At 43.0% G+C, this 229,102-nt stretch overlaps 8 protein-coding genes across 11 annotated transcripts; 7 read left to right on the top strand and 1 right to left on the bottom strand.

The window, feature by feature from the left end:
- The first annotated feature begins 1,151 nt into the window (after positions 1-1,151).
- wdhd1 (WD repeat and HMG-box DNA binding protein 1) lies at positions 1,152-24,622 on the top strand. The gene is made up of 26 exons (XM_072379959.1): positions 1,152-1,204; positions 1,488-1,581; positions 2,767-2,878; positions 2,953-3,104; positions 4,283-4,394; positions 6,377-6,427; positions 6,501-6,596; positions 6,678-6,770; positions 8,372-8,478; positions 10,475-10,619; positions 11,053-11,263; positions 12,096-12,280; positions 12,355-12,539; positions 12,625-12,866; positions 13,099-13,236; positions 13,319-13,475; positions 13,848-13,962; positions 14,383-14,514; positions 14,609-14,832; positions 16,674-16,822; positions 16,909-16,965; positions 17,106-17,137; positions 18,091-18,255; positions 18,336-18,478; positions 18,553-18,688; positions 24,443-24,622. Exons 2-26 carry the CDS (start codon positions 1,505-1,507, stop codon positions 24,620-24,622), a joined length of 3,396 nt encoding a protein of 1,131 aa, XP_072236060.1. The 5' UTR covers positions 1,152-1,204; positions 1,488-1,504.
- Positions 24,623-26,892: 2,270 nt separating this feature from the next.
- gch1 (GTP cyclohydrolase 1) lies at positions 26,893-49,333 on the top strand. The gene is made up of 6 exons (XM_072379960.1): positions 26,893-27,383; positions 35,119-35,228; positions 40,883-40,938; positions 43,095-43,126; positions 44,862-44,946; positions 46,801-49,333. The coding sequence occupies exons 1-6, from the start codon at positions 27,005-27,007 to the stop codon at positions 46,925-46,927; spliced, it is 789 nt and encodes a 262-aa protein (XP_072236061.1). The 5' UTR covers positions 26,893-27,004; the 3' UTR covers positions 46,928-49,333.
- A 1,781-nt stretch (positions 49,334-51,114) lies between these two features.
- samd4a (sterile alpha motif domain containing 4A) lies at positions 51,115-105,651 on the bottom strand. Of its 2 annotated transcripts, XM_072379957.1 has the most exons (13): positions 105,517-105,651; positions 103,804-104,500; positions 79,621-80,226; positions 74,935-75,222; positions 70,083-70,192; positions 68,417-68,503; positions 67,427-67,673; positions 67,258-67,343; positions 66,812-66,930; positions 66,251-66,452; positions 62,850-62,976; positions 58,250-58,333; positions 51,115-55,319 (listed from the first exon to the last, which is right to left on the bottom strand). In XM_072379957.1, exons 2-13 carry the CDS (start codon positions 103,997-103,999, stop codon positions 55,291-55,293), a joined length of 2,181 nt encoding a protein of 726 aa, XP_072236058.1. In that variant the 5' UTR covers positions 104,000-104,500; positions 105,517-105,651; the 3' UTR covers positions 51,115-55,290. The 2 variants fall into 2 exon arrangements, with proteins under 2 accessions (XP_072236058.1, XP_072236059.1); XM_072379958.1 differs by lacking the exon at positions 74,935-75,222.
- A 4,383-nt stretch (positions 105,652-110,034) lies between these two features.
- On the top strand, positions 110,035-122,249 carry ero1a (endoplasmic reticulum oxidoreductase 1 alpha). The gene is made up of 15 exons (XM_072381190.1): positions 110,035-110,267; positions 111,575-111,694; positions 111,770-111,853; positions 112,082-112,123; positions 112,432-112,508; positions 113,043-113,116; positions 113,600-113,720; positions 114,780-114,841; positions 114,939-114,965; positions 115,039-115,131; positions 115,210-115,456; positions 116,204-116,273; positions 118,181-118,267; positions 119,551-119,687; positions 121,357-122,249. Exons 1-15 carry the CDS (start codon positions 110,199-110,201, stop codon positions 121,415-121,417), a joined length of 1,371 nt encoding a protein of 456 aa, XP_072237291.1. The 5' UTR covers positions 110,035-110,198; the 3' UTR covers positions 121,418-122,249.
- Positions 122,250-126,662: 4,413 nt separating this feature from the next.
- Positions 126,663-169,073, top strand: pacsin3 (protein kinase C and casein kinase substrate in neurons 3). 2 transcript variants are annotated; one of them, XM_072379956.1, is made up of 11 exons: positions 126,663-127,076; positions 132,400-132,465; positions 147,590-147,690; positions 148,659-148,815; positions 149,023-149,258; positions 150,762-150,917; positions 153,454-153,629; positions 156,150-156,270; positions 161,617-161,759; positions 164,360-164,529; positions 167,162-169,073. In XM_072379956.1, the coding sequence occupies exons 3-11, from the start codon at positions 147,637-147,639 to the stop codon at positions 167,275-167,277; spliced, it is 1,329 nt and encodes a 442-aa protein (XP_072236057.1). In that variant the 5' UTR covers positions 126,663-127,076; positions 132,400-132,465; positions 147,590-147,636; the 3' UTR covers positions 167,278-169,073. The 2 variants fall into 2 exon arrangements, with proteins under 2 accessions (XP_072236057.1, XP_072236056.1); XM_072379955.1 differs by lacking the exon at positions 132,400-132,465.
- Positions 169,074-177,084: 8,011 nt separating this feature from the next.
- On the top strand, positions 177,085-205,534 carry LOC140301489 (Golgi apparatus protein 1-like). Of its 2 annotated transcripts, XM_072379952.1 has the most exons (27): positions 177,085-177,421; positions 183,010-183,039; positions 186,744-186,830; positions 186,908-187,123; positions 187,927-188,130; positions 189,403-189,474; positions 189,563-189,749; positions 190,090-190,307; positions 191,936-192,057; positions 192,160-192,261; positions 193,258-193,411; positions 193,560-193,577; positions 195,691-195,828; positions 196,493-196,579; positions 196,691-196,753; positions 196,839-196,952; positions 198,388-198,476; positions 198,562-198,679; positions 199,518-199,610; positions 199,720-199,857; positions 200,446-200,569; positions 200,646-200,788; positions 200,896-200,997; positions 201,200-201,307; positions 201,725-201,845; positions 201,999-202,105; positions 203,499-205,534. In XM_072379952.1, the coding sequence occupies exons 1-27, from the start codon at positions 177,113-177,115 to the stop codon at positions 203,664-203,666; spliced, it is 3,432 nt and encodes a 1,143-aa protein (XP_072236053.1). In that variant the 5' UTR covers positions 177,085-177,112; the 3' UTR covers positions 203,667-205,534. The 2 variants fall into 2 exon arrangements, with proteins under 2 accessions (XP_072236053.1, XP_072236055.1); XM_072379954.1 differs by lacking the exon at positions 193,560-193,577.
- A 4,596-nt stretch (positions 205,535-210,130) lies between these two features.
- LOC140302359 (troponin I, fast skeletal muscle-like) lies at positions 210,131-213,575 on the top strand. The gene is made up of 6 exons (XM_072381189.1): positions 210,131-210,173; positions 210,266-210,302; positions 211,074-211,202; positions 212,699-212,788; positions 213,017-213,193; positions 213,400-213,575. Exons 1-6 carry the CDS (start codon positions 210,166-210,168, stop codon positions 213,484-213,486), a joined length of 528 nt encoding a protein of 175 aa, XP_072237290.1. The 5' UTR covers positions 210,131-210,165; the 3' UTR covers positions 213,487-213,575.
- A 1,181-nt stretch (positions 213,576-214,756) lies between these two features.
- Positions 214,757-220,548, top strand: aph1b (APH1B gamma secretase subunit). Its single transcript, XM_072379951.1, has 6 exons — positions 214,757-215,035; positions 216,350-216,520; positions 216,866-216,939; positions 217,388-217,510; positions 218,642-218,769; positions 218,980-220,548. Exons 1-6 carry the CDS (start codon positions 214,923-214,925, stop codon positions 219,145-219,147), a joined length of 777 nt encoding a protein of 258 aa, XP_072236052.1. The 5' UTR covers positions 214,757-214,922; the 3' UTR covers positions 219,148-220,548.
- The last annotated feature ends 8,554 nt before the right edge of the window (positions 220,549-229,102 follow it).

Genomic DNA, 229,102 nt, shown 5'->3' with positions numbered 1-229,102 from the left:
AAATGCTTCTTTTTACTGGACACACTCTGACTTCTTCTGACTTCTTCATACCAGTAAAGGGCCTCAGTATCATAAAAAGTCATGAATTTCCAGCTTTTTCGTAGTCGTTCTTAGGACTAAAAGAGATGGTTTTCTTATTCTTGTGAAAATTTTTGTTTAGCTCCGATTAATTTCTATTAATTTTCTTTTATCTTCCGTTAGCCGAAAATAAATAGCACCTTCTAGATTTTATTAATTGAGCTAAGATCCATTTTTTCTTTCTTTCTTAATCTCTTATGGGAAATTATGCTGTTGTACTATTACTGGAGATAATGTCTACCATTTACTGAAAGAAAAAAGAAAAATTAAGAAGAATAAGGCAGAAGAACGCAAGCTCTTTGAACGCCATCATGTTCATAGACAGTCTGGTTCCCCATCTATTGATTTTCCTGAAACCACATACATAAACTATCAATGTTGTCTTTTATGATCTGGTAATCAGGCACCTTTTGTAGCTGCTCAAATCCAATATTTAACGCTAATTTAGATGTGTGATATCCCAAACTAAGAAATTAAAGTTTGTTCCTGATATTTGAGTTTATCCCAGACTGTTTTTACTCACCCAAGCTCATGTGAAAAACCTCAGAAGAGCTTCACATGTGCATGCTTTCATTGTGAGTCATTTTTAACACAGTTGTCCATGAACAGATAAGTTCCTGTTGCACTGATCTAGGCCCTCTGACAGCTGATTGGGGAACATCACCCTGAGCAAAAAATAAGAGGTGCATGAGCTGTATAACGATAGCAGCTTATTTGTGTAATATGACATAAAATATGAGCAGTCTTTGGTGTATGCTTTAAATTCCTCAATAAACTGTAATAAACAGTATGATTTTTCCTTTGGGGCTTCATAAAGTATCACTCAATGCGGTTCAGTTTCCACATTTCTTCCTTAACTGTTGTAATATATTTTGTTAAATAAATAGGCTAATTTAGACGTAAAGATATGCATTTGTTTTAACAGTAAGATCGCATATGTGTGTTGAATATTCATAAAACACAACAAAAACCGGTTGAAACGGCTTCACTAGATCATGGGCGGGGTTTCCACGCCTGCGTCATGACGTAGCTGGCGGGAGTTGTGACGCGCCGTTTCCTTGTTTTCAACTCAGCGCGGGAGATCCAGGCAAACAGTCTGTGGAGTCATCCGGGGAAGTTGTAAGTTGTAAGTTTGTCGTAGAAAGTTGAATTTGGAGTTCTCGCTATTTGTTCTTTAAGTATTACGAGCTGAACGTTTCTTGCCGTAAACAGTGTGGAGTTTGAACCACCTTCCACGGTTTTATTTCGCTGAACTTTTAGCGTTAGCTTCTCTGCTCTGCTAGCTATTATCTGCAACAGCAATGGGGTTTGATTACAGATGATGTCTGCGTTGTACAGAGGTGTTACAGATGTGTAATGTTCGTGTACTGGTTCGTGCACGCATTGATGATCGTTTTCTTCACGTTCAGTCTGGCGGTTTGTCAAAATGCCTTGTGAGAGGAAGCCGATGCGCTACGGCCACTCGGAGGGACACACCGAGGTCTGCTTCGATGACTCTGGAAAGTAAGTCAGATCTTAGGAAGACTTCAGCTCTTTGGACAAGTTTTATCTAACAGCGTCACTGGGACGCTTCCTTTTATTCACAATATTGTAGTACGCTGATTTTTACATAAAAATGCTAATTTGGGCAATAATCAGCATCATTATTTTAATTATCAATCATTAAATCAGTGCTTTTTTTGGTGCACAAACTCAGCAAATCTGCAAATAGAAGGTTAATTTATGTGTGACAAGTCAATATGCGCATACATATTTTAGTAAATGTCATTCTCAATCATTTTCCTGCTCTAAACAGCTAGTCAATGAGTTCATGTGGAGATTAATTTGTAGTCTTTATTGATTTATTCATTGATTGAGAGGCAAAAGCCTTGGATTGTTCACCCATTCATAGGGAACCTGAGCTGGGTTAAACTATTGTGAGACGCTGATGTGTTGTTGAAGTAGTTGTTTTTCTTAGTTGCACATTTTTGATTGGCAATGTATGAATTGGACTTATTGGACTTTCTTTGTTAACCCCGAATTACTTCTTCAGACTGTGATAAATGCCTCATTTGATGCCTTTAGTGCACAAAATCCACTGAAAAACCAATTATAGCAAAAACTTTGCTGTAAATAAGGTAATACTGGCAGGAAATTGTTATTCATGTAAACTTATAAGACAGCAAAGTTAGCAGCTCAGTTTATTCTCTGTGTCTGCTGTTCTTCTTCCCTAAAAGACTAAATGAGATTAATTTAAAGCACTGTTAGAAGTGCATGTAGCTGTGATACTGTCCTGTAACAAAGGTTGAATGGAAATATCTTCACTTTTTGGTCAAATGAAATTGAACAACACTAATCAGTAATCTGTGTTCTATTAGGTGTGATCGAAGCTTTGTGAAACTGACTTCTGACTGATTGAAAAACAACTATCAGTCATTTAACTCTGTGTCATCAACTTAATGCTGTAGGTTACCATAGCAACATGATTTAGTTTGGAATAGCTCAACAGATTTCCATATATAACATCTGATGAGAATCTGTGTTCCCCATCTTTATTGAAATACTTGTTTTAGGCTCAACACGCCTGATCTTTACTGTCCATTCCCCAGATACAGGTTTAGTATTGTTTTACAGGCTCTAAAACCCGGAGTTTTACAGAAAAAACTGCTCAAAGCTGTCTGAATCTGACTCGGATTAAATTTTTCTCAGCTTTATTGTGACTTGCGGGAACGATGGAGATGTTCGGATATGGGAAAGCCTCGATGATGACGATCCAAAGTTCATCACCGTTGGGGAAAAGGCTTACTCGCTCGCACTCAAGGTCGGTCTCCTGCTGGCTCCTTCCGGTTTGAAATCATTTGACGTGTGGGTTAAGGTGCGGCCTCTCCTCTACAGAACGGGAAGCTGGTGACGGCGAGCTCCAACAACACGGTGCAGATCCACACGTTTCCTGACGGAGACCCGGATGGCATCCTGACGCGGTTCACCACCAACGCCACGCACGTCACCTTCAACAGCAGCGGCTCCAAAGTCGCTGCCGGGTCCAGGTACTCCAGCTGGAAAATGACCAGAGAAATTCTTCAGGTGTTTTGTGCTAAACAACATGGATACAAGCAGTAAATTAGGGAGACTGCACATTTTCACTTCAGTCTTCAGAAATAACTAAACCCTGAGAAATGCTTTAATTATGATTATTAAGAAGGGGAAAAAGAGAGAAAAGGTAAATGTTTCCACACTGCAATGCTCCGACATCTTTAAGGGAACTAAGGTATTTTTAAACCTGAACCTTAGTTCTGGCATGAAATACGTTTATCTACTCACCTCATCCCAGTAGACGAGTGTGTAGAAAGTCCTCTATAACCCCCCCGATAGCCGCCAATAACAACAACACAGCAGCTATGAGCTAACAGAGCTATAGCACATGTTCATTCATTCATTCTTCTTAAAGTATTGGTGAAATAAAGACAGATAATGGCTTATTTAGAGGCTGCATCCTCTAAGCCCCGTTCACTCCGTCCTTTAACTTCTAATTTAAGGGACTCTGCTGTACTTTAAGAAACAAAACGGTTAAATTTGGAGATTCCTGAACAAAAAATACCAATCATGAGTGCGTCCACCTGACTGAGCTCCTCTGCTCCTCCTGAGACATTTTCCAGCAGCGATGTGATGTCAGAGCTAACAGACGAGCGAATGTCACTTTTACTCAGTCAAACCATGCGCGTCTGCTCGGCTTCTCCTGTGGCGACTGACCAGGCCGCCGTGCGTAATGTGCTCGGTGTGCATGTCTGGACTAAAGACCGTGATCTGTTCTGTTCTTCCTGCACAGCCTGAGCTGTGCACCATCTTGTATCGGTTAATGATTAGCCTTGATTTGTCTGTTTCAGCCTGAATTGATTCGCAGTGAGCAGCTCTGTCACAGCGTGACGCCGTATCGATGCTGCTCCCTGTTGCTCCCTGTTGCTCCCTGTTGCTCCCTGTTGCTCCCTGTTGCTCCCTGTTGCTCCCTGTTGCTCCCTGTTGCTCCCTGTTGCTCCCTGTTGCTCCCTGTTGCTCCCTGTTGCTCCCTGTTGCTGTTGTGATGTTGATTGTTGAAGTTCACGCACACATGGTTGTAGGGGCTCTGCTGGAGGAAATCTGGATCATTTCGCTTCTGTTCTTCACTCATTCTGCACTCCCTTTGCTTCAGTTTGCACACGTTTATTCTCAATCCCTCCACTCTCCTCAGTGACTTCATGGTGAAGGTGGTGCAGGTGTCGGACAGCAGCCAGCAGAAGACGCTCCGAGGTCACGAAGCACCAGTCCTCAGTGTCTCTTTTGACCCCAAAGATGACTTCTTGGTGAGCTTAATGATAAAATCTTGTGTCCTGGTGTGTTTTGTGTTGGATAAAAAGCAGGAGTCTCACATAAAATGGGGCCTTAAAGAGATAATTCTCCTGGATCTATGAAAACAAACTTCTGGAGTATGAGTTCCTGTATGGAGTGAGGAGTGTAGAGCAGAAGCCACACTGTAAAACTTAAATATCTCTGTTCGTATCACACGTTACAGATGGACTTTTATGTGGACATACACAAGAGAAAAATGGAGGAAGCTCTTCTTCAGGTGACAAACCCTGTGGCAAAAAGAAACGACAGGGTTCCAAACACATTGATCCACACAGTGTTGGAGCGCTCTAATGAACCTTCATTTGGCTAATTAAGGGCTGGATTGTAACGAGAAGTCTAATTACTCCTTGAATTCCAAATGGAAAGCTTCCTGGTGGAGTTTTTCTTGTTAAGAAACAGGTTCTGTTCATATTCGGTGTCACATCAAACCATTGTGTGTATCTTTCAGGTCTAACTGACGAGGTGAATGTGTTTCCTTCCTCTCAGATGCTTGTGAATCTCACTGAAAGTCTGTGTTTTCAGTTCTGCTTTGTATCTAAACGTCTTAGCTTTTGATTTGCTTCGTCGATGCTGGCTCGAAAAGTTTTTGATTTGACTTTTTTAGGGTTCTTTTGGCTTCATTTTGGCTGCATGTGAACGTGAGCTTTAAGCAGACTTTAAATGTTTTGTATTGTGTGAGGTCTCTTATAAATGAGCTCAACTGAGCCGTGAACAGTCAGTTGGATAGTTTTGCTTTTCGTTCACCTGGCCTGTTTGTAGTCGCAGCTGTGAGCTTAAAAGTCAGCTGGAGTTTCTGTTCCACGTCAGGGTCGATAAAGTGTAAACTTTTGGCTTTTTTCCTTTCTTTAAGTGTGTTTTTTGGCATGTATTTTCAGTTTTTATGGTGGAGAGGTGATGGAAAACATTTAACTCGAGGGGTGTACTATGAAGCAAGTTCAACAGGCTTATTGCTTGGAAACACAGAACTGTTTATGACTTATGATGCTGATAAACATGTTTGACCAAGATGTGAGAAATTTATTTTTTTATTTAACCAGGAAAACCGAGTGTCCTGGTCAGGATGGCAGCAGCACATTAACGGTTTCAGACACACACAAAAACAAGATGTAAATACATTTCGAAACACAGAATCAAGTCAAAGAATCAGGCAAGTGCATCAGTCAAAACATCTGCAGCCAGATGTGTCCGCATCCTCTTCAAAGAGTCCAGAGAAACTTTCAGTTTCAGGTCCTCAGTTTTCAGGAGCTGCAGGTCGTAGTTTCCCGGTTCGGTTCTGACTTTAGGAACGGACAGTAAAAAAAGATCCTCTGACTGATGAAGGTCAGACGTTGGATGGGAACAGGCCAGTGATTGAGTCTACGAGCAGACAAAGAACGACGTGAGATTTAAAATTGGTGGTGAACCTCAGAGCTCCGTGATGCACGGTATCCAGGGACTAAGCTTTGAGGCGTGTATAGAAGCGTAAAACCAGTTCTAATCATAAAAAGGTTCGTTGGACGGTGTTAAAAGCCAGTTATAACTGTGTAAGAGCAGGTGAGGACTGACCCTGTCGGCCGTCTACCTGCACACTGAGTTCTGTCCTTCTGGCAGTTTTTAAACCAGCAGCGTCTGACTGTCCTGCTTCATATTATCTATGTGCAAGGGTGGAGTATCAAAGCCTTAGATGGATCGATAAAAAGGGCTGCGCGGTGCTGTTTGTTATCAATAAAATCATAAAGTGCTGCTGTGTCTTTTTGTAAAACGGCCTGGCTTGAGTTTTATGACCACCTTACACTGAAAACTGTCCATAACTTTTAAACCAGCTTAAAAGGGAGCCTTTGTGACACTGAAAGGTCCGACTGAGCGTACCTGGATGAGCCTTCATCGTACACCCCTCAGACTACACGTTCGAATCCAGAGTATCGCACATCACAGCTTTGTCTGCTGTCTTTTTCAGGCCTCGGCCAGCTGTGACGGCTCCGTCGTGGTGTGGAATATCGAGGAACAGGTACGTCCGCGCTTCTCAGAACCGCCACGGCGGCCCATTTATCGTTGTACGTGATGATTGTTTGTCCTCTCAGACTCAGGTGATCAGTTGGCCACTGCTGCAGAAGACAAACGACGTGAGCAATGCCAAGTCTCTGTGTCGGTTAGCTTTTCAGCCCGCAGCGACCAAGGTCAGTGCTACAGCTGTTCGTGTCCAAGAGCTTTGGCAGAAACATCAGTCCTAAAGTAACAAAAGAATGCTTGTGTGTCAGTTTTTGGCGGTTCCCGTGGAAACCAAGGTGCACCTGTATGAGCGAGGGTCCTGGGATCATGTGAGCTCTCTGTCTGATGATCTACTCACACAGGTGAGAGCAAGTCTAACTCAGGCCAGCCTTTTGTCTGTTGCATAACTTTTTGTTCCCTTTTCACAACGATGAACTTACTCCACGTTTCTTTATGAGAGAGACTTTGCACATTTAAGGCATGAGCTGATGCAATATGATGCAAACAAAGTGCTGCCTCTACCCTAAAGTTGCAGTTAGGGTCTGTTGGCCGAAACACAATGTTCACGACTGTGTTTTCATTAGAGTAGAATCCAGTTATCACTCTAAAACAATCAAGTCGAGTTTATTTGTGTAGCACAGAGAAAAAGAGCATGCAGTGGCCACTCTACAAACTTTGAGGCTTCACTGCGGCCGCAACCTTTAAGGTTTGAGAAAGATTTGTGCAACTTTTAGTCCCCCATTAGTGAAGAGTAACCTGGCCAAGTTTGAAGCCTGTAGCATGAAATCTGTAGGAGGAGTTCGATCATATGCGAGGTGTTGAAACGGGCAAAAATGGAGCCGAAACGTATCTTCCATTCAAAATGGCCGACTTCCTGTGGACCTGGCACCATGGCATCCAGAGGCTTTTTTTGTGCGTCTGGGCATAACGAAGGCATTTAGAGTTTCGTCAGGGTACGCTGGGCCCTAAAAATGATTAAAAACAAGCAACAGTCTTGCAGATTTCATGCACAGACACATGAGAAAATAAATGTTTTCAACCTGGATTTCAAAATGTCAACAGAAACGCTTCCCCTGCTCATCCTTCCACCGCTTTGCGTCGTCGGATTACTACAGAAGCCCTGAAGGAACAAACTATTCACCCCTAGATTAATTTGTTCTTGTCCCCTGTAGCTTCTCCTTCATATCTGGTAGCGCAGGGTGAAGTCGGGAGTATTCAGTTGGGTGCAGTTCACAGTTTATGCCACTAGATGTCACCCTGCACACTTGACCTTGTGATGCATCTTTATCACAGTGCAGCAGCTTCTCCTGCAGCTTTGAATGATGTGATAGGATGTATATTAGGGACATTTGGCTCTTTTTTTACTTGGAATATTTGTAATTCGTTGCACCTCGTGTCTGCAGGTGATCTGTAACACTGTGTCTGCTGCATTGTTTACCTGTGAGCAGTCGTCTCTCTGTAGCTGTAACTATAACATGCCGACCATGTGAGATCAGTCACGTTAGTCTCTCTTAACTTTCTCTGCCATCGTATGTTTAAGCGCAGCCGACATTTTTTGTCATTGGGGATAAATGCATTAGGAAATTAAAGGACCTCCTAAGGGTTAAGTGACCGGAAGTTTTATGCTCTAAAGATAATTGGATGTTGGTTGTATCTGATTAAAAGCTGAAGGTAATTATTTTTCAGCTGCCTGTACTGCACCTTGTTTTTCTGATGAGCTGCAGCATGAAACATGTGAACTTCTCGTGTGATTCAACACTTTTCATCCCATTCTGATCTCTTTCCCTCTGTTTCTCACTACATCTGATTGAGTTAATGTAAGAAAATGAATTCGATCACCAAACATATGACACAATCTGAAAGTGCCAACCTCTTTGGACTGCAGCAGAAGAAGAAGTCGCTCAGTCTGTCTGTTTTCTTTCAGAAATGTGTAAAAGCTCGTCCCTTCCCGTTTTCTCCGCAGCCAATCAACGTGGTGGCCTGGTCTCCATGCGGTCGGTTCCTGGCAGCAGGCAGTGTGGGGGGGTTGCTTACTGTGTGGGACGTGAACAGCAAGCTGTGCGTGGAAAGGTATGCACCATGGGGGTGTGCTCAGCTTCAGTTGGCTTTTGGTTGTTGTAAATTGGATTTACTTAGAAAGTGGCCCCAGAGACACATGCACATGGAGTTTCTGTTCATATCAATCACAATAAATCCTTTTTCAACACAGATGCATGAGAAAAAGTTACTTTGGCTTGAAGGACTTCATCAGTCGGGTCCAAACTTTCTTGCAAAGATCAGCTTTGCAGGATGGAGGCTTTTTTAGATTTCATCAAAAACAACTTCAGTCGGATTAAGATCCGGAGACTTGATTCGTCTCGTCTCTTTGTGATCAGATTAATCATCGTCCTGAAAAATGAGCTCAGCATCACCGAAGCTGATTTTGATTGATGAGTCCACCTGTGCAGTAGGGCTGTAGCGATGCACTAATCTCACGATACGATGCACGGCATTCAGCCAACGATTCGATAAGATTTTATACGATTTAATACAGTGTGATTTGAACTGAATCGTAGCTGATTGGACTGATGGTCCGACCTTTGAACCTTTAGGACAAACCGCCAGACAAACAGAAACAAACAAACATTTCACAAACGTGTCTTCAGCGAACGCAGACTCATGTTTATGTTGTGAATATTACATCATCAACCTGCTTGTTTTACTTGCTAAATACCAGAAACACAAATCCAAATTCTCTAACCACAAACCACCTTTTTTCATTTTTGAGAAGGAGCTCAAACAATAAATTACAACAATCCTTCATTCTATAAACAGAAAAGCCATCAAAACCACTGAGCTTTGCACTTTATAACATTTTTATGAACTAATTTATCTCCGGCATCATTTCTAAAGCAGATTGGTGATTCATCTCTGAATCTCACTTCCATCCACAGTCCATGGCTGCTTCTCTTCAGCCGGCTCTAACCTCGTTTTCTTCTCTTTAGATGTTAGTGATGGTTTATATTTGGCTTTTCTGGATGGAAATCTAATTTCCTTCAGTTGATTTCTTACAGTCTGGTCACAAACATTGACTCCAGTTTCTGTTCATTTGTTTTTCTTGGTCTTTTGTTGGCGTATTTTCTATTTTCAGACATATTGCTTTGAGTTTTCTGTCTTCTGACGTCTTCCTTGGTCGACCTGTATGTTTCCCTTTTCACAGACTTCCCATTTTCTTTAACTTACTCCAGTTTTTTTGACACAGCTGACAGGAAACAATCAGCATCTTTCACCACACTCAAAAAGCCAGTTCAGCTGTTAAAAATGAGTCCATTGTTCAGTAGGTTTAGGGCTGGGCATCAATCAAAATAGATTCACTTCAATACCGGTTCCTGAACGATACTTTTTTTCTATACCAATTTTATATTATCGATTCTAACAAAAAGGAAATTACATTAGACATAAGAGTACAAATCTTCGGTACTACCGCAGCATTTCGGTCGGTGCCTTAAAGGAACCAAAGTTCGGCACCAAGCCCTAAGTAGGTTTTTGTGGTTTATTTATCCATTGCAAGCAAACTAATTAACTGAGCAGGTTACGGCAGAATTTCTGTAAAACGAACGTCTTAAGTAGCCTCAGCTTAGCAAAAGTAAAGCATATGAAAGAAAATTCTCAGTGTGATTGTTCCCTGTTTTTTGTGCCAGGATTGTTCGTTGTAATGACTTTCTGGACGTATTTATCATGTAACTGTGGTCAAGCTGCATAAAGATCCACTTTACATCCAGTTTAGCAGCGCTTTTAGTGCAGCTGCTCGTCCTTGAAGTATGACGTCTTGCATTTAGTGGAAATGAGTTTTTCAGGTTAAAGACTTGGAAATAAACAACAGTATCCAAAAAAGGCTGAGAGCTTTAGACATGTAACACCCTGTAAAAACTGCCGTATTTCATTGAGATTTGCTGCTCTTTCCTTGGTGCTCACAGCTTTGTACCCATCAGGGCGGGTGTGAACCTTCTGATCCGTCTCTCTTAAAGAAACGAACGGCAGATGGTCCCGATCGCTTCGTCTGACCACGTTTCGTTTTTTGCTGCAGGCAGAAACACGAGAAAGGCTTCACGGTGTGCGGTTTGGCCTGGCATCCATCAGGCAGCCAGATCGCCTACACAGACACGGAGGGCTGCTTGGGTCTGCTGGATGGGTTCTCCACCTCCCCCACGGACGCCTCCAACACCAGCAAAGTAACAACCAGCATGTAGCTGATCTGTTTTTTCAGTCTCTCCTTGGTCAGCTCATCTGGGGGTTTCAGAGGATCATCCTGCTGCGGTTGGGCTTGACTCTGGTTTTCCTGCATGATGAATTCATCTTATTTAAACTGGAATTCATCACCGTGACGACACGGATCAGATTAGATTCAGAGAATGAGATGAAGCAGAAAAAAGGGAGTCGCGCTTAAATTCATATCGACAGTTAGCTGCATTTAACTGGTTTTATTTGGGATGTTTTATCGTAAATGGTGTCGTGATTCCTTAAGTCGTCTCTTTTCCAGTTCTTGTAACACATGTGAATAATTAATTGACACAGTAAAGATGCTTCGTCTCTACTTTTAAACATTCTTTCCACCCTTAACATCCGGCTGTTGTGTTCGTATTAAATTACTCGCTGGACTCTCAGCAGGTGCCTGCAAAGAAAGTTGCAAACGAGTACGACGACCTGTTTGATGACGACGATGAGAGACCTATGGATGAAGGGCTGAGTGACACAAACTCTCCAGCAAAGAAACCCGTCGCCAGGGAGGAGGATGACGACGACGACGATTTCCTGATACCCTCCACGGGGCGGGTGAGGAACAGAGGAGTGATCCTGGATGATGAGAACTCGCTGGGTGAGTGAAGGATGGCTTCAGTGATGAGCTTTAATAATTAATACATTCATAAGCTTTAATGATGCTGTTCTTTTGTGTTGAGCTGTGGTGACTGTGAACGACGAAACATATTCAGAAGGTTTGATGTAGCAGCTCCTGATTAATATGTGTGAAATAGTCACAGATGTTCACTTACTTTTATTCCTTCTTACATCTGTGGTTTCCAGTAATCACACATTTCCCATGATGATCGAGGGAAGAAACAGTTTAATCTAAGGCTGAGGCTATTTTATCGATTCCGCGATACTTTGTTTCCCGATTAAAGTATCGAATTTTTTAAATCACGAGTATCGATAGTTTTTATTTTATTTTTAAAAAAAAAAAATTTAAACAAACTTTATTGATAAGTCAGACGTTACAATTAGTGAAAACACAGAACATTAACATAATACAAAACAATGCCGGGGGGGGGGTCACATCATACAAAACAGTGATAAATTAGTTCATAAAAATGTTATGAAGTGCATAACTCAGTGGTTTTGATGGTTTTTCTATTTATTGAATGTAGGATTGTTGTAATGTTTTGTTTGAGCTCCTTCTCAAAAATGAAAAAAGATGGTAAAGAAGAAAAGGATCTTTTCCATCTTTGATAATGTCTTTATTATTATAGAACATCTGTTAGCTCCAGAGTCTGCTGGCTGCCATTTGTTAAGTGGACTTATCATATTTATTTGAGCTGCTTTCAGCATCTCCGTTCCCTGTTCAGCGGGATGTTTTTACTAAATGTTTTAAGGTCTTAATTTAACCGTCACTAAAGCTTCAAATCAATCCAAATTGGTGTTTCTTGATTCAGACGCTGGTTCTCTGAAGCTTGGACACAACAAATTGGATGATGACGGGGATGCAGACAGTGCGGTGGTGCCTGCAGCCCCCCCTCCAGCGGCTCTGCGCCCGGTCTATGAGGGACCGCTGCCCACTCCTCCCCAGAAGGCCTTTCAGCCTGGCTCCACGCCGGCACATCTCACGCACCGCTTCATGGTAGGACTCACCGAGGACAGCTTGATCATCACACATCATTTCAAGCATGTAGTAACAGACAAACTGTGCCTCAGATGTGGAACTCTGTGGGCATAGTGCGGGGCTACAACGACGAGCAGGACAACGCCATCGATGTGGAGTTTCACGACACGGCCGTGCACCACGCCATGCACCTAACCAACTCGCTGGGCCACACCGTGGCTGATATCTCTCTGGAGGCCGTGCTGCTGGCCTGCCCCAGCACAGACGAGCTCGCCAGGTGAGGCCCCTCCCAGCTCCCTGCGCTTCATTTTTAGCTGATGTTTGCAGTAAATGTCTCAAACTTCCTCCCTCTGTCGTCCCAGTAAGCTGCAGTGCCTCCACTTCTCGTCGTGGGACACCAACAAGGAGTGGATGGTGGACCTGCCGGAGGGCGAGGACGCCAAGGCGCTGTGTCTGGGTCAGGGTTGGGCTGCGGTCGCCACCAGCGCGCTGATGCTCCGGCTCTTCTCCGTCGGAGGAGTGCAGAAAGAGATGTTCAGCCTGCCGGGGCCGGTGGTGTGCATGGCGGGACACGGGGAGCAGCTGCTCGTGGTCTACCATCGAGGTTAGACGCTCCTGAACTTCTTTTTGTGGCAGAGTTGGACATACTTTGGTCAATAAATCACTTTCCCTCCCCTGCTTCTACACAGCAGTGTCACAGTTTAATGATCTAATTGAGCTACAACTGTTGCTTTCTTACTAAACTGTGCATGTTAACCTGCTGAGTCACACTCAGCAGGTTCGTTTTACCATCTTCTGTGCGGCCGGTTCAACTGTGTCTCACTTTACGCCCTCAGCTACAGGCTTTGATGGAGAACAGGCTCTTGGAGTTCAGCTGCTGCAGTTCAGTGGCAGGAAGAGGCAGCTCATCAGCGGCGAACCCCTCCCACTCTCACACAGATCCTACCTGTCCTGGCTGGGATTCACAGCCGAGGGTCAGAAGCGAAGCATCTTAATATCTTTGTTAACATCTTAAGGGAAGTTGTTGCTTCAGAGCTGGTTTGTGTGGCTTTACAGGCACGCCGTGCTTTGTGGACTCAGACGGGGTCGTGCGGATGCTGAACCGCTCGCTCGGTAACACGTGGACACCAGTGTGTAACACCAGGGAGACGTGCAAAAGCAAATCCGACCACTACTGGGTGGTTGGAGTGCACGAAAACCCTCAGCAGCTCAGGTGAGCTTTGAAAAATCAACCTGTCAATCAATACATCAATACTGTTCAATAGGAGCATCAATTTGGATTCAGTTACTATTGAAATAGCCTTTTAAGGACCATAGTTTTGTCTTAAAGGAACATATTTACTCTATAGGACACAAATTGTCTGAAAGTCTTAAAGAATTTTGGTCGGTTTTGCTTTGATAAAGTTGATTTTAGGTCTATTTACGAGGTCATTAATTAATTAATTTCTTTCTTTAAGAAAAGGCTCCACTCATCCCAGTTTTGCTGGATTAGTTTAATCAGTGATAATGGCTCATTATATGCCACACATCATCCTTCTCTTGTTGTTTCTTACTTCCTGGGGGCTGTTTCTGATTGTCCCATCAGGTGCATTCCTTGTAAAGGCTCCAGGTATCCTCCCACCCTGCCCCGACCTGCTGTGGCCATCCTGCCCTTCAAGCTGCCTCTGTGTCAGACCTCCACAGAAAAGGGGCAGATGGAGGTAAACGGATGCAAACGCAGCAGTAGGATGTGATCCTTCATGTTCCAGGGAACTGCTTTTTGTTTTCCCTCAACACATTTTCTGCCTTTTCGAGATGCTTTGATCCAGCCGTGTCTCAGATGAACTGAAACATCCAAGGCAAAGTGTTTTTGAGTTGTTTTAGAGACGTTTGTTAACCACCGTCAGGCGTGAAACTGCCCTGCAGCATCCAGATGTTCAGGTGTCTGATCTGAGCCCCGCCTCAAACCGTGTGGCTTCACAGTCATCTGAATGTTGCAAATGAATGTTTATGGCTGTACACGTGATGCTGTTACACCCCCCAGCTGCAGGGGGAGCCAGAGAGCAGGCTAAAGTACTTTTAAAATGTTAGTTTGAAGCGGCCAGTGACAGATGAGCGCTTCCTCCTCTGCTGTCCTCCAGGAGCAGTTCTGGCGTTCGGTCCTCTTCCACAACCACTACAGCTTCCTGTCCTCCAGCGGCTACGACATCAGCGAGGAGGCGCAGAGCCAGTCTCAGAAGGAGCAGCAGGAGCTGCTCATGAAGATGTTTGCAGTAAGTGTGAACAGTGATGACCTCACACACGAGCTGTGGATATTACAGCCCCTCTGCTCCGACTCTCCTCATGAATCTTTCTTTAACCTTTCAGCTGTCCTGTAAGCTTGAGAGAGAGTTTCGCTGTGTGGAGCTGGCGGAGATGATGACTCAGAACGTGGTGACTCTGGCCATTCGATACGCATCTCGATCCAGACGCATGGCCCTGGCCCAGCGGCTCAGTGAGATCGCTCTGGAGAAATCTAACCAGATGCAGGGGGAGGAGCCAGAGGAGCAGGAGGAGGAGCCAGACTACGCCAGCATCAGACGGACACCAGGGTAACACGACAACACATCTGTTAACATCTCACTTTTCTTACAGACTGAAGTGTAGCTGCAGCAGTCTCTTATAGTACAGATGTTTCTGGGAACTTTTATTTGCAGGGTTCTTGATGCACATGCTGGGCTTTAACTTTCTTTCACTGCACCCACATTCTGCAGGCTGTAGACCTTTAAAAACAGAGAAAATGTTCTTTATTTTCATTTAAAATCACAAAAGCAGCACAAATCAGCACAGAACTGAAGTGAGAACACCCCTGAGTGCAATAATAATCCAAGCTCACACTACCACAAATTTAAATGACAGGGAAGCACTGGACCGACAGGCACTTTTTCCTCCCCTCAGTACCTACATTTCCCTTTTCTGTAGTTCAGCAGCTGGTATTAAACCCTCTTTTTGGCACAAAGTGCTGTAAGGCCTGCATTGAACTGGCCCAGGTGGGAACGCACAAGTTTCATATGAAACTACGATGTCTAAAACTGAGCTGGAGAGGATTATCCGCGCTTTTATTTCCTCTCATTTGGACTCTTGTCGCAGCCTTTTTACCTGTTTTAATAAGAAGGAAGAGACCTCGTATAACTTCCGGTTTTTAGTTCTCGTGCTCAGATCCGGTGAAGCCCCCGCATGCATTGCTGATGTCTTACATGTCCACACCTCTTCTCACAGTCTGACGTCAGCTGATCAAAGACCCATTTTATGACCCTGGAACGCTTTGAGGCGTCTTTACGCTGCCTCCATTCTGTTGAAACTTTTAAAAAGCAGCTTTTAATGAGACATTAGGCTTGGTTTTATCTCCTCTCTTATCTCCTGTGCTCTCATGTTTTTATAAGTCACTGTTTCTTATTCTGTGCTTTCATTTTATTTACTATTCTAAAGCACTTTGTGGCTCTTACCCTGTGAAAAGTGTTATATAAATTAACTTTGCTTATTTAGCTGGCAGGTTTACTCGCCAATCAAAAAAGCTTCAATGATTGTTTCTCTGTCGCATATCGGCTCCATAAACGCTCCATTCTTCTGTCTTTTGTTCAACCTTTTATTGTTTAATGCTATAAACTGATGCTTATATGGACTGTGGCAGAGGGCTGTGCATTCAAAGACCGGTTAGAAAAATGGAAATTCCAACTTCCAACTGAAAGCATATCAACGAGAAGGTGGATTAGTTTCACAGGAGACAAAACGTCAAACAACTTGTGGTTATTGGCTCTTTTCTGCCTCAACAGCTGATCAGAATGTACAAAAAGCAGGAACAAAAGAGTTTTAGACAGTGACTTGCAGCAGGATTTAAGTTGTGAGGAAGGTGGATATTTCTGCTCTGAGCTGGGAGTGTCTCGTAGAAATCGACATTTTCAGGCTTTTTCAGCCCTAAACAAAGGTTCCAGGGTTCAGACTTTGAGTTTGTAGTGACTCTGGTAAAGTAAATAAATGCCTCGGGGACATGGTTGTCCTCCTGTGATTTGCATGCTTCTTCAAATAAAAAACATCCTGTTGATTCTGCTCATTATTGTTGAATCTTTTTATAATTTAGCGAATCCTAACTGCTGCTCCAAAGCTTGATGTCACACATTAAATGTACTGAACATCGGAAACGAGTCTCGTAACTTGATACGGAGTGTCTCAGCCTTTCCTGCTTGTGTTTTAATAAGACGTTTACTCATACTTTCACTAACTTTTGATGAATTACGTGTTTCTAACGGTGAAGCCTTTAACAAAGTGTTATATTTGGGTTCTGAAGCTCAGTTGTCCTGTTGCCACACTGCTGCACAGCAGCTGCTGAGTCTGGTTCAGTAATTTAGACTTAAAATGACTCATTTCAGTCCACAACTACAACTTTTGTTGACAGATATGGTCAGACTGAGCTCTCAGGAGGACGCTCCAGCTCCAGATATCCTCATGAGGAGAAGGAGGAGGAGCAAAGGGAAGACGAGCCCGGGGAGGAAGAGGATGGAGGAGATGAGATGGAGGCGGAGGAGGCGACAGAAAGCAAAAAACGTCAGTTTAGCATTTTCTTTCAGCCTCCCTTTGCACAAGATGTCGGTGTGTGGGCTAACCCGGCTGCTTCATGTGCCGTTCCACAGGTGTGAATCCGTTTTCCAAAGAAGCCGCTTCGCCTGTGAAGCCGTCGCTGACTCCAGGTGAGTCACAGGTGGATATCCCACAGCCCTGCAGCCACACATTCATCTTCTTTAAACCACTGATCTGAAATCAGCACAGATCATTCAACAAGAGCAAAACCAAACGCTAAATACTTAAACTGAATTTGTTTGGTTTTCAGTTGGAAAAGTCGGACGAGCAAATCCGTTCAAGGTGAGGTTTTAATAATTTTACATTAAAATGAGATGTTTCTCAGCTTTCTCACTGAGTTGATGCCACTTTGTTCTTCATTAGGTTATTTGACAGGTTGTGGGTTGTACGCTTACTTTTAACATCGAATTAAATGATAAGATATTACAATTTAAGATTAATTCTTTGGCTTCAGACTTATTTGACCTCCGACTTTTTTCAGTAAGAAGCGTCCATTCAAGGTCAAATTCTCCCTCTAAACTCCATCTTATATTTCCAATTCATTGTCAGATGATCCAAAAAGTCCAGAAACTGCAGTTTCCTCCCGTCAGACTTCTGTGATCCATTAAAATGTTTGATAATGATGTAAAACCCAGGATCAGAAAGACCAAACCATCTCTTTTTACTCATCCACAGACCTACTGTTAGGGTTTTACACTTCCAGTTGTTCTGAATGAAGCTCCTTCTCACCCTGTTCTTCTTTGGTTGGACTTATTAATAGTTTTTTTTTTTTTTAATCTAACTGAACTTTTATTAATTAATCCAAAAACACTCCTTGTACACCAGCTGTGTTGTTACTTGTGCATCAGTCCATATGGAAGTTATCTGATGTTACGTAAAGCTTTGCTTTCCTTAAACGTCTAAACAAAATGTACGATCATTCCTAACCGTTTAAACCTGACATAGTTTGTATTCTGTGTCCGAGGACATGATATATATGTAATGTAGCTGGTTAATGAGCGGTGAAAGCTCAGTGTTGCTTCCAATGGGAACAAATGATCTAATGTTTTGCAGAGGGAACATGACTGCAAAGCTGATGGAAGTGATGACAAAACAATATATTTGATATATAATAAAAGATGGACTCTCTATACAGTTTCACAGATCATTTGTTTATTTTTAGGGAGGTTTATTTTCTATTAGATTCTTATTTTTTGTGAATCACTGATGTTTTTCTTTACATTTGACACGGTCAGGTTTCCGGTTCTGGGAAACCGTCGTCTTCCTCTGGTCAACCTCGAATGACGAACATCCTGGACAACATGACGGCCAGCCGGAAGCCGGCTCCATTCAGCGGATCTGCAGGGCGACCGAACAAAGCCCCCGTCCTCAAACCGCTGGCGCCCAGGCCCAAGAGCAAGGTCTGACCTTCAAAGCTCTCCAAAAGGAGCACAGCGCCGTGTGTCGCCTCAGCGTAAAACCATCGTACGTTTCTCTGCAGACTCAGTCCACTCTGCTGCAGATGACGAGCAGCAAGGCGGGTAATAAGAAGACTCAGGAGAACACGGAGCTGGCTGCAGATCAGCAAAGACGACCAGAGCCCCCAGCCCCAGCCTCACCTGCAGAGAACACGGAGAACCAGCGGTAAGAACAGAAAGGGAGAAGGAAATGGTATCATCCTTTTGAAGCTGCTTTTTCTCACATGCTTGTGACTTCAGGCCAAAGACGGGCTTCCAGCTGTGGTTGGAGGAGAACAGGAAGAACATTATCGCCGATAAACCAGACCTGGAGGAGACTGACGTCATCAAAGAGGCCATGACGCGCTTCAGGACGCTGTCGGCGGAGGAGAGACTGGTACGATACACTGAGGGACTCAGAGAGGGGCTTTAAGAGAAGCGTGACCAAAAAGTTCACTTCTGAGTGACGGTCACTCAGTCAAAGGGACAGGAAACAGTGTTTTCACTCTTTCCTGCTAGAGAATTACCTCCAAACTCCTACGGTATGTTTTGCATCACTCTGACGTTCCTCTGTCAGGCTTGTTAAGCTGTCAGAATAATAGTTTTCATGTCCCAGACATCAGTGACGGCTGTAATTCTGTTCGACAGATTGTTTTTCTGCAGTAAAAACGTCATTTTTAGTCACCGTGAGTTTATTTCCTGCGTGGTCGGAAAAAAAAACGTTCTACAGCAGATCTCAAAAATGACCTTAAAAGTGCTTTAAAAGACTGAATATGTAAATGTAATTCCAGAGCCTGGGGGCAGCAGCAGAAAAGGCTCGGTCACCCCAGGGCTTGTATTTTAACCTGAACACTTCCAACAAAAGATTTGTTGAACTCAGAGCTCTGCCAGGGTTACAGACAGTTAAAAGCTCAGATAAATACGATGGGGTGAGGCCGTTAAGAGCTTTAAAAACAAACTTTAAAAGTTTAAAATCAATTCTATAAAGGACAGGAAGCCAATGAAGGGAGTTAAGAACAGGAGTGATGTGCACAGGTCTGTTAGTGTTGGTTAAAAGACGGGCAGCAGCAGCATTTTGCACAAGTTGAAGACTGAATATGACCACAGGAAAAACATCTTTTAGTTTAAGATTACAGGAACTGACACTTTAATCTCAAAATTAATAAATTATATCAAGTTTCAGCCAAAACTGCTCAGAAGCTGCAAGTCTGGATGAAATTACAGCTCTGAGATGCATTTGAACGCAGCCCTTAAGACGCTGGAGTGGAGTGAGGCGTAAATTAGATGTAGAGAGGTGTCAAGGTCACGGTGTGGCACAGAGGCCGTCTTTAATCCAAATCTGGCCACAGCAGAACCCATTAATTAGACCCTGAGAGACAGCGGTGATTATCGGCTGCAGGAGACTCCCCGCTGTGCGGCCCGGGAGGCGCCACACTCCAGGTTTCACAGCAGGTTTAAAACACTACCAAATATATTGAACTGTTAATTTCTTTCTGTACTACAACATGCATATTTAATGCGTTAAAACTCACATCTACGACCGAGATAAGTCAAATTTATGACTTGGTGTCTCATAATTGTCCATAAAGTCACCCTAACAGACACTATACTGCCAAAAGTATTGTCTCATCTGCCTTTACGCGCATATGAACTTCAGTGACATCCCATTCTTAATCCAAAGGGTTTAATATGAGCTATAACAGCTTCAACTCTTCTGGGAAAGCTTTCCACAAGGTTTAGGAGTCTGTTTATGGGAGTTTTTGACCGTTCTTCCAGAAGCACATTTGTGAGGTCAGACATGCATCCTCTAAGCCCCGTTCACTCCGTTATATGGATCTAAATATCTTCCGAAGGACGCCGACTTTCACCAAACTGTTCTCAGTGAGTAGATAAACGTATTTCATGCCAGAAATAAGGTTTAAAAATACCGGAGTTCCCCTTTTAAAAGAACCAAAGTTCGGTACCCAGCCCCAGAAGAGATGCCTGCCTGCAGTCCAGACGTCTCACCACCTGAAATCATTTAAAATACAACAAAGTAGACCAGGACAGCTGAGCCGCTGGAATGGGACACCGCTCTGCAGCTGGTTGTGTGCTCCCAGATGTAAACGCATGGAAGATGCTTTTAATGCATAATCTATCACATGAAGCATGTGTCCTGATATTTTTCCACTGCTTATTCATTCATTCATTCATTCATTCATTCATTCATTCATTCATTCATTCATTGATTGATTGGCCTTACTCAGCCCAGCGGTCGTGGCTAATGACAGATACACGGTTACTCAGCTAAATGCTGCTCCTGCTTAGCCTGCTCAGGCTAAAGTGGATTAAAAGGCTTTTTCATCTCAATGTTTTCGCCTTATAGGCTTCTTCTGTGACCCGTGTCTCCAGAGCATTTCATGCTTTTTGTGCACGTAAAAGGATCTAAAGCACAGTTTCCAGACCAAAGGGAGTTTTAATGTCCTGCTCCTGAACGGCCTGAGGTGCTTTAAGTGTTCTCCTCTTTTATCTTCGTGATAAACCATGTAACACATTTGCATAATGCGAGTCTAACGGCCTCAGAGAAAGCTGGTGAGGCTCAGAAGACTTTGGTTTTTGGTGTCTGCTGCTTTCTTCCATGTTTTTTTTGCAATGCCTGACAGAGGCAGACATTGAAGAACCACCGGTTAAAACACGCACAGCCCTAAACTTTTATGTTTCCTTCCCTCACTGCAGAGATGCCTCAACCAAAGCAGAGGACGGGGGTTAAAGTCCTCCTTTAGAGGCCTCCTCACAGTTCAGTCACAGTAGTTGTGGCCTGAGCTCCTCGCACGCAGGGCTCGTGAGACACGGCGCTGCTGGACAGAAGCAGCTGCAAAAACCTCACTTTTCTACATTTTTAAACAACAAACGGTGTTTTAGTCGTAAGAGTTTGTTGTTGTTATCAGCTGCAGGAAACGGACCGGATCGGCGTGTCCTCGGGTGAAGTAAGACGTCACAAATGAGCCCACCGCTGCAGCCGATGTGACGGCAGCAGTTTGGACTCAAAGTGCTACTTCTACGTCTGAACTAGTCGGGTTGAAGAGTCAAAGTCCTGCAGAAAACCACCAGAACAATTACAAAATGATCCATTATATTTCCAATAACTACCACATGGGTATAATAAAGCACTTAACCTCTTGACTTCAATCAAATCAAAGTCTTCCAGCAGAAATCTTCCCATTGTGCAGAATTTCTAGTTGATGTATTTTTGTAGCCGCGTTATATTTACTTCTTTTTCCCAGCTCTGTCTAATAAAAACTGTTGAATTCTTGCTGGTGGTGGTGCAGGATTGATGGAAAACTGCAGGAACTGTAACCGAGGGTGAAAAGAGGAGCTTCAGCACAGTCTGAGAGACATTAAAACATTCAGACATGCAACTCTGCCCTGATTGGTCCCTGAAATAGAATAAAAAAGCTTCTAAATGAGTGCAGCATGCAGCCGTTTAAAGTGCCGATCATTAAGCATCTTTTAGGGTTTGTTTGATTGATAATCAGGTGGAAGGATGAGATGTTGGATTATTTATTCGTACAGTTTTGCATAAGCAGGGATGGTTTTCTGCAGGAATCGTGATGCTGATTTGAGAAGTTGAACGAGATGAATTGTTTTTTGTTTTGCCGGATGGTTACAGGTGTTTCTTTCCTCAGCAGCCAACAAAACCCTTCGGTTTCACGTTCTGCAAACCAATTTCACTCCTGTGTTTCAGCTCCACACAGGCACAGCGTCACCTGTGGCCAGTCGATGGGAGAATAAATGAGGGCAGCTGTGTCGGTAATGACCCACCTCGTGCTTTCATTGACAGGAGTGCTTATGTGGTCGCCTGGTCCTGACCCTGCATTCATCAAGTGTCTCAGTGGAAAGCTGGATGACAATAAACAGAAAAGAGGAAGTGGATGTGCTCTGAGGGGGAGGGACGGCTGTTGCTAGGGAACCCCAGTTAAGTGTGTTTTGGTAGTGAGGTCACAAAGCATTGATCTTATGATAATACTGAGTGACGGGGAGCAGGGAGGCAGTTTTTACATCGGAGGACTTGTAAAGAGTTAAATAAATCTTCTTGCTTTCAACAAACTGAGCGCAGCTCTGCCTCCTAGAACAACCGGACTTATAATTCAGATGAAAGCCTCAGAGTTCACTCGAAGCTCTGCTGCGCTGAAGTAAAGACCAAAGCGGGGTGGAGTTGGCTTGTTTTCTGCTAATTTTTCAGAAGGAAATCCTTCTCACACCTTTCAGTGGTTGAATATTTCCTCAGACCCCCACAGAGCAGGATGTAAAGTATCACTGACTCTTAAAAAAGAACATGATCAGATGCTCCGTTCTTGATCAATAGAGACTATTTCTGTTAAACTCTCTCTTCCTGCTTCTATAAAGATTTGTTTGATCGTCTTAATGAAGCACAGATTTGTTACTCAGCTGTGTCAATGTATCTGTAACATTTATCCCGGTCAGTAAATGCACCATCGTTTTTTTTCTCTGGTCAGTAAACACACCGTCGGTGCAGTGATAGCCACACACACATGAACATTTAAAAGATTTAAAAGTGTTATAAATGATTTACTGGAATGAATCGAGCTAAAAAGGCTGTCGGGTTTAGCTGGGAGTCGGGTTCTGGAACAACACCGGCTTGTTATTTGGCGGATCTTTGGGCTTTTGAACACTAAACCAACATCCAGCACCAGCAGTGATGGCAGGAGCCCCTGCTGTGGCTACTCACATTACCGGTGTCTCGGGGGGAAAAAATGGCTTTTGACCAGCTAAAATGTAGAATCTACACCTGTGAAAGAAGACTTTACAGTCCAGAATGGAGAGGGAGTCTTGTTTGATCAATTAAAGAACAAATGCGTTACAAATCGGAAAGACTGTCGCTGATTCTCCAGATGTTCCTGAAGTCCAGTCGTTAGCTTTGTGTATATGGAGCTAAAGGATCTTGACACACAGTCACTGCAAACCTTCTTGTGTGCTTCTAGGAATTTTAAACTCATGCAAAGTGAGTGGTCGGTTCAGATTATTTGTCACATACACAGTGGAGTGTATCCTGATCCACTCTTTAGACAGACTCGGCCAAACGTGAACATTTTAAGTTGAAAAATGAATGTTAACAGTTTAAGACTTGGTTCAAAAACACAGTTTGCAATGAAGTCAGTGGAATCGGAGGCAAAGCTAAAGGACCAACAACGGCACAAAGAGCAGCCCACACATCAGTTTCCCACCTATTTCTGTTGGTGTCCCAAAGGGGCAAAGAGGCCATACTTTAGTTGTTTTGTATCAAAACAAAAGAGGCCGCAAAACCGCGTATAAAACTCTTCAGAAGACGGCGTTCCCGTCCCGACTAAAGAATTAATGGTGGGAAAACTCAACAGCTGGCCAGTAACTTAAGCAATCATTTGTTTTGCTTAACGGATTCCTTTATGTGAGAAGCCAAACTCCGGATGATAAATGCAGAACTGTGGAGTAATTTCCTGTCTGTTACCTTATCGATTAAGTGATCGTTTCATTGCTTATAAATGCAGCAGGCATGGGAGTCCTGGTGGTGAGTTTGGTTTGTTGTTGGCACATCTTATGCTTTTAATAACATTGTTTATAAGGGCTTTGACTTGAGATCTGCTCTGCAGTCGCAGTGTTGTTGGACAACCTGGAGACAGCCTGCAGGCACCCGATTGGCCTGAAAATACAGTGAAACAGCTGTTGAAAACAAGGCGTTGCAGCTCACCCCGTATCTGCTCAGTGATGGTGGCGTCTGCTTGTGCGAATATGCATTCGGTTAATGATGGTGCTTCATCAGGCGCTGGAGGTGAAGAGTGTGTGTTTATTTTTTGCATTTGTGTGTCACCCGGCCTGATGATTCATCCCAGCTCTATTACGTTCAGGAAAGCGCTTCCTTTTGTCTCAGCTCGAGGAGAAAGAGGGGGGAAAAAAACAAAAACACGAGTCGGAAAAGAGCCAGCAGGCCAAAGAGATGCAGCCTGTCAATAGTGATTATACTTGACAGGATGCAATTTCAAAGTGCATGCTTGAGTGTCCATGTGTGCGGTTAGTCATCGTCATGTAGGTGTTTGGAGCCCGGATGAACAATGCCATTTGTGTCCTTCTGGTTTTAAATGAACATGTGCGTTTAACGTCTTTCTCCTTGTTTCAGACGTGGACAGAAAGAGCAAAAGGAGCGACTGGAGAGGCAGAGATGAAGAAAAGAAAAAGGGCAGAAGGAGGAGGAGGCGCAGAGGATGAAACGGCTGAAGCCGATGAAAATAGCACCAAGAAGAAGAAGTCTCTGGATCCTTCCTCCAAGCTGTCAGCGTTTGCATTTAACAAAAGCTAAAGAGTCGCTGGGAGCTGATGCTGAAAGTGGCTTTGATGCGTTTGGCCTCCTGGTTGGTTGATGGATCAGTGACATTCATCAAAATACTGTTAATAATGTTTGTTTTTACCTTTCTAACACTTTTGTATTTTAACAGTTTAATAAATCTAAATGTTTCAGGACACATTTTAGTCTGGGATTGAATTACTGATGAAACAAGAAGCTTTATTTTCATTTTATTTTAGTTCCTTAAAGCAGTGAAAAGGAAAAGTTGAGAAAATCGGCCTTCTGCACTCTGTGGTTATTCACCAACAAACCCGTGTACTTTGTTTTCTGTTAGGAATAAGGGAAGATTTCTCGTAAACGTTTGAAGCTTCAGCAGAAGATTTACTGAAAGAAAATACTTTGATTTCTAAGGTTTATGTGTCAGGATGTGTTTTTATTGTCTTATCAATGTTAAAATTGTGTAAATACAACCTCAGATAAACGCATCACATGATTTATCTTTAAACCAAGATGCAGAGGCAGTGAGTGGAAAACTAAGTGAACCCCTGATCCAGCAGCTTCAGCAGCAGTAATGGTTTCCTGTGGGACGTTATCAGTCTCTCTCATGGTTGTGGAGGAATCTCGGCCCACTTGCTTCAGCTCATTGAGGTTTGCAGCATTGGTTTCTGCACAGCTCTCTTAAGGTCCCACCACAGCATTTCAGTCAGGCTGAGGTCTGGACTCTGACTGGACCGTTGCAACACCTTGATTCTTTCCTTTTTCACACATTCTGCTGTAGATCTGCTGCTGTGTTTGGGATCTTTGTCCTGTTGATGAGCCAGTTTCAGCCCAGCTTTAGCTGTGGGACAGATGGCCTCACATTTGACTCTAGAATACTTTGGTATCCAGAGGAGTTCATGGTGGACTCAATGACTGCAAGGTGCCCAGGTCCTGTGGCTGCAGAACCAGCCCCTATCATCAGCCCTCCACCACCGTGCTTGACAGCTGGTATGAGGTGTTTGTGCTGATATGCTGTGTTTGGTTTCCTCCAAACGTGCTGCTGTGCATTAGGACCAAACATCTCCACTTTGCTCTGGTCTGTCCAAAGGACATTGTTCCAGAAGTCTTGAGCTTTGTTCAGATGCAGCTTTGCAAACCTAAGCTGTGTTGCCATGTTCTTTTTAGAGAGAAGAGGCTTTCTCCTGCAGCCCTTCCAAACAAGCCATCCTTGTTCAGTCTTTTTCTAACTGTGCTGTCATGACCTTTAACCTTTAACATGCTAACTGAGGCCTGTAGAGTCTGAGATGTAGCTCTGGGCTTTTTCACCTTGGGGTGAACTTGCTGGGACGTCCACTCCTGGGAAGATTGACAGCTGTCCTGAATGTTTTCCACTTGTGAATAATCTTTCTCTCTGTAGAATGATGGACTCCAGATAGTCTGGAAATGGCCTTATAACCCTTCCCAGACTGATGGGCAGCAACAGCTGCTTCTCTGACATCATTGCTGATGTCTTTCCTCCTTGGCATCGTGTTAAAACACACCTGAATGCTGCAGAGCAGCAAAACTCCTGCTTTTATGGAGGTGCTCACACTGACTGATGATCAGTTAAAGTTCCTTTGATAAACAGCACCTGGCAGCTACTTACCCACTTAAGTTCTATGGCAGCATTAAAGGTGGACTTTATTGGTTTCTATTTTAAAAGCTACTTTTGCCTTTTTTTTTTTTTTTTTTTTAAAGTATTGATGTAAAATAATATGTCATCCCAGATATCAGGCCTTTCATAAACTATTCACACGTTTAACACTCTGTTTGCATTTCAAAAGCAGATCTAAACCAGCAATAAATTCATCCTGCAAACACAGAAGGAAACTATAAGTACATCAAGACTAAGAATGGAAGAGTTCCCGAGCAGAGATGAAAACCAAATCCACCACAAAAACGCATCATTAAATGTTACCATAAAAGCTGTGGGCCTACTCTCAAAAACTGGCACGAAACGTTTTCAGGAGACACTAAAGGACCAAAAAGTTGAACAACACAACGGGACATTCATCTGTTGCATACGGCAAGTAATTTGATTCAAATAAAGACCCTGTTCAACGGCTCCGTGGCTTCATACCCCCCCGCAGTACCTGAGTATCCTGAAGGCACTTATTTACCTTCTGTCACTGGAAAGTGATGGATCCCTGCAGCTGTTCATCTCCAAACGCATGAGTCAAAGGAAGTTGTCCCCGCCCCCGCGGTCCCGTCAGCCAGTAGGAGCTGGTCTCTGGATTATCCTGCTGTTATAAAGCCAAGGGATGCTGAGGCTGCGGGAAGAGTGCCCACTTTAATTATAAAAACACTAAATTAGCTGCGAGTTGGCGAAACTGATCCAACAAGTGCTGAACTCTGCAGGGACGGACAAGTAAAGAGGTGATGGAGCATGCTAAGCAGACAAAGTACAGTTCAAGTGAGAGGAAAGACACCGGGGACGGCGGCTCCGTCCTCAACGGACACTTTGACGGGATGGTGAAGCGGCCGGCCGCCGGAACCGGGCGGAGCGCCGCTGCTCAGACCGCGGCTGCGGAGCCCGGGTCGCACCGATCAGCCGCCTCGGTGATGGAGAGCTGGAAGGAGGAGCGCACCAGGAGCGTGGAGGACAACGAGATGAGCCTGCCGTCCCTGGCCGCTGCCTACACCACCATCCTGCGGGGGCTCGGGGAGGACCCGCAGCGGCAAGGACTCCTCAAAACCCCCTGGAGAGCCGCCACCGCCATGCAGTTCTTCACCAAGGGCTACCAGGAGAAAATTATCGGTGAGTTTTTAAATCCACAAAGCCGCTCACAGGCGGCTGGGATTTGTCCCGCAGTCAACAGGTGGCCGGTGTGCCAGGGCAGAGTGAACACCTCCAAAACTCACCGGAGACCGCAGATGAGCTCACAAGATGCTCCTTTTTCAGTCAAATGGGAGCTGAGATTGAAGACTTTTTGGTGAAGCCAGTGAAAGGGTGGCACGACAGACTTAAAGAACGATCTGCTGCTGAAACTTAGTTTAATGCGTTCCTGTGGAAACTACATTCACTCTAAAGCAGTATGAGGTCTGTTAATATCAAAGATGGTCATAATCATGCAGTTATCATTTAGTAATTAGTAATATGAAAGCTGTGGGGGAGCATTCTGCATAATTATTCATTATATTCTACATGTTTTACTGAAAGAAGTTTTATTTACGTTCTCATTCTTATTCTCTACTGCCAGGCATTTGATTTGAGCTGGTAATAAAGCTAAAATTGTCTGTTGTCAAGCTGGAGCTCCACGTTACAGCTGCTGCTTGTTGCAAATGAAGTTTAGTATCCTCAGCTAAAGATCTGTTAATTATTCCTCCAGAAGCAACCAGGGGTTGAGCTTTATATCTGTTTTCACTGGCACAGGAGAGCCTTTTCTCCCAGATCAAATAGTTGTGTAACACAGATTTTTGTGCCATGGATTTGCTGCCCTTCATGCTCAAACCAGGGCTTCTATGTCCAAATACCAGAAGATTTAAAGTATTTCTTCTGCACGTGAGATTCCCTGTTTCTGTTTCTCTGCATTTAAGCAGCGGTGTGAGATGTACTTAAGGTTTTTACTTGAATAAAGGTAAGATGGTGTACAGATGCTTCACTGGCAGGTCTTAAAGTCAGGCATTTCTGTTTAATTAGGTAATGCCCATCTGAATTATTGTTTATAAAGTAATAAGATGTGAACAGTGGAGCTAATCTCAACAATATTATATCATGTATACTGCGCTGGATATATTATATTATTATTATATTATAAAGTATAAATTCAGTCATAAGTCAGAAGAAGTAGACAGTGGCATAAAATGGAGGTATTTAAGTCCATTAAATGCTCTGAGTTGCCACAGTTGAGCTGCAGTTTACGTCATGTCAGCACACACAAGTATTTCCTATCAAATTAAAAATCTCCATTTGCTCTATTCGAGCCTCACTTTTCTCCCAAAGACGTCTTTTTGAAAAATGTCTCCTTTTATGATGTCTAAGTGCACAGAAGTGCGACTGATGGCTGGACACAGGATGGAAGTCACTGTGGGCTTTAGGAAAATGGGACATTTTGAAGACCAAATTGAACATATTTATCAGAACGTTTTGTCTCATGTTTTTGTGACTTTTGAGATTTAGTTTGAGCACTTTTTCACGAGCGACCACCACACAAAGAAAGAGATCCTTTCTCTGCATGTCATCCTGTGCTTTAACATTTCATATTGAGTGATCTGACCAAGCCTTCAAAATGTAGATTCATGCCCAACATTTGAAGCTGGTGTGTTTGAAGCGGCTGGACGGATGATCCAGGTCCTCTCTTGGGTTGATATGCAGAGTCAGATCCACATGGGGCGGCTTCTCCGTGCTTATGGCTTGTTGGAGTGGCTGGAGTCGGGGATCTGCCCCTTCCAGAGCTCCATCTGGAGGTAGTTTGGCAATCATAGGGGTTGTTGTGTGTTATGAAGCTATAAAGAAAGGAATGCAGTGGAGAAAAACATGGAGGCACCAGGAGAAGAGGTGGTCAATGTTTTCTATCGGGATTCTTGCCTGAACACTGCGTTACACGTGCCTGTGGATCCTCTGGGCTCTGCACTGAGTGGAGACGGCACAGATATGGATGGTGCATATGTGCACTGTCATTCAGGCGAGGTGGTGCACTGTGTGCCTGCTGATTGGCTGTTACAGTTGCCTCCCCTTTGACTTGCTGGAAGCAACCAAAAACACATGTAAGACTGAGGGCTGATGCTTTTTGTGGAGAGTTATAGCAGTTTTCAGAAAAATGTCACTGTTTGGTCAGTGTGTGCACGTGTTTGTGTGCGTGGGGTTCACGGGTTCAGCTTTCATCTCAACCTGAGCTGCAAAGCCTCTTTTTGTTGAGCACATGACCACGGGAGAAGTTATGTGGAGATTAAACGGGACCTCTGATGTGAAACGTTACAGGAGCCCTGTTACGTACAGATGTTTCTTTGTTTAGTGCAGATGTTTGGAGTTTAATGTCTCTTCAGGGTAATGATATTGTCAACAGGTCTGTGAATTGTTGTCACTATTAAATATTTGTCAGATAGTTAAGAAAAAAAGGCCAAACTATCTCTCAAAATGAAAGCTGTATTTAGCTTTGTTTGTTTGACAAATAGCATAAAAAAGGAAGAAAAAGATTCACTGAAGTCTGACAAAAACAAGAAAACCTGCAAATCTTTGCATCTTTGAAGCTGGGACCTCAGGAATCACCTCCTCTGGCTTGAAAAGGATTGACCGTGAGATCAATAATAGTGCAACAAGACCGTGTTTAAAGGGGAACTCCGGTGTTTTAAACCTGGACCTTATTTCTGGCATGAAATACGTTCATCTACTCACCGAGAACAGTTTGGTGAAAGTCTGCGTCCTCCAGAAGATATTTAGATTCCTCCAGATCCATATAACGGAGTGAACGGGGCTTAGAGGATGCAGCCTCTAAATAAGGCATTATCTGTCTTTATTTCACCAATACTTTAAGAAGAATGAATGAATGAACGTGTGCTATAGCTCTGTTAGCTCATAGCTGCTGTGTTGTTGTTATTGGCGGCTATCGGGGGCTTATAGAGGGCTTTCTACACACTCGTCTACTGGGACGACTTCATCCACACGCCCCCCTGCAGCACAGTTTATTCACTCCGTGCTCTGTGACAGTCGGCTAACTTCACACAGAGTTTGCTGCAGATAGTTTTGTGCAACATGGCAGGATATTTATCAGATTTTGACGACATGGACGACAACTTTGAGTACGATGGACGTTCTTACCGGAGTGAATGAGCTGTAATGCAGCCATGCGTGTGGATGAAGTCGTCCCAGTAGACGAGTGTGTAGAAAGCCTCTATAACCCCCCCGATAGCCGCCAATAACAACAACACAGCAGCTATGAGCTAACAGAGCTATAGAAATAAGGTCCAGGTTTAAAAATACTGGAGTTCTCCTTTAAAGAACACATCTTTTTCAGGAATGTCTGCATTTTTTTGAGCAAGACAACACGAAACCACATTCTGCCAGCATGATAAAAGCATGGCTGGACTGACCTGCCTGCAGTTCTCAGCTGTCCTTGTGTTGGAGGATATACAAACAAAAATTGGGACCGTGCTATTGAACGGTTTTAGACGTGTTTGAAGGAAAAGTGAGACAAAATACCAACTGAAACTCTTCCTCGCTTTATTTTCTCAGTGCCAGAAGTACTTTTAAGCACTGTGAGAAGACATGGCAACATCAGAAAGTTGTAAAAGCTTTTTTTTTTTATTTGGAGTTTTTAAAGGCAAGATGTCCATGGTTACAGCAGAAGCTAAAGATCCTCAGAAAGATTTCCAGTGCACCCTTTTATCAAGGTTGTTAAGATTCATCTTTGGATTTAGTGATCCTGACACTGATTCCAGGTCAGATTAGGACCAGACAACCTGCTGCAGGACTCCTTGTTCCTCATGTGGCTGAAGATGTTTCAGAATGATTCGATCTGGATGTTTAGACCCCCCCCCCCCCCGATTCTGAGTCATCATTAAAACCTTTGCATGGTGCTTTATAAACGAGACGGAGCAGAATGTGCTGCTGCAGTGTTTGTTTGCTCACTGTTTCCTGCTCCATTCAGAACGTGTCAACATGTGGCCTCATGTGTGTTATTCATCAGACACACACACACACACACACACGCACACGCACATACACACACACACAGACACACACACACACACACACACACACACACACACACACACACACACACAGACACACAGACACACACACACACACACAACCGTCACGTTCACCAGTTGTTCTTTATCTAATTAACGATGATTTGACGTCATTTTTCCTCTCGGTGTGTGTGAGACGCAGTTTTCACAGTAACTCACGGCTTAATAAGCTCTCTGAAGGGGGTGGGAAGGGTGGCAGGATTTTACTGCACCGTACTGTCCTTAAAGGATGACTCTGCAGGTAATATTCACAACAACAAGTCCTTCATTCATGCCACCAACAAATACTCTGCACTCGCTGAGCTGATTGTTGGTATCGGGGGACTTTTCAAAAGCAAAGGTTGGAGAAGTGAAGCAATTCTAAGAATGTGTTCTCACTTTCTCTAAGTTTGATGTTACTTTGTTCTGTGGATACAATCCTCCCAGCTGTCTGCTTCGTGTCAGAAATCTGCCTGAAGGTAAACCTATTTTCAGATTTCTCAAGCTGCAGTTTAAAAAGGTCACAATGTAAACGCTGTTGTTTAAAAACCTGCCAGTTTAATTCTCCTCCAGCTTTGGTAAAGTACTGATGAATTACTCAGTTTGTTTCAGTCAGACTCCTCTGGTGCCGTCGCCACTCTCCCACATTACTATCACGGTGATGACAATCTTATCAGCAGCCACTAAGCTCTGCTTGAGGTGTCACTCTGGTCCTGATTATGAAACTTTGGAACTGGATTACCACTTTGTTACAGCGTAATCCTGAAGGCAAACTTCATCCTGGATGAGTTTTTCTCATTTGTTGGGTTGAAAAGTGTCTCCGGGAGCTGTAGATTTAACAAATACAGAGAATCGTAAAAGCCACCTTCAGCTGAAATGATGCCACGCAACAGCACTAATAAAAAACAACAACTCAGCCCCCGTCACCTCAGACTGAGTCCTGCTCCCTCAGTGGCCATTTAGAGCAGTGGTCCCCAAACTTTTTCTAAAGAGGGCCGGCTCGCTCTGTGTGGCTCTGAGAGGGCCAGAAGCCGGAGATTTTCCATGTAACTTCCAGCAAATATGCCTACTGTATACAGCAGATCTATCTTAGCTGAATTTTAGCCCATTCAATGTAGGCGATTGTTATTATTCATGTTAGGCTACTGTCATGTTAAAATGATACAGCATATAATAATCTTAAATGGAAGTAACTGAAATCACAAAATAAGAATAATAACATTAATAATGTTAGATAAAAGCCTGTTTAAGCATTTTTAAAAATCACATTTTACTTCAGCATTTGTGAGCTCACACAGTTCTATCTGGCATAAAAAAACAAAACAATTAAGAGCATTTTAATGCCTTATAAAACCATGGCTTAGAATTGGGGGGGGATTTGACTAGGTGAGGATGGAGGCTATTCTTGACATAGGATTCTAAATACAGTGGCCATAAGAGGACAAAAATGCGTTTATGTTATTACATTTGCAGCATAAACAGGCCAGAGTCCGTCTCTGAAAAAGGCTGCGCAACAGCGCCAAAACCTGCCAGTGGCCAAAAAAGGAACGACACATGTACCTGTTGGAGAATGAACGGGGAGAAATAAGATTGAGGTGTTCAAGTCCGGTGCGGGAGGGATGGAATACATTACGGACATATTTTGGAGTGCCATAAAAAACAGACGTGGCAGGCCGTGATTTAGAGTATTAACACAGGAATGACTGCGCCAGTCAGTGGGTCCATCTCTGGGGTCAGATTAAAATATCTCAACAACTTTCTGATCAAATCCAGTGAGATTTTGCAGAGACATTCATTATCCTCTGAGGATGACACTTTGCAGACTTTGCAGAGCCCCTGTCACGTGCTGTAGCACCACCTTCTTCTGTCTCTGAATCTTTTTTGGCCTTCATGGCACCATCAGCTAGTCTAGACGAGTGTCGGTAACTGTTTCTTATCGAGAGATAAAGTGGCGTAAAAATCTAGAAATAGACATTTAGACAAATTTAGACATTTTCTCCCTTATTGTTAAAAAATGTTCACTCCAAGCTGAGGTCACATGTCGCAGCCTTGTGTCTTATTTGTGTGCATAAACCAACTCATTCATATTAGTGATGCCTGATGATGGGGCAGCTGTGGACCTTACGAGCCTCATGTGGGTGTTGATTCAGACAAAAAGCAGGCAGGAGGATAGCAAAACTTTAATTCTACAAGCTGAAAATGCTGCAAATAATAAAAAAAATACAGATAATAATTACAGAAACATGAGCAGAGGCTGTAAAGATGGATTAGGAACCCATAACAGACTTGTAAAGAAACCGAAAACCCCAAAACCGAGACACAAGGTGACACTAAATCAAGGAAACACAACACATAAAACCCACAAATCATGACACAAAATATAAAAGCCATCAACTGTGACAGTTTGGGAAGTTTAAAGTTCATAAATGTGGATGACCGAAAGCGAAATAATCAGAAATAAATACAAAAATGGAAAAATGACTCGACAAAAAACGACTTCAGGTAATAATTAATGTAAATAATTAAAAATGTTCAATTTAAATTATTAATTTGATCATTCATTATTAATTTGTTCATGTATTTCTTCTTTTATCCCTGCATTTATGTTCATTATCTTTTGCATTTTCCCTTAATTTGTCTCCCTAAACTCTTTTATTCATGCACTTTATTGTATTTTCACCTTTATCTGTATGTATTTCTGCTTCATTATGCAGACCAGGGGGGGAACTGTTGCTTATATGGACAAAGTTAAACTTCTGCATGTTTTTATAATAAAGTGCATTCAATGGCAATGAGAATTTAAATTTAAGATGAAGAAAATGCCAACAAGAAGTCAGATTTCTTAATGGGGATATAAAATGGTTTTTTTATATATATATATATATAACTGCTGTTTATGAGAAATGACCTCAATAGCATGAGGATAATATCTTTGACTCCCTTTTGCCGACGTACAGCCAATACATTTGAACTCGTATGACCTGGTTTGATTTAATTAGCTTATTCAGGATACTGAAACATTAATTTCACACCAAAAGTTCACTCCTGAACACATTATGATTGCACATTATCATTATGTGAGTGGCATGAACTGACCGGGTGGAAATCTGTTTAAATTCTATCAATGAAACATGAGATCTTTTATCTGGTTTCCAGGTGAATTCATGTGAAATATGCAGGTAATATTTAGATACAACACGTGTCCGTGGGGAAAATCGTCACGACGAAGCGCAAATCAACCTGATTCATTATCAAATGAGCAAAGAATTGCCCAAAGAAAAGCGTTAATCTTGTGTTTGTTCCAAACACAGATCAGCTGTTTACACCCAGCTCTAAAGTAAGCAGCAGAAAGTGCAGCAACAGGTCGGGCTTGTCCGACCTCAGCCCTCCTGCTTCCCCTTCCTCCAACAGATAGCCAGTCAGGAAATTAAAAAGAGCTGCGACGAGAGCGAGAGCCGCCTGCGTCGTCACGAGCAGATAAAGCGGTTTATTGAACCCCGGCGAGCCAAAAATGCAATAAAGCAACAGCGCGAAGGAGGACGCAGAGCTATAATTAGACAGACGATGTTTGTCAGAGAGAAACACAGAAGTCGTCGATAAAGAGCGCAGCGGTGGAGGTGAAGATGATCTGCTCCTGCGCGCCTGTCTGCGTGAACGCGCTGATGCTGGACACTTTTCACCACAATAAAAGAAGTCTCTGTGATAAGATCAAGTTAGAAACCTGAACATGATTTATCAAATGAAAACGCAGTCGATGGAATAACGGCTGAATGGTTTCAAAGCATGAATCTGAGCTGTTTCACCGCCTCTTTTGCCCTTCACAGACGTGCTGAATGACGCCATTTTCGACGAAGACCACGATGAGATGGTGATCGTCAAAGACATCGACATGTTCTCCATGTGCGAACACCACCTGGTGCCCATCTTTGGCAGGGTGAGAGGACCACGCACGCACGAACACACACACACCATAAAAACTTGATGGCAGAACATGAACGGCAACTACACTCATTCATTCATCCATACTCTGACACGTGCGGCCCCCCATCATTGCTGCATGGTAAGCAGCACCTCATACACAAGAAGAGAGGCCAGAACTCAGGTGGCTGACCTGCTGGATGCAAACATCTGCAGAAAACATCTGCAGAAAGCATCCGAACAAGCGCCTCCACAGAAGCCCCACTTTGGTGGAATGAGGTTCCACTCATTCACCAGATCTACACAAAATTAGGCCGGAGGTTTTAATACAGAGGTTGATTGGGGGGAGTTTCTACCCTTATATGAGAGTAACCCAAAGTTTTTGCTTCCCAGGTGGATTATTTAAAGCTAAATGACTCCAAGGTTAAATCAGACAAAAGCAGCGAGGAAGAAAAGGGGGTTAATTTATCAAAAGCAAGTATGAGAATGAAAACTTGACTTTTTAGTGTAATCTGAAAGCAAATGTGTTGTTTGAAATGTATTATTATTATTCTGATGCGACTGTTCTCTGAGGGTTAACGCTTTATAGCGCAAGTCACCAAGTTTGTTTACTTCTTTGAAAAGTGCCATGGCGACAGAATGAAGTCACGTGACTGTCTCCAGCCAATCAGCAAGGATCAAAGCTTGCTGACGTCACAAGCTCTGACCGATCGGGAATGAGTAGAAAAGGGTTGAAACTTTAAAAGTTCCAGGTGTTTCAGTGGGTGCACTTTAAAGGGTTAAAACAATTAGCAAGACAATATAACTCCAGAGGATTTCTTCTGGTTGCATCTGCAGCTTACAGACACGCTGATGTGACGTCAGAGCCGCCGTCTGTCAGTACACGGGTCAAAGCAGGTCACCAGCGTCTCGATTTCTGGCTTCGACTTCCTGTATCTAGTGACGTCTCTGTTGTTTTTCGGTTCAGTTTGGTGAAACGTTCACACCGATGTCAGATATTAGCCACATTAAAGAGAGTAATCTGAGCCGAGCATTAAGGCCTGCGGTCTGAACTAGTCTCATATGGGCCAGGACTCCGTTGCTGTGGTAACATGTCAAACCAGTCATCTTACAGTTACATCACAGGTTCTCCTCGTGCAGGTGGAGTACCTCCTCTAAGGCAGAAAAAGTACTGTTGTGTGCATTAACAGTGGATCAGTGCAGCAAATAAAGCTTTTTTGACTGGACTCACGGCTGCCTTCATCTTAGTAGGCAGAAAATGACACTGCAGCACTGCAGAAGTAGCACAAGAAGAGGTCCTACAGGAAGCATGTCATGCTTAAACGTCTAAATACCCAGTTTTAAGTAGGTACGGAAGCTTTTTTCACCTCCGATACTGATACCGATATCTGAGGTATAGTATCGGCTGATACCGATCCAGAAAAACAGCACGAAATGATGGTAACAAACGGTAAGTTTCACTGTGTGGAAAAAACTGGGATCATTCTCTTGTGCAAGGCAACATCAGCCTTGAGTCTGAACATTTCTGTCCTATTTTTTTCCAAAACAAATTAACAGATATAAATGTACTGAATTACTTATTTATTTAATATTTGTGCACCAGTAAAACAATCCTAACCATAAAAATATAACAAGTGTAACTGGTTCAGTCGGTGCAATTAGGGATTCAAAATCCAATGTAAAGCAAAATATTAAATAATAAAGGAGCTGAAATTGAGAAAAAAAAACAATGGCTTCACAGGCTTGGCTGATAAACTTTCAATATAAATAGCAATCAGCTCTTTATATAGTGTAGCGCAAATGGGAATTAAACATCCGTTACAAAAGAATCTGAACAAAACAATAGCTTCTCCAGCTTGGTAAAAAGTTTAAAAAAAATAAAGAAAATCAGAGGTAGTCTGAGTTTTTTTCACCACTGGAAGAGGCAGCGGGCCCTTGAACCAATGCTGGACAGGTCAAGGGCGAAAACAATTAAAACAATAAATAAATCAACATGGATCGGCCCATTGTCACGATACCCGATCTCGATTTTCTTTCTATATCAGAACCAATCCAAATATCGGATCGGTGTATCCCTAGTTTTAAGCAGTTTTTGTCACGGTTACTGTAGTTGTACCTTCTTGGGTTTTGCAGAGTCGGTCCATTTCACACACGCTTCCCTGCATTTCTGCATGTTTTATCAAACTTTAACAGCATGCAACAAGTTGCTAAAATCGTTTGCTGCGCGACAGCGACGCACCTCGCATGTCAGATAACATGACGCCAGCTTTGGCGCCAGCACTCTCAGAATGATGTGACTGAGCTCTTTCAGGGGATGATCCTGATTTTTCTTTAAAAAACTTTAAAAGCCTTTTTTTCCACCTCTTTGCTCAGTGGATCAGAATCCTTTATAAAATACAAATGCAGGTATTTCTTATGACTTGTCCCAAAGACAGGAGATGACTGTTTTCCTCACAACAGGCTCATATTTGCGGCACGGTTGTGCCACGTCTCCAGTGTCAGTTGGAAAACCAGTTGCAGCCTTCTGAAGTGTAACCTAAATGAGGGATTTATAAATGAACACATCACTTCCTTGCAGCTGAGTTAGCTATATTTAGACATTTCTTTATATTTGGCACTCAAAATCTCATTACAAACACAGAAACATGCAAGCAGATGTGTATCTTAAAACCAATTCTCTCTGTTTGCCAGGAGGCCGCTGCTCCGAGCAGCAGGGAACATGAGAAACAATCAGATTAGCTGAGATCTGTTTATCTGCAGCCTGCTCTCTGCTCCTTGGACATCATTACTCTCCACTAGAGCCCGACCAGCCTCCTCCGTCTCTCTGCCTTTCCCTTCTCTGCCTCCATCTTTCCCACTTCACTTGCAGGTGCATGTCGTTTAACACAATAGGAGCCTGCAGCCGATCTTTTTCCACCGGTGTAAATGGGCTCTGATGACAGCGGTGAATCACACAAACACCCTCCTCCCGCCCCCCGTGTCGTGTTGTTTGTTTCATGTCCCTAAACCTCCATCTTTCCTCCCCCTCGTCAGAGCCAGCTGTCTGTCGTGCACACTCCTCTGTTGTTGGTGAGGTGACAAGCAGGTTGTCACTGCCTGTTTCAGGGTCTGCTGCAGAAGAGCACTTTGCTGCAGACTGCGTTTACTGATCAGTTAGCAGATCGTTTGTGAGCACCTTGGAGCAGAAAATACACGGAGAAAAACATCTATCAGTTGGTCTGATACTCAGCCATCGTAACAGCTGCACTGTGATCCATTTCCTGTTGAAACGGGTTGATCTTAAAGTGTGAAATTAAGGTTTAACGCAGAGAAGAGAAGTTTTATTTGACATAATAAAACTTATGATAATAAAAATATGATATGATATGATAATAAAACATAAAAGCTGAACTTACACTTTAAGATTGTATGTATCAGGACATGAAAAAGGATTTGGTCCTCACCAGATCTCAATATTACTCAACAAGACATGGCACGTTACACCTTATTTCATAAAAACTACCACCATAAATAATTGTTGTCTCCTGTTTGGTTTCTTCCAGAGATTAGATCAATGACCTTTTGATGGATAAATACGTCACTTTCCTCACTAATTTGACCCTGATGGTAATGTTGATGAGCAGTGAGACTAAAACAAACAAGAAAAGTGGTGGAAAAGTGAACCAACGCAGCCCCGTCGTCTCTCACAGCATGAGCCAGTAAATAAGAGTAACGTGCGCAGATAAGAGAGCGCCGGCCCGTTTGATGTCGTCTATCACGCCACTGCAGCAGAGAGCCAGCGAAAGAAAGAAGGAAGTGAAGGAAAGTGGAGAAGAAAAGATCTTTGCACGGTTGTTGCCGCTGCCCTTTTTCTCCTCTTGTCAACAAATTGCGGCTGACATTTGAGTGGAGTGCATGTGTGTGTGCACGTGGGTTTGTTGGTAACAGAATTAGAGCCTCCAGCCATCCGCTGCAGTGATTCTCCAACTGGTGACTCCATCTCTTCTGTGAACCTGACGCTCACATTGAAACTAATCTCTGGAACACGGATCATCTTACGTTTTTATCATTTTCAGAAATTATTCAGACACTCTTCAGTTTACTTCATAGGCTTTTTTTTAAGGGGAAATGGTGCGTCTTAGCAAGCTTTGAGACATCTGGAAGAGCAAACATAACCTAAATTTCCAGGATGTTTGAGATGTGAATGTAGAGCAAAGGAAAGATGCACATGAGGGCATAGTGGTGACTACGATGAACTACCCGTGGGCGCTGAAAACACTTGATGATGGTGGGAAAACAAACTTTTGAACACTAACCTAGCAAGAAAAAACCTTCAGCCAACATCAGCCTGTGATTCTCCTGAGGTTAGATTGAAAATAACCATAAACTGATGTTTCGAGAACGCTCAGACGACATTATTCTCCTCGAGTTAAATTGCTCTTTTCACGGACTTGCTTCCATTTTAATATTTCTGCAGACAACAAAGAGAGAAAGTTTTAAATGTTTGACAGAGGGTGACAGGTTTAAGTGGCGTGAAAGTGGCTCTTTGAGTAATATGAAAGAGTCCGTTCATCACTGCTGGCGTCATCCTGGCATTCTTTTGTGTGCACTGCTGCCAATTTGACAATAAAAGTGTAGCAGAAGAAGGAATGATCTAATTCAGTCTGCAGCAGGTCAGTCTGCTTTCTGAACAATGTCTCCACAGGAAATTATGTTGTGGCGTTTTATTCTAAATCCTCACTGGAGACATGATCATCCAGCAGGCACAGTGTCTGAACTGCTGTTTCTTCAGCCACTTTTAGCTCAACTTCAGCCCCAGTTAGTCCACCAAAGCTTTGAGTGTCGTCATTTCTTTGTGCAGCAGTTTAGAAATGCATGGTTCAAACCCTTTAAAAACAGAGATGGCTGCTAGAACTCATCTCCCACAAGAGCTCAGAGTCTCTCTGTTAAAGGGGAACTCCGGTATTTTTAAACCTGGACCTTATTTCTGGCATGAAATACGTTCATCTGCTCACTGAGAACAGTTTGGTGAAAGTCGGCGTCCTTCGGAAGATATTTAGATAACTGGAGATCCATATAACGGAGTGAACGGGGCTTAGAGGATGCAGCCTCTAAATAAGGCATTATCTGTCTTTATTTCACCAATACTTTAAGAAGAATGAATGAATGAACGGGTACAATTGCAATATTAACAAGAACACCACCAGTTAGCATCGATTTGCGGACGTGCAGCGGTCTGTTCCTCTCTCTGCTTCTGCATTCTTCTTTCCAGGAGCTCCTCATCCGTATACTCTGGATCAAAACGGTATGGATGTCCATCGTACTCAAAGTCGTTGTCAAAATCTGATAAATATCCTGCCATGTTGAACAAAACTAGCAGTAGCAAACTCTGTATGAAGTTAGCCGACCGTTTCAGAGCAAGGAGTAAACCAAGTAGACGCATATGGAGAAAGCCCCTGAGCCCACCTTTTTCCCTGGAGGACAACAACATGGAAGCTATAAGCTAATATTGCTATAGTACGCGTTTATTAATTTATTCGTCTTAAAGTATTGGTGAAATAAAGGCAGATAATGCCTTATTTAGAGGCTGCATCGTCATGCCAGAAATAAGGTCCAGGTTTAAAAATACCGGAGTTCCCCTTTAACACATCTCTGCTCATCTCATATATAAGTCTTTTTCACTTTGTGCAGGTTCACATCGGCTACCTCCCAAACAAGAGAGTACTGGGCCTCAGCAAGCTGGCCAGGTGGGTAAATTTACTCTACTATGGTGGTGTCTCTGCCTGTGTGTGTTTCTGTATAAGCTGATTATCAAAACTTGTGTGTGTGTGTGTGTACTACTGCAGAATCTGATCCCACTGACCCCAATACCTCCAGGCTTACCGTACTAACACTGCTCACTAACACGGAAATACACACTCGCACTGCCATGACAACGGCTGCATCATTCACATTTTTAAAGTCCGAGTAAAGCAGGCAGAAATCTGCGTTCTGAGTTTGTCGCACTACAGAAACGTGTTGTTAACCACGCAGCCAAGCTTGTTTTACTTAAAGCAAAGCTCCATCAGAACCAGAACCAGGAAGGGCGGCCATCTGCATGGACCAGCTGGGGGCTGAGAGGACAGGAAAGAGGGGACAACAAACACCGTAACACCAGGCCAGAGATACCTGCTGAGAGAGAGACGGCAATGATGATGAGGAAAGAGAGCAGAGGGAGGAGAGGTGCATCATGGGAGCTCCCCCAGCAGGCTGGGCCTATAGCAGCAGAACTATGGGATGTTTCAGGCTCACCTGAGCCATCCCCAACTATAAGCTTTATCAGAAAGGAAAGTTTCAGCCTGATCTTAAAGGTAGAGGGTGTCTGCTTCCTGAAGCCAAACTAGTTCCACAGAGAGGGGCCTGATAACTGAAGGCTCTGCCTCCCATTCTGCTTTTAGGGGCCTGATAACTGAAGGCTCTGCCTCCCATTCTGCTTTTAGGGGCCTGATAACTGAAGGCTCTGCCTCCCATTCTGCTTTTAGGGGCCTGATAACTGAAGGCTCTGCCTCCCATTCTGCTTTTAGAAACTCTGGGAACCACAAGGAAACCTGCAGCCTGAGAGCAAAGTGCTCTGCTGGGGAAATATCCAACTGTGAGATCTTTAAGATGTGTTGGAGCTCGGTCATTAAGAGCTTTATATGTGAGGAGAAGAATCTTAAATTCTATTCTGAATTTAACAGGAAGCCAACGAGGAGAAGCTAAAACTGGAGAAACATGATCTCTGCTGTTAGATCTCATCAGAACTCTGGCTGCAGGGTTTTTAGTTTTCTTTAAGCAACAAATGCATGGAGCAGTTTTTCGGCTTCACTCTGAGACGGGATGTCACAGCCTCAGTTTTTAACTCAATGGCTTTTATTTTTTCTGATCAAGTCCTGCAGTCAATCAGACCGGAACTGGACAGCTGATGAATAATGAATACATGATGTCCAGATTAGGACCTGAAATCAAAGCATCGGAGTGCTGCCTCCTTCCTGCATGTACGGCCCCGACTGTCATCCTGCTGCCCGTTTGGTCTTTTGACATTTTCTCAGAGGTGAATGAGGTCAAGTTTGTCCAAAGTGCTTTTCCTCTCTGAGAAGAGCAACAGGTTGAAGGTGGAGGCCGGTTGTTTCTGCAGATCTGCAGGAACTGCAGCTGCTTCCACATCGCTTAAGGACCATTGTGTGGTGGCGTCCGAATGACCCGAGTCTACCATGGGGGGTGTGAGCTAACATTTAAAACGATGCTAGAAGTCAGTCGTTTTCTTCCCAGCAAGCTGGACGATTATTCACCACTCCTGAAAAAGGAAAAGGTCCATTTCAGCTGTAATTTCTATTTTCTTCTCGTTGCCTCCAGTTTAAATTGCAGCATAATCATCCACCTGATCTCCCGTGTAAATCAGAGTCTAATTATGGCAGCGTTTGTGGCCAGAAGTGTGAAATCTCGCTTCCCGTTGAGCTCCAAGTGCAATATGATGGCAGGAAATGGGTAAAGTGATTTAAAACATTACCAGTAAGCAAGATTTGATCATCCTGGTCAATGAAGGAGCAGTAAAAAAAGGTAAAAAAAAGGTCCAGCAGCTGGAAAAACTGGATCACACCGAGTCTCCAAACAGTTTATATAGAGTGACATTACTCATGAATGTTTCTGCTCCAGGAGAAGCCACCTCTGTCTGATAAGACACCCTTTTATAGATGATTAATAAAGCCAAAAACGGCATGTTATTGATATTTAATAAGACCCATGACAAAGGTTTTAGGTTGCCAGGTTGTGGAAAATAAAACTGAAAGTAGGGAAGGTTTTTTCCTCGTCATCTGCCAGTGTTTGATTTATTTTCACTTAAATGCATTAAAGCATTAACACTTTTTTCTCTTTTCCTCTTCAGGATTGTTGAAATCTACAGCCGTCGACTACAAGGTGCCAAAATAACTCTTCTTGTTTCAACAAATTACAATTCTAATGACACATTTTGCTTCACTGGTATTTAGATTTTATCCCATTTCAGTGTATGTTGCACTCATTACTTATTTACATATAATTTACAGACTAAATGAAATGATCAACAACTGTGGGGTCGCGGGGGGCTGGAGCCTATCCCAGCTGTCCTTGGGCGAGAGGCGGGGTACACCCTGGACAGGTCGCCAGCCCGGGGGGGGGGGTAAAAAAACCGGCAGTCACCCCCTCTTGTGGCCCAATTGTTAAAAAAAAAGTGCTTAAGTGCCCTCTTGAGAGCCAAAACTCACTAAAATGTCCTGTTGGGAGGCAAAAATGTGTGCTAAAGTGCCCTCAAAGGAGCCAAAACGCGTGCTAAAGTGTCCTCTTGGGAACCAAAACTCGCTAAAATGTCCTATTAGGAGGCAAAAATGTGTACTAAAGTGCCCTCAAAGGAGCCAAGACGTGTGGTAAAGTGCCCTGTTGGGAGCCAAAACTCGCTAACATGTCCTATTAGGAGGCAAAATGCATGCTAAAGTGCCCTTTTGAGACCTAAAATGCGTGCTAAAGTGCCCTCTTGGGAGCCAAAATGCGTGCTAAAGTGCCCTTTTGGGTGCCAAAACTCGCTAAAATGTCCTGTTGGGAGGTAAAATGCATGCTAAAGTGCCCTTTTGGGTGCCAAAACTCGCTAAAATGTCCTGTTTGGGGGTAAAATGCATGCTAAAGTGCCCTCCTGGTAGCGAGCCTGTCTAGTTAGTCTGTTTTAAGGCTCCATAATGTGCCATTTGTATAACATATAAAGAGTGTCTAAAGTGCCCTCTGCAGTGGCTCTATGTGCCCTTTTTTTTTTTCTTTCCCCTGCCCTTCAAAAAGTGTGCACGCCTCTGACAAAGGGTGCCACTTTTTGTTGAAAAGTGTTGGGAACCAAAGGCTTAGATCTAAAAAGATCTTTTCCAAAGTCCCTGATTTAAGGTGATGTAATGAAGGGATTCGTGTGAGGTGAAAGAAGATGGTAACAGCAGGTAAAAAGGTTGTTTTAGAGACCAAAATTTAGGCAGAGCATAGCTGTGAAACTCCCATTGTGACATTAATCCCTCACATACGAGCACGGTGGTGTGATAAGTACATAAATAATTTAGTTTCGCACCTCATATTTGCTTTTTAGACATTATCATGTCTTTAGTTTAGCTCTGTGGCTTTGAAAAGGGTAAAATTACTGTCACCAGAAGTGCGGTCGAGAGAAAAGCCTATAAAATGTGAAAATCAAGCAACCACATTGACCATTTCTCACCTCAGATCGCTTTAGAAACTGATTTTAGAGGACGGTTAAGGTGAAATAAGTGAAACTTAAGCTCATGCTCAAATCTGATTGGCTCTCAGGACAGGGATCGTGTTGAGGGGTCTGCTTCGATCGGTTTGATGTGGACTTTAATGAGACTTTAATGTAGACGCGCTCACTACTATTATTAACATCGTGTTGGGTCTCCACGAACACAAACAGTGTTTCAGACATTATTGAACCTGTTTGACGTTTCACCAGAAGGCAAACATGATCTCCTGAGTTCTTCTGAACGCTTCGTCCCTCCAGTAGAACTGATGTCATTGTTGCACGGCGGTGCTGGTGTGTTTGCTGACGTAAAGCAGCTGAATGCTCCTTTGATCACTGACTGTTGTTTGTTCTGTCTCTGCCCATCCGTTTGTCCGTCTGATGCGTCCACAGTTCAGGAGAGGTTGACCAAACAGATTGCTGTGGCGATCACCGAGGCCCTGCACCCCACTGGGGTCGGAGTCGTCATCGAAGCAACGTGCGTCAAACTCACTTATTTGTTATCTTTGTGCTTCCTCCTCCTCCTCTCTGCTCCTCTCTGCTCTCTCCGGTCAGTTTGTTTGGTGAGTTTTATCAAAAAGAATCTCTCCCTGCCTTGCAAACGACTCTTTTGTGGGTCTAAACTGACCTCCAGTGGGAGATTTTTACCCTCAGCCTGTCGTGAAGTGAAGCCTCGAACCAGGATTCATGATAATTGCCAACACTGGTTGCAGGAAATAGTCAGATTCTGAATGAGCCTAACTCTCATCTGATTATACATGTTCAAGGTCATCTGAGTCAAGTTTATTTCCGTGTGGACATCTTCATTCATCAGCCTCACTTCACATGTAATTAAAAGGCAGCAGCCAGGTTAAAATCTTTAGTGGCTGCTTCCTTCTATGTTCGGTTTGTTATCTAAACCTCTAAAAACATCCCCTGAAGGTGCTGCTTGCTGTAAATTTCTGAGAATTTCTCTGAGCTTCTGTCCTGCTGTGGAAAGTTTAACTTTTCTTAGCTATACTTGGGGATATTTAACTTTTAAACCAGCCTATTTGAAGTTAAGTCAGCTGTAGAAAGTGCAGGTTTTTGGGAAGAGAAGACCAATGTACAAAAACGTCTATGATAATGTTCCAAAATGGTAGTCTTCTGTTTCATTGGGAGAGACGTTTAAAGACCGCACATGGCCTTCAGCAAAGGCTGAAGCATGGAAACTCTCAGAGTCATGTGCAATGAGGACTATACTGTGATCTGAGGGCGCTTTTGCCTGTTTCGAAGAAGACTTGATGGGCTTGCAGACACCTTTATGAACTGAGTCCGATCTAGAAAAATATTAAATTGATGTGACTCACCAGCTGTTTATCGTCTGAGCTGTTTAAAGGGGAACTCTGGTATTTTTAAACCTGGACCTTATTTCTGGCATGAAATACGTTCATCTACTCACCGAGAACAGTTTGGTGAAAGTCGGCGTCCTTCGGAAGATATTTAGATAACTGGAGATCCATATAATGGAGTGAACGGGGCTTAGACGATGCAGCCTCTAAATAAGGCATTATCTGTCTTTATTTCACCAATACTTTAAGAAGAATGAATGAATGAACGTGTGCTATAGCTCTGTTAGCTCATAGCTGCTGTGTTGTTGTTATTGGCGGCTATCGGGGGCTTATAGAGGGCTTTCTACACACTCCTCTACTGGGATGACGTCATCCACACGCCCCGCTGCAGCACAGCTCATTCACTCCGGTAAGAACGTCCATTGTACTCAAAGTTGTCGTCAAAATCTGATAAATATCCTGCCATGTTGTATAAAACTATCAGTAGCAAACTATGTGTGAAGTTAGCCGACTGTCACAGAGCACGGAGTGAATGAGCTGTGCTGCAGGGGGGCGTGTGGATGACGTCATCCCAGCAGAGGAGTGTGTAGAAAGCCCTCTATAAGCCCCCCGATAGCCGCCAATAACAACAACACAGCAGCTATGAGCTAACAGAGCTATAGTACATGTTCATTCATTCATTCTTCTTAAAGTATTGGTGAAATAAAGACAGATGATGCCTTATTTAGAGGCTGCATCCTCTAAGCCCCGTTCACTCCGTTATATGGAGCTGAGGAATCTAAATATCTTCCGAAGGACGCCGACTTTCACCAAACTGTTCTCGGTGAGTAGATTAATGTATTTCATTTGCCCTCTGCAGCAGATTTTTGACGGACTTGAGCAGCAACCTCAGTATTCCCCAGATTATCGTACTTCCTGAGTTTAAGAGTTATGAAAGATTTCTCCTGCAGATGTAGATTTTTAAACGCTTCTTTCCCGTGTTTGCCGCTGGTTAACAACCCTTCCTCTCCTCCTCCCTGCAGTCACATGTGCATGGTGATGCGCGGCGTCCAGAAGATGAACAGTAAAACCGTCACCAGCACCATGTTGGGAGTTTTCAGGGAAGATCCAAAAACTCGCGACGAGTTCCTGACGCTCATCAGGAGCTGAGGAGGATGGAGCTCCTCCTCCTCCTCTTCCCGTTGCCTGGGGTTACTCCAACTGCTCGGACCGGATGCCGTGCTACCGTGTGTGTGTGTTTGTGTGTGTTTCCATCCCGCTGAAGGCAGTGTTTGCTGTCTTTCCAGTGTTTGTAATGACCTGAAAAAGCGGCGCGTTTCCTCAGTGACTTCAGCCGCTGACTGACATGTTTACTTTTAGACAGCCGGACAGACTTTAACCCCCTTTGTCCACGTGTTGTGTGTGTTTGTGTGTGCGCGTGTTATTGAGATATCAGTTACTGGCCTAAAAAACAGGGGGAGACTTTACACAATTAATTTGCCCTAAAAAAATTCATAAAAAGCTTAAATGATGTGAGCCTTTATATACAGACTCACATGGAACGATTTACTCATCATTTATCATCCTCATCCTCGTTTGTGCAGCCTGCTCTGACCAAATATTCCCAATATTTCTTCTGGCTTTCTGCACCTACGTCACGTGAAATGAATTCATCTTTCTTTTCAAACACATTTCCACCAAATGAAATGTATCTACATTGTTTATGAGGCAGCCTGAAAGATGCATTTTGATTCTATAAAATACTGAGTCGTACGGGGCCCTTTAACCGCCTCCTGTGGACTTCTTCCACAGCTGGTGATCGATCGATTCGCGACAGTGACACAGTGCGCACGCTCGTGTTCAATATGTTTCACAACGGCTTCATCTTCTCTGACTCAAACCCAACATTTAAGAACAACCGTCACTGACTGAAGTGCTTTTAATAACTCATCCATCACGTGAAGAACTCAGATGGCTTCACGTGCAACAGGTTGACGGGCACGGTGACTTCTTTCATCCCTTCTGTTTCTCAGAGATAAAAAAACACGGGACTTCGTGTGAGGAGCAACAGATTCGTCTGCTGTTGCAGAGGAAATGAAGCCTCATTCAAATTCTCTCTAAAAATGAAAACAGCAGTAATAACTGGTCTTTCTCTATCAAAGTCCTGATGTTAAAGCAGAAAAAGAGCGTGAATATTATGGCCAAAACAAAGTCACAATAACTATTAACCCCCCACACATTAACCAGTTTATAACAACTTGTCTTAGAATAACTGATCTCCAGAAATATGCTGTATTTTCTCACAAAGACCAGTGAAATAATCTCTCAGTGAGGCACTGCACAGTTACTACAGGCAGAAATAACTGTTAACCACCTCAGATCTGTAATATTTCAGTTATTACATTAAAAGAACATTGTTGCTCCTGTTTTATAGACTGATTATCAGTCTGTTAGATAAAAATAAAGTCATTTCAAGTTTTGGCACTGAAGGCTTTCTTGACACAGTCGTCATATCTAATTCAATGTTTAGGAATTATGGATATATTCCAAATTGTGCCCGTATTTTATAGGCTTAAAAGTAACAAGAACATTCTTTATGGCCTGTTTAATTTACCATCAATTAACAATGAAAGAGATACAAGATCACGGAACTGTTTCCAAGGGTTTAATTTGCTTTTTGTTGCCTTTTTAAGAGCTTTAGGACGTTTTGGGTAAAAAAAAAACAAACTTTTGGAAACAGAAATCAGTAGTGTGGTCTGAAAGAATGAATCCACCGTCTGCAGGGGGCCAACTTCTAGGGTTAATATCCAACATGGAGGCCATCAAACAGCTCTGTCTCATGCAGAAACAGACCAACGTGCATTAAAACACGCACGTGTGGCCGTCCCGGCTTTCAAAACAATGAGCCCACAAGAAGGAAATGCCGGGTCGCTGTTTGCTGTGTATTTAGCTCTGAAATATCATGTAATTAGACTTTAAATGTTCAAGAACTGGACTCTATTCATCAGGTTTTGATAGTTCTCACTCGTGTCCATCGTCTCCGTGATGGACGGCACTCGAACACTTCACCATCTCACCCTTTTTACGACCCCGACAGCAGATTAAAAAGCCGAAAACACAAAGTTTGCTTCGTTCAAATGAAAACAATCGACCCTGTTGTGTTCTCTGCCTGTGTGAGGATCTGCCTTCATGTGCCAACCCGCCTCTGGATTTAAACCAAAAAAACACGTTAGTGCGCGTGTTTTTACACAGTTTTCATCACGGAAGATGAACCGTGAGGACGACGTCGTGTGTAGTTCAGTGGCTTTGTGTTTACTTGTGAAACACACCTTTGCATCTCAATGCATCAGAATGTCCCAGTCAGACCTCGGAGGGTTGAACTCGCGCTGACTGGAGTAGTGTGCATGTTAGTGTGTGTGTGCGTGTGCGTGTTGGAGGGAGGAAGAGTGTGAACTAACAGCGCTTCTGTTGTTTTTGTGGCCTTGTTGAGAAGGACGGCCTCCTCAGTGTCACTTCATGTACTGTGTTCATTTCAAAGACTTTTTAATCAAAGGTAATAAATCTATGTGAGAGCAACGGCTGCGTGTTTATTCGCATGTTGACGTCATACAGGTGTTTGATGCAGATATTAGAAAGTTAACCACGTTAAGTATGATCCAGGTTTGGTTTTAAGGGGCTTTGTGGTGAGTTTCAGCTCATCCTTTAGCTGTCTGCTGAATAAACTTAAAAACTTCACTCTTATTCATGTTTTCTTGGCTGCTCTCATCCAGCAGCAACGAAACTGAACAGTTTGCAGTTCCTCCAGCGCAGAACACGGTCGAATAGTCCCAAAAAAACGTCACGAGGTTGAGGAAAGGTGGGAGGAAACATTCTTAAAACCACGCTGACACTAAGCTGCGGAGAGGCTCCCAAACAGTTCGTTGTGTGTGAAACTGAGAGCAGTCACATGTCTGGTGACACGCATTTTCTCCACAAGATGCACTGATGTGAAGAGATTAAAACTGTTAAAACTCCGTTTGTTACACACAAACTACAGCAAGACGTCCTTCAAACAGGTCACAGATAAAGACAGTCTACTTTCTGAGTGAGCGACGTTTGCACGTGAGGCGCAGAAAGTGGGAATCTGTCGACCGAGAAGGTAACTTCTTCTGGATGGTTGGAGCTCCACAGCTGAAAGCAATAAGCTCGTAACTGTGGGCCGGGGCCTTCTGAAAGGAAAAAGCATTGATAATTAAAGTGGAAACAGACACAGTGGGGCCCCTACAGTTAGCGCCAGTGACAGGATTAATCTGGACCGGGGCCCGGCAGCAGAGAGGTGGAGCTGGTCCTGGTCTGGCTGTCTGACAGCAGCATGACTCACCAGTTCTGTAACATCCCAGCGGTGCTTTTTATTTAACGCCAAACCACAGAGAGAACGTTCAGTTCTGTTTCTCAGAGGGATCCGCGGGTCTTAGACAGCATCCATATTCTGCTGTCTTCTGGGCCCCGTTCACATTTCATCATCAGAAAATAGGTGCTGCTGAGTTAAAGAGCAGTGATCCTGAGGCTTATTCCACCTATTCTGGACTTTTAGTATGATAAAAGGTTTTTAATCAACTTCAGACATGTCAAAGTGGGTGCTCGTGTTTCCACAAACCACCAGTGTCTTAACTGCAGTTTAAACAGACCAGATTTAGTCAGAAATCGCAGTTTTTAAAGGTTAAACCTGGAATAATGGCGATGATAACATCACGTTGTCGCCCCCTTGTGGTCGCACTAAAAACTGTCAGAAAAGTTTTTGTGTCTGGACTCAAAAAGAAATAAAAAAGACAGAAATACAAGTTTGTAAATCTCTTTGAATTCTTTTGAACTGCAGAAAGATTGAAATAGAAAACTACCGCAAAGTTCAGGACTTTGTTGTTATGTCTAATAAATCAGCAGATTCTGGTGAGTTACATTAAAACTCAGCATTAATGTCCCGGCCGCAGTGGTTACTGACGCTCACCCTGAGCTCACCTTCACATAGAAGCTTCACAGCGTTTTACAGCGTTAAAGCAGCTCCTTTCTACTTAAGACTTACACCAACTTAGCCAAAAGCAGCTGGTTCTGCACTGATCAGCTGAACTCTGAGTCCAAACTAACTTCTTTCTGTTTAATACTGCGAGCAGCTTTAATCGCTAACTGTGAGCAGAAATGGTGCCTCGAATGAACAGAGCAGAAAGGAAATGATGTTTTCAGGGATAAATAAAGGTGAGTAAAGCAGAAATGTGAAAGATATCAGTGTTTGTATTCATCTTGGCTGAACTGCAGTTAATAAAGTTCTAATATTTAATGATTTGCTGCAGCTCTGTTGAGATGAAGTGACGCATTTCACCAAATGAAAGCTAATTCAATGATCCTTTATTTTCATATATATATATTTTTTCATACAAACTCCAGAAGACAACATTTTTTGGACAAAAACAATCCGTTCTGTGGATACTGACACAAATCCAGCATCAAAGGGAAGTAAATAAAACTAAATGATCGATTCTTTCTGCGTTAAAGGAAAAATCCGTGGATCACACGAGGAAGAACGAAGGCGTCGGGGCTGCAGAGCGACCGTGACGCATCACATCGTTTCTGAAAATCCTTTCAGGAAAAAACGAAAAAAAACACATTTTCTTTACATTTGGGGTCAATGTCTCAAGTATAAAAAAGGCACTGCCATTAGTTATTCTAAATGTGACCTTCCCAGTCTTTGTGCATGCGGTTTGAAAATATAAATAACACCTTTTTTTTGTTGTTGCTGCAATTTTTCTCCTTTTTTTGTGGCGTTTTTTTCTCCTTTTTTATTATTAAACATACAATATTCTTTTCTCAAATATATACGTAAGCCTGCAGTCAATACAGGACATCGGCTCTTTGATAAAATAAAACTAAATAAAGTAAAAGGAGCACAGTCAAGCGGTAACACCTCTGTTACAGAATGGATGCAGCTGCGCTTACAAACAACAACAACAACAACAACAACAAGTCTCGGCATCCCATACTGATACAAACTGACTAAACTGCAGGATCTATGACAAAAAGAAAAGATACAAAACAGCGTACATGTCTCCACTTAAAGTACATTAAATATTTTTGGAATATCGAGGCGTTATCTAACTGTTAATACTGCCGTGTGCACTGATCCGCGTTTGGTTTGAAGAGACGAGCGACGACCCAGAGCGCAGAGGTGGAGCCCCCCCCCCCCCCCGGCGCCGCTTTGGGCTCTGAATACACGCAACTTTACTGCCGCCACTAAAACCCAGAAAATCAAGTCAGCATTTGCATGAAAAGTGATTAAAAGGAACATTAAGCGTATTTATGTGAAACGGATCTGAACTTTTCATCTTTATGAGTCAAACATGGCACAGTGACATGAAAGTAAAGAAAGATATTGCAAAAATACCAGTTTCTGTAATCCCTTTGATTATATGACTGATCATTTCTCTCGTTTGAATCAAACCCCACGAAGAGGCGGACCGGCACCGCCCTGCTCCTTCATTTGGACCTGATTTGTCCCCCCGTTGGTGCCGAGCTGCTCTATTCGTGGGATTTGTTCAGGAGAAAACTCCAGAATAATGCCAACTTCTCCCAAACAGCACCAGGTTCAGACTCCACGAGCCCAAGTTTCCGCGACTCGTCTCGGCTTCAACTGAAAACCCTCAACACGACACATACAAACAAAGTTAGAGTTCAACAAGAGCAACGACAAAGAAAAGGAAAAGAACTTTCATGTTAATGCTTGAGATGTATGTATGGTCACCAGCCATAACACGTAAATACATTTAGTACTTTAAATAATAAAACACCTAAATGATCAGTTTCATCTATGAAAAAAGAATAAATAACTGTTTCTACTTTAAGTTCTGATTCATACGGCAGTGACGCTGAAAGAGAACGACGCCATCCGGATGGAGGAGCGTCGGTTTGGCCGCCCGGGAAGGATGAACACGACGGGCTTTGGTGGAAATAAGCTGACCGACTCTGAGACTCGGAGCAGGAGACGCACACTTAAAGCAGGCGAGTCTGAAGCTGCACAATCCAGAGAAAAGCCCCAGAACAGAACCGAAGCGTGTTTCTGTCACTTTAGTACGAGTCAGAGACACTGAACTCATCTGGAGGAGATCTAAGATGGATCTAAGGCTCCAAAGTGACTGAAATCTCACGGATGTGAAGCTGAAACACGAGCAAACATTCGAGCATTTCAGCTGCAGATGTTTTAAAAGCTGGGGAACAGCTGAAGAAATAAACCGATTAAATAAACTCATCTGCAACACATTTGCCCGTAAACTGAATGTCTGTGCTGGAAAAACACGACCTGTGTGCTTACTTTGCGCAGAAGGACGTAGAAAACGCTCACTGGTAACGCAGCAGCCCTGTTTCTGGATGAGTTCAAGCTCCCGTGAAACAAATGGACGCTTGTAGCTGCTCGAAATGCCTCAAAGAATGTGCACGTTATGAAGAAATGCTGGCAGGGGCCGTCGTGTGAGACGTGGCCGTCCATCTCCAACCTTCAGACAAACGCATGCGGTGACAGAGAGGTGTTTTCGTCTGTGGCGTCGGATGAAGCGGCGCCGCTCATCCCTTCAGTCGACTCCAAACTGCAGCACTGGTGGTTGAGCCTCGAACATTTTGGATTTTAGTGTATCACATTATCATATCAAGTGCATAATACAAGGGAAATACTACAGAGTCGCAAAAAAAATAAGAATAAAGGAACTAAACAATCGGAGCCCCCCCCCCCCCCCCAACGGAGACGGTTCAGGTGCTCAGCTGAAAGCAGAACTCAGGTACCTGGAACCTGGAACCTAACCAGCTTATTTCAGTACAAACCTAATTTCAATAAGTCTGTAATCCAGACAAAAGCAACCAAGGATAAATATTAAGACACAGAATAACCATGAGACTCAGAACTTAAAAGAAAGAAGATAAATTCTATTTCGACCTGCGCTGACAGAACATGCAGAAGACCCAGATACCGGCAATCTGTGAGGATTTCCCAAGTGTTCCTCACCAATGATTTTCCACCGAGCTGCCGGTCCTCTGTAAGCCTGCGTCTCCGTGGACTTCAGTCTGTCCCGCAGTGACTGCATGTGGCCAGCAGGTGGAGGTAAGCGCTAACGAGACAATCTCGGGGAAAACTACCCTTCATGGATTGACGGTGTGCATTTTCTCTAATATTTCGTCCTCTCAGCGACGCCGTCTGAGCGGAAACCAAGTCCCTCCGACTTCTTCTCCTCTCCATACTTCACTAACTTCCTTTCCTCTGATGAAGACATTTATCACACAGCTCAAAGTAACTAAAGCAGATATCTGAAGATGCAGACAGATGCCACTGATTTACCGATCTCCCATTTAAGTTTTCAAAAAGATACCTTTTAAAAATGCTAATGCCTGCAAAGGCTTTGGATTCAAAGAGTTGATACAGTACAAGTTATTGATTAACAATATGTGATTGAGTGGTGCCAAACTGACTCCCTGCTGCAGTCTTACTCACACGAACACTCACACTTGATCAGACATGACATCATCTTCCTCCGTCATCCTCAAAGGTCCTGCCTCTGATGTCTTTCCTTAAAACATCCGCTTCCTTTCTCAGTATCACTTTAGCTTGATTCCTTCCTCTGCTACTTTCTGTGCCTGTTCTCCACATCATCTCCCTCCTCTTGTTCTTCTCCACACATCCGTTCTACTTCCACCTCTCGTTCTCTCCATATAAACGTCTTTTCCTGTTGGCAGCTAAAAGTAAAGAGTAAGCACATTAACTGTAAACTAGTGTGACGGCTACTTGTGGGACGTAAAACTTGCAGACGGTCACGGCTTTACAGAATATTACACAAGACATACCTGCTTTGAACATGTTTCTGTACCCTCTGAAAGTAGCATCACTGTGTAAACATTAATACATACAATAATAGATGATATCTTTGCCACCCAACACTGAACAAGAGGCCCCCCTGAGCTCTCTTCTGTGCTGGACACTCCGTCTGCACTGCAATCAGTCCAGGAAATCCCAAATGTCCCTCTGAATCCTTGTGGCTCCGCTTGTCTCGTCTTTTCTTGGGGTCTGAGGTAATGTTATCGATGTGAAAGATGCCACGAGTGGAAGAGAGGGGGCCAGGAAGTGTTGGTAGGGGCCTCGGTCTCACTGAGTCCAGAGTCTCCCTTCTGATGGAGCTGACTGGATAGTAGTAATGCCTCCGGTCTCCGCAGAGGGGCGCTGCTCCTCCTCTGTCCAGCGGCGTTCGATGCTTTTATCTCCGCTCTCAGAGGCAGATGACTCCGAGCGCGCTGGCGGAGCAGGAAGTGTGTTTTTCCAACCCGATGGAAGGTGCCAACGTGATAGCTTGTGTTAGCTGTTTGATGACCGGCCTGCTTGTGTTTCTTGGATCCCGCCCGGTCCTTTGGTTGAGCTCTACCAACGGCTGCAGGGAGGGGGACGGGAGGACTGGTGACCTTCAGCTGGCTTATCGTGAGAGAGCCTCGTGAACCCGCGGCGTCCTGCTGCTCTCACTCAGGCACCAACTTCATATTGTAGATGTGCGGTCGGCACCATCTGAAGAGAGAAGAGATCAGCGTTCAACTCTGACCACCTGATCTTCATCCACAGACACAGTGAGTGTAAACAGTGTGGATGTGGAATCAAAGCTCCGGAAAACAGTAAAAAGGTGCTCATGAGGCCTCAGGCTCCAAAACTAACCCTTCTTGTTGCCCTATCAGTCACCCAGTGCATGCTGGGACAGGCTCCAGCTGTGATCTGACAACGAATACGAATGATGAGGTGCAGAGAGAGATTTCAGATCTCATAGCTGCCCAGCATCACTTCATATGTGGTATTAACCATGTAACTATGAGAGCCTGACAGCATTTAGCTGTCTTTAGGTTTCCATTCATCCTTCTTCTGTGGGTTCAAACATGGCTGCACTACTCTTGTGTGCCATGAACTGAAGGCTTGTAGCTGTGCTGCTCTGGTGCACAGCGAGGGGCCAGAGCCCACGCTGTCATGGTGAGAAGAACACATCTGTCAAAATACTGATAGAGCCTTTCAGAGAAAAACAACTGTCTGACAGCTGTTGCCTCTGGTGTGGCCGCGGAGCAAAATGTTATTGAGCTACGCACCGGTGGACATTTTATTTCCACAGAAATAAAGCCTCCGTCGTGATGCAGGCAGAGCGGCTTAACGGCGATGCTGCATCCTCTTTACAAAAGCTGAGGTTGATAACATCGACATCCATCCAAACAAGGTTCCTGACAGAGTAAACAACCCTAATCCTAACCCAGAGTCTTCTTCTTTTTATGCTGTTATACTGAAGAATTCTCTAAGCCCGGGCCTCATTCTCAGTATAAATCAAACACAACTAATTCTTGGTGTTTTTACGCATTTAAATCTTGTTTAAGTATGTTATCACTGAATCAGTCGTGACGGAAAGGAAGCTGCAGTTTCCAAAGTTGGGCTGAAATCCTCTGTTAAAGTTAGGGAAAACCAAATGAAATCAGGTTTCACTTTTACTCCTCTTCTCATATTTGTCATTATAATTCTAATTTTCACATATAGCAGCTGACATCAGCCCAGAAGCACCTGCCGACCACATGTCAACATCCTTTTCCCTTCACCCGTGAAAGGGTCATTTTCTTTGGCTTGCTTGTGATCGGTTTCCATGGTTCTTAAGTTCAGCTCCGCCAGCTGGATGTTTGGGTTGGAGACACAAGGAGGTGGCACAACTCAGACGGAGAGCGAGACATTGTTTTACACACAGCAGACTTTAGTGATGAGGATTCAGAATAAACTTAGACCCTGAATGAAACTCGCTGGATTTAGGAATGTAAGTCACCAACTGACCCGTCTAAGTCAACGATGGTAAAACGATGACAGATTAAAAAGCTCATTTTGTGTTCAATAGTCTCTATTCTTATCACTTTCACCTACACCAAGTAGCTGATATGTCTTCTCGTGGGTAATTCTGCAGAAACAGGGAACCTGAAAATGTTTTAAAATGATCAGATTTCTAATGAGATCAGGTGGGGATGGTAACTGGGTTGACTCTGATGTAATCTAAGGTTTGATTATGTAAATCTCCTCTGGTTCCTTCTTAAACTGATCTCCAGACTGAACCACCCGAACCAAACGTCTGGAAAAACCCTTCTGGGTTCCAACAAGTCTGGAGTTACTGGTGGGTCAAGAATCGTGCGTTTTTAGGGCTCTTATCCACCAATCTGCCAATCAAAACCATCAGTGTAGCATGTAACCAAACACGCTTCAAGGGCAAAGAAGATGCACAGTCATCATGGATATTAAATGTTACTGAAAGAGCTCCTTACACCGTCTGAGACGAGCAAAAGAATGAAAATTGTTGGCAAAAATTCCCAGAATATATCAAGTCACATCTTGAGGTGTTACACGGCAGAAGAGGGAGTAATTTATTCAACAAACAGAGATTCACTGATGTTATTCGTCTACTTTTAACCTACAATGTAATCTTATTACATCATTTCTGTGTGATTTAGAACCTTAGTTCACATTTACTCTCAGTTGGGACAGTTCAGTCGGACGTCTCTCTGCTGTGATCTAACTTATTGTCACACCTTCATAACAATCTTCAATATTACAATTATCTACGGGAGGGGGGGGATAATCACAATTCCCTGTTCTTCTTAAAGGGGAACTCCGGTATCTTTAAACCTAGACCTTATTTCTGGCATGAAATACGTTCATCTACTCACTGAGAACAGTTTGGTGAAAGTCGGCGTCCTTCTGAAGATATTTAGATTCCTCCAGATCCATATAACGGAGTGAACGGGGCTTAGAGGATGCAGCCTCTAAATAAGGCATTATCTGTCTTTATTTCACCAATACTTTAAGAAGAATGAATGAATGAACGTGTACTATAGCTCTGTTAGCTCATAGCTGCTGTTATGTGGCTACTTGCAGCTATAGGAGAGCTAACGGAGGGATTTCTACACAGGCACTCTACTGGGACCACTTCATCCACACGCCCCCCTGCAGCACAGTTTATTCACTCCGTGCTCTGTGACAGTCGGCTAACTTCACACAGAGTTTGCTGCTGATAGTTTTGTGCAACATGGCAGGATATTTATCAGATTTTGACAACGTGAACGACGACTTTGAGTAAGATGGACGTTCTTACCGGTGTGAATGAGCTGTGCTGCAGCCATGTATGTGGATAATGCCTTATTTAGAGGCTGCATCGTCTAAGCCCCGTTCACTCCGTTATATGGATCTCGAGGAATCTAAATATCTTCTGAAGGACGCAGACTTTTACCAAACTGTTCTCGGTGAGTAGATGAACGTATTTCATGCCAGAAATAAGGTCCAGGTTTAAAAATACCGGAGTTCCCCTTTAAATAACATGATCCCAGAGTGACGAGAGGGAGGTCCGACATGTTCTTCAGCCATATTTAATCTAAAGGAAAACTGAATATTGTGTTTTTTACTGTCAGGTTTCATCTTCAGGGTCAGAAACGTACCTCCCAATGCGTGTTCTGTCATGCTCAGACACAGAGACTCAAGGCGATTGTTGATGTCCGGCTCGGTCACTGGTAACTGAAGATCTGAAAGAAACAATATCAGTGATTTGAAAATGAAAGTCCTCCACACTGCAGAAGGTGTGTCTGAGTTCAATGAGTTCAGCTCGGATTTCAAATTAATTAAACGCTGATGCAGTTTTTTAAATGAATAAATCCACATTAAGCAAGCTGAAAGGAATGATTTCAGATCAGCTGCAAATCCAGAGGAAGTGAAGTTGTCTCTCAGTCAGTGTTAGCTAAATAATCAGATTATGACTCACTGAACTCAGCACTGAGACACGTGCAACATCAAAACTGCTGCAGCAGGGCTCGGTGTAACTAACTGTGTCTGTTCTTGTGTTTTTACTGTTATGGAAACTAAATCTGTTCAAACAGTCACAAACTGAGGCCTCGGCTTTATTTAGGGGACAACAGACAAACGTCCATATATGAATCAGTACATTTTCATAGAGTTCATATCCAGTTTGAACTGAAGGATAAACCAGGGATAATCCAAGTAAATGTATTGTCTTCTGGAGTGATGTGTGTTAACAGGTGGCTTTGGGATTAAGATTACAATCCTAATTGATGTTCTTTCCGTCAGCAGCCTGATGCTCTGCAATAAGACAATTACAGATCAGATCTAATCATTTTTCTACATAAATATAGATGTGAAACCACTCAGTGATGCACGGCCATCATCAGGTGAGCCACAGGTGAGCCCCAAAGTTGTAAATCAAGTTACTTTTTCATTTGATTGCAAAAGAAAGAAGTTTTTTTTAAGAATAACAGATGAACATGTATCTGTGCAACTGGTTGGAGAAGAAAGGGATTAGTTGCTCAACTGGGAAGTCAACAGGAAGTCGAGTGGTAACTAACTTAGTAATCGGTCAGTCATTTCAGTCACTCCTGTCCAATTAGTCAATACCTCGTCTAATGATTTTTGGTTTCCTAACCTCCCGTCAGTTTGGCCTTTGGGGGTGTTGTAACATGCCCTTTTTTCCTATTTTGACGTTTCTTCGATGATAAGTTTAACTCAACATAACCGGTAAATGAATCCATCTTGAAAATAATCCTCAGTAGCAGTTTCCACATTAAATTATCAGTCAGCGCTGATTTTGCACATGTTGTTTCATCGTAAATCAGTTGAATTACAGAAGAGTTTAAACAAACTCTGATGACCTGAAGCTGCCCCGTCTCCTGTTTCAACTCTCAGGTGCTAGTTGCCCTTGACTCTATTGGCCTCGACTGTGAGCAGGGTGGAGCCTGTTTAGTGGAGGGTTGCATTGGGACTGGAGGGGGGAGTATGTGTGTGTTGAGTGCTGAAAGTGGGTTGTGTATTTGAGCCACGGTGCAGCCTAGCAACCTCTGTGAACCATTTAGTCCCGAGCTGTGTCTTCAACACAGGCCGGGCAGTGAAAATCCCTTGTGGCCAGAGACACAAGCTGAGTTAGGTCCACTAGTCCACAGCAGGCTATTTATAGGTTCCAAATCCCACCATCCCCTCCCTCCCACTGCCCACACAGCACTCCACCCCCTGTATGCACACTTGGCACAACACAAACATGCTTGTGGAGGACAGCATGCACACAATCGCACTCAGTAGAGAAAATGAGAAGATGAAGAAATAAGTGTGTATCGGTTAATAAGGCCCTTTATCCATCTGTTGGCGGAGAGAAGGGGAGATCACACATATGTACACAGGGACAGTGGGCGCTGGAGGAATGGAAGTGGAGGATGTCTAGTCTTTCATATCTGTTACTCTGGCCAAGGCCCAGGTGCAGCCACTCTTGAGGGAGACTGTTATGTGTGCATGACTCTGCAGAGTTGTCAAAAACAAGGGACATAGGGGAGGGGATGGTAGAAATGGAGGAATTGGAGACAGAAGGAAAAAGAGGGGCAGGAAAGCAAAGAAAGAAAGTGAGTCAGGGAGAGAAGGAAGGGAAGGGAAGGAAAGCAGGCCAGGGAGCCCCGTCCTCACTGCACAAAGAGCCTCATTGTGAGAGTCCTCACGCTTTCCTCCCTCCCTGCCTCCATCTCTTCCTCTCTCACATAGTCTCTATCCTCCCTCCAGCCTTACTTCCCTCCTCTCTGCTGCTTTATTTAAAAATCTGTTTTTCCTCTTCATTCTAAAAGGAGAACATTTCTGACGGAGCCGAGGAAGTTGACTTTGTCCTTTTACTGTCCACAGTTCCTGTGGGACGAGGCCAGTCAAAGAGGCTACTGTGGGTCATTCTGCCAGGCACCCATGGTTACTGCGACCCAAGTATGCAAGGACTCAGACTGCAAGTTAGAGATGTTATAATAACCTTCTTACCCACAGTCTTCTTGCATTTGATCATATTTCATCTAACACGTGATCTTGGAAGCAGAAAGGACCATCATTCATAAGAATCTGTGATCCATCGCGTGATTTTGACTCGTCTACCACCTGCTGGCTGGTTGTTGCAGCTCTTCGACGTTCGTAGATATTCTGCAGTGCAAACACGCGACCAAAGAAAAAGCCCCTGATGGTATGTTGTCCCTCCGGGTGCTCACAAGTCCCTATGACCTTCAAGGAGCCCCTGCAACTGTTTGGTCCCAGTGAGCCTTATTCCGACCTCGATCGGAAGCTCTTTTTCCTTTTCCGACGCGGGAAAGAAACGGCACGCAAAGTGCCGTCAGAATGAGCTTTAGTTCAGCGGGAGCTTCCATCCAAATAGGGCTTGAAGGTGAAACAGCATTGCATCAACAGCAAGCACTGAAGCTACTACTTTCTGACTGTGTAGTAACAAAAGTAATACTGAATTGATAAATTTATATCCACATGAGTCAGCATCTGACCCAAACATGTCACTTCTCTGGATTTATTAGAATGAGAACCTGACGAAAAAATAAACTTCCTTCTTTTTTTCAGAGAAATCACACGTTTGTGCAAAATCCTCAGCAAATACTGCGAGATGGCCGTCACACAAACATGAGCAAAAGCCTTTAACTGACACGACAGTGAGACCCAAACACTGACTCAGCGTTTTGGTATCTGGAGCTAAATCGGAATAAATATAAGGTACAAAAAGATGATAAACCCCTCAAAGTGATCACTTATACAACATCTGTCCACTGCATTTATGACGCAGATTTGCAGAGGTGATAAACTTTGTCTGGATCAGCTTATTCTGCATCACTTGCAAATTGTTCAGAATGCAGCAGCTCGTCTTTCTCCTGCTTTGAAAAAGCTTGAGCGTATAATTCTGGCCTCGGCACCTCTTCGCTGGCTCCCCGTTCATTTCCAGATTGAGTTTAAAATGGACTGCCACTTATTTATCGAATCTCAACATCTACACCCCTGTAAGAGTTTACCTTTTACCTCTCCATACACACACAGACTGTATCTTTAAATCATAGCTCGAGCGTCGCCTCTTCTCTTTGACTTTTGACTCAAGCCAATATTTAGTATGATTATTCATCCTTTTTATTTCTATTTACCGTTTTTAGATTTTATCACGACTCACTACATTGTTATTGGCTGTGCATTAAGCACTTTGGTCAACTTTCGTTGTTTTTAAACGTTCTATAAAAATGTTCTTGTTCTTTGTATAAATTCTGAGAAGTGCAACGCCGACACTCTTCTGCAACCTGTGGCGGAACAATAGTATCCACCCTTACTCTGTCAGTAGTTAGCTCGTTAAAGGGGAACTCTGGTATTTTTAAACCTGGACATTATTTCTGGCATGAAATACGTTCATCTACTCATCGAGAACAGTTTGGCGAAAGTCGGCATCCTTCAGAAGATATTTAGATAACTGGAGATCCATATAACGGAGTGAACGGGGCTTAGAGGATGCAGCCTCTAAATAAGGCATTATCTGTCTTTATTTCACCAATACTTTAAGAAGAATGAATGAATGAACGTGTGCTATAGCTCTGTTAGCTCATAGCTGCTGTTATGTGGCTACTTGCAGCTATAGGAGAGCTAACGGAGGGATTTCTACACAGGCACTCTACTGGGACCACTTCATCCACACGCCCCCCCTGCAGCACAGCTCATTCACTCCGTGCTCTGTGACAGTCGGCTAACTTCACACAGTTTGCTGCTGATAGTTTTGTGCAACATGGCAGGATATTTATCAGATTTATCAAGGACGCCGACTTTCACCAAACTGTTCTCGGTGAGTAGATGAATGTATTTCATGCCAGAAATAAGGTCCAGGTTTAAAAATACCGGAGTTCCCCTTTAACTCACCAATCAACCCATCCTGTACTACAAACGGCATGATGTCACACTCAAGATGGTGGTACGCTTGCTCAAAGATGGTAGCTTTGATTACTTTTGAACATGTTAACTGTAAAAATGTGTTTTTTATAGTCGGAGTCGTGATTGCAAACTATGCTAACGTCATCTAGCGTTTCATTTCCCCTTTAAGAGTTTAATCACACTGGATCTGAAGCTATTGGACTTCAGAAGATCAGTGTCTGTAGTGGCTTAGTGCGCTCCACTGAGGCGTAAACAGCCATTTAAAGACACCTTAAACTACATCTGTGGCTTCACATCAGTTTTCTGTGATTTCCCAGTGTGTCGTACCTGCTTGTTGGAACATGACCATGGTTTGTGGCGTGGTGTGAACTGGTAGGGAGCGGGTCCTCTGTACGGAGCTGTGGGTCCGGCTGGGCATGCTGTTGCTTCCTCCAGGGTTGGCAAACCACGGACCCTGAGAAAAAAATTGCATCCACAGCATTAGATTAACTTAGATTAAGAAATACAGCTAACTGCTGATAAGTGTCCAAACGATGGTTAAAAACTACAGATAGTTTAATGACAGAAATCTGTGCACCCACAGTGAATTTAAATATAAAGAGTCTGTTCTAATAAAACAAATAAAATGATAATTTAACATGTAAACATGTTACATTCTGCCAAGATAACTGAAATCTCACACATTATGATGCAAAATCTAAGTTTTCCAGGTTCCCAAAACGTACATTTAAATTTTCATCCTAAAATGCAGCACAGACCACTCATTCTGACCCGCCTGTTAATACTCAAAATGGGCCTTTTCTGTGTCTATGAATGAAAATCCAAACAAGCTGCCAGTCTCTGTGCAACAGTACAGAAAGAAGAAGCGTGCGCTGGAGAGAGAAAGACATTTTCTCTCTCCAGCGCTTTCATTTCCATGTAGATATTTCAAACATTTCCTAAAATCTGAAGTCTTTTTTAACGTATGCAGATGAGGGTTCTGTCAGATAGATTTTAACATCAGCTGGACAAAGAAGCGGGTTTAAAAGCTGCTTACAAATGTTTTCTCCTCAGCTGTTAACGCTTCCACCCCTTGAATTGTTTGCCTGACACAGATAAAGCCTTTTTTCCCCCTGTTTAACACTAAAATATGTCCAAATGAAGGACATGCTGTAGCTTGTAGATTGCTAACTCAGTCACGAGCTCCACCTCCACCTGTACAGTATGTCCAAAGTGGTAAATCAGAGTACGTCTGGAAACAAATGGGGCTACCAGCTACTAGCTGCTTCACCATTAATCTAATCTAATGTCAGCCTGTGCAATTATGCCACCGCAAAAAGTGTTGGTATGGACATGACAACTCATTCTCTCTGTGAGCAGTTTGTTTATTTATTTGCCCATCTTTGTTGTTTTAAAAAGATCACCAGTCCCTCTCAGTTTCTCGTGTATGGTCACATGACTTTCCAGTGTGCACCGAGGACCGGGTGAGGATGGACGTGGAGTCCTGAGACACAGAACTGGTGGCAAAAAAGAACGCTACACCTGTTGTCTGGTGATATTTGGGCTTCAGGCCATCAGACGCTGAACCGAGAGAGATGCTGTGTACGATATGCAGAATTAAAGGCTCTACATCACATGGAAACACGACAAACTTACATCAGCGCCTCATACATCCACCGATCAGCCATAACATTTAAACCACTGAGAGGTGAGGTGAGCAACACGTCTCATCTTGATCAAATTCAACGTTCTGCTGCATTCTTTGACTCTTTGACACCTTCCTAAGCATTTCACACAGTGTGGCAGCACCACTCCCCTAACGAGCAGCTTTCTACAGAGGGACAGCACTGAGCCCTGCAAAAACAGCCTGGGAAGGACTAAAAAGCATGTCAAAGAGCTCCAGGTGTTCCCCTGACCTCTAAACTCTCCAAATATCAATCTGATGGGTTCTGATAGCATCCTTGGGAAGAAAGCCCAATACACGAAGACCCTCCCCACAACCCACAGGGCCCAAAGGATGCTTTGCCAAGGTCCTGGTCCCAGACACTCTGGGACACCTTCAGATGTTCTTTGACTTCATCGACTGGTCGGAGCTCTTTTGGCAGGATTAGGAGAGCACACTCTATATTAGGGTGGTCATAATGTTATGGCTGATCGTGTTTATTCACCACCATACAGCACCCTGTATGTTTCAGTTAAAAAATACATAATTCAGCAATATTAGTCATTTGTGAATGCATCTTCCCAGATAACCAATCAAGGTGGATCACAGTACCATTAAAAATGTGCCCCGCTGTACCTCATTGATCGAATTGATTGGTAACATTTGAACCGATTCTGTGACAACATTTTGGCACAACGTGGACCTTTTGTAGTCCGTGACAACACAGATTGGTGACATCGGTCCGGTATCCACCCTGTGAATTTCATCAGTTTTGCGGCCCGATGCAGATACTGGATCAGATCGGTCCCACTCCATTTGAGATCCTGTTTGGGTCGTACGGCTTTCTGAGAATTCAACCACAACGATCTTGCACTTATTTTATTACTCATTCCATACACCACTGCATTTCACTGATCCCACACTGCTAAAACTTCCACTGATCGTACATGAATGTGCAAGCTTGAAACAAGCAGACCGCAGCTTCTTCAACATTTCTATCCCCCACAGTGCTTTCTACGTCTGGCCCACACCTAATGACAGTCTAAGACGCTCACCACATGAATTCCTCACTCTAACCTGCCCATTAAACCCCCAACACCACTACCACACGGCCCTCCCTCACCTCTATCTCTTACCCCTCTCCCCCCTAGCGGCCCTCCAGCGCCGCAGGCCAGGGAAAAACAGGAAATGCCTGTGCACTGTTCTCACTGCCTCTGACTGCCTCTCTTTCTCTCCCTCATATATATACACACTCACATAAACACAACCACTCTCTCTCTTGTTGTCCCTCCTCCTCCAACACCACAGCTACGTCTCCCAAACTATGACTCACACATTTCCCTCCCTTTCCTCTCCTTTTCTCTCCTTACACATCCACTCCACGGCCCTCCACAAGAAGCTCCAGTGTGATGAGGAGGAACTGAGGTATTTCCTCCCATTGTAGGGGATGAGAAGAAAAGGGAGGGAAAGAGCAGGGGGAGGGAAAGGTTTCCACTGAGCTGGGTCAGCCCAGACCAAAGTGTGCCAGGACCGGCCTGAAACAGCTCCACAGCTCCTCCTGTTTCAGTGTTCGGCACTGACGCAGAGCCTCTGGTATGTGGGGTGACCTGCCTATGAGTTCCATTCACCTCACTTCATTCGCCGCACACCACTACGGCTTGTCTTCCTCACCCTGCATTTCTTTGCCATGGAATAAAAAGTCTATTTTAGGTGGAATACAGGCTGGAGAAGGAATGCTGCTGCCCAGGTTATTGTAAACATCCTGGAATGTATCATTACACATTTCAAACCGTTCCTCTGTACAAACCAATGGGAACAGATGAAGTAGTAACACCATAAACCCGATTATGACCCAAGAACCGAGCTGGATGAAAACCTCCATAAAATGGCAACTGTAAACCAAACCATATGTTTTCAGTTTTTTGCAGACACAGCAAATTAATTAGTTGAGTTTTAAAATCCACACACACACAATCCCACCCAGGAATTATGGGGACAATCTTTCTTATTACACAGCATTCAAATGTCTCTCCCTGATGGAGAACCTTCCCGCCTCTTTGCTGGTTTCCTCTCATGTTTGACTTACATGTCTCCCCTGCTTGGGACCTGTGGGTGTACTACTGGAGCTGCGAGGTGTTGGTCCAAGCAGCCCCCCGCTGCCCAGCAGACCAAGCCTGGCACCAGGCAAGCTCCTGGAGGGCATTTGGAACTGGTGGTGGCTCCTCCTGGCTGACACGCTGCCTCCAACACATCCAGTGGTGGGGAGAGAGTTTGACTGACCAAAGCGGCTGCAGCAGGGCAACACAAAGAGTTTTCAATTAAAGGCAGGAAACTGATGGTAATAGATGTGCATTCGAATGTTAAGGTGAGAAGAAAAGCAGAGAAGAATCAAGCAAAATGAAAGAAAAAAACCATTTTTTAATGATGAACAGCCCTTCTTTTTTAAACAATCCTAACTTGTCTTCACTTCCAGTGATCGCAATAAACAACTTTATCTGAATCCCAGAATAAATATTGAATTAAAGTGATAATAATCACCTTAATTCAAATCTCTGCCGAACATGATATATTTGCTATTTGTAGTTTTCTTATAACCTGGAAGAGCTGATGTGCCTTCAACAGACATCACAGTGCAAAGCCAGCGTACCTCCTCTGTGGTCGGTACCCTGCTATGTCGAGCAGGGTTTTCCTCGGAAGGGACCGGAACAACCTCTGGACCTGTTGTTTCCATGACAACAGCCTCTTCTTCTGCGTCTCAGTGAAGGACTGACAAGTAGAGGGGGAGGGTAGAACAGGAAGTACAAATCAGGGATGAAATAAAGCGCCCACAACGATGCCCCTCATTTACACAACATCTTGAACTTATTTTCTAACTTTCTGTTCATATATCTTGTTATATTACATTTAAGTAACAGATGCATTAGTAATAATCATCTGCACAGGAACTCAAAGTACAACAGAGAATGAAACGGTCTTGATTAGTTCTTACATTTAAGAAAAATGTGATAAAACTAGCTGACAAGTTACTGATGGACATTTAACTTTCAGAGGATTAATATCAATAGGAGAGCTAAACATCACGGGAGTGGCTACCTCATGGATCAGGCATTTGTCGATGAGCTGCAGGTAGGAGCTGATGTTATCCTCATCTGACCGGGATACCAGTAGCTGAGTACAAACTGAGGACAGGGGGGTAAAGACGAAAAGTAAGACTCTGCTCTGTGAAAACAATCTCAACAGGATGCTGTTGCATGCAGCTCACCTTTGCCCATTACACGCGTGAACTGACCAGGCAGATCCCCCTCAGCGAGGACACTTGTGCCAGACTCAGCCTCCCCTCCACTTCCCCCACTGAGGTGGGAGCCAGGCGCGGCGCTCTTGCTCTCTGGGCTCAGCAGGGGGCGCTGCAGGGAGGACTCCTCACCCCCACCGAAAGCCTTGATAGGAGTCATGATCATCTGATGGAGCTCCTGAAGTGGGTTGCGTAGATTACTGCCCTCCAACACATCCTGATAGAAGAAATTATGTGTGAAAATATAGACAGTTAATTTAAAATCCATTTAGATGACATATAGTGGAATAAGACATCTTTGTGCTACTTGTGTGATCCATCTTTCTAAGTAATCTTATGTAAAAATGCTGATTCAGACAAGCTGAGGGGGTAATTACTACCATATTACCCAACTTCTTCTTTTCCTTCATTCTTGTGTCTAAATACACAACATCAGCCTCCCTCCTACCCCTAACGGAGCTGCCATGTCCGTACAAGAGTGTGTGTAAACCGAAAATATCGAGCAACAGGTGTCCCGTTTCCCCAAGCCCTACAAATGCAGCAGTAACACATTTTAAAATGAAGTGTTGGTGAAAAGGTTATGACTGAATTTAGCTGGCCAAAGTAGTCCCTCCTGCGCTGTGCCCTTCAGTGTCATTGTCTTGCCTCAAAGGCTGAATGGAAGGGTGAAGGGTGTGTGTGGGGGGGTAGTGAGTTTAAATTCGGAGCCCAGAACTGTCCTTCCTGGATTAGGTGTTCCGTTACCGGCCATCTCAGATACATAACACCGACTGGGAATGGCCACCCCTCACACTTCATCTCACCCACAGGGCAAAAGAAGTGTCGGGGTCCTGCGTTGTCCACCGAGGCTACAAGCTCAATAACCAGCGTAAAAAACAGCCGTCTTGGAATGAGCACGTTTCTGGTGTGTGAAGATGATGCAGGGAGGAAGAAGAGGAGGCCAAATGAAGCTGCTCTAACCTTTTCCAGGCTGCGCAGAAGATTTTGCCTCTCTTTGAGTTTCTGAATGCTGATGACAATCTTGTGTCTCGCTCCTTTAGTGACTTTCTGTAGGAAGAAGCAGATCAGAGTCAAACATCAACGGCAACATTTGGATAAAATGTATGGCAGATGAGTTTTGGCAAAGTCCAACAACAGGTCCAGCAGGTGAAACTAGGGGGCAAACATCTTGAGGCCTCATCTTTGGATAGGAGTGCAGAAGTTAACTGTAATAAATCTTAATATCTTGATCAATAAATGATGCTTTAGCTTCTTTCAAACCTCAGATATGACTGACGAAGAAAAGCCAGATATTTGCACATCAAGCCAACGTGATCACGCAGAATCTGTCGTCACAGCTTGTGTTATTTTGTTGAACTGAAGCATGTTTCAGTGCGGCTGTCATCACAGAGTCAGACTGAAATGTCTGACAGAAAGAGTTGGCAGCACCTGGAGGAAGTGTACAGCTTCCTGGTCAGCTGGAGCCAAGTTAAATTTAGCTGCATCCCACTTTTCCTTAATGTCGGCTATATTTGTCATGTACCACTGATTTACAACATCATCAAATTTTCACATGACAAATCTAAAGCTAAAGGAAAAGGAGGGAAAAAGAAAGGTCCTTATCAGCATCCTTTTAGTAAAAATGCCAACAAGCTTTCGTATTGCAATATAAAAACTGGAAATTATCATATGATCATATTTTATCATTTTTTTATTCAACTTTTTCCTTTTGTCTACAATCAGCTACAGAATATTTGGTATCACATTACCTTAGAGAGTATCCCTCATCATCTATCATTACAAACAGGAATTAAAAATGACCTCCTGGCACTGACCTGCTAAAATAAGCAGGAACAAGCTCAGAGTTTCACGTCATGCATTGCTCTCTGCAGCTTTTGTGTTGTCTTTGTGTCGCTACACTATAACTGTAACGTTAAAGGGGAACTCCGGTATTTTTAAACCTAGACCTTATTTCTGGCATGAAATACGTTCATCTCCTCACCGAGAACAGTTTGGCGAAAGTCTACGTCCTTCGGAAGATATTTTGATAACTGGAGATCCATATAACGGAGAGAACGGGGCTTAGACGATGCAGCCTCTAAATAAGGCATTATCTGTCTTTATTTCACCAATACTTTAAGAAGAATGAATGAACGAACTCGTACTATAGCTCTGTTAGCTCATAGCTGCTGTTATGTGGCTACTTGCGGCTATAGGAGAGCTAACAGAGGGATTTCTACACAGGCACTCTACTGGGACCACTTCATCCACACGCCCCCCTGCAGCACAGTTTATTTACTCCGTGCTCTGTGACAGTCGGCTAACTTCACACAGAGTTTGCTGCTGATAGTTTTGTGCAACATGGCAGGATATTTATTAGATTTTGACAACCTGAACGATGACTTTGAGTACGATGGACGTTCTTATCGGAGTGAATGAGCTGTGCTCCAGGGGGACGTGTGGATGGATGGCTCATGGAGAAAATGACAGGCCAGAGCCAGTGAAGAAGGAAGAACTTAAAACCACAATGGGTAATGATGTAGCTAACTGTGCAGGAGCCTACAGTCAAAGTAAAACCACTCATGTGAAGTTCTTTTCTTTTTTCCAAATGAAATCAAACAGACTGTGTATATGTGAGTTTATGAACCTGTGCCTCCAGTTGCTCTTCAGTGAGCGACATCATCTCATCGTAGGTCATGGTGGAGAAGAGAGCGGCGTACTTATGGAGGCGAAGACTCTTCAGCCACGCAGGAACATCTGTGGAGGAGACAAAGATTTTACCGATTAGCTGAAGGTCTCATATCACAGACAACCACCAACGTTTGTCTTTGTCACTGCAAACATGCAGTTTATTACATAAGAAAAAGGAATGAATCCTTTTTACAGTCAAATGTAACCCATATTTGCAGAAGGATTAGCCAATCAAATTACTTCTCAAGTGTTTGGTTATACTTTGCTAACTGCTAAAGTGTTAGCGTGTTGCTCCGATATCTCTGTTAACAAATTAAACTGGAACATTGTGCTACGTTCGCTTGTAGGGGAGTTTAAAACTGTATAATCTATAGCTACACCACCAGATGTTAACCATGTCTCCATTACACCACTATGGACTTCAAGTAATACACTTCAGAGAACAAGATTACAGAGTTTTATTTAGCCAAAAAACAGATATTCTAATAAAACTTTAAAGTCTGACGTAACACAAACCAACATCAAATCTTTGGTATGATAATTCAATGACAAATGACAGGTTTTTACCTTGAGACTCTCAACGAAGAATATTCGTACTGTGTTCCTGTTAAGCTGGATAACAAAACTAAAAATATTTATATAAAAAGAAAAAGAGCAATAACATAAAAGGGTGAACCAAAGTCCAAACAGCGGCCTCACTAAGGTCAGTCGGGTCAGCAGTTCTGGCCTCTGCCAGACCTGACAAACTGCTCTGACCGGATCAACAGCCGGACCTTTCAGCTGAAAGCCTTCAAGGCGCACACAGCAGACATTTGTACAGTTGCAAGAAAAAGTCTGAACCTTATGGCCAGATTTCAGAAACTATTACTCATAAAATGTGATCTCGGTTTAAACTGACGACACGCGGTACTTTTCGTCTCTATTGACCAAAGTGAGAAACCACTCAACGATAGCTGGAAAATGTAAGTGACTTCTTTCATTTTGTAATCCGGAACTTTATTTAGCAGAAGAAAAAAAACAAAACACAGCTCGATGTTTTCTGTGACTATCAGACCACAGCTCCTTAAGCTTCACGCCATGAACGACTGCTGCAGGGCTGCATCATATCAGGAAAACATTGAGTATCCAAAATCATTGTTGAATATTGTGATAACTTCTGACATCTAAACAAATATTTAAAGGGGACATATTATGCAAAAATCACTTTTCCAGCTCTTCTACACTAATATATTTGAATTCGGGGTGCGTACAAACCTCCCCCCAGTGTTAAAAACAATAACAGCGTCCATTTTGCGTGCGCTGCTGTGGCCACTCACTCTCTTGTCCCCTTCCTATGTAGGATGGGGAATCTGAACTCCAGCAGTGGCCAACACCCAGTCTCCACCCACCACGCCCTACAGGTTATAAAACAGTAAAGCTCAGGTGAGGTGCCCATATTTCATTTATCGCCGCGAAGAAAAACGGTTGGCAGTATGGCGAATTTGAGAGCTTAGCATGTAAGTTGCTCTGTCGTTGGCTGCAGTGACCGGCACAAGACCCTGCATAAGTTTATTGTTGATAGCGAAGTTCCGGCCACGGTTCGGCAAAACCTGTGTGTGCCAAACATTTTGACATGGCCTGCTTCCACAATTTGGGTCAGTACAATGCAGGACTGGCAGCAAAACTTTTCCTAAAAGAGGGATCGATACCGACCATCCGTGGGGAAAGGACAGACGATGCAAGTGTGCTTTGTGTGTCTTTTGTCCGATTACCACAAGCTAATGCTAACAGCTAGTTCATGCAGGTACAAACGATGCTGAAATGAATGCTTTATTCAGGAGGTTGTGTTATATTATAGAGTATGTAGAGTATTTACATTCTCAGCGTCTGACTCTGGCTCAAACATATATGGTTGCAACGGTGTGTGGGTTGCCATGACCAGTGCTCGTGCTCAACTGTTGTCATAGCAGCCAGACGCCGAACGTTGGACGGAAGAGGGGGGGGGGCGGAGTGAGCAGCAGGAAAATCGACCACCTCAGCGCTTCAGTATGACAGACAGTTTACAGAGGGCTGCTGGGCTTGATCCGTGACAAATTTGACCAAATGATTTCACAGACATGTCATAAAGGTGCCTGGGACCTGTGTGAACTGGTGGAAAAGGAGTATAATTGTTCTCCTTTAAGTATGTGGCGTTAAACTCTGGTTTGGGAACCTCAGGGTTACATCTATGCTTTTGGCAGATGATGTCGTTCTGTTGGCTTCTTCGAGCTACGACCTTCAGCGTGCACTCGACCTGTTAACAGCTGACTGAAGTGGCCGAGATGAGCGTCAGCTCTTCCAAATCTGATGCCGAGGTTCAACCAAATTGGAGTTAGATATGGACAGATGGATTGGGGTTTCATCAGCAGTAATGAGGACGCTGCTCTGGTCCGTTGTGGTGAAGAAAGAGCTAAGTCGGAAGGGTCGGTTTTTGATTTACTGGTCCATCTTTATTCCAACGCTCACCTATAGTCACAGATCTGGGTAGTTTCCCTCCTGAACCTACTGCCTCCATGACCCGGCTTCAGATAAGCGGAACATAATGGATGGATGGATAGATACATTAAATTTCTACACTAGTGCATGATTGTTAGTTGTGGAATAAGGACAGAAGCAGAACTTTGTCTGAATGAATGACAGAAAATGTTTGATATATTGTGCATCCCTAGAATGATTATCCTGCAAAATGTCTACATATATCTTTTGAACACATTTTCCGTCAATGGCTGCAAAACAATGAAGTCCTGGCATTGTAAGGCAGCTCCAAACCACAGTGTTCCTTCTGTTATGCTTCACACATTTGATGAGGTTCTATTTTATTTTTTTGTATTGCATATTTTGTTCAAAGTGTATGTCTTATTAACACTTGTAATTATTACTTATATGGATAAATGCACATTTTTAGGAGAGATTGAGGAGGAAATGTTGGTAGTTCCACATGAACTCAATGTTTTTTTTTCCATCATTGTAACTTTCTTTAAGATGTGAAAATTTTCAACAAATTGGTCTAAAAAGGGGAGTAAATACAGTATTCTGGATGGGTTAGCACAGTTCTCCATCCATCTTCTTAACCACTTAGACCACAAGGGGTCGCGGTGGTAATTTGGAGAGTAGAGAAGTCCAGACATCCCTGTCCCCAGGTACCAGCTCATCCCGGGTGACCCCAAGCCGTTCCCAGGCCCATCAAGGGACATAATCTTTCCAGTGGGTCCTGGGCCGACCTCGGGGCCTTGTCCCAGTTGGTCGTGCCCGGTGCACCTCCAAAGGAAGGCGACCAAGAGGCATCCTGATCAGGTGCCACCTCAACTGGCTCCTCTCAATGCGGAGGAGTAGCGGCTCTACTTTGAGTCTCTCCTGGATGGCTGAACTCCTCACCCTATCATGAAGCGTGAGATCCGCCACCCTGCGAAGAAAACTCATTTCAGCTGCTTGTACCTGTGACCTCATTCTTTCGGTCATGACCCAGAGATCATGACCATAGGTGAGGGTAGGGATGTAAACTGCCCGGAAAATCGAGAGCTTTGCTTTGTGACTCAGCTCCCTCTTCACCACAACAGTTCGATAGGACAACATCATCTGCAAATGGCAGCGATGAAACCCTCAGACTACCCCACACAACGCCCTACTGACCTCAGGTAGGCCTCGACACCCTGTCCAGGAATATCAGGAGTGGAGATAAGGCACAACAACCCGTACTAGCGACCATGGCACCCCATATTCCCAAAGCACCGCCCACAAGACCTCTCGGGGCAGACAGTCGTAGGCCTTCTCCAAGTCCACAAACACATGTAGACTTGATTAGCAAACTCCCATGACCCCTCAATGATCTGTGAGACGCTCAAAAGCTTATCCGTTGTTTCACGGCAAGGGCAGAACCCGCATTGTTCCTCCTCAATCTGAGGTTTAACTATCGGACAAAGCATCTTTTCCAGCACCTCGGAATAGACTTTCCCAGTGAGGCTGAGAAGTGTGATACCCTGGTAGTCGGCATACACCCTCCGATCCCCTTTTTTGAAAAAAAGGACCACCACCCCAGTCCAAGTCCAAGGGTACTGCACCCAAGGTCCATGCGATATTGCAGAGACATGTCAGCCATGACAGCTCCACAATATCCAGAGCATTTCCGGGCGTATCTCGCGACGCTGCAAGTCCCTCCGCTCTCCACTACTGCGTTGGCAGCATTGCACCTGCCCCCCATGTTGGACTTTGCGGGTGGTGGGCCCACATGATAATCCCGCCTTTTCGGGCTAAGCCCGTCCGGGTTATCTGGGTTGCCCGGCCACCAGGCGCTCGGCAACAAACACCACCCCAGGGCCTGGCTCCAGGGATGGGTCCCGGCAACCCTACACTGGGCAGGGTACATGTTTTCCTGTGTTCCTTCTGCATGGGGGATTTCGGATCGTGTTCGTCTGGGTCTTCACTCCAGACCTGTTCGCCTTGGGAGACCCTACCAGGAGCATATAGCTCCCGGCGACATAGCTCTGGAGATCACAAGGCCACACAAGCCCTTCCGCCCCGGCAAGGCCACGATCCAGGAAGGGTTCCCCGTTTCTCTCAAATTCTATGATTCCACAATAAAAGCAATAATAAAAGCAGGACCTGTGTAGTTTACACTAATTTTTGCTCAGAACATGGTATAGAAGAGATGTCCTCTGGAAGCCAAACAATTTCAGAGATAAGTGTCTTACACTTACACTTACACTACAAGGGGTAATGTATAACTAGGAGCAAAAATACAGACTGCAACCAACTGAACCACCAAAAGTGAATCTTCGGTCTGTCTTACTCACCCCGCATGCCACTTCCCTCCTCATGAAAGGAACTGCGATGCAGACCTGAACCGCCTCCTAAACCTGCATCCTCCAGATGTTCACTGCCTCCACTGCCGGAGGAGGCGATGCTGCTCTGGGGTGACAGAGGTGCATGGTCTGGAGCTGGGCCTCTTGCAGTCCGTAGGTCCTCCTGGGACAGCCAGACGTGACCCAGGGGCTGGTTGCTGGGGCCATTCATGGGAGGTGTGAGGGACACCGAGCGCTTTAAGGGACTGTGTTGCTGACTGCCTCCCCCACTTGTCAGGACTGCGAAACAACAAGACTAGGTAAGTACACTGACCTTAACTCAGATTCTAAACTACATTTGCTTCACGATTAATTAAACATTTTAGCTGAAAACTTGATGTCTGTCAAAGGCATCAAGTACTCCAGTGTATTGGCAGACTTTTTTTTGTTATCAGTGAATCAAAGTGTTTTTTGCTCCGCGAATATTACAAAAGAAATATATTTATTTAACAATACATATACACTGATCTATGTTCACTTGGTGCTTTCAGGTTTTGATAAATATCCTGTTATGTCTGTGTGCATTCTTTAAAACATAACTTCTCTTGAGATGAGCTTTGAGGTGAAATTAAAAAGCAGTCGTTTGTGTGGTAACAGAGGAAACTGTTGGAAAGAGGCTGCATGAATTCGCAGATACACCTGGCTTGTCGGTTTAAATTCTTTTGAGCTGTGGCCGATATTAGCCCTTGTTAGCGACACTACGCACTCCAGTTACACCAATCAGCCATAAGATTAACACCGCCCGCCTAATGTTGAGTAGGTCCTCCTTATGCTGCCGGTCAGGGTGTGGACAAAAAACATCTGAAGATGTCCCAGAGTGTCTGGTACTGAGATGTTAACCAATAGATCCTCTGGGTCCAGTGAACTGTGAGGTGAAACTTTAGTGGGCTGGACTTGCTTCACATAGATGCTAACACCTAGGATACTTTGACATTTTCTTGAGTCCTTCCAAAGCAGTTTATACGGGGCACACCGCTCTCCTATTGGGGGCTACGAAGTGCTGTAGCCATGTAGGGGGTGTAACTGGCCAAAGAAATTGTTAAGAGTCAAAGAAAGATCCATGTGAATGCCAGGATGCAGGTTTTTCTCTGCAAATAACTGCATTTTAACAATATGAGCATGTTTCGTAACAAGATGTGAATCGCTTTACCCGACAGTGGTTTTAATGTTATGGGTGGTGTAGTTTCTGGTGTAAACATTTTGTTGTGTAGTGTCTTCAGATATTCTACCGTGGCACGGCAAAAAATAGCATTTTTTTTACCTTGTTGCATAAGCTGTAGTCAATAAGTGACTGAAGGAGTAATTTCGGATTTTGAGCTAAACTATCTCCATTTCCTTCTAGAGTTGGACCACTGGCAAAATATAGTTTTCTCAACACCTATATCACTGAAATGGATGCATTATGCAGAGATGTGTTTGCAAGATAAAACTGACGATAATCAATAAAAGCAGTGGGAGCATCAGAGAATGCTTGAAGGGGGTAAAAAATAAAAAGATGTAGAGCCAAAAGAGCTTTTTGTGTCGCCTCTCTGACGGGATAAGCTGCCACCAATACTCCAGTCCCTCTCCTCCTAGTCCTATATGCGGTCCTCTTACTGTTGGCGCTATGTATAGGACTTCATGGGGCCCGTTTAAAATAGGTGCCCAGCTAACATTTCAAGTTCCAGTCCCTAAATATTAGCCATTTTCCCTAAATACAGTCTCCCACAAAGGCTGCCTTACAAGGGAAAGGATGGTTGGTATGTGCTGCTGTGGCTTGGACTAAAGCTGAGAGTATGGGTGGGGGTCCTTGGGATGTTCTATCAGTGGCACACAGGTTGATGTGTTTGGACAATTATACTCTTCTAGTCATCACCATGACCAGAAAAACACAGTAAAGACTTGGTGACAGACTGAGTAATAGAAACTGAGCAAATGCTGGATATTCAGTGAGCCAAATATTAGCAGCATCCATTGGTTTGTTATTCCTATTTCAAATGGTTGAAGGAGAAGAGAAACATCAAGATTTTAAGTCAAAAGCATCAATATTTTATAGTTTTTGTAAAACACCAAACGCTGTTTCCAGTTAGCTTGTAGTGTATCAAACTCTTCTTCTCATTATCAGTAGTTCAGAAGACCTCCAGCACAGCACTGGTGGAGACCTATTCTATCCTGTGCCGGTGGCTGGGGTAACTCCAGTTTACCAGTTGTGAAATCCTGAGGTCTTTGTGTGGGTTTGAAGCAGCTAAGCAGTCAAAAATACAAGAGGATCCTTCTTGGAGCAGTGAGCGGGGTTTTAAATGTGCCTTTATTTATAAACCCTCAGCTGTTTCTTTCATCTCCCAGAAAGAAAAAAAAAAGCACAGAGCCCATGCATTCATGTCTGGAAATATCCTGCTCCGACCATAGTTATGTTGAATTTCAACAGCCCTGCCCTCCCTCTGTGTTGTCTCCCAACACTCCACCTCCTAAGTTGCTGTGGAGGTTGTCAGAGGTCTCATTAGAGTGTTTTTACTGCGTTGACCGTTTGGTCAGTATTTGCTTGCACTTAAGAGGGAATTCAATGCGTTTGTCAAGTTTGGAGGACACTTCGTGTTTTATAACCGTCTTTAATGGAATTATAATGAAACCCATCTTTGAATAAATTGAACAAAAATAAATTTAAATAAATAATACCTTTATCGTGCTTTTAAATGCTATGCAGATGTTACTTTTCTTTGTGTCTTTTATAATTACCACAAATAGATTCATCATCATCAAGGTTAATCATAACAAAATAAATTCCAATGATTCTGATGTCATAGGTTTAACAGCAGCCAAATGTGTCTCAGGGGTGTACTTGGCTCTGAATCCTCTCCCGGAGGAGCTAAACTTGCATTGTGTGAGTTGATAACCAAAGGAGTGAAACTTTAAAAGAACCTGGATGAACCAGAATGGCTCTCACTCTGCCAGCTGAGAGTAGGTGGCAGCATCACCATTTCATCAGGCTTGGAGAGTCAATAAAAAAGGGTAAAATAGATGTATATGTAATTTATTATTTATCATATCATCAAATATGTACACATTATAACAGTAATACACTAATAAGGAGTCTTACCTGCTCGTGGCTTCAACCTTTACATTATACATTTTTTTTAATGTATAATTAGTTTGGTTAAAATTCTTAGATATAATCTGTCATCATTTATTTGTCCATCCATCATCTTAAAGTTCAGAACTTAGTGTAGATGTGGTAAATGATGAGACTAATTGACAAAATCACAAGAAAAACTGCCAGATTGTGATTATTTGAGCTGGCTGTGAATATATTTCTGCATGAGTTTCCATCCTTAACCCACCTTTCTCTTGCAGTGGTTCAATATGAAGTGCTTGACTCCTTATATCTGATCAACTAGATTTCACATTAATCACATGATGTAGTTGAAAAGTCAAGCACTGCCGCATCACATGATGGTTTTAAGTCAAAGGGGGCTCCTTTTAATCAGCCACCATTCAATTTTTACCAAAAATCAGTCGTGAATAATTTGATAAGAGACCATTAAAAAGGATGGTTAGATTAATCTGTAATTAAAAGTGTCAATATATCTAAAATGAACGAGGTGCAGGAGTGGATTCCAAATATCTGACAGTCAGGACTACATATACGCATGTTTTAACAAACTCAAACGTGGTGTTAAATCTTCAGCTGTACTCATTAGGGCTGCACGATTATGACCAAAATCACAATCACGATTATTCTGATCAATATTGAAATCCCGATTATTAATCACGATCATGTCTGGAAAAACATGTATTTTTATTGCACCATTTATAAACAATGTGCCGACATTTTTTAGTGAAAAATTAAACTTTAAATTGGAATAAATTATAAATAATGCAAAATTAAAACAAAACCCCAATAATTTAACATTTTAAAGTACTAACTGTATTGATCGGACACGTCTTTGGCCAAATAAAAAGATATGGCGTCTGTTATTTCCTCTTATGTCTTTGGGAGGTAGATGGATCGGGTTCTGCCCGGTGCCGGCTGCTGTAATGGTTATCTGGGTCGGCGCTGGACATGGACGGGGATTTTTGTAAATTAACATTAGCTTTGGCCTTCATGCATTCCTCATATTTAGGTTTGGGATGTTTTTTTCAGGTGGTAGAACAGATTAGTGGTGTTACTCTGCGGGGCAGACACTACTTTTTTACACTACTTGCAAATAACTTGTTCTGGTTTAACGTCACTTGCCCTGAATCCGAAACAAGTCCAGATAATGGATGTCGCCCCGTTTCGAGGCACAAGCTCCTCGCCATCCCCAGATTCTTCTGTATTCTTCTCGGCTTTCGACATGACTTGCTCTCATCAGTCTTACTCACAGACTGTCTAACTAGCTGCCTGCAGGCTGTCTAACTGCGCGCTTGTTATTCAGGCAGCTTAATGAAGCCTTAACCATGCTGTCGCCCCCTGGTGGTTGGTAGACTACTGGTTGAGAACATGTGGTTAGATGCAGGCAGCAGAGCTGCATTTTGAATGTAAATATCGTTGACGATCAGGTTCATTTAATTGTTGCCACCAAAATCGTGATCGCGATCAAAATACGATTAATTGTGCAGCCCTAGCACTCATCAACAAATTAAACAACTCTTACTCGGGTAAGGCGGGACAAGACTTACCAGTGTTACTTCCCCCACCGGTTCCAACTGTGTTGATGGTTGCCGGCACAGAGGATGATGGGTAGAGAGGGAGGTGTCCGTTCTCACAGCCCTGCTGCTGATGCCAGCCTCCCCCAATTCCTGAATCCCGGGAGCTCTGCCACCCATTGAGGCGATCATCGGAGCCGTAACGCTGGTGATGATGCAGGGTGTAAAGATTTCCTGATGAAGAGGTGTTTGTGGAAGAGGAGGATCCTGATGAGGTGAGGGTGGATGGGGGTGTGGACTGGTGGTGGTGGTGGTGGTGGTGATAGTGCGGCCCAGCAGGAGGAGGCCTTTCCAGTGAGTCTCCCCGAGCAGCAGCCCTCTCCTCCAGGTGGTTGAGCCACTGTGCCAGAGCAGCACGGTCCTCCAGGGAGGTGGCAGGGTGGATGAGGGCGTAGGACAGGAGCTGGCGGGACTCCTCAAGGTGATGGCCATGCTCAATGGTGTGGGACAGGATGCGTGGCAGCAGACGCATGTACTCACCCTTGGCCTCGGTGTTGCCAGGTTTGAGCAGCGGAAGGTGTGTAAGGACCAGCGAGATAACGCGCTCCTTTGGCTCCCCTTGCCACTGGCTGATAAAAACTGTAGAAGGAAATAAACAAAGAAACAGAACACAATAAGCTTTACAAAGCCACCGTTTCCAGTGCATTCGTTAAGCTCATGACTATGGATTCAAATGTTAAGTCTTTAAGTAGCCAGCTGATGTTGGGGACCCTTAATGACCCCATTGGGCATCCTTTGAGGACAAAACGGACAATGACATTCAAGGTTGCAGCAGAGGAGAATGTAATTCATAGATGGAATTAGTAAAGACATGTCCAAGTAAAAATAGAAGACACCACAATGATTTCATCCTTCCATTTTGCTCTTTTTTCCAAACAGCCAGGTGTGCTCATGAAAGCTGTTTGGATCTGTACATAACCTGGAGGTCATTGAGCTCTATTGTTGTCCAAGTCATTAGGCCATTAGGGCTCCATTCCTATCATCTTGGACCACAGCTATAGATACCAACAGGTCAGGGCGACCGCTTTAGTCAGCCACACAAATAAAGACAGGACGCAGGCAGGCTTCACTTCCTGCTTATGAAATGCATGATCTGAACTGGAAAATTTTAACAATACGGTTCTTGTGTCTAAATCCCACATATAAGGTCAAACAAAGTAATACATCTACTGTCCCCTGCTCCCAGTTAACACGCCCTCTGTGATTATTACCGTCCTTTCTGCCTGGGCGGACAGAAAAGCCTTCAACAAGGTTCAGGTTAATTTCATCTAAAGATGGCTAAAAGTGATGGAAAGTTGAAGGAGGCAGGAGATAAGGAAACATGTAATGTAGAGAAGGGGCGAGATGTGTGGGGGGGGGGGGGGGGGGCAGGGAGTCGCTCCACTCTGCTCCAAGTATGACGCAATCCCTCATTCCTGTGAATGAGGCAACCTTTCGTTTATTTAGGAACAAGAATTGTTCCGTGATTAAAACCCATTTAAGTCCAAATGACTGGAAAACATTAAGATGTAACTGAGGTAAATATTCTGACAAAGTTTACACAGGCAGCTGCGCAATGCCAAAATTTAAACATCAGCTTTCATTTTGAACATTAAAATGCCAGATTTTCCCATTCTTACAAAAATGATGGTAAGTTAAGCATAAATAAACATTATCGGTCATCACAGATTTGATCACCAACGGAAACTGAAACATTTCTTCTGGTTTATGTCACATTTATGCCTTTAATTATGCATTTTGTGCAATAGAATTCAAATAATTACAAAAATATTAAAGCAAAGTGTTTGAAACGTTAGTGTTGTTCAAAAAAATAACTTACAGCTGGCCTGAAGCCAACATGATGTTAAAAGAAAGTTTGTAGTTACAGTTTATTATAATGATAGACAGCAACTGCTATGCTTTGGAGAATTTTCTGTAACTTCTGTCATTTAAATGATGTGAAACCATTGATAAACCAGTGAGAAACAAAAATGAGAAAGAAAGAAACCCGGTGGGATCACTCCATGGTATCCCCAGTCAGGGGGTGAAAATGAGCAGGAGGCTGAACCCAAACGTGCTCCCGGTTTTTAAGCTGCTTCGGATACAAGTTGCTGCTAAATTACTTTTTCAAATCCGATTTAAAAGAGAATGTCTGACGAAAAGTTATGAAAACTTGCACCTGGAGGTCAAGATGGTGCTCCAGGTTTACTGACCGATTACTCTGAGTTTAAAAGGTCAAGCAGTCAATGGTGGACCTGTTCCCCTCACAGCGGGCACGCACCATCTCTCACCACTCAAAGAGGAGTCACAGTTCACACCCAGCAAGGGCCAAAGGTCAAAGGCTGAGAGAAACACGAGGCTACGTATCGCACATGTGGAGCCGTTTCCATCCAGCAGGGCAGAGAGGATTTCAAGTATAAAACCAACCAGAGAAAAGAGCGGAAACAGCAAATCGCTGTTCCTTACGTGTTTTAGTCATGTGACAAGCCTTCAAATTAAACTTAAAATTAAGAGGATGAGGAAGTTCTCCCTGTCCAAGTTTGGCTGCCCTCATCATGAGCTTTAAAGGCAAAGTGCAAACTTAATCCAAATTAAGCAGAAAACAGAGGGGCGGAGTTGTTAAACTGAGGTTACCACAGCAACAGGAAAAGTAAAGACACAGTGGAAACACTGAGATATGATTACTCTTTACACGAGAATACCAACGCCTTCTTTTCTACCTTGTTTCGGTCCGTTTGTGACTCAGTGTTTACTATTAATTTCACTAGAACTGGGAGTGGATGACTTCATCACTAAAACCCATCTAACAGAGCACACACAGGTCTGATTCTTTAGTTGGACTATTGTCTGATATTCAATGACAATTTAATTCACTATGAAGTATGTGAACGAGCCATGAAATTTGACACAATTTAACAGTTTGATAGTCTAGACAAATGAAAAATCAAAGCGAGAGAAAGCCACTGAGGTATTAAATGAGACGAAGAATGCTCATTTATTTTTTCTTTCCGGGCAGACAGAAAAACGGGGGCACTCGGGGAGCTGATGAATCATATCAGACTAACAGCAGAAACACTGGAAAGTTAGTTCGACGTAGACAAACACTGAAACCTCAGACAGAAAGAGTCATTTGTTTAGGGCTGACGCAGCATTTCCCTGATGTGAACAATGTCTGCTGGTGAACTCTGCGTGCCATCCTGGCCTGGCACTGCCCTTTGACACCATCTGTGGCACCAAAACAAGGTTCTATTTCAACAAAGCCCTCCCTTCCAGCCAATAAATCCTCCTTCATCAACCTTGGGTCAGACTCTCCACCTTTCCCCCACATGCTGGCCACTGAAAGTACGACAGAAACAGAAAGCAGGCAAACCGGATAAAAAGTGAATGAGTGACTGAGCACTTAAACCAGAGCTGACTCAAATGCTTCAAAGCTCCAACCACTGCCGTGGTATTACAAACCTACATCAGAATTCAGATTTTTTACATCTCCAGCATCAAAAATACCAAACAGCCCACAGCAAGCCAACATCCAACAGACCAGACACTTCGATGACTCACTCTCGCCCACTTAAACTTATGAAAATCTCATTAATACAAATCAAAGTGCATCCACAATCACCACCAGTGTCCTGCAGACACTGACCTGCAACTTTACGGTAGCAGCAGATGTTCATGGGGGGGTGAGCTGGATACAGCGTGTCCTTTCACATCAGACTCAGATCACAAGACAGAAGTGACAGTGTTGGAAACAATGTGATTGTTTTAGCTCATTTGTTACACATTGGTTATGTGCAAACAAAAACACACCCAAATGGACACTTGTGGTGACACATGACTCCCCTCGTTCTAAATATAGAAGAGTCAACAGCAAGCAAAGCCACAACAAGGCAGCTAGCACAACAGATAAGACCATATATGTGGTTAGAAAAGGGACACATCAAACAGACAATGACACGCCAGCTTTGACGTGGTGTGTGAGAGAGATAAAAGGTTTCCAATACAGCACCTGTGAAAAGTTGTGTGTGGTATGTCCACCTGATCCTAACCTATCCAATCCAACTTTATTTGGATAGCACTTTAAAACACAGTCAAACCTAATCATAATTAGGTTTAATTATTACCATTATTAGCTTTAATGTAGGTTCGCGCCTCCCAGAACTCCCAGAACTCCCATATGATAAGTAACATTATCAGAACCTGGTCTGTGTATGATTGCTGTGACAGATTCTTTAAAAGCTATAAAGCTACAGCAAAGTGTATAACCATGGAGGTGATGGTTAGAACTCATCTCATACATAAACAATCCTCAGTCTCAACAGGGAATATGTGTGTGGTTACATGCGTGTGTGTCAGGCGTCTAAGCTTCTTCCCCTGTTAGCAAAACAAACATGATACTGTCTCACTTTGTCCCGCTACTGGCAACTTGCTATGGCTCCTGTTGAGTCAACACCACATCTGACACAGCGTGTTCTTTTACCAACCAGAGGACAGCGATCAGAGCAAAGGCAAGAGAGATTACCAACAATAAACAGAGCAGGGGCCTTAGCTTAGAAAAGGCCCAACCAAGGAGGCTAGCACAGGCTAGCACAATGGAGAGGACAAACTGGTAGGATAACTGGACTGGTTCAATAGAAAGTGAAATAAATGTATGTATGAAAGGTCCTGGAACCATCCCTTTGACATCATTAAAACACAGTGTGGACGACCACATAGTTATGAAAACATGACTTCATGGATTCAGGATGTGCCCATGACCAGACAGTATGGGGAAGCAATTTGGAAAACACAGTTTGGAGAAACAGTCTTGTGGGGGTTACTTGAGGAGAACAAAGTTAAGAAAAAGCAGAGCAGTGAATGGGTGGAGTGAGGGGTGGGGGAGGTAGTAAGGAAAAGTTCCTTCTCCTGTTTTCCGAGTAGATTCTCCAGCTCAGCAGTGGGGAATGTGCTGGCATACCACAGCACTGCTGCTGAAGAATGAAGTGATTCCTCATGGATCAGAGCTCTCACTTACTCACACACGTACACAGCAGAGCGCCCCAGCCTCTGATAAAGCTTTATTTAACAACACAGAGCAGATTACCATAACCACCTTATATTAAATCACACAATGACAGAGTGGGACAAAAAAAAACAGTTTAATTCACAGCACCCAGGAGTTAAAATCCTATTATTCCACAGGCACTGGAGTTCATTACTGAAGCTTTGAAAAACAGTTTCAGAAAGGGAAAATGTTGTTTGTAATTCAGTTGCATACCTTCTTCTTCTTCATTTAAATTTCTCGGTTACAACAGAAACAGAGAGGTGCCACCATCAGCCTCCGTGTTATACATTTTAGACGAGATAACTGAGAATAAAAACAATGCATCCTTCAAACAGCATCGTCCAGGACGCCAGCTGTTTAAGAGCTGGGTATTGGTACATAAAGTCTGTTGTGATTTGGAGTCACTTTTCTGTACGTCTTCGGCAAAGCAGATCAAATCTTTTACTTTGGAAAAAAGACCGAATTATCAACAGATGCCTGATCTGCCACAGTACCAGGCTGAGACAACTTTCAGCTGTTGACTCTCGAGCACTCTTTCTGTCAACACTGGAGATAAAGACAACTACTGACTGGACAAAAGCAACCAGGGGACCGGTATTTAGCCTTTGTGTAAGCTCCTTATTGTTGCCACTCACTTGACCTGTACTGTAACCCCAGGATTCCTGCGGGTGTGGGTCTAAAGCTTCTCCTTTGACAATCCACACAGCTTCTTACCTCACAGACAGCATTTCGGAATAATGTCAGGCCTTTGTTCTTTCCAGTGTCGTCATGAATTCCAACTGATAAACCCCTCGTCCACATTGAGATTGCGCTCAGCTGTCAATAACTGGTCTGACGCCAGCAGTTTTGTTGATTTAGTGATGCAAAGGACGATCGAGGGTCCCAAAATTGGCTCAAACCTTATGGGGTTGACTGCGCCCATTCAAGCTCTGACTTCCTGCTCTGTGCACTTTTACATGGCTTCAGTCAGAAATAGACTAGTGGTAGAGATTCAGTGAAGAGATGAGCCACACCTACTTCAGCATCGGTGAAATCAATCACATCTTGAGTGGCCGCAGACGGCTTTGGACAAATGGAATCAGGGGAAAGGTCAGCGACTTACTTTGCCAATTCATGAACTCACGCCACATTTAGTTTGAATTTAACAGCCTTCCAGCTCTGCCATAGTGTCTGCCCAGCTTTGAAGTCTGGATATGGCTGATAGGCCGGTGTGCGTAAACTGACTACTAGCAGCAACTGTTTTGATCTTTCTAACAGTTTAGATGAAACAAACCCCCTCACAGACGATGTTGCGCACATCCTTTTGTTTTGCAGCAGGAAATAAGATGATGACAGAGACTAAAAGCTAGCTCTTTGTTTCCAGACAACAGTCTCTCCTAAATCATCGCCTTTAGATCAAGTGCTTTAACCTGCTTGGTCTCAGTTCAAAACCAACTATCGACCGAAGACTTCAGCGTCAATTTACGGTGGTGTTGCACAGACTGCTGACTCTGCATCTCTGGACACATTTTCAGGACATTCAGACACATTTCAACCAAAGTAAAGAGGTTAAAAATAAAGTGGCACAAACAAAATAAAAAGACAGAGAGCAAAGTTATCAAATAAGTGAATAAAAGAATAGGATGCAGTCTACACTATAGAACAAAATATATGATGAACTATTTAATGTTACAAACTGTCCTGCTCCACCCAGAGAGTCCATGTCGAGGCAAGAGGTGCAGGCAGGCTCCCACAGGCCCCAACAGCAATGAAAGGGGGCCGGTGCGAATAAGGGAGGGGAGAGGAAAGGGGGAGGATAGTATATATAGAGAAACAGACCAGAAAGTTCACTAGTGTCAACAAGTTTCAACTGGAGGGTAAGAAAAGAGGGAGGGTGGGGAGGATAAAGAGCGAAATAAAGAAGACGGGACCACGGTACAGGCGCTAAACAAGAAGCGAGAAAACAAACAAAAGGGCCAAAAGAAAGAAAGGGACCAGAAAAAGAAACAGACACAGACAAAAGAGAGACTAAGGTTAGTGGGATCAGCTTGGCCTTGGCCTCTGCCTGAACTCTTACACATAACTGCATGAAAAGAGAAAACGGGGAGATCTGTAGACCGACGGGACAGATGGATGAAAATCCTAAACCCGCTGCCACTTCTCTGTCTGGCATTCAAACACCGAAATGGTTGTGACAGTGTGGCACCTTCACGATTTATAAGGAATCCCAAAAGTGGGGGGAAAAACCCCCCAAAAACATGGATTTAGCTGCAGTTTTTACACCACGCAGAGCAACTTAAGTTTGATCAGCCTACAGTTGTTTTTACCAATAAAAAAGCTTCAAGACGAACACACAAAGCTGAAAATTAAAGAGGAGAATATCTAAAAGATGTGACATCATCTACTGGTTTGCACAGAGGAGTTTTGAAGCATTCTGGCCGTCTTGCTCCTTTGAAATCAGGTGTTTCAGATTACTGGTGAATGTGGATGAGATGCAAGGTTTGTGGTCCAGCCCCAATTTATTGCTACGCTGCATTCCCTCAAAACTCTGCCCAGAAGTCCCAGCTTGTGTGTGAGTCAGTCGGCCGTTTCTGCACTAATCATCTTCTGCTCGTAGAAACATCGTGTGCTCCAGTTGGAGCTCCTCTACCTGCATTCAGGCTTCATTCAGCACATCTCCTGCTCTTGGATTTTCACTGTTAGCTCTCAACAACAACCCTGCCAGAAATCCCCAGCCAGTAAAAAGCCACTTCCTTACATCCCTTTGCTCCCTCACGGATGAGCTCTCTTTACTTCACAGCCGGTTAACCTCGTTCTGCAGAGTATCTGCAGACATGGATCATCCAAACCACTTAAGTAGCTACATATATGATAACATTGGTGCTCTTTGATGGCTGATCACTACATTTTCTTTAGTAATCTCTCAAAGATGGCTCCAAAGAGGTCCACACGAAGCTCTGTTAGTTGTAGGTTCATATCACACAGCTCAGCTTCACGCATGAGAAACCCAGAGAAATTATAAATATACACTTTTATATGTATGAATCATATTTATGGGACACCTAAACTCATCAGGCACGTTTCTGTGATGGCAGGTAGACACTGACATGCCGAGAACAAATGTTAGTGTCATTAATTGGGTTGAATTGAACATTAATGAATGATCATATCGAACTAATTAGTAGATTATTCTATAAGATTATTCTGTAAATACAGTCTGTGTTTGAAACTTAGGGAGAGGAGAGCAGAGACAAATGTGCTGTTTTCTGTCTCACTAATTGGTGCGTCAGTCGTCATGTGACACAGGTGAGAGGAAACAGGTGATTCACGCTCACTGTGTGACGCTCACTCACACCCACGCTGCTCTGATCGTGATATTTTGACAACAGTGCTTTAAGCAAACATGAAACATGCATCCGTTTCCTGTTAATGAGCCGTGCCAGCATTTGACGTAGATTCTTCACCTGAGAAATCTTCATTTTTATACATTTAGACAGAGGTGTGTCTATTTCACAGTGTTGCTGTAAAGTGGAGCTTTTCCTCCTGGGTGCTGCTTTATTTCTAATGTTTAAAACAGTAGCCAACATGCACGGCTGAATGTGTGTGTGTGGTTATATTCGTAAAGTGGGAAGCACCTGCCTGACGATAAATTGTTTGTGTTGAGTGTGTGTGCGTTTGTGTCTACTTTAAACAGAAAAAGGAAACGCATCATCAAGGCTTCTGTAGATGCCGACATCCTGCTGGACCAGCTTCATTAGCTCTTTGTAGCGTCTGTTATCATTTCACCTCGTTAAAACCACACATGGTGGAGTCAGTGTTTCCATTCATTTAACTTTAGTTATGAATGAAAAGTGCACAGACATGTTAAATGTTAAAATGTCTTCCTTTTTATTTTGTTTCTCTCTCCCAAACTATTAGAAGTGTGTGTTCTGGGTGAGTGACAATGCCAGGTGATTTTCTCCTGTGAGGGGAGTTTCCAGGTAGGACACAACAGCTGTAAAAATGGAGGACAATTCCTTGCTAATTCAATCCCCTCCTGTCCCACTTCCTGCTCAGCAGCCCCCTTTATCCCCTGCTGATGTATTAACTAGTGTCTGGAGGTCTAGCGGAAACATTGTGGGGGCTGCATGCAGTGCAACGATATTCAGTCTACCTGTAAATGTGCGCAAAGTGCTCCAGAGTTTGGGAGGCTTTCAGTGTGGCAGTCTGAACTATGCTGGGAATGTCAGCTTCTGCTCTGCCAGGATTGGACCAGAGGAGCCCACAACTCTATTTAAGGAAATGGAAGTCAGGGGCCCGTCGGCCACTCTCTTTGCATCTTTATTTCTCTGTGTGTGTGTTTTGTCTGCTCAAAGCCTTTTTCCTTCCTTGAACAAAAATGCTAATCATTTCCTCTGTGTAAGAATTGTGTATATCCATACCTGCTGGGAAAAAGAAAAGAAAAAAAGCATCCAGTAATGTTCTCATGTGGGTAACAGTTAATAAGGATGTGTCCTTTTAAACTGCTTTAATGTAACAACAACAGAACAACTAAGGAACGAGACAAGTCTCAATAAAAGTCAACTAAACTAAAAGTAAAAAGGGGAGAGGGGGCATTTATAGGTGGGATTTCAGGCTTGGAAGTCTCAATACTACCTGCTCCAGAGTGAGAAACTAAGAAAAGAACAAAACACTTAGGGGAAATAAACTTCTTAGTTTGTTGTTTGCACCAGTATTCAGCATAATGCAGCATGCTGAATATTTCAGTTCAAGGCTAGATTTCTACTAATGTGCACAACTGAAACCCTGATGCAGGTTAGACTGCACCAGTCCTGCATGTCTGGCTACAGGAAGTGAGTCTATCCCAATGTCGTTTTTCCATTACATGCTATGTTATAGTACAGTTCAACCAGCCACAGTTCAACATCTTCTGCTACAGACCGTATCCCCAATTAGTGACATAGTGGTTTTTAATGACATTACACTGATTTAGTGGATGCTTTTATCCAAAGAGACTTACTAATGAGCGGTGCAGAGGTAAAGAGGAATGCAGAGTGGTTTACTGCAAACCTGAGCGCTACATAGCTCGTTGTGCTGGTTGGCTGCCAAATCTGTGCAACTGCAGGGGGGGGATTACGCTAGCTTTCCAACCTTTACAATAAATGCATAGCGGCAAATCCTTGGCATGAATCAGAGTCACAGGAAACATTTTCTACCACTGGAAAAATTGCTGAAAATTCTCTGAAATTGCACTTTAACTGGCAACAATGTCAGCCAACACCAACAACCATTACTCCCACTCCACTGGTTATTCCCAAATAAAGTTTGAGAGCGTGCACCGACCGGTCCGTGTTGCGTTTGAGTGCCTCTTTTAGCACTGCACAAAAGAAACGAAACAAACAGGCATATCATGAATGTAAAGTCAATGTGTGGGAAACATTTGCTTCATAGACGCACACCTGTGAGAAAAATTGAGCTACCAAGAATCTTCAGCTAACTACAGTCCAAAGGATGTAGCATTTAGCATTTTTTTGCCTGAACACCACATAAGAACGCACAGGTTATTTAATCCCATTAATAAGACAGGTCTTCAAAGACGAGAACGCCACTTTATGTTCATGAGAAGGTGAGCTGGTGTATAACAGCTGGAAATATTCTACCATGGCAGGCTGGACGCCACCGAGCAGGATTACCCTTTATCTTAGAGTAAAACTCAATTCTTCTCACAGCCGAGTTTAGAGTTATCCTTCTGTGAAAAGTGTTGCGCATGCGCCTCGGCGAGTCTGGAGATAAACAGTGAACACAGCTTCCAGGAGGAGTCCGATATGGATGAGGTCATTACCACCCACCGGCGACTTTAAGACTCCCGTTGTGGTCACAGCAACTGTTGCCATGGGGCTCTTATGGCGAACGGTTCTGCTGATGTCACTCCGTCTTTCGCTGCCAACAGCATGTCAACCAAGTGAAAGTCAATAAGAGTGGTCGTCGACGCCTTGCTGCGTCTCTGCTGTCAGTGTCCATTCATGCGAGGACAGCTGAGACACAGCTCAGCCTGGAACACGCTGCCACAATCAAGGTTTGGTCCGGTCAGCGTAAACAGTTTTTATTCTAGTCCAGGACAAAAAAGAAATGGTGATTTCAGATGTAGGAAACAAACTTGAAAACCATTGTCAAAATTACACCAGTGGAAGCATTCCTTCAATCACGGTTCGCCAATAGAGGAGAGAAAATAGTAGAGTAGAGTGTTCTCTTTGCTTTCCCTATGCTGGTTTAGAAAAGTCGCTAAAGCTGGTTGGAAATGGTGAAGAAGTGTCCCTCCCACGCAGGATTATGGATTGATTCTGTGTGCGCATGTCTGTATTAGGAGGGGAGGAGCCGATGAAACGTGCGTGAGAGCCAAACTGAAGCATCTACCACAGTAAATTTCACTCTTTTGGATTATTAAAGAACCACACACATAAGCGAATGGGTTGCCAAACATATCTGTCCCATTGTATAGAAACTCCAGTTTATATCCTGGTTTACAAAAACATTGAGGGATTGACCAATGGAAAAGTTTAACAACTCTTACAGATGTTCAGCGATCACGACAACTGTCCACATCTGCCACACACCCGCAGTAAAGTACGTCTTAAAGTGTATTCAATAGTCAGGAAAGGTCAGACGCTTTTGAGCAAGACTAGAAACCGATGAAGAATCCGAAGCTGAACGATGATTAAAATGTAATTTAGCAGCAAAAGTGTACATTAAACCCACTTAATACAGGTCGTGACGATCAGATACGTCACCGTGTGACACTGATAAGCCTAAGAGCCTCCTCCTTGTTCCAAGTCTAACTTGTGTTGTATCGTGTGTTAGTTTGTGTGCTTCCTCGACCGTGCAGCTGGGACCGGGTGGCTCCTAAGTTTAAACAGTCTCTCCACACAAGAACTGCACTGTATAGCATGACTGGGAGGAGGGTGGTAGCGGGGAAGGGCTGGACCGAACGTCTGGGCAGCTATATGAGGAAACATACGCCTCTATGTCTCGCCTGCTTGAGACTGCTGTTCATTTGTGAGACTGGCATCCTTCACCTGTTCTCACCCTCTCTGCTCTCTCCATTACTTTTACACATGCACATAAGCACACACACACATGCACATGTGAATCACCCAGTTATGTTTCCTCATGTTACCAGGAAGGAAATCAAAGCAGTTCTCAATGTAACATTATACACCGATGGAGCTAGTTATAATAGAGTTAGTACTGTCATCTGTAGGAAGCGGTAAGTTTTCAAAGTTTGAGTAAACTGAAGCATCATGTAGCACACATCCACCCACACAGACCCTGCTCTCAGCAACAGAGGCAGAGATTTCAGCGTTCAACGAGCAGGCTCATTACCACAAGTGCTTCAATTCTTTTGCATGTTTTGAGAATAATTCTGACCCAAGTGCATCATATACAGGAAGAAAAATGTCCATTTCTGTTATCCAGCTCTTAGTTAATGTCTTGGACTCAGAGTTAACTAAATTAAGCAAACATGGGTTTTATTTTAACGCTGAGATGAGGTGCAACAATAAAATAAGTGTGAAATGACACGAGAATAATCTGAATTGTTTCTCAGAAATGTACAGGACAGGGAGCAATCTGTGATGTGGATGCTAGCTCGCTCTACCTCCAGTTTTTCTCTCACCTGGTGTTGTTTAAGGCTGTGGTAGAAAGCCCAAAGAAAACTACAGTCAAAGAAAATAAGAGTTGTGTTCAGTTTACACCAAGCGTGAAAGAGTTAGCTCTATTACCAGTTTCAGGAATTTCCCCTCCATTTAAGAAATGACTAATAAAATCTGGAACTGCTTTGATAAACTGTCTGATAAGAGTCGTAACTGTTCAAATCTTAACAACAACCACCCCTGATTATTTTGGATTATTCCCAAAAGAAATGTAAGAATTAATCCCAAGTTTCGGTGTGCCTTCCCACACTGGTGGCAGCAGTTTGTTAAGATGAGTGGATTTTATTTTGCAGGGTAAGAAGGAACATTTGTTGTCACACTTGGCTGGAACGATCTGGAACGGTCCCAGTATCCTTACACAGAAATGAGATAACCTTCAAGAAGGTAAATGGGTGTCCAGGCTGCATCTGCTGCTAAATTAAAAAACGCCCATGAGATTTGCATCGGAATCCCAATATAGCGCTCCACTGTAACCAGGTAACTCTACCAGGTAAAGCTGGCATATCATAAGTCTACCATGACTATGCACTTTTGAGAAGAAGCATTTAACAGAAAGTCCACCCCCAAAAGACTGCAGCAACACTTCAACGTAATGTATTATGTAATTTCACCAATTTGCGTAGCATAAGTCCAGGAGTCGCACCGTTTACACCCATCTTTGACGAATCTTGGTGGTCTAATCTTTTCATAATGGATACAGCAGCACGAACACCTAAAGAAAACATCCTCAGGCTGTCTAATCCAAAATGAGACATTTATAACAGAGAGTTATTTCTTCTAAACAGCCCTAAAAACAAATCTACAATCAGACATAAGTCTGTGTACCTTTGGTGACCCGGGGTCATGGGAGGTTACTCCCCATAGCTTCAGTGCAGGACTCCTGAGGTGCATGAGTAGCCGTGGGCCTCCCCTTTGCACCCTTCGGACTTCGGTGGTTTGCAAGATAGGCTTTAGGATCCCAAACACTTGGTAGTCCTGCCTATACAACAACTGTGTGCTTCCCAACACCTGCACCAACGCACCTTAGCAGCTTGCTGATAGTCCATCAAATACCACTGGAGTCGATAAAGTCATTGAATGGTACCCTTCTTTTCCACTAACGTCTGTAAAGGTTTTAGGCATCATATAAAACTAGGGGCGGGTGATATGACCATATTAGATCGTGAAGGATTACAACGTGAAGACGATCTGTCAGACTGCAGAGATCGTGGGATCGTCCAACCTGACTGTCCAATCATTGACATGATTACGGGCAGTGACACGCTTTCTTACCCGCCTCCTTGTTTGTGTGTAGCAGAACCTGTTCAATCACTTGAAGAGGAAGCATCCCAAACAGTATGCTGAGAGCCAAACAGCGAGGGGCCCGGCAGCACCGGCACCGCAGGCGGAGGCAGCAGCTTCAATAAGCTATTTAGTGTTTTGATAAAAAACTCCTGTTTAAATGACTGATGATTGATTGATATTTTACTTTATGTTACTACTTTTGCAAGAATACACTTTATTAGAATGTTGTTGTTGTTTACCTTCAACTTTACAGTTTGCACATGCAGGCAAAACTGCGACTATTTAAAATTAAATCTGTTAAGAAAGGTTCTTTGGACTAAATTTTTTTAAGTTTTCATTTTTCAATTTGAGATTGTAATAAAATCTAAATCGTGATTTTATTTTTTTTAAATCGTGATATGATATTTTTGCCATATCGCCCACCCCTATATAAAAGCCTTAAGAAACTATTTGGTGTTTTAAAAAAGGGACATATTTGTCTTCTGACTAAAAAAACCATAGCATATCATTTCCAGCTGACTTCCACTTTAATGAGGCTGAGCACAATCCAACATGAATGTATTAAGTTTCTTTTTGAAATGCCTTCACAGCATCAATAGGCTGATTACTCAATCATTAATTATGATAATGTATTAGTTCAAGCCTGGTGCAATAAACCAGCATGCAGGATGAGAAACTGAATCTTAGAGATTTATGAATCCCTTGATTGTGTAATAAGTGACAGCTCATCTTTCTCTCATTTACCATCTAGATCACACAAAGAGGCTGATGTCTCAGAAGCTTTGAGTAGTTTCCATGAGTCCTTTTAAGAGAATTTCATAAATCCAAGTTTCTCTTTCCACTCCTTTAAAAGAAATGAAAAAAAAACAAATACACAAACACCTGGAACCAAGTTTTAAAAAGGCCTTTGCTGTACAGGCCTGTGGAAAGACAAGCTGTATTTCGCTTTCCCCTCTGGTCGTTTGGCAAGTTGTCTGTCCCCATTCCTGAGGTTCAGTGCGAGTTCACAGAACACACCGTCAACTTCCAGAAATAAACTGTTTGCTCATGCGTGGGTGCGATGAAATAGTTTGGCTCAAAAATCAATGACAAGACTTTTCAGTCCCGATCCCATCCTCCCGTTTTTCTATATCTCTGAAGCTGAATGGCCAATGGAAGATTTAGTAAGATCCAAAGGTGGTAGGACAAACTGGGAATAAGGAAAATTAGACCAGATCACTTCCAGTTTAAAGTTTTATCTCTGTGGTATAAATGCCACGTAAAGCAAAGCATGTGAGACTCAAATTTAAGGTTTAAGGTCTGTGTTATGATCATTACAGCAGTCCACTGATACCACGTCTTCCTCCTCTGAGCTTTCAGCTGCGTGGGACGGCAGGTAATAAAGGTTTATTCAAAAGGTTGCGACCCATCTTTCAACAGGTGCTTTTCAAGAAAAAAAGAGTTCGGGTACTCTGATCAGTCTCGTGATGATTGTTCAGTGATCAATAAAAAGACCAAATGCTTTTATTTCTAAACTGAGATGAGAACTGCACCAACTCACACTGTTAGCACATGGCTAATTAGCATTAGCATATAGTTACAGACAGCATTATGGAAGCTGTGTCTACAGCTATGTGTCACTGATAAAAAAATAATAAAAATGAGAAGCACACAGAGAATTGCTTTGATTTTAAAACCTCGGTATGATTTAACGTCACCTTGTTGTGCTGCTCTCACTCAACTTTTATTCTGATCTATATCTTATAAAATGGGAATCTTATAACATAAGAAAACTGTATTGTTTTTTAGCTCTAAGCTGACCAATAACAGGCTACTGTGGTTTAAAGCACATGTTGTCTCAACCGCTGTCTCAAAAGTTTGCCCAAAACCACTGGATGAAGAAGCTCAGAAACACCACATTAGATTGTCTTGATTGTCTTGCTTTTCAACTTTTCCTGCGTGAGGTGAATTAATCACCACCAGCACAGAAACATCCACTCAGACATAATGTGTCTGACTTTTAAGTTAAAAAATAAGAACACTGCATTACTGACAGGCTTAATTAGCATTATGTGAACACCTTTGACACAGGCTGTAATGTAAAACATTCATTTTAAATGAAAGTTTTCACTCTCAAGCTTTTAAACACTATGTTTGTTATGTTCAGGTACTGCAACTCTCAGGCATATTTTGTCAGGCTGTACGGTTGGTCTGTCACAAGGCCGGTATACGTGGCGACATAACAAGGTATTAAGAAGCTTAGCTGCAGGTATTGAAGATAAACAAAGGCAGGTCAATTTAGGAGGGTCTAAGGTGAAAAGAGTGGCATTCAGTTTGTTCAAGAGGGGGAGAAAGTTAATAAGACAATGAGGAGGCATGGCAGCTTGGAGGATGCTTGTGATTGGGTGATGCAGGTAGATTTGGGAGGAAAGGTGGTTGTCATACAGGAAATAGTCTTTACAAATCTAAGGCCTGAAATAGTGTTGTGGTCTAGGAGTAGAATGAGAGTCTATTTCATAGAGCTGACAGTTCCTTGGGAGGACTTAGTAGTAGAAGCATATGAAAGGAAAAAGTTTAGATATGTAGAGTTAGGGGCAGAAGCAGAGCAGCGAGGATGGAAAGTTCGGATCTGTCCAGTGGAAGTAGGAAGTAGAGGATTTATCGCAAAGGGTAAACAGACTCTTGGAAGAAGCAAGGAAGAAATCCAGGAACTATTTAAGTGGAGGGTGTGGTCCATATGAGCCTTTTGAGACCAGGCGGTCATTTTAGGTAAGTTGGCCTGTAAGGCCTTGTTTTTGCCGGCATTTTTAGTGACTGCAGGACTGTTTAGGTGCGTTTGTCTGCTGAATCCGGTAGTGTGTCTTGTCCTGCCTCCACCTCTGGCACCCTCTATACTTTCATTAGCCCCCCACCCGAACCAGGGTTTGTATCCCCACCCACTATGACTGGTGTGCAGTTGGTGAGAGGCTGGAAGAAAAGATGGTTGTTGTGGTGTGAGGAGCAGTGATGGCTGGCATTAGGGGAGTGACTCTGGGACGCCAGTGATCACGGTCTAGCCTCCTGGAGGTGTTGTGGGCCCAACTAGACGAAACACTGATTAAAGGAGGTTACCACCTGGTCTATATTGGGATTATAAGGATCAGGAGGTTCTTCATTAGGTACTGAGCCAGTATTAGAAGATTAATTGTTGAATTTAGGGAATTATTCACGGAGTCTGGTCCATTTTCTATTGTAGCACAAGTTTCTTGTGTTTACTTTGAATTCTGGCTTTGTTTTCTTTGATTTCTCTGGATTCTCTTATTTCAAATAACAACACATACTCTAAATATAATGAAAAACACTCTTAATTTCATAACTACTTTCCCTACAGTCATGTTACCCTAAAGAGTTATCAAATGTTCCCCAACTTTGTGTTTTTTTAACAGTGTAACTGTGCACTCTGCATTGGTCGTTGTGAAAGCGAATTATGAGCAGCGCCACAGCTGATTATATAGGCGCTTGTGGCGCTCTGAACTCACCCAAATCCTCTCCTCAAACAGGAGGTCCTGCTACCAAGAAGAAACGAAAATAACAGCTCCACTGCAGAAATACCACCAGAGGAAGCTGCACAGAAAGCCCAACTGTGCAGTTAACACGTCTTTGTTTGACTTTTTAGTAGTTTTTGTTGCGTTTGCAGAATGTGCAACGGTTGCACGTTGTTGGGTTTTAACGGGCCACTCAGATGTCTGTAAAGACGGACCTGCTCACACTCTCCAGCTCTTCCTGTTTTTCACATGGGTCACTAGTGCCAGGTTACAAAATTCAGGAGCAGCACAGCCGGCTGAAACGATGCCAAAGCACCCAGAATGGCGAGCATGAAGCTTACGCTCCACAAAGCTCCTTCAGAGAAATGAAATTCTCTGTTGTAATATGCTGTTTATTTACTTATCTTTTTCTTTCGGTTACACACAGTTTAATTTTTTTTTTTTTTAATTATTTATTATAAAATAGAACAAATGAGTTTCAGCTCTAAATGTCACCCGTCTTCATCCTTTCCTTTCTTCACGCCACCAATCCCTGCCGCCCCTCTCAACCTCCCCTCTTCCTTTCCACTGTGGACTCAGGAGGCTTCGGTTCCACTTGGAGTGGAATAAGTTTCCTTTCCACTGCCTGCCTCCGCCCCCTTTCTCTGGAAAAACCCCTGTTCAAGTAAAACTGAGCGTCTAACTTAAGTTTGCTCCAGTGGGCCCACATTCCTAGACAGTATCCCCAACACTGGAAAAAGTTTACTGCCTCGGCAGGAATGCTGATTTCCAGCCCAGATTTTCATCAGACCTAGTTCGGGGAGGGAATGCAACAGATATTCACTGACCAATATTAGTAATTATACAACACATACTTTCCCTCTATGTCAGTCACTATATAAAGAAACAATAACAGATCTACAAGGAAACGTTGAAAAACAGTTACTGGATTCTTAACCCTCCAATTCTGATAGTTCCAGATTATTTGGTGTGTTTTATTGGTGTACTGCAGATCCCTGTGTGTTCGTCACAATACCGCTGCATGTTCAGTTTTGGCACTTTGTGTTTTTGAGAGCCTCATAATTAAGGTCATCCATATATGTTGGGGCAACTTAAGTCTTTCATAGCATGTACAACCTCAAACACACAGCGCCTTGGAACAATAAGCGGGTGACTGGCCTTGTTTTGGGTCTAAAACGATGATCCAGACACCCACGTTCGGCAGAAATAAAAGTCAATCAAACTGCAAAAACAAACGGACAACATGAACGGCCGGTTTCCTTAGGGTCTGAGTTCCTCAAGAAGGCAACAAAATGAATAAATAAGTAAAAATCAGACCGATGCTGGTCCAATAAAACATAAACAAGAGAGAACAGATGCCTCCGCTGTGCAACATTAATGTAAAACGTATTAATGAGCGCCGATGGGGCTAAAATCTATTCTTAGATGCATCACGATGCAGCCACGGACGATTCTGGATTCTGGAAAACTGGATTTTCTTAATGTTAATAGACTGACTGATGTCGAAACTCAGACGTGCGTCAGTGCAGCCCTGGTGCAGTTTGTGTCACGAAACAGAGTCACGAAAAGATGGCTGAGCGAGAAATACGACCAGCAGCCTCGGCACTAAAAGCCAGCGTTTGGAGGCACTTTGACTTGTGAATTTCCAAGGTAAAAATGACTTTGACAAGAGCCACACCGTGTGCAAGCTGTGCAAAACTGACCTGAAATATACTGGAAACAAAGGTGAGAAACCATATCACACAATGTACCCGTCATCACCAACCAGAAGACCATCGATCAAGCGATGCCAATATTTTCCCCGAACTCAAAGTCCATTCCAACTTTTAGTGTGAAGGAACAATAAATAATATTTCTGCTCATTGCTTTCTTCATTATTAAAAGCTGCTGGTAATAAATGATGAACATGTCATCAAAGTGTGACACAGGTGGACGAGGGCGGAGAGGGGCATCGTGATGTGAATCGTTTTATCATCGCATCGCAGCCCTTTGAGAATCATGATAGAATTGAATCGTTAAATGCCTAAAGAGTCCTTTACCTTAGTGGTAACTAGAGTAGAAGATGACCACCAATGTTTTAAACAGATCAGTCCAACTGCTTCCACTACAAAGTTAAAAAAAGACTAAGTTCACCACAGCATGTTCAGTAAGTTTTCATTTTAAACATCGTTTGGAGCTACATTTATTAACATTGTGGAGATCTTTGTGACTTTATCATGAAGTCAGCTGGAGTTTATAGATTCCACTGCACTGTGGTCCTCTACAGAAATGCAGAATATGGCAGTGGGAGGGTAAAATGTGCATTGCAAGTGATGTTTAAAGTGACACAATCATGTGGCTCTGTTGTGTCTGAGGAAAATCAAACCATTTGTTACAAGAGCTAAAACCACTCTAACAAAAAGGAGTCGATGTTTTATAGATTCCCCTGGACTTCCATTTGTTGCTTTTTTTAAAAATCCAAATAAAACTTTATATAATAGCTCACAAGCCAGAAAATAATAGTGAGTGTAGTTTTGCACGGTCTGTACTTGGCAGCACAAAAACAACCACAGCAGACAGCGTTAAAGTAACAAAGATGGAGACCGCATCAGAAGAACTGAAGGATTACAGCGATTCAATTAATTCCCAGTTAATTACAACATCACAAACTGCTGTAACTCATCTCTAACAGAGTTCTGCCTCAGTCAACATTCGTTCTACGACGCAGCTGAATATCAAATCCCTGCCGAGCTGCTTTCCGCTTAAACAGCTGTGGAGGCCAAGTCAGCAGTACACCACCCAACATGAAAATGAAGCTAGTCATTCAGAACACCAGGTCCAATGTCCTGTCCCAACCCCACCCATTACACTTACCCTACACCCTGTGTGTGACTGTGTCCATATGTCACCCTCCAGACAGTGCTCACTATTTAAAGTCCTCCCCAACATTGTCCCTCTTAATACTGTCTCAAAAGAAGTTTTGTTCTCCTTATGGGGGAGGGAAAAGAGGACATTGCTGTCCTCAATAATCTCAGAAATGTAGTCGCCTCTGTGTAAGTTTCATGAAAAAGAAAAGAAGGTACGAGAGTGTTCACGACTGCTCACAGATAAGCAGGAGAAAATAGATGACTCGACTACGATTCTTCAAAAACTGTGAGGCGTCTGAGTGGTAATGATTTGGTCTAATAATGCTCTCCCCCCTGGTTGGCTTTGGGTTAAGGCTGCAAAGCAAAGACTTAGAAAAAGCACAACTTCTTAAAAAGACACCAAAAACAAGAGTCATGGAAACCAGGAGAATCCAAAAATAACTTTCACAACACAAACATAATAAACCGAGTTTGGCGCAACTCTCAGTGAGACAGTGATCCCATTTACTGGGATCGCCTCTCAAGGAGCAAATACAGTCGCATCACTCGCTGGGTGCCAAAACAAGGCAGCCTCTGAGCCGCACAAAGAAGTAGGTCACGGAGAATTCCATTCATTTGTACACTACTCTGCAGAAATAGTTTCACTTTTCCACTCAACCCAAAACTTCCAGCTGTATGTTAACCTTTAAACAGCCTGATACTGCTCTTAAAACCGGGTTTTTAAGAGGGTTTCATGATTTGTGTGAAGCTAATTAAACATGTAGGTAATCAGAGCTCACGTGATTAACTCTGTGAAGTTATAACTACATCCTTGCCTGCACTTCCTGTGACAGCTCCACATTTTCTTAGGAGGACTTGAGAAGGCGTCGAGAAAAGTTTGCGGTGACAGAAATCTATGTTTACATGCAGCAGAAAGAAATAACTGACACTGGTCAATACTCCGAAATCAATCAAATACCAGTGCTGTTGTAACAGCAAACTGATAAATCAGCAGTGGAGCACTCAAACAAACTGCCACAACATACCAGAGGGATCACGTAACTACACAACCGTCTCAGTCTCCCTCTTTTCTGCAGCGTGCGTTCTGACGTTTGGTCTACAGCTCTGAAACGGGCCTCCGACTTCATCTTATTTCGCTGAATCAGCCAACAGGAAGAGACCGCAAGTTGACACAGGTAAAAGAAAACAGTAGGGTGTGGCCAAAAATTCACTCTGGAGGTACTGAACACTGAAAAATCTTTCATTTATTCCACTAAACCACAGGGTGATGCACCAAATACCCAGAATATGTGCTTACTTTATACAACTATATATCCTTTTTGGACCACCTGAAGTGCTTCACCTCCCACCACAGACTTGCATGTTATATGCTCAATGATTTTTCATGGCATACAGACACAGCATGTGTGCAGCACAGTGAACACGCCTTTAGATGCAGCTTTGCTCCTCTCCCGGAGTCGAGCTTCGACTGAAAATCCAAACGCTGCTGCTGCTGGCTCCGTATTCGTGGATGAAGCTGACACACGAAGCAAAACGTGGACTCGTTTTGCTTACATAGCAAATAACTCACATAGAAAAGTTCCCCTGATCTGCACCAATCAGCCTCCACATTAAAAAGCACAGACAGGTACATTTGCAGATGTTATTCATATCCCTGTTTGCATGTTACAGATGATGGTGTCCTTACAGATGTGTTCGTTCAAAGCTTTTCTTACATCAAAACAGAGTTTTACTGCTGGCATCTTTATCTGCACCAACTCTGCCGGAGCTTATCGGACTCACATCATCGGCAGCAATCTGTTCCAAAAACAAGTTTTCTGACTTTTAACACATGTTCTCATGTGCACATGTATGTGACTTAATTGCAGAGTACAGGGTTGGGGTTACACAAGAACTGCATTTCTTGTGACATCCCTTTAGGCCTATTTCCTATAATGAAGCCAAATAAAAAACAACAACTATATCTCCACGGACTGCTCACAAAGGAGAGATTATTCTACTTAAACTGCTCTAGTTGTTTTGGGTGCTTCCTTTACAGTTTGGATCTATAGCTCTAAAGATGAAATCAACGTCTTGCTGATACGCTGCGATGCATTTGAGCTGCTCACATGACCAGGCTGAAACATACTTTGTTAGTAAAACCATAACACAGACTGTTTGGCTGGCAAAGGAAACCTCTGGCATGATGTTGCTAACTACATCTGAGGCTGTTCAGGTTGTTAAAAACACACAAAAAGTCTGAACTGCAAAGCTTACGGATGGGTTAGAACTCTGTAAGCTTCATATAAGAGTCACTACTTTTTGTTGTGGCGTTTTGACTAGTTTTCCCACCTCATCACGCCTCCAAACAAACACCAGATACAACCGGCGCTGCATGTGTTATGGTTTATGTCACACGAACAACTAAAACTAGCCCCTCACACACATACACACACACACACAGTTTAAGAGTCAGAACAACCTGTCATTAAGTAATAAGACGTCGCCCTCACCCACCGCCTCCCCTTGTCTCCAATCTGCTTTGATCTCTGGCGGTATGAAAGAGCTTCACTTTAGGAGCGGTCTACTGAAAAAAAAATTCATAAACTCAGCTTTGATGTCTACGACTTTATCGGTAACAAAGATCAGGCCTGCACTGACTGCAGCCAGAGCCTTACGTCCCGATGAAAACCCAGAGGTAGCTCTCACAGCGGGGCAGGGCCAGCGTGCTGCCCCAGAGTGAGACAGCAAATGTGATACTGCATGCAGATGCTGCCATAGGAACACAGAGACGCTTGCTCTCCATCACAGCAGCACTTCATTCTATTTTTCATGAGCCCGGTCGGTTGCCAGGGTTTTTGTTACCATGGCCACGCTGCAGTGTGATGCAACGAAACCCAGCCAGAACCCCCCCTTGGGTGGTTTGGCATGATACCAGCAAAAGGAGCACTACAGAACTATAGGATGGCACGTGAGCTGCCGACGTCTCCATCCAGCCACAGTCCCAGCTGAACCAGCACGATAAAAAGCTCCTTCCACCATCACTTCCTGGCTGGTTTCAGCCCATCTCAGTGCTTTACACCATTACATAGCATCAACAATACAGATATGTGTGACTCTTGGATGGACGTACAGTTGAGTCTGAAACAGGAAATGTTCGCTAATGCTTGTCTGTTCGGGGGGGGCAGTACCTTTGCAAATACATGAAGACTACAGTTTTTTATTTTTAATTTTTAAACAGGCAGAATGGAGCAAAACATTAATGATGTCTGTGAATTTGAATGTTGCATTTCTCTTTCTATCCAGGAAACAGATGAGCAGACAAACTGGGGCAAAAGTAAAAAGATTATATCTCATAAGAGAGACAAGAATATGTATTGCTTAAAGGGAAAAGAGGGGAAAACACTTCTATTATAGCTGTTTCTTATTTCAAACACTTAAAGAAATGTTAATACGCCTGTTGAGAGTTAAAAAAACTAGTGTTGGTTTCTGATATGAAGTGTGAATATATCATTTCATAGCTCACTGACTTCATAATAATGCCAGAATGAGAAGTAGAAACATGAGTGACAAAGGCCTGTCATTTTGTCTTCATCACAGTGCTGTGCTAAAGTTTTGAGCCACCCCTGGTATCTATATTTGTTTGAGCCACTTAACACTGACCTATGAATCATTCAAGCATTAAAAAGGCACCTAACTCAGATGATGAACCAGTATTCAGTTCAAAATAACAGAGAACTTAGCAAAGAACTGTGTTTTCCTAGAAATGAGAGGTGGTTCAATACTTTTGCACAATACTGTATGATTCAGTGGATGGTGTGGCAGCCGGAGGTGTCTTGAGCAGCTGGCTGTCCTACCTGGACTGTTGGCTTCTCCTTCCAGGACCTGCAACTCAGTGCACTCAGCAAGGGAGTGCTCCAAACAGAGCTGCAGGAAGCGAGCCTGGGTCCGGCTCACCCTCTTCAGCAGGGAGAGCAGAGCCACTGTCTGCTCGCACTCATTCCATCCCTTGAACCAGCTGGCTAAAACGCCCACCTGATCACGAAACATCATGGTCTGCAAGACGGGATGAAGGCGGACTGACTGTGGTGGGCTGGGCTGACTCAGTAGGTTATCTCCGACGCCTGACACCAAAGGCTTAGGTCAAATTAACGGAGGGTTACGATGGTAGAGGATATCTCTGGTGTACTTGTCAGGGGGGGTCAGTCAGTGAAGATCAGCTAAAGCACTGCAATACCATTCTTAGGTCTGTCATTATTAGCTGGGACAGTGGGACACCAGCTTAAAGAAATGTGTTTAGCCTGCAGCAGCTGTTGAATATATTCCTGCTGGAGGGGTTTCCAACACCTTCTCCTGTCTGATAATCCCCTCTGGTGAGAGTGGGGGGGAGTGAGATGCTCCTTTAGCAAGGCATTAGGTGATCTGAGCTGCTTTTGGCTGCTTAGTCGATCTCCAAGGGATTGATATTTGATGAGTCAGCTTTCTTCCGGCTCAGGCTGTGTCACATCAGCTCCAGCCTCACTGGCATTTTTCTTCAGGGAATCCCTCTTAGGCCTGCAGAAGTAGAAGAGGAAGGCATATTTAACGGACACTCCTCTCTGTGGCTCCTTGCATACTTATCTCCCCCCTCTTTTACACAAATTAAACGACTTTAAGAGTGCTAGAGAAGAAAGAAATGCGACAGTGTCCCTGTTGCTTCTGCCATGCAGACTTTATGCTGCTGCAGTGGGACAATTTTGAATAAAAACAGCCACAAAAAACTTACACAAGCCTTTATAGGTGGATTTTTCGCTGTCGCCTATGCGCATAGGCTTGTGGCATTCACCGCCAAGACAAAAATAAAAGAAAATGTTTTGGGTATCCACCCATTCCTAAAAATACAGCTGTCCGTACTACTGGCGCTGCATCCCGGAATTTTCCAAAGGACGCCGGGTTAGCGACGGCGGCTGTTGGCATGACTGTGTGCTGAAAAGACCTTTGTGGCGACTTCCCTCCATTATTTCAATGACAGGTTACAAATACTGAATTCTAAACCGAGGAGAGGCTGAGTGTAGTGGTGAGTTTGAGCCGAAGAAACACCGAAGAGTAAGCTAGGAGCAGACTCCGGGCTCCAGGGCTGAGCGTTAGCCGCTGTCTAAAACTGTCACTTTGCTTCATCAGCGGATATGTGCGTGAGGGGGCAATCTGGGGAAGGGGATACGTACAATTATAAAATATCTGTGGATATATATATATTCATTACGTTTAATATCTCGAACTTTATAACCATCCAGCAACTGTGACTTTACTGAAAGTTGCCGTTAGCAAAATTCCGCTTCCCAACACCGTTAGACAAATATTAACGGCGGTTAATTCCCAGTGACCGTTGCCATGAACTTTACTTAAAAAGGTACCAAATAAAACGGATATTTGTGTAGAAAGACGGTTTCTGAAAGATAGCAACAACTTTTCTTTCTTAAAGGTGTAAAGTAGACAAAAAAAAAAACAGCGCAAACATGTTTGTTTGTTTGTTTTTCAGCTAGGAACTTAAATATTTGAGTAGTCATAAACGGTTAATTAACGGTTCCTACCTGCTGGAGCAGTTTGCATCGTTGGGTTTGTCTCGAGACGGGCGACAGGCTCAGCTTTTTGGGGAGCAGTGCCCCTTTCACTCCGGGTCCGTGGGATTTGCCATCTTGACTAACTTTTCCTCTGTCTCCCTCCAGCAGACTGGCTCCTCTATTCTAAAACCCTACGGTCAAGTCGGACGGAACACCGACAACAACTTCCGCTGAAGGTTTTCAAAGAAAGGTTCAAAAGCGCGTTAGTGTTTTAATGAAAAGCTTTTTACTTTTCTGGTTATAGAGTAAAGATTGACATTCAACCTATCTACATCTAATAGACTTTGTACAAGTCTGAAAGTCAATATTTGGCTGATTTTATTCTGTTCTCTGTCAGATGATCCCACACTGCTTCAATAATGTTGAGGTCCGGGCTCTGGGGAGGATTCATCCCTCCATAAGACCTGTTGCCACTGATTTTCAGTCCACTTCTTGTGTCATTTGGCATAGCTCAGCCTTTTCTCCCTGTTTCCCTTCCTTAAGAATGGCTTCTTGACAGCCACCCTTCCATGGAGACCATTTCTGATGAGGCTTGGGCCAACAGTAGATGGATCAGCTGAAGGTCCAGATGCATCTCTCAGGTCCTGTCAGGTCTTTGCTGGGTTTTTTCCTCTTTCTTAAGGACTTCACTTTCAGATCCTGTTCATCTGCTGAAGATAGTTCTTTTTAAGCCTGACACTTCTTCTTTTGTCGTCCACTTGTCCAGTTTCCTCAAATGTTTTAAGGACACACTGCACACCATGCTGAGATATGCCGAGTTTTCAGCTAATAGCTCTTTGGGAATCACCTTGTTGCTGCAGAAATCCTATTTTCTGTCTGTCAAGCTGTTTTTCATAGATGCAACTAAAGAAATGGGAACAAATGTTGTTTCTTTGTGACAGCCTACTGATGACACCTGAAAATACTATTTAGACTTGGTGCCACGTTGAAATGTGACCAGGTACATGATATGTCTTTATGACAGGCTGTTAGTAACAAAGTCTAAAGAGTCTAAAGATACCATTTAAAACTGGTTCTTTGCTAAGTTTTCTGTTGTATGTAGACACAACACTGGCCCCTCCCTTTGAGTTAGGTGTCTTTTTGTATGAATTAAAGATACTAGATTGGAGTTCAGATCTTCAGCAAGCTTGGAGAACTATGATTAAAAAAAATTATTGCTCCTAAGAAGCAAATATGAAAATATTTCTCAAGAATTTGCGCAGTGCTGTCAAACAAAATCGTGATTTTAGTGCAAAACGTAAGCTGATGTACTACTTTGAAGGCCAAGAGACTCCATTTCCGGTTGCGTTCCGTCTAGTTTGACGTAGGGAGTCTCGCGCTGCTCGTTTCCACATGCTAATCATTAACAGCAGAGCATTACGTCAGGGGCTTGGCAGCGCGAGGAAGCACCAAAATAGAGAGAATGTGTTGGGGGGGGGGGGGGGGGGGGGGCGACCAGCGACGAAACTGCAAGAAAATGTAAGAAAAATAGAAGTTTCCACAATTCATGAAGTCACGTCCTGGCAGAAATGAAGCTGAACGCCGAACACCACATGTTGTGTCAGGAACAGGTGGAAACTGCACTTAAAGACACATTTCCCCCTATTATATTTCATTTTTTTTCTTCTTCACACATTTATAAAGTGGTAGAATGTTTCCCTTTTAACAGGTACTGTAACTAAGTACAGTTTAGTTCACTTTACCTGACCTTTTTTCATTTTATTCTACTTAATAGTTCTAATTAACATGTTGCGCCTCATTTAACAGCCACCAGACACTTTTTAAAGTAATATTGAGCATAAAACATGACTCGTTTATTAAATAAGACTAACTTAAAGGGGTAAATGTAGAAGTAAAGTAGAATAACACAGATATACAGCAGATATATTGTAATAAATTGCATTTTCATGTAAATATGTCAATGTTAAAGCAGTATTTTACTGTTTTGGCTGCTCAGCGGGAAGCCACTTTTATATGGTTTGGTAGTTTAGTGGTGTGGCTCCCCAGCCACAGGTCAAGCAGCCCCTCCACAGGGTCACCACATAAATCTGTGGGGTTGTGACATGATTCATGGGAAAGAGGGATTGGATTTGGATTCAGTGTAACAGACTTTTCTTCAACCACACTCTCGATTTTACCGTTCTTATTATTCAGGGTCTGTTTTTTCTTTAATAAATGGAAAATAAACCACTTTGTGGGTTAAAATATGGATTTTTTCCAGGCTTGATTTTGAGACAGAGCTTTAGTAATCAGGAAGGCTGCTAAGCTGCATTTGGACCCTTCATACATTTGCCTTAAAAATGTAAATGTTGGTCTTAAAATTCAGAAAAATTCAACAAAAACTTTATGAATTATCTTCATAAACTCTATTATGTTGTTCCCATGAGAACAACATTTATTCTGCAGGAATATTCTTGGAAAATGTGTCTGTTTCTTGTGATAAAAATTGATGATAATTAGTTTTACAACTACATGACCTCTGCTTGGTCACCAGAGATCCTCTATTTTACAGATGCTCTCCTCCATGTCCCTCCGGTGAAGCCCAGAGATGTGGGCATCCTTTTAAATCTTTTCTTTAGATTCATACAACATCCCATTTATCACATTTTAACACCCTGTTTAACCTGTTTGGTTAACACAAAAATGGCCAGTGGTGTTTGCAGTTTTTCAGCTTCAGCTTTTTAAATTATTCCTTCATCCGTACAGATATGAGAGAGTTTTCTCATGGACCTGCAAGGTGAAAGTGTCTCTGCTGACGGCTGATTGGTTGAACCCTCAGACTGTCCTGTTTCACCTCATCTTTCCTGTGAATTACTTGAAACATTCCCACTCTAGACTACTTGTAACTGACCTGCCCAAACAAAACTATTGATATACCTAAAACCTAATCCTAACAAGCCCACCCAGTACAGGTAAATGCTCCAGAAATTCAGATAAACCCTCCACCTCCTCCCTCACTACGCTGCACGGACTGATGAACACACACTTTGTCACAAAGAGGCTGTTTGCTTTCATCTTCCGAGCTCCTTGAATCTGATTCCACAGACATGTTTGAGCCAGTTGATTTTGTGATATCACAAATAGTTTGAAGCTGAGTCATCGGTTTCCGGGTGCAGCTGACGCAAGCAAAATGTGGAAACTTTAATCCTCCGCTATGCAGAAACTGAGAATGGATGCCTTTTGAAGTGGAAACACATTTTCATTCATTCATTTTACAGAGATGCTTTTATCTTATTCAGGGTCACGGTTGTTTTCATTCATGCATTCACTTTACTTAAACATTAGGGAGCAACCGTCCTTTTTAGTGGTGCTAAAGATGGACTCAGGATGAAGATTTTAAAGCATTTTGGTAGCTGCCCTTTTTAATCGGGACATAAAAGCCCCAGTAGCAATTCCTCGCTCTTGGCTAACATCTCTGTTTTGTATTCTAACAGGTTGTGTTGATGCTCCTTTTCTTTTGATCGAGTTATTGTGGTCATCTTACCATCTAAATGGGCGACAACACTACTGTTCAAGGTATGCATGACCACCTGACGCTTATAAAATGAGGGGATAGGATTAGATTAAACCTATAAGTAAAAGATGAATCTGACTGGGAGCCAACCCCGATTACCCCCTTATCCCTGCCACTTCACATTTAGTTTTCAGCTAATAGCTCTTTGGGAATCACCTTGTTGATGTAAAAGAATATAATTTATGTCTGTCAAACTGTGTCATCTTTGGTTTTCTTGGCAATGCAACTAAAGAAATGGAAACAAAAGTTGTGTCTCTGTGACAGGCTGCTAGTAGAGTTGTCAGTAATGTGAATGGTTCGTACCTTGACTTCGGTGCCCATTTGCCCTTGAATGATTCATAGATCAGTGTCCACATCTTCATAACTATTGCTGAAGAGCTCTTTAAAAGATGAAGAAAGTAAGAAAGTCTGGCTCCCTGGCAGCAAAATACAAAGAAATGACTTAGATCTCCCTTCATGTTGGCCGTCGTGTGAAATATAGGATTTTTTATTTAGATTCAGACATTTTTGTGCCACCAGAACACATTTTAACACTCTAAATCAAACACAGGACATATTTAAATTAATTTTATTTGAAATCCTCATATTTTGGGCGCATGTTTAAGAATAAACACTTAAGTGGGGAGTTTATTGAGTGCCCTGTAGCGCCCCCGTGTGGTCAACGCTTCCTATTTCCCTACAAACTCAAACTAAACAGCCAATAAACACATAGATATGTTATATAGAGAGGAAATGTCCTGGGCTTGGTAATCAACGCGATATAGATTCCTTTAATACATTTTAAAAGTACTTTAATTTTCCTGTCGCGGCCATTATTTATCCGTCCAGAAATAATCTGCTCGACCTTCGTCAGACAGGATAACAGCAGACCTGAGTATGGGTGCCTTTTAATGTGATTTTTATCCGTATTTCTGGGCTTAAACGTGTTTAAATGCAGTTATTGGGGAGGTATCTGTGATGACTTGTGCGCGTGACCACAGCAGCCGCCGGTCGTCACGTACGACACGTCGCGGATCGTCAATGAGGAAATATCAGGAAACGCAACTCATCGGATCTCCGCCTCATCACAGCTGCAGCTGCTGCAGGAGTAAGCCTTTCCCCGTTGAAAGAAACAAACACAGGACAGGTTCATCTTTGTTCAACAACCGCAGAGGTCGTCATGAAGCTGGTGGTCTTCCTGCTCCTCCTGCAGGTGTCCGGATCTGCGCACAGCAGGTGTTTCTGTCAGGTGAGCCCCAGGTTTCTGCCCCAGGTTTCTGCCGCTGTGCTCCTCATGTGCTTTTTATGCTGGTGATATGCCCGATGAAACGTTTGCCTTAACAAACGCACGGAGGTGGTGAACTATACACACTTATTTGGGTGGAAGTCAGTCAAACCAGGCAGTTTGGATCTTTAAAATCCATCCTCTGGTACTGGTAGACTTTGAGAAGTACAACTTAGATTAAAAATCATTAATCTGAGACAATATCCCCAGGATAATACCCCCAGAATACAGAGTGAACAGTTTTATTCCTAAACTGAGATGTAGTTTCAGTATTGTGAGCTGAAGTAAGATAAATACTTTTTAAAATAATGTTTCAAATCTTTTATTTAAACTGGAAACTGTCCAATCAAATTAAAACGGACAGAATTAAAGAGGACATGTGAATAAAATCACCTTTTCTGTGCTTCAGAGCATAGGGTGATAACAATAAAAAGTGTCTTCAGTCAGCTGTTCAAAGTCTCAGGGTGGAAGCAGAAATCAGGCTGCTTTTGCTCTACCTCTGATTTTAGCTCGGCTTTTAACAACAAATTCACATTCACACAGTGGTTTTATAGTTTGCTTAACTTAAGAAAGAAGCTCTCTTAAAAATGCTCTGTCAGGAAGATGGAAATTCCTGTTTCCTACTTAATATTTAAATAAACTTGTTGACTTTGGTTAAAATTTTCCCATAAAAGCAACTGTTCTTTATGTTAAACTTCTAAAAAAAACTCATAACAGAGGAATGGACCGACTGTGAAGCTCATAGTTTATGAGCCCAACATAAAAATGATGGGATTTTTGGCTCGTGTATAAACCTGCTGGCCAGCCATTACGTCACTCTGCGTTTTAACAACCAGGGTCAGTTCAATGTGGAACAATATAGCCTCTAAAGGACAAATAAAGACAAACTGCAAGGAGTCAGACTGGGGACCAGTGAAATGTTTGCATCTGAGAATGAAGCTGCCAGCCAAGTTGTTTTCAGTTTTATCAGACTGATGTGCGGTAGTCTGAGCTCTCAGTTTATTTACTCTAGGTTCTGTCACATGGTAAGTAAGTGCTTTGAGGTTTTATTGAGTACTGCTGAGCTCAGAAGACTCTTTCAGTCAGACTTCAGGAAATTGAGTCAACTTTCTGACCAAGGACAGGATGTGCCTCCTTTAAAGGTATAAGGAGTTAGGCGTTTAATGTTAGACACAACACTGAACAAAGAGGTTTCCAAGGTTCCCAGCCACCAGATGAAGCTGAGTTTTTCAGGAGTTTCTCAGAAGATAAGCGGTCAGTTTCCCTCTCAGGTCACAGGCAGCCTGGACGACTGCACCTGTGATGTGGAAACCATCGACGGCTTCAACAACGACAGGCTTTTCCCCAAACTCCAAACTCTGCTGGAGTCCGACTACTTCAGGTTCTACAAGGTAACGTACGCTGATGCATCACACGCACAGATTAAGCTGTCTCCTGCTCAGAATTTGCATTTACTGGACTTCCAGGTGAACCTGAATAAGCCGTGTCCGTTCTGGACGGCCAACAGTCACTGTGGTCTGAGGGACTGTGCTGTGAAGCCCTGCTCACCTGTGAGTTTCCACCGACTCTACCTGCTCTAAATTCAACCTTTTAACTTATTTAAACCTGGAATTACCATGTGATCTCTGTCTCAGTGTTATCTGGATCATAATACATCGTCAGTATGTCTTGTTGTTCAAATACAAATGCAGTGGTTCCAGATACAGAAGAGATGTTATAACTAGCTGTAAGTGGATAATTAGTCACATCAAACTAATTAAAACTGTGTCTGCTCACAGAATGAGGTGCCCGAGGGGATCCGATCCTCCTCCCACAACAAGGTGAGTCGCCTGGTTGCAGCTGGGTGCTGAGAAGCAGAGAGGCTCTGCAAACTGACTGTGTGACCCCCCCCCCCCTCTTTCACCTCTGAGTTCACCCTTAAAATCCAGCTATAAATGATTTTCAGATTGTGTTCCCACCTCAGCTTTAATGCCAAAAGAACAAAGACAAATTTCAAGGGTATAAAAAGTGCTCACATCTGTTTGATTATTGTATTTAAACTGAATAATGTCACTTTCCACAGGCCCATTTGCTTAATAAGAATCATTTATAGAAGAATACGTCTGAACTTGTGTGCATCTGTGTTCAGTATTCAGCAGAAGCAAACAAGCAGCTGGAGGAATGTGAGCAGGCGAAGCATCTCGGAGCTGTAGACGTGTCTTTAAGGCGAGTTTTATCATTTAAAGAAATATATACTGACAAAATCAACGCATTTCTACGTGTAAACATTCGGGTTCATGCTGCAGTCAATGTATTGCAATGCAAAGTTACATATTCGGGTCAGAACATTTTAACAATATGCTACAGCGTCTTTATTTCTCTTATTTACCAAATGCATGATAAAAACCACACATCCAAGGCTCAGTTTACCACATTTTCTTACTTTTGGTAGCATAGAAATCTAGTTCAATGTAACAATTACTGACATCTAGTGTTCAAGTTGGAGACAGCAGCCATCTCAAATGGCATCCACCCACTTCTGAGCAGCAAGCTGCATCTCTATCTGCGGCTTAAATTACCTGCTGAATGCACGCTCTCAAACTTCTCACAACCACAGATTCCTCCACCTTCTTCCTCTTTAGCGGCACTCTTCTTCTGCTGTGTCCTCCACACAGCAGTATGATGACTTCTCCCCCTGCACAAATGCATAGAAATGATCGTACAACTAAACCGACTGAATGCTCTTGTTTTCGTTTCCAGTGACGAGACCCGAGAGGCTCTGCTGAGGTGGAGCAAACACGACGATGAGTCCGAGCGCTTCTGCGTGGTCGACGGTACGGTTCAGTCCATCGGTGGACAAACGCAATGAATAAACAATAAGCTGGAAGTAAAACTCTTGGAATCTCATAAACAAATCTTTTATCCCCGTATCGTGTGAGGAAAGTGAGACCTTTAACTCCCAGGAAGGCTGGGAATGAAGTACTATCTCATGGGATTTGGGGTTTTAAAACTGTTGGGAACAATCAGTTTTGATTTTGATGACCTGTTATTTTTATAAAGTGTATGTTTTTGAAAAGATAAGTAGACATTTTTAGACGATATGAAGATAAAATGCTGAAATATAATAACTGAAAGACTGAGAGTCAAAGCTGCTGAAGAGATGAAACATTTCCAAACTCTATTGTATCAACTGATATTTTGTACCGTAACAGAACACTGATAAACAAGCTCAGTGGGTTGCTTTAGTGCTACAGATGTGTCTGCTTGTGAGGAACGGATGACATCATAGCGAGGCTGACTAAACTGTCCTTTTCCAGACGAGCAGTCGCCAGACTCCCAGTATGTGGACCTGCTGCTGAACCCCGAGCGTTTCACAGGCTACAAAGGACCAGAGGCCTGGCAGATCTGGAACAGCATCTACGAAGAGAACTGCTTCAAGTAAACACGCCTTCATGGTTTGATGTTTCGTGTTTAACTCAAAGAACCGCTACACAGTTAAAGAAGTTACAGCAGCAACAGTGTTTTCAGCTACATTCCAACCAGTTAAACTCCGGTATCTTTAAACCTGGACATTATTTCTGGCATGAAATACATTCATCTACTCACTGAGAACAGTTTGGTGAAAGTCGGCGTCCTTCGGAAGATATTTAGATAACTGGAGCTCCATATAACGGAGTGAACGGGGCTTAGAGGATGCAGCCTCTAAATAAGGCATTATCTGTCTTTATTTCACCAATACTTTAAGAAGAATGAATGAATGAATGTGTGCTATAGCTCTGTTAGCTCATAGCTGCTGTGTTGTTGTTATTGGCGGCTATCGGGGGGCTTATAGAGGGCTTTCTACACACTCGTCTACTGGGATGACATCATCCACACGCCCCCCTGCAGCACAGTTTATTCACTCCGTGCTCTGTGACAGTCGGCTAACTTCACACAGAGTTTGCTGCTGATAGTTTTGTGCAACATGGCAGGATATTTATCAGATTTTGACGACGTGGACGACGACTTTGAGTAAGAAGGACGTTCTTACCGGAGTGAATAGAAGAATATTATGGAAAAAGGGGTTATGCTGATTGGTTGTTGCTCTGTCCAGTTGTGTCCAGAGTAACTTTGCATCATTAATAACCCATGATTCCAAACTGCTTTTCATTTCTATTGTAACGTCGGGTGAAAGATAAAAATGATGGAAATTCTGTAACAGTTGTCTCATCCAATAGTTGACGGGATGTTCTTCTTTGGATCAAACCGTTGGCTGATAAGTGCAAAGAAGCTGTGCTGTTGTGGGCAATGAGCGAACCGTTAATGTCGTTTGGCCACATTTAAAAAGACTAAGAACCAGCTCACATAAGCAGACATCATTAATGCATCAAATAGAACAGAGATTGTTCTTTTTAACCCTGAAACACTACTGGAGATGATTTTTTCCTTCTCCAGTCTGACATATGATGATGAAACAAACTCTAATGATCCATTGCCTGCTTTGCATCCCCTTCACAGACCGTTTACCATCAAACGACCACTAATTCCCGACTCATTCCAGAGCGGTTCAGGAAGTGAAGGTAAGAGGTCTTCAATGTTGCATCTCGTCAAACAACAGCTCACTCCTGCTCCAGTTTTCTTCTTCTACCTCTCTAACCACGCTGCCTTTCCTTGCAGCAAGGACCTTCTACAGCTGGCTGGAAGGTAAGCTGATGTTCCTTCTGCAGACACTGAGGGGTGTTGTCCAGTTCTTGCTTTAAGTGTCTTACTGCCTCAGGTCAGTGTGTGGAGAAAAGGGCTTTCTACCGGCTCGTCTCCGGCCTCCACTCGAGCATCAACATCCACCTGAGTGCCCGATATCTCCTGGATGGTGAGAAACACAAACGCTCACACAAACTGCTCCTCTGGAACGCTTTGACATCTGTATCACTCCCCTTCTCTCCTTCAGACAGCTGGTTTCAGAGGAAATGGGGTCACAACGTGTCTGAGTTCAGACAGCGATTTGACTCTGAGCTGACAGCCGGCGAGGGGCCCAAGAGGCTCCGTAACCTCTACTTCCTGTACCTGATTGAGCTGCGAGCGCTGGCCAAAGCTCTGCCATTCTTCCAGCAGCCGTCGTTCCAGCTGTTCACCGGCCAACCGGAGGAGGACCAGAAACACAAAGAGCTGCTGTTGCACATCCTACAGCTGGCCAGGTCCGTCTGAGCACTCTGATCCTGACCCAGACCAGCTAAGACTGGGCTTTCAGAGGATATGGATTTAATGCAGTGTCCCCTTTCGCTTCCTCCTGTTCAGTTGATTTTAGTTCTTTATACAGTACATTTCTTTACCTGTATTTGTTTTTTAATAGAGTGAGAATGCAGGTCATATAGCAGGTTGTTTTCATGAACTGAGAATTGAGAAATGTCACCTTTTTAGATTTCTCAGGTTAGCGTATAAGAACACAATTAAAAGTGATCTGTTCCTTACCGGGTCTTAAAAGGAGGTAACTGCAACCTCAGATTATCAACAGCACATGACACATCCCACCATGTCGTTATTTATTCAGCAAAAAAAATGTAGAACCACCTCAGCTGCAATAACTTGAAGTGAGCGTTATCAGTCTCTCTCATGGAGGTGGAGGAATCTTGGCCCACTTGCTTCAGCTCATTGAGGTTTGCAGCATTGGTTTCTGCACAGCTCTCTTAAGGTCCCACCACAGCATTTCAGTCAGGCTGAGGTCTGGACTCTGACTGGACCATTGCAACACCTTGATTCTTTTCTTTTTCACACATTCTGCTGTAGATCTGCTGCTGTGTTTGGGATCTTTGTCCTGTTGATGAGCCAGTTTCAGCCCAGCTTTAGCTGTGGGACAGATGGCCTCTCATTTAACTCAGAGATTTGGTTTTGCTGCTGCACTTAATTTTTTGTTGCGACACTTCTCTCCCTCTTTTCTCTTCCAGATCTTTCCCGTTGCACTTTGATGAGACATCTCTGTTTGCTGGAGATGAAAAGGAAGCAGCCAAACTGAAGGTCAGTAACCATCATTAAAAGCTCTGAACCTCTCAGAGTAGAAACTATGCACAGGCTGATGTCCCAGCAGGAAATCATTTCATACATCTGATAAGAGTTAAACCACAGATTTCTAGATTATTACCTTTTCACAGTAGTTCTCACGCTAATTTAAAGCAACACTGCAGTTGTGAGCTCCCCCTACAGCTGTGGGCTTTAACAACACTGTTGGAAAAGCAAATCTCTGTGAGCCCTGCACATGTACAGCCATACACACGAATCTGTGCTCATGTTGAAGAGGCCACAAAGACGCCATCAAAGGTCCACAAAAATCTGAAGGGATCATAAAGTGTGGTGCGAGGCTGGAAACCAAAGCTGTTCTTAGAGGCGCCGTAGGACAGTTTCAGGACCGAAAATGTGCATAACAAAGATCTCCATCCATCCATCCATCCATCCGTTATCTGCCGCTTCTCTGGGGGTCGGGTTTCGGTGGCAGCAGCTTGAGCAGAGAAGCCCAGACATAGACATAGTCTCTCCAACGTGTCCTGGGTCTTCCCCGGGGTCTCCTCCCAGTGGGACGGGCCCGGAACACCTCACCAGGGAGGCGTCCAGGGGGCATCCTAACCAGATGCCGCCTCATCTGACTCCTCTCAGTGTGGAGGAGCAGCGGTTCTACTCCGAGCCCCTCCCGGATGACCCAGCTTCACCCTATCTCTAAGGGAGAGCCCAGACACCCTGCGGAGGAAGCCCATTTCAGCCGCTTGTATCTGCGATCTCATTCTTTCGGTCACTACCCACAGCTCGGGACCATAGGTGTCAAAGGTCAAAGATCATGGGTAACAAAGGTGTATGCACTTCCAAACGCGTCAGAGGAACGTAGTTTTAAGGTTCACAAACTTCTCTGGTGTCCCTTTTAAGCTCAGTTATTCTATATCCACACTAACTGAAAATCTCCTGCCTCCCCATCTGCCCTTCAATCAAAGACTGATACTTTCTAGGCACAAAAAAGGCCATAAAATGTTCAGCAGGTCAAAGGAAGCGATTGTCCAGGTGCAGCTTTGGCATCATTGAGCCAGTAATTCCAAGTCTTTTACTTACAACCGTAACCAAGGTGCTAAAGGAAATCTGCTGCTCGTTGTGTCGATCTGAACTCAGACTTGAATTTTGACTGAAGTTGCTGTGAATCATGAAGATAATTTGAGGTTATCTGAGGTCGCACTGAGACATGGGAACAGATGTTTTTAAATGGTAAAGGACAGCAGTGACCCCTGGTGGCTGAAGTAGAGTATAAAACCTAAATGAGTGTTACTGCTGAGTATTGAGGAGACAAATTGCAATAACAGAATGTGTCTTAATACTTTAATGACACCAGAAAAGAGGAAAAAACTGAGGTATGTGCACCTGTGACTTCACAGTATCTCAGAGTGAAGCTCTCTGCTCTTTACACTTATCTGACAAACTGTTTCTCACTGTCATTTTACATTTGAATCCCTCTCAGATGTGCTGCTTTTCGGACGAATCAGACACTTTGATGAGGCCTCTGGGCTCAGATTAGTTCCTGCATCAATCAGCAGATTCGTGAAAATAATCACGAGTTGCTACCTGACATGATTCTGATTAAGCTCTTTCTGCCACATCTGCAGAACGCTTCTTTTTTTAATGACATAATTCACAATGAGTGTTAGTCTCAGGTGGCACAACTTGACATCACAGCTGTTTCAGAACTGGGACGATGCGCCTAAAAAAACCTCCCACACCAGTGAAAATCTATCAGCCTCGAAGCCTCGTATAGGATGAGCTTCATTTTGTTTTTTGGTACCAGCTGCTGTGAGTTTGTCAGAGCAGTTTGCTATTATTGCCACAGACGGTCTGAATCTGTGTGCCGCGTTTCACTGAAGGTTGTCTTTTTTTTCTGCTGTGACTGTCAGGAAGACATCAGACTGGCCTTCCTCAACATCTCCAGGATCATGGACTGCGTCGGGTGCTTTAAATGTCGTCTGTGGGGGAAACTGCAGGTAAATATCTGCCTCTCAAACTCCATCGTTAGCCTGAAAAACATAAAAAGAAGTTGGGTTAACGTGCACATCTCAAGTAAACACGTGGCACAATTAGAAGGCTTCATGATATCGCTGACTTTACTAGAAGTAAGATGTTCTGAAGATAAATGTTTAATGATGTTCTGAAGAGCTGAAGAATAAGTGAAGAAGAAAATACATTCTCTGTCAGTAACAGGATATAAAGATCTTCTGGTCCTTAATATGTGTTAAAATGACATAAATACAAGCTCAGATGAACAAAAACACATCACAGATTACACTGTTGTTATTAGACAAAAAGCAGAAGCAGCGTTCTGCTGTAGATCTGCTGCTGTGTTTGGGATCTTTGTCCTGTTGATGAGCCAGTTTCAGCCCAGCTTTAGCTGTGGGACAGATGGCCTCACATTTGACTCTAGAATACTTTGGTATCCAGAGGAGTTCATGGTGGACTCAATGACTGCAAGGTGCCCAGGTCCTGTGGCTGCAGAACCAGCCCAGACCATCAGCCCTCCACCACCGTGCTTGACAGCTGGTATGAGGTGTTTGTGCTGATATGCTGTGTTTGGTTTCCTCCAAACGTGCTGCTGTGCATTAGGACCAAACATCTCCACTTTGGTCTGGTCTGTCCAAAGGACATTGTTCCAGAAGTCTTGTGCTTTGTTCAGATGCAGCTTTGCAAACCTAAGCTGTGCTGCCATGTTCTTTTTAGAGAGAAGAGGCTTTCTCCTGCAGCCCTTCCAAACAAGCCATCCTTGTTCAGTCTTTTTCTAACTGTGCTGCCATGACCTTTAACCTTTAACATGCTAACTGAGGCCTGTAGAGTCTGAGATGTAGCTCTGGGCTTTTTCACCTTGGGGTGAACTTGCTGGGACGTCCACTCCTGGGAAGATTGACAGCTGTCCTGAATGTTTTCCACTTGTGAATAATCTTTCTCTCTGTAGAATGATGGACTCCAGATAGTTTGGAAATGGCCTTATAACCCTTCCCAGACTGATAGGCAGCAACAGCTGCTTCTCTGAGATCATTGCTGGTGTCTTTCCTCCTTGGCATCGTGTTAAAACACACCTGAATGCTGCAGAGCAGCAAAACTCCCGCTTTTATGGAGGTGCTCACACTGACTGATGATCAGTTAGTCAGGTTAATTTGGAGCATTTTTTCTTTTTCATTTTGACCTGATATGAAGATCTTCACGTTTATGTTGTAAATAACAGCTGCATTGTGCTTTTAATCTTTGCTTTGCTCTGTATCTTTCTTGTCATCAGACTCAGGGATTAGGCACGGCGCTGAAGATTCTGTTTTCAGAGCGACAGATTGAAGCTCTGCCCAAATCCAGCGAGCAGCAACCCAGTTTCCAGCTCAGCCGGCAGGAGATCGTCTCGCTGCTCAACGCCTTCGGAAGGTGAGAGTCTGTCGGCTTCATGGGGAAATATGTATCATCTAAAAGGATTTATTCAACACAAATAACACCAACTCTGCTCTGTGGGCTCCTTTTATGGACTTACTAACAAAGCAAACTGATTTATAAATCTAATATGAACAGGACTCTTCCTCAGCTCAGCTTCCTGTTTGAAAGCATTTAAATATATCTACACACATTGACAATAATTAACTTTAGAAACAGACACTTCTGGAAGGATTTATGACTGGAACAAAGTGGAAGGTTTAGTATTAAATCACAAAACAACAATTGTGTCCTGATACAGGTTTCCATCATTGTCTGGTTTCATCAGTTGTTTTTAAATCTGTTATCAGAAAAAAAGACCTTTTTGTCCAATTATTGAGGAACTTGTACAGCAATGATTTTATTAACCTAAATTCTTTTGATTGTAGCTTGAAACGGATATACAGTTAGATTTATTATTGTTTTACTTATTTACTGATATTACTGTGCAAAAGTCTGAAGCCACCCCTGATTTCTTTATATATTCCCAGAAAATGGGAACTAGCTGCAGTGATTCATGTGCAAACATACCTGTGAGTGCAGTTTATGAGGGAAAACCTGAGTTTAAAGTGAATATCTGGTCTGAGCTCCTTTATTCTCCAACACAGCCTGAACCCTCTGAGACAAGCTTTCTGTCATTTCTTTAAGGAGTCTTCAGGAATAGTTCTCCAGGCTTCTTGAAGGACATCCCAAAGCTCTTCTTTGGATGTGGGCTGCCTTTTGTTCCGTTCTCTGTCAGATGATCCCACACTGCTTCAATAATGTTGAGGTCCGGGCTCTGGGGAGGATTCATCCCTCCATAAGACCTGTTGCCACTGATTTTCAGTCCACTTCTTGTGTCATTTGGCACAGCTCAGCCTTTTCTCCCTGTTTCCCTTCCTTAAGAGCGGCTTCTTGACAGCCACCCTTCCATGGAGACCATTTCTGATGAGGCTTGGGCCAACAGTAGATGGATCAGCTGAAGGTCCAGATGCATCTCTCAGGTCCTGTCAGGTCACAGCTGGATTTTTTCCTCTTTCTTAAGGACATCACTTTCAGATCCTGTTCATCTGCTGTAGATAGTTTTTAGGCCTGACACTTCTTCTTTTGTCCTCCACTTGTCCAGTTTCCTCAAATGTTTTAAGGACACACTGCACACCATGCTGAGATACGCCAAGTTTTCAGCTAATAGCTCTTTGGGAATCACCTTGTTGCTGCAGAAATCCTATTTTCTGTCTGTCAAACTGTGTTATCTTTGCTGTTTTTCATAGATGCAACTAAAGAAATGGGAACAAATGTCTTTGTGGCAGGCTGCTGGTAACAAAGAGCCTGAAGATACAATTTAAAATGGCTGCTTTGCTAAGTTGTCTGTTATGTGTAGTCAGGAGCCTTTTTTCTGCTTGAGTGATGCCTAAATCAGTGTTAAGTGGCCTCATTAATACGTGTCCAAAGAAAAACTTCAGAGAGCCTGGAGAACTATAGCTGAAGACGACTTTAAATGAAAACGGAAAGTTTTGCTGCTTGGAGGAAAACGTGGATCAAGACTTTTGCACATCACTGTTTTCTTCCTTTATATTCTAACTATTGTTGTTTTTGTTGTTGTTTCTTACATGCTCAAAGATAACTCTCCTTATGAAATGTCCCTCAGGATTTCCACAAGTATCAGAGAGCTGCAGAACTTCAGATCGCTGCTTGCAGAGGAGCGGTGACGTCTTCTGATGTGGACACCAGCCAGTGTTGGACAGTTTTAGTCCTGCTGAAAAGCCCTGACTGCCATGAGAATTTCAAACAAAGAAAGCTTGAATCAGCTACGTGAAAACGACTGTTTCTTTCTCTTTTTTTCTGCAAATAATTGTCTTAAAATCTAAATTTCACATAAGTTTCAAATCTCCCTTTGTGTTAAATGGCTGTAGATGTTGTGTTGACTGAACTGAAATATTCAAAGATGTTTGGAGAGACTGAATGTGTGAACAGGATTTCCAGCACGCGTCTTTCTATTAAAACTTTTGCTTATTTATTTATTTTTTGACCAATAAAATCACTTCAGTGATAAGTTTACAGTATTTTGAAGTGTTTTTGTCCTGAGGATGGCGCTGTTTGTGAGGAAACTGAACAGACTTTTTCTGATCGCTGCATCATTTCAGGGAAGTCGTCTTTAAAACACAAACAAGACAAAACACTGAATAAGTCCACAAAGAAACTGGGCTAAAGATGTCTTCAGGAAGCGGAGAACTCGCTCTCAGAAACTGTCTTTGATCAGCAAGTTGAATGATGCTTCAGTTTAAGTCATTCCGAGTTGATTTTGTCATTTGTCTCTTTGTTTATATAAATTCTGTCAAAGCAGAGAAATCTTTTTGTTACAATAAGTGAGAAGCTGGTGATGCAAATGAAAAGTGTTTCTAATATATTCTCTTTTCCATGTTTGCTTTGTGAATAAAGAGAGATTATTTACTTTTCAGTCCACACGCCTGTTCATCTTATCAGCCTATGAAGAGTAAAAGTGGACCCAGACACAATATCTCATTTCTTTTTAAACTAATTGGCTCATTAGTTCATAATATCTCTGCTAGTTTCAGTTTGCACCTGTTCGAAAAATCAAGAAGTTATTCCATGAGAAAAGCTGCAAGAATAAAGGTTTATGTGAAGGGGGGGGGGGGGGGGGTCTTCCTCCAACTAGCACAGGATTAACCATTCCTACTTCCCCAGTTAGAACCATTCATGGTGAAGAAAGAGAAGAAACCTCGGCAGGATGCAGAGTTAAAATGTTAACAAGTACAGAGATCTCTTCTGTTTAGTCTGTTCCAGGGGAACCTGTGGAGGAATCTCTGAAACCCTGAGACTGGATCCACTGGTCCAGCCCAAGGTGGGAAGGTCCACATCAGGTATTACTTACAGCAGCCACAGCAGCTAAAATAATATATCCTGGATTCACTCATCACCCTGTAAGCTAGTAAGGCCACGACCTGCAGAAGTAGGGAAAGATTAGTTACCCACCACCGAGGCATGAGTCTGACTACAAAGGGGAATTCTCTCAACAGGAGGGGGTTCGTCTCAACCTCGGTGAAGGAAACACAAACGAGAACATAGGGTGTAGCTAAAATAAGACGGGGAAAATGTGCAGACAGCAGCCGTGGCATCCATTTAAATGACCAGGATTTTGAGGGTTAAAAGAAACCAGCTGAGTATTGTTAATCAATGAATCCCCCTCACACCCCTGACACAGGCTGACCACAGAGGGAGGAGGTCCCTCCGGTCCAATAGACCACCTGTGAACCCAGAGATGGGGTGGCCGAGGTGGACTTATCTCAGTTATTGCATGTGCAGGCAACCAAAAAGCCCATGTGTATTCTGAGAAGTACATTTGTGAAACGCATGTTGGTACAAGATTTCAGAAGAATCTCCGGTGAGTCAGTTTTGTAAGAAGGAATATTGGTCCATAGCAGGTTATAGTGATCGAATGAATGGCTGGAATGGATGTTGTGTACAGCTCGACACATGATCAGCTTAGTTAAGGCAGGTTTATTTGTAGAGCACAATTCAAAGTGCTTTACAGTTACATAAAATCAGAAGAAGGCAAATAAAATCATTCCATAAATATAAAAATAATCATTAATTAATTAAATTAAAAGTGAAGAGTGCAGGTAAAATACTTTCAGTTGTCATATGCACAGCTAAATAAACTGTTTTCAGCCTGGATTTAAACAGAGTTGAGGCCTGTCTCACATCTTCTGGGAGACTGTTCCAGATTTTAGGAGCATAAACCTGAAAGGCAGCCTCAGCTTGTTTAGTCCTGACTCTGGGCACCATCAGGAGACGCCTCTCTGAGGTTCTCAGAGTCCCAGTTGGTTCATATGGCTCTAACATGTCAGAGATATACAGACTTGTACACAAGCAGAGCTGTTTTAAAGTCTGTTCTCTGAGCAACAGGAAGCCGGTGCAGAGACCTGAGCACCGGACTAATATGGTCGTATTTCCTGGTTCTAGTCAGGACTCGAGCAGCAGAGTTCTGGATGTACTGCAGCCATCTTACAGTCCGTTTAAAGCCCAGTGAGCAGGCCGTTACAGTAGTCTAACCTGCTGGAGACAAATGCATGAATTAGTCTGGTTTAGACGCTATTCCTTTGATTCTGGCAACGTTTTTTAGATGGTAAAAAGCTGCTGATGTCATTGATTTAATGTGGCTGTTAAAGTTCAGCTCTGAGTCCAATCTAATTGTATTGCATGTGCTAAAGCCAGATCACATTTAGAAATGGAGCAATCACTCTGACCCAGTTGGTTTACAAAGTGCATTTCAGTTGTATGATGAATCTTTTGTACCTAACACAAAGGAATGTGAAACGCTTCCTTTGTTGTTCCAGCAGTTAAGAAAGAGATGCACCGCCCTCAGTGTTGGCTTATCAGGGTAATTATACATGTTTCATCATGTGGGTACACTCATGTCAGGCTATTGTTAAGAATCCATCAGTGTCTCTCAGGACGCAGGTAACTGGTCATCTTCTTGGTTTCAGAGCCAGACTTCCATAGAGCAGACCTCTGAGGCTGTGTGGGGATATGAAACTGAGGCCCGTCCCTCCGCCTAACTGCCAGCTGCACAATGGCCCAGCTACTGATGCCTTTCCATCTGTTCCCTGTGGGGGACTTTAAGGCCTTGAGTGAGAAGCTCTCCACGGAGAAGCTGCGACGTCTCAAGCGTCCAACTGTGCCTGGAGGTTCATTTGACAACAGAGTATAGCTGGATAGCATCGGGGTCCCGAGAGGAGTCCCAGCTGAGCTTAAAGCTAGAAATGAAGTCGCTTCAGACTTTGAATCTTTTCTTTTCTGTCAGGCAACAATAAACACGAATGTTGATTGGATAAATTACATCTACAAGGCATTGCTGAACAATTAGGTCCAACTTCCCTTATGGCATGGCCAAAAAGGACGGCTTTGGATATGTTGCTGGCAGAAAAACGAGGGGTGTGTAAAACCTTTTGTTGCACCTTTATTCCTAACAATACTTCCCCAGAAGGCAGCATCACTGAGGCCCCAGAGGGACTCGCCTCACTCTCTGCAGAGCTGACAGAGAACTGGGATCAACGACCCCTTCACTGACATGATGGAGACGTTGTTTTTTCCTGCTGACGTTCATCCACAGGTTAAATTCACTGCATCAGCAGCAGAACCACTACAGGACTTAAAGTCAGGTAACTGACCAGGTTTCTGGAATTCTGGAAGGAGTAATTATCATGCCAAGAACAATCTTCATCCACATGAAGCTAAGCGCTCCGCCCCAACTGGATGAAAAGCTGATTTGAAGAGTTCAAATCAGCCAAGTAGCCACCAAACGTTTAACAATCTGCAGCCTCCAACCACTGTCAAGAAATATGTCTGAATTCTCTCCTGAATTGTCCTAAAAGAAGATTAGTTAGGGAATAAGGGGTGGTAAAGACCTCTTTCATGGAAATGAAGTGCTAGAAACCGCTCCTTCCAAGATAGTTTAGCAGTTCCAGACCCAGCCGGACTGATGTTCGGCCGGAAGCAGCCGATTGCAGAGTTGGTGACGGGACTGGACTGGATGAGCTGCATTATTCTAATTAATTATTGTTTATCGTTTATTGTTCATTTTATGTTTCTTAATCACACATACGTATGTCCATTGCCATTCATCTGAATCAACTGTTCGGAGCTGTGAGTAATTAAGTGTTTGGTCACCAAGTGAGGATGGGACCAGAGGAGAAACTTCCCATAAATAAGAATATGAGTTACAGCAAATGGGTTTTTACGCTCCTCTGCACTGCGAACAGTGGACAATTTTAATGTTAAAGATTTAAAATGATTCATTATTAATCGTCTTAGATGATGAGTTTTTACAGTGTTTAATCCTTGTTTTTTCATAGCATAAACAGGAGGGAAATGTTAGAAAAATCATGGAATTATACCATGAGAAAAGCTGTAAGAATATAGGTTTCCTCCTACCTTTTGGTTCTCATAACACTGTAGTTAGTGAAATTGTTTTTGATTGTCTGAACTCGTTTTCCCGTAACACTGAATGGCCAGTAAACATAAATAATGTAAATAGCCACAGTATCATTTTGTGAGTCAGACAACTCTGAGCCAGCTTCCTGACAGGTTGTGCAGACTGGTCTGTCTCTTTCTTGCAAGAAATTAAATACCTCAGACGTATCTGCAAAAATGTAAACTGGCAACAATGAACAGTGAATTTTCAGTAAATTTACTAGTAAAACACAAAGATACACCACTAAAACAGTCACCATGAATAGTTTGGAATATATTTATATAAAATAAAAAGGAGTTTACCTCGGCTTGCTACTTTTATTGTTATTTTAAGTCTTATTATTATTATTATCACGATGCAGCTATTCTTATTGCTATTTCATTGATGACTTTCTTCATATGTGATGCAGTTGCTATTGTGAAGCGCTTTGGTCAGCTGAGGTTGTTTTAATGTGCTATATAAATACATTTTGAATTTAATTGAATATATAATATGTTATCTATATCTTAATATAAGACGATTTAGTCATGATTTAGAATGTAAATACATTTTCTTTCAATGTTTACAAGAGAATTTATGAAACAAACATCTTAAATAGAAGTATATATATATCTTTTGCAGTATGTAATGAAGTTATTGCTTTTATGACTATCCCAAAAATGAATTTTTCTGGATAATCTACAAGAACAAAGTGATATTTCCATCACAAAAAGTTATCTAACAAACACAAACTGGCTCACATGATAAATTCGTGTTTACACATTTTATTCAGTTAGTTTGTGTTCATATACTTTCAGCTCATCACACATGTGAGTAATGTCTTTCATTTTCATTTTGAACCTCGCGCTCAGTTGACCCGGAGTGAAGGAAAGGGTTTGTTTTTTCCCACAGTCCTGGAAGGCAGCATTAAGCCGCGCGGCAGACAGTGAAGGGTTAAACTCTGTAATAGGATGAATGGATATTGTGGAGAGCAGCATCTGATTACACAGACACGCCAGTAGGCATCGGAGGGGAGAGACACTAATCAGCAGGAGAAACAGCTTTTTGTTCCCCTCCGAGGAGCACAAACCCTTCACTTCTTATTTCCACCTCTTTACAGCTTTACTTTCCACCGGGGGGAGCAGAATAAAAGCCGAACCCGCGGTTCTCTTCGGGAGTTTCTGCAGGAGCAGAGCGGCTTGCGGTCGGAGCTTCTCCTCGTATAAATGGCTGAAGGGGGCCGACGGGTGACCGCGGAGTAAAACTCAGGATGTCGCAGTTCGCGGAGCCGTGAACGAAGACAGAGGCGGTGTTTTGAACCGAGTGTCCGTGTTTGGGCCCGACAGGAGGAGGGTTCTGCTTCTGGTTTGTTCCTCCAGGTCGGAGGGAAACAGGTAAGCAGCCTCACCTGCCTGCACATGTTGTCACCCTGAGGACGCTGCCAGACACTGACAGCTGGCTCGCTGCACTTGATTACATCTCCTGATAATTCAACTGTCTCTTAAAGGGGCAAAGTGTTGACCGTTCTTGCATTAAATGTGAAGTTTTTTTTAATTAAAATGCTCTAAAACTGGGCCACTCACATGCACAGTGATAGCTCTAATTTTAAAGCTGCATTTTACAGTTTTTCTAACCACCAGAGGGCAGAAAAAATCCCCAAACTACTTTAACCATGTGCCAAATCACCTGTTCCTTCAGTGTTTCAGAGGGTTTTGTGCAATGTCCAAGTGTCCAAGCAGCAGATATGCCCTCATAGAACAGATGACTGGTGCAGAAACAGCTGGATGCTTTGATCCCACCCAACAAAGAGGTCTTAAATGGACCCAAATGGAAAAAAGTGACTCCAGACTTTTGGAAATTAGCGTCACTTTGTCAGCTGTAGAGACGCTGAATTTGTCTGCATCTATGAGTGAGTCATCCATCCTCCTCACACTGCTGGTTTAAGGCGGGATCGTTGGTTGAAAACAAGCGTCTACGCCGGCTTTATTTGGCCGGTGTGAACATTTCTCTGTTGTTACGGTGCAGTCTCGGGGTGAAAGGTGCGTGGGTGGAGTGCAAAATACGACTGAACTGAAAGTGCTCCGGGCAAAACAAGGTGAAAAAGGTTACACCTCCGTGTGGCTTTTATGGAGAGTGTAAAGCTGATGTTTGGAGGTATCCCTCCACCATAGAGGGTCACGTTTCATGCACATACTGGGGGTGTAGCTTCTAAATAATATCTTAGACCATTTCTACTCCACATAACTGATAACGAACACATCTATCCATTGCAAAAGCTCAGAAACATAGTTTGTGATGTGCAGGAATCCGAGCAAAGGTAGCGCTTAAAGGTCAGTAAGTCGGATATATTTTGGATAGATTTCTTCTTCGTTCCACTTTCTCTCCGTTAGGTCTTCATATTTCCTCTTCTCCATCAAATTTGACCACCGAGACCAACTTTATAGACAAAGTGAACCAGAGCTAAGCTGTCACAAACAGCGGTAGACGCAGAGAGATCGAGTTCGTTGGCGCTTCTGTCCCAGCATGGAACCCGGAGTGACGTGTTTTACATTCACCTTCCCCATTTACACGGTTAAAACGCGTGTTTAAACAGATGGATGAAAACACATGTTTTTATGCTCTTTTCCAGGAGTGAGAATGTTTATTCTCCATTATGTTCACCTGTTTTTTTGTCTCTCTGTGGTGGTTGTGAGCCTGATTCTGGAAACATGGATAATCCCTAAAAAGAAGTGTTATCTGGAATTCTTGTGAACTATCAGAAAGAGCTGAATGCCATGTGTGTTTTTGGGTATCGCCGGGGCAGCTTCAGCTAAGTGACTGATGAGAGACGCCAACGGAAAAGTCTCATGTGTTTCATCACAGTAAAATCAGCAGGTCATGTCACACAGTCCATTTCAGTTGGCATCAGAGGTGCTCACGGGCCTGAACTGGCGTGCATGTGCAGCTGCAGAACACCACTTATACCAACAATGCTGCTGTCGCTCGCTGTGTGGAAGCTGGAGCTATCATGATACTGACGATAATAATAATACCCAAAGAATTACACTCTTTTTTCCCACATAAACTGTGTGGTGTCTCTTTTGGCCGCTGTGATTGGGCAGCGAACGTCATATAATCAGACAGCCCTGGTGTAAACACACATTGATGCAGCGCTGAGCCGACTCTGTTCGGGCAGCAGCTAAAAAAGATTGTTTTTTTGCACAGTTAAGGCTGAACTGCTGTATGAAAAGGGGCTGGTGCTCACAGCTGCCCTTCAGTCGTTGAAATGAGGTTTGAACGGAGAAAGCTTTGCCACTTGAGATGTAAAGAAACAGACTTTCACACCATAAACTGTGTGACGTCTCATTCCCAACATTTACGGGAGCTGCAGCTACGTTAGTTAAGTATTACCAGAAGAATGCCAGATGTACCATTTCAGAACATCTGGTTTGTGTTTGTAAACATCAGTGGTCCATGTTAAGGTTGCATTCTGAAGCATAAGCTGGTTACAGATGCACCACGGGCAGAAGGGCGCTGCAACTCAGTCAGCTGCTGTTAGTGGAGCTGTTTGTGTTTTGTTTGATTTGGTAATTTTCACAAAATAATCCTGTTTATATGATGTCCTGTTTTCATTTTGAGCCAGAAGAGCCAGAAGACCTGACCCATCTGCTGAATGTGCTGAAAACACACAGCAAGCTAAATGAGACTAAAAAGCTGAAGTGAGCAAAAGGTTTTTCTTCCACAGACTCAGCAGGAGAATTTCACCGCTTCTCAGCACGTTTGTTGGTCTTCCTCGATGATGGCGTCATCATTTCAAGCTTAGGCTCTGCAGAAGTTCCATTTTTATGACTTTCACTTTAAACCGGAGGCAGCTTGCAGACCACAGACTTTTCAAAATTAGCTCCACTTGGTTTTCTGAATGTGGGAGGCAGAAGATGTCCTCCAACTTTGGGCTCCAGCTGCTGCCAAGCAAGTGGAATTTCACAGAAACATGAAATATGTCAAAGCAGGGCTTCAACTCCCACGCAGTCTGTCAGCTCTCCTCTTATTGGGCCACTTATCTCTCTTCCAGAAGGTCAGAAACCGGTGAGATCAGGTCAGTGACATCGTTCCTGTGCGGTGCTTTGGTGAAGATCAGTTTTCTCTTTATTTTGCATTTCTCCCTCTCAAAAATTGAAGAATAAACATTTGTCCAAACTTCTGCCACAATCTTGGCTTAGACGAGTGAAATATTGAAATATTTATGTAGGCAGTTGTCTTATATGCGGTGGCGTTGCATCATGTGATGTTTTCTAACCCCGACCATGTATATTTGCACATCTGAACGGAGTCGTGAACTTTCAACTCTTTTCGCTAACATCAGTGAAAGGATATTTCACTTGAAGGTCGGGGGTTTGATACCACCCACCGACGCCTCCTTCCCCCGAACGTGGCATTTAACATCATTAACTCATAAGCACCGATGTCATCAGCACACCTCTGTCCCTAACTCGCCTAAAATGTCATATTAAACCAGGTTGAAGAAAAAACAACAAATTATTGCATTTGAGAAGCAAATATTTGTTATATTTGCTTGTCAGTGACGTCTTACACTGTAAAGAATGGATAAAAATAGAGTTTTCGTTGAACTTTGAAGAGAGTGCAGCATTTCCATCCCGTCACATGTAACAGCAGGGAAGCAGGATCTGCTTTAATCTGCAGTGTTGTGCAGCAGATTGTGTGTCTGTGCCAAGCTGGGGGAGCTGCTGTGGAGGTGGCGCCGCTCCAGTGTGGCCTCACTGATGTGGTTCTGGTCAGAGATGAGCTGGAAGAACAGCTGTGTGTGGGAGCAAGGCTGAGTGCTCTTTTCTTGGACTCTCGCGCCGGGTCTGTTTCCTCTGTGCTTGTTTCTGAAAAGCATCAAAAGATTTGTCAGATGTTGGAGAAGAGAAACACTGAATCACCAATCAGGTTTATTTATTCACAGTGGAGCTGAAATGATCCACAGTTTATTCTGTTATCTGCCCCTGATTTTCCAGCCTCACAGACCTAAAACAGCTGGCTCACCTGCTGATATACAGGCCCTGCATTTGTTCTCACTTCTAACGCAGCTACAGGCAGCTGAGGACTGATTTTCAGACTGACTTTAGCTAGCTTGTGTTTGTGCTTCTGCTTACTGAACGTTTTGTTCGACTCCTCGCTTCCCGCATGGAGAAGTTAACATGACCCAAAACTTACACTTTATACAGAAATGCACTAAGTTTAAATTAAGATGATACAGCTGAGAAATGCATAACACTGACTGGGCAACTTCCAGGGTTTTGCAGAACAAAGCAAAACTTAAATAAGATCAAGAAGCTCATAAGGGTAAAAAAAACTTATAGAAGCAATTTGAAATCATGAACAGAAATTATCATAAAAAGAAAAGAGTCGAAGTAAAAAAAACAAAAGGATTTCAATGACAAATGGTGCACAAATGATTGGTGAAGAGACAGAGACGCGTTCTTTTAGGGATTTTTATGTGATGAGAAGGATCTATTCTAAACTTTACTGGGAACCAGTGAATGGAGGCAAAGACGGGAGAAATGGGATCCTTCTCTCTGGTCTCCTGATTTTGGTAATATTACACAGAACCTGTTTAAAATTTGACTTGAAAGACAAATCCTGTTCAAAATGAATACTGGGAGCCAAGTTAACGCCATCCAGATTTACTATATGGATAGTCAATCTGAGTTTTTAAGAGCAGGAATAATGACCACAGTTTATAGACGAGCCTTTAACATCAGGAACTGAACAGTTTCCTCTGGTTTATTTGGAAAAGTAGAGCTGAATATCATCAGCGTAACGGTGGAAATGCATGTGTCCACACCTGCACACCTCCAAGAACGGTAAAATAATCCAGATTGTGGATCAGGATCAACACCAAGTCAGTCACCTGGATCAGTGGATTATGAAGGATCAGGTTTTTACGCCATCGCACTGACTTCTTTGTGAGTTTAAGGATCTTAAGATTTCACAGCTGAGATTTAAAAAGCAACACATTTCAGGCCTCGTCTCTTGTACTCGATAATAAAGACCTGCCGTGTGCCCAGTGTGTCTTTATTTCACTGTTCTTCTCTCTGTGAAAGAATTAAAGTCCAAAAACAATAGATTTACCCCCTTAATAATGCGTGAAAGCACAATTTACCGAGCTTTTAATCCTGAGGAGTCAAATATCCGTAATAGTACGCATTCCATTGAATTTCTTTGAACCGTTTTTGTTTCAGATCTTCCACATTAATCTGTAAATGAAAGCAGATATGAAAAGCAGGTTCAATGTGCTTCATCGTCTTCGAGAACATTTAAGAATATAAAGAAGCATGATGTCTGTTTTTTTATTTTTTAAAGTGGGTATAGTGGGAAATTGTTCTAATTTTACAGCCCGACACTCCCTTTCCAGCTCTCTGTGCAGGCAGGTAATAATAGAGGTGTGAGCTAACTGCTCTGACCAGGCGCCGCTGCTGTTTCGTTAGGATTTCACTACATGCTCCATGTGTGGCATTTCGCCGTGACTCCCAGAATGTGCCACCCTCCAACCAGCACCGAGCCTTAAAGCAGGCAGCTCGCTCTGCCCCGTCTCAGCGCTGCCGGTCTGCGGGGGGGTCTGATCTAACCGCTTGCTGCTTCGCTGTCTAACAAACCTCTCTGTGTTTTCCCTTTGCTGTCGCTCCTGCTCCGGGGGGACCTTCCCCTCCCCGTCTGCCCCCTTTCACCTCTCAGGCCGGTGGAGACAGAGGCTGTCTTCTGTTCGGACTTCTGTCCATCTCTGTTTTCATCTCTGATAAGGTAAGTTCTTCTGTCACTTTGGGCTCTACTGAGGATCTTTTTATGTGTGTGTGTGTGCTGCATTCTGTTAATCGTCATGCTCGATGAGCTGCTGTTAACTCAAAACATTGTTTTGAACCCTAAAATCTGGTTTAAACTGCTACAGCTGCTACATATTTGAGTTTGATTGTATCTCTCTGTAGCTGAAGCCACGAACTTCAACTCTCAGTGAAGTGAGAGGATTTTCTAGCTAATTGCATAACTCACCACCTTTCTGAACAACTTAGGATTACACATAGTGCTTCGTACTTCACATTTGTTCATAACTAGACGGATCTTATCGTACAAATTAGGACCGTTGACACTTCAGATAGTGGAGTAGGATGAGCTGATGTGATGAGCCTTACCTCATCAGACCCTCTTTGGAACTTTAACTCTTCTTTGCTGGAGTTTGTCAGCTCAGCAGCTGCTTTTTGTGCAAACCGGCCGTAGGTTAGTGCAGAAAACTGCAGCCTCTTTACTTCCCACATCATGTCATGTGATTGGACACACTGAGTATTCTTAGACAACAAGTAATCCCGTGTTGTTCTGACTCACCTCAGCAGAGTTATTCTTAGCTTGGGTTTTGGTGATAGTAGATGTGCATTTTCTGTTTGACTCTATTCTGAGTGTTGGGTAGTAATGATACAGTAGATAGCAGATGATGATGAATGCATGCTGTGAAAACAAACTGCATCGTCCTTTCATTTGTTATCCTTCCAAAGATGCTTAATGTTCTGTTTGACCTCATTTTTTTGTATAAACAGATCATTACATCAATGTAAGAACCTTAAGTGTTTATGTTGTTATCCCAACAGTAAAAATAAAGAATAAATGTCTGAATTTAGTGAATGGAAGTGATGAGAAGAATCTAAAAATCGTGAGGTGGTTTTTACCTGTTTTAAAGAAGACTCGAATGGAAACGATTTAGGAAATTCCGTTTGACCTGGAAAGGGTTAAAGTGGCGTGACGTGTTTTTGGTCTGAGTCATCAAAGGATAAACTGAAAGTAATTACCAAAGAAAGACTCTTTCTGTTTTCTCTTTATTCATTCTCACCACAGTTGTTGTTGTCCTCCTCAAGGTTTTTTATGTTTCCAGCTGGAACAACTACTTCTTTTAATGAATTATTGCCACGAGCAGCGCAGCCCATTCCATGGCGCTACGTAGCCTTGCTTTTTCATTTTAAACCAGTAATTACAGACAGAATCTTTGTATCCTCACAGTTTTGCACGAGCCGCTGGGTGTGCAGTAGGGCTGTAGCGATACACTAATCTCACGATACGATACACGACATTCGACCAACGATTCTATACGATTTTACACGATATTTTTTTAAGTGATTTTTCGGGACAGTGTGATTTGACATGAGTCGTCGCTGATTGGACTCGTGGTCTGACCTTTGAACCTTTAGGACAATACCGCCAGACAAATGGAAACAAGCAAATATTTCACAAACGTGTCTTCAGCGAACGCAGACTCATGTTTATGTTGTGAATATTACATCATCAACCTGCTTGTTTTACTTGCTAAATACCATAAACACAAATCCAAATTCTCTGATCACAAACCATCTTTTTTTATTTTTGAGAAGGAGCTCAAACAATAAATTACAACAATCCTACATTCTATAAACAGAAAAGCAATCAAAACTGAGCCATGGAGCTATGCACTTTATATCGTATTATACAAACTAATTTATCACCGTTTTGTATAATGTGACCCCCCTGGCATTGTTTTGTATTATGTTAATGTTCTGGGTCAATACTTGTGGCTGAAAAATCGATACTTTATCGGGAAACAAAATATCGATATATATATATATCGCGGTATCGATTAAAACCGCTCAGCCCTCGTGTGCAGAGGCTTCATCGTCTTAATTGGCTGCATCTGTGAAAGCGTGAATAAAAATCTTACCTGGTGAGTCTTCCAGGGTCATCAGGCTTGGTTTATGGTCGATGATCTTAACCTTCAGAATGTAACGTGTTTGCGAGCAGGTCGGTCGTTATAGGATCCTAGGCGTCTTTACCCGTAAAGGTACAATTATTGCACGTGTTTCACGGATAAGTTGCAGCTGTTATGGTGACCGTAGCTCTCGGACCGCTGCTGCTGTTGTTCCTGCACTGTAGAGACATTAAAAGGAGGACTGAAGTTGCAGGTATGAACGGTTAAGATGGCGTTCTGACGCTGTGCCGCCCGCAGACTTCAGTCTCTCTGCAGCAGTGCACCCTGCCTCAGTTATTTTTGCTAAACGGACGCATGTGTCATACCTTACTTTTCTGAGGCTGAAACCCTTTGAAAAAGATCAGCTACACTTTGGGAGCGACATTAAAGGATTAGCGGATTAGTTAAAGGCAGAGCACCTCATGTCTGTGCAGTAAATATAAAGTTATCACTCACAGCCTGTTAGCAAGTTAATACTGTGATCAGTTTTTCAGCTCCTGTAATGCATTTTGTCACATTTGTGTCGTAAGACTACAATAAAGTCTCGGGGTGTTTTCGGTTGAAACATTGACTCGTTGCAAAGCACCAAATTTATATCGATAAACTTGTTTTTTGGGTATATTTAACCCCCTGACTGACCTCAGTTGCCATCTACCAGGACAGATAAAGCTTGATTTTAGGTCTCAGAGGAGCTACAATGTGTTTTTATTTTTACCACCAGCAATCATTTCGTAATCATTATGACCACGGCTATCATTTTCTTTCCTGAAACAGTGAGTCTCTCATTTCACAGCAGGACACACAGCAGCACTCGGCCCCACAGCTGCTTCTCACTCTATAACATACAGCCAGCTGTTGGCCGCAGAGAAGAATCTCCAACTTCTGTTCGTGTCTCTCGATGTTTGCGGCCCCCAGGCCTCACATGCAGCCACAGCATTTAACTGCACACACTGAAACTTTGCTGGAATGCAGAATAGCTTCTAGACGTGGGGTCTCCACATGCTTCACATGTCGCCTGGCTGCATTGAAACAGTTAGTTTACATTAATCAGATTAATGGCTGTGAGTTTTCCAGTGGAGCTTATGAGGTCTGGACCAGCCTCTCTATCAGTCACTCACTCCTCATCCCTCCCTCAGCTGGTCTTTCCCCTCCTCCTCCTCGCTGGCTTGACCCACTTCTCAGTAAACCAACAACCAGAATCTCCTACTGTCCCTTCTTTTCTCTCTCCTCCCATCAGCCAGCTCTTTAGCAGCCCTGTATTCGACACAGATTGTATTCTGGATCAGATGATCGACTATCCTTATCTCTGACCATCTTATCCATGCAAACCCAGCCACAGGCTCTCTACTGGAAGCAGAAGTAGTTTAACGTCATGCTGTGAACTGGTCTGCAGGTCTTTAAGATGGCTTAACGCAACAAAAGTAACGTTTAATGCAAAAGTGATAACTTCCTCCACAACGTCTAAATCTTCCACTGAAATATTTACTCTTTGAAACGACATACTGTTAGCCTCCTAACATTTTATAGCATTAGAAATACCACTGTTGGCCGTCGTTAGGCTCATTCAACTGCGGCTGAGTCGTAAGCCGCCACTTCTACATCCAACTGTATCTTTATCTGTAATGCAGAGAGGAGCAGCGCGAAGGACACAAAGTCTCTGCTGTAGTTGATACATTTGTCCACTTGTCGTATTAGTTTCACAGTTCACTGGTGGAAACGTTTGCTTTCTGTTGGGCAGCTTTCATGTGACATGTAAGCATGTTGATTTTTGTCTAAATGAATGTGGAAAACTTTCAGATTCAGTTTTATTTGCGTCCCCGTAGTGTTGCAAAAGACAGCAATGGGAGGGGGGGGACGATAACTTTTGTGCTGCTTGGTCTGAAAATTCTATGTGTCCCGTTGAAACTGGACAATCTGCGTGACCTGAAATGCTTTTTGAAGGTTTTTGATCAAATTCAAAATGGCGGAAAATCTAATTAGGAATTAATAATAATTAGTTGGACTCGTCTCGATCCAAGGATTAATTTGTGAAATTTGGATCAACGAGTCCAAAGTTATGCAGCTGAATGCACTTCAGACTTTGACGTGTTGGTGGCGCTGGAGAGTTCACTGTCCTGACTGCGTGTGCCAAGTTTCAAAACTGTTCAACATAGCATTCATGGGGCTGCCAGAGACTTCAATTGCTGTAGAAAGTAGATCGATAATAAGAAAAGCTAAAAACACAGTGGGGGCCTTCGCTGCTCGGCCCCCAATAAAGAACATACGACTAAAAGTCTAAGAGGGAGGGAGAGTACAGTGGGCTCAGACAACTTCAGTAGCAGCACATTCAAAGTGGAGAACAGTGCGTATCATCAACTTCTGCCACATGGAGACAGGAAACTAAAACCAATATCAACCAATCAGGCACGACTCCTCCTCCCCTGTCCTGGATTCTAAAGGGAAATGGCTGCAGGGACGAAGGAGTCCCCTCTTTTCTCTTTAGACTGTTGGGACAATGTGGACGTCATGAAACAGGAGCTTGAATGGAAAAGAGGAGCAGAGACTTGTAGACTGATCGATCTGTGCAGGGAGTAGAGTCACGAAAACTTATTTTAGACTCTGTTGTGAAGCTGCTGAGGAGCAAAGTCGGTGTTACACTTTCTGCCGAAAATCAAGTTGTTCTAACTTAAACCGAGAAGCTGTGAGGTGTAAATGATTAAAAGAATAAGCAGGTGTTGCAGTTCTGAGCTAAAGTCGCTCAGTTGAAAGCGTGAAGTGAAAGAAGAGGTGAAAGAAGAGGATTTTTCATCCTCTGCAGACGTGATCTGTTTTAATCATGAAAAGATTGGAGATGTGAGCAGAAAGTGTGAAAGGATGGCTTCCAGGTTGAGCTGTGTTTTTATAACACAACCTGCATGAGACGGCTGGCGTTTGAGTCTTTGTGATGAAAGGACGATCAAAGAGGTGTGGATTCGTTTATCTGCTGTGTGATAGTTGCTCTGGCTGCATCTATGTTTCCTGCACAGGCTTCGGCTGAATTTACTGGAGCGTGACAAACCTGTTTCATCTGTCCTGGAATCTTGATTTTTGTTGCTGTAGCATCGAAACCAAAAGCTGCTTCTTTGTTTTTTTTTTACTTCGAACTTCCTGAATATGTCTGGCCTCGTGTGTCTCTGCCGCCTTTCTTTTCTTTTGAGAGTCAGAGATCCGCTCGGCTCATCTGTCAAAAGTTGCTCTCTTCCCTCTCGTCTTACAATCTCTCGTGGTTCGGCCTTTTCCATCATTTTTGCTCCCGCTCAACAGTCCTGCTGTTCTCCTCCAGTCAGGTCTGACGCCCAGCCGCCCTGCTTTGGATCAAGGACTGACCTGCAGCTTTCAGATGCCTTCAGCTGGTTAAAGGACTCGAGGAAAATTAAACCAGAGGCCATGTGGAAGACATTTTTGATTAATCAGTTTCTAATGAGTATTTCCTGTTTTGTTTTGTTCATAATGCAGATAATTCAGTCTTTACCTCTAATGTAGAGGGGGAAAAAGCCCCCATAAAGGTGAGTTTTAAAGCCTCTGAAGAAACTGAAAACCATTTGAGAACCATTGGCTGTTCATTGACACCCCCCCCCCCCCCCCCCCCATGCACACCCTGTAAATACACACATATGCTGCCTCAGGTCTGAATCAGTTAACATAGACACTAAGGGGAAACGATTAGCTTTGATCACTCCAAAAGAACAGAAATTATATCCAAACTGCAGAGAGCGACAGTCTCATCGTGGTCATTTTATCTCTGAAGTGTCTCGCATCTGAAAGAGATTTGATTTGAACCTTTTAAGATGCATCAAGGTGTTGCAGTGGTTAGATTAAAGAGAGCAGCTGTGCTGCATCACGGCTACTTGGTTAGGTTTAGGAAAAGATCGTTAATCCAGAGCGTTGGGTAGCTGAGCTACAATATGAATAATAGATACTGACGGCTACATTCTTGTTTATTTGTGATGTCGGGAGTTAAAAGGGCGGCAACTGGCTATAAAACTGGTTTTCTGTGCAAACTTGAGACTCAGAAAACACCAAAACTCCTGCGACAAGTCAAGACAAAAGTCTGTGCGTGTGTTGGCATATATTTTTAGAGACGTCAGAAGGCAGGAGTATAAATAAACCCTCTCCACCCACAGTGCACCGGAGGTTTGAATAAACGGAATACAAACAGTTTCACTTTGTTACTGTACATCAGTAGATTTGTGTGCTTTTTAAGTTCTTAAAAGTTCTAATTACTTCTCCATGAGAGTTTTGTATAATTGCGAATGTTTCCAACATGGAGACCGATTCCACCCTTCATGGACAGGATGGTGATATTTCTGAGCAGCAGTCCCCTGGTTCTTCAGCCAGTACCAGACCGAAGTAACGCGACTTAACAGCGTTACAAATCTGGGGGCTGAAAGTGAAGCAGACAGCTCTGCAGATGGAGCAGATTCAGAGCATTTCTCATCTGTGGTCCTATTTAATGGTGAATGCTTTGAGTTATATCTGAGGTGAGAAATCTTGTTCGGATGATGCTACGATGTGAGGTTCAGCTAGCATTGAAACTGAGGCTGGAATAGTTTCTAAAGGAATGCTTTCTCACATAAATAAGATGATCGAGTATTTCTACTTTTATCAGGGTTCTTTTACAGAATATTTAATCCTAAATATTTAATATTAACTTCTGCATACAGGTTAAAGAGTGAAGATGGGGTGTGCGACCACACACTTCACAGCTCAGCAGATCTCCGACCTCAGCCTTGGTTTGTGTGTGCTAGTTGAACCCAAATCCAGGATGAGTTACCAGATGGACGTAAACATCCTCCCCAAGCGGCACTCTCATCCGACCATCTGTTCATGGTTCATTCAGCGCTCTGAGACCGCTCAGATGGGCACGAATTAACTGGGAAAGCATCAAATGGAGATTAATGGTACTTTGACTCAGTAAGGAGCTGTAGTTGGTCAGCTTGTGCTGCTACTACAAACATTTATAGTGCAACACCTGCTTTTTATCAAGTATTGGACGAAACTGCAACCAAACAATAGCTTTTTTTCCACCGGAGCTGGGTTCAATGCAGTTCAAACACAAAATGGACAGATGATGTATTCATAAAGTTTACAGTCTTTGGAAGAGTTACTCAATAGAAGTATGAATCAATAAGAAAATCAGTCAGATTTGTCTCTGTGAATCCGTAGCAGCTTTGTTGTGTAATGAAACGTATCTGTCTTCAGTTTTCAGTTCGATAAAAGACAAAGAAGCAGAAAACAGCTCGTTAACACAAAAAGAATGACTGAAATAGATGATCAGTTCGATAACTCAGACAAAACCTTCTCCTCCTGTTGCTGCTGAATGCCCAAAACCTTCTCCTCCTCCCACACCTGCTGCCTTCACCCGTGCACCGCGGCCTCAAACCTTCCAGAGCGGAGACCTGCAAGCAGGCACATGTCCACCACATTCACTCCAGACTCCTGGCAGACCTTTTCCTGTCAGCTCTGCGGTAAAATGCATCTTCTGCTGATTCACACGAGGAAACAGCCACCCAAGTCCTTAAAGGGAATTTAATCAATCAGTGAGAGGAAAGATAAGAAATGTCCGGAATAGATTCAGAGTTTCCACATTGAGCAACATTATTCTGAAAATGCTCCAGATGCAGATTTCGGACTCTTTTGCCAGTGAACCTAACAAGTTTCAGCAGGTTCCTCCAGCTTCTTTCATTTTCAGCACCATTTCCTTAAACCTTTTTGACACATGAGCTAATATTTCAGATCCAACGCAGTTCTCTGTGAATCCAGCTGTTGCTTTATGAGTTCTGCATTTAGTTTTCAGTCTCCTTTTACACAGCGAACTAACTTTTTGGGGGAATTGGGGTTTCGACACTGATTTGTCATTAGATTGAAAACACTCCACATGGTTGATGTGGTGCTGCACCAGATGTCAGAAGTGCTCTGCAGGGAGTTTACACCTTCTTGACCTGTTGTTTCACACACAAATGGATGAAACCATGGCCTATTAATAAATTGCGTGCTATAGAACGTGTTTTCTTTAACTTGCATCCACCCGTTTACCTTCCGACCCGATGAGCCACCTTTGACCAGACGACTTGTTTTCACCATCTTCTATGAACTGCATGTGTTGTTTAATTTCTGTGTAATGCCCTGAGATGACTTTTGGTGTGAATTGGCGCTATTTTAATGAACTAAACTGAACTGAATCCATGGTGAAACTGTGGGCTGCACAGCAGCAGGAAGACGAGAGCAAAAGGTTCTAATTTTAGAGAATTCAAGCCGGAGTCATCACTCCGTTGGTGCGAGGCTCTGCTTCTTACCTGTGATGAAAGATGTTGCATAACCTTTTTTTCTTGGCTCTCATGGTCCGCCACCTCCAGCGAGAGCAGAGCTACTACAAACAGGCAAACCTGCTGGTTTTCAATGAGGCGCACCCAGATAATCATAGACGCATCACCCAAACTCTTACCGCCAAAGCCATCCTGGCCTTGTTCCACATCAGTTAAACCTGCAAGCTTTCCACCCTTTCAGGCTTTGAGGGTTTCTTGAATTGTAAGCATGCTTCTGGAGCAGCCGTTCTTTAATCCTAAATCTTTTATTTCCGCTGTAACCCATTGGCCAGCAGCAGCAGTTGGGTTCTGTTGGAGGGAAGTTTTTCTGCGATTGTTGCGAAACAAACCAGATTTTTGATTATTTGAGTATTTTATTTATTCTAACTGTGACATGCAGGTGCTGACGATGATCGTGATGATAAAAGAATGAAATATTCATATTGTGTTGATGTGATCTCAGCTGATGAAATAAAAACATTCTAGGTTACAGGTCTGAGAACGATACAGTGTTTTAGGTTTTGTACAGAATTATCTTAGCTTTGGTCTGGTCTGTCTTTTGCATTTCTTCCAGCTGTTGTTTAGGAGGAACTAATAAATACAACGATCAGATGTTATCTTTGAACATGACGCTCTGATAATATGACGTGCACGTATGTGGACGCCAGGTCGTTGGAGCTTTTGTTTGTGATAGTCGTGTAGTCGAAGTCTGACGCTCGGGGCGTTTCCATCAGCCTGTTTAGTTTCGTATCGAGAAGTATCGCATCGGAAAATTATGATGGAAACGCCATAATTCGAATTAAAATCCCCCGGTTCGCACAAATGAAAATACGCTCGCTGGCGCCGGGTTTTGGTTGATTCGAAAGGGATGGAAACAGCTGTGTTCGCATCAGGTCTGACGTAGCGCACTTTTACCCCAACATGGCGGACAAAGGAAGGTTTGTGTGGGTCAGGGTTACCCGAACTGGGCTGACAGCTCCAATACCACCTGCCCGATTCTTAATAAAGGTTCAAGTCCTGTCTCCATGGTGATACACTCCGGGTCGGGAAGCCGGTAAAACGTTTACAGGCTGGTTGTCATGCCAACCTGCGGTAACTCGCGCGAGTTTTCACCAAAGTCCGAACTTTTGATGGAAACACGCATGATTCGAATCACTTTTAATGCGCATTTCCCAGTGATTTGAATCACTTTTGGATGGAAACGTGACTATTGGGACAGCTTTAATTTTAACCCCCAAAATGAAATGTCTGATTTTTAGATGGCGTGTTCCCCACATCAGTCATGTCTTCCCCTGCCAGAATAAGCTGATGTGCACAAAGCTGTGCTCTGTGGTGCAGAACAACAGCTGAGCTGCAGTTTGTTGGCCATCCACACCCTGATGTTCTCACCCAAGACAATAAATGTTTCAGAGCAACAAATCATTGATTGGTAAAATACAGTCAAGGGGAATTCTCAGGGATAATAGTTTTCAGCTGTGATGTGGGTTTGTTGTGGTGGAACTGTTTCAAACGGGGCCCACAAAAAGGGCAGAGTCACATTTCCTGACTCTGTCATGCATGATAAAAACAATCCAAGTCATCACTGAAGGCTTGTGTTTTAAAACAATGGAAAAGCAAAGATGGCTTACCCCCCCAGGCCTTTTATTTATTTAAAAGAATCCCAGTTAGCACGAGTCTGTGAGGATGAATGGATCATTTTCCACGTTTCAACGAGGGTTTCTGAGACAGCTTTATCTCCTTTGGATGGTCCATTGCATCCTATTTGAATTAATTAGTGAAGGAGGCATTTAACCCAATTCCTTTGGCACTCAGAGTATTCTTCCCCTTCCTGCCATGGCTGTCACTGAGATACTTCCAGGTCATTTCACTTGAGCTGTTTTCCCTCATGATCACCAGATCTGACGCCATTATTGCTCAACTTTACAGAGAAAGCTTGGATGTAGATGGGATCTGCATCTTTAGAGGTTGCAGCACATCCACTATCATAGCTTCCTAATGCACCCCAAAAAATCTTTTATGACACAAATGATATCACTGGTACAGATTAGGGAAAATACAAACAATTCTCCTGTCCAAAATGAGTTATTTTCATGTTTTGTTGTATTTCTCCACAGTCAAACAGAATTATGCTGTTTGGTTACTGAGAATAATGAATGAGCCTCCTTAATGACTCGGTCTGGTTCTGTGTCAGTGCCCCAAACGGAAAGCAACACACAAATCAGAAGAAGAAGAGCGTGAAGCAGCATGTTTAAGAAGATTAGCTGCTACTTTCACACATCGTCACACTCTGTGATCTTCAGAGATTTTACCAGTAAGCTGCCTGGAAAATCCTGACTAGAAGTCCAGGGTGAGTGACATTTTTGTCCTCACATCACAGCCAGCAGGAGCATCTTTGGGTAAATATGTGGTGGTCGAGATCGCGTTTATTCATGGAGCACATTTGAAAGTGATTAATGACTTTATTGCTGGGATGTGGAGAGGAAAATGTTTCCACAGATTACAAACAGGGCTGTAAAAGTGTTGCTTGTTTTGGGAAAATGAAGAGGACAAATGTGAAGTGTGTGTGTGACAACCTCTCCTTCTTATGCACTTACCTGCTGCACAGAACAGCCAATCAGGGTGAGCTACCTCACCGACAGACGCTGACTCAACGTGTTGAATTAGCTGAGTCGGCTGTACAGACACCGAAGAGACGAGCGACAGACGTTCACCAACGCTGCAGACTGTCCTTATGGCCGATTGTAGGCTTAGTTTATACTATAAAGAGCATTCTAAAGCGTGCAGGGCGTTAAGCTAACGAAGTACCAGTGTAAGTTTAGATTAGGCCCTGGAGCTTTAGTCGGGTGTCTCCTGAGGTGCACAGGTGAGACCGGCCATGACAACAGCTGTCATTGGGAGACAGGCTCCCTGTAGTCGAAGCACCCTCCGAGGCCTTGGTATCCACCAGATAACCACTCTCCCATTGGCCTGCTCAGAGGGCTCAATGAACATGATTATCCACTGATGGAAACAGAGGGATTAAAAGTCAGATCCTGGTCCGATATATCCAATAGCAGACTTCACACACCGTACGACTGAGCCACCCAAAATCAACTTGGGGTAAATTTGCGACAGCTTTCAGGGCACCAGACTTATCTTTTTAAAGTATAATTTTAAAGTTTAAACCATAAAACCTCCTCGTTCATCGGCATGAGAAATATTTTTGCTTTCCATCTGTAACAGCTACAACCAGATTTGCTCAGAAACATCCATCCGTCCGCTGCTGCACCTAAGATTAGGTTAAAGGACTTCATTATCTCCACCTTCTTTTGCAAAACCATTTAAGCATTCTGACTGAATCTGTTTAATTACCGTGTTAATATATTCGCTTCTTCTGACTAAAGCTTTCAAAGACCTTTTAGCTAGTCGTGCAACCTACAATGTTGTGTATTTTTAATGAGTCGTGGCCCTCAGTCAGTGGGTCTACATGAGATTAACTGGATTACAGCTACAGTTGGGTTCTGCTCCTTATCTGAGGGTAATTATCCTTGGATATATGGCGGTGAATGAATGGAATCACTGGCACAAAGCATGTCATACCCCGGTACGATAGGTGGTGCTGTCCCCATTTCAGCTATCGCTAATAGAGCCACTTCCTGTTGACGTCTTCACCACCAACAACAACAAACTCAGGCATTCAGAAAGATGGCGAACGCAGAGCGAGATGAAGCTGCGTCCCTCTACATCTGTGATGAGCTGGTTATGGAACAGACGATGCACAACGGCGCATTCTCCATCGCGCTGTTTCTTTCTTTCTGACGGCAACAACAGGAATATCGTCTCCTTCGACTTCCGGGTGACGATCGCGGGGAAAAAATCTGGAGCATGCGCAGAACGCTCGATCCGATCCGCTGTCGTCTCCAGGCACGTTCAGTGTGTTTGGATCGAGTGATCGAGTTATCTCGGGTCTTAATTCGATCGCAAGTAACCCGATCCGATTTGTTTTCTTGTCAGATTAAGGTTTCTACATGAGCTGAATAACTCAGTCTTATTGTAATTTAGCCATTAATCCGATCCGATGGCTCTCATGTAACCCCACTGACTGTTAAAGTTTTAAACCTCTGCTGAAGATCTGAAGGAGTAATAATTAGCGATCCATGGTGAAGTGAGTTCTCGTACTCGCTCATGTTCCAGCATGCTGGTGGCAGATGCCTCTGCTGCTGTTAGCATACTTGTCTCTCTCCTGTGACACCATCCCTCTGTTGTTGTGTGTGGAATAGCTGTCATGTCTGAGAGGTGTGATGTTGAGCTGCCCAACGTCTGCATTTGGCCTCAGAAACGGCACACCCATCCACACAGACACACCTATAATCATTCATTAGACCCAATCCTTTTAATTCAGGATTCACCCTGGTGCTGGCGCAAGTAAGCGCACGCTCCTGTTTCTGCCTCCGGCTGAACTTAAAGGAGTGTCGAGTTTATACACTCACTTCCACATTGTTCCCTGCAGGTCTCACCAAGGTCTAATTTAGCACTTGTCTGCTCCCAGCGTTGATATATTGGGAGGCAGCTAGTTATTTACAGTTAGAGGGAACATTGTGAAACTCTGGGAGGAAGAAAAATAAGCAGGAACTTCTCACACCATTGTCAGGTTGAGCCTTGTGGAGCATGGCGTCATACAAAAACTATTCAGCGATGGAAATATGCGATTTCCGATGAAAGAACCCAGCCTACGAACTAAAAGACTCATTTAAGGTTCAGTTAATTCAGCCCAAATAAAGTTTTATGGAACTGCCAGAGGACTCTTCTGTCTGGATTTGCCTGCCAGTGTAATTCTGCAGTTTATAGATTCTTCTACAGCCTGAAGTTGCATCAATAGTAGAAGCAAACAATCCGCAGAGATGAGACCTGACGTGCAGCGCGGTTGTTGTTTGGAGCCGACAGAAGATCAGAGCACGCGGTCAGGCCCTGTGCTCCGATGGCGTGTTTTCCTCCCAGGTTGTTGTGTCTGCCACAGGAAGCCGTCTGGCCTTGAAACTGGGTTTAGTCCGATGGGAGGACGTCACAGAGGAAGTGGATGTATGGGTACGTCGGGTCACAGTGAACCGTTGGAAGAGTTCATCAACAGATTCCCCTCAAAGCTGCGCAGCTAAAAACAACTCGATTAAACTCAACCTCTGCAGATAACATCCTGTTTTCTCTTAGAAGAAGAGATGGTTATTTCTGGAACAACAAGTTTTTGGCTTCTTCCAGCTCATTTAGTCAATGCATACATGAGGGTTGGAGATGCATATTCCTGACAAAGGTCTCACACTTTTCCGTTGATTCCTTGTCTTTAAGGTGCTAAGACCTGCAGCAGTGGGCCAGTACAGCTAGCAAAGTATTCAAAAAGTACTCAAAAACTCATTCTTGTTGGGAACTTTTTCGAAATTGGAAACATTTTGAGGAAAAATCACTCTTTGATGAAGCAAAAAAATGTGTAAAATGTCATCAAATTAGAATATGTGGTTGAATAAATCAGAAAGCTTCTGAGAAGTGTGTTTAACAGTGCAAAGTAGTGTGAAATGGACACACCCAGTCAGATAACAGGTAAAGCACTCGAGTGAATGCAGCTCCTGCTCATGACGTCACATCTCAGCAGTCTTTATTTCTCTGAATCCGACTTGTTTTCTGAGCCGATTCTGCTCAAGTTTGTACGTCCTCTGAATGAAGTCCCTTGTTGTAGGAGGCTGACACAGATTCCTGCTTTAGTAATGGAGTGGGTGCGTGAGGCGGGGCGTCTGTTTGTCGGACACAGACGGTCCAGTTGTGCGTGGCGAGGAAACCGGGTGGCAGCGAGCGGGAAGACGCTGCGGCTTTCTTTTTCATTTGTCTGAGATGTTTTTTGTTTGGTTTTAAGCAGCCAGGTGTGATGGAAACAAAGCACACGTAGGATGTTCTGACGGCTTGAATCCTTTGTGGTCAGGTTCCAACTTTCTTGTTAGCAGCTGGCTTGAAGGAAAGTTTGATGATTGGACACTTTTCTCATTCTGTCAATGAAAAGGAGGTCAGAATGAATTCTTCTGGATGATAACACGTCGTACCAAAGTCCAGCTGCATATGTGCAGTAGAGGGAATGTCCTTTATCTGACTTTCAAGGTTTCCATACACGAGAAGCAGTGAAATGGAGCACTGAGGCCCCACTCACTCACACATAAACACACACACTGACTCTTGAACCTGAGAGTTGTGCAGGTATTATAAAATGATTGTTATGGTGCATCATTATGGGCTGTGAATGTAAAGGGTGATCAACCCCAGATCATCAGTGATCATGGAAACATGCTTTTCTTCAGCCAGTCATCTTTCCGTTTCATTGGACCAAACGAAAGCTCCAGCATCGTCTCCGGCGTTTCATCTCTGAATGTCCACAGTCCATGACTGCTTCTCTTCAGCACACCAAACTCTGAGTTGGATTACCTTCTTCGAGGGGCTTTAAAATCATCTCCAGCTCTCTTTTAACTGCATATTTAGACTTGTGCAGTCACTGTTTTTTATTATTGTCGACATGCTAAAATTGCTCTCATCCTGGTTCAAATGTTTAAAATGCTTTTGGAAAGTTCAGTGAAGCTCACCCTAGTTTCCCAGGGGTCATGCAACCTCTCATGTTGATTGTTCTGTACAGTGGAGGTGTAACAGCCACACAATCTGACCACTACGCTAGGGATTTACACGTGAGGAACTGTCAGCCTGTGCAGCTCCTTTTCTCTGTGTTGAGCTCTGAGCTCTTTGTCTGGAATGTTCCTGGATGGATTTGTGTGGTTTAGTTAGTTTGTTTCCTGAATCCTCTTTTGAATGAATCTGTGTTTTTCTCTGTCTGCAGTGTCTTCTGTAGCCGCCATCATTCCGTGCTGCAAGGCCGACCCCAACATGTCTTCCAATGGAGACCTCAGCGAACTGGGGAGCTCTGACAGCTTCTGGGAGGTACAGCGGCGTTCAGTTATTACTGCCATCCAGCACCCGCCTTTACAAACCATGACTCAGAGCAAACAGCCTGGTTAGCAGGCGCTGATCTCTGTGTGACTTCAGGGTGTAATTTCATCAGTCACACTCGGTTTACTCTTATTAGTTTAGGGATGTTTAAACTCCTTGAAATGCAGTGGGACTGCAGGAGGAAGTCACTCAGAATAACAACAAGCCTGTGTACATATATACCTTAATTTTTCACTTTATTAGGCAATAACTAAAACAATCTGAAGCTTCGGCTATGGTCTAGACTTATTTGACCATTTTTGAGGCTTCACACCTGTGTGATGGTGTGACTGTCGCCTGCAGTTAGGACCCCCAAAGCCCACCTTACCGTGCTGCTGCACATCTGGCTACAGAGGCGTTATGGTGTGTGGACACGGCTAAGCTGTAAGCTGCATAGCTCTGACACTCTTTACCCTTCCTCTTCCCTCTACTCGGTGCGTTTTTCAGGTCATTGTATTTTCCTTAAAAAGCAAAGAAAAGCCTTTTAATTCAGTTTTAGAATACAAAGTGGGTTTCTGCACACTGCACTGTGGTGCTGAGCTGGAGCAGACTGCAGGTTGGATATACAGAAACCGCCTTTGAAAGCTGCTGTACTGCCAGTGAAGATGACGCCATGTCCTGACAGCTGCAGCCCACAGAAGGACCTCCCTGCACAGCTTCAACAGAAACTCAGCCTTCATGAAGCTTCTGAGAAGTGTGTTGGCCTTCAGTGTTTAGATTCAGACCAAGAAACACGAGTTCCAGCCGATTTACAGCCCTCCATCTGGAAAAACTGCACAGGCTCTCTGTCTTGTTTCACTCCTGCTTTCACTTTAGACACTAATATTAGCATCGTGTCAGTCTTTTAAGATGCGCTGAACCAGCAGAGCAACTCTTGGTAGCTTTTCTTTTACGCTCTGTGTCTGTGTGCGTGTCTGCAGCCGGGGAACTATAAAAGGACGGTGAAGCGGATTGATGACGGCCACCGGCTGTGTAACGAGCTTGTCAGCTGCTTCCAGGAGAGGGCCAAGATAGAAAAGAGCTACGCTCTTCAGCTGAGCGACTGGGCCAAAAGGTGGAGGGGTGTTGTGGAAAAAGGTGTGTTAAAGTGCTGCTCAGTATCTGCTCTGTAAGCCCAGATCATCCTGACTCCAAACCCTAAAGACAGTTCAGCAAAAATGGCTGGAAAGGTTTGAAATTGTTCCCCAGAAAAACCTTTTAAAGCAGAGTTTTTGCTGAACTGTGTTTTGCAATAATCTGACCTCGATGGTTGATGTGTGGCTCCGCCCCTTCTCTGTTCCTCAGGGCCGCAGTATGGCACCCTGGAAAAGGCGTGGCACGCCTTCATGCAGGCGGCCGACCGCCTCAGCGAGCTGCATATGGAGCTGCGAGAGCGGCTGGCGGGCGAAGACAGCGAGAAGGTGCGAAACTGGCAGAAAGATGCCTTCCACAAGCAGATGATTGGCGGGTTCAGGGAGACCAAGGATGCTGACGACGGCTTCCGCAAAGCTCAGAAACCCTGGGTGCGCAAACTGAAAGAGGTGAGGCTCAGCTCAGGCTTTCTTTGCTTATCGGGCTTTCTTCTTCTGGTCTTTTGTGTGCCCACAAAAAATCTTTTGTTTCTTCTTCTGCACAAAATACACGACAACCTGGAACTTCATTCGTACAAAAAGCATGTGTGAGGTGTGAAGAATGTAAAAATCAACACAAATGGATAAAATAGTTTTTCTAACTGTAAAAAAACTGAAGTCTCAGGCCAAATCATTAGAATTATACATTATTTTCTGTATTTCAATAAATCAGTGCACCTATGAAGGGTGGCTCAAGACTTTGGAGCAGTTCAGAACCGTCCTCAGCATATTTCAGACAGAAATGATCACAACAAATGCAGAAAGGTGCAGCTGCTGGAGCGGATTGCCAGGACACCGAATGCTGTGTGTCCTTTAATCACAGCTCGCTGTGATCTGTAATCAACCGTAGAGTCAGTGGGAGCACTTTTTAAAGAGCTAGTTTGTGAAAAATACACAAAGCCATTGTGAATGTCATCTATTACACTAAATTATGCTGGACTGACATGACTTTTTATTTTTCTGTTTGACGACAAAGCCCCAAAGTTTTACCTCAAGCAGCAAATCATCACTTTTTAGACACTGAAACCTGGAAATATGTTGTTATTTTTTAAGATTTTTGCTTGAAAGTTGACCTAAACTTTATTAAGTCAACATTAAGTGTCTGTTTCAGTGGGTTTACATGATGAGATTAATTAGATTTTTAATTTGGGAATTATCCAAGTAAACGTGGCGGTGAATGAATCGACTCACTGGCACAAAGCATGTCATCCCCCGGTACCATAGGTGGCGCTGTCCCCATTTCAGCTATCGCTAATAGAGCCACTTCCTGTTGAGTCTTCACCACCAACAACAACAAACTCAGGCATTCAGAAAGATGGCGAACGCAGAGCGAGATGAAGCTGCGTCCCTCTCCATCTGTGATGAGCTGGTTATGGCACAGACGATGCACAACGGCGCATTCTCCATCGCGTTGTTTCTTTCTTTCTGACGGCAACAACAGGAATATCGTCTCCTTCGACTTCTGGGTGATGATCCCGGGAAAAAATCTCAAGCATGCGCAGAACACAAAGTCCAATTCACTGTATACATGCACGTTGATCTGATCCAGTCCAATTTTTAGTCAGACTAAGTTGTCTACATGAACTTAGTAGCTCAGTCTCATTGTAATTTAGCCATTAATCGGATTCTTTACAACGCCATGTCGCCCCACTGACTGTTACTTAACGAGTTGTCTGATTGTATCGATTGAAAATGTAACGTGGCGTTCCTCGGAACAGATGATTACACGATGAACATTGCTCTATATAAATAACCCTAAACACATAGTACGTTTTGGCTGTATTTGCTTATTTCTGCTGCTTTAAATGGAGCCTTTAGCCAGAAGTTAATTATGTTTGTCATGATAGTGTGAGGAGTTTTATGAAAAGTGATGACATGTTGGATCTTTGTGTGCTGCTCTGTCTGTGCGTGAAGGTGGAGTCCAGTAAGAAGAGCTACAACCTGGCCAGGAAGGAGGAGTGGACGGCCGTTACCAGGGAAACCCACGCCAAGGCCGACCCGTCCAAGTCTCAGGAGGAAGTCCGCAAATTCACGATTCGGGTGGAGCGCTGCAACCAGGAGGCCGAGAAAGTACGAAGATTCCCCCCACACACACACACACACACACACACATAAACACACGGAGTCCCATGAGCAGCTCCGCTTGTACCTGTCTGGGTGTGTCGTGAGTCCAGTAAAACATACCCGTGTGTGTGTTTTTGCCTTGAAAACATGACTGGGCTTGCCTCCTCTGTTCCCCGCTCTGCACCAAACCCAACAGCAGAGAAGAACGCTGACGAGGGAAATGAACAACCAAACACGGGGAAATCCTGAGACCCATTCAGGATCAGTCGGCGCTGTCTTAAACAATGTCGACCTCAACAAGGAAGTGGATCCAGTATCACGGCTCATTCAGACAGTTTGGAGAAAAGACGTCCCCACGTATCACCGTCTGAACGCCCTGCAGTCGTGTTGCTGGGAACTCGCTGCTCATCTAAACACTGCAGTTTAATTCATTATCTTTAAATAGTGTGGAAAGAAAAGCCAGGTTCACCCTGCAGTTAGTGTAACCCCCCCCCCCCCCCCCCCCCCACACACACACACACACACACACCTGCAACTATTCAGGCTGGTTGCATAACATGATCTGTGGTTTCTTGCTGCGTGGCACAGTAAGGCAATCTCACTTCTGAGCTGCTGCTTCGTAACATGTGTCAACCGGAGGCGTCGTTTAAACAGAAAAAGCCTCCTAAAAACAGAACAGTGTGAGTAAAACAACTGTTCACCAACACATTCAAGATGGATCTATGAAATAAAGACTGTCTGGGAGTGTAAACCCTTTGCTTCTATTATACATCACTACATTTCCCCTTATGTTGCATCAGTGTTCTGTATACTGTAAAACACACCCGCGTTGCATCGGGCCTGAAAGAGAGAAGCACACAAACTGCAGTCCCGGTCTTCAGAAGCATTTCGGTAGCTGCTGCAGTTAAAGCCTCTCATTATTTGCTGTTTGAATGCTTTTATATGAGCCGTCTTGCACTATATCTTTCTCCACACCAGTGTCTGGCCCAGAAATGCTAAAAAGCACAATTTAAACTGTTCATGATGCACTCGGGCGAATGGACATTTTGCATCCACTGAAACTCCTCCATGAATTCATTATTTCACCACAGTCGATGCAGAACTGGGGACGAAACCAGGTAAGGCCACAGAGCAGACTGTGTTGTAGATGTGGAGGAAGAGGATGAGGCAACCCTCCAAATTCTGTTTTTACTGGAAATGCTCAACACTGTGCTAGTTGTTTTATGTGATATTTAAGTTCAAACATGGCCGAATGTTTTTAGAAAAATGACTTTTTGACTGAAATCGACCCGAAGTAACCTTCACTCGAAGTTCTTTGTAGAGGCTCAGCCCTCTGACTGTCTGAATTTTCAATGTCTCTTCCTATTTTTGACATTTTTGAAACCCTCAGACAGTGACGGCGCACAGAGGACTGCAAAAAAGATTAAATCAAGCTTTTTCCTTCCTCCCTTCTGCTCTCTGAGTGCACAACACTCAAAAACCTGGCAATGCAGCAGCTTCCTGTGAGATTGCGTGGAGCTATAAATGTTTATTTTGTGCTTTAGAGGGAAACCACTGTGAAGCAATTGGTAAATTAGGCTTTATCAGGTTTATTGATTTGTTGAGACTGCAGACTGTCCTTTACCCTCTCCATCAATGCATCCCCAGCTCACTTTCATTGGTGGAAATGAGGAGCAGGAGCCATGCTTGAGTGCAGTGTTTGCAGACTGTAAATGCTGCTTTTCTAACTGCTAACACGAGGGCATAAGTTGCAGTAAGGAAATGAAGCGCATGTTGACACTTGAAAGGTTTTGTTGCATTAAAATAAACTCCTGTGGGTCCTCTGAAGAAGTGGGAATGGTGCAGGTTTGATTGAAATATGCAGCACAGACCTTTAGTACTTGATTCTTGATATCAGGCTTTGCATCTGCTTTAACCAGAGGAATAATGTACAGTTCAGAATCACTGAATCTCTATTTCTTTGCACAGCTCAGGAACCCCTGGTGTTATTTTGACTCCTGTCCACATTCTACTGCTACTGAAGAGCCTATTCAGACCCACACATTAAAGCACACTGAAGAATTTTGTAAGTTCCCTCAACAAAGCGTACGTCAGAGAAGCCGTCCAATCAGAGTGTGACCTCATCAAAATGTCCTTGGACAGCAGAATACTTTCTGCTTTAGTCTGAAAACAGGAATCTAAACTGCAAGTGTGAACATGCATGAAGTGCAGTGGGAGCAGATCACACTGATATAACTCACACGTTGCTTTCTGTCTCAGCTTTCGATCATGTTTGTGTTACTTTTCTTTGTGGTTTTATTCTTTTAAGCCCTTTTCTTCTTTGTGGTTTTATTCTTTTAAGCCCTTTTCTGTGGAAGCATCCCCATGTATTGCTGATCTTGATGAACGTTTTAAAGTTGCATGTAATGGATGGAAAATGCATTTTAATTGTGGGGTGTGTTTTAATGGGAACCCAGTAACATCCCCCCTCTTTGTCTTTTTGAATGTGTGGGGATTAAAGGTTTTCCAGCGGCTCAGCATGTGCTCTGTGCTTGTGTGACAGGTGAAGGAGCGCTACAAAAAGGCGCTGGAGGAGCTGAACCGCTGCAACCCTCGATACATGGAGGACATGGAGCAGGTGTTCGACCTCACCCAGGAGGCCGAGCGCAAGAGGCTGCGCTTCTTCAAAGACGTGCTGCTGGACATCCACACGCACCTGGACCTGTCCTCCAAACAGGGGTAGGACGAGCGCACGCAACCACGCATGCTCAAAGAAAAAGAGCGATTACAGGATTCACTACCCATGATTCAGAATGAAGGCATGCAGAGCTGCCCTGGCTGGATGTGTGTGTGGGAACATGTCTGTGTGTGCACAGCGGTTAATAGAAAACTCCTGCTGTTGTCTATTAACTTTTGACCCCCCCATTGTATTTACACAAGCCACTGCTAAGATGTTAAAGTCCAACTGCAGTTATTGAACAAATGTACCTTAAAGTAGCTGTTTTTATTAGACCAACTTCACAGTTTGAACGGAAGTTACACAAATGAGTCACCAAGCTGGTGATGAGGCTTCTCCCCCAGCCCGGCTAATGACAGACCGCCTGACCTTCAAAAGTCGCCTCGTCTTAACTAAAGTGCAGACTAACTGAGATACAAACATCAACTTGTGGAGCCTGTCATTGACCTGAAGTCAGTTACCAAACACAAGGGCCTATCTTTCAGGTTAAATCACTGCCTTCATGTGAGCCTTCATCACCCCAAAATTCAGTCTGACTGGTTTATAACAAGAACAAATACACAGAAACAGTCACTTGAGCATATTCAGTTTCGTGCTGTTTGGTTCTTAAAATCATCTCAGGAACATCAGGTGCGTTTCCATCAGCCTGTTGAGATGCGCTTCGAGAAGTATGGCATCAGAAAATTATGATGGAAACGCCATAATTCGAATTAAAATCCCCTGATTTGCACAAATGAAAATAGCTCCGGGTTTTTGTTGATTCGAAAGGGATGGAAACAGCTGTGTTCGCATCAGGTCTGACGTCGCGCACTTTCACCCCAACATGGCGGACAGCGGAAGGTTTGTGTGGGTCAGGGTTACCCTGACTGGGCTGACAGCTCCAATACCACCTGCCCGATTCTTAATAAAGGTTCAAGTCCTGTCTCCATGGTGATACACTCCGGGTCGGGAAGCCGGTAAAACGTTTACAGGCTGGTTGTCATGCCAACCTGCGGAGAAGTCTGAACTTTTGATGGAAACACGCATGATTCGAATCACTTTTGGATGGAAACACGGCTGCTGTTGTAGGGACCTGAAAGTGCTGTATCTAGGTTTTGGTAAATGGCTTCAGATTTGGACAAATGTACCAGCTCAGGAGGCAAAAATAGCTGAAAATATGCTATTTATAAGCTATTTCTTGCATACTTAATTGTTTTTGCAAAATGAATACAGTGAACAGGAATTTCAACCTAAATGTTTTGTATGTAAAGTTGAATTTTTGGCTTTTAGAACACCCAAACAAGTCTTATCTATGAGGTATTTTTGACGTTATCGTCACAAATTGAAACTCTTTCCACTTGAAGCAGGTGTTGCGGGGGGGGGGCAGAGCCTATCCCAGCTGGCTGAGAGGTGGGGTTCTCCCCGGTCAGGTCGCCAGGCCATCACAGGGACAAACGAGGCCACCCTCTCTGCTGTGCTGCAGCTCTGCCTCCATGATTATCTCCATTGTTTATTACTGTCAGGCAACTGTGACAAGAAGATCTCACACTCTGCTTTCAGATGTGTAAAATATGTGAGGCGTAAAACACACCTGCGAGTTAGCCTGGGAGGGCTGACAGCATTACAGACTAAGGACCATGTTGCAGCGTGACTCTTCCCACATTCTGCAAATAGTTTTAAGAAATTACAGACACTGAAAGCGAAATGTTTGGGATTTCAACAAAGAATAAAACCAAGTTGATCTGTCTAGACTGGCTGTTGTCATAGATGTGGAAGTGAGGATGTAGCATGGAAGAAAGAAAATGGCTGCCATCTTTTGACATTGCAGAGAGGAGCTGCAGATTCTGTGTCCTTAGAGTGCCGCTGCATAAGCATTTCTAATATTTTTGATTAATAGATTGAGTATAGCGGCCTGAAGTGTGATCATTTATCAGAAGAGCTGCAAATCCCTGCCCCCCATGCAGAGTCAAACATATCACCTTGACCTGATAAGAAGCTGGAAAAATTCTTTTATCTGTAATATAACAGACAAGAAAGGTAATTGAAGCCAGGTTTCCGTTGCCATTTTGGTGAAGATGTAAGATGTAAAATATCCTTGAGTACAAAAAAAGACGTATATGCCAACTTTAGTTGGGTTTTTGTGGCTAATAGCAAACATCTGATCTGTGAAATATTGAAATATTCTGACTCAAGCGATAAACTTGCCTTAACTGCGTCTTCCCGGATGTGATAAAATTCACATTACAAAAGTAATCCCTAAAGAGCTTTCTCCATTCCCACCACTGTATTCTCGTCCACTTCTCCTCCTGGGGCAGAAGCAGTAGAGGTTATGCAGCCTGCATCGCAGCAGCACCTCTCTGTTTAGCTGATTTACTAAAGAAAAGGTGGATAAAAGTGTCTGATTCGCATCTCTTTTGCAGCTTTTCTGAAGATCATTTTAGATTTGCTTCACTAATGACTGTAAACCTGGCTTTTGACAAGTGTTGCAGCACATAGAGATGGACAAAAGATGAGATGAAGTGACGTGTCTCTTTGTCCACCAGCTTCAAAGACCTGTACCGGGACCTCGGTCAGACCATCCAAGCTGCCAGCGACGCTGAAGACCTCAGATGGTGGAGGAACACCCACGGGCCGGGCATGAGCATGAACTGGCCCCAGTTTGAGGTGTGGACACGCACACGAACACACCCTGAGCTCACACTGGGAACTGTTTACACTCAGTCGCTTTGTTCTTGGAACTATTTGATGAAAAAAAAAAAAAGCGTGGAGTCACATTGTGAGTTCTGTGAAATAAGGTCAGTCCTCATGAGGTAAATCATTAACTTTTAGTTTGTAGATTAATGCCGTAAGATTTGAGGAAATTGATGCAACGTCCTCTGAAGTGATGGAGGCTTGGCTCTGTGTGTGTGTGTGTGTGTGTGTGTGTGTGTGTGTGTTTTAGAGCAACACACTGAATATTAAACAGCTTCCAATGAATGCCTGGTTTTGTAGCTGAGGGCGCTGAGTGGGGTTAGGAATGCCGAACACACACACACCGACACACACTCTCTCTCGGGTTTATTCATCTGTTGGTGGACACGTCCAGTTTTCACCCCGGCTCTGCAGCCCGGGCCGCTGAGGACAAACAAATATTTACAGATATGAAACGCAGACAACAGATCGTATCTCCACAGCTCTGTGCCGCCTCGGCCAGAATCGAAATGTTTTTCAGTTGTCGTGACGTAAAGGAAACAGAAATCAAGGTTTTTTTTTTTCTCAAGTCTCTTCTTGTTGATGCATATTTTATCTGCCATAACCGTATGATGATTAACTCAACACATAAATGCACAAACGCAGCATCATTATCCACTAAAAGTGCAAAGATAACGGGGGAATGGGCAGGCGGTGTAGTCCTGGCTTCATTCAGGATGCACACGATGGAGGAACTGCATCATTTTGACACGTCTACCAAATGTTGGTCATCAGTTGCTTCGCTTCACTGAGACTGTCTGCGTTTAGCGGAAATACAGCTGTCTCCATAACCTTCTGGTTCAGTTTTAAAATGCAGAGCCATTTTGCTTGTTCTTGCTCCTAACTCAGGGCACAGCTGACTGCAGAGACACAACATCTTTTCCCACTCTGCCCGTTGAATTACTTTGTGGGAGGAGTTTTAAAATCCTTTCCATTGAATCCGCTGACGGCTCTCTCGTTGGAGCCACGTTTCCAGCCAGGTGCAACGGCTCGTTGTGAGTGCTCCCTTTGAACTGCTGACTCGGCTGCATGTTTCTATTTGTTCCAAACTGTTTTTAGAAATGCAAATTACAGGATGCTTCTGTATTTATCTCCTCTACTTGACCTGAAAACTGATAAGAATTCTGATAATAACAAGGCCAAAAATCACAGTTTCACTCTGTTCGCTCTTGGTTCCTGTGATGCAGTCAGTGAATCTTGTATTTTATTGTCCTACTTTATGTTTGTGAGCGATGTGCAGCCCTGATTGTTGCATTATAATAGAGATCACCTGGATTCCTGCCTCCCTTTTTCTTTTGTTAACAGTCGCAGCTCCATTTGTGTGCCTGTTCTTCCAGAACTGGTTGATCTAATTTCAGATCTTACAAAGGAGCTGGAATGTAATACTCCTGAATGCAGAAACTGCAACTGAAGGTTTCTATTCTGATTACAGCTCAAACTGAACAGTGTTCCTGGTGTATTTGAACCTATTTTAGAAATGCAAACGTAGCTGATTGTTTATCTGTTCTCTGTATAGATGCATTACTCGTCTAAAGGAGCAGGGATCCTTTCCCGGTCCTTAGTTTCTGTTTGTTTTGTACGTTTTTCCTCATCGTAATTGATGGTCACATGCTATAAAATCTCTGATTTCCAGCATTTTACTGATAGGTTAATCAATGTTAGAGAAATTTCCCAGTTGACAGATTAAAAGCAAACACTGAATGTAACATAAAGTCTGCCTCCAGGACACGGGTGAAGAAATGAGGAAGAATTGAAGCCATTATATCTTATTTAGATCTAAAGAAATCATTTAAATCGCAGACACATAAGATACAGATAAGCAAAGGTGTTAGTTAGTGAAACATTTTAATGAGGATACACAAATAAAAGTCGATTAAAACCAGAATAAAAGTACAACAAACTTATAGAAATAGATAAACGACACTAAAATCTGACATCGTGACCCCTTTTCTGTAAAATCTGCAGAAGAAAATAGTCTTTGCTCTTCTTTGGCCAGAATAACCCAGAGGAAGGCTCCTTTTCATCTCTGTCAGCTGCCTTAACGACACAAAAAGTCTACACAGGTTTTCTTTTAGTGCACGTTGTCTTCTGAGTGTTCGATCTCGATCATGACATGACAACTCATGACAACTCATCAAGCCTGATTTTCAAGGATCTATGAACTAACCTGATTATTTAAGAAGACTTTTCACAGATATTTAGAGGATTGGTTTTGTCATGGTGGGCTCTGCTGTTGTGCTGTACCAAAATATTGATGCTGCATTCAATAACAAGTAGGAGCTTGGAATTTTGAAGTTATGACGGGCAAAAAAATCAAAGTCACCACGAACAAAAAGTCAGATTTCCTTTGCAGGAGTTTGTTCAAGGTTGATCAGACCTTACTTACACATTTTAAGTCAGGTTGAAGGGTAGCTTACCAAGAGAATGTTGGAGGTAGAATTTGGTGTTGATGGCAAAGCAAAACAGAGTTCTGATTTCCCACTTCTGAGGTACGGTGAATGCAACATGACTTGAAGTTGAAGCTCAGTCGGGATAAAGAGGAGGAGACTGGATATTTCTGCTCTGAGCTGAGAGTGTGATGTAACATTATCCTGCAAAAATCTAAACGTCTCACTGAATGGCATATTTTCAGATGGAGGCCGCCACAAACAAAAAGCAGGGTCGTGTTACAAGTTTTTGAGTTGGCAGTGACTTCATTCACCCAGAAACATGCTCACAAGCACATTTATGCCTTGTAGTGTTGCGGGTCTCATGAATTTAGAAGCAGGTATAACTCAGACTTATTCAGCATGTAAAGAACTATACTGACCTGAATAATTTGCAGCCTGCTGCGAAGTGTTTATGAAAGTAGAGTAACGTGGATCGGCGTGGAGCTCATCCTGCTGAAGGACGTGAGAATATTTCTCTGTTTTGGTAAAGCGTGAGTAAACATTTTCTTAGCTTGCTCGGTTTTTTTCCACAGTTGAAGACCGAGGGAGCAGTTGGCAGAGAGAAATGTCTCCTCTGTCCTCTGAGGAATCTCCTGGCGTTCCCACAGTGCTGCTGACACGCAAACAGAGCGCCATTGTCCCAGCACACACACTGAGACACGCTTACGCGGGCATTTCTGCTCTTGTGAGGACTCTGTCAGCTTCCCTCATTCACAAAACTCAAAGCTTAGCTGCTCTGCTGAGTAAAGATGGAGGCTTTTCCAGCGCAGGGGGCAGCGAAGTGTCCTCAGGGTGGAGGAAATGTTTCATCTGTTTCCTGGATAACAACGAGCTGTGTACGTCCGCGTCATTCCTTCTGTACCTGTGGGGACATTTGGCTCATCAGTTCCTCTGAGACTGTAAATAGCAGTAACTGTATCCACCCTGTTATTATTTTAAATGTGTGTTTGTTGTCTGGGTGTGATACGAGACAGGATTCCAAGCTTTTGTTTCTTATTTAAATAAATTATCACACACTGTAGGAACTTTGAATGGTGTTTTTTATCCTATTAATATATAAGTTGGATATTTGGAGCTCCGTCATTTTTCTCTTTCATCCCGTCGGTACTCTTGTGCATTTTATTTGATTGAGTGATAAATCGAATCTATTATTGAATTAAATTAGTATTGAGTAATGATGCTCCTTATTTGTCCACTCGTAGAGTTAGTAAGTCCATAAGTTTGTATTTATTTCAAGTAAAAAGCCACATTTTTGTCCTACCAGTTTCTGTAATCTGATTGTTCGTCTGTGAATGTAATTTTAATATATTTTAGAGTTTCGGTTGATGAATCAGACAAAAGAAGATACTCCAGGGCGCCACTTTGGGTTTCTGCATTCAGCAGATTCTTTTATCCAACTTACATATGAGGATATAACAGAGGAGGAGCTAACGTTAGAGCTAACAGCTAAGCTAACAGCTAAGCTAACACCAGTCAGGCTCTGTCAGAGGTGACAGTGTAGAGATAGGTACAGGGTAGGAGATGCTCTCTGAAGAGCTGGGAAGATAAACAGGGACGTCCCTGTTCTGGTAGCGCTCGGTAGGTCACATGAGAAGAGTCTGGATTGTCTTAGGCCTGCTGTAGGAGCTGCTAGATGACAATCCTGTGACGACCGGAGGGACCGAGTCGTGACGTAAGCCTTTGGAAGAGCATTCAAGTAGATGGGAGCCGTTCCATTAAGCACTTTGTAGGCTAACATCAGTGACTTGAATTTGAATGGGACAATATGGACAGAAAAATGTCCTTTTTTCAGTTTTGCAGACGTTTCTAAGTTTCATTCTTCAACCATCAAGTCAAGAATTAAAAACTGAAAATACCTTTTTAATTAAAACTCTTGTCCTAAGGCTGCGAGACGATCCTACAGGATATTTACTGTGTTTTAAACACCTTTCCAGTATTTCATATTATAGCATCCCATTAAATCCAGCGGTTCCGTTTGAAATCTGTTATGATGATAGAATTTAAGTACATTTTAAGTTTTTGGCCTTTTGAAGAATTAAATACAATTATTTGCAGCAAAGTTGAGGCATTGTACTTTTTTAAAAGTTGTAAACAGATGACTCTTTTGAAGAAGATGACGTCATTTAAAGAGAACGAACTTTATTGATCAGTCAGCTCCAGCAAATGGGGGATAATCATGAGGAAAAGTGGCGTGATTCTGTGTCGGTTTTTAAACGCACGTTTTCCCTTCGTGGCTTTTTGTTGGGGCCACCTGTTAAAGGTGTGGTGAAAAGTCAGAGCTTGTGTTGGTGCTGTCGTTGGTCCTTTAGCTTTCCTCTGCTGTGTTTTTTATTACGTTTGTGTGGTGAAGCTGTTTCCTGATTTGTTTTTTTACTTTATCTGAATCCGGAGAGATGCTTTCTCATCACTCTGCTGCATAAATGGTTGAACCTGCATTTACTTTGTGTTCAAACTACATGCAGCTTTGTCTTTGGTTTTAAGTTTTATGTTTAACTTTGCAGAAATGAACCATTTCCTCGTCTCTTACAAGACACGATTCCCTTTCTTGTCTTATCTTGCTGCAGTTTTTGACTGTGTACACCACCGGCTGTTTGATTTTTGCATCCTTCAATTTAATTTGATTAAATGTTGATGCCAAGCTCTAAGAGCCAGTAACGTTTGAATGTGTTTTCAGTACTTTCTTAGGTTCACAAGTGAGAAATAACTCATTCTGTAATCAACAGATAATGCTGATTACTGTGTGCTGTTCTTAAAGTTGGTTCAAAGTCTTCAGGTTGATGTTTTATTTAATTTTGATCAAATGTTGAATGCTGAATTAAAAAAAGATCTAACTTTGTGTGTTTTTGTGCAGGAGTGGTCTCCAGAGGCGAGTCGCTCCATCAGCAGAAAGGAGCGAGGAGGGCATTCAGAGGAGAATGTGGTCACCCTCACAAACATCGTCTCCTCAGGTGGAGGCGACGTCCCGCCGAGTCCCATCACCACGGATACCGGCAGGTAGGAAGACGCATGTTGCCATGTTTCTTTTCAGAACAGCCGGATCAATCCTTCCTCCCTTATACAGCTCCACAGTGTCGATTAGTTAACTAAATATATGAATCTGTGGCTGCTGCTGGTGTTTCTGGCAGCTTCAGGTGCAGCGCAGCCTCCATCCTGGCTGCAGGAGGCCCAACCCTCACCTGGTTTGTAACGCAGAGATGCTCACTGAGAACATCCCATCTGGGTTTTATCCAGATCCAGAGACTTGAAATGGGGCCAAAGTGAGACTGCGGAAGGTTTATAGAGTTTTCCACTTCATTTTTAAAGAGCTTGTTTTTCCTGTGCATGTGTACACAGAGAGATGCACAACATGTTCACAAACTTCGTCGATTTAAGAGGAGGCTGCGGTTGCTGTTTTTGTGAAGCCTTCAAACAGCATGTATCTGTGGGCTGTTTAGTCCAGACTAAACACAAGACTACAATTATGTGTATCTGGGCCTCCCCTGTGTGTGTGTGTGTGTGCATGCACATTGGAGACTAACAGTAGCAGCACGTAGTTAACTTGTGTTGCTATCTTGTGGGCCTCCCTGAGGAGCTGACATCCTGAACATCATGCTCTCTAATTAGTCAATAGAAAGCTGTGTGTGTGCATGTTGAACACCAGTTTAAAAAAAAAAGACAAAGAAAAATCAAATAAAAACAGAACACAATGACTTCCAAATCTCATAAATCAACATTTTATTCACAATAGAACATATTAAACGATGTTGAAACTGAGACATTTTATTGTTTCAGCTAATTAAGCTAATCTTGAATCTGTTGGCAGCAACACATCTGAAAAAAGTTGGGACAGGTCTCTGTAGCATCCCCTTTTCTTTTAACAACATCTGTAAACATCTGGGAACTGAGGAGACCGGCTGCTGGACCTTTGAGAGAGGAACGTTGTCCCATTCTTGTCTGATAGAGGATTCTAGCCGCTCAGCAGTCCTGGGTCTTCTTTTAAATGCTTATTTTAGGTGGTGACAGGTCTGGACTGCAGGCAGGTGTCTCTTCCACTATGAAGCCATGCTGTGGTAATAGATTGTAATTATACAATATGATATTTAAGGAAAGTTGCTCTATATCCTGTATATACCCTCTCGTCCCTCTCGTCTTCAGTTCAGAGGAGGCTGCATAGATGATTACCCTCACTATCCTCACTAATTTATGCTTATATTTATATTCCCACTTTTTGTTTCACCAGACATTTTTGCTGTATTTAAGATAACTGCAAAACTGAGTTAGCTGTTAGCTGCATCCAGATTCTCACTGCATCAGTGGACCAAGACTCCTACAGAAAGAGTGACGCTGCAGCACCTTCCCACTGAGTTTTGTTAGTTTGTGTTTTAGAGCATAACCTTTTTATTATTTACTGCTTTATTCTGAGATTGGCTGCAGTCTGTCTGCCACTTTCTGCTGCTTTTGCAGACAGTTAGTGGCTCTTTTAATTTGCCGTTTCCAGTGTGTGTAATTAATCGTGGCAGCTGTACCCACCAGCTCTTCCTCCTCATTTAATCCCACCATGTCAGTTCCTGACTGTGCCCCACAAACAAAGCACCATCTCTGGGCTCTCTGAGCATCACCCAACAGAATCAGGCGTACTCGGAGAATAAAAGAAACCACTCAAAACTCACTGATGTGGACATTGCAGCGTTGAAACATTAGTCTGTTTGCATAATTAAAAGCTGAGAACGATTCTGTGTGTCACGGCCTTCTTTAATCTCTGGCAGGCACTGTTGCAGCCTGGAGGAAAAACTCAAATACCAATTTAATTGTGCTTTTGTTTCCCTTTTGTCCAATAATACAGTTGAACTCTTTATAACCCCTTTTCTACCTTGCATTTAGCAAGTGCTGATGTTTTAAAATCCTCCCTTCGTTTATATTCCTGCATGTGAGACGCTGAAGCATTAAACGGAACAAATACGATCATCTCTTCTCTCTTCTTATGTTAAAAGAGGGATTTTGGGACAAAGTGCACCACAGTAAATGGGCGTTTTACTGACTTTGTCAGTGTAAAATGTGAGAAAACAGACGGGGTGGTAAGATGGTTAGTGTTCAGTGAAAGAGAAGGGGAAAAAAAACGCTAAATCTTCAAATTGTGGGTGACCTTCAGCACCTTGTTGAACAATGCTATCAGGCTGTGGCGTGCTGTGCTGGTTATGGCTTCCACAGTCACACTCTTGGACTGAAGCTCCACCGCTCTGGCATTTTCACACAGTCTGTTCTGCAGCTGACGACAGCTGCGGTTGCCAGGAGATGCCCGGCGTAGCGACAGAGCCTCCGGGGGTTTATTTACAACACCTCAGTGGAGCACATGTGATGTGAGGCAACCTGTGGAGAAGCTAAAACCAAGAAAGCAGCCGCCAAGGAGCGACACTCACCGTTAGTAAAAGCTGGGAATGTTTGTATTTTCTGTGCTGAGTCACAGATTGCTAATGGCGTTTTCTTTCTTCTGGAACAGGTGCTGAAGTCACGCAGCATGATTTCAGCATTAAAGATGCGTTTGGTGCTTTGCGGGTGTGACGCTGGCTGTATGCTTGTGTTTGTCTGACTTTCACCTTCCTCCTCTCTGCCCTCAGGGTGAAAGATTATTCGTCAGACTGGTCAGACGAGGAGAGTCCAAAGAAGGTGCAGGCAGTGAATGGCGTTGGGGAGGCGGAGGACGATGAGGAGCAGGTAGTGGGGGTGCCAGTGCGAGCGCTGTATGATTACACGGGCCAGGAGGCTGATGAGCTCAGCTTTAAAGCAGGTATTAACCCACACTAATGCTTTTAAGGAGGAGAGGCATCACAGCGGAGGCATTCTGATTGTAATAATTCTCTTTTTGGGAAAATTCAATCCTTCATTTAACTTAACTGACGTGCACATGATGTCCGAAAGTTTGTTTTCTTTCGTTTCCACCTGTGATGCCTCCTGTTAACACATTTATTCATGTCAACCACATTGTTGTCAGACATGAGTGCAGATGATGAAATGCTGTAAGATTGTGATGCGTAAAACACACACATTCAATCTTACCTCCAACTGCATGTCAGCTCAGCATGAATCCGTCCATCTGAGTTCAGTTTCTGGAGCATCAGACGATGAGTACGAGTTTGGAGAAACTCTGTAGCTTAATCAAATTAATGCAATCCTTTGTGTTTAGCCCAGTAAGCAGAAAGAGCTTGTAAAATTCAGAGGCCGGCTGTTCATTTCACACCAAGGCCTCCAGTAGTGCTCCATCTGAATCAATCCACCCTCAAAAAACATCGTTTTATGCAGAAATGCAATATAATGAGCTGCTGCATTGCAGATAAATAACTCGTGTAGCCAGAATAAATGCATTTACTGAAGAAACAAACCCGGGGTGAACAAGTCTCCTTCTGCTGCAGCTACAGCTGCCACACACATAAAAAATAGCAACTCACCGAGCTATAGCTCTCCTATAGCTGCAAGTAGCCACATAACAGCAGCTATGAGCTAACAGAGCTATAGCACACGTTCATTCATTCATTCCTCTTAAAGTATTGGTGAAATAAAGACAGATAATGCCTTATTTAGAGGCTGCATCCTCTAAGCCCCGTTCACTCCGTTATATGGATCTGGAGGAATCTAAATATCTTCAGAAGGACGCTGACTTTCACCAAACTGTTCTCGGTGAGCAGATGAACGTATTTCATGCCAGAAATAAGGTCCAGGTTTAAAAATACCGGAGTGGTAACCAGAAGAACAAGTGGGTGAAAGGAGCTTCGTCCAAAGGGTGACTGACCTCTAACCCTCAGAGACGGGGCGAGGAGCGGGTCAGGCGGAGGTCTTAAAGCAGACTCACTGCTGCAGGGATTTAAGCTTCTTTAATGTGGGCGTTCAGAGAATGTGACGGGACTCCCTCATGGCTGCCACTTTGATACTTCAGGGCCATTTCACTCAGTTACAGACCTTCTTAAGCAGAAAAGACTCTTCGAAATAACCCCCCAGAGTGTGAAAAAGGAGAAAAAGCGCTTCGCTTCCCCAGTCACTTTTCATCTTTTTCTGCATGAGATTACTTGTCAGATGCGGTTAAAATCTACTAATGGATTCTTATTTAGCTGTGAGGAAACATGAGGAGAGAAAGGCTTGCTGAATAGCTGGTAGGAGCCAGAGATTTATTCCGGCTGAGCAGTGGTACTTCACTTCGAGCTATTTCTGCATTAGCTTTACTTTGACACTCAACTCAACTCTGTTATAATCAGGCAGCGGATGCCATGCTTTGATTTTGCATGAAAACCTTTTGTCATTTTGAAAATGACAAACAGCTTTATTTTTTATTTATTTTAGCCCATCTTACCAAATAACTTGATTTGATGTAAATAAAACCCATTCTGGGAGGTTAATCCCCTGCATGTTTAATAATCTGATATTAAACCATTCAGCCACGGCAGGTGGAATCAGCCGTTTAAAGGAAGATGAGAAAACTTTATCATGGTAATTGTGACGAGTTCATGGCCCTTAATACAGTCAAATACTTCTTCTACCAACTGATCTTTGTGAACTGAATGTTGCTGTTCTGTTGAATGATGTGATTCAAATGTTCTGCTCTACCGTTCAAAAGTTTGGGGTCACCCATGAAAACTCACACTTTCATTTATCAAATTAGTTGCAAAATTAATAGAAAATATAATCAAGACATTGACAAGATTAGAAATAATGATTTTTATTTGAAATATTAATTTTGTTCTTCAGACTTTTCTTTCGTCAAAGAATGCTCCATTTGCAGCAATTACAGCTTTGCAGCCCTTTGGCATTCTGGCTGTTAATCTGTGGAAATGTAGACGATTAGCAAACACAAAGTACCATCAGAAGACTGGAGTGACAGTTGCTGGAAACACCTATTTCAGATAGTTCATTAAAAACCAGACATTTCCACTTAGAACAGTAATTTACCACATTAACAATGTATAGAGTGTATTTCTGATTAATTCAATGTTATTTTCACTGGAAAAAAAAACAAAACAGTGACCCAAAACTTTTGAACGGTAGTGTATTCAATTCAATTCATTTCAATTAAGTTTTATTTATATTGCGCCAAATTACAACAATTGTCATCTCAAGGCACTTAACTAACATAGTCCAATTCAAGCCAAATGGAATTCAATTCATTGTAATCATGATCCAATTAAATCCAGTTAATTCATGTAAAAATAATCCAATTCATTCATGTAGAGCCAGTATGTAACGGACTCTGATGTGATGATCCTGAAACTGAACATCCAAGCATCATTTAAACATTTGTAGCTATTATTCAAGTTGTGGCAAGTTTGCAAAAGAGGTCCAAATAATAACTTCACACCCAGTTGGAGAGGATCCAACTGGTGTTTAACCTGTAATGTGAAAGTCTGACTGACTTTTCCTCCTCGTTCCTGCAGGTGAGGAGCTGCTGAAGCTGGGGGAGGAGGACGAGCAGGGCTGGTGTAAAGGACAGCTGAGCAGCGGCCAGGTCGGCCTCTATCCCGCCAACTACGTCCAGCTGGTCGCTTCCTGATGGCCCGCCCACTTTGTTCACCCAGCCAATGACAAAACAATAGTCCACATGCCAGTACCAATCAAAAGCTGTCGGTGCTGAGCTGAAGACCCGGACGGTGCTGCGTTACTGTCTGAAGATCCTCACCATGTTTTGTTTTTTTCTGCCGTTTGAGCGACTTTTTTTTTTTTTTTAAATCAGCCAGAGCCCCGTTCCCTTTGTTGTTCTAACAGAAGCTTTACAGGAAAGGAAGGATCCAGAGGACTGCCAGCCACAGGCTGACTGACTGTAGGAAAACACGGACGTATTCTGACATTTAATTCAACTCTGGATTTTCGGTTCCTGCTCGCTGCCATTACTTTGCTTTGAAAATCCGCGCTTAATCAAAGTTTACTTGGAGGAGTTACTGGAAGTTGTGACAGAACGTAATAACCTTGACCCACAGCTAACTGTGACTGACAGTCAAATCAGTGCAAACCCACTTTTTTGAAAAGTGACTGTTTGCTGTGCTGTAAAAGTGTCTCACTAAGTTATATGAAAATATATCAGTTCAGCTCATGATGCTAAAGCTAGCGGCTGCTTGGCTGAGCTTTGTGTGGAGCCATGTGCCCCCCCCCAACCCCCGATTTCCTTTGTTTGTGCTAAGCTAACCAGCAGCTGGCAACTATCTCGTATGACCTATTGGCAAGGCATTAATCTTTAAATCTAATCTGGTTCCAGATAGCACTCATCTCTATTTCCCAAAACGTTTGGATGGATATCGTCCAAAACCTGCTTGTTCAGGCCTTTACATGATCGAATACTTTGAGTTTTCTTGGATCCAGGTCCTCGGGGCCATTAGGGGAACTGCAGGTTCACAGTCTTCCTCGCTCGGCTGTGGCGGCTGCTTTTTTACTTCAAGATGAAGCTCAGTGACAGACTGTCAGTGCCTTACACATTGAGGCCTGGAATGTGTAGCGCCGCCCTGCTGTCTGACTGAGGAATTTCAGCCCAGAATCGTGGACATCCTCCTGTGTAACTGAGGAGTTGCAGGTCAGAAATGTGAAGGGCTCTCCTGATATCTGTCAGGAATTACAGCTGGATTCTGGGTAACGGCCCCCGCTGACCAGGCTGAATCCAGTGGAAACCAGTAGATCTTCTGTTAACTGGATCAGCTGGACTGGCTTTCATATTTCCTTCCAGTCGTTTAGCTGAATGCTTTTGTTCTTCTTTAGATTTTTTTTTTTAGATGTGATGCTGATTCTTCACTTTTTGATTAATTTGTCTTTCTTTTTTATGCGATAGCTGTTTGTTTGTATTAACTTAACTGATTCTGACTGTGGACAGTGTAAACTGTTGCTACTCGTTTCTTTAAATTGTTTTAAAGATTAGACTTTTTACAGTGTTAACTCATTTGAAATGATCCTCCTTGTATAGAGATCCTTTAACAGAACAAGGCTGACTAAAGCAGAAAAGGTCATTTTGACTGTTGGCTGTGGGTCAAACCCGTAGGAGGTGTTTTGTCTAATTTGTTTTGCTGTGATCACGATAATTGGACCTCTGCCGCTTAAAATAAGTCTTAATCTTTTGTCTAAAAATGTTGGGTTTTTGGGTTTGTCATATTTAAGCTTGGAATTTGCTTCTGAGGTAACCTCATCTGCCCTAATCTGCTAATCTGAGCATTGCTACATCTAACCTACATCGAAATTTAAATCCTAGAAAAAGAAAAAAGCGATTTAAACGAAGGTCAATCCGACTGCACCACTCCTTAATTCTTTCCTTTTCTTTCCTAAAATGTCTCATGTAAACTGCATAAAGTGGGAAGCAAAAATGAAAAAGGCTTTCAGTATTTTCTTTACCTCTTTCAGATCACACATGAATCATTTGTGTCACAGAGAACAGAAATAAGTGAAATTCTGTCCAAAATATCTGATTTGCTTTGAGAAATGGTAACCAGATTCACATTTGGAGGCACCAGAACTCCAAATGTTGCTGCCAAGTCCTGATATAAAAACCACATATTTCAACTGATTGAATATTTCATTAATTATTATGATTAATAATTTCATGTTTAGTTTAATAAACACTTCACAGTGAGTCAAACCTGCAGGAAAATCTGAACAATTTCCTCCTGTGAAAAGGCGCTGCGTCTATAAAACTCTCATCTGGTGAGAGTTTCCGTGACTAATTAAATTTCTCAGTCTCTTTATCTGATCGGAACCATCTTAAACTACTTGTTTATCTTAGATACATTTGAAATAAAAGCCCGTATTTGTGTAAAAGCATCTGTTCACCCTGCAGAAGTGGACTTTACTGTATTATGAAGCAACCAGATGGTACAATTTTTCATATCTGGAGGAACACGGAGGTGTAAATTCTGAGTAAATGTTAATAGATCTACGACTGGTAAGTAGATCTGTTAGATCCACTTACAGAAACTGAATTCGGTTACACATTTTCATCAGCATGACACCCGGTTTCTCACATTTGTAGTGAGCAAAACTTCTCAAAAATTTGTTAATAAGTCAGTGAGTTATTGAGTTTGGAGAAAAGATGCAAAGACACTATGTAGGTCAGTGCAGAAGCATCTGTTTTATAGATCTGTGCAGGGAAGAGAATGAAGGCAGCTTAAGTTCACTGTGCGACTCGACTTGCACAGGTGGCTCGAGATTAGCACCCAAATGTCCACATATTTATAGATTCCCATTTACTGAATGATATGAACCCAAAATACATCATTCAGTCAATATATACCCAAAATATTTTAAGGCCATTTCAAGGTTTTTTCTTCTTTCTTTGAAATCAGTGGTGTGCACAGGCAGTCGCGCCCCCTTTTGGCCCAGCTGTTGAAAAACAAACTGTTAAAGTGCCGTTTACAGTGGTGAGAACGCGCTATATGTGCCCTTTTTTTTTTTTCTCTCCGCCAAAAAGTCTGTGCACGCCACTGTTTGAAATGCACAAGTTTGAGAAGCAACAGTTAATTTTCAGCTGGAGAGTGAGTCAAAGATTGAAGATCAGTAAACTCATCTAATCATTATGATTTTATTAAAAACATCCACACAAATCTCATGTTTGGCAGCGAGTTTTGGACACATTTTAGGCCTGCCTCAGCCTCTTAAGTCGACACTGAACCCAGACATGCTGAACTGTGTCTTGGATGTGAAGATGAGGATATTAACAGGCAGAGGTTGGTGCTGGACACCACCTTTCAGCAGGAGGTGGAGATGAACATCCTCCTCATCGTTTGCATTGCTGTTCCCAGAGGGTAGGATCACAGTTTCCACAGCTTTGGTTGAAGGTGAGACGATTTACTGAGATGTCTGTTTCTGTAAAATCTTTTGTCTTTATTAGTAGCAGGAACGTGTTGCAGAGACCTTCAGGATGAAAACAAAGTTTGATAAACACTTCATTAGGATCCTTCTGCCCTCTGGTGGATGAATTTAATAACTTCTCAGGAGTGTTTCTTCAGTCTTATGGACTAATCATCTTTTATTTGCTGAGCTTTGGGGATATTAATTTACACATAAATGGGAAAAATGGGAAAAATCTCTGAGGATGCTCCCAAAGTAAAACTCACTATTAATTAGATCTGATGGTTTGGCTTATTATTAAACCAGTCATCAGGTGTTTTCATATGTTAAAACTTTAAAATGCTCCAAGTAATTCCACGATTATTCATCCAGATTTCAATCATTTGGCAAAGAATCTAACATTTTCATCTTTTTCTGAAAGTTTTCTATAAAAATTACTTTATTTCACCCACTTCTCCATTAAGTCCCTCGTTCTGTTAAGCAGGCTGGACGTAATTAAAAGGCATGTTACTTTTCTTTAAACTGCCAACTGAACTAAGACTCTAAAATATGACCCATATCTTATTTGTATGTTCATGTGTTGTAATGCCCACGCATTACTGCCAAGTGAAGCGTATAACCCCGCAAAGCAAGACTGCACCTCTTTCCTTTAAGACAGTGGGCTGACTGCTTCGATTTGGGGCTTAATACACGTGTTAGGTACACATCTGGCGGCAGAGCCAGCTGCAGCACTTTGTTGGCACTGCGCATGCTCAATGTGTTACTTTAATGGCAGATTTGACTATGTTCCGCCTCCAGCTGTGTGCCGAGAAACTCGACCAGGTGGAGGTGGGACGGAGCTTGCTGTCTCATCAGAGAATATCGGCGAAGATGCAACGAAGATGCGGGCAAAATTTCTCCCGGAATCACACTCAGAACAGGTGAGGCTGGAGAACGGGGAACATGCAAAGCTTCTACATGTTCTCAACGTGTCCGGACAAGCCGGGGTTCGAGGGCTAACCGGGTGTGATACAGCCCGATGCAACTCAAGCCCATCTTGTGTGGATCCTTACTCGAGATTTTGTTGCCACAAACACAAATGTGAGCCCCAGAGTCTCCGTCTCCTCTGGTGTGAGGGCGGATAGTGTCCACCTCTGCTAGCTGGAGTGCTAACTAACGGACTATGAGTTAGCTTGTGTGCTAAACCGCGGATGAACCTGGCGGTTAAAACGCGCCAGTCTGTGGAGAAGACCGGGAGCAGAGTAGCTAGCGTCCAGGACGGAATGTTAGCCTGGGAAAATAATGTAATGAACTAGTCTTTGGACTGTTAATCTGGTTAGCCGACGAAACGCTGCAAAACCGGAAGAAGTGTTGAAACGATGCAGCTAATTGCGTACGTGACGTGCTTGCATCACGACCAACAGCCAATCAGAATTGACTAACAAGATAAACGCTTCTGAGAAAAAAAGAGGGCAGTGAATAGGAGCAGAAAGATGCGTCCTCTTGTGACGTCATCGCATTCCTTTCGATCAAAGGTACTGTGATGTCATTCCTTAGTGACATATTTGTGTGACTGTGGAATTCCAGATCCTTCATTATTATCTGAACGCAGAGCAGAAATTATCATCAAGAAGAGAACCAGAACGCAGTCACTATGACCGAAGCAGCAGAATTATCTACCTGTGAAGATACAGCAGAGGAAATAAAACCTGTTCAGGAAAATCCACCATTAAGGATGGATCTTAATGATAAATCTGCCTCACCGGAGGCCACAGAGCAAACAGAGGTCAAAGATCATCTTCGTCTGTTCGTCACTCTCCTCACAACGAGACTACTGACGAGATGCCACGATCTCCAGAAATGGAGCGAACAGGAATGGATCTCCCACGCCAAGCGTCTGATTAACAAAACCATGGCGGGATTTACCGTGGCTGAAGAATTTTTCCCCAGTGTGAAAAAGATAGAAAAACTCAGCAAAAAGATCATTAAGGAGCTGCAGAGGAAGTTCGTCAGCAGGAAGGTTCTGGAGTCACTGATGTTAGTACAGGACCCAGATGTGGAGGCAGCCTTCATCGAGTCAATTAGAGCACACATCGCAGAACTATCAGAGAAGAAAAGGTCCTCACACTTACTGTGGACAAGTGTTAAAGAAGTTTTAATTTTTACCGGAGTGCTGCTTCTTGTCCCTTTATTACTGTTTATTCCTTAACTGGAGTTGGCTGTGTGACAGCAAGAGAGACTAAACAGATATCTACATAAAACCTTTCTAAATTTAAAAAATATTTTCTTTAGCTTAGGTTTATTTATATACAACCAAATCATAAAAGTCCTTCCCGTTCATTTTAAAGATAGTCTAATTACATCTAAATCCATTATAATCCCATTTAATCCAATTAGTTTAGGTACAAATTATAGTTAAATTAATATACCAAATTCTGAGAACCATCAGAGAAGAAAAGGTGTTAAAGAAGTTTTAATTTTTACCGGAGTGCTGCTTCTTGTCCCTTTATTACTGCTTATTCCTTAACTGGAGTTGGCTGTGTGACAGCAAGAGAGACTAAACAGATCTCTACATAAAACCTTTCTAAATTTAAAAAATATTTTCTTTAGCTTAGGTTTATTTATATACAACCAAATCATAAAAGTCCTTTCCGTTCATTTTAAAGATACAGTCCAATTACATTTAAGTCCATTTAATCCAATTAGTTTAGGTACAAATTATAGTTAAATTAATATACCAAATTCTGAGAACCATCAGAGAAGAAAAGGTCCTCACACTTACTGTGGACAAGTGTTAAAGAAGTTTTAATTTTTACCGGAGTGCTGCTTCTTATCCCTTTATTACTGTTTATTCCTTAACTGGAGTTGGCTGTGTGACAGCAAGAGAGACTAAACAGATCTCTATATAAAACCTTTCTAAATTGAAAAAATATTTTCTTTAGCTTAGGTTTAATTATATACAACCAAATCATAAAAGTCCTTCCTGTTCATTTTAAAGATACAGTCCAATTACATTTAAGTCCATTATAATCCCATTAGTTTAAATATAAATTATAGTTAAATTAATATACCAATTTCTGAGAGTTTTTCAAGCAAAGGCAAATCAATATATGGCACCAAATCATCTCTTCTATTCAATCCCCCAATTCCCGAACGCGCACTATGCAGCGGTAGGAAGGAAATCTCCTTTTAACTGGAAGAAACTCCACCAGGATCAGGATCAGGATCAGGAAGGGCAGCCATCTGCCTCGACAGGTTGGGAAAGACAGTCAACAAGAACCATAACAGGTAGTCAGGATACCTGCCGGCCCAGAAAACCTGGAATCAAGCTTTTAAAAGGCAAAGACTTTGAATTTGGACAGTTGGGTGACTGCTTGGTGCACGACCGAACTGTTTGGGACATTTTAGACCCTTTGAGAGTCAGACTGAGAGAGGAAGATCAGACTTTGGACAAAGGCATAACGGTGGAAACTGAAGTGTAAGAGATCAATGTTGAAGCCAAATCAAGAGACCATGAGCAGCGAACGTCCAGTCTCAGCAGATTCTGCTTTAAACATAGAAGAAAGAACATCCTGCAAGACAGCAGAAATCACTCGGACCAGATGAGTAAATCACAGCCGACAGCGGCAGCAAAATAAGACGACATCCAGCGGAGGAAGCTGACGGCGACATGTTGATTGGTGCAAGCAGCGGAGCATGAAAAACACACGAATGCTGTGGGATCTGCAGACAGATGAAGAGGAAGAAAACTGGACCGAAAGACCAAGAGTACACAAGGAAGCTGTGACATTTAAACCGGATACAATGATGCTGAAGCTGGATGTTAATCTTCCATTATGTGCGAATGCCTTCTCCTCCTGAATGCTTTCATGTGACTTTGTGTAGATGTGAGTTCAGAGGAGGAAGCAGCACCTTGTGTGGTTAACCTTCCATCAGAGTTCTTTTACGCTTACGGTAACGGGGCACAGTGCAACCATTGAAGGTTTTCTCTGGAAAAATCCCACATTTTCAAACATTTATTTTCAAATGACTTCATTATAAATGACTTTTAGTGATAAATAAATAGCATTACATCTGAATTTCACTTTGAGCTCATTTACTTTTCCAATACATGGAAATATTTTGATGTTTTTTTGTTAACTTTTAACGCTGTGATCACTCATCTTAAAACATTTTAACCTGCGCTTAAGAAGGTTTATTCAACATCTCCCTTTATATTAAAAATATCGTGACTTTACAACCTCAGTTGTAAAAAGGTGGGAAGGCTGTGCAAAATGTAAATGATGCCAAAATGCAGCAATCTGCAAATCTTTTGAACTAATATATTTGGATGTTCTTCCCGTGTATGGGTGGGTCCTCTCAGGGTAGTCCGGCTTCCGCCAGTTGTTGGGTGGCCGTGGTTCAGTGGTTAGAGTGGGTCGTCCAATAACCAGAGGGTTGGCGGTGCGATTCCCACTCTTGCCACTCAACTGACAGCTGGAGGGCCGAGGTGCCCTTGAGCAAGGCTCCCCGGGCGCTGTGATTGGTTGCCCAACGCTCCAGTATATGGCGTCTGTTAGAGTTTTTAGTTGTTATCTCATGATATACCATCATATACCCTACACCATAAACCCTGTGTGCCATATATGAATCATATGCTGTATTAGTTCCAGTCAGGTGATATGAAATGTGTGTGTGTATAAACAAAGGGAGATGCCTCAGGACAGAGTCCCAGAGGTCAGAGTTTAACTGAGTTCAGCTACAACGCCTGATTCAAACCAGTTTACAGATGTATCTCTTTGTATGATTTTCTACAAGGTCTCACTCTCTCAATTTGCAGACGTGTCTCCATATCTGAACATTCGACAGAGTCACATGCTCTGAACTTTCTATGCAACCCTTTGTTTTGTAAAGCTCTTCCCCTTTTCTTATCTCTGAATAAAACCAGGCTGCTGCAGGGAGGGAGTCGGAGGTTGCTTAGACACAAACCTGTGGCTGTCCCTTTTGCAAAAGCTGAACTTGATATTGATCTCTTGTGTGGTTCTTTCTGTTTAAGGTGGGACTTTGTCAATAAGAACGAAAACCCTGGATGGATGGATTAACCAATATTTTGTTCACAATGGAACATTAAAAAAAAAACATTAAATGTTGAAAGTGAGACATTTTGCTATTTTTTTAAAAGATAAGCTAATTTTGAGTGTGATGGAAGTAACGTCAAAAAAGTTGGGGCGGGAATAAAAGTAAGAGGTACTACAAAGAAACAGCTGGACGAACATGTTGCATCTGCAGTAATTAGGTTAATTATCAACAAGAGCATCTTCTGAGAGACTCAAAAGTAAAGATGGACAGAGGTTCTGGAGCTATTTCAGAAAAATGATCCTCAACATAAAATCATCTACAGTACATCATACGATGAAAATACTCTATTCAAGGGAATTCATATTGGATTCCTGTGATCTGCAGACCCTCAGGCAGCTTTGCATTAAAAACAGACATGATTCTGTCCAGGAAATCCCTGCATGGGCTCAGGAACACTTTCAGAAATCATTGTGAACACAGCTTTAAATGCAGGTTAAAGCTCCATCGTGCAAAGAAGGCGTATGTGAAGACGATCCAGAAACCGTCTTCTCTGGGCTACAGATCGTTTAAAATGGACTGAGGCAAAGTGGAAAGCTGTTCTGTGGTCAAACAAATCAACATCTGTAGGGCGCAGAGGCAAAAACCCATGGTATTAAGCTGAAACCCATAGCAGCAAGCATGACAGAACGCACCACCCTAACCAGCAGTGTTCTCGTTGTTCAGCTGATTGTTCTTATTTGAAACTATAACAGACCGCCTCTGTTTGCTCAGTGTGAACAGCAAAAGTGGAAAAGTGACGGTTAAACAAGGACATCTTGTGCTGAGATGGCACAACCTGTGTGAGGAAGATGCTTTACACACAAGTTTACATCTGTCATTACTGTTTATCCCAGGATGGAAAACAGGTGCAGTGATTTACTGAGACATGTACAAACGTGAAAGGAAATACAGTATATAAGGCAAAAATAAAGTTAGTATGATTCTAACGAGCCTGGAAGTCAATATTTGCCATGAGAAAACGAGCTTTCTTCAAATTTGTAGTCCTCAGATGCCCTTTTTATGCTTGAATGATTCATAGGACAGTGTTAAGTGGCTCAAAAACGAAGAAATGTCTGGTGTATTGACTGGATTGAAAGCACAGCCTTTATCCAAAGAAAACATTTGAAAGACCTTCAGAAAGTCTGGGGAACTATCTCCAAGACCACAGGAAAGTCTGGCTGCTTGGAAGCTAAGTTTAAAAATATAAGGGGTGGTTATGTCCGGCTTTTCTTTTTCTTAAATCAGTGAAATAAAAAAAATGAGTTCATAGAATAAACTTTTATTGCTAAAAATGATACATAGATAGCCTCTAAGCTCTTTTAAATTTATGAAGTAAAATAAAAACAAACGAAAATATGTGTAATAGCAAAGCCTTTATTGCGATCAACTTACCGGAAGTAGTCTAGTTTACCAGTAAATAAGGCTTTTATTGTGAACTGCTGACCGGAAGTTGTGTATCTGATCAAGACAACCTTGACAGTTATGTGAAGATGGCGGCATACTGTCGCTCTCCGCTGCTCCTGCTGCTGTTATCGTTTGTGTGTCTCCTCAAATTCGCGCCCGTCCTCGGCTTGAAGGCGGCGAGCGGCCCGGCCGAACCGCCGAACCCGCCCGTCGTCCGAGCCGTCGACCTGTCGGTCAAGGATGCACCTGCCGCTGGGGCCTCCCAGCCTCGAAGGACGACCGGTTGGAAGCTGGCGGAGGAGGAGGCCTGCCGGGAGGACCTTATCCGCCTCTGTCCCAAGCACACCTGGACCAACAACCTGGCCGTGCTGGAGTGCCTGCAAGACCGCAGAGAGGTGAGCCGCCGCTGGGGGAGCTGGGTGTGTCGCCCCGGTGCTTCAGAGCCATGCCGGCGGTCAGGATGGTAGTGATGCAGAGGTGACCATCCGCACCTGCACCAGCGTCCTAACCCGGGCTCCCACAGGCATTTTAGGGCACCTTAAACCGTTCGCCGCTTCATATCATCCCTTTCAGATTTAGGAAAACTGTAAAACCCTCAACAGAGTTTTCTAATTATCTTGAAAAACGCACAACTTAAAAGTTTAGTTTTTTCCTTTCTGTAAAAGAAAATGATGTCTTTTGGCTGTTTAGTGTCAGTTTTAACCTGAGCTTGCTTCAATCAACCAATTCCTCCCCCTCCACTTATGTGATGCAGGCACGGATATATTAAGACCCAATGCCCCCCCCACCCTGATAGACTGGAGAGAGGCCACCAACCCTTTCTAAATACTGTATGAGCCTCAGACTCAGTGGTCCATTTGCATCCTTTTGTGGCTGCTTTTACAGCCTGGTCCAATAATCCCAACAAGGCTCTGGACCTATGTACAGCTGAGCTGTGCTGACAAAAAAATCAACAAAATGATCAACCTTACAAACATATGATGGCTGTGAAACCCACTGTGAGGCTGAAAGGTGTAGAGTTGGCTTGTATGTGCAGTTAAAAAGGTGTAAAAAGGTGCTGTGCAGTCCAGCCCGTTAAGCTGCTGTTGTCTGGTTGGACCGCACACATCACCGTGTATTAATCGTGCTTCTGTTTCATCCGTCCTGGGCTAGACTTGGTCTGTGGGTGCACTTAGGCTCAGTGTCGTCTTCGGCTAATTGGATTTTCTCAGCACAATGTGAAAACTTTTCTGTCCAAACCGCCAGAAGAAACGTGGAGTGGTTCAGAGAGGAAATGTGTTCTGTGGGGGGGGTGGGGGGGGGGGGGGGATTTTTTATCTATTGAGCGAAGCCGCGAGCTGAATGTGTTTGATTAGGCTTAAAATCGAAGCTGCACCTTGAGCTGTGGAGGCAGTTTTTTTGGTTGGTTGTCAGGCTTAAAAGCATTTATTTCTGTATAAATCTACATCTTTAATGTTTGTCTTGAAGCAGCTTTTTTTTTTTTCAGATTTTAACGGTAAAAAGGAAAGGTTTAATGTGCTTTGAGCTTTTACGACCTCAGCACTCTGCACTGGATTTAACTTACTGCACATTTGACTCAGTGAAGTAATTATTGACTTGGTTCAGTGTCAGGTGAGTGCATGTGTGAGTGCATGTGTGAGTGCATGTGTGTGTGCATGTGTGTGAGCAGTCAGGTGACTTGCAGGTTGAAGTTGAACCACAGACTTTTATCATGTTATTCCCCTCAGTGTGTTTCATTCTTCTTCTGCTCCTCACACAGGCCGACGGGGCTATGATTAGGTTTTTATCTCTTTGTTGAAAACTGAATGCCAGCTTGGCCTTTAGGGTCGTTTTCGGACTATTTTCACTGAATTTGCAGCATATTTGGCGACTGAACCTGGAAGGACAGAAAATGTTTGCTAGTTGCAGCTCTGAGTAGAAAACATTTCTTCCTCCAGTTGTCACAGTTTTCTGTGACCTGCGGAAACGTCCATCAGATGTGTGCTGAGCCGCCTGGTTTTGTCTCCTCCGCTCTATAACTGGGTTATTAACAGGATTACTCATCAACCTGCACCAAATAAGACGTTCCCTCCACATTCCCTTACGTGTATGGAAGGAAATGGCAATAAATCAGAAGAGCACTGAGCCGAGGTCTCTGTCATAGATCTAAAAGTTTAGCTGAGTCACCAAAATGAAGCGGGCTCTGGTTTTGTCCTCACTTAACGGGGAGAAAGTCCTCGTCTCTCTCTGCGTTGGTGGAGGCATAACAGCTGGAGATATTTAAGTCCCCTTATAAAGAAATACTGTAAACAACATTTAAACCTTGAGAATAAGATTTCTGCACAGAGTAACGTGACTGCTGGACGGATTTAAACGTGACTTTAACACCTTCTGAGACTCGCTCGTGTGTAGAAGTTGTCGTATAAACAGATGATGAGTCATGATTTAGTAAAACATTTGCAGAAATGTCTTCAGACCTTTGGGGAAGTGAGAGTTGCTGACTGAAACCGTGCATTAATGAGCACTTACAGCGTCCTTAGAGCTTTGGAGAGTAATGTCACCGCTTTTCTTTCTCTGCTGCTTTTATTTTTGGGCTTTCTAAACCATCAAGTCGTCTTCCTCCCTCGTTCTGCATGCTGACGTCAAACACACACACACACACACACACACACACACACACACACACACCTCCTCTCCTCCGGCCCTGAGCGTTGCCCTCTTTACTGAGATAATTACATCAGTTCGACTCTATAACAGCTGTGGCCTCCTGAAGAGGTAAATGTCCCTTATAAATCTGCCTGTTTGCCAGGGAAGGCACAAACACACACAGGCCTGCAGTACCACTGTCAGCTTAGCAGCATGTGGCCGCAAAACAGCATTTGAGAGTTTATTTGTGGCGGTCTAAGCCCTGAAATCTGACAGCTGAGAGGCGTCTGCGAGTTGCAAACACACAGCGAGTCACTTTTCCTCAGCACAACCCGACCAGTCAGTCTGACGCTTATTAACTCCGAATAGATGGCGTGTTAGGATGGCGTGCAGCTGCGAGAGCTTCAGCAACACCCGGATGATGCAGACAGCACAGAACATTGTCAGGATTCCATCTCAGCCTGGATGTCTGAACCGCTGCCTTCGGCCCGACATTTTAAACCAGATTAATGAGCAGTTTTTGTGCCTCTGCCATCTGTGCACTTAATAAACCTAAAACTTTAACGTCCTTTTATAATGATTGTCCTGCATCATTTAAAGTTAGGGGCTGGGAGGTGTTCCGATTGAGCTTATAGACTTACTTTATCTTATTTGTTTCAGGCATTTTATTGCTTTCGATGCACGTTATCCCGGATTCTTCCGTTTTTGGCTGCAAAAGCACTTTAATTCAGCTCTATTCTATCTGTTCTGTTCAGAGGCAGCTGGTGAGCGTGTGCCCAGCTGCACTGAGCGACGCTGCACCTTACCGGCGAGCAATTAGACGTTTATGATCTTTGTATAGAACACGGAAACATCTCGTCTGCGTTGGATTCGATCAGAAAAGCAAACGTACGTCCAGTAAAGTTTACACGACAGTGCAAATGTGGAAGTCAGGTGACGTTATGCGTGCTGTTCTGGTTGGATGGATGGCTCAGCAGAACATTGCTGAACATTTATTTCCCCAGTTTAGGCTCTTCCTCGTCTTGTTGGGTGAGGCTGCTGCTGATGGGGAGAGCAGGAAACAATAAGTGCGTCACAAACCCCAAAGTCTGCGTTAAAAGGTGCTTAAAAGCTTTGTGGCTGTAGTTGATAATTCCGTGTGGGTTCATGGCCACGAGATTTCCTTACATTTCATGGCTCTGTTCTCATTACTTCTGCTCTCAGACGAAAGGACGCAGCGTTTGTTGTACCTGAGAGGACTCCACCCTTCACCCCGACCCAGTTATTCTCTGTTTGATCCGGCTGTTGGATTAGTCTGGGCTCATTTCAGAAGGCTTTGATGTAAACAGAGCAGCTCTTTAGTAATTAATAACTCATTGTCTGACTAATTGGTCATTTTTATGGGTCTGTATCCTCGTTCCACTCATTCTTCTGTCAGGAAAGCATTTAGTGGAAATTAGGTTTTAAAATCAAAAGGAGAGTTTGTGCCTCGGCTCTCGTGGGCAGAGGAGAGTCTTTACAAAGTGCTTTCGTGTCCTTTTACTGCAAAGTAAAGCGAAGGGAGCTCGAGGATGTTGTGGGCGAGTTTATGTCGAGCTTCTTGTTCATATGAAAGTGAGGAGAGAAATGCAGCCTCGCCGACTGCCTTGGTGTGATACTGGTTCTACTGTTCGTTCTGCTGCTCGGTTGCATTTTTTATTAAGAAAACTGAGGGAAAAACAGGAAAAGTTCAGTCTTAGACGTTTTATTTAAAGGTGAAATGTTTGACTATAATGTGGACCACAGAGCTCACTGGGATGGTTACCGGATCTTTAGGTTCTTTGGAAACCATAATGCTCTTTAAGTAATGAAAACAGGACGCTTTTCAGTGGTAACACACGGACTTCTCCACAGACCTAGCAGGGGCTGAACCAGAAAGCGTTGGCCTTTCTATGCATCTGTATCTGTAGATTTTATTCGCTCATGTTCCACCGAAATGGTGTCGGTTCTGTTTCTGCCTTAGAACCAGTTCAGTCCGTTGTGACGGCCAGCAGCAGCGCAGGGAAGCTGCTGCCACAGCAGCCTCGACTGGGGTTGGAGAGCCATGTTTCAACAGAATCTGAGCCAGTGTAGGTTTAGTCTGCTCGATCCAGGAGGGAACATTCAAAACGACGTCACTTTAACGTGGACATGGAGCAGTTTCAGCGGTGCTCGCTGTTCTCCTGCTCTATGATGCCTTAATATTGCCAATAAAGCCCTTCTACACACCCAGTCTGGTTCACAACAGCTTCTTTAAACTGGACTGGGTATATTAAGACATTGGTTTGCAGGGAATCTGAGACAAACTGTGATCTGTGAAGTCAAACTGCGTCCCTGCTCTGCACGCCTCTACAGAAACTCACGGGAAGCTCAGTGAATGAAGATAAGGAAAGAATAGCTGAAAAATATTTGTGATGTGGTTGAAAAGCTCTGATAGAGTCATTCTGGGGGGGGGGGGGGGTTCACTGCTTTGCTCCAACTCAGAAACTAGCAAATACCTTTATTTATAGAGCACTTATCACAGATAGAACTCACAAAGAATAAAAGAGGAAGTATGAAACAAACGGGGATTAAGAACATAAAAAGAAATAAAACATGGCAAAGTCGAGGTTTCAGTCAACTAAAAGCTTGTCCAGATAAGTATGGCTTGTTGAGCTCTTGGTCAGCTGAGAAATAGTCTTTGAGGTGACTAACAATGATCTTCTAAGCATTCAGTAGGTGTGGCGCCTTTTTCCCAAACTCTGTCCGAAGGGAGGCTTAACGCCACGACAAGAGGGAAGTTCAAACAATTTGACAAGAGATGTTTGAAGCGGCGTAATGACTTGGCTCTGTGTGGAAAGTCTAACTGGTTCATTGAAAGTTTTAAAGCGGTTTAAAAGGAGGAAAAGAGGCTGAAAGTAACTGTGACACTTCTTAGTCTCCTCTGGTTGTCCAAAGTTCAGCCAACACGCCTCTAAAGCTCACAGCTGAACCCATTATGTTTGTTTAATGGTTGCCCAACAGAAATATGCTTTAAGGTCAGCTTGCATGCTGTAATTTCATGCGTTTAACCAGTGCTTATGTGCAGCATCTCTGATGATGCTGCTTGCCATGCAGCCACAGTCTGTGAGAACAGACTTTTGCTTTTAGGCAAGATGCTGCCAAACTTGGCAGTTTCACCGTGTGGCAAGTTGCTGTTTGCCAAGAAAAAGCACGAGCAAGTAGTGGAAAAGCCTGAAGACAGACTTCCCTGCTGCAAGCACGGATTAAAGAAAGCAGATACAGCATGTTAACTGATGAGCTTCTGAGGTGTTCGCTGTCTGTGCCTTCATAAATAATTGAATCCATCCGAGGATTCATCCTTATCTCTGTCTTTCTGCAGGAAACTGATATTTCTCCCGACTGCAACCATGTGAGTATTCCTTCTAAGACACACACAAGCATGCATGCACATGAATATTTTAGAGCGTGGGGGCACGTCCTCAGGCCAGAATTCAAATGTTTACGGAGTGTAGCTGACTTGAAAAGGACTTTAAGCATGACCTCTGTTAAGAACATTAATGTTGAGCTGTGAGGCCACAGTTTCCACATGTTCAATATGAAACGCCTGCAGAACATCACTCCCAGCAGCCTTAGCTGTATGGGAGTGTTGAGCTTCTGCGATTCTTGGATTGAGGGAAGCATTTAAACATTTAATCATAATTTCCCTTTTAAGCAGAACAACATGGACGAGATCTTTACAAACAAATGGATCTTGGCTGGGATATTCAAAAATGCCAAAAAAGATCGGCTATTTGGGCATATTTCAGGTTGTCAACGGTGAGCCTAAAGACCTAACGCAACCTATTTGCACGATATGCAAAAAATCTGTTCCTGTGAAGGGTAAGACATTTATAACAAGTTCATCACCCTTCCGAGGCCACAAAAAGACCCCCGACCACCGCTGCCAGACCAGGTGCTGCGGCCGGTTTAAGCACAAATGCATCTCGGCAGCCCATAATATCGGCAGCTTTTGCAAAATCAATCAAATACAAGAAAGTCAGCGAAAGATGCCCAGAGTACAACAGCTGTTGCAAGATATCTGGCGAAGGAGTCGGTCCCATTTAATTTCTACACTGGAATATGAGCCGCCTGGCAGGAAATATTTCTCAAAGGGTCTGTATGCAGACATGTTGCTCCATGAGAAACATTTTAAGCACACAGTAAAGCGCAGCTTCCAGAGACTTTTATAGTATTGAATTAATTCAAAATCTTCAAGAAGATTTGAAAAAATATGACGATCCGATCGAAAATCACTCCATCCTGAATAGATCCCCCTCATGTTTTACATATGTTGTATCTACTCTCAACATACAAATACAGCCCTTACTGACAGTCCTCAGCCAGGGGTTCCCCTCTTCCTGCACCTCCTCTCAGTGTTGCCCGGACCGTAGGCCTCCATAGCTCAGGGCAGCTGCCAGCCGACAGGTTTATGAGACGCCACGGGGCTAATGGAGCACTTGGACAGTGTTTATTGCAGCCCTGTAAAACACTGACTGTAATTAACATGTCACACACACTTGTTTGGGCTTATTTTCTGGGTGGTTGACTGTCGGCCGCTGTTATCTGAGGCTGCTGCGGCTCAATCGCCCCCCAGAAGGAACACGGTGAACACACGGAAATAAAGAAGAGAATATAATGAAAAAGAAATGTCTTTTACATAATTAAAGTAATCAGAACTGATTGGTATTTTGAGCCAGTCTGCGTTTTGGCAGGGCTTAAAGTTGGATTTGGAAGGCGGGGAACTTTAAGATCCAGTAAAGCAGCAGCACTAAGGAGAGAAATGACTTGCAATAAATAGATTTTTGCCCTGGCAGACTTGTTTACTTTGTAATCAGCTGACCTGTGCTGCTGCTGGGCCTCAGAGGTTGCCTGCTCTGTGGGGACAACAGTGCATCGCCTGTGCAGAGCCCAACTCCTGGGAGCAGGGTGATTGCAGCTGTGTCTGTCACTATAATGAACAGCAAACGCGCCCACCCATAACGTTACTGAAAAGAGGACACTGGACACGTTGCCTGGGAACAGTGTGGCAGCATTAAAAGGAATGGAAAAAAGAGAGAGTTTCACCTCCAGTTTGCGTTTGACAGCTGCTGCTGATGGGTTTTTCTGTTAATGGTTTACTCATTTTTCCCCTGACGGAAAATACGAGCATTTTTGCAAGGAGCAGTCATATGGGAAAAGTACGCCCTCTTTTAATGCCAAAGTTTTACGTATCGGGACAAAGAAAAATAACCTGCTCCTTACCAGGTCTTAAGATGAAGTAAATGCAACCTGAGATGAGCAACATCATGTTATTTATTCACCAAAACTAAGTCAGGCTAACACCCCATGGTTCAACAGCCCCTTTATAACGTTTAACGCTTTCTCCTGCAGCCCTTCCAAACAAGCCATCCTTGTTCAGTCTTTTTCTAACTGTGCTGTCATGACCTTTGACCTTTAACATGCTAACTGAGGCCTGGAGAGTCTGAGATGTAGCTCTGGGCTTTTTCACCTTGGGGTGAACTTTAACCTTTAACATGCTAACTGAGGCCTGGAGAGTCTGAGATGTAGCTCTGGGCTTTTTCACCTTGGGGTGAACTTGCTGGGACGTCCACTCCTGGGAAGATTGACAGCTGTCCTGAATGTTTTCCACTTGTGAATAATCTTTCTCTCTGTAGAATGATGGACTCCAGACAGACAGATATTGCTTCTCTGGGGTCACTGCTGATGTCTTTCCTCCTTGGCATCGTGTTAACACACACCTGCAGAGCAGGTCTGCTCACACTTGACGATGATCAATCAGGTTAATTTGATTAGCAGCTCCTGGCTGCTTACCTTCTTAATCACTATAACGGCAGTAAGGGTGGACTGCTTAAGCCCTTAAGATCTGAAGCAACATGTGGGGGTTGCATTTGCTTTGAGGGCTCGAGGTACCTCGGGGCTGAAAAGGTTTGATAAATGATGTCACAGTGTCATAGGTCAGGTGACGTTGCTCATGTGATTTTGTATTGATCCAATTCTAAGACCTGATAAGGACAAGAAGATTTAATTGCTCAATCTTCTTCCTTTTATTATGCCCTAAAATGTCATATTTTCCTTATTTCACATGACTATATGGTTTTTGTACCCTTTTTGGAGGGGATGGGGGGGCATATAGATCTCATATCTCATAATCAGAGTCACACAAGGGGCAGATAATAGTGTTGAAAAGCCTGCATTTGACAGTTTGACAGTGTGACACCCCTGATCCCAGAGGATGGGAACCCATCCAGCTCGCTTCAGAGAGCCCTCACGTAGGGAGCTTTGACAGCTCTGCACTCAACATGGCTTTTCTGTGAGGTTTAAGGGGTGGGCAGGAGTGGGCATCCGGGGCTCTTACAGAGCATTTCCACGGCTTGCTGCTCCCAACGAAGCTCAGCAAACTGGTGCTGGAGTGTATCAGAAAACAGCTTTAAGCCAAAAGTATTGCACTCTGCTCATTCAGATGGCCCCAGTCTTGACTTTGAACTTATGCAGGATGTACAGATGGAAAAGTGTGAGGAAGACAGAGGTTCAGGTAACAGTTTAACATTTTAATAACATTTTATGAGTCTGCGTTCCATAATGACATTTTCACACCACTTTGTACTTCTGTGCTTCGCTGCATCTCAGAGGAGAAAATATTTCTCTTTCGATATCACGGCTCATCTAAGAGCTTCTGCAGAGTAAAAAGACCTTTGCATGAAAAACACACAAAGAGCTTAATGCTTTGTGAGGGATTAAGGTGCCAAACAGTTTCTAAAGACGCAGATGAAGCATCGACACGATCAGTGGACAGAAAAGTGCTCAAACTATCCACTGATTGATGCTAATCCTGCTGCTGAAGTGATGATGTTTTCAGCTGAAGATAAAGAGGAGAAACAGTGTGAGTTACAGTTTGAGCTGCAGTAACCGTTAGAAGCTTCAGCTACAGTTGGATATATCCTGTTTCCACATGCCTGACTTCTTTGATCATGATCAGCACGTACTGCGGTTTCTTTCCCAGCTGTTTCCTTTGTGTTTTGCCATTTAAATCTTCTGTAAAGATGCGTGAAGTTTCCCGTCTTCTTTTCGCTCCAGCTTCTGTGGAACTACAAACTCAACCTGACCACAGATCCAAAGTTCGAGTCTGTGGCGGTGGAAGTCTGCAAGAGCACCATCGCTGAGGTCAGTTTGCTTCCATCTGTCTGCGGGGAGGTTTGATGTTGTCTAAGTTCAGTTGGTTACGTGTTCAACACCTGCAGATAAAGGAGTGTAACGATGAGGAGCGCGGGAGGGGCTACCTGGTGTCCTGCCTCGTGGATCACCGTGGCAACATCAGCGAGTACCAGTGCAATCAGTACATCGTTAAGATGACCAGCATCATCTTCAGCGACTACAGGCTGATCTGCGGCTTCATGGACAAATGCAAAGAAGACATTAACAGCCTGCGGTGCGGCAGCATCAATGTGGGACACAAGGTGAGATGGGTGTGTTTGTGTTGAATGAGCAGCTGCGTCCAGTCAGCTGAAACCGAGCGTTTCAGACAGACCATCACAGGAGGAGTCCTCACAATGTCCAGGATGATGACAGTTCCACCATTAAAATGAGAATATGGGCTCTTTGAATGCCTCACAGGGGCTTTTGGATTAGTCTGATATGATGTTCACATCAATATTTTCATTTATTTGATTAAAATCTGATTATTTTCAGCCTCATTAAGCGTGGCTGGTGTCACTTAGGCTAATGCCACATTATATGTGCGCTAATCCACATTCACATTGCTGCAAATCACAGAAGCAGCGGATCCTTTGAATGTGAGGAAATGGATAACTGGGCATGCAGCATTCGGGTGGAGTTTGGTGATACTTTGAAGTGTCGTATCATTTCGACTGGATCTCCCTGCTTGGTGAAAACCAGATTAAGCTGAGCAGCTGAGCTGCTACGTTTCTCTGTTTTTAGTTGTTGATTAAATCTAAGAGTCAGAACCAGGTGTGAGCAGAAGTCTGCTCGGGCTTTAGCCCCACAAAAGTTTAAAGATAAGAGGAATATCTGTGAAGTCAGGGCTAAAAACAGTTGGGTATCTATGGATTGCTTCAGTTTTACTTCTACTTCTCCAGGTCTTCCTTTATTCTGAATCTAATATCTTAGATGCAATAATGTGGAAACATCTTGTTTTATGTTGGCAGCAGCTGCTTTTATTAGATTAACTTTTAGGTTAATCAGAGTTTCAGTGGGTTAGGGTTAATCCTGGACTGATCATGGTCTTTTAATCTCCGCACAGGATGTCCACTCCCAGGGTGAGGCGATCGCCTGTCTGGAGAGGGCGTTGGTGAGGGAGGCGGAGCAGCAGGATCCTGTTCATCCAATCAAAGAGGAGTGCCAGAAGGCCATCCTGCGGGTGGCAGAGCTGTCGTCGGATGACTTCCACCTCGACAGACACCTTTACTTCGCCTGCCGAGACGACCGTGAGAGATTCTGCCAGAACGTATGAAGACTCTTCTGCTTCCTGCATGTTTGATAAGCAGAAACACACAAAATGATTCGACTTCAAAGCTCTCCGTCTCCAAATAAACTTTCTGATTTATCGTATCAGCTTTCAAACAAATTGAAAAATACAAAAATGTGAACTTCACATTAAACTGGAGTCATTAATATTAATTACAGGGACATTGTGCCGGTTATTTAAACGAATCCATAGACTTTGCACTGTTGCTTGTTGTGGGATGTTGCTGAAATGCTGCATCGACTCCAGGCAACAGCAGGATAAAAAGTGCATGTGTTTGGAGAGAACCTGTGAATCTTTTTCATTATTATTCATGATAAAAACTAATCTTCCAGCCACAGTGGATCAAATGCTGAATTTCTGACCAACCTGGATCAGCTGCAAAACCTTGGAAGATGCATATTTAGCTTTTCAGGGTTTCCCTTTCCCTCAGTGCGTTTTACAGCGTTTTGTGCGGGTAAACGTTGGGCCAAGTCCCAGAACAAAACTCCCACTAAACAAAGTTACTCTCTACCCCAGAAGACACCACACCTGAGCCTCCACGATGCCCCCGTGAACCAGTTTGATACACCCCAAACAAAGACTGAGCAGCTGCATTTCACTCTGCCAGTTTTGCTCGTTCGGCTGAACAATCGGAGCTGATCGTGCTTTTCTGGAAAACTGGTTCCTCTGACTGTCTGAGGTGGAGATTTAGTCTTTCAGGAACTTCAGAGTCCAACTGCAGCGCATCAGATCACAGACCAGACGTTTCACATATTCTGAATATTCAGACGGATTGTGTTTGCACACCACATCACGCTGATCATGGAGTAGTTAAGGCTCACGTTGTAAAGATGTCTGTCGTTAGCAAACCAGATCTATCTGCTTGCTATTCGTCACGTTAAGGGTGGATTTCATCATCAGAATTCTCTTGAACACTGCAGAGGTTTTTCATATCCTAACAGGCACTTCAGTCCCCCAAACTGCTGCAGTTGGTCTCCATAGCAACGGTTACTTCCCTCTGTACCTCCAGACAAAAGACATCATTACTGGTGCGCCGGTATGGGAGCATCCACTAAGACGAGACGTGTAAAAATAAGTTGTACTGTAGAATATGAAGATATTCCTCTGCTGCAGAGAGGCTCCAGGAGCATTTTATAAACTGCTTTGGTAGCTTTTGGAATGGAAGTTTATTTTTATGTACAAGTTCTGTGCTGCAGCTTTTTACAGGACATTTTTAAGATTAAAACTGCTTTTTATTCGTCTTCTCCACAGACTCAAGCAGGAGAAGGAAAAGTCTACAAGTGCTTGTTCAATCACAAGTTTGAAGAGGCCATGTCAGAAAAGGTGCGAGCAGCAGGCGCCATTAAAGCGAAGAGACCATCTTTCTCCAGTCAGTTCATTCGGTCACCGGTTCCATTTCTTCCCTCTGCAGTGCCGTGATGCCCTGACCACCCGTCAGAAGCTCATCTCCCAGGATTACAGAGTCAGTTACTCTTTGGCCAAAGCCTGTAAGCTGGACCTGAGGAAGCAGCGCTGCAGCTTGGACACCAGCCTACCGCGAGCCCGTGAGGCCCGGCTGTCATACCTGCTGCTGTGCCTTGAGGCCGCCGTGCACCGCGGTGAGAGCGGGAGGCTTTTCCTGGCTAATGAAGCCTTTCCTCTGGGTTCCAGATTATTAAATGCACACCAGCAGATTCACAGAATTGGCTTTAACTGCTGGGAGAGAATGATATTTCTGTTACCTGGCATTAAAATGTCATTAACTACCATCACTATGATGGTATTAACACAGTCAGCTCTGTGAGCTTTTGATTTGGTTTAGATTTTATTATATTTATTATTCGTCTTTAGTGGGTCGTAATTTATCAGTAAAATACTGTGAATGAATAAAAAAACCTCACCATTTGTACCAGATTTCTGTCTTCAGTATCTGTAGTAATTGAACATGGTGCTGTGCAGGTCGTCCGGTCAGTGGCGAGTGTCAGGGGGAGATGTTGGACTACCGGCGGATGCTGATGGAGGATTTCTCTCTGAGCCCGGAGATCGTCCTCCACTGCCGGACGGAGATCGAAGCTCAGTGCTCCGGCCTGCACCGCAAAGGCCGCACGCTGCACTGCCTGATGAAAATCGGCCGTGGAGACCGCAGCACCACTGTCGACAGCATCTGTCAGAGCGCAGTAAGACGTCAGCCGTTATTGTTGCTATGAATCTTTATGATGTATGAACAGCAGAGAGGGTGGGGGGTGGCTGCAGAGCTCACTTTGAGGCATGAAAGGAGACAGACTCACTTCAATTCAAAATGATTAATCCAAAAGTATTTCTATTTGAATTTAGAGGCCTCCTTTCTTCTTTCTACAACTCTTTTCACTAAAACTATGCAACACAATGAAGAAGAATAAGTCGACACTCTTAATTAACCACTAGAGGTCTTTCAAAGACGGCAACGGCTCGTTCTCCATCAGGCACTTTTCACCACGATCGTATAAAAATGCAGTTTTTGAGAGCTTGTTGAGGCCGGGCAGTCGTATTTATACAGCACGAGTCAACAAAAAGGTGATTCTAAGGGCTTTATGTAGAACATAAAGGCATTAAAAACTAAATGTATGGAAGTAGAACAGACAGAGAGGAACAATGCAGTGAAAGTTCCCAATCAGAGTCCTTTCATGGTAAACAGGAAAGTTAAAAGGTTTGATTTAAAAGATGGGAGAGTAGGCTCAGACCTGCATAAAAACTGAAAGCAGCTTCTCTGTGTTTGGTAAGAAAACCTGTTCCTGAAGACCTGAGAGGTCTGAAGGTTCGTAACGAACGAGATCTGCTGGGAATTCAGCATAAATCAGATGCTGTTTTCAGTGTTAACAGTTAGGCAAGGCAGGTTTATTTGTAGAGCACAATTCAAAGTGCTTTACAGCTACATAAAATCAGAAGAAGGCAAATCAAATCATTTCATAAATATAAAAAATAATTAATTAATTAGATTAAAAGTGAAGAGTGCAGGTAAAATACTTTCAGCTGTCATATGCACGGCTAAATAGACCATGTTTAAATCCAGGCTGAAAACAGTCAGAGTTGAGGCCTGTCTCACATCTTCTGTTCCAGATTTTAGGAGCTTAAAGCTGAAACGCAGCCTCACCTTGTTTAGTCCTGACTCTGGGCACCAGCAGGAGACGCCTCCCTGAGTCCCAGTTCATATGGCTCTAACATGCCAGAGATGTACTTTGGTGCTAGACCATGAAGAGACACAGAGCTGTTTTAAAGTCTATGGACAACTCAAAATGAGTTTTTAGGACTCATCTGGGTTTTTGATTCACAACTAAAAGATATGAAATAAAGAAAAGGGTGAATGGAAATGGCAAAAATCAAGGAAGCTGTTTAAAAGAAGACCTGATGCACGTCTGACCGTTTAAAGATGACAGAACTCAGTCGGTGAACACTAACTGGTGCGACTGACAGATCTGGTGTCCCGTCCCCTCAGATTAAAGTCATTCCAGGAGTGGAGCGCTCTTTGTTTTCCTCTTGTGGATATCCACCGCAGTTGTTGTTGTTTTTTCCTTCTTTGAGGTTTGTTTGCTGGTTAGAACGATTATTTCTTTACTGAATTACAACCACGAGCACCGTAGCCTATACCGCCGCCCCGTGGCAACCCGACTTCAAACCTGCAGCTTTTCATTAGATTGCCTCACGTTTGCTTTGCTTTTGAACGGAAACCTCTCCTGTAAATGTGTTGTTTATCGATTAATAAAACTGGATTATCAAAAGCAAAATCCTGCTTCTAAACATCTTAATGTCTTGGTGAATTTTGCTGCAGTTACAGACTCTGATCCAATCTGCCGACCCCGGAGCCGACTATCGGATCGACCGAGCGCTCAATGAAGCCTGTGAGTCCGTCATCCAGACTGCCTGCAAGCACATTCGCAGTGGAGACCCAATGTGAGCTGCTTTTCCACACACACAGTGTGTATCGCCGGATCAACTCGTTGTTTCTGACATTCATGACACTGGATCATAACACGTGTGTGTTTGTGTGTGTAGGATCCTGTCCTGCCTGATGGAGCACTTGTACACCGATAAGATGGTGAAGGACTGTGAGCATCGGCTGCTGGAGCTGCAGTATTTCATATCCAGAGACTGGAAGTGAGTCTGAGCTCTGCGATGAAAGCTAAATCATTTCAGCTGCACATCTGCTGCTGCTTGCTTAAATTCCTACGGTTGGTTTTGACTTGATTTGGCAAATTAACACGAAGATTTTCAAACATTATTGGAATTAGAAAATGGAAACGAGCGTCTACCAGATAAAGTCTGTCCTAAATGTTTTACAAAGTTTTACAAAATCAACCCAATTATTCCATAAAATCTTAAATTGATCTCATTCTAGTCTAATTGAGAAAGTCAGCTTTTCCATTATAAAACTATTATGCATCACTTCAACCCAATCCTCCATTTTAGGTACCTCCGTTTTCAGCCACTTCCTGCTGATGGCTTTTTTACCCGCCACTAATCCTGAGTAAATATTTCTCCCCTGAATTTGTTATTCTCTGGTTCCCTTTTCCCAGGTTCAAAACAAGTTCCACTTTCAAAATGTTCCCCATGCTTTTCTTTAACTCTTTCCAGGGTATGATAAAGGGGAAAAGCTATGGAAATGGTTGGCACTATTTTCTCCACATAGTCTCCAGCATCTCGTATCCTGAGATTTCTGTTGTGCTGGTGTAATAAATGATCTCACCAACCATATTCTCTCCATGAGAGGGAACCTGTTGTCCTCCATTGTTGTTCTTTGAACAACATCCGTCCCCCCTCCTTCTCCCACTTCTCTTTCATATATAATGTATTATAACCTTTTAAATTTTCCACTTCTTTATACAATTTTAGATTAATTTCTTTGCTCTGCAGATTTCAAACATAAATCCTCGGCTACAGAACTGATGGCTTATTTTGCTCAGTTTGACTCGTAGAAATAAACCCTATGAACACGTTAACAAAGTTAAAAACTGGTCCCAGGAGGTTAAGAGAGGTGAGAGATGTTTGGAAGGTGAATAAATCTGCGCCACAGAACAGCAGAATGGGCCGAGTCCTGCTTCAGACAGCAGGTGAGATGCTGATTCAAACGAAGTCCCTCTCTTTGCCCCGCAGACTGGACCCCGTCCTGTACAAGAAGTGTCAGGGGGATGCCGCTCGACTCTGCCACACACACGGCTGGAACGAGACCAGCGAGCTCATGCCGCCGGGAGCCGTTTTCTCCTGCTTGTACCGGCATGCCTACCGCACGGAGGAGCAGGGGCGCCGGGTACGACCGCATCAACACACGCCTAATGATCCAAAGACAGCCTTTTCTCAGCAGTTCAGGGGTTTTAGCTGGAGCTTTTCTAATGAATAGTGTGGCCTTTGGAGCACATGATCAACAGGTGTAACTCTGATATGCTTTAATTCAACAGGAACACCCAGGCGAGCAGGTAAGACCTCTGCGTTTCACCTGAATCAATTAGTGCTGATCCTGGTGAGGGGTTAATTTGATGATAACACTGATTTTAATCTGAGGCGAGCTGTGTTGTGTGTGTGTGAGACTTCCTTCTCCACAGGTAGGTCAGGTGAGAAAACAGAACAACGGCACCTAATTCTTTTTTTGCCAGTTAACTGCATGTTGCCGCTCCTTATTTGTTGCTTTGAGAGTCCTCCCTGAGTTACGTTGCCCTCTTCTTTGAATCTTTGAAAGTATTTTGAAGATATTGGACAAATGTTATCACTCAGTGATGAGTTGAAATGAATGACAACGCGCTGCTTGCTTCTCTTGTTTCGTGGTGCAACGAATCCGATTTACCCAGAAAACCTTCTTCACACACCACTCTCCTTTGCATCGATTTGTTAAAAGAAGGCTGAGGCGTTGCTCTCAAAGACCCTTCTTAAGATTGTAGACACTTACTTAGCCTTGATTTCCATGTAATCAGTGTCTCTTCATTAAAACAACTTGCAGGAAGGTCCACTTAGCACGTAGCTACATTTTGGCAATCACCCTTACCAGCATGGACGAGCTCGACAGCTTGATTTGATGTGATTATATGGTCTCTGTAATCACAGTGCGTTAGACCTTCTCTGTGAACCCGGTGTTGAAAAGTAAGGGCATGATCGTTCAACTTGTGCCTCACTTTTTCAAAGACTTAAGACTTTCTTCTTGTAAAGGTTTAAGGTCACGCTGTCCTGATTGGAAGGACATCGCAGCCCTGAACAGAGCTACTCACACCACCAGCAAAGGTTAAAGACAGCAGCTGGTCTTTAAGTTTTAATGTTAACAGTTGAGGCAAAAAGGTGACTGCGAAACAAATCATGTGTCAGATAAGGACAGCTAAGAAATACCACAAATAACAGGAGCTTTCAGGAGCCCTCCACACATTTCTACCAGCAGCTAACTCAGAACAAGTCAATGCAAACATCAGCGTTAACAACAGCTTGTGAGAAAGTATTTTAAATGTAGCTTAGCCAGATTGCCTCAGACCTAATGAGATATTTTTGCTGCAGGTGAAGTTAAATTCTGGCTTCCTCACATAGAGTTTAGCTAAGCACACCACAGAGTGCTTCTCTTTGCCATAAGTCTTTAGTGCAAGTTGTGTTGCTGCAAACGAACACAAATAATGGAGAGAATTCAGATTTTCAAGGACTTCACCTTCACAAGGACTCTGGAGGGTTTGTGGGAGTTGATCCAACTGGTCTTAATGTGGCTCGTGGGCTTATGTCCTCGTGCAGCCGGAGTGACGGTGGTTTGAATTACTGAGAGTAAGTCGAACTGCCTTCATCACCGAGGCTGTGAACAGGCCGACGGTTTCCATTTCCGTCGGTTTAGGATTGCGTCTTTGCTTTTTTTACGCACGATGTGGTCCTTTTTGACTCGTTGGGGATCTCCAAGTCTGAGGTTCTCACTTAGAAAAGCGTGATTTGCCTGCTCCACGTTGCCTGAAGGGAAGGAGTTCATTTATGTTCACGAGTTGGGGTGAAGCGGAGCGGGATCGGACGTGGTTCTGCTCTGTCATCGTGAAAAGAGACTGAAGCTTTAGTCCTAAGGTGAACCTGTTGGTGTTAGCTTCCTCCAAAGGGTGGCTGGCCTCACCCTTAGGGACATCTGAGCAGGTTTCTGGTCCTGAAGAAACTAGAATATCTTGTATATGTGTCTGTATGCATCTTAAAAAACCAAGTGTTTTAAAACTTGGCACCAAAACATAGTGTTTAAGAGTAAAATATATGAAATCCAGTTTGTACTGAACTTAGAAAAGTTTTGAGCCTTTTGCTGCTCCATCAGTTCCCTCAAAACCCTTCAGTGTGGATGTTTTCTCCATCTTTGTAGCTTACTGACAATTGAAATAATCAAATCTCAAACCAATAATCATCAAAAAAGTAAGTGAAACGAGAGTAATATAGTTAAAAATGTTGGGGCGTTTAATGCTAATCGTGGATAAAACATCAAGGCTCCTCAGAAAGAACAGGGTTACAAAGGATTGCTGGTGCTATCATCCAAAGCTCGTCAAATGTTAAAGATGTGCTTTGAAACACGGTGTGTTCGTGTGCTTGTGTTTGCAGTTATCTCGAGACTGTAAAGTAGAAGTTCAGAGGATCCTCCACCAGAGGGCGCTGGATGTGAAGTTGGACCCGGAGCTGCAGAAACGCTGCATGACCGACCTCGGGAAGTGGTGCAGCGACAAGACGGACACGGGGCAGGTGAGGCACGCTGGAGTGCTGCTGCTGCTGCTGCTGGATGCTGCTGCTGCTGCTGCTGCTGCTGCTGCTGCTGCTGCTGCTGCTGCTGCTGCTGCTGCTGCTGCTGCTGCTGCTCTCATGATGCTTTGTATGAGACCTGATGTCATGCCTTGTGTGGCCAAGACGCAACATTAAAATGATCTTCCTCAGGTCTCAAGCAACCATGACAGTTTATTTACAAATTGCACAAGAATACTCAGTCTAATTGGAGTTATGATATGCTGCAGGAAGGGCCAAGGCCAGAGCTGTCTTAGCCCGGGAGGAAATGACCTAAATGAGCAGTCACTTACCTCCCTGGCCTCACAAAACAGGAGAAAACTAATGGGAATGATATGGTAGCCCACCCCTACAAGTTATCAGTGCATAAAGTTAAATCAAGCATCCTGCGTGAGCTACTGGAGCTTCAACCAATCTGAGCGTCTCACATCACAACCTGCATCAGTTAGACAAACCACAGCAGTCATAACGTCTGAGTTTTAGGGAATATGAAAATATCTAAGTCTTAAACACGACCGGGACACACCAGGAGGCACGAGAGAAAAGTTCCACCTTTCCAGTACAAACAAAGTAGTGGGACAGTTTAAAGCAGCTCACGGCCATCTGCTTCCCCTCTGTGTGCCTCCAGGAGCTGGAGTGTCTGCAGGAACATCTGGAGGACCTGGTGTCCGGCTGCAAGGATGTCGTGAGCAACCTGACAGAGCTGGAGTCAGAGGTCATCAGAGCCAAACGGAGACCACAGCACTCACTACTGATATGAGATATAAGCCATGAGAACAAGCCGAGAGCTTGTTTTTGCCTCATCTTTTTCAACTTTGTGTTTCAGGACATCCAGATAGACGCCCTGCTCATCAGAGCCTGTGAGACCATCATTCAGGAGCACTGCCATGTGAGCACATGCACGTTTCCAGCTGTTCCAGCTGTGTCATTCACTTGTAAATGCTCTTATTTTCAATCATTCTGCGTGTGTGCAGGATGTGGCGGATAACCAGGTCGATACCGGTGATCTGATGGAGTGTTTGGTTCAGAACAAACACCAGAAGGAGATGAACGACAAGTGTCTAGTCGGCGTTACGCACTTCCAGCTGGTCAGTTTCAGCTGTCACCGTAACCCTCTTTTTCTTTTAAAACTAACTGAATTATTTTCATCCAGCTCGAGCAGGAAGTTAGTTTTCTAACATTTAAGAACAAATTTTCTGTTTTTATCAACAAAGAAGAAGAGATTCCTTTTTAAATTCAGTTAATTTATTTCTCTTTGCTGTTTGTTAATGTTTGGAAATGGTCAAGAATCACGATTTTAGTTCAGTTAAATTATTCCAAAAACAGCTTTAAGACTGTAAAAAGCACAAATAAGAGTAGAGAATTTAAAAAATGACGGCGTGATTAAAGGTAACCACAATTTGTTTGGATAACTTAATGAGAAAATTATATGATGCAAAAGAAAAGTGTTTTAAATGCTGCAAATATCAAAATAAATACAGAAATAATTACCTTTAGGGAAATGACTGGGGGGAAATGAATATGCACATGCAGAAATATACATTTATCTCTTGTTTTACACACAAATTATTACCTTAGATAATAAATAAATGTTTTTTTTGTATTTTTGATCAATATTTTTCTAATGGATGTATTTTTACATATTTATTTATTGAATACAGCTTTTATTCCTGTATTTATTTTAGCATTTTGGGCAGTTTTATGCCTCCATACTCTTATTCTTTAGATCTTTAAATGTAAATAATCAGTAACCAGGTCAGTTTGAATGAGCTGATGTCAATCCTCACATGTCCTGGCAGGTTTTTAGGAGTTTTTCTTCGATTATTAGACATCATTGGTGCCCACCAGTCATTTGCACATTGGGATTAGTAAATAATGCTGTTGTGCGGATGTTTTCATTGTAGTTTCTACATATTTCGTCAATATTCAACCAGATTTAAGGACGTTTTAAAACTCATTTGCTCTCATATTGTATAGCTTTTAGAAGAAGCTAAATGGTATATATTACATTCCATGAAGGGGTTTAAGATCACACAAGAAAATATGAATTATGAATAAGTTCCAGTGTTTGTTTCAGCCTCTAACGGCTTTTTCTTTAACCGTTAACCTTATTTATGATTAGAAGACTATTACGGATCTATTATTTTTGTTTGCAATGATACCGTTAATAACTTCATATGATTACGATGAATTTAAATGATCTCTATGGCAGAGTTTAGTTATCTGAAGCTTAAAGGAGTCTGTCTTGTATTAAATTGTGAGAAATACACAACAAAAGAAAGTAAAAAGAGAAAAGATGATTAAAAAAGAACATTTTTAACGTTTTGGCTCCTCATCAGCACCAAATATCAAGTAGAAATGTAAAAGAGGTTTTCATGTACACCTGATGCACCCAGTTTTAATTAAAGGGAGGTTTGGATCATGTTATTTGGTCCTTATAACTCTGAGATGTTCGCATCCACATGAGTGGTTGTTGCAGAGGAAGATGAGAGATGCAAATAACTTTGTGTGCTCAACTTTCAGATTCAAATGAAGGACTTTCGCTTCTCCTACAAGTTCAAGATGGCCTGCAAGGAGGACGTTCTGCGCTTGTGTCCAAACATCAAGAAAAAGTGGGTTTGAATTCCACCTGGACATCCAGGAGGCTTCATTTAACCGTCCTCTCAGGGAGCTAACTCACTCTGTCTGTGCCTGCAGGGTGGATGTCGTCATCTGCCTCAGCACCACAGTGAGGAACGACACCCTGCAGGAGGTCAGAGAGCAGCGGGTGTCTCTGAAATGTCGCAAACAGCTGCGGGTAGAGGAGCTGGAGATGGTAAACGCACCAAACCTACCTCCTCACAGCTTATCTGACCTCTCACTGAGGACATTTTCACTCCTCTCCCACATATTTGAGTCGGGGCTCAGGTTGGTTTCTTTAACAGAAGGCTGGCTCTCTGAACACACACACTGTGTATCCACGACACTGTTATGCTTCACTTGTGCCACATCATGCTAGCCTTTGGGTTTTGACTCTACACACAGATCTATGATAATTAGTCCTCTAACTTGTCTCACTTTGCACTCGTTTTGAAGCATTCTGAGCAATTATAGATGGAGAACAGCTGTCACAGCTTTGTTGTCACACGTAAAATCAAAGATCTTGGTCATGATGCTAGCATGACCATTGCTGCTGCTCCCAAAAGTGGAAAGTGGCTATAAAACCAGAACTTTGTGACTTTAAGTGATGTCGTTATACAAAGCAAAGGAGTTCATGGAGTTCTGCACCAAGTACGATCTTAACAGTTGTTGTAAGAAGTCAAATGACTCCTGGTTTGGTGAGAATCCAAGGATCTTCAGCAAGCTTGTCCTCCTGAATTCAAGCAACTCTGGAAGCAGCGTCTCAGGGGAGTGCGTCAAAATGAACAGCACGAGGGGAGACAAAAGGGAATATGTTCAGATTCTGGTAGTCTTTCCAGCCAAGATTAATCTGCGTTTAAAGTTTAAAACACAAAAAAACCTCCACACAGAAGCAAAGGCTTTGTTAAAGCGTGATGTGGAAGTCATGAAATAAAGAAGCTCTCGCAGAGGTTTGTGGCTAAATCAACATGAAATGTAGCAGCTGCAGTAAAGTTTCTAAGAAAATGTGTGAAGTTCCGTTATGCTCTTCTCAGTCGGAGGATATTCGGTTGGAGCCAGAGCTGTATGATCCCTGCAAGTCCGACATCAGCCGCCTGTGTCCCAACGTGGCGTTTGGAAACGCTCAGGTGAGGCGTGCTTAACACAGCTGAACGTTTCTACATCTTCTCCCGCTTTCTGCCGGCTCTTGGGCTTACTCTGGTGTCCTGCTCGTCGCCTCCCTCTGCACCTCCTCAGATGATCGAGTGTCTGAAGGAGCAGAAGAAGCAGCTCAGCCCGCGCTGCCACCAGCGGATCTTCAGGCTGCAGGAGGTGGAGATGAGCGACCCCGAACTCGACTACCAGCTGATGAGAGTCTGCAAGCAGATGATCAAGGTGAGGACAGAGTGAGGAAAAGAACCTCTCTGGACAGGTAACTGCTGCTTCAGACAACTCGCAGCTTCTTTTTGTAGTTTTGACCAGCAGGAGTAACCCCACTGCTGTCACTCAGAGGCTGTTCGCTTCTGCTCTGACATCCATCTTAGCTGATCCATTCTCAAGTGGACAGGGCTGAGTTTTGGTGTGAACACACTCAGGACTGAGGTCAGATCTGATCTTTCAGACCACATTCAGAGATGTTGCAGGATTCTCGTGATAATCTGAAGGCAGTCCGTCCTGTGGATGCGTTCTGGGACCAGCAGCTGAGCTGCTGCGAGGATGATTTCTCACCCTTGTGCAAAAAGCTCTGGATTTGTTCCGTCAGTCCTGGGAGTTGTCTTTTAACCGACCTCGACCAGAACAAGCTCGCTCACAGCTGCGAGCATATGCAACATATGTGAAAAGTTAAATATAGTGAGTAGCTATCACAGTTATTCTGATTCACTTCCTTAGTTAACTTTAACTGCAGCCTGATTAAACTGTTGTTACCATGGACACGCCTCTGGTGGTTTGGTCATTGATGGTCTGAGGAAAACTCTCCTGCAGCGTTTCTGCACTGAAGCAGATGCCAGGAACGTCCTCCAGTGCCTGAAGCAGAACAAGAACAGCGAGCTGATGGATCCCAAGTGCAAACAGATGATCACCAAGAGACAGATCACGCAGAACACGGGTAAGCGCACGACAACACGCACGCTGAAATGAATGAAGGCTGGAGCGTCCTCCACCTCCTCCTCTTCCTCCTGCAGACTACAGGCTGAACCCGGTGTTGAGGAAAGCTTGTCGAGCCGACATCCCCAAGTTCTGCCAGTCCATCCTGAACAAGGCGAGTGACGACAGCGAGCTGGAGGGTCAGGTCATCACCTGCCTCAAGCTCAAATACGCCGACCAGGTGAAAAACGTTTGCGTTAGAAATGGAGGAACACGCATGCTTTTAGCTGTGCTGGAAAGTGGAATCTGTTGTTAAATTGTGTGTTTTCGGGCCGGGGTTTGGTTCAGAGGTTGTCTCCAGACTGTGAGGACCAGATCCGAGTGATTCTGCAGGAGTCTGCGCTCGACTACAGGCTGGACCCACAGCTGCAGATGCACTGCTCCGATGAGGTACGCACACACACTTTAAATCTCTTCATCTTAATCCCTAATGATCACTCTGTGGATGTGACCCGGGCCGGGAAACGTCAGCGTCACATAACTCAGCTACAAGCGGCGCCTCCAATCAGTTTAGAACAAAACGTTTTGCATCTCTGGCTGTTTCTCGCTGCTTTCCCTTGCTGTCATCATATCCTCCTGGCTTCTCCTGCAGATCTCCAAACTGTGTGCAGAGGAGGCGGCTGCGCAGGAGCAGACCGGTCAGGTTGAGGAGTGTCTGAAAGTCAACTTGCTTAAAATCAAACAGGAAGCCTGTAAAAAGGTGCGTTGGTTTGGCTGTACAGCTCACATGTGACATTCCAGATTTTAGGCCATTTTCTAAAGCCCCAGGGTATTATTAGTAGAAGTATTATTGGTTATTTTTATAAAACATCTGGATTTTATGATGGTTTGAGCTCCTGATTGTTTTTACACCGTATTAAAACCTGTCAGCGAGTCATTTTTGCTGAAAAGCTGCCATCATGCCTCATGATGACGAGCACAGGGAGGTGGCAGGCCACGGTACTGATGGTCGCAGGGGTTTCCAAACAGTTACGGGTTGTTGTTGGTGCAGAGGGGAACATTTGAGGCAATAAAGCTGCCTCAGGTGAGAGAGACAAACCTTCTGAGTCAGATGGTTGGACCTGAGGATGGTTTCACCACAGAAAAGGTGAGTAAGTGTTGTTTTCTTTGATTGCAGGAAGTCCTTAACATGCTGAAGGAGAGTAAGGCAGACATCTTTGTGGACCCAGTCCTCCACACAGCCTGCGCTCTGGACCTCAAACACCACTGTGCTGCCATCACGCCCGGCAGAGGACGACGTGGGTGCTTTCGTACAATGTTTTCCTCTTTCTGCAGAACCTTTCTAGACTTGTAAAGATGAATCTGTATTAGGATGTAGAAGAGTTGTTATCACTCTGTGACCTATGATTCTTCCTGGGAAGGTTAATACATCGCTGCCTCTTGTCATGCAGAGATGTCGTGTCTGATGGAGGCTTTACAAGACAAGAGAGTTCGTCTGCAGCCTGAGTGTAAGAAGAGACTTCAAGACCGTATCGACATGTGGAGCTACGCTGCAAAGGTAAAGCCTTAAAAATGACCAGGAACAGTGAGATGTTTATAACAACAGACATTTCAGGTACCTGCAAAAGCCCTGAATAGCCCAAACACTGACACTAAACAAGGTTGCCTTAGTTATTTTATACCTGCTATGAAGTTAAAGGTTAAGTCAGATGTATTCAAGTTTGTTGCAGTCTGCAGCTTCATAGATGTCTCTAAATCTCACACACCTCAACTTTAAGGTGATACAAGGTATTGCAAGGGATGAACCAGTGTTGTGTCGACACATAACAGACAACTTAGGAAAGAAGCCGTTTTAAATGGGATCTTTAGGCTCTTTGTTACCAGCAGCCTGCCACAAAGACATTTGTTCCCATTTCTTTAGCTGCATCTATGAAAAACAGCAAAGATAACACAGTTTGACAGACAGAAAATAGGATTTCTGCAGCAACAAGGTGATTCCCACAGAGCTATTAGCTGAAAACTTGGCATATCTCAGCATGGTGTGCAGTGTGTCCTTAAAACATTTGAGGAAACTGGACAAGTGGAGGACAAAAGAAGAAGTGTCAGGCCTAAAAAACTATCTACAGCAGATGAACAGGATCTGAAAGTGATGTCCTTAAGAAAGAGGAAAAAATCCAGCTGTGACCTGACAGGACCTGAGAGATGCATCTGGACCTTCAGCTGATCCATCTACTGTTGGCCCAAGCCTCATCAGAAATGGTCTCCATGGAAGGGTGGCTGTCAAGAAGCCGTTCTTAAGGAAGGGAAACAGGGAGAAAAGGCTGAGCTATGCCAAATGACACAAGAAGTGGACTGAAAATCAGTGGCAACAGGTCTTATGGAGGGATGAATCCTCCCCAGAGCCCGGACCTCAACATTATTGAAGCAGTGTGGGATCATCTGACAGAGAACGGAACAAAAGGCAGCCCACATCCAAAGAAGAGCTTTGGGATGTCCTTCAAGAAGCCTGGAGAACTATTCCTGAAGACTCCTTAAAGAAATGACAGAAAGCTCGTCTCAGAGGGTTCAGGCTGTGTTGGAGAATAAAGGAGCTCAGACCAGATATTCACTTTAAAGCTGCTTAGAACCGAACAAACTCAGTTTTTGCCTTTTATTCTGTATTTATATGTATGTTTGCACATTTTTCAATGAATCCTGCATATATTTACCTGGTTTTCTTTGGCAAAATATAAAGAAATGTATGATGTAGTTGGTTCAATTCTGGATGTATCACCATACAGGAGCTCAGACCAGATATTCACTTTAAAGAATTGTACAACCTCTGTTTTCCATTCATATTTAAACATTTCAGTGAACCGCTGCACCTGTTCTGTTTGTTTTACTGTGAACATATGAAGAAATGACATTTTCACAGACATTTCCACCCACTAATACCTCCGTCTTCCCTGCAGGTGGCGCCAGCCGAGGGCTTCTCAGACCTGGCCGTGCAAGTGATGACGTCGCCCTCCAAGAACTACATCCTGTTAATGATCACACTGAGCGTGTGCGTCCTCTTCCTGGTGGGGCTGCTGTGCGGTCGCATCACAAAGCGAGTGACCAGAGAGCTGAAGGACCGGTAGAGGAGGAGCTTCAGAAAGGACTGGCTGCTCTCATCTTCCTCCTCCTCTCTCGGATGTCGGGTCTGTAACCAGCGAACCTGCACAGTGCCAACACCATATCTGGACCCCTTCCTCTGTCCAAAAACCAAATCCTTTGATCTCTAAACTCTTAACGGGGCACTGCTTTTCTGATTCAAGCGTCTGCTTTTGCTGAGGATGTTTGGGAGCAGAAGCGGGTCCGTCCAGCATCTCTAAGTTTCTAGATAGGCGCCGTTCTTAACCTGACTGAGAGCTGCTGCTTCTGACGCTAGGATTGCTTTCAGCTGGCTCAGTCCTGATGCTTTTTTTGTATATTTAATGTTGAATGGAACATTTGTTTGACTGCAGATGCCTGATCCTCACGTGGCAAACTTTGTGGTGGACTTCCGAGATGTTGCTCTGAAACGTTCTCTCATCATCCCCCCCACAGGTGCAGCCCTTTGCATTTGGACTAGTTCAGGCCTCCTTCACTTGCAAAAGACTGAAAATGAAGGTCGAGCTGGTCTGCATTAACAGGAATGTCATGTAGGATTTTTTTTAAACATAATTTGCTAATTTTGTTGCACATTTTTGCTTGTATGCCTTATTTATTGATGATTAATCGGTTCTGATCTCTGATGTGGTGTTAGCGTTTGTGAACAACTGTTTCGTTTGCTGTGAGGTCTTCAGCGACAGCAGAGCAGCTGGTTAGGGTGACGCTCTAAGATCTGTGTCAGGTCACAGAAATGGGAGTCGAAAGACAAGTTTTTGGACTTTTTCACCATGAAATGTGTCATTCTCATCCCAGAATCCGATAATTCATCCATTAATTACACACTGAGGAACATTATTAAACCTGGCAGGGCCTCGGTGGTGCCGCTGACCTTTTAAAATCTTATAAATTCCACGTCCTCGGGTCAGTCTCGGTGTCCAAATTTAAAGGTAATTAAAGATGATTTTAACAGACTTTTTTACAGGACAGTCTCTCAGATTTATGCTGAAGAAAGATCTTCTAAATCCACGTAAAACTTTCAAATCTTCCAATCTCTGCGTTGTTGCCGTGGTGACGGAGGGGTTCCAGCACTATTACAGTTCCCTCAGAATCCCATTTTTAAACCTACTGCTGAACACATTTCACGCTGAAACCTTTCCAACACTTGTGTTTTCTAACAAGTAGTTCCAGGCTGCGGGTTAAATTGAGCTAGTTGTGCTGTGGTCCCACCTGCCGAGCCAAAACAAAGAAACAAAGTACAGAAAGCATCACCTGTTACCAGGTCAAAAACAGAAATGCTGTTTTTAAAGATTTATCCATCCAGATATCAACTGAACAGCGGGAGAGCTGGGTGTGGTTCTGTTAAATCAATGTGGTAAAAGCCTTTTAAAAGGGAAGCAGAAACCCATATTTCTCACACAGTATTTGAATCATTTGAGCCATAAATGTATTAATGCTCTGCAGGGAAATGATGGGACTTTTGATCTGTCAAATTTCACCAGAACTTCCTTTTTAGAGAGGTTTTCCAGCTTTTGTTGTACATGAATCACAGGATGAATGTGCAGCACATGCAGTCCTTTCATTGGAAGGATTTGGACCCCCTGCACCCGAATGCCAGATTGATGGAAACCGACCGCTTTGAGCTTTTTCGTAACAATATCTTTGTTTCTTGTCTGCGTCTGAGGTCAGATGTGAATGAGAAGTTAACAGGAAAATAAAGGAATTTATCATAACAAATTTTGTACATAAGTTTCAGTGTGAACAACCTTCATTGGTGTGCTGTTATTTTTAGAAAATGTCATGTAACTTGAATTGTGAGGTTTGATTTACTGTGCAGAAAAAAAGTGTCAGTTTAATAAAAATGTCTGCAGTTTTCAAACGTTTGCTTCAGCTCGAGTCCCTTTCCCTAATGAAGTCCACAAGTCATTAAATGGTTGGAGAAAACTCAAAAGTCCTGGAAGAATCTGTGTTTCTCTGAGTAAAGAAAGGCCAGAAAAAGGTGACAAATTAAAGATGAGGACGATGTGAAGTTTACCTCCAGATGCATGTTGAGTTTACCAAACCTAACCAGTCAGCCCCGCATTAACTGGACTAAACCCAGGCCGGAATGATGGAATCATCACAGGAGCTTTTAACAGACGTGACACCAGCGCCGCCCCTCCCTCCACGCAGAACACGCGCTGTGCTTAGGGCCCGACGATCCATTGGGGCCCCCATTTTGCGCAATGTGACGCATTCTCCGCAAAGGATGCGCATCGCTGCCGTGAGGCGCGCGTAGGGCACCAAGTCAGCGCGAGGTAGGAGAGAAAGGGGGAAAAAAAAGAGACAGCGCACGCGTTGCTGCAATCATTGACAGCACGCAGCATCTGACCAATCAGCGGTCAGATGCGCCAACAGACAGTTGGATGCAGGTGGAGAGAAATGTTGGTATGAGCCGAGCAAGCAAAAGAAAGAAAAGGTCTAAACAAGACGAGCCTTTGGGTTTTCTGCCTCGTGCTTCACTTGAAGGTAGTGAATGTTGAAATAAAAAAGAAAAACTTTGTGGCATAAGCACCCCAGCTGCTCGGCTGCTAATCATGAGACGGAAGAGAGGATAATACTGTCTGGAGATTAGATTTACCAGCGGCTCTGATCATCATTCATTGAATGTCTTGTTAACTGTATCACCTCTGTTGGAAAAGGAGAGACGTATGCATCTATAAAGGTTTGTTCCACTGTTGAAAGAGCTCAAAATACATTTCTGCTGAGGGCCCCAGTTTGGCCCTGCATGACACAAAACTATTTTATCTAACAGCTGACAATTCTTGCTTTGTAAAACATGCTAAAGAAGATAATCATTTTGTTGTGACTTTACTAAAATAGTAACTTTTACTCTTGTAATATGCATTTCTAAAACAAATACCTGCACAAGTCTGAATGTGTCTGGAGTTAAAAGAGAGTTCTCGTTGGGCTTCTCACGGAGCCCAACTACTAACTGACAGGAAACTAAAGGCCTCAACAAGAGGATGGATTGAAAAGGATTGTAACTCCTTCAAGAAGAGTGTGACAAAAGAGTTGGGCGTGTCCAGTCAGCTGTGTCTAAAAGCACAAACAAAATGAGAAGGCTGTAAAAGAGAAGCACACAGGTCGACCGAGGGAGAAGTGTCAGGACAGATAACTCAAAGCAGTGTGTCTGAACATAGAAAATGGGCAGAAACGGGAGTCAATGTTGGTGAGCAAACGATGAATCTGGCTCATTTATATTCAGGAAACCTTCAGAAGAAAACAGGAGGCAGCCAACAGCCAAAGAAGAGCTTTGGGATGTCCTTCAAGAAGCCTGGAGAACTATTCCTGAAGACTACTTAAAGAAATGACAGAAAGCTGGTCTCAGAGGGTTCAGGCTGTGTTGGAGAATAAAGGAGCTCAGACCAGATATTCAGCTCATCAGAACTGTACAAACTGTTGTTCTGTGTCGGGGGGGTGAAATGAGGGAAGGCTCAAAAGCCCAAAGGCAACATAAGAGTTGAACGGGACACTGTTTGAGTCTGACCTGAAGGATTTGCTCTTTGGAAGGAGCAGGCTCACAAAAATAAAACTCATCACATGAAGTGAATTAGAAACTAAAGTTCTACAATTAAACAGCAAAACAAACCAAACTCCACATGTTTGTGGAAACAATGATGGATTTCATCTCGTACATCATGGTGTATAAGTGAGAACGCACACCTTCCCCAAACATGACCATTTTTAACAGAGGTAACACAGAGGCTTCTCACATTTCCATGGTGCTGCTGGAGCAGGCGAGGCACCTCTGTGACCCGTCCCTGACTTTTAGAAACCCTGTGAAAGCTGAAGGTTGCATCAGAGTGACCTGTGGCCCACCATCCACAGGGTGGATAAAACCAGAAACACATCCATAGACTTTAGCCATCTGTTTGATCAAGTTGTTTTCTTCCTCAGATACTCTGAATAATTGTGGGTAGAAAATCAATTGAAGGGATGCTATTTGACTCCAAAAGGACTCCAAAAGCCAAGACTTTGTTTGGTGCAACGGTACAAAAAAACAGCCAAACAGTGCATTCTTTCAGCTAAACTTCTTCCATGACAGTCTGAAACATCCATAAAAGCATCTCATCACTGCAGGGACGTTTTTTTTTGTTGTGTCTGTCCGCTCCGTGTTGATGCTGCAGGTGTAGATCCGGTCTGATAAAGACCGAATGAGCTCCACCTTGGGTTGAATCTAACTTCCTAAATGAGTCAGTGTGTGTTTTATAAGCCAAGAAACTGCAGAAGTGCTTAAATGTGTGTTTCAGATGTGATACTTTATTGTATGGTTTCCCAAAAAAGAAAAGAAGAAAGTGGCAAAACGTGTATGAAAGAAATCTTTTGTACATTTGTAGAAGGAAACTGGACCAGTGGGCTCCCAAATATTTAACCTCCGGTGGGGTCAGAGATGTGTGGGACTCCCTGGCTGTCAGTTAGAGGTGCTGAAACATCTTCAAAGTGCTAAAAATGATCTCCCTCCCAGGTTGAGAGAGCAGCTGAATATTTAGGGAACCACCAAGAGAAATACATCCTCCCAGTTTAGAGCTGACAGCTGCTGGAAGGCTCTTTGGTTCACCACACATCATGCATGCAGGTCTGCTGTCAGTCTCTGAAAAGAGACTGATTCATTTGACTGACATCTTGCATTTCAAATTGGACGTAATCGTATATTAACAGGAAATCCAATGGGTTGATCTCTTGATGTTGAGTTTGTTTCATCATATTGGGTTTCTTCTATGTAGTTTATTGTTAGCTTTTTGTATAGCTTGTTATATCTTGATTTGTAAGTCACTTTGGATAAAAGCATCTGCTAAATACATAAACATAAACATCTCTTTCTTCTCTGTTTGCTTTTACAATTGTGTGCAGAAGCCCTGACTTTAGACTGAAAAGTCTTTATATAATTAACTGTTTAATCACTATTCTATGACTCTGCATACCCCTGAAAACACCTAATCATTATCACATGTCATCGGATGGCTTCACATGACATGCCTTATACTTTGAGTCTAAATTTGATTCCCTTCCATTACATATCTGAAGGTGGCAGAAGACACAACATGCTATAATTTGATAATTTTCTTATTAATCTTTATTCTATATTATTTTAAAAATGGTTAGATAAAGTTGTGTCTTTAGTTTCTCTTATAAAATACCTTCTCTTAAGTCACACATAGTGATTATTAGCCATAACATTACGACCACCAGACGAATGTTAAGCCCCCCTTTCAGAGAGAAAACAGCCTCGGAGCCTTTGATGCATGGATCCTCGACACCTTTAAAGATCTGCTGTGGTATCTACCTCCAAGCTGTCAGTCTTGTTTGTCCACATCCTTCAGATGCTTGATTAAACTCAGATCTAGATCATTTGGAGGCCAAATAATAACTCAACCTCATATTTCTGTTTCTAAAAAGATTCTTAAAAATGGTTTTGAAGCTCAAAGACGCCATTACCGTTTCCATGATGGGATTCTAGGTCAGCAACATTGTTTGGGTCGATAGAACATGTTAAAGTAGCATAGACAGGAAGAACCTTTCCAGGAAAGTTTTCCAGCAGAACCAAAGCGTCGCGCTGCCTCCGCCGGCTGGGATGTCTGCTTTTGTGGAAACCTGTATATGAATCATATTTCCCTCCTGATGCCTGTGTAGGTCCTACTTTAGAGGATGACTTCTTGTTTTTTCATCAGTTTGAGCACAGTTGCTCCTCTGTTGGACTGTTTGTGTTGATTCTCCATTATCCAGGTTGTGGTAATCCCAAGTGCCTGAACAGAATGCAGTTGGACCTGGTTCTTCAAGATGTTTCAGCTCATCTGAAAGGCTTCTTTAGTTCTTACTGACTGAGGAAGCAGTGAGTTCTTTGCCTACCTGGCCAACTTCTTTTTGGACTGGACAACACAGGCCAACCTTTGCTCTTCTTGTGCATCATGACCCTATCGATGGTTCATTAGTTTTCCCTCCACTGACCTGTTTTGATGAGTCCAAACCAGTGCAGACCGGGAATATCCCACAGGAGCTTTTTTTTTTTGTGTCTCGTCACAATTAGGCCCTCGACAAAGTCACCAAATCTTTGTACTTGATCATTTATTTCTACTTCCAATGTATCAACATCAAGAAGATAAAATACCCTCAATCGATATTTTTATCAACAGCTTTCTGTTTTTGGTCTTTTCTTGTCAGCCGTAAGCTTTGACCTGCGTACTTAAATGACCCTGAAGTGAGCTAAAACCGTTGAGTCTGTGTTGTGAACCCACTCTGTGCAGAGAAGCCTCCAGAAGAACATTCCTGAAGCGTTTGTTTCAGACTCAGCTGCTGCTGTCGACCCTTCTGTCTGCATTTTAAACCAACAGGCTCTAAGAACAACTGGTGCTCCCACCCTCACACACACACACCCTGAATCAACATCTATAAAGAGCCCAGAAAGCTGTTGTAAAATTTCATTCATCTCTCTTTTCTACCAGCAGCAGGCGGGAATCAGCTGCTGGCGAGATGGCCGAGTAAGTCCTGACTTAAAGATGACTTTCTGAAAATGTAAAAGTCTTTCAATACGCTGACCATCCTTTTTCTTCTTGTTCATCTTTCTTTAAAGGAAAAAGATGTCCCTGAGCCGGAAAAACTACCTCAAGGTAGAGTATGCAAATGTTAACCTGATTTTAATCCTTGAGACTGAACCAAAAAAACCATCATGCTCAGAAACGTTCTGAATATTAAGATATAAAAGAATATTAAAACAGCTTTCAGTAGTTCTGACCCACATGCTCAGAAGCATGGCTGGTGGCACCTTTTCCAAACTTTGGCTCAGATGAAGAAGATATTTCTAAAGTTGCTATAAAGCAGCACGATCCTCAGAGGTTTCAGATGATTTTTAGCTGTCAGATAGAAAAATGTTCCCTCATCAAAGCTGCTCTCAACAGCACTTCTTTACTTATGCTGTGATTTGAAAAGACTTGAACTGATGAAGCGCTCATCGTATGGACCGGGCTTTCTTTTGGATGCTGTTTTACTTGCACGACTCAAGCATCTAGATGCAAATGTCCCTCTGACTGACCTCATGTTCACCACGTAGTTTAATGTCTTTAAAGCTGAAATATAATCTAATTTTGTACAAATCCGTGTACAATAGATTTAATGCAAAGCCATAAATCGAACCTGTTGAGCCGTTGCTGTTGTTTTTTATTAAACTAAATGCTGAAAAATTATATTAAACAACGTTACTTAATGATCCCATGGCTACAAAAGATCAAAACCTGCTTTTTTAAAGGCCAAATAAGACCCTACCTGGATACTTTTTGAAGATACAATTCGCACAATACCATGAAACACTGATTCAAAGCTGAATATGTGAAACCAGCTGCTTATGATTGTGTGAAAGTCTGAGCCATCTTCTCCTCCACCAGAGCTTACTGCTGCAGATCGGCAAGTCGTTGTTGGAAGAGGAGGCACGGGAGGCCGAGGAGGAGAAGATGAAGTACATGGAGGAGAACTGCCCCGCCCTCTCCACCCCAGACTGCATGCATGAGCTCCAGGTAGACCTCACATGGATGATTGGTTCACCATCATTTTGAAGTAGTTTCAGATAATTAATCTGAAGTTTTTGGGGATTTTTTGACATTTTTAAATTGCCGTCTGTACAGTTTTAGCTTTAGAATGAGTAGATTTAGCAAATCTTAAATCTATAGTTTGGCTTTTGGGATCATGACTCCATCATCATTATTATTATAATGAAATTTTAAAAACTCAGGTCTCATATTTGTTAAAAAAACATTTAGAAAGCAGGGGAATACTTGTTATTTTTAAAGTTTAGAGGTGTCGAGCGACCCAAATCTGGTTTGGCTTTGTAACAACAATATTTGATCTGTGTTTTACATTTAAAGACTTTATTTAAAGAGAAAATAGAAAAAAGTCCAACTCCAGTAGTAATGAATACCCTAAACTCATCTCCGCCCACATCTCCACCAGCCATTAAATGAAAAGCTAGCAGAAGAAGGTCAGCCAGGAGCTGGAGGGCGCCAGCTCAAAACAAACTTGATCCATTAAATAAGAATTTTACTCCTTTTCTGGTTCAGAATCCCTTCCAACTAAAACCTGTTTATTTATTCATTTTATTTTACTTTTATTTATTTATTTATTTATTTATTTATTTATTTATTTATTTATTTATTTATTTATTTATTTATTTATTTATTTATTTATTTATTTATTTATTTATGTTGGGTACTTATCCTTTGAGAAGTTGTGACAGCCCCTTTTCACCATTTTTGACATTTTGTGGAAAAGAATCTGCACATTAATCCATCGTGAAAATGAAACTCAGCAGCAGTTTTCACATTGAGACATCCAAATAATGACAAATGATCCAACTTAATGCTAACATGCTTCTTCAAAAAGGGTAATCAGAATGTTAGGCACTGACGGTTTATATATTATACTTTTATCAGCAGCTCCATGACTTGAGACTCGTCTGTCAGGTGCTGGTTGCCTTTGGCTGTGTCAGGATACACCGAACAGATGGAGACTGTTTCTTGGAGATCTACTTTGAGGCTGAAGGGGGGACTTTGAGTGTTTTAAATAGTTAATCACTTGTCCTGCCGGGTTGTGGCCACATGCTAAGCCCGGTCCCAGCAGCTGGCAACAAGCACTTACTGACTTGGCCTGGGGACCAGCTGCTGACCCTCAGCTAGCCAGTTACCGTACCATATCCAAGCCTCTATCATCAGTTTCTCAGCATGTAAAATAGTCCCATCCTGAAAATAGTCATGATTGGTTCCCCCATTGTTCTACGTGGAACATGTGGGCTGTTTGAGCTCATATTTGTGATGCTCTGCAGATTCAAAGGAGAAATCAGTCACAGTATTGATGACCAATTTTGTTCACGATACATCTTGTAAAACACTTTAAAATCACCTTATGGAAAGATTTACTGGGTTAAAAGTGTGATTTAACAGACTGGGACTGGGACTGTGATCCCGTCATAGGTTTGCACTGAACATTATGACACCTTATCATTCGTCTCTAACATCAGGAGCTGTGTCGGCAGCTTCACAAGCAGATCGATTTGGTGGATGACGAGCGCTACGACATGGAGATGAAAGTTAAGAAATGCACCAAGGAGGTATAACTTTTCTGGGTTTCTGGTTCTGTATTTAGGACATTTTATATGTAAAAAAGAAGCTGATCTTTTACCCTCAAACCATGAATTATTACCTTTAAACTCTGGTCTTTATTGGTTAACTTCACCAGAAATAAAACATTCCATTTCTATGCAATTTGGGGACTATCAGTGCCATTGAAACCCACCAGAGTGTGTTTAAGATGAACACATCTGACTTTCTTCCGTCAGATTGGCGACTTGAAGTCAAAAGTTCAGGATCTGAATGGGAAGTTTAAGAAACCGGCCTTGAAGAAGGTGCGGATGTCAGCTGACGCCATGCTGGCCGCACTACTGGGCTCCAAACATAAAGTGTCCTTAGACCTCAGAGCCAACCTGAAGCAGGTCAAGAAGGAGGTGAAAGAGGAGGTGGGTGTCTCAGATCAGAGTGCACTTAGAGCACAATAACAGTCTTTAAAAATCTCTAAAAGTACAACAGTGGAGCGTTAATCTTTCAACCACAAGCTTTTCCAGAAAATCCACATTTGTCAAACACCACACAGTGTGTGAGTCCTGAGTTTTTACTGTTTCTCTGAATCCTTCTGCTGGTTTGGTTTCACATGTGTTTGTCACAGGAGAAGCAGACGAGCGACTGGAGGAAGAAAATCGAAGACAAGGCCGGAATGGACGGCAGGAAGAAGATGTTTGAGACAGAAGCTTAAATGTTTTTGTGTTGTTCTGCTGTTGACCAGCGTGAATAAATTAGTCTGTGATGTGCATACAGATTATTGACAATCTGTATGAATGGTAAAAGGATTTTAAAGACTGTTTAATTAATGATAAACAGAGAAAATATGCCACAGAACTCAAGTAAAAAAAATGGTTTAATTAGATTATGATAATAAATTATCTGGAGAACCATAAGAGTCACACAAATAGGAATAAATCATCTAATTATTCAACAGCTAATTGCACATGAAGAGATGATTATAGATGTGTTTACTATTAGATAATAATTTAATGGACAAAATGACAAAATAATTCCCTATTTATGGTAATGTGCAAAAAATATATCCCATGATAAACTTCACACGACTTCTTCTTTGGATATTGAAGCAGAAATATACAAAGCCAGATGAAGGGAAGATGGACAAATACATAAGTTTGGGGACATATACACAGAGAAAAATGCAAATATATTAACACATTAATTAATTTATGAACAAAATACAAAGTATTTAACATAATTGGCACATTGTGTAAAACCTAAATAAAAACAGAATGCGGTTGTACTGGCTTCAAAGAGGTTTATGAGCGCATACAGACAGGGTTCGAGCAAATACATTTCAACATGACAAATTCACAATCGATAAATGATGAAATGAGCTGCTCTCACTTCATGTTCGTCTGTTAAAAACTGCCTCTTTCAGATTGAAATCTGTGGAAAATTATGAATGCGGTATTCTTATCGTATACTGCATCATCCTGGAGTATCTGTCTATTATATATAAATTATGGATTTGAAAACATACCAGTAGATGATATGCTAATATTTAAGTCCATCTTTTATATACAGTTCAATATCTAAAACAAAAATAGTAATATATGTTACATTACTTTTTTATATAATTTTTGTTACATTTATATAGATAGATAAGACAAGATAACACACACACACACACACATATATGTATAATTTTACTATCCCTATACAAATATGTATAAGTGTGTGACGTTTACAAAGAGTTTAAAATATTGCAGTTTGAATATTATATTAAATGTTATGTGGCCTATCATTGGGTGGAGTGTTCATTGTAGAGATGATTATTTACATATCTATTTATTAATTTATCTAATTTGATTTGAGTTATTAATTATTTGATTCATTTTATAGTTCGGGGCCTACATATCTTTTCTGTTTATGTAATTATTTTGTTTTGCAATAAAGTTTTTTGGGGAAGTGTTTTTTTTTCACTAGTCACGTGAGAGCATGTGACGTCATAATAACCCTGTGATACACTGGTGGTGGAAGTAAATCACCAGCAACAACAGAAAGCTAAGAATTTTAATATAAAAGTTAAAGACGGACATCTGTAGTTTTCGTTTCTACGGAACTAATTAAGGCGTCAGAGCCGCTGGTTCCCCCTGAAGAGCCAAAATGACGGCAGCGGTGTTTTTCGGGTGCACCTTTATCGCCTTCGGCCCGGCCATCGCACTGTTTCTGTTTACCATCGCCCGGGAGCCGCTGAGGGTCATTTTCCTCATAGCAGGGTGAGAATAAAGGTTTTTTATCTTTTTGTAGCTTATTGTTAATCTTTAAAAATAGAAGGCGAACATCTAAACTGCTGCCGGTTTACTTAAAGACAAAGCTTGAACCAGAGCTAGCTAGCTAGCTACCTGATCGCTTCCTTAGCTAGCTGGGCTGCTCCTGTTGGCTCTTATTTCGGTTGTCCTGCCCTAAAATTGGGCTTACTTTCTATTTATATTCACATACCCGACACTTTTAGTGTCGTTTCCCTTTCATATATATAATTATAAGTATATTTAATTTATATCACGTTAAATCAAATATATATTGGAGTCCTAACTATATGACATTAGCTTAACATCCTGTTAAGACAGTTAACGAAAGATTTCCCTGTTCCGTAGGTTAAGTTTAATTTCTTATGGCATCATTTTTTGTTTGAAAAAGGGTCACATTTGACGTACGTTTAAGTTCAGAAGACTTTATTTGGCATAAACCATACACGATGTGCTTCTTAGTGATTGGTGCTCCCAGAAATGAGAAATTAGCTTGTGAGCTGTTTGACTGAACCAACACATCCTGTGTTGACCAAAAAAAAACTTAGATTTTTGTTCCAGCTTTTCAAATGTAAATTTTCTTGATACTGTGCTGAATATATTTCTAATATTTAGATTGTTCTCGTGACGTAACAATCCTTTCTCTGACACTGAGAGTTTTCACTGTTTTCAGACATTTAAGAGATGCAGTTTCATCTTTTAAGCATGGTTTGGGTGACTTGTAGAAAAGAATAATCAGGTTTCAGGCTGTGTTTGAGAGTGTTGGAAGAGAAGAGGCTGAGCCTGATAAATACAGCAACCTTACACAGTATATTGTCAGTAACTGTGAAACAAATGATCGATTCATCCTCAGATTACATGTTGGTGCTAGAAATGGTGTTTCCCTGATTTTTACAGTGTTCTTGTAGTCGAGTGATAATACCTGTGCGGTTTGAACATTGACCTGAATATATGTTAGCACCCACTTTTGATAACTGCACATAATTTGGAGTTTTTACTCAAGCAGCATTGTGTTCAGATTGAGAGGTTGGACTATGGCTGCAGTTGCCTCAGGCCTGTGTGTCCTAACAGCCGGTTGTAACATCAAGTGAAAACCCTGTGGAAGTCGACTATTTTGGAGTTACAGTTCGTGACCTGTTCTGCCTTAAGAATATCTTAATAATAGATAAAGGAGTGAATGTTGGGGAACATATAGAGCTAAGCATGGATCGGCAAAGATACTGGATTGAAATCAAACAGAAAAAGATGAACTTTTCTTTCTTTATTCATTTAACATTCTTACAGAGCGTTTTTCTGGCTGGTGTCCCTGCTGCTGGCATCCTTGGTTTGGTTCATCTCGGTTCAGATCAGCAACAAAGACAGCGCAGCGCAGCAGAAAGGTCTGCTCATCTTCGGTGTGGTACTATCAGTCCTGCTGCAGGAAACTTTCCGCTTCGCTTACTACAAGCTGCTGAAGTAAGTCGCTGCCATGGTGTCGGATGATCCTGCCTGTGTGAATCTTTTCATCTGGTCCATTTCATTTCACTTCATTGTGGACAAAAACGTCCGATTTCAGACATTTGAATTGTGCACTCTTTCTTGAACATGATCTCAACCTGCATTGTCGTTTCCCAACATTGCTTATGTACTCAAGCTTCCTGTCCTAGTTTCCTGCCTTTCAGTCTGAACTGTTAAAGGCTTATTGTTGCAGCTCAGATCATGTTCTGCTAACTGACATACATATTTCTTGTTGAGGTTCTTGTTTACAGCACACAGTGAAATGAGAAACTAAGACTCTGCTGTGTGTGTTTTCTTCTGCAGGAAAGCAAATGAAGGCCTCCTCACTCTCAGTCAGGAGGAAACCATGCCCATCTCCATACGACAGCTGGCCTACGGTACAGTTAGGCTGCCTCACCCTTCCCAGATTCAGCCATACAGGGAGCGTAGTTTGTGAAATACACCGGGCAGGTTTTACTGCTCAGTCCTCTAAACACGGCTGTAAAACCACCTGTGATTTTGTTGGAAAGTCTGAAGGAAATGTTACTGATGTCAGTAAGGTTCTGTCACTTTGAGCTTCAGCATCAGAAATATGTCTAATGGAAACGAATGACAAAAGACATCAACACGTTGCATAACGAAAACTTTGGATTAGCCTTTTATTTTTAAAAGTTTGAAATAAAACTCGTAGTTGCCTTCTGGGAGTGGAAATAATAAAAATCAAACTTATTTTAACTTTAAAACATTTTCTGCTTTTTTTGCTTGTAAATTTGAACTAAAATCTTTTACAATGAGCTAGAATCTACAGTTAATACTACATGTGTTGAAAAGTGATTTATATTGCAGTGTCTGGCCTCGGCTTTGGGTTCATGAGCGGAGCCTTCTCCGTGGTGAACATTCTGGCTGATTCTGCAGGACCTGGGACAGTTGGGATCCACGGAGACTCGCAGCACTACTTCCTGTCCTCAGGTAATAATTCGCATTATGCTCGAGCTTTGATTTCCAGGTTTCCAGGTTTTTGGAGCCTCCACTGACAGCAGGCAGGGGTGTCTTCAGATTTGTAAAGAGTCATTGAAAGTCAACTGAGAGTAGATTTGGGTAAAAGAGTTGAATATACTTTAAATAGAGACTACAGCTCCTCGATGTAAAGTACGAGATACTTCTTAACGTTAGCTTAACCCATGGTCCTGCGTTTTTCAAGAATTCATTCAGACTTAAAAGAAAATGAAAAGCGTTCCAATCTCGTTTGGCTATCAGAGAGCATTCTGGGATTACATTATTAATTATTGTCAGAACGTGGATCGATGGTGGGATTGGGTGCTCCTTTTGAAATTTGGTCAAAGCAGTCAAGTCTTCATCAGAAAAGATGAAGATGATAAAGAATGGAGACGATAGCCCGGGTGTCGGCAACCTTAAACATTCAAGGAGCCACAAAACCCTTTTGACATCTAAAATGATCTAAAACTTAAATTATCCACCTGCAGAAAATCCATTCGGATACTTTTCAGCAAAGTCTGTGTTTATTCTGGAAATGTCTTTTTGTTTTTGACAGTTTCTCGCCACACATCAAGCAGACTAAACCAGTATAAACCAGTATAAACCAGTATAAACCAGTCTCACCAGCAGCGAAAGCAAATGAATCTGCCCTCTTAGCTTAAACGCTCGTCACAAACTTTTCCTTTCTTGGGTTTATCCATGGCTGGCCTACCAGGGTTGCCAGAGGGTGTAATTTAGTAAAAGAAATAGTTTGAACAAAAAAATAAGAAATAAACTGAGGAAGAGATCAAGAGGAAAATGAGGCGAGCTCATCCTCAGGAATTATTTTAATAACCGGGAATATGTAATATATCTTATCTGGGAAGATGCCGGTCACTTATGGTCATTTATAGTTTGGCTGATCTGACTGGAAACATTGTTTTGATCAGATTCAGAAGTGTTTCTATGAGCATCTAAACTCCTTATGCACTTCCTCTAAATGTGAAATCAGAAACAGCAAAACCGGGTGGATGATCCCAAAATTAGCCAAAATTCAACCCTCTGCGATGCCAACTTTCCACTCCAAGGAGGAAAATGTTGATGTCTTTCTCTTCCGTTCTCAAGCCTTCATGACTATGGCCATCATCCTGCTTCACATGTTCTGGGGCGTCATCTTCTTCGACGCCTGCGAGAAGCAGCGCTGGTGGGCGGTCGCTGCTGTCATCGTCAGCCACCTGATAGTGTCCTGCTTGGTGAGTGAGAACCTTTAGAAAACCTGAAGCTGGGATCATTTGGTCCGAGTCTTTGTTTTTATATGGACAGAAGCAGAATGTTTTGGGACATTTGAGCACATTTCTTTGGTCTCTGAGAAGCTAAAAGACTTCAGATGATCAGAAACTGAAAAGGAAGAAACAAGAACTATTTGAAATGTCTTGTTTTGGTTTGTGTGTCGTCTTCTGCAGACATTCCAAAACCCAGAGTACATCGCCAGCCTGGTTCCCACCTACGTCAACTTGTTCCTGATGGGCGTCTGGGCTTTTTACACTGCCGGCGGGTCCCTCAGGAACCTCAAACTCTGCCTCACCTGCAAAGACAAGGACTTCCTGCTAGCCAACCACCGACCCAGATAACGTTGCATTGTAGGCAGTTTACCACACACACAGAACACAGCAGGAGAGGGAGCGTTACCCCTGTTAATCAGCTGCTTCACCTGGGGGGTAATTCACCTTACCTAGTCTAAAAGTAAATGAAAGTAAAAGCAGCTGAAGATGGGAGATTATTTAGAGTCACGTCCAGCTCAGTTTAGATTCGTCTCTTTGCCAACAGTCGTTCCATCTTTCACAGCTTCCTCTGTCAGACTGTCCAAATGTGGATTTACCACACAAGGAAACTATGTACATACTGTAAGTTTGCATTTTAAAGACCTGATGTGTAGATAACAGAACTTTTTCCATCTTTAGCATTTAACTCGAAACGAACACACGACTGGTGTTTATGTGTTTGAACTCGGTTTTCTTAAAGAGCTTAAAGATCTCGTGAAGACACAAGTTAAAACTCTGTAAACATTACACAAACGTTAAATTTCCTGCTTCTGTTTCAGCTGAAGACAAACGGATGCTGTAGAATAAAATCGGCACGGATTAGCTGATTGTTTATTGCTTTTCTTTACTCAAACACATCAGAAATGCGAGCGCTGAGGAGTTTCCTCAGTGATCTGTGAATGTTCACCTTTTAATAGCCTTTTAAGTTTGTTTTTTGGCTAGCACTGGAATTCGTGAATTACTCCATGACGTCAGAAACCCTTACAGTGAATTCTTTCCTTTGCACCTAATTTTCTGCTGTTGTTTATCTGCTTGTACAGTTTGTATTGATTAAAGTCTGCAGCGTTTAACGCAGATGGGGCGTAAGTTAGCTAATTTAGCCGAGGAAGACGATGCACCTGAAACTAAAGCAGTGTGTTCCAGTCACCTGCAACAATGATTCTTCCTGAAGGCCCCTTTTAATTCCAGGACTGGGTCACAGGGTTATGCGTCCCAAAAGGAGTGGGGGGGGAGTAATGTTTGGCTTCTACCTGTTTCTGTTTTTGCTCATTCGCACACTTTCAACCTTTTCTTCAACATCGAGTGCCGATCAACTCGACTGGACCAACAGGTTTCCTGAGTGGTTACTCATAAGCAAAGGTGGAAAACACCAAAGTCAACTCGCATGCTGCGTTCACAGAAAGCAGTCGAATACTCAAGCAAATAATGAACCAAGAACTGAAGGACTGTAGCGCCGAAGAGAGTACAGAAGCAACATGTGTTCCCTGTGTGCTGTAATCACAATGAAAGTAGCTATGATGGAGTCCTCTTTGGTGGAGGGCCCGTTTTATTTAGACCCTGCTGCACCACAGACCTCCATCACTCTGTTGAACTCTGTTCATCTCCTAACTTTCCATCGAGCCCCATCAGCTGCTAAAATGTTCCATTTTTCCAGTAGACTTTGGTTTATGACTTGGAAAAAAATAAAAATGAATGACATTCCCATCAGAATCTGATACTTTTTTTGTTGTTGGAGCAAATGTGAGCATGCTGGGAAATAACTCAGTAAACATTCATCTTAAGATGCTGTTTTCAGTGGTGAGCAGCTGCTAACATGACTATTGGCTGCCTTCAAGCCTGTATGTTCAACCAAGGAGCCAATAGCCACGAAACTTAAACAATTGGTGATAAATGGCCAAAATTATTCAGTGAAGTTCAATAAGATGTGTCCTGTTTTGTCATCAGTGTGTTATATCCTGTAGAATAGATGGATCAGTTTTCATTCTGGGAAATACAATGAAATACATCAATAAAAATGTTGCCAACAACTTTTCTGTCACATACTTTTCTTCTCAGGAGTGCTGGATGGATTCTAAGTGCTTATAATGAATGAAAAGTACATCATAGCTCAGAGAGGAACTTAGAGGCTGTTAATGCAGTTCTGCATGTCTGTTCTTAGCCCTGAAGATAAAAGTCATTAAATATGGAATTAGAATAACTCCAGAATTGTTCTTTAAGCCTAAATTTCCTGCAGAAACAGCCGTGTCATGCAGCCCTTGATGATCAGACTGCTGACACAAAGCAGGCGCCGGGTTTTCAGCGTGTGTGAGATGAGGCAGAAAGTTGCACGCTTCAGTTTTCAGGTCCATAAATATATGAACTCTTAGGAGTTGGTGTGTTCGGTCACTTTTCATTTAGCCTCTTAAAGCTTCCCTCCATCGAGCCCCGACTCTCCTCAAGTCCTGTTTCCATTTATGAAAGCAGACACCTTCTGGCAGGGCCACACAAAGCCTACTGGGGTCCCCGGGGGCCTCGGCCAGTCAAAGGCCTTTTTACCCAGACAGCAAACGCACAGACAGACAGACGCAGGAAGCGTTTCCTCCGTCCAAAACCAGACTTTCACATGCAAATGCAGGTCTGTGCAGCGGGTGACCGCACGGTCACAGCAACCGTGTTGCAGGCTCCGCTCCTGAGGCTTGTGTTTCCTGTCCCGGATTAAAAGGGTCATGTGTTTGGGCTCAGGTCGGGTCTGAACAGCAACCAGAAGAGAAGCCACCAGGCTGAAAAGAAACAAAAGAAACGGTTTCACTTTGAAATGCCCCTGCATAGAAAATACTGCCCACTATTCTAAATATTTGATGGTGTCTGAACATTTCATCTCACGGACAACAGGTAACTTGTCTAGTTTGCAGCTGGGAGAAGAGAAACAGTCCAATATGTAAATCTTCTAAATTAAGTTGGATTATTTTTCCACTGGGAGACAAATTACAGCACTTCGGTTAATTTTAGGCGAACTGAGATCAACAAGAACTACCTGAGTAAAGAAATATAACAAGAGGATAAAAGCATATAAAACACATTCATTCCAAGTTAACCTTCCTTTACATTTTTATTTCTAAGGTCCAAGCTCTCATGTGCTGTAGAAGTTCAGGGCTAAGTGGAGTGAATCTGACCTGATAAGCACAGCTTTCAGAAGAGAAATGCTTTTTTACACACTGATGTCTGTCCACAACATTTGTAGAAAATGTACAGCTTACACAATCAGAGTTTTAATTTCTAATTTGAGGAAATGAATCTCGCACTTAGAGTAACAATATAACCCGATTTAAATCCACCGCCGACAGAAAAGGTCCATAAAAGTAGTTCATATGAGAGTGAAAGTACCTCAAAACAGTTGATTAGATCACATAAAGATTTAGAGTTTACAGATTTAGATTCAGGTTCAAAAACACAGAATATGATGACCTGGAGTGACACCACCTGCGGTTCTCCCTCCTCTAACTCTGTATGTGAAAAAATCACATTTACAAAACCATCCAATAGATTCTCAGGCCAAATATCTACAAAACTGCACACGTATTTGGCATTAATGTAGCTATAAGGACCAACAACAGCTGGAAGATCACAAAGGACCAAGTGAGATGTAAAGATGCATTTAAAAAAGAAAGTACACCCTATTTCAGTTCAATGTTTCACACATCAGTTCATAACAAATCATCTGGTTGTTACCAAGTCTTAAAATGATGAAACTACAACCTGAAAACAACGCCTGAAACATTACACAGTTTCATTCATTTCACAAAATTAAACTAAGATGCAGAAGCAGTGTGTGAAAAACTAAGTGAACCCCTGATCCAGCAGCTTCAGCAGCAGTAATGGTTTCCTGTGGGACGTTATCAGTCTCTCTCATGGTTCTGGAGGAATCTTGGCCCACTTGCTTCAGCTCATTGAGGTTTGCAGCATTGGTTTCTGCACAGCTCTCTTAAGGTCCCACCACAGCATTTCAGTCAGGCTGAGGTCTGGACTCTGACTGGACCGTTGCAACACCTTGATTCTTTTCTTTTTCACACATTCTGCTGTAGATCTGCTGCTGTGTTTGGGATCTTTGTCCTGTTGATGAGCCAGTTTCAGCCCAGCTTTAGCTGTGGGACAGATGGCCACATCTGACTCTAGAATACTTTGGTATCCAGAGGAGTTCATGGTGGACTCAATGACTGCAAGGTGCCCAGGTCCTGTGGCTGCAGAACCAGCCCAGATCATCAGCCCTCCACCACCGTGCTTGACAGCTGGTGTGAGGTGTTTGTGCTGATAGGCTAAATCAAAAAACGGTGAACTTGTTTTTTCAGACAGAGCTTCTGCATTTTCCACTCTCACTGAAATCAAACACCAGCTTTCAAAAGGTATTAATTAATTCTACATAATAAAACTAGAATATCTTTATTATTGGACAGCGATGGAGGACGTGTTCAGATCATTTGTTAACAAGAGTTGACAAAGTAAAAAACAAAAATCATGATCAAATAAGAAAGAAAATAGTGAAAAATGTCTTCAGAGTTACCCAGAGAGTCTGAACTTCACAACTAATCTTGTTAAAGTCCTGCTCTTATGTTGGTAAAAGGAAAAAAAGGAAGTCGTTATGTCAAGATGAACAAAAGTAAGATAAGATATTCTTTAAAATGTTTTCGATTGATTCGCTTTAAACCTGTATAAACCTGTGGGCTATTTCATTTCTAAGAAGCTTCAGTGTTTCGTTTGAAAAACTCAATTTAAAATGTGAAGAAGATCACAGCCACAGCTCTTAGTTAATCGTAGTAAAGAGAAACCATTACGGAGTTTCTCTTGGAAATATTAAAAGCTCCGCGTCAGCGAATAGCACAACAACTGTTTTTCAGTGCCTGCCAATTCCTTTAGAATAAGAAGAATGTTTAATAAATCACAGTGTGACTCATTTACGGTGTGGTGAGCAAAATAAAATGCAAATTTCACCTGTAATTGTAACTTTAAAGTCACGCTCAGTGTAGATTTGCACCCTGTTAACTGCAGATGTCAGCGGGTGGAGTAAGAACCGCACAATCCGCCTCAAAAATAGAGGATAGAAGTTTTATCGAAAGACTCAGTTGCAGCACAAATACCTCAGAGTTTCATTTAAGAGCAGTACTTCAGTAAATGTACCGCCATGGGTCAAATTTAGCAGAGTTTGGATTAGTCTTGGTAAGAAGGGCAGAAATGTGGCTTTTTCCCACTGAAAATAGAGAAAAAAACCACTGGAGTGCCTCAGGACCGCCAGGGGGGGCTGTTCCTGGGGCTCCTGTTTCAGGTAATTCAAACCTAATACTCAGACTATTTCAGTAAATATACAGTGATGGACACGAACCACTGAACCGGGGATTTTTTTAATTAGTCATTTTCCAGCTTCTCTCCAGGAAGGTTGTCTGTCAGTCTGCAGGTGGAATCTACCACCGGCTCGCTCCCGCCCACACGCTCGTCCACCTGCGCATATTTTATGCTAATGAGCAGGTGCAGCGGTTTTAGAGGCGCGCTGCGGGCCGCTCGCTGATGAGCCGGATGGAGCAGCGGAGGGAGCAGCGGGAGTCCAGCCGGAGGGTTTTCACCAGGTGATGCTGTCCAAACCCGACTGACTGCGGATCCGCGAAACACGAATGGATCCCTATTTAAGGCGTAGCTGGAAAAGGCTTTTTCACTTATTAACCTTGTATTTTATCCTAATTTATCAAGGTGAGTCACCTCCAGCTGGGAAACGTGCACGCGGCTCTGGTCGTGCTGTTGATGCATCTGGGAGCTGATGAGTGATTTCTGAGTGAAAATGGAAAGCACTGAAGCAACCTGTCTGAATCTTGGTTAACTTTCTGTTATAAGGAGCAGCCAAAAAGCTGAAAATAAATGATCTTTGTGCTTTATGCCGCAGCTTCAGTGTTCTGTAGTTTTAACTGATCACTTTAATCGTTTTTAAAGCCAGATTTTTATTGATTGATTGATTTTCTTTGATTTCAGTGCATCTTTCCTGGGGTGTTGAGAGAGTGAACGTTTCATACTGGGATGAATTCAATAAGTGAGTTATGCTTTAAATTAGAAAAGCAATGCATTGATTTTGTATAATTATTTGATTATTTAATTGTAGACAATCGAAATATTTTCTTCTTAAAACTGGTGCATTTACATTACTTTGCAAATTTGGGATTTGTTGAAACGTGTGCAGTAATTAATATAAATACAGTTTATAAGGCAAAAACAGAGTTTGTTCAGTTCTAAGCAGCTTTAAGGTGAATATCTGGTCTGAGCTCCTTTATTCTCCAACACAGCCAGAACCCTCTGAGACAAGCTTTCTGTCATTTCTTTAAGGAGTCTTCAGGAATAGTTCTCCAGGCTTCTTGAAGGACATCCCAAAGCTCTTCTTTGGATGTGGGCTGCCTTTTGTTCCGTTCTCTGTCAGATGATCCCACACTGCTTCAATAATGTTGAGGTCCGGGCTCTGGGGAGGATTCATCCCTCCATAAGACCTGTTGCCACTGATTTTCAGTCCACTTCTTGTGTCATTTGGCATAGCTCAGCCTTTTCTCCCTGTTTCCCTTCCTTAAGAATGGCTTCTTGACAGCCACCCTTCCATGGAGACCATTTCTGATGAGGCTTGGGCCAACAGTAGATGGATCAGCTGAAGGTCCAGATGCATCTCTCAGGTCCTGTCAGGTCTTTGCTGGATTTTTTCCTCTTTCTTAAGGACATCACTTTCAGATCCTGTTCATCTGCTGTAGATAGTTTTTTAGGCCTGACACTTCTTCTTTTGTCCTCCACTTGTCCAGTTTCCTCAAATGTTTTAAGGACACACTGCACACCATGCTGAGATATGCCAAGTTTTCAGCTAATAGCTCTTTGGGAATCACCTTGTTGCTGCAGAAATCCTATTTTCTGTCTGAAACTGTGTTATCTTTGCTGTTTTTCATAGATGAAACTAAAGAAATGGGAACAAATGGTGTGTCTTTGTGACAGGCTGCTGGTAACAAAGTGCCTAAAGATCCAGTTTAAAATGGCTTCTTTCTAAGTTGTCTGTTATGTGTCGACACAAAACTGGTTCATCCCTTGAGTTAGGAGCCTTTTTTCTGCTTGAATGGGTCATAGGTCAGAGTTAAGTGGCTTAACAAATTAACAAAAAACCCACCTCCCTCTGACAATGGTCAGCTACAAGAACTGGACTGAAAATGAGTGAAACAGCCGAAAATGTCCAAAGAAAAACTTTGAAAGACATTCAGAAAACTTGGAGAACTATTGCTCAAGACCACTTTAAAAGATTACAAGAAAGTCTGCTTGGAAGGAAAATATAAATATAAATGAGGGCTGACTTGAGACTTTTTTACATGAAAGTATCTCTCTGTGTATTTATTTGTCTTTATTTAATGTTTTACTTTTATAGAACACAATTACATAATATAATAACAGCATCCAAAGTTGTGGAGAATAGGATTAAATTAGCTTTGAGAACATTCTCCTGCACTTTTTACAATAATTAAATTAGGAATATATAAATAAATTAAGGGTTGTTACTCCTTGTTGGTAACATAAAGACAATCTGAATATATAGACAGCTGAAAAGATGCAAGGGACGTTTTTACCATATCCATTTATTGTTGTTAATTAGTTAATAAAACACCGTTAGTGGTAATTTGCCTTGTTTGTTTTCTGTTTGTTTGGTGGTCTGGGTGGCTCCTGGTTAGTGGTGGGTTTGTGGTGTCGGGGGAAAGCTGCAGCAGGAACAAACCTCTCCTTGTTCTCTCTGTCCCAGCAGCGGGAGCAGCAGGATAAAGCAGCAGAAATGGGACACCGCTTCCCAGGGAGGGCAGGTAGGCAGCTGCATTGATCATTGATGCTGATGGAGCTGCTTCATGCGGCAAACACGCAGCCAGAGATCACCGAGAAATCGACAATGCTTACATAAACAGAACAGCTTTTACTCAGTGTTCAGGTATTTTCAGTGTAAACTCACTGCTCAGGGGTGTAGCTGCACAGTGAAAAATGTTATTTAATTACACTCAGGGATGTCTGTACAACCAAAATCACACATATGTCGGGCTGTTTACTCACACATTCATGTCTTTTAGACACCGATTAGACATTTTTATGGTTCGCATATGAAATTGAGTAGCATTATACATCTGTTTTCTGTAAAAAGTTCATCCAGATTGAGCTCAAATTGTCTTCGAATACATGTGAAGTGTCTTTAAAGGGACACTTTACATGTATTTGTAAAGGATTTCTTTACACATCATGTCGAAATTTCCCATGAGATCAAGTTCTCATGCTACAAACTGAAAATATCCTCCGTTTCCTCTCGTGGAACTGAAGTTATTCCACAGTGACATTTGTTCCTTGGATGCAGACATGTAACAGAGTCCCAGCAGGAATATTCAGTGGCTGCTCTGTTGTCTCGCTCTTCCTCTATCCAGGCCGCTATCTGCCTGAATGTGGTTGCCCTTTTGTCTGGCTTCCCTTTGGTACAGGGAGGCGTGAGAATCCGGTCCAAACTATGGGAGCTCATAAACGAACAAAACAATTAGTGGCACAGGTCACAGGTATACAAAGCTCATCTATCACATGTCAGATCTGTGCACACACAAGGGCTTTATAACTGCATTCGTCACCGATGTGTTCGACCTGCCCTATTTACGGATCTCTGATTCTGATCAGTGATTAATAATTTGCGATCACGCTCTCTTTGTACTGCACTTACCACTTGCCATCTGCTTTGTTCCTGCTCTTTGAGATGATGAAAGCCCTTGTTTCAGTGCTCAGGTATCCAGGGAGGCTCAAAGTGTTGGAGCAACGTTGGACTGATGGTTTACGGGCGCCGAATTAGGAGGGATGTTTCAAACTAAATCTGGTGTTACTTTGTATTTTCTTCTCAATGTCAGACCATCAAACTTTGACCATTTTAATGCAAAAATATTCCTATACACACAAAACTTAAGTCCCCAGCAAATCCTCAAGGTTAACTGAATCAAACTGATTGAAAGGTAGAATTCCACAATTATCTCATGATTATATGTTTTGTACAATAGAGGAAAAGATACATAATGGTCATAACAGAGAACCAGGTTGTAAACCTGAAAGAACCATAGAAGTCTGGATGAAGGCTCTTTTCTTTCCAGATTCCTCTTTTCTCTGAGCTGCCTCGGTTCCATCCTCAGCAATCAGGACTCTCATTTGGCACCAAACAGTCTAATTCTGAGAGGAATTTTCGCCTAAACAAAACACAGAATTGTAAAAGTCTCCCATTTTAATCAAGTCTTTATTAATCCGTCACCTGAGAGCTGAGCTTGTTTTTCAGATTTACTTAATTTTATATTAAACTCGTGGAATTAATTAAATGAATCAGACCGCGTTACAGAAACTTAATTTTGGTTGTTGAAACGAGTCTGCTGCTCTCTAATGTCCAATATGAAAATAATCAGAGTTAATATGTTTGGTTGTAGGAGGCTTTGAAACATTATATATTAGTTTGTAGCTTTACGACTGAATGGTTGCAACTGTTGCATGAAATACCTACTGATTTAGTTTCTCTTCCTGAAGGACCTCCAGACAGAAACTGCTGCACTAGAAACCAACACATCTGCCTCCAGTCAGCTACTGGTCAGCCAGGCGGCTCTGTCCAACCTGACGTCCTCAAAGACGGAGAGAACATCAAACGTCTCATGGACTTTAAACTCTGACCAGTTATCTGCACCAACTACTCAACTAGCATCAAGAACAGTGACAGCCAACCAAAAACTACACAGCAATACACAAAAGGGCACATCACCAGCCAACACAACACAGGCTAGTCAGTCATTAATTGATACTGCACAATCCACCAAATCCCAAACCAACCCATTACCAAGCAGCCAACCATGGCCAACAACAGCATCAACCATCCAATCACCAGGGAGCGCAACACGGACCAGCAAATCTTCAACCTTTACAGTGACTTCCAGCCAATCAGCAACCACATTTGGATCAGCTAGCCAAGCCACGGGCATCGCAACCCAAAGTAGCCAACCACCAAACAAGACTAAATCAGCTAACCAATCAGGGAACACCACACCATCCAGCCACCCACCAACCACCATGGCATCAGCCAATCAATCATCATCCAGCACGATGCAAACAGGCAAATCAGCAACAACCACTGAACCATCAACAACCAATATGTCAGTCAGCCACGTATTGGATATCATAACAGAAACTAGGCCTAACACCACAGCATCTGCCAGCCAATCGACGGGTAAAATAACGCAAA

The sequence above is a fragment of the Leuresthes tenuis genome, unplaced genomic scaffold (assembly GCF_036924035.1).
Source record: "Leuresthes tenuis unplaced genomic scaffold, fLeuTen1.0.hap1 SCAF_2, whole genome shotgun sequence".
NCBI lineage: Eukaryota > Metazoa > Chordata > Actinopteri > Atheriniformes > Atherinopsidae > Leuresthes > Leuresthes tenuis.
Note: the sequence above shows the minus strand (reverse complement) of the source record. Positions and strands in the feature narration are given on the sequence as shown.

Coding starts and splice junctions, on each gene's coding strand:
- wdhd1 (XM_072379959.1), top strand. CDS start 1,505: ATGCCTTGTGAGAGGAAGCCGATGCGCTACGGCCACTCGGAGGGACAC. Junction 6,428..6,500: donor TGTGGAATATCGAGGAACAG/GTACGTCCGCGC, acceptor TTGTCCTCTCAG/ACTCAGGTGATCAGTTGGCC. Junction 13,476..13,847: donor GAAAACCCTCAGCAGCTCAG/GTGAGCTTTGAA, acceptor TTGTCCCATCAG/GTGCATTCCTTGTAAAGGCT.
- gch1 (XM_072379960.1), top strand. CDS start 27,005: ATGGAGCATGCTAAGCAGACAAAGTACAGTTCAAGTGAGAGGAAAGAC. Junction 35,229..40,882: donor TGGTGCCCATCTTTGGCAGG/GTGAGAGGACCA, acceptor CACTTTGTGCAG/GTTCACATCGGCTACCTCCC. Junction 44,947..46,800: donor GGAGTCGTCATCGAAGCAAC/GTGCGTCAAACT, acceptor TCCTCCCTGCAG/TCACATGTGCATGGTGATGC.
- samd4a (XM_072379957.1), bottom strand. CDS start 103,999: ATGATGTTTCGTGATCAGGTGGGCGTTTTAGCCAGCTGGTTCAAGGGA. Junction 68,504..70,082: donor AAGAGCAACTGGAGGCACAG/GTTCATAAACTC, acceptor TTCTTCCTACAG/AAAGTCACTAAAGGAGCGAG. Junction 66,931..67,257: donor ACAAATGCCTGATCCATGAG/GTAGCCACTCCC, acceptor TCTACTTGTCAG/TCCTTCACTGAGACGCAGAA.
- ero1a (XM_072381190.1), top strand. CDS start 110,199: ATGAAGCTGGTGGTCTTCCTGCTCCTCCTGCAGGTGTCCGGATCTGCG. Junction 110,268..111,574: donor ACAGCAGGTGTTTCTGTCAG/GTGAGCCCCAGG, acceptor TTTCCCTCTCAG/GTCACAGGCAGCCTGGACGA. Junction 112,509..113,042: donor GCTGTAGACGTGTCTTTAAG/GCGAGTTTTATC, acceptor TTTCGTTTCCAG/TGACGAGACCCGAGAGGCTC.
- pacsin3 (XM_072379955.1), top strand. CDS start 147,637: ATGTCTTCCAATGGAGACCTCAGCGAACTGGGGAGCTCTGACAGCTTC. Junction 148,816..149,022: donor GAGGGGTGTTGTGGAAAAAG/GTGTGTTAAAGT, acceptor TCTGTTCCTCAG/GGCCGCAGTATGGCACCCTG. Junction 161,760..164,359: donor ATCACCACGGATACCGGCAG/GTAGGAAGACGC, acceptor CTCTGCCCTCAG/GGTGAAAGATTATTCGTCAG.
- LOC140301489 (XM_072379952.1), top strand. CDS start 177,113: ATGGCGGCATACTGTCGCTCTCCGCTGCTCCTGCTGCTGTTATCGTTT. Junction 195,829..196,492: donor ACAAGACGGACACGGGGCAG/GTGAGGCACGCT, acceptor GTGTGCCTCCAG/GAGCTGGAGTGTCTGCAGGA. Junction 196,754..196,838: donor TCATTCAGGAGCACTGCCAT/GTGAGCACATGC, acceptor GCGTGTGTGCAG/GATGTGGCGGATAACCAGGT.
- LOC140302359 (XM_072381189.1), top strand. Junction 211,203..212,698: donor ACTGCATGCATGAGCTCCAG/GTAGACCTCACA, acceptor CTCTAACATCAG/GAGCTGTGTCGGCAGCTTCA. Junction 213,194..213,399: donor AGAAGGAGGTGAAAGAGGAG/GTGGGTGTCTCA, acceptor TGTTTGTCACAG/GAGAAGCAGACGAGCGACTG.
- aph1b (XM_072379951.1), top strand. CDS start 214,923: ATGACGGCAGCGGTGTTTTTCGGGTGCACCTTTATCGCCTTCGGCCCG. Junction 216,940..217,387: donor CATACGACAGCTGGCCTACG/GTACAGTTAGGC, acceptor TTTATATTGCAG/TGTCTGGCCTCGGCTTTGGG. Junction 218,770..218,979: donor ACCTGATAGTGTCCTGCTTG/GTGAGTGAGAAC, acceptor CGTCTTCTGCAG/ACATTCCAAAACCCAGAGTA.